At 39.7% G+C, this 288358-nt stretch overlaps 5 protein-coding genes across 17 annotated transcripts; 2 read left to right on the top strand and 3 right to left on the bottom strand.

Moving 5' to 3' along the window:
• The first annotated feature begins 33923 nt into the window (after positions 1–33923).
• Positions 33924–39575, top strand: C5H11orf58 (chromosome 5 C11orf58 homolog). The gene is made up of 5 exons (XM_064714989.1): positions 33924–34077; positions 34263–34343; positions 35562–35622; positions 37178–37287; positions 38064–39575. Exons 1-5 carry the CDS (start codon positions 34018–34020, stop codon positions 38271–38273), a joined length of 522 nt encoding a protein of 173 aa, XP_064571059.1. The 5' UTR covers positions 33924–34017; the 3' UTR covers positions 38274–39575.
• A 5613-nt stretch (positions 39576–45188) lies between these two features.
• Positions 45189–190655, bottom strand: PLEKHA7 (pleckstrin homology domain containing A7). Of its 11 annotated transcripts, none has more exons than XM_064714977.1 (29): positions 190506–190655; positions 190329–190405; positions 190155–190212; positions 107089–107172; positions 99523–99634; positions 93874–93978; positions 92074–92146; positions 90793–90893; positions 84378–84556; positions 82001–82480; positions 76417–76933; positions 74355–74441; positions 73874–73993; positions 72068–72121; positions 69820–69900; positions 67864–67932; positions 67649–67729; positions 66652–66801; positions 65657–65758; positions 61641–61749; positions 60567–60805; positions 59962–60150; positions 59571–59688; positions 58666–58745; positions 58067–58267; positions 54830–54982; positions 52225–52358; positions 51271–51413; positions 45189–46730 (listed from the first exon to the last, which is right to left on the bottom strand). In XM_064714977.1, exons 1-29 carry the CDS (start codon positions 190586–190588, stop codon positions 46708–46710), a joined length of 4002 nt encoding a protein of 1333 aa, XP_064571047.1. In that variant the 5' UTR covers positions 190589–190655; the 3' UTR covers positions 45189–46707. The 11 variants fall into 11 exon arrangements, with proteins under 11 accessions (XP_064571047.1, XP_064571048.1, XP_064571050.1 ...); XM_064714978.1 differs by having other exon boundaries at positions 60570–60805; XM_064714980.1 differs by having other exon boundaries at positions 84378–84496.
• A 42241-nt stretch (positions 190656–232896) lies between these two features.
• On the bottom strand, positions 232897–237236 carry RPS13 (ribosomal protein S13). The gene is made up of 6 exons (XM_064714972.1): positions 237133–237236; positions 236839–236887; positions 235124–235202; positions 234095–234264; positions 233637–233737; positions 232897–232974 (listed from the first exon to the last, which is right to left on the bottom strand). Exons 1-6 carry the CDS (start codon positions 237153–237155, stop codon positions 232941–232943), a joined length of 456 nt encoding a protein of 151 aa, XP_064571042.1. The 5' UTR covers positions 237156–237236; the 3' UTR covers positions 232897–232940.
• A 112-nt stretch (positions 237237–237348) lies between these two features.
• On the bottom strand, positions 237349–287758 carry PIK3C2A (phosphatidylinositol-4-phosphate 3-kinase catalytic subunit type 2 alpha). Of its 3 annotated transcripts, none has more exons than XM_064714971.1 (33): positions 287725–287758; positions 275126–276300; positions 269648–269748; positions 267832–267989; positions 264856–264976; positions 264115–264226; positions 263507–263586; positions 263334–263397; positions 260874–261017; positions 258774–258816; positions 258472–258685; positions 258229–258351; positions 256629–256796; positions 254359–254467; positions 253478–253620; positions 252674–252862; positions 252108–252201; positions 251759–251853; positions 251254–251434; positions 250612–250716; positions 249501–249593; positions 249123–249252; positions 247545–247681; positions 246712–246881; positions 246289–246445; positions 245758–245867; positions 244364–244571; positions 242501–242625; positions 241989–242106; positions 241815–241896; positions 241293–241402; positions 240934–241059; positions 237349–240362 (listed from the first exon to the last, which is right to left on the bottom strand). In XM_064714971.1, exons 2-33 carry the CDS (start codon positions 276233–276235, stop codon positions 240180–240182), a joined length of 5103 nt encoding a protein of 1700 aa, XP_064571041.1. In that variant the 5' UTR covers positions 276236–276300; positions 287725–287758; the 3' UTR covers positions 237349–240179. The 3 variants fall into 3 exon arrangements, with proteins under 3 accessions (XP_064571041.1, XP_064571039.1, XP_064571040.1); XM_064714969.1 differs by lacking the exon at positions 287725–287758 and adding an exon at positions 287559–287637; XM_064714970.1 differs by lacking the exon at positions 287725–287758 and adding an exon at positions 280659–280719.
• LOC135448696 (basic salivary proline-rich protein 3-like) lies at positions 285772–287876 on the top strand. Its single transcript, XM_064714912.1, has 2 exons — positions 285772–285807; positions 286791–287876. The coding sequence occupies exons 1-2, from the start codon at positions 285772–285774 to the stop codon at positions 287874–287876; spliced, it is 1122 nt and encodes a 373-aa protein (XP_064570982.1).
• Positions 287877–288358: the final 482 nt, after the last annotated feature.

Below are 288358 nucleotides of genomic sequence, written 5' to 3'. Positions count from 1 at the left end.
ACTATTTAGTGATGGATTCAGCAGAAAGGTGAAAAGTGAGTGCAGTGAAAAGGGAAAGACAGGTACGGCCGGAGAGAAAAAACTGATTTAGGACGGACTCGAGCTGAAGTTGGGATTCTCGTGGCGACGACGAGAAATTTTAGCAGCGGCAATATATAAATATCCCTCTCTCTGCCTACCAAAAGGCAACAGATAAGGACTGGAATATCAGCTTGAATACCAATTTAGGAACTCACGCTCTCTTGGAAGTGCTAATTGGGGATGGGGGGGGGGGGGGTTGGAAGATCTGGGAGAAAGAAGGGAAAAACTATAAGGAGCTGAGGAGAAAATCAACCAGTGGCAGAGTACTGCAAACCCAAGAAAGTCTCCCTGCTGTATTTTTGCATTCCAAAGGTAAACATAAAAGAGTCTTTCAAACTGTCAGGGGCCCGCAGATCAGGTGGGCAAACAGCGCTGCAGAGCGAACGTCTCCCTCTTTTGATATTATTCACACCTAGGCTAAACTGTTGTTAAGATGGGAGTGCGGAAAGCAACCTCAAGCCCACAAAATGAGAGAGAGAAGTTGTTGATTCATCTCTGTATTTTTGGCACTTTCTCCCCATTTTCCAGAAGGCGCCTGGAACAGTTAGTAACAGACAAACTTTTTAATTTTAAAATAGCTTCATAACTTATAGAGGCCAAAAAGACGAGGAGAGAGCCTGATTTCACTTTCCTTCTCTCTCAAGTAGAAATTCGCAGGCTAGGTTAGACCCAGCAGCTCACTCAGCCCCACTGCGAATGAACCTGGCTTCGGCAGGACGTGATGAAAATTGAACATTAACGCGATGGCACAGGACAGATATGACCTGGCTCTGATTCATTTTGTTAACAAGCTGTAAAACTCGACACACTGCTGGAGGCATGCACGGTGCATCCTCTGCTATCCGAGGTGCTATCGCCCCTCTCGAGCCGAGCTCAGGGAACAGGAGTTGTAAGTCAGAACCTCTTGGAATAGCGGACCTGTTTTATACAACATTTTTGGCAATTCCACTACAATAAAAGGAGTAACCAAGTCCTATTCGGCAAGTAGCAAGCACCTTGAAATAGAACTTTATAATTATCTAGTAAAGCTTTAAAATCAAATTAGCTGATGAGGGCATAGTAGCTAATTCCCACGCATTCTTTCAATTTTAATAAAAGACACTTTAAAAGTGACATTCAGAGATAAGGGGAAATTGTATGATTGTAAATACTGAGTTTGTATTCACCTGCATTCGGCTAATTCAAAGTATTCACCTTGCTGCAGTTACCCGGTGAATGGAATTAACAGCATTAAATAGCTGCCTTTCGAGATATTACTCTGTCATTTTTAATCTTTAATTATAAGAATTCCCGTGATTAACCACTTAGGCTTTCCTTGTAACACATTTAAAGCTGCTGCAAGTAAAGGAAACACCTTGACTTTTTTGCACAACTAGTGTAGCTTTGGCACGCAAAAAGATTTTTTTAAAATTTAAATGAGCTATGTAAGAAAAGAGATATAAATCAAAAACAAGGACGAATAGTCTGCCTCAGTCTGCAACTCTAGTAATTTGTTGCTGGAAGTTTTTTTCTTCCAAGAAACAGAAAGGAAAGAAGCCCTCCTCAAATGTAGCGCCTTATTAAACACGAAGCGGGAATGGGACAAGAGATAATTAAGGCATCAGATGAATCTAACCGCCCACCTAGCTCCAAATCGGGGAGCATCCCGCTGCACTCCCGAAATTCCAGCGCAGGGGATGATACTGGTTTGGGGCAGGACGCGGCAGGGATGCGGCCGCGCTGCCATGCGGAGCGCCAGGAACGCTCCCCAGCTTGTTGCTTCCTTCCCCTGTGTGATCAATTAAGTTACAGATGTAACTCGCAGCGCCGGAGAGCGGCAACTTCACGGCGGCAGGAAAAGAGGATTCCTTGGGCATTGTATGCAAATGGGAGCGGGTGTGTGTGCGCGCTGCACGGGGGTAATTGGGATGCCCTCTTTGTTTGCGTAAGTGAACACCCGCCGTGCGGATCCGCACACACGTGCCGAGAAACAAGAACACGCTTTCACTTGGAGCGTTACCCCACTTTTAGAAACCGCGTTTGGGATGACTGCCCTCGCTTTGGCTCCAGGAAGGCTAAAGGCAGGCAGATGCTGAGGAGGGATGCTGACCTGCTGGGGGTGCCTGCACAGGGAAGGGACCGCAGGCGCTCCCATCAGCTCGGGCACTTACCTGGGCACAGCTGTCATGGCATTTTGCGCCGTGTGTCTCACCAAGTGCCTTAAAGTAAAGCAATGTTCAACAAGCGAGGCAACCCGTCTGTGTGCCAACTCGTACGTACCGCATCTCTAACCTGAGCAGCAAACCTGCAACTCCTGCGGAGTTGGCGGAACAGTCTCAGAAGTTTTGGATTCAAAGGGCAAGAAATTTCACTTTAAAAGTCATTCACCCACTTCTAAACTGCCCTCTCACCCCAGTTAATGCCGGACAATTAAGAGGCATGTTTATAATTTCCCTCTGCGGACACTGTCCGACAATGAAGGCTTGTTACAGGCTTGCTAAAGATGTTCAGAGAAACTTTTGCGAAATAATCAACAGCATCTGAGAAAAAGCTAAAGGAAAAGAAGTTAAAGCCTGATAATCCGATTGGGAAAAAGTTTTGTTAGACTAGATAGAAGTAAATTACTGCACGTTTCTTCAAAAGCAAACCCATCAGCTGATACGAGTTCCTCTAGAACAAGAACCTCTGGCGAACCCCTCCAAATTTAGGGGACGTTTTCATCTTGTAACACTCAAAGCTAAAGATCTGCCTGAAAACAAAAACTCTAAATTCCTTACAGCGTCATCTGCCAACAAAATGTATTGTCTTGGCAGAAAAAGGATCAAGGAGATTTTAATTTCATTTTAAACTGTGCATCATCTTGATAGCGAAGGAAAAAGCCGCAGCAACAATCTCCCCGCTCCACGCCCCCGCCGTTCAAAAAAAAAAAAAAAAAAAAAGGAAGGGGGGGAAGAGAGAACTGGAAAAACCACATAAACTTTTACAAAGAAAATAAAAGCAAGTTCGACATGAAAACCCCTTCCTGTCTCGGAAAGTTCATTTTAAAGGTCCCTTCTGTAAATCTAAAGTGCAAACACCAGGCTAAGGTAGTGAGTGGCTGGAATTTGCATGCTGATAAGAGAAGGCTGTTGTACTTACAGTGACAGAGGGCAGGCTGCGGAAGAAAAGCTGTTTGTGTTAGCCTGAGAGTCACCCAGGGCTGCAATGAGAGGAGAAGAGAGGAGTGGGAGTGCCAAGCTGGATACACCTTCACCGCATCTCATCACATCTGCCAGCCTCTCTCTCCCTCTCTCTTTCATTTCCACATTCCCTTTGTTCCTGAAAAAAAAATCTACACGTCACATCAGTCCCCAGATGCAGTCTACACCAAAGAAAAAAAAATGAATAATTCAATCAAACTGTGCATAGTCTCTAAGGCAATAAATCTATTGCACTTAAAGAAACGAAGGGTAATTACCGCTATAGAATTAGAATAAGGCCAGAGCGCGCAGGGATCCCAGGGTCTGTAAACTCCACGGTCAAATAAAGTTTCATTTATTTAATCCTTTGACAACCCCAATGTAAACTAAAGGGGAGGATCAGAACTTATTCCGGTTGGGTTTGAGAACGCTTGAATGTTATAAAAGGAGAGCGCCCGTGGTCTGTGACAAACACAATGCAAGGGAGTAGAAGTGTTTCACTGCATCACCTCCAGGGTCCGTTCCCCCCTCCCTAATGAAGAGCAGACCACACTCCCACTTCCACCGGCTCCTGCTGCTCGCTGCAAGTGCAGCGGGGATCGCTGGCAGCCAGCAGCCGCCTTACCTGCTCCCGAGCGCCAGCACAGCCTGACAAAAACTCAGGGGAACCGGCAATTTTGTTCCACGCTCTGGCGGAGAGAAGCCTCGGGGGATTTGCACGGGCAAGGATCGCCTCGGAACGGTGCCCCCGAGCCGCCGATGTGCGCGGGGCTGAGGCGAGGGCTGCCCGCGGGGGCGGGGGAGCCCGGCGGGCGCGGAGCGCGGCGGGGCGGGCGCTGCCGGAGCGGAGCGCGGAGCGGACCGGCCGGGGCGGAAGGCAGGAGCCGCGCTGCCCCCGCTGCCCGGAGCGGGCTGTCCCTCGGCTCGGAGGTAAGCTGACTCTACATTGTGTGTGTTTGTCCCCCCCTCCGCGGGTACCCCGGGTGCCAGGGGCGCGCTGCTGCGCTAACCAGGGCGGCGGCTCGGGGCTGTGGCTCAGCTCCTCGGGCCCGAACCGAGCCGGAGCTGAACGTCGGCATCTGCCGCTTTGCACTCTCCATCACATTCTTTGCAAACTTCTCCTGAGGGGCTGGGGGAGGAGTGAGACGGAGAGGGGGAGGGGGAAACTAACCCCAGGTGAGACCGCGCTCTTGAGATGCCGCGGACCCTCGCTCCGGTGCCGCCGGGCCCTGCCCAGCCCGGGGAGGCTCCAACACCTTCCGCCGGCGCGGAGCATCGCGCACCCCCCGTCCCTGCGCCGCTGCAGCAGCGGTTTGATTTATCCGAGGCATTACCGGGACTGTTATTCCCGGGAAGGCAGAGCGGAGCGCGCTCCCGGCCGCCCGGGCCTGTCCATGTGCTTACCGCGCCACCGTGAGGCGGCCGCGGGCCCCGCACCGAGCGCTCCCGGGGCCGCCGAACGCGCCGCGGCCGCGGGGACCCCGCGCAGGGCGGACGGGGCCGTCGGGGCTCCGCCGCGGGCAGCCCTCAGCGCCCGGGGCTCCGGGACAGCGCAGGCCGCCGCCTCCCGCCCGCTCTCAGGGGCCGGAGAAAGACTGGGAGAATTTAAGGAGAATTGAGGAGATGGGAATACACAAAGCGAAAGCACCGCACTGGTGTTTTCCTTAACCCCCCTGCCCTGAGACTTTCTCCCTGCTTCGCCTGTCTCGCCGTGGCTGGGCGCTCTCGGAGGATCGGGGTGAGTAGGGCAGAGCGCATCCCGGCCCGCTCCCTGTAAATCCCCTCCGACCCCCTGCTGGAAGGCAGAGTCCCTCAGAGTGTGTGCCAGGGAGCACTGCTGGCTCCTCTGCCCATCCTCTTGCTGCCTCCTTCCCAGGCCAAAATCAGGCCACTTGCACTGCATGGGCTCTCCTGGAAGATTTTCCTTCTCAAGTCTTTTAGTCAATTTCAAGCTTGAGGCTGGGGTTTTGGTTATATTTATATTAATGGAAGGGGAATGGGAAAAAAGAAAATAAGAAAGGCTAGGCTGTCACCATCCATGGACATTACCTGGGGTGACACTGCTAAAAGTTGTGGCGAAGGCTCAGCACGATGAGTTTCTAAGGCATGCTCCAGGCACATGAAAGCTATGGAAACGGATCTAGTGCAGGAGACAGATCCATTTATACAGGGGCACAACACATCACTTACCTCTCATGGAAAGCTTTAACCCAGAAGGGGGTTCCTCTCAGGAGGCTTTTAGCAGCTGGTGGAAAGCATCCCAGCTACTGGAAAGCATCCATCATGTCAGGGCATCCTGGCACCCAGAAAAGCGCTGACTGCACTGGCAAGGTTTAAGTCGCTTAACTCCCACCTAGTAGTTGCACCAGCAGAGTAACCTCCACACCTGAATCATATGAACGCTACTAACGAGCTCCAAAAGATTGCAATTACATTCAGCTGTGATTAGGAATCACCTTAAGATTGGAATCACCTGATGCTTTTCATGCACAGAGTTAAAGCAGAAAAACAGTAGCGTCACTGTGGAAGGTGCAAATATTTCCACTGAAATGCATCTGCTCCTCTGAATCTGGGAATTTCACCTAACAGCTGGATTTGCCTTTTTGTCATCTTAATAATTTTTCACCTCCCATCTCTGTTCAACAGGATGACCATAAACCACCGCTAACATACAAAAATGCAGCTCAAGATTACAGCGATTTTAAATGCACTTTTCCAGAAGCAACCCAAAGCCAGAGATATTTAGAGCAATCATCACACTCATACTGAGACATGCACCTGTGTAGCCTCACATATTATACCAATTTTCCCAGCTTCAGCTGGGAATAGCAGAGCTTGTCTCGGGTATGAGGGGGGACAGGAAGATGTGTATCAGGTAGAGCTGTACCTGCACACACATTAGAGGGGCTGAGAGGGGACTTGTGCTACAGGACCCCCTTTCAGCCCACAGCAGCTCTGTTTTATACTCCAGCCCAGAGTAAACTCTAGGTCAGTGGTGTAAACATGAAAGCTGCTGAGGATCTTCCCCCAGAATCTCAGTGGCACAAAAGCGCTTGCTGAAACATGGTGACTGCAAACCCCTATCAGTACACCACGGTGCTTTTATTTTCTCACCGGCAGTGTCCCATTGTGACAGCACATGCTGGAATTCAACAGAGCATGTATAGGCTTTCTATTGTAACACTGCAATTATTCCATCAGTTTATTTTTGTTTCATACAGCCACCCCTCAAATAAAAAAATAACCCCACCAGCAAAGCACAATTTTTAAAATCCATGACTGAACTATTGTGCTACAAACATATATGGAGTAAAAAAAAAAAAAATCCAAACAAACAAAAAAGACCCAAATAAAACCAAACAAAAATATCAAAAAACAACCCTGAAGGTTAGAATAAATAAACAAAGTTGTCTTTGACCTGGAGACTGGCCCACACTGCAAATAAATGTATTACCACTTAGCCACATATACATGCCACATGAACAGAAATAAAAGGAATCCTCAAGATAGGGAAATGATTTTGTATTTTATATTATTACCACTGTGCACTTATAAATTGCATTGGTTTCAAGGTGTTCTTTTGGATTTGTGACAATATGGCCCAGTCTTGCAGGTTCATGTCACTGCCAGTTGTTTCATCCAGAAACTCAAGTCCTGTGCATGTGAAGTGCATGCTTTGTATGAAGAGACTCAAAATGATGACACTGGAAAGGATTAACAGTTTAGAAAATACCAAGACAAGAGGTTAAAATGTCTACAAAGATATTTTGGGGTAGGGAGTTGTTTCAAGCTGTCCAATTTTATTTGGAACTTGTAAATAGCATGGCATATCCCACACCATGTCCTCCCTCCTCTCCTCTTTGGGCACTTCACATTTTCTTACCCAAATATGCAGTAGTAACTTCTTGCAACAAAGTTGACTAAGAAGCAAATCACTGTATAAATCTTTCAAAACATGTTTAAATATAGCTTAGTAGACCGGGAATGTTGGGCAGAAACTGCTGAAAGCACTCATACTGGTAAAACTGAAATGCGACATGATCTCAACGTATTCGAACATTCAATTATATGAAACGTTTTTCCAGGGTAATATCAGATTTAAGACTGAAGTGAAGTAAATGTGATTGGACTGTTTGGGAATCTTCCTGAGACAAATGACTGAAAGATCAAGGTGTTTTATTTCCTATTTGGATCAATCATCAATAAGTCTTCTATATGAGAATCACACATTTTGAATAGAAAACACACTTTTTTAATAAGTGCAAGTTAGACTGAATAAAATTACTATGTTTGGAGAGCAAAGCTCACTATTTTTTAAGTCATTGCAATCTATATAATTATGAAGTAACTTGAATAAGGCATCTTACATTGGTCCTAAATTTTTTCCTCAAGTAAAACACTCATTGATTCCAACGTGAGTGTTGCCTGAGTAATAGAGTTCCCTGTCAAACTGTTAAAATCAGCTAACTTCTAAAAGCCTGCAGATTGATGGAATAACGTGATTATGCTAAAGGTATGTATTTAATATGGAAAAAAAAAATTCAAGTTACCAGGCAAAGCCTTTTCAAATTTCCCATTTACAATAAAACAAGGCAGTAATAAGTAAATATTTTTAGGGGGTTTATAACTGTGCCTGATCATGAAGACACTTCAGCTTGTGATTTTATTTATGTAAGTCATGTCAGTGAATCAGTACTCTCATGTCACAAGCATTTGAGGTTTAGCATCTAGGACAATAGAAATAGGAATAAACTGGCGTTAAATGTACCACTAGCAAAACAAGACTGCTTTTTGCCGTGGATTGCACTGTAAGAGTTCTTTTGGAATGCTGTGTTTAAAAGTTTGTGAGTGATGATATACATTCTCTTTGTTTTGAGTGAATAAGCCCTTTGTCAACATAACATAGCACAGTTAGATTTTAAAAAGGTTCTCACAGAAAGCCAGAATTCCTTCACAAAAAAAAGCAACATCAGACAAACGAAAAATACCGACATACACCTTTTTCTGATTTTTTTTAACATGAAGTATGAAAAGCTTGATTCTAATAAGAATATTAAGTAAATAAATGTTAGCTCTACTCGGTGCTATAAACATAGTTGAAATAGTAGTTTATAAATTTTTGAGAGCATCAGCATCATGATATGGTTGTCATAGAAACTGCAACAATATGTCATTTCAATTAATTTTACATGCAGTGAGGCTGAGGTCCGTGTAACAATTCTTTTAGGAAGTTCTAGAAGTAAATCTTGAATAGCAGGAATAAAAACATTAATAGGTAATGGTACCCTTAAATTATTATTTAATTAACAAAACAGAGAGAAATCCAAATGATTCTAAATAATGACTGTGCTGGAGGAATTAGTTAAGCAGACTTTGACTTCAAAACACCAAAATTAAAAGACGAAAGCTACGGAAATGTTCAAACTCTAAGTGAAAAAAGTATCTTTTTCAAATGAAGCAGATTTGGGAAAAAAAAAAAAAGGAACATAAAAAAAAAAGATTTATTCCTGTTCACAAAGTATAAAACATGAAATAGTTTTGAATCATCAATGTTCCTTTTGTGTGTGCAAGAAGGAAAAAGTCAAATGTTACAAATCCAGGACCATAATATAAGATTTTTAAAAAAGCTTTAAAGGTAGGAAATGTAACATGAATAGATTTATTTTTCCTGTATAATGCAGCTACTGTGTGTTATGAATGCTACCTTAAGTAAATCACTGCCAGACACACTCAACTGACATTAATGACTTGATTATTAGAACAGAAAAGCTAACCAAAATAAAGGCAGTGTTTTTAAAAAAAATAATAATTGTATTGTAGCAGGGTGAGTATTTATTATTTTTGATGTTATGTATGAACACATACTCCTGTTTTCTTATTGCATATGTATGATACAATACCTGACCTGATAGTTTATATATGAAAGAAAATACTGAGCAGATCGTAATGAGAGAAAAATGTAGATTTTCAACACATTTTATACAGCAATCAATAATTCCATAGTATATTTTGCTTAAATTTACTGAGTTGCCATACAGACTAGAATGTGCAAGACCTTTCAAACTGAGATGTAAAACAAGCTGTTTGTAAGTAAATAAAACTATTGATATTACAAAAAAAAAAAAAAGAAAGAAAAAGAAATTAAAAGGAAAATAGAAGAAAGACCCCAGCCTATGGAAGCTATCTGCAGTGAGAAAGGAGAAGCATCTAGAGCTCTCCTTTCTGATAGGATTAAGGAATGCTACAAAAGAAGCATTTAAATCTCTAGTTTTCCCTGACAATTAACAATGAAAAGCAGATGTTTACAAAGCTATTTTACATGCTCGTTTATAAGATGCTAAAAGATGGTTTGTGGATGGTAAGAAGGAAGAGCTGGATAACTGCTTGTCTGGTGTATATTTAAAAGCATTTTCATTGGCTCAGTTATTGTTAATAATGAAAGAAACACTTTGTGCTGTATAGCTGTGACTATAGAAAACTGCCGTCGTAAAGTCCTCAACAAACTCTTAAGATGCAATTTACAAAGATAATAATAACACAGAATTATTTCACTTCTCTGAATGCTACACATTTGCATACCAGGACTGTGTACAATATACTCATAATGCACATTCATAACAACAAGGACTTCTTAACATTGCAACAGCACAAGATCTGTGCATTAAAAATCTACAGTTCCAAGTTTTCCTTTTTGGTGGGAAAACATTTGTATAAACCAGATGCTCTGCATCTACTCAGAGAAAGCTCACGTTCAGTTCTACACCTTTATTGAATGGGACCATATAAAGAAAATTGGAAAACACTCTAAGGTAGCAGCAATATTAATAAATTCCCCCTCACAGAGAAACATGCCCAATTAAGTTTTCACACAAATTTGAGAAGTCTGGTCTATAACTGTGAGTCAGGAGATGTGGGTTCTATTCCTGGCTGTGCTACAAACCTACAGAGTGTTTCTGAACAAGTCACTTACACCAAGTCACTTGAGTAGAAAAATGCTAAGAATGCCTGCCTCAATTTAGACAGATCCATATCTGCTTCGATGCGATGCGTGTGAATGTGGACATAAGTTTCTAAAAACCTGGGGCCTACCCTTCTTGGACTTTACATCTTATCCTATTTCTCTACCTGGAGGGAGCCTGTTGGGGACTTAATTCATTAAAGACTCCTCACATACCAATTATATTTATGCATAACAAGATTCCCATTAAAAGCCCCAGCCCCGCTTGTTTCACGCTCACATTTCACTTCACACATTTGTAGGAGTCCCATTTACTCTAATAGAATTATTCACTCTGTATAATTCTGGGCATCTAAACTTCTGCAGTATCAGGAACTAAGTTAATGGAATAGATAAATTGTAGAAATACTCATAGTTAGTAGTGAGCTTCAGTCTTCACACCTAAAATCCTGCATCACATTTGATAGGAGGATTTTTAAGTATTGCTATTACAAGGTCCTGGTACAAGTAAGACAATGCATAGCTGTCTTGACATTAAAATTTTTTTAAATCTTGGCATACCTACATTTTCCAAATAAACAAATCTCTCTTTGCAAAGTGTAAACTAATTTCAAAATCTGCAGTTCCGATCATAAAAGGCACTCATAAATCACCTGTGCGTCACCGCCATCTAAGCTTCTTTTGGTTTCTGCCTCAGCCACTGAATAAATTCTAATTTTTGTTAATGCTTATGTTATTCCTACTACTTCTCCAGTTGTGAATGAACATATTACACTAAAGTTCAAAAATATTTAATTCATATTAGTTGGCTAGATTTCATTTCCTCGACGGACTCTTCCGCAACTCAGACTTCCCATCTCCGGGACACTCTCTTGGACTAAAATTGTGCTACATGCATAATGATATGCAAAGTAGGTCAAGTTTCCAACGTGCAGCTACAGCCATCCTTAACTTCACCCAAATGGATACTGCTCACATGGTGAAAACTAAACATGCATAGAAGTGTTTACAGAATTTAGGCTGAAAGTAGCAAACAGTCTTCCTGCCTTAGATGGATTTTTACCATAACACAAATTATTTACACAGAAATCCAACAGCAAGGGATAATTGAAAATATTTTGTCTACCTTTCAACAAAACACCATGAGGAAAATACCTTCCCAGCAGCTGTTATTGGTATGGCAGAAGGGGACAAAAGAAGGAAACAGCTTCTCCCTGAGTCGGTAACAGCCTGCACTGGAGCTGCGCTATTGCCAAGTACCAAACCAGCTAATACAATGCAGCTCACAACTGCCCACTGTTTCTAGTACCACATTCCCCAGCCCTGAAACACAAAAGGTATCCTCCCTTCTCCCTCCCCTCCTTCCCACAGAAATTACACTCCTGGCTGGGTCCTTGACTGCTGGCCTGCCACAACCACAGAGGAGGGAACACAATTTGCCTCTGTCTCCGGATTTTGCCGTTATTTTAATTTGATGGTATTTTAATAATACAGAATGGTTAGACTCCTCAGACTGCCATCTGAAATGTTGGTGACTAAAGGTTCTGTTCTGAGAAGGTTCTTTCTTTTTTTTTATTTTAAAATTTTCTTATTTTCTGGTTTGAACATTTCTTTCAATTAGCTTTCTGATTTAAGCAATAGAAAGGTTAGCATTATAGGGTTGGGGTTTCTCTCAAATTAACTTAGGAAATGTTTATGGTGTTTATCAAAGGAGTCCATGTTCCTGGAAGTTAGAATTAAAAGGAAAAACATGTTAAGAAAAAAAAGAGCACTTTAGAATCAATATGGTCACACACACCCCAGATCCCCAACTCGTACAGTCAGCAAGCAATCATTTCTTTAGTATGGCAATTTTCCACTTAAGCACTGAAACCTCAGCCTCGATGGCAAAGCAGTATTCAGGGCACCATGGCTTCTGCCTTTGCTTTTCTTGTCCTTTCTAAAACCTAGAGTTCCAAAGGACATTTGTCATGTTACATTTTTTTAATGTACAAAAGGGAGAGAGCTGAGTGTGGAATTAGCAATGTATTGGATTTGAATGCACACTTTTATCACAGCCACATGTGACAAACCTATTATAGAACATCCTCCACAGTCGTGTTCAGCACAGGGAGCAATTCCTGAAAAACAGCACTAAATTCTCTGACACACTTCCTAAGGTTCTGGGTCAAAGGAAGAGAAACAGGGATTTGTCAAGGTCTATTTAATGAGTCTGAGAAATGAAAACACTAAAATCTGTGGTTTAAATGTAGTACACTATACCAAATCTTTTTTTCAATTTAAAAAACTCATCTCTCTCCTATACAGCATTTGGCACACTTGTTTTCCAAGAGTGAGATTCAAACTTTTCAAAGCCTTTACATAAGGAACTTGCTTCTTTTTGCTGAAAAAATTAATGAATGATACAAATCCTTTGATTTAGAGAGAAGCTTTATTTTGTGGAGAATATTAAGAGATTTTACTGTTGATATTTCCACATTAATATACATTATTTATCTCCACAGGGTGGCGAAAAAGAGAAAATTGCAAAGACTTACTGGGTGGCAGGAAGTGGGATTCACTATAATCAACAGCAGCAGGGGACTCTTTGAGGTTGTGTTGCAAGATATATTCAAGATTTTAGCAGAAAGAAAATAATTGCATTTAATATTGTGCTGGTGGGAAATAACATATGTTCAATCTTTTCCAGCTTTTACACTTACATTTAGATTTAGACTCTTGCCCTTTCGATGCAGAGATACTACTCCTTAAAATCTGGATTTATTTTTTTTAATTCTTATTTTTAACCACACTTATGCAGAGAATATCCTGTTATTAGCCAGCTAGATTTTTATGCTGCTTGCAAATTTTACTTCAAAAATTTGCTAAGGTTTCATGAACATACTCAGTGGATTAAATAAATAGCTCTATGTTCAATAAGCAAGCTATTGCCAAAACACAGTAACATTTCCAGCATTATTTTACTTTAGATACTTTTTTTAATGTAAAACCCAAAAATTATATATTTTCTCTGATGTTTGCGTCTTCTTGTTCAAATCACTACATTTCTTAGAAATTCAGAACTTTAAAATGGATGTAGCTCTGTGTAAAGAGTAACTAATAAGTTGATGAAATATTTGCAGTTAACTAATACAAAAAAGCTGACAGTCATATAAAGGTTTTCCACACTTAAAGGGATTAAAAATTTGTGCATATGATAATTGAGCTTCAGTCTTAGTTTATAGCTCATAAAAGTTCAGGAAATTAAAAGTAGCTGTCTAGTATAAGTTAACTGTGCAGAATTTCTTTATAATCAAATACATACATGCATACATGCAGAGAGGTACCACCATAGCACAAGTCAATATTGCCCTGGTTTGAAGTAGAAGAGAAACTAGCACTGGAGAAGTCTGTCCCTTTCTCCCACCTTAAAAAAGACCTAGAAATAATTAATTTAGGCTAGATATCAGTATTGTAGAGACTAAGGCAAGTGAGATGGATTCCAATTTGCACAGTAATTGCAGCTCTTGTCTAGGCTTACTGTTTACCTTCAGTCATTCTCTGCTTTGTGCTACTCCAGAATGGGTATCTTGGAGCAGATCATCATCTGTGCAAAGGCTACAGGAACATTTGGCCAATAGCATCAGCCTATTCCTTCCCCATGAATTTAGTTGCCCACTTCTGAACACCATTTGAAATTATTTTTCAATGCAAATCCATTAAATCTGTTACTTTTTTTCATAACCCTACTGCTTTATTGATTTTCTCTGTAAATACAAATGGAATTAAATGTATATATGTGTAAAAACACATAATGGATTTCTGGAATATTAAAGATGCCAGACCTGGACTTTATATTGACAGGGGCTTACAGGTGGCTACCAAGAGACTTAAACTGGGAATTGTGAGTGACAGGAGGAGGTGGGGGAGAACAATCTTCCATTCAAGAACAGTCTTAAAAGTCATGTCAAGGCTAAACAGGCTGGTTCATTTGTTAAATGTAATAAATATATACACATGTGCTTCACAAGTTGCAATTCCACAGTTACTTTACATGCCTTAATGACTGGCATGTACTTTTTTTAAAAAAATATTTACTTTCCTTGCTCCACCCTGACTGCCAGCAGTAACACTACATGGCTCCATGCTCTATCAGCTGAAGGAGCTGCTGTGGTTTTGGAGGGCAAGGAGAGGGCTCCTGTTGTGATTTGGAGAAGTACAACTACACAAAAAGTAGTGCTGGCCCCAGAGGGAACAGGGGCAGGGAGTGGAGATGAGCTCAGAGAAAAGGTGGAACTGCAGCCTGCAGGTGGGATCCTAAGGCAGCTCAAACCTACAAAGAATTCGGGTGATCAGAGCCTCCTCTGCCCACCAGGGCTTTCCATTCCTTCCCTTGCCTCAGCACTAACACCCACCCAGGTGTGCAGGAGCCAGCCCAGGGAGGCTGCTTGTCTGCAAGCTAACCCCACCAAAGAGAAGGGGGGAAAAAAAAGAACAAAGAAACAAAAAAACTTTTCAGCCAGATCTGCTCCAAGGAGCAGAATTCACAGAAGGATCAGGCAAGAGGCAGTGCCAGCCCAGCACAGAAGGTGGAAACACAGACCCAGAGCCAATAGAGGAGAGGACAAGGCAGCCCAAACTTAGATCAACTCCAGCTGTGATGGACCCAGAGCTGGAGCCAGCCTGACCACTTAGAAGCTTCCTAAAACCTCTGCACTTTCTCTGAAAACACTGAGATAGAATAAGTATACAAAGTTTAAATTACCATGATACCAAAGAAATAAAATCAGGATTCTTACTTTAACACTGAACAGGTCAAGAAGCAAGAAAAGGCCCTTGTGGTCTTAAAGATATCTAGCAGAGTTTCCATAGGGTGTAACAGGCCAGGAAAAATCCTTCATGAGCTACACTGATCACACTTGTGAGTAAATTTCTCCTTTCTAAGCCTTCACTGTGTAGATGAGAAGATAAGGTAGAGGCTTTGAGAAGGATTGAAAAAGACTGAAACCAACAAGAGTAGGAGCTGGCATTTGGAAAATTAATAGTGTGGAAGACAGCACGTTTTTTCTCTGTGCAAATATCTAAATTCCACCATCCCACACCCTTAAAACATGAATATTTTCTTACTTGAGGATATGTCAGTTTTTAGAACAAGCAGATCTTTCTGGCTAACATTTGTAAGAGCAACTACATATACATGGTGAAGTGCTGGAAAACTCAATCTATAAGAAAGGAGAAAAATACTTAGGAGACAAGAAGTCCAGAACAAAAATTTTCTAATATTACACTCAGACTGTAAATAAAGCAAAAACTCTACTATATTGACTACACTAACAGCAGCAAGAAAAAAAGTCTCTAAAATATCGATTTGGAAATTGCAGACAAAAGCTGCAGGGAAGCTACAAAGTATTGGTGTGTTAATTCCTCAAAGAGAATAGACTATTAGAAAGCATATAAATAAACATATATTAATTAGTAGGTTTGGCTTTCCCATTGGAGATTGCACTAGTTGGAAGGAAAATAAAATCTGTCACTGATTTTGGGGAAAACACCTAAAAAAATTTAGGAATGTCTACATTGACCATATACTTGCTAAAAAGGCCCAGAAGGAAGAATTCTAGAAGACAACAAGGTGACACATGAACTGTTCCCAGGTATACATTGATTAGCAGGCAGGTCTTTGAATGTAACTAGAATAAATCAATTTACACATACTTTTATGCTCCCACTTCCTGTCTTCTGCTGATAATTTAGGTAATTAATATAAAATATTTGCAGACATAAAAAGAGATATCCAAAAGTAAAGTAGTGTAGTCAAGGTATGTTAAAGGCTAACACAAACACATTCTGGAGGACAGCAGTGGAGAGCAGTATGGAAAGAGTGTAAAGCATATTTCAAGGGGAAAATGCTGCAAATCAGAGAAATCCAAAGACGAGAAAAGCAGACAAAAGTAATACTCATGCAAGTGACACATTTTCAGATTTGGAGAATTATTGGATGACAGATTTCTAGAAATAAAAGTTTCATGCGTGATGTCCTCTGGTCTTATGTACAGCTATTGAGGAGAAGGAAGGTAAGGAACTTGATTTCCAAGTTTTGTTTACTGGCCTGCCCTGGCTGACATAATAAAAGCAAAGTTTGGTTAATCCAATTTGGATGTGTGTTGATTTGTTGTTGTTAGCAGCATTGCTCTGCTGTACTTTCTGTGTCCTTGAGGAAGCAGGAAGAAACCTGGGAAAGGAAGAAATGCGTGGCATGGGGAAGAACAGGATGGCATCCCTGAGGCTGGGAGAATCTAACATGGGCTTTTATGATACAGCTGCAAAAACACCTGTAAATGCCGTGTCTTTCTGCTCAGCTTTGTTTATACACATTTGGTAGCAGCCCTCAAAACTGAGTTTTTGTTAGTCAAGCAGATCAAGTCAGTGGAGCTCAAAATGCCTGTAGGAGCACAGCTCAAGGATTCAACCACTGTCAGTGAATGGACCTAATTAAATCCAACATCTGATTCATTAGATTCAACAGATTTCTTTAGGGAATTTGTCAGAAATAAGGCATTTTTAAACTGTTATCAAAACAAAAAAACAAACCCCATATAAAACCCCCAAATCAAAATATAATGAAGCAGAAGTTTCTTCTTAACAGTAGACATATGAATAAGAATTTAAGGACAACAGAATATCATTCCCATGTGCATTAGTTTAATCTAGAAACTACAACTCTTGTCTAAGCCAGTCTCCAGAGAGCGGAGTGCCCAGATTTTGATCAATATTCTCATTAATCAGTATCTGTCAATGTGCAACTGTGTATCTTTGGGGCAGCCTGGAACTGCTGTCGTCAGAGCAGATGATGCAGGCAGTGGTTGGCAATTATCCCATGCTGTGTGCCACAGGGCTGTTCAATCCAGCATGCTTCCTCACAGCCCTGCCATCACAACAAGTTATGATAGAAACAGGGAACTTTACATTAATACAATTATGAACCACCTTAATTTACTAGAGCACATAGAGTATTCCAAAGCAGTAACTCATTTCTTACCTTAAAAGGTTATTACAAGTGGACAGGTATCACTGGTCTCCTTTTGTAATGAGTTCATGATATCAAACATCCTCTTTATTAAATGTTGATCACTGGGAAAATTCATGGGTGATCAGTGATTGATCTTTTAAAATCTGCTAGATTGTCACTAATCTCCCATAATACCTTAAGAAATATGTCCTTGCCTGATTAGACATTTTGGTATCATAAAAAGGAAATAATAAAACCACTCCAAAACACTGAATTTTAGATCTGCAAATGCATATCAGTACAGCAAATATAAATTGCCCTATTTTTTTAATTGCCTTATTTTGGTATTATAAAAGCTTTAAAGTAGTTAACCAACGTGCCAGGACCCTAGAAACTAAGGCTGTCTTAGCTCTCCTGTGGGAAGACAGATAAAAGGTTAAATCCTTAGAGAACAAAGAGAAATCCAAAGAGATTCCTCCATCCTAAATTATCACCAGGATTACAAATCAACTAATTACAATGCAAGTATATGAACTGGGCTGCTTATAGGACAGTGTGCAAATTAAAATCTGATCTACACTGAAGGGTTTTTTTGATCCACAGTGTCTGGACTAGAACCTGTTTTCTTGCACAATTATTAAAAGTACCTGCAAGTGTACGTACACTCTGCATGTTTCTCAGGAATTAGATATGAACATTTGAAATTAGGAATTCTTAATTAAATTATAAATAGTTACATACTGTATTTTGGTGTCTTTCTTACAATTTTAAATATACAGTACTTATTTACACCTTGAAAAGTTGTACTTTAAAATGGAAACAGTTATGGTTCCAATCTGCTACTCATAACATACAAAAATAACAGGTATACACAACTCCAGTAGGCACTGTAATTTATTATTTTAGCCTTTACCAAGAAAAACATTTTCAAGCAATTTTTTTTGACCAGAAGTTTATGAACTAAAGTTGGAAAGGTGGCTCTATAGGCCAAGTAAACAATTTCACTATCAATGACTTTCTCCCTTGCTTCCAAGTCTCTGTTGCACACAGAGACTTCATTACAGGAGATTGCCAAAAAAAAAAAAAAAAAATTGTGCAACAATATTTGCCTTTTGTGTTGCAGTTTTAATTTACTTCAGTATGTTATCACGCACTTCCAAATAAGTAACCTTAGATTTAGAATCCCTTATTTTTTTTTCACTACCACCACCATCACCAAGACTTTAAAAATAATTGTTATTTTAATATGATAAATACTAATTAATTGATAAAAAATAAATATATTGTTATCCAAAAACAACAAAGCCTCGATCAAACATTAAAATAGCCATTGTCTGCATTTTAATTTCATTACATATGTAAAAGGTTGTTATCTCTCTTCAATTGCTCAACTGCTCAACAGTCAGAATTCATTTTTATCAGCCCAACAAAAATAAATTCAGTCACTTTTAGCTGGGATACAAAATGACCAGAGAATAGAAAACCCAACTCACAACTGCATTCCATTCTACCAGGCACTACTCATAGACAGAAGGTACACAGTAAAAGGCAGATTCTGTCCTGGAAAATCCAAAGTTTAACAGGCAAGAAAAACAGAAGGCGTGAGGAAAGAATGTAATGCCTAAATAAAGGTGTGGAATGTGGGGAAAAAAAAGGGTAAGAAAATGGTTATAAGGTCACAGCCATTACATTGCACACACACACATTTGCATTCCTACCTATATATATATATTTACAGATATTGATAGTGATATAAATGTATATTTATATGCATGAAGACATGGGAAGACAAATACATACACAGAAGATACACATTGATGATTTTATTTCCCAAAGAAATCCAAACATTTTGAAAAACTTAAAAACACTTGCTTGTCCACACTCTTTACCTGTTTAATGAGCTGCTAATTAAGAATTAGCAAAATGCATGGTCATAAATTTTACTGTAGACTTTTTTCCCCAAGGAAAAGCTTCGTCCAGCAGATTTCCAATCATACAAACTAAGTATCTTTGTTCTATCTGAATAATAGATATATCTTTTTGTATAAGTGTCTTAACATTTATGATCAGATAGCAAAAACAATTTTCAGGTTTCTAACAGAAGTGAAAATAGTTCCTTTTATAAGAAAAGCTAATAGGAGTCAGCACAATTACAAAAAAATTTGGTTTCTTCATGGTCTTTCTGACACATCTCTTCCTACACCAGATTGTGCAGTGCTCTCTTTCACTGACTGTTTCTCTAATCCTAATCCTTGCATCCATGACAGAAGACGTGAGTTTGGTGGCAGTCAAAGCAAAACTGCTCAGCAGTGCAAGATGTATGCTCAGACAAGGTCAAAACACTCATGGAAACAGGGAAATCAAAGCCCACTCCAAGCTCCAGCACCACCCTTCAACGTGACTTCAAAGCCCCCTGCTTGCCTTGGTGTTGCAATCTTTGAGCAACATTTCTGTCCCACTTCAAACACACACAGGTTTCACCATCACAGCCACCAAGCTGCTGCTGAGGCCACAAAGTGATAGTTTGGAATAAAGGTGACACTCTTTAGCAGAGATGCCAAACAAGATAAATGATGCATTCTGCTGAGCTCCACAGAGATGTGCTAGTGCCATGAAAACCCTGAAAGAATCCTGCACCTGCTTAAAATCAGAACAATCTTCCAACAAAAGGTAAGATTTTATTTCAGGTGTAACCTATCCTTTCTTTTTCCTGCTGTATTCTGCAACCACTCTTGCCTACCATTTTACTTTAACTATCATCAAATTATATCTTTTGTTTTGTCCAGCAGAGATTTTGTCATTTCTATTGTTGCCCAAGGACACCAGTCAGAATAATAAACATATCCAAATAAATTCCATTTACACAGCCTTGGATGTGCTAAAAACTTACCTGTTAAAGTCTGATCACACATGTATTGTGTTCAAATTTTGTCAGTCCTTAGACAGTTTTCATTTATCCTGGCAGAAATACAAATTTAAAACTTTATTAAAAAAACCCAAACAAACTAAAAGACACATCACTTAAACACAGAACTAAATGTTGTATTTCACAGCAGCAGTCAAGGAAAACACTCTGAATGCTCATTTAAGACAGAAAGTATATATGAAATATATACATGAAATATAATGCACAGACTTGACAAACAGAAGGAATATTATAACAGTAGATTATAAAAAAGGCTGCTCCTTTTTTACTTTCAGTAGTCCACAATTCTCCTGATTTGCTTTAACAAGACTGCTGCCCCTGGTCTCTTTGCATTTGACATGAAAATTAACAGAAGACTAATTTAAAAAATATTATAAACATCCTTCTAGAAGTATAACACAGGTTTTTATTCAATATGCAAAACGTTTTTCTCCTGAATACCAAGGAGAAAACAGACATTCATTATCTAAGTTCCTCTTTAAGTATAGCTCCCCTACATTTCTGTTTTAGGACAGCTGGCCATCAATAGGGAACAAAGAGCTGAAATTGTTAAAATAATTGACAAGACACTGTGCAGACTCCCAAAGGCTTTCTGGAATGGGTGTCTCCTAAATCAAATATTACAGCATTTCTCTGAGTTTATAATATGTATTATATAGACCAATGATTTGCTCATTACAGTATTTTCCCTTCTCTTCTGTTTTCAAGTTCCTCTTTCCTTTTTGGTATATATTTGTGTCTATTATGTTTCTTTTAACAGAGAATATATGTTAAGAGCTGTCCAAGAAACACTTTATAGTAAGAGATTATCCAATTAACCCTGTTTTAAATGTCCCAGAATAAGTTATACAGCTCACAAAGCACACAAATAAATGGGTATTGCATTGAAACATTCAGCACCTTTAACACTCTCCACAGCAAACCAAAGTTGTTTGAAGAGTTGAAAATGCAGAGAGCAGCCTGTATTGGTCCATTTCAAACACAACTGCTTAAGCACCATGTCTTCAGTGTGGTTCCCAGACTCACTAAGCAGAGATTCCTGGAAGACAGCACTTTTTTGGAAGAGCAGCATTGCCCATTATGAAAGGTTTTTCAAATCCCAACACTTAGTGGAGCCATATTGCACCTTTGAAGCTAACTACATGCACCTTTCAAAAATATTAAAACACATGTTGTAAGAGCCCACTGAGTTCTGCCAATAAACCATTGCTCTGTCTACACGTGCTGTACCTACAGAGAAACACAAATACAAAACAAGGACTTGATTTACCCCACACCCAAAAGCTGTCTCATAACTGCAAGGAAAACTCTGACCTCTCAACTCCCTATGCTTTAACCTCTTGACCAACACAGAAAACCCCACACACTCTTTACTAATTATTTCCTGAGAAATAAATGTTGCATAGCTGCAAAACTACAGCATAGATAGACTGAAATAATTCTTCAGCTGCTTGCTTGTACTTGCAGATATAAACAGTACACAGCTCATAATCCACCTGCAGTTTTCAGAAGGTTTTGATGTCAATGCTGTTCAAACACATCCTCCAAAATCTTGAGTCTATAATCCCTCAATATGTGTCAGATAAAGGATTTCTTATTGATTTGAGGTCAGGATTTCAGCATAATGAAACTCATGCAAACTTAAGGCTTTTTATGTTGTTTCTTTTCCTTTGTCTGGCTACTCCCTTTCCACTTTTAAACATGCAATCTGTGATCCACGAGACTTAGGAAAAAATCCAAAACTGTTTTCCTTGTAATTCAGTACATCCAGATAAAACCATGCTAGAAGGTTATTATTGATGCCTTGTTTGCTCACGCTATGCTCACAATCTATTATATGTAATCCCTGGATATTCTGAAGAATCATTGCTAGAATTAAAGAACCTTTGTTTGGACTTAAAGTTTTGGTGAGTGAAAGGCATCTGCTAATAGAAGACAAGCTTGGAAAAAAACCTGCAGAAAACTGTATTTCCTTCCTGATACTAGTTCTGCAAACTAGCCACAAAAACAGCATCCAGCCTGAACAAATTGGTTCAGGTGCCTAAGGTTAACATTCACAGTGTTTTCCTGGGACATATCTTGCCCTCCTTAACACATCCAGTGTTGCACCATTAACTCATTAAGTTTATTTAAAACCCATCTCCCTATTTGCGTGATAGGCTGCAGCTAACAGTCTGTTTTGTAAACTGAGCAAGTTTATTCTTGGTCTGTGTTCATGCAATGCTGAAGATTTGTCTACATACAAAAGTTATGCCTAATTACACTGATTTAATTTAATCAGCTCAAGCCCTGTACTGTGATGAGATCATAAGGTTGCTTTCTACAAGTGAAGTTCCTCATTGGGGAAGATGGACACAACCCTTCTACACTACTAAAGTGGCATCCACATGCTGGCTACACCTGCACAATTACTTAAATAAAACATAATGTGCACAAAGTATTTATACTGCTCTAGAACCTGTGTTTCAAACCTGAGACACATCTGAGAGTGCATGGCCCTTAGAAATCTTGGTAAGAGATTTTACCAGGAATTACAATACTCTCTCTTTTTTTTTGTTGTGTATTATTTGAGTACTGATGCACAGTTTCACATGTAATAGCCAGTTTCTGGTCTGAGTTCTGGCAGAACCAACTTCCTGAGCTTCTGTGGTGTCCCAATAGTTGAGATGATGTTGCAGTTTTCACTGTGAACAATCCCTAACTTTAAATAGCATTCAGGATGCATTTCTATTTATTGCTTAGTAAACTGCAAAACTGAAGTTGCAAAGTCACCTGAGTTGACATAACCTAGTAAATATTTCAAATTTTAAGAAGAGCTGAAAATATTTCAGAATTTTTTTCAACTTAGGATGAGATTCTTTTCAGTAGATTGCAAAATGAAATAGCTCTTTATTACATGGTAGTGCTGAACTATAAAGCAATGTGAAAAATCAATAATCTTAAATTTTATTAATGGAAGTACCTAATAAGAATCTTACTCATTGATGACATTGCTATTTTTATAATTGAGCAGGTATCTCTATTCTTAGAGCACTAGGAACAGAGGAAAAATAACATTAAAATATTACAAGGCCCTAGAATATGTAGCTTTAATAATGGAATTTCAACAGATAGGTTTTAATAAACAGATTGTTCTGTAAGCAGTGGAAATGTTCATAGTGTGGCTACCATGTGACTTGTGCTGCAAAGCAATCCTCCACTTCAATAGCATAAAAACATTATTAACTCCATGGATATGATGATAGAAACATTTTAAATGCTAGCAGACTGTAAAAGCAGTATGTCATAGCCTCTTGGATTACTGGGAACAAGGTTATGGAACACCCTATATGAGTTTTCAGTGCTCAATAAATAACATCGTTTGCATGTGGAAACTTTAGGTATAATATTCTTTCCATTCCTGCAGATTCATAGAGACAAAAAGAGTTTTATATACATGTATGTATATATGCAAATCACAGACTGCATGAAAAAGACTATGTGCATTTACTCATGTATTATATAAAGATTATAGATACATATTCTCTTATGAATTTAATATCTTATGAAATTCAATGTAAGATAATGAAAATACAGATGGAGTGTTTAGACTTTTCACTTAAATTACTGCTATGTAAAGCAAAAATAGTCTGAAATGGCCAAACCTGTCTACAACAGACACAGCTTTTTTAGCTGGATAGATGAAAGATACACACAGCTCAAAAACCTTCATGTTACAAATCACTCCAGAAATAATGATGGATTTATAGCTCCCTCTCAGTAGTGCAGACAAGCACTACTCTGATCCAAACCCCTGGGATCAGGCAGGTGGCCTGACACACCCTCACTCCAGACCCTTTGGATCCACCCAAGCATCAGCACTGAAAGTTATTAGCCAGGCATAAAGCATTTGGAACTGCAGCATGTTTACTATTGTTCGTATCTGAAATGTTGGTTTCAATATTTGGTGACTTTCTAAAGTTTTATTGAGGAACATTTGTTGGTTATTAAATCACTCCCCAGCCAGTTGCTCTAGAGAGCAACACTGGACTCTCTTGAAGGCTTGGGTGGCCCAATAGTCTGTGGCTGCTCTCAGACTTCCCTTCCTAGATATATTTACCTTACTCCTACCATTTCATATGGAATTATTTGTTGGTTTCACTGCCATTCCTTCCTCTGAGACTGCACTTTCATCTCACTGAATTTTTATCTTTTAGATTCATTTTGCCTCTTCAAGGGGTAAAGAAATTGAGGAAATTATTCCAAATGTAATTTCCTACGCTTCCATCTCCTTGTGATTAGCAGACACATTCTGAAAAGCGCAATGATGGATTCCTTTGTATCATGATTTCTCTGCAGATCTCACAAATAAGCAACAAAAAAAATCTCAGCTAATTTCAGCTTAGATTTCAGCTTAGATGGTCACAAATTAACCAGAGAAGGGTATATGTTAGTTTAAACAAATTACACACATTTTCCATTTTTGTTCTATAGCATAAGAAATTAGATAGTTAATTTTAAATGCAAAACTTTGTACAGCATGCAAATCATGTCTGTATGTCAAACTGAAATAACAAACCTAATGAGGAATGTTAAAAAAGCAAGACCTATTAGTTTAAAGATACATGGAAGCAGCCAAAGATGACAAACATGCATAAAATTCAAAACATGATGGAAAAAGGAACAGGCACTGAACCACATAAATCAGTGTTTTGAATTCTATTTCTCTGTGGGTATAATTGTACCTTAGTTTCTTATAATGATTTATTGAGGTAAATAGTCTGTATGGTTTAACAGCTACAGCTTCAAAGTGTCAGGCACAGACTCTCCTTTATTCATGAGGCAGCTGAGTATTGGGATGTGAATCAGCTTCTGTATTCTGGGACTTGGCAAAGTTTGTTTTTAAAGTCCTTATAAAGGATTCATGTTGATGCAGCTATTCAAATGTGAAAAACACTGTGCTGTAATGGATGAAATAGAAAAGCTTTACAGTAATTCTGGAGGAAAAAAGTAAAAACACTGAAATAAACCATTCAGAATTACCTTCAGGAAAAGAAAGGAACATCCCAGAGTTAATTTTAATACATTATATCATTAGGGGGAACACAGAAAAAAGCCAATTTCTTGATGAAGCACAAAAGTGTGATGGGATTCCAGAATTTACTTCCAAGTTAAAATAAAACAAAGTACAAGAAAGAAATGGTAGAAGTTTAAGCTGTGACATTCACATTTTGGGTTGATTGCCAAACCACACGTTCTATTGCTCTCAGACCAGGATAAACCAACCATTAACTAATCAAAAGAATCATTATCCATGAAAGCTGTGATGGCATTTTAACAGTTCTTAATCTATTAATAAGAAAGAATAATTTGCAAAATAGATTCCCTCTTCTGTTTACATTCACAGGGCCATTCTTAGCAGAAATTATATGTAGGCTCCCATGGTGTAGAAACCCTATGAAAGCCATGAAAATTCACTAAGCTTCCTTACGTCCCGTGCCAAGATATTCAGCAGGAACTCTGGTCGTTGCCAAGAAACACGTGTGCCTCAGATACAGAAGCTCTGCATGTACCGGTATTTCAACATTCCTGGAGAGAAATGTGACCCCTTGATGCATACACTGGTTTGCTGGCATGCTCACATTCCTCCCCATCTGTCAGAGTGGCATGCTGCCTTCTCACAAGGTGGGATGCCAGTTCAGGAGCACAGGTGCCAACCAAATATAGGTTCGGACTAATACTCTGCAAAATGTGGCAAATGACATTTCACCTGCAAGAGAACTATCCTACCTGTGGCCCATGCCAAATTAGGATTGCATGCTTCATTAGCAAAGGGGGTCATCAGCTGAAAATCACAGGCAGAACCAGAAATGCTGGCTTTCTGGATAACATCTAGCTGAGAGCCTGCCCCACTGAGGTTTAATTTACAATACACCAAATTTTCCTAACATTGCAGCCATACAGCCCTTTAGAGCAAAATGCAGCAGACCATGGACAGAGATCTGTTGAATTCATCCTCCCAGACTCATTTCTGACAAATTTCAAGGTTCTTAAAAAAGGCGCATGAATTAACAGTGGGGGGGAAAGCATAAATAAAGATTAGTGTTTTCTCTAAGAGGGTTTCTAGCACCACAAAGAAAACCATCTTCGTTATGATGGTCCGAAAAAAACCAAACTAAAACTATTTTCAACCAAACTACTCCTATAATTCTAAAATTCTTAACATCTATATAATATTTTTATAAAGACTGACATCAATATAAAGAAGTCATTATTTTCTAGTTTGAGAATTTATGTACACGTGAAAGTCATGAACAGCCATTACACAAAAATCTTTCAACATGCAATGACAACACTGGATAACAATAAATGGTATTTCAATATCCTTAGAATGAAGTACAGTTTGAATCCTTTCATTAATAAGAATATTCCCCACTATATTAGTCTAACAAGAAAAAATATATATTCTGTTGATCAATAAACAGAATAGCCACAAAGTAGTGTTGGTTTTGCCTCCAAATTAGCACCATCTACTTCATTTATAAATGTACAAAAGAAAAATGAAGCATTGCTAGTCTGAAAAAATTAACAGCTTTCAGGAAACAATTCGCTACCCTTTCTTTGGTAATTTATTATGATTTCTGTAATTTATTTATTCCAGGATGTACCTGATATATCATCAGCTTTAGGGGGTTTTGTTAAACTGGCTATCCAAAAATGAGTCATATTATGCATAATTCTGCATTATTTAGGCTATTCAGAAGGCACACCACTGCTATTCCCAAAGGACAAACTCAGAGCTATTAATTCTTACAAGCACAAAAATATAACTCAATACATTGAATTCTGCAATTACAATTCAATACACTAAGATGCAAAGTCCTGCCTCTGAGATGGAATAACCTCATGCAACAGTACAGGCTGAGGGCCAACTGGCTAGAAAGCCTATTTGCAAGGAAAAAACCTGGAGGTCCCTGTGGACAAACTGAGCATGAGCCAGCAGTGTGCCCTGGCAGCAAAGGCAGCCAACAGCATCCCAGGCTGTTTTAAGAGAAGCGCTGCGGGCAGGTTGAGGGAGCTGGTAATTTCCCTCTTCCTGGCATTTGAGAGACTGCATCAGGAGCAATGTCCAGCTCTGGTCTTCCCAGGACAAGACAGGTACTGAAACAGTGAAGCAAGACAACTGGGAGGCTGCAGTGTGATATACCAGATAGACAGGAAGCTGAGAGCTTGCACAGCCTGGGGAAGAGCAGCTGAAGGTGAGAGCTTATTGCTGCCTGCAGCAGCCTAACAAGAGGGTGTAGGGAAGATGGAACAAGGCTCCTTGCAGAGGTGCACAGGGACATGACAAGAGGCAAGGGACACAAGCTGAACTATTCCGATTCAATATAAGGAAGAAAATATTACCTTGAGGGTGGTCAAACACTGGGCTAGGTTGCCAAGAAACACTGTGGCATCAGCATCCTTGGACACAGTCCAGCTTGACTGGAGATGGCCCTGTGTAACCTGAACTAATTGGACCTGCACTGAGCAAGAGGTAGGACTGGATGGCCCCCAGGTGGTGCTTTCTTATCTACATATTTCTGTGAAATATGTGCTAGCATTTTGTATGATACACATCCCAGTTTTAACAACATACAGGAACATTTCAGAGTATCACACTCCAGGCAATCACTAAGCTACTCAGGGCCAGCAGCCAGCCTTACATTTGCTTTTCTTGTCTTTTCCTTCAAACAAAGTCTTCAGTCTTTTGTACTTAATTCTAGTAAATTAACAGCATTAGACATCGCATTTATACTATGCCTTCCCACTCTGGATCCCAAATGCTTTAGAAATGATGCATTACTTTACATAAAAACAGGCTTCTGTTATGCCCCCAGCAAAACAGGGAAGGTGGCATAAAGTCAGTGGAACAGCACATTTTTCTTCCTGTCACACTGTGCCTGTACGTCACTATGACTATTCTAATGTAAAGGATTTTGTCCTGCCCACAATTCCATGACAGTCTCAGGCCTGTCATAAATACCACCATATTAAGTGGACATACTCTTTCATGCCTAAGTTAATTGATTTAAAATTTATTATTTCCGATTAATAAAAATATCCTGATGCTTGAGCTGCAAATTTCCATACTCAAAGTCAAAATGTACAAATTGCTACAGTATTGCACCTACAACTTACTGTCATTTATTATTAAGAGTATGAATATCAAAATGGTAAAGTCTACTTTAGTACAGGCAGAGTGCACAGTAGTTCTTGGCAATACTGCCATATAGTTTATAGTTTATTAATAGAGTGTAGATCTTGAAAAGATCACTACATTAATTTTAAAGGCTTGATGTAAGAAATAAGATGTTGGTATTAAACAGGTAAAAGAGAGTAATGACTTTCTCTTTTGTTTTTGTGCTTCTTGCAGTCACTCAAAGCCAATAGGCTGTGACTGAAACACAATTAATAAGAGGGATAAAGCAAATATGTATTTGTATGTCCTTTGTAGAACAGATATCTTCCAGCAGCTAAGAGGAGCAAAAATCAGCACTGACAAGGAGACACTACCTGCGTTTTAAGGAACACAAGTCACAGAACACACCCAAACTGGCTAAATAACAGGGGTAATGAGTGATACACATTTCAACCAGATACTGTCAGGACACAAATGAATAAAACTGTTTTTGCAGCAGGAAAAATCCTTCTGGTGCAGTGGCAGGGGACAGTATTGTGATATAGCTCTACCAGGGAGGTGAAGATATTGACAGGAAAAATCTTCTGCAGTCTTCAAAGGTTATTTGGACACTGGGTACATATGAAAAGTCTGTGTGCTCTACTGATGATGAAAGTTGAGGAGAAACATTTCTTTTCAAAAAGGACCCTGACTTGGGAGCTGTGCAGATACATCAGAGCTTTAGCACACCTGTTTTTTTCACACCTTTAAAATATTTCTCTAAGGATCAAGTGAAACCAGCAGGATAAAGATACCTGGTGCTATTTCTTACTCCTTTCCACTGACCATTTCCACAAATGTTACTGAAGTCCCTAGGGAGAAGAACTACTACAATCATACAGGGTAAGGAAGGAGAACAGAGTCACAGTTTTTCCATACCACTTACATTTCCTTCTAATTTCTCTTTGTTCATCCAATAAAAGATTCAAAGCTGTTAGGAACAGAAACAGTTATATGAAGAGACAAATTCTGTTTACAGACTTATTTCAGCAGACTTCAAAGACTTTGGCTTACACAGTACTGTGAGACTCAAAAAAGGACAATGTAATTTTGTTCAGCCTTTCCAGCCGAGTGTTACTCATCTAGATTATGTTAAGCAGTGGTTTGTTCACACCATCTTCAAATTACTCCCAAGATAAACTCATTAAGACAAAAAGATAAAATTTTTAAGCTTCTCTTTTCCTTAAAGTATTCTGATTTACTACACATGGATGAAACAGTATACCAAAGGAAACAGAAGATGCACCCAAGGAAGGATCTACAGAGTTTCCACTCTAAACAAACACAATTAATTTTGATAATACTGAAGACTTCCTCCTCATTCAGACTCACAGTAGAATAATTGAACTTGGCAGATACTTTCTGTGACATGCCCTGTCTTTACTGGAGCTTTTATGTGCTAGCAAGCACAAAAGAAAAAGAAGGAGAGAAGTGAGATATATAAAGTTGTATCTTCATTGCAATAAAAATGATTTTTACTCAGATACAGTATTCTAGCACTGTACCCTGTACAGAAGTAAGGGAAGAGGTCTGGACAGTTTAATACAATGTAAAATCTTAAGAAAGCAAACCACTCTATTTCCTTATTTTGGGGTAGCTGGTTCATATCAACTCCAAGTAGGAGATACATTGTTGGCCTTGCCTGGCTACACAGATATAAAAACTACCTGGGAACTGTCTGCACTAGGACTGTACCAAATCAAAGCTTCTTAACATACCTTTTATGGTGTTAAAAATGGGAATTAAAAAACAATCTTCGTGGAAGCCTAATACATGCAAGGTTACTAGAAGCCTGCACAGACCTAGGTTCAGGGACATAATCTCTCCAATCTTTATTTTCTTCCTTTGTTGAACAGGGGCAACAATGCTTTTTTCTGTGGTATTGAATAATGGCCTTTTCTGCTAGTCCAGAAATAAAAGTGAGTGAAGATAGTCCTTGTATTGATGTGCTGTCTTGTTTATGATAGAAACTACTTTGGTTTTAGATGGGAAGTGTTCTAAAAAAGCTTTTACAACAGGTTCAGAAATATAAAAGCCATTTCAGGATGAGGACCTCTCTATCCTTTATTTTGTTACTTCTTGAAAGGGCTTTTTAAATGTTAGCAGCTACGACTGCCCTCGCTCAACTGATGCTCTCTTGTCAGCAATCCTTCTGTTGACATCTCTTTGTTTGCTCCCAGCTTGTCTCTCCTCCTTCCCAACCCCTTAAAAGAAAACAAGAGGTTGGAATTGAACTTTTGGCAGGCATAGAGCCACTAAAACACATTGAATAAGTTTGCTGGGCAAGTCATATTTCAGTAAAAGAGTTTCTTTCCTCACTTTCAGTGATATACACTTTTTTTCCTACACTTTCAGAATATTTTCCCCTCTTCCCTGTGGCATCCTCCATATATTGTAGTAAGCAAAGCTGCTCAGAAAATGGGAAGCATTTTCAGCTTAAATAGGTTGAAAGAGATGAAAAGTTAGGGTAATGTCATGTTTCTATTTGATATAAAATAAAGCTTTTTGTCTAAAAAGAATGTAATTTAAACTGTGCACTTAAAGTAGGTGTATGTGTACATATTTGGGTTTTTTCCAAGCTAAAAAAAAAGGCATTAATTTCCTTGTTAAGCTTTCTCACAGACAGGTACTGGCAGCATTCCCTGCCTCATGGTGATAGCTACTTTGAGTATCAGAAGTTCATTAGTAACAATTAAACATTCTACAGCACTTGAGAAGAGGTTGATCCTGTTTTATAAGCCAATGTCAGTGAGCATATTATAAATTACAGTAGTCCAATTACTCTACAGCTAATATTTAGCACTTATACTTTGCTTTGAACACACACTCTGCAACTGATAATTAATTCTTAATGCTGGCATGCAGATATATTATCCTAATTTCACAGATAAATCAGAAAAGCGAGATAATTTGCCAAAAGCCTCTTAGTCTTGAGTGGAGTCAGGACTAACCAGGGGAAGATTCAACCCTGTATCCATGGCTTCCAAACAGGGCTGATCACTATCTTGGTCACTATGTGATAGTTGTATTATTCCAGCTCAATCTCTGCATGGCAAAGACATCCTTACCACATTATACTATGAGAAATGATTTTGGCTGTCAGATCTGGGTCTACTTTAATCTACCCTACCTCTACAGAAAAAGCTAAAACCCAATTAAATAAAAAAATTGTGCAGAATGTATATCAGCATCTTCACTCGTGCAACTGCTTCCACAAGACCTTGTTAGCCCTCAACTTTCCCACACCCATACCTTTCCATTCTTCTGGCATGTCCTGTAACAGAGCTGGTGTGTACCCACCCTGCACCCACATGGATGGTTCCCATTCACACACTGCAGCTCACCACAGCAGCAGCATATTGAAAAGTCCAAGGGGACAATTGTACATGATAGCAAATAATTCTGTTACCTTGTCATTTCAGCTCATCTCACTCTTACCTCATTGCCTCTGTTAATGACCAACAAGAAACCTTTTTGTTCCTCCCTCTTGTTCCTCCCTCTACACAGGCAGCCATTTGCTTGAGGTTCTGTTTCTGCATCACAGCCAGTCTGTGCTTCAGGACAAAACCTTGCCTTGAATTGAATGTTAACCTCAGGACAGAGTCTTCAGAGAGACTATGGCAAAACAGTGGAAAACTCTCACAAATACTGCCTAGAATCCTTACCTATTATTTTGTTTGTATTCCAGAACAGCCCCAGAGATTGGAGAAGACATGTTTCTCCTTAGAAATTCAGTGTCCCTTCTTCTGAGAATAATGACATTTCTCTGTTGCTCAAAAGAATGCAGCAAATATAACACTGAATCCCAGCATGACAGGAATTTCAGAACTCCTTTCTTATAATTTATTAGTGTTACTGGAATTATATAAAGCTCATAAGTCACACATCCTCAGATATATCTGTAATATCTGCAGGAAGATAAGCAAAACCCTTACATAACCATTCTGCTACTAGAATCCACATGTTTTTAGCATTCAGAGGAATCCATTTTTAAGTGATCCCATAGGCAGACGGTTGCCATATAATGTTTAGGATGTCTTTGTTTGCTAAGGTACCTCTTCCCTGCAGAAACAGAGCATTTTAAACAAGGGAGCAATAACCCAAGTGAGAAAAAAAAAATTGGAAAAGCCTCTCACTAAAATATCAATACCATAATCATTACTTAAAATATAAACAAAAACAAAATTAACAAACATTTGGTCAGACATATAAACATTAGTTTGTTTCAGTTGTCCCAAAAAAGACTTGAACTTAACAATAAGTCACAACTAAGACACAGTTATAATAGCTGATTTGAGCAGTCTTATTTTTTACACCTTTTTTCCCAAGGACAAACCTTCTCTGTTTGTCTCACAAGGGAAATATATTCGAAGTTAAAATTTAACCCTTGTTTTTTATTGAGATACAGAACTTTAAGCAAAATAGTAAAGAAGCACTAATAAAAACTAAACTTAAAAATTAGAAAACCACAGTTTCACTGGTATTAGATTACCACAATTCTTATTAAGTTAAACAGACTAAAAAGACTGGTAGATACTACTAAAAATGGAGTCTTTAATTTACAAAGTAATATAATTTTCAGGGGGCTTTTGTAATTTTACTCCTCTTGTTAGAAACAATTTTTAAATGCTAAAGTTCAAATTAATCCATTACTACAGTCTCTATAGTCTGTACATTTAAATACATGAAATGAGGTTAAAGATGCAAATATATGATTCTCTCAGGTTAATTCTTGTTTCTGCTCATTTATCATTGTTAAACAAGAACATAAACAAGAACCACAGAAGCTGTAGAAAGCAAATATAACAACCGTGCCTTTCTGATTGGTTTTGCACACTGAAGCAAAGCAGTAACACAAACATGAAATAAAACATCAATATCCCAGCACTATTCCATATAAACAGCCGTTGAAAATAATTATATTGTACATATCATATCATATTTCATACGATATATCATAATCATAGTTTGGGTTGGAATGGATCTAATCTACTCAAAAGGACATCTAATCAAGACACGCACATTAGCTCATTGTAAAAAAAAAAAAAAAAAAAAAAAAAAATTAAAAAATTGCACTGGCTTGTTTTAAATGTTTCCAGAGACGGAGATTCCCTAGCCTCAGTGTAAGGAAATTTCTGCTCATGTTGAAGGGGAACTTTTGTTTATGGCCATTGCTCCTCGTTCTGCACCACCGTGAAGAGTCTGGCATCCCCTTCTCGGCACCCGCTTTGAGATGTGATAGATATGGGGACAGTGCCTCAATTTGTGTTCGGCACACGTGTGGGGGTGACGAACAGCAGCGGCGGCAAACCGCCACAGGCCCTGAGGGGATCATGGCAACACCGGGAGCTGCGCACACAGCGCTCCACGGGGGCACACGAGCAGGGACCGGCGGGCACTGAAGCGAGCCGTGCAGCGCGCAGGGTCCCCACTCTCCGCCATGCCCGCTCCCGAGCGCCGACAGAAGCGGGAAGCGCCGGGAAGTGCCGGCACCCGTCTCCCGGCAGCGCCGCCGCCCGCCCCGAGGCGGGGCCCGGCCCGGCCGTCACGGCCGCGGAGGCCTCTGGGACACGTAGTCCGCGCCCGCCCGCTCCGCGCCGCCGCCCGCCAGCCCGGAACTACCGGTCCCGGCGCGCCCCGCGCCCGCCCCCGCGGGAGCGACTCCAGCAGGAAGGCGGCAGCGCGGCCCGGTCAGGCAGCCCGGCCATGAGCTCCGCCAGGGAGTCCCAGAGCCACCACGGCCTCAAGCGAGCGGCCTCCCCCGATGTAACCGGGCGCGGGGCGGCGGCGCGGCGGGAGGGGGTTAGCGGCGCGGGGGGCGGCGGCAGGGCCGCGGCTCGGCGGCGGAGCCCCCGGCGGGACGCGGGCAGGCCGCGGCGGCCCGGGCGGGCTGCGGCGGGGCGGAGGGGCCGCTCGGGGCGGGCGGGCGCAGTGAGCGTGTGCTCCCGCAGGGCTCCAGCAGCTGGGAGGCGGCGGACCTGGGCAACGAGGAGCGGAAGCAGAAGTTCCTGCGGCTGATGGGCGCCGCGAAGGTGAGGCCGCCGCGCCGCCCATCGCCCCCACGGGGGCGGGCACGGGGACCGGGGCTCTGAGGGGCGATCTGAGCAAGGCGACAACAACCCCGAGCTGCTGAGCTTTGGGGTCTCCTCTAGGAGGATTTGGGTTTCACCGCTGTTGTATCAGCAGCCGTGTTACACAAAACCGCGCTCGGAAGTTGTCGAGTCCTGCGCCGCAGCTTCACCCCCCCCCCCCGCGCCTTAAATGCTTTCTGACCGGCTCGTGAAATTACTTGGTGACGCCTCCGAGAGACAGGCCTTGTTACAAATTAACAAACTTACCTGCTAGGTCTGTAAATTTCTCTGTCACTGGAAAAACTTTTAAAAGAGTGGTAGTTTAAAGACTAAACCACTAAAGTAGTAAAGCTAGGAAATATTTTTAGAGAGAAGATACACTAAAACTAAATTTCTCTTACGCTTGCTGCAAAAAATGCTGCAAAACTGGTTAAATGCAATAATGATTTTTTCATGTATAAAATGGTGGTTTAGTATTGCACTTTTACTTACTTTCAGAAAAACCCATTTTTACCTGTAGTAGCTTATTTTGCTTGAACATAGTAATTTTGTAAGCTAAAATAGCTAACTGTGTTAAAGAGGTGAAAGTCAGGGCTTTGTAGTGGATGGGGATACAGTGCCCCATTAAAGCATCCCACTACCACTAATCTGAATGTCTGCTTGGATACTCAGTGCTGCTTGCTGTGTAATGCCAGTTCCTGCCTACTGGGACACATTTGCTAATGAGCAACTACTGAGCCAATAAATTAATCATCACTGTGAAGGGCTTACCTGACACTGTGACCAGTCTGAAAGTGGGATCATCGTAAGATGCACGGCCTGAACTGTTGCAGAGTGTCAGAGAAAGGGTAAATGATCAGAACCTGAATACACATCTGTCTAGCGTCATGTAGTATAATTTTTGTATCAGTGGCAAGAAACAGGGTGAAATAGAACCATCTCTGGGGTCTGGGAAGAGCAAAGAGTGTGTAGTTGCTGGGGTTTGTTTTTCAGGAAATTGAGCAAAAGAAAGATGAAACAAGCTTACCTAGAGGCAGCAGCTCTTAGCTAGGAAAGCTTCCAGTCCTGCAGTTGGGTGGCAGGGTTTGACAGGGAACCTTTTCCATTCAAGATGTCCAGGATGTTGGCAGAGCTGTCAGTGCACCCTAAAGCTCCAAAACAAACTGCCTTTTCTTGTAGAAAGAACATACTGGCCGCCTTGTTATCGGAGACCACAGATCAACCTCTCACTTCAGGACAGGTCAGTTTATCCAACAGCTGATACAAAGTTGGAAATCTAACCCTCATTTAGGAGCATTCCAGTGCTCTGAGCTTGGTAGATATGGCAGGGAAGGATTTCAGGATTCGTAGCTGCAGCTGCAGATGGGTCAGGCTGTGGAGTTGTAGAAGTTCCTTTTTTCTGTCAGATTACTGACAAAAGGTTTCTGTGACTGCACTCACTTGCCTTTTAAAGTCCAGTGTGTGCCAGGAGATCCCAACTATGTACATAGTAAAAAACAGGGGTTGATTTGTCCCTGACCTGGTTACCTATTGAATAGAAAGATCTCTGCCCTAAAGCAATGAGGGAAAAGCTGTAAAGCAAAGACATAAAAGCTGCAAGGTCATCTGCAAGATCAAGGCAATCAGCAATAATTGGATGTCTTGTAGGACCATGGTAACTCCTTATCATGCTTTCTTGGGAAGTCAAGGTTCATGGCACCAAGCTGGGTTGGACTGCACTGCCTGAGAGAAGCCTTGATAAAGCCTTGTGGAATAGCAGCTGTCAGCACTCCAGAAAACTTTCCCTCATATTCCAGAAAACTTTCCCTGATGCCTTCCACTGATCATTTTTCATGTGATGAAAAATTATTTATGGGCCAAAATAAGCCTGAGGGTTGGTTCCAGGTGCTGCTGCTCTTAGCTTACAGAGACTGAGAATCATTCCTTCATACCTGAATTTCTAGAAAGGAAGTGATGCTTCTCCTTGAAGTCATACAGAATCAGTACTCATTTGTTAATAGCAAGAAGTTAAAATGACGGGGGGTTTAACACTTCTTTGTCTAACATACAATTCTTGTCCTTTTACAATAACATACAGCTCTAATTTCCAAATCAGGAAGTGTGGATTTGCAATGGAACCTTTCGGCTTCACAGAAATACAAATTAAAAGTTAAAAGCTAGTGTTGTAGGGGAGGATTAGAGATTCTTACCTTTTCCAAGTACATAGGATCCTTAACTATTTTAGACCACTTACTCAAGTAAATAAAGGGGTTATAGAAGTAGCTCATGAAAATTAAGTTTTTCTGCTAATTGCTAAGGATGGAAAAATACAGAGCTGTAGTAACTCCTCCTTGTAATTTGGGATGCATGAAACAGTTTCAGATACATAAACAAGAGTGGTGCTATTGTCCCAAGGCATGATGCTATATCTGAGAGATGACTTCATCACAGTAATCCTGTGTTATGTAGTGAAGGTCACAAAGTTTCTCCTTGCTGGGGCATGTTGCAGTATTGGCTGGAAACACGGAGAACTCACACTGATTACATTTACCTTGTTCTGTGGAACATAACACTGCATAGTGCAACTGTGGAATGCATCAGGTCTCAGGAACTTCCCAGCCCTCTTTGTGTCCAAGCCAACCTGCTTGCACCCTTGGTACTGTTGCTTTAAAGTCTGATGGTTTGTATGCAGGAATACTGGACCCTAGTTTAGAATGGTTGCATTTAAACTTCTTGCCTTTGAAAATGTGACTTCCTGTAATTTGGTGTCTCTGTTAATTTGAATAACCATAACCAAAGTACCCTGGACAATGCAGGGGAAGAAGACAAGAAGATGAACGAGGAGTTGGAGTCTCAGTACCAGCAGAGCATGGACAGCACCATGTCGGGGCGGAACCGGCGCCACTGCGGGCTGGGCTTCAGCGAGGTACTCAGTTTATTGCCAGGGATTTGCCTTTCACTTCGCTGACACAAGGGGGTTCTGGGTTTAAAAATCCATGCAGACTTCCATGGTTTGGGTTAAAGGACGAACTCACTGCAGCCACTTGGCTGCTGTTTGTGTACACTGTGATGGTCATTTAGGTGCTCATAAATGAGAGATGCTTCTCATTGTTTCTCATTGTTCTTAGAAGTGAAGACCTCTGCTCCAGAGCAGTCTGATTAGGACACAGAGTGACAGTTTTAATATATTAAATCAAGGTGTTGCTGAGGAATATATAAGCAGCCAGGATAACCATCTGCATTGTTGTTAGCAGTATCATTGGATTATTTCAGCATTCCTCATGCTGCAGTTTGCTAAGTGTCCTTTCAGAGATCAGTCACAAATGTGAATTCTGGATGGCTTAGCCCTTAGTTCCATTGTGTCACTCTGTGACAAATATTCCAGTGTCAATACTGGAAATTACTGAACTGATGTGATCTGCAACTTCAGACTCACTGAATGGTGTCTTTAGGATTTCTGCTGTAACTAAATAAACCAGTGGCCGATGAATTCATGTCACAGCTGGTATGATTAACCACTTCAGGGAGCTGCTTTCTGTCTAATAGTTTGTGTCTTATGGGCCTCTGTTTAGCAACATGACCCATTTCAGTACCAAAATGAAAGAAGCCATTAAGTGAAACAATCTCACTGGGAAATTTTAAAGGCTGCAGTGGAGTTGCCAGGAAATAATATTTTATCTCTCTCATAATCTGAATTTACAGTTTCAGGAAGATGAACAAGAAGAGGAGGCAGCTGGACACTCCTCTGATGAGAGTTCAGATGATTCTGAAAGTGGCTCTGATTCAGAGCAAGAGGAGTCTGCAGAGGAGCTACAAGCTACTGAAAAACATGAGGAAGCTGAGGTTCCAGAAAACAAAAAAGAATCAAAAAGCAACTATAAAATGATGTTTGTGAAAGCCAGTGGTTCATAACTGCAGATGTAACAGCTTTGTATTTAAAGTACAGTAAGCCTTATTGTTACAGTGCAAAGTGGAGGACTGCTACAGCACAGATCTTTGTATTTTGATTTTAAAAAGACCCTGTTAGATGACAAAAAGTAGTATTTGCTTTCTGTTGCCATGGATAACATTTTTATGGGCGCAGTGATATTACTGGTTTTTGTAAAGTGTATAAAATCCTGGATGGAGAAATAAATTTGTTTTGTTCCTGCCCAATCTTTACAATGTTATCTGAACTATCCCTTCCCTTATTCCATGCCAGATAAGGAAGCTTCATGTTAGTGGTTTATTCAGTTAGTGCCCCAGTCTTGAATTTTTGACTGTTAAGATTACATGTGAATTACGTGATGTTGCATTAGTTGTAAAATACCAATATCAGCATTATTCTGTGATGTACTAGAGCTTTAAACAATGATTTTGTCTATAGATGCTAGTGTTGGCAGGGCTGAGGAGAAATTGCTCACTTTTGTGACAGCATTGATCACTGTACCCATCTGAAGTCCTACAGCAGTTGCATAGAGAATATGTTTTAGAAAAGAGTAATACAGCAGAAGGCTCTAATTGCTTCTTTGGCTTTCTAACGAGGGGGAGGAGCTGTAGTTGTTTCTACCTTTCAGTAGAAAAGAGTGATTTTTTTGAATTACTGGTTCCTGGCTAGAGCACTGAGCTGTTATTAAAAATAACACCTCCCAGAGAAACCAGTTTACTTTGAAAGAGAAAGTATACTTTGATAATGAAAAGGATATACAAATCATTTTAGCTTTTTTAAAGTATAGAATAAAGAGTTAAGTATGCGAGCCCTTCTTCCTTTTCTCCCTGCACATGCATCACTTGGAGCTCTGAGTCAATTAGCACAAGGCTGTAGCTGTCAAGCCCAGCTGATATGCCTAGAAAGCCAGGAGTTCAGCAACTCCTCCCAGCAAGAGTTAAACACATCCATTCCTCTGCAAAGTCATTGCATTCATGTAATGAATAAAATACCAGAGCTTTTTAGACTTTTTTTCCTCTTAGTATGTCAGACAGATCACCTGCCTCTCCTGGCTGGGAGAGCAGGACATCTGCCCTGTACCTCTGGTACCCCCACAGCAGTGTTCCAGGGGACACTCCAGGGGCTGCAATTCCTGATGTGCAGACAACATTTCCAAGCCAGTGGGCTGAAGGAAAGCAGCAGTTTAACTATCATTGCCTAGTTGAATGTAAACATTGCAGCATCAGCTATTGGGGGAGGACTTGGAATAAGTATGGAAAAAATAAAAGTAATATTGTAAATAGAAACCGAGTGTAGATTTTGATTACTGTGTTTGACTACATCTGCATTTAATACAAGCTCTTCCACTCATTCCATTTCAAGAACCATGTTCCAGCAGCCACTAAAGGTCAATCATTTGTACTTGATTTATGTAGATTTTTCTGTTTTCCCCATACTGCAAGCTTCTAATACGTAGGGGAAAAAATTTAAGTAGCTTGTGCATTGTGAAGAGAGAAAACCTCACCATGACTTAGGAAAGCTGCTCTATCTCTAGGAAAGAGAGTGAGATGCCTCCCTCAGAGATCAGCTGATCACTTTCCTAATAGACCAATTCCTGGTTTTCCTGGTTAGACACTCAAGCTAACCTCAAACCCCAGCATTTCACTGTTGAAATTCTTTAGCCGTGGCTGCCACTCACCTCTGTGCCTTCTCTGTCCCAGCGGTGCTGCTCTCTGAGCTCTCCCACCAGCATGCAGCCATGCAGAGATTGATGCTGGGATCTGGAAAGACCCAGGAAAAGCAGATCCAGCTGGCCAGCCCTGCACAGCTCTCTACTGACAGACAAAATGAGGGGCTCTTCCACTCAGCCTCTTGCCTCCCTGATTAGGCCATCAGTTTCAGTTATAAATAAGCAGAACACACAAAGATAAAAAAATAAACTGGAATTAAACTATTCTAGATACAGCTCTGACTGGAGAAAAAAAGAAAAAATCAGCAGAACTTTCATCCCCAAAAGCAGAACACCAAATATGAACATGTGATGAGATTTGGGGTAACATCTGTTATGCTGACCTAAGACTCACCTGCTCAAAGTAGGAAGAGTTATTCTACACAATCTTGTCTGTTTCTGCCTAACATTTATAAACATTCTAAGAACTTGCAGACTGATCGATGAAACAGCATAAGCTTCTCCCTATGTACCATGAAAGGCTGATTTAACTCAGTGAATGTTTCAATTCAGGAGTCAGTTTTAGCAACATTTGCTACAACGGTATCAGCAGCAGTGGCATGGGTGGTTTCTGCTCGGTGGGGACAGGAAACACAGGAAAAATCAAAGTCCATGTCTTGGTTGACTCCAGCCAGCCCTTTGCTTTTTCAAGTTAGTATGGAAGGAGCTACCAGAGATAACAGCAGAACACATCATAAGCAGACACTGACTAACAAGAAGGGCAACTGCATTTGTCTGTTAAAACAAGACTTGTCCACTGAAACTCCTCAACTCAAAGACCAATTAATGTCCATCTCAATAGAAAGGCAGAAGTCTGCCTGTTCTCCTACACCTCAGGGAAGGACTGAAGTTAGGCCACAGAGATTTGTCACAGAACAGCCATCACATCTGCTAAGTTTTCATCTGTTTCTAAACCACACTGAAAATTTGCTCACACAAAGAGCAATTCAGGTGCATTCTCAGCACTTGGCTTTGGAAGAGTGAAAGCACCTGAACAAGGTCAAATGCACTGGTGTGCCTGTTCTCCTTCCTTGGGACCAGGAACCCCTCCAGTGAGCTCCATCACAGCCCCAGTGCCCATGGGTCTGGCAGTCTCCACTGAGGGTGCTTCTAAGCCAGGTAAAAAGGGATTCTCAGCATCCTACAGGAATTCTCTGAGGCCAAGGAAACCAGATCTGTAAGTTGCCCTGTAGTTTCTTGCAACTGCTTTGCAGTTTACTCTCCCTTTCTTCCTGAAGAGGAGGCTGACAACTTGATTCCTGAAAGCACAATTTATAGGCCAGCTTCAAAGCTATAGGTCCCTCTAAGGCTCTGGTTGGGGAATTCACATCAAAGACGATGTGCACATGTTGTTCTGATGCCAGAGAGGACGCTTGGTAGAAATCTCCGTGGATTTGCTACAGTCCCCAGTACAGGGATTAAATTATGCACTGAAGCTGCTTCTGTAAACTGCAGGAGACAAAGAGAATAAGTGGCAGTGCAATATCTCATAATCAAAGCCTGGCACAGCTCTTTGCATCAGTCTCTTGGAAGCTGTCAGGGGATTAAGAGAAGGGACCATGTGTCAAGGCACCCTCAACTGAAGGGACAGAGCAAAAGCTGGTTTTGTTTGCTTTTAAGCCTGTCACCTCTGCACTTTTACTGAGAAAAATATTTTGGTGCAAGAGGTGTACAGCACTGTGATGGGAGGTGAGTTTCCTTAGTTATTGCACAGCATTAAAGAAACACAATACTGGGTGATTTAACCCAAGTTGAGTAAATTTTGATGTGCAGGTGCAGAAGGAGCTCACACTTGGAGTTTGTGCTATTATCTATCCAAACCCAGTACCATTTATGGTGTCCATATGAGGATCCAGTGAAGAAAAATTAAAAGACAGGACTGAAAAGAACTTTGGATGCTAATAAAAAAGCACAGTAACTGGCAATAGGAAAGACAATTGTCATGCTACCAAAGCACTACCCTGATGTCATCATTGATTCTCCTTCATCCACTACTACCATCAACATCCCACTCCCTTGTTTAATTCTTTCACAAGGTGTTATGAAACATTCTCATTTCCAGCCATTCCTTCCAACCTTCTCCACTGCAACTTAGGTCAAGTCCTTTCACAGAAGCATTTTGCTGCTGTCCAAGTCTATGCATTTGAGCTCTTTGCATCTTTTTACTACCTCTCATTTCCCACCACCAGCCTGCTTTCCACCCTCACCTTCAGCCTCTTACTTACACCTTGCTTGCAGATACATCTCTGCCATGATTTTCTACAATCTCACTCACCTTTGATTTCTTAATCTCTTCTTTCTTTTAGTGCTTCCTTATGCTACAGCTCCTGGTAAGAGGATTCAGGAAAACATGATTGTCCTTCAGACTTACATCTGGTAACACAATTTCACCAACAGCTGCTCCAAAAATGCCAGTTCTGTTTTCTTTGAAGGCTGTTTTCCATTCTCTGTAAGGCAACCAGGAGCACTGGCATATAAATAACAAGTCAACAGTGCTCAAATGTGTATATACTTTCTATGTGCACTTTTTACACATATTCAATACTTATTGGTTTTATTTACTTTATAATTAGCACTTGAAGTTATTCCACCATCTCCCACCAATTTCACGGCAGCTTTTATAATCTTACCTCCTTCTTACATTTACCTGTAGTTTAACATTCCAAGTGTGGTAGTTGCACAGGATACCTCAACAGACTTGTATTAAAAATGCTCTTTAAAATTCCAGAGCTTTGAACTAAAGAAATATCTCAAGAAGTTTTCATGGAAAGTTCATTGCGGTTGGTTCAATTCAGCTGCAGTTAGATGCACCTTTTCAAATAATGGGGAAAAAAAATGTAAAGGGGTCAGACCCAATCAATACAGTTGTTCAAACAGAATTTCAGGCACTGTGATGTGGGGATTTTTTGTGCTCTTTCTTTGTACTGCTCCACTATGAAGAAAGGTTGCTTTTGCTGGTAGAGCAATAAAAATCTTAGCCTTTTGAATACAGCCAAATAACCAATGGGAATCTTAACCAGGTGTGGAAAATATAGCAATTTTTTCATGTTTTTCTTGTGCATGGCTTTGTTCTTTTTATAATCACGCAGTACATGGGCACACAGACACATACAGCACAAGCAAACACTTTGAAATACCCATAGACAGACAGAAATCAGAGGGGTAACATCACATCCTGCCTTCTGCATCTTCTAAGTTTTGACACTAGGTAAATCTGGTCTTTCCTTCATAGAACATCCAAAAGAAGTTAATTGCTAAGACACCTGGGAAATATTCTGATATAAAAAACATATATATATATATATATATATATATATATATTAGAAGATCTGGAAGTCAGAGAAGTAAATAGTGCAGGGGGAAAAATAATGGTGTGAAGTACCAGAATGGGTTGGGAGTACTCTGCCTTCTCAGAACACCAACCCCTCCCTCCAAAGGCTGTGGGGTATCCAAACCAACCACCCTGGTGGGCTTTAAGACCTTTTCAAAATAGCAGCACACAACTTTAGCAGAATCCTTCAGCAGCTTTTCCTTCCACACCTAAGACACTTTCCAGAAGAGAATGTCTCAGTAGCTTCCTGAAAAACCTTTGTATCTACTTCTGCTGGGGTTTGTTTGTGGGGGCTTCTTGTTGTTAGTGGTGTGGTTTTTTCCTTCCCAAGTGTTCCAAAACAGCCTGGATGTCTCTAAGTACTGCTTACCTGCCCAGTCCTTTAAAACAAAGAGCATAATACAGGTGCACAAAGACAAACAGTGCTACAGCTCAGCAGGAGTCCTTGCAGCCCAGCAACCACACAAACTTAAAAACAATAGTGCAAACCAGGGCTGGAGGCTGTTGTGCACGTCCAGAAAGGTGAAAGAGGTGCCACTTACAGCTATCTGGATGTACTTTTATAAATGCAGCTGGGCAGTAAACATTTAATAACTTCAGCTGAAGAAATTGGAAACAGATGTATATGGGAAGAGAATTCAGCCTGCAAAATTTTTGCTTGGTATAACATTACAAAACACTAATTAAAAACCAGCACAATCAAAAGAACTGACACAGTTTTCTAATGAGTGAGTTCAATTAGTCCCACAATACTTCACTGTTGAATAGGCAGAGGGGAAAAAAGTAGAATTTCTGACCAAAATTATATTGATCTGCAAATTCACATAATTTTTTTCTAGTTTTAATATTAGAAAGTAGCTTGTAACACCCTGAAAAGAGCATGTAGATGAAAAGAAACAGAACTGAGAAAGGAAATTGATCCAAACTAAATACTCTATGCATAGGAAAACTAGTTATTCCTATTTAAAAACTACACCCATCATTACAAAAGATGGTCATTAGGAACAGCATTTCACATATTCAACAAAAAGTTTTGGAAGAAAAATTACCTTATAAATTTTTTCCCAAATATGGGATTAACTAGGGACATGACCAAAATCTTTCAATCAAGACTGGTTTTGTTGAAAATGTTAATGATGTAACTGTTTAGGGCAAAATCCTTCTCTTCCACACAAGCTTGAATGAGCAGATTTTGTGTGTGTGTGATCAAAGAAAAGAGAATGAGCACCTGTCCCATCCTGCAGAGCAGCACTGCCTGTGTTCCTTCTCCTTCACTGTCTTGTTGTGCCCCACAAAAACAGGATGAGCACATCCTAAAGCAGCTCAGCTCCCAATTTCTGCCACTCACATCCAAAAGCCAAGGACTCACAGCCTCAAACACTCACCCTCGAGTTTGTGCAGTCAACACTAAGCCACAGAAACACTTTTAATTGTTTTTTTTCAGAAGAATTCAACATGTCCAGCGCTCTCCATCCACTTAGGTGTCTTTTGAGGAAATTGCTGCAAAGTCCAACACTGCCAGTGAGCTGCAGCTTTGTCAGTGCCCACCACCTTCCCCTCAGCCAACATCCCACTTGCTATTCAAGAACAAAGACAGATTTCATCAGTTGCTTAGAAAACATTTCTAAAAAGAAAATGAAACAAAAAATCAACTAATAATAATCATCATCAAAAGGTAGAATTGGTGTGGAGAGAGCCTGATTCAAATCCCAGTAAAATAAGTGCAAAACTGGGGAACTTCAATGGGATTTGAACCAAAGAAGAGCAAAATGTGATAAAAGCACAAATGACTCTGGATTTTCAACTATCTGGAAACTGATAAGAGAGCAGACAAGACAGAGGCAATAGGAGGCAGTTATGTTAATATTTTAATCTGTACATATACATTTTCCAAACGGTTACATTTTATTTAAATTAATGTTCTCTTGCAAAATATTCATTTATGTTTTCAAAACTTTTTTATAAAGGCAAAAATAAATCATTATTTTGGCAAAAGGTTTTGAAGTTGATACTGGCAGTATTGAGGTAAAATAGATTGCATTAGCTAAATATATGCTTTTAAGAATATTTCTGAGTATAGTGTTAATATATGATGATTTGTCTTAAAGTCTGAAACACTAAGGTCAATTCCAAGGGGTTTTTAGCTACTACTTGAATACAGGGAATAAACAAATTAGTGGTTTCACAAAATACTGCAGAAGTATTTCTCAGTTATTTCTCATCCAGAGCTGAACTCAGCTACTAATTACATAACATGGGGACGTTTTTGCATGTCTTGCATTCGATGCATACACAGGGTTTTTTAAAGTATAGTTGCAGCAATACATTTAATCTTATTTTCTCCGTATTTTAACCTGCTCACTCTTTGCCCTATGCATAAGTACAGCACAGAATTTCAAAGTTTGGCAAAGATAAGCACCAGGTGAACATACACAGGAAATTAGCAGGTGCCATATTCCATTAGTTATGCTATGTTTATAGGATAAATACTAGTCAGTACATCATATTGTAATGTCTATTGAAAAAATATCAGAAGAAAAATATGTATTTACTAGCCAAATGACACATTGTAATTGTTTATTGCTTACTTCACATATTTTAATTAAAAATCATCTTCTTTCACATCTTAACTTCCAAAACAAAATTTTGTTAGCTGTTTGTTATAGAGGGGGCAGCACTACATTCAAGGGCAACCTAACAAACTGTGGATTGATACCACTACGTTAATCATCTGGGATCATAAAAAAGGGATTTAAAACTGGCTTCTGTTATGGCTTTCTTGGGAAATTTCAGCTACACAGTGGTTACTAATATTTAGAAATTCAAGCTAACAGTTTTTGCAATGGATTATTTAATGGGCAAAAGGGTGGGTGATTAACTCTACAAAAATATTCCATCTGAAACACCCTTTCACCAAACGTGTCACCTGTGTTAGCTCTATCCATACCCTATCAATGTGCTTCTAGGTTTGTTCAAATTTGCAGGGTTTTTCTCATAAAACTTTATGGTGTGCATCTGAGCCTGAGGGGGAAGTAACAGCATCTTTTAGTATCTATGCAAGAAGTGTCTTTTAAAATGAATTCAGCCCTTGATTAAAAAAAAAAACCTAAAATACACCGTTCTAAAAATGCATTGTCAGTATTTTACAGAGTTTATTAAAAGTGCCGTTTATTCGTATAAAAAGTGTGAACTAAACTGAAGTAAATAAAAAATGATCTGCAGTTCTCTTCATTTTCATAGAAAATCCCCCTGTCATTCTCTGAATGTCTTTCCAGAAGAAGGGGTCACCAGCCAAGGAGTATCTCCACAGAAACCTGGAGAAGAATCTCCTCTGTCCTCCGCGCGGCGTCACAAAGCGGGATTTGCCTCCAGTCTCGCGTCAGTGCTCACTTACTGCTTTGGCTGGTGTGAAGGAAAATAAAATGTGGTTAAATACTGAAGGGAGTCAGCCAATGCCAAATGCCAAGCAGTAAGAAATTGCTGGGAACTTTTTTTTTTTTAAGCTTTTTGCAGTTTGACAGAAGGAACAATTCATACAGACACGTTAAGCCAACAATTGTCTCACGATGCCACTGATGCTCAAGCTCCTGTGTCCCCAGCACATCACAACTACTTTCTTTTTCTGAAGAAAACATAACTGTATATAAATACACATCTGTAACTGTGTATCTGTGAGTATATATTTGTATAGACATGTGCTAGACATGTTTTTAAGTCAGTCTGCAATCACAGAATGGCTGGGGTAGGAAGGGACCTCTGAAGGTCAGCCCCAGCTCCCTGCTCGAGTCTCTGGCACTGTACAATTATTTGAGTTACTCAAGCAACCCTCTTTACTACTTCATCTCTGCTTTATTTTCTTGTTCAATTTCAGGCAATAAAATTAAGCCAAAGAAAATCATAAGTGTAAGAATAATATGCATCCATAATAAATATGGATGCACAGCAAGTGTCTTAACTAGGGGCACACTCAGCAGTTACATACAGTATTTACACCTTTTCCTACTTCCAATTTCAAACAGGGAAACCTCGGCAAATCCTACTGAGAAGAGACAGAAATACAGATGCTTCTTTGTAAGGACAACAAAATTATCATTATTTTAATACCTGAAGTGGCAAAACAACCTAACCAGAGACAAACCCAATCTTCTGTTAACACGATCAAATGAAAGGCATGATCAAAGTCAAAGACAACATTGCAGATTTAGTTACAAAGGGCCAAATTTTCAGCTCACCTCAGCTGAGACTCTGATGCCAGCTCATGTGTAGGATATACCAGCCCACAGAGGAAGCCCCTGCTTGTACAGGGGCACACTTTGGATTCTCTCTTTGTATGCCCTGAGCAGGCACCAGAGTACAGAAGGCTGCTGAAAACCTGGCCCCCTGTTACCCAGAGCACAGATGTCTCCTCCCTTCACCACACCAACTGGGGAAGCACCTCACCTGCAGAGCAACAGCACTTAACTGGAGACTGCAGCAGCCCACGTGTTAGCTCATTAGAAGCAATATTTACAAGGACAAAAGGCTCCTGAAAAAGCAGCTGCATGCTTTCATTCCGACGGAATCTTGGTTTAGTAAAGGAGTTAAAATTTAGCAAGCCACAGCACAGGCACGATGGCAGATCTCACATGCCAAGAGCAGTTAGTTCTTACTTGGAAGGTGTTTAAACAAATGTGTAGTGAAATCCATTGCTTAAGGGGGAGTGAGGTGGCTGTGGTACAGAAGGTGAGGGTGCTTTGGGTGGGTAGGTCAACTGCTGAGCTAGAAGGGATCACACACAGGAATTAGGCTGCACAATCAAACATTCACATCATAAAAGGAGTCACCTTAATTTTCTACCCCCTGATGAGCAATGAATGAGGTGCTACACTATTGTAGTCACACGGAACACAAGGTAAACAACATTTCTACCTGCTGCTTTTTTCTACTCCTTGCGCCAATCAAACAAATAAAGATTCCTATTTGCATGAGAATATGGACAACCAATCTTAAGATGAAATTTCACGGGAACATTATGAAGGCACACAACACTGACATACTCTCCTCAGCCCCGCTTTTAAAGCTCTGGACCAGCACCTATATTTGTTAATTTGATTTCCAGACTTCACTGAGACTGTGCAGGTTTTCAACATTTCCTTTGTTATATGCCAGTGAGCAGAAACCAAAATAATATATAGAAAAATCATGTTTACAAAATTACATATACCCATAACATTTTGCTTGATGCAGTGCATGATATAGTAAATACATTTTCATATCTCAGTTTGAAAATACAGGATAAAGAATACAATGATTAAAACTATTCTTGTTTATAAATCTGAATAACAGTATAGTATTGGAAGACAATAATCATAAAATTGCAGAAATTGAAGCTTGATCTAAAATTCTGCTTTTATGTTTTGGAGGGCCAAAGCACACAACACAGGAAATGACTTCTTAGTACTCCTGTATTTGATTTAAATCTTCCAGATTCTTGGCATGATTTCCACTCAAAAGGTTGATTTCTTATTAGGAACAGAAGAAACTCTAAAATGCTAAGATTAGATAAATTTACAACTTATCTTAAAAGATTTATATTAGCATAATATCCTAACATAAGTGCTCGCTCCTGAAAAATGGGCAAAGTTAAGCTTCACAGTCTTTTTCATAAACAAATCTTTGTAAAACAATCTACATAATTAGATTGGGATTTGCAGATGTGGTCTGCTTCATCACCAAAGAGCAAACAATAACTCATACTTCAAAAATCAAACTACAAAAAAAACAGGTGAAAGAATCTGTAATATGAGACTAAATGAGAATGTAAAATCAGCTGTGCAAAGTGTCAAATACTTTCCTTTTCAACCACCTCAGTTCATCAGAAAAGAAGCCATAACTAAAAAACCTGAACTCTTTTCTGGTTCATAGATTTTTCTATTAACACCAAATCATTCTTTTTTTTAAGAATACCAGCACTTAACTGAAGTTTAAAACTGAAGTTTGCTTTTAAAGGAGTAAGAAATAACTGAAATCAAAGCAAGACATGTTTCAAGAGTGAGTTTTTGAGATAAAAGAGTGGCAACAAAAGCTGTGCACAAATGTAAAAGTTTGGAATTCCTTAAAAACCTTAGTCTTTGGCTACTGTGTCAGGGTTTCTTTCAGTGTCTGAAAGACAAAAGAGGCAGCTGCTATGCTACACAAAGAAAGTGAAACTAAAACTTATCTCACAACTGACTGCAAATTTTCTGAAGCAGCATTTGAACATTTCAATGCCAACACACATTTTAATTCCTTCTTTGAGGAAACTAAAGAATTAAGAAGATTTTTGTGGTTACATCTAAAAAATTGACAAAACACACTTCTGAGATAATTAAACATAAAAAATTAAAATATATAAATAAAAAACCTATGGGAATGAAATGTATACTAAATTCACTACACAATATTTTAAAAAATCAAGAATCTTTCAGTACTGTAGAGTTGCTACAAGTTTAGGCACACCCAGAAGTAACTTAAGTGGCCCCAAGAAGACCTTTGAGTAGGGCAGGCACTCTGCTCTGACATAGAGGAATGATTTTGGGTACTGGCTGTGTTAATCTGGGCTGATGTTAGCCCACATGTGTGACCTTTTCCCAGCAGAAACTGGAACTCAAGTGGCAAAATGCTCCCCTGGCTAATACCTCATGAAAAAAAAAAAAATTCCCATTCCATAACCAAAGGATTGGAGTACCTGTTAAAAGGTTCTGGTCACTAGAACTGGGACCAAAGCACCTGTGGAAAAGCCCTGTTGATATACCCATGGCCTGACAAGCTACAAGGTTATTCCTGAACTGCTCCCATGATTTTACAATTCTGTTTTTCTGTTTGTTTGGTTTAGCTTTATAACATCTGGCCTCCTCAGCGAATCACTTTCTCCCTGCCAGTCAGCTAAATTACCCACAGAAACTCTCTCAAGTCTCAAGATTCCTGTCTTGGAAATGTATTCCATCCCCTCAAAATGCCATTCCCCCTCAGGTTCAGCTGGCAGTGCACCCCTGAGTGTGCAGCCACACTCCATCAACGCTGTTACTGCAGATGCACGTCACGCATCCCCATACTGGAATAATCTGTCTTGGATGGGAAGGTCTTAAGGGCTGCTGTGGCAACAGCCATAAGTTTAAAGTGACAACTTTGGGTGAGAAATGTGCATATTTTTTCTCCATCATAGTTGAAGTTTCCATTATTTCCATTCTCCACTGGAACAGTGAATGGTGCCAGTTATAAATGGCCAGTCAGACTCTTGGGGAAATCGCTGCTGCACAGATTACTGTGTGATACAAATCTCTTGACATTTCTTACTTATTTCAACCATAAAGCAATCAAGAGTGAAATTATCACTTTTAGCAACACATTGCAAAGGATCTATTAATTTCCAGGCATCAAGCAGAATTCCTGCACAGCTGTCTTGCTCGGACCTCTCATCCTGGTGACCAGACATGCCAATGCCCATTCTACAAGCTTATTTTCAGCCTGTTGCACACAGCCCAAGCTGCAAATGATTCTAGCCTCATCTCCATCACCGGACCAGGGAATTTTTCTCTTTAAAAATTATTTTAAATCCTCTTTTCTTGATTGTTTTTTGAAGTCACAGATCCATTTACTTTCAAAAAATGAACATTGAAATATTTGATTTAATGTAATTATAGAGAACTAAAATGCTAATTTTTTTAGCACCATTAGTTACAGCAAGTTTCCAAGTTCTGAACTTCTTGATCACAGTATTTTGCCTCCTTTATCCTGTCCACTGGAGGCCAAACACTCAATGTAAATCATTAGCCCCTCTCCATTTGTTACCAACACACACTTTTCACTATTTTGAATATGAATGACTAAAACTTTCTCTCATGCCAGGAGTTCAGCAACAACCCCACAAAACTTGAGAAGCTGGTAAGGAATAGCTGTTATTTTGTAAATAACTAAGCATTACCTGCTACCTCCTTGCTCCTCTGAGAGGCTTCAGAAGCCAGAGCATATGAAATGGTAATGATGCGCTCCTGCTCCTGCAGCTGTGAATCTAAATCAATCGAGTTGTGTTTGTCCTGGGCAACAGTAGGCTGCAGATTGTGCATACTGGGGGGAAAGTGAAAAACAACATTAACATTTGCAAACATAAAGAATCCACCATGCAGATAAGAACGAGCTTGGATTCAGAGAGCAGTTTTCAGATCTCATCTATCAAGCTCCGCGTTTTATTGCGGTTCTTTAAAACAGGGTTGATGTTGTTACGCAAATGCCTACAGCACACAAGGAAAAATGACAGTCACCACACGTTCAATCACAATTTCTGCATAACCTTAAGAACATCTAAAAGTCCTTTGTAAGAAATATCCTGAATGTGCTTAAATGAAAGAACTACAAAAGTGCTATTTATTTGAAGTTGTTAGTAAAATTCCTTGCTAGTGCTCAGAGGAAAAGGAAAACCTGTACCCCTTCCAAAGAGAGAGCAGGTACCTGACATATCACATTCTGGAAATGGCATGTTTCAGCTGACTATGTTAGCTGTAAGTAGCCAAAAGTGTTGTTTCACAACTCCAGCTCTCTGGCCACAACAAACTTGCTCTCATGCTGACTTTTCTGCTGCTTTTGGCCAGCTTTGTGCCTTTCCTTCCTCCTCACTCTCAGATGAGAGTTGTTTGGTAAGGACTTACTAGTGTTTTAGGACTCTCTAAACAAGAAAATGAACATACACAAAATTAATCAGTATGTTTTCTACCTTGTTTTAAAAAGCAGCTCTGAGTATGTCACATAAATTCTGAGTGCATTTTCTCAAAGCTACAAGCTGCATTCAGGTAACAGAAATAAAGATTGTTGTATGATGTTAGTTCTCAATGTTTAACATGAGCCCCCGTGTAAGATTTGGAAAAAAACCCTAAAACCTAACCTTGATTTTGTAAGAATATTCTTTATCTTTTCTGCTTTACGCTGCCTTGCTGCCAGTTCTTCTGTAGAAAGAGGCTCCTCTGGCTCCAGCTCAACGTAACGCTCTGGAATTACAACCTTCTCAGGTTTTGACAACTGCAGAAAGAAAGCAAGCATGGAGTTTTCAATAACAAAGACTTAAAAGAAATTGAGATAAATCCTCCTCAATGGGAGAACAGAGTGAAAAGAATAAAGCATGGATTTTCACAGTCAGTACAGGTACCTGACGCTTAACGCTTCTTCTGGATATCTAGCTGATGCCCTTTCAACAGTGTTCCCTCCGATTCCTTTTACTTCACAAGATAGATTGAACAAATATTTAAAGGGATTACAGAAAAAGTCCGAATCAACAGAAAACCTTTCTTGAGGCTTACAGCCCAAAATAGGACACTGCTCTTGCAGCAGAAAGGAGCAACCACTCTGAGACTGACTGGACACCCTGAGATATCAATGTCACGATATTTGTGTCACACCAGCCAGCACTTCCTACATCTGAAAGGAAAATATTACTCAAAGTTTTACCCTAGGGTGCCATTCTTTTGGGACTGGACAATCTTCTGTGAGCAGCAAAGGGGAAAAAAGGCAAAAAGAAATCACTGTGTGATTGTAACAAGACATTGCATAAATTAATTCTGTAGACTGAAAATTTTAATATGACTGCACAAAAGCTAGAAACAATTTTTTACTAGGATAAATTAGCCTTTAGGAACTTTTCACTCCTCCCAATGAAAATACAGTTTGCAAACTTTGAAAATCAATGCTTATCATACAGAACAGACTGCTTTTGAAAACAAAAATAGAGGATGTGTGAATAAACAGAAATTAAGTAAAGGAGAACTAATTTTTTCTTCTTATTATTGGAATTTTGTTAAAACACTCATGAGGCAATGAGTCTTCAAAATTTAAAGTTTTCAATGAAAATAATCCTAAATTCTTTCACCACTGACCTTGGTTCATGTTAATTCAATGGATTATGTAAAGTGGCCTGGCCAACCCCCAGTGAGTTAGGCTCTTTGGGGTAATTCACAGGGAATCTCATGCCAAGAGCACACACTGGCACGCTTAACAATAATAAAATCACAGCCTCAAGTTTTTAGACTTCCCTCTCAGGAAACCCAAAGCCAATGCTTCCAGAAAAGTCCTCATTTTTCCACTACACTTCCCTACTTTTGAATCTAACTCCTCTCTGGAGGTCTAGATATAGACATATATACACTTTTTCTTTTAATGTGTATCTCCATCTCCATATTGTAGCTCATCCTGTCACTTTCAGAATAACAAACCCATTAATCATCGCAAGAGTAGATGAATTTCCTTAAAGACAGAACTGAGCATGTTTCCTTCTGAGGCACAGAGGCACCTCAAACACAGAAGTGCCTGCCAGGTGAAGAGAATGGCCACATGAAATGGAAAAGGACAACAAGGCCAGGTTGGATGGAGCTCTGGTTCAGTGGAAGGTGTCCCTGCCCATGGCTGGGACATGGGGCTGGAATTAGATCATCTTTAAGTTCCCTTCCAACACAAATGTATGATTTTAACCTGGGTAAACTGGGAAAGAAGCATTACACTCAGAGCTTCAGACCTATTTCAGTTACTCTGAAGCAGGACAGAAATACCTATGAGCAAAAATGTCTCCTATTCAAGGCTTAAAGGGAGTACAAAGTGATTTCCACAGCCCCAAAGGCCTTCTGGAAATGAAAAATTATTAGCAGAGTGCAACAAGGAAAGGCAGAAGAACAGAAGTTATTTTCTGTTTCTGAAGTTTACAGAAACACTCTATTTTCTGTAAAAATTGTAGAGAGATTAACTGAAAAATAAATCCATTCATAGAGTTCAACAGGTAACAACTCACAGAGTAAACCATTTACAAACATCTCTGTCTGTAAAACGAAACTGCCTACAGCTTTCAGGAGAGTACAGGTGCTTGCCAGTCTAATTCCATTAATAGCTGTACTGGTTTGGCCTCTCCCATGGCGTTTAGCACAGCACCAGGTACCCCCTTGCTGTGCTCTCTCCTTCCCAGCAGATGGCTCAGTCGCATCTCAAACTGACATTTCCTCCCTTAGCTCAGCCGAGCAAGGACCTCTTGTGTGCCCAGCACACCGACCAAGCCATTGCAAAAGCTGACAAATACATTTTCTGGTCAAGCCCAAATAAAGCAGAGCTTCCTCTCCTCTCTCATCATTTGCCAGTCAACATGAAAAGTAGTGAGGTAGCTCTGGGAAACTAACTTGTCCTTCTTTCCTGCTTCTTTTTTTAAATACTCATTATGTTGTCTTCTCATCTTTTTTTTTCCCAATTTACAGAACTTTCCCTGACTTAATCACTCTTCCCTTTAAATCCTGAGATACATATTTAAAAGAGTAGAGCTAACTTTTCAACTTCTTCTTTCTACTAAAACAGTATGAACCAAAACCTTACAAAGGTGCCAGGTCATAAATTTTCAGTACTCAAAAGACTCCTTTTAGTTCAAACTTCCAAAGAAAAGATGATAATTCAGTGCCTAAAACTTAGAAAGGTTAATGTTTTGGGACAGAAGATAGGAGGCAAAATATTGTGAATGTTACCTCTCTGCTGATATCTAAATCATAGTCTTGAGGCTCCAGGTCTGTCTCTGTCACTGCTACTGGCTGAACTTTTAACCACTCATTTTCATCCTTGTCTTCTCCACGAATTGCCCTCTCAAGTAACTGCAAATCAAATTCTTGCTCTCGTTTCCACTGGTAATAGATACAAAACAATTAACAGCATTCAACCATACTGCCAAACTCACCATACAGCAATGCACATCACTACTGCAGCAAAACCTCCACTGCTGAAAGAATCAGCAGGGCAAACCCCTGAAGTGACAACAGAAAAAAAAATAAAACTGCATTTCTTGCTACATAAGGGTGAGAGTATTGATCTCTAACTGTGCTGTGAGGAATTCAGAGTATTGTTTAATTTTGTATGTTCAGCAGTATTCTAAGAGATTTACGAATCCCAATTTTACATTTGCTGATGAACATGGGACCAGCCACACACAGGACACCACCTTTGGAATCAGAGGTGTCACTACCAGAGAGCCTACAGGCTGGAGGAGTAGTCCTTGGCATTATAAAGAGGCAGTGCTGCGTGGTTGAGACTCACAAGGTGAAAATTTTATGTATCTCTTTTAGAATCATACCTACTGTTTAAAGTTGATACTACTTAATGTATTAGCATTAACTTGTCTTGAATTGAAAAAAAATTACTTTTAAGCTCTTCAGACTTTACTAAAAGCAGAGTCTAGCTACCTGCAAAAGTCTTCCACACAGTCTTTAAAATGTAAATATTTAGCAATATAAATCAGAATTATTTAATATGTATTGATATTTACATTTAGCATATTTAAGCTACATAATGTGGAGTACCTAAAAGCACTGCACAGTAGTCCCTACACAACTACACACAATACAGTTACATATAAACTCACACTGAAGGACACTACCAATACCTTTTTGTTCAAAAAATTAAGTTCAGTTGTAGCATCATTCCATCCAGTAGATCTGAGCAACTTTACCATACATGATATTAAAAGCAGTAGGAAAAAGAAGGGACAAAACCGACAACAAAATTATCCCCTCAAGGTTTTGAGGGAATCAACAGGAGAATGTGCCACTTTCATGTTTCTTAAAAATATCTCCAGTATTTCTGGTACAAATCTTTGGCTTGTTTTGGATGAAGTTTCAACTCCACATGAAGTCCTTAGACTTCATTATGTCACTTGCATTAATAAATCTAATTGAAACCTATTCATGCACAAGCTCTCAGTATTCACTCAGAAGATAAGTATCTTCCATGTATATTAAAAAGTTAAGTAGGTAAGAGGCAATTATATCTCAAAAAGTATTACATTACAGAATTCAACAGAGAAAATAAGATTTTTCTCATATGAGTATACTCCAAACTCATCCTTCTACTCATATTCGAACCAGGCCTGATTGAGATAGTATATTTTAAATACACAGGATCATTTTCAAGTTGTTGCTATATAATAGGTAAGAAAAACATCAAACCATTCTTATGAAGCAGTTCTTTTATTGGCTTTGATGTTGCAACTTTTACATTAAAAAGGCATTGTATATAACAAATGAATTCATGTACTGTGATCAATACTTAAAATGTCATCCTATACTTGAGAGCTGATCAATTAAAATTTAGAATTACACATACAATGTATGTTTAAAGCAAATGTTACACAATGAGCAGCACTTCAATTATACATTTAACTGTTTGCCATTGCGGCTGCTAAATAATTGTAATGCTGTAAGTAATTGTGCTATCAAACATGCTTTTGCATATCAAAGCCCCATAGGTACAAGAGATGACCTCTACAAAACACTACTAGGGCTGAAAAACTCTATTTTAATTCTTTACAGCAAGAAAAAGACCAAGATGGCACCCAAATTTATAAATAAAGTGTTTGCCACAAATGTTAATAACGAGTGTTATGAAAGCTTTTCAATTCAACTCGTGTATGTTATGTGAGTCAGAAAACTTGAGAAGCTCAGATTTGTTTCTTCCAATTAAAGTATGAAAGTAACAGTGGTACTATAACACTACAATTCCCAAACATTATGCACTGTCTTTAAAAGATTTGTGATTGCAAAACAGAAGACAAAACAGATGAATGTCTCCAAGCAGTGCAGTTGTATTTACTGGGAAAGTAAATACAAATAACTGGCTGCAAATTAGTGCTACAGAACAGTGGGAATGAAAAGCTGATTATAAGGTTTTTTTCAATGCCAGCAATTGACACACATGTACTAAATGCAATTAAGCCTGGTAAAAATTGAGTAGTCCAGTTAGAAATTTTAAAGTAGCTACAAAATTCTGCAAATTAAAAGCAAGCAAACAAAAAAAAAAAAGAGGCATTAGGTATGATGAGTGACAAATTTAAAAGCAAGAGATCTTGTGCAATGAATTAGGTAAAACAATGTGATCATTCTAAAGCTCTAGTGGACCAAATAAAAAAATAAATTAAAAGAGCACAGCATAAGTGCAATTACAGTACAATCCTGGTTTAGCACCAAGTGAGCAACTGGGTAACTTCACCAATCAGAATTGCTTTGGTTAGTATCCAAAATGTATCATTATAAACTTCTCATCTGCACAGCATTTACTCTCAGAAAGCAACAAAAATACTTTTCTTTAGCAGCCTAAATTTGAGCCTTATTAGAATATTCTGCATTTTGAGATTTAAAGAATTTGTATCAATTAGAATACATTAGCTCTCACATAAATTCCTAATCAGCATGATTAGATTTTAAAACTGATTATCCATTTATCATCTTTTTTAAAAAGAACAAACAAATACCACCTTGGTCTGATATTACCACCGAATATCTTGCAGGCTAATTTATGAATTAAAAGGAAAAGCACCCATGGAGAGAAACAATATTCTAAAAGGCCCATTCCATTATGAAGCAGCTTTAAAACTGTACAAGCTTCTGTCACTTTCTAAATACAATTCCAAGGAGAAAAAAAACCATGGCTCTGAAACCACCCCAAAATACTGGCATCTCCACTCATCACTAACCTCTGACCAACTTACCTGCTGAACCTGCTACATTTACCATAACTACAAGTAAAAAATATCATCTGTTCCTCACACTCTCTGAACTCATTTGATACCACAGAACACTAATTTAATTGGACTAGAAGCATCACGCACACTCAAGTGAAAGTGCTTGCCGGGGGAAAACAAAAAAAAAACCAAAAAAAAAAAATAATAAATCCAAAGGTATTTTTAGTTTAGTCCTTTTAAGGCATATCTAACATACTGAGCCTACGTCTGCAGACACGGGCCTGATGAAAGGGCGAGATGAAACAGGCTGCCTTTCTCCTTGGCTAAGAGTTCTCTTGCGTTCCCGCACTAATGCCTTCTGATGTCTCTTCATTCTTTCTAGCTGCTCCTCTGCACTCATCTTGCCTCTTTGGTGGTCTCCAGAGTATAAACGTTCCAAGGCACTCTTTGGTCTCTCCTGCACAAGTCACAAGGCACACAAAACACATGTTGTAATTAATACTTTATAAGAAGTACACAAAAAAATATGAACGCCTTCTCCTACCTCATTACTAAATTTTATTCTATTAACTTTGCATTTCTTTGTATATACTCTCTCAACTCTGTATTTCCTATTAGTAGTGCTGATTTTTGGTTCTAAACCTTGTTTTATAAATCTATTTGAAATGCGGCAAGTTGTTTGTCTGTTTTCCAGTTCATTTAAGAAAGTGAAGAATTGGAGACTTCCTTCGATCACAGCTCTTGCTCCTCTCTCAGGCTACTGCAATCTCACCTCCTGATACACAAAATGTACTCTGGGCTTAAGTATTTCAAGCAGTTCAGACATTTGGCTTCAGAAGTTTATTTAAAACTTACCTTGGACCTATCCCTTCGAAGTGTTGCAAACGATGAAATGGTAGATGACTGGTGCAATCTGGAAGTTGATCCAGACAAACCTTTATGAGGAAAAAGAAAATGCCTTAAAATCAAATGACAGACAGCATAAGACAAGTATCAGTCTAGGTTTTAAATTTTATTATACTGTTTCTGTGGCATTCTGGTCACTATTTGAGCACACACTTTGCAACTCCGATGATCATAAGAGGCATGAAATTTCATTTCTGCCAGACACAGTAGCTTCAGGTTGTTACTGATTGAAAGTCAGAAAAATATATAATAATTTAGAAGCTTATATAAAATGAGTGATAGGTTGAACTCAGCTGTACAAGAGTAGATGGATGGTACAAATAATCACATCTATTAAGAAAATAAAACCTTAACACTCACAGTTAGAAATGAAGAAGTAAGAAGCAAATGGGTAAGAACTCATTTGCTTTTGGTCCAAATATCATCTCTATCCTCAAAACCAGTTGCAAGACAACAGCACAGTGTGGATGGAGTGTCAAGTCAGATACAATGTTCGGAGCACTACATTCATCTACCTTATCACTTACATTTTAATGGCAATACAGGTATTTTAAAAAGACTTGGACTTTGCAAAAGATAGCACAGAACTTATGAGGAAAAGTAACTCTGAATATAAGAGACATTCTAAGAGCCAATTTCATGTTTTGCTAGTGCTTCTATATTAAGTTGCTTTGCTAAAGGCTGATTGCCTGTAACAGCACCATTAAAATACACAAAATTTCTAAACTTCCACCGAATAGTTAATTTAAAAACAGTGATCTGGTGATAAAGATCATCTCCAGGAAGCCCTACAAGAGAAAAGCTCCTATGCAGACAGTACTATTAGGGATCAATTCCACAAATTCCTGGCTTACCACGGGTAGGTAATGTCTGGTATCCACTGTCAGGGCTTATTAAAGCACTGGAAGGGTGGCTGAGGTCACCCCCTAACATTGCCAGCTCTGGCTCACTCACGTATGAACGCAGCTCCACCTATACAGAAAAACACTCATCAGCTCAAGTGAAGTCACAGACAGCAAGTTTAATAATCCTAAAACACATCCTAAAGCTTTGTTTCTGGATTGCTACATCTCTCTCTGCCATTATTATATGGCATGGATCATTATTATTATGATGTCATTGTTATCTCTCTGCCATTCTATATCACGATTGCTTTATTAAAGGTCCATATATTTTACAGACAACAATAACATATTTTATTCCCATATCTTTGAAGTGCAGGGGTAGAGGAGTGCGAGTGCTCACCCTGTAATCTCCATTTACATACTGGCCGAGCTCTCTGTCTCTCTTTCTCTCGTCCGACTGACGCTTCAGGCCCCGCACCGAGGTGTGCCTGATGACAGTGGCTTCTCTGGGCAGGGGTGGGACAGCTGGTGGCTGATCCTCAGGGCTGTACAGCTGAGGGAGAGGAGGTCTGGGCGGTGCTTCATCTTCCTGGGAACACAAAAACGCAGGGATTTGGCAAAGAGCATGAAAAGAGTCTGGCATAAACTGCAAAATAAAGGCCAGTGCATTATGGAAGCATTTGTGACTGCTTCAGCGTGCAGTCACTGTCTGTCCTCTGTCCACTACAGAAGCTTGAGGCTTTAAAGACCAAGCAAGACCCAAGAAATCAACCACAAAGCATTTCCAAGGAAAGTTTTGAATATTAACACATTCTAAACCAGTCTATGGCCACTGTACAATAGGCTCCACATGTATTGTGCTGCAAGTGCTGCTGCTCAGCTCCAACACAAACACTCATTGATGTGCCTCCAGTGTGTGCACTTCCCACCCACGACACTCCCACTGCTCCCGACAGAGGGGAAATGCAAACACTGCTGAGGGAACCTCACCAGAGCAGCACTTACAACCTTTGGCTTGAGCTTGACTGGTGACTGAAGAGGTGGCTCGATTTTTTTCAGCGGCTGTGCTTGGTGCTGTGTCCTGGTCTGGAAGTAGGGCTGCGGGTACAGCCTGACCTCCAGGGGGGATCTCAGCGGGCTGCGCGGAGGGCTCTGCGCGACCGACGGCTTGCTCTCCGCAGCAGCAAGGGAAGCTGGGAGGGAAGGCACTGAAGACTGAGAAAGCGAAGGCACTGTTTTTCTCTCTAGGGGAGAAATAGATAGAAACATGTCTTGATGAGGATCTAGCAAGTCTTTCAGGCCAAAAATGAAACCACGTGGTTCAGTATCATCCCATAAAACTCCTGGTGGAGGGCAGTGGGAGCAAAGGAAGGAGAAGCCTGGGAGTCATATGGAATCAGTCCAGATGCTGCATCTGGCCCCTTGCCATAGATTTCTAGACCATCTCAGAACTATTTTATCTCTGTATGTGAAAGGTGAGTTTTGCAGGAGGCGTTAACAGTCTCTCGCTACCCCAACATCAGGTCCTGTCTTGGAAATGTAATGAAGCCACTGCAGTGCAGACCACACACACTCTGCCTTCCTCCCTGCCAGAACTGATGTTGCTCTGCCCACCAAACACCTGCCTGAACAGGGAGGGGAAAGGCAACTGCAGCAAGGGCAGCTGGGCTGCATCCAGGGGGAAAAAATCCCCAAAAACCAAAACCCATAAACCCAGAGAAAAAAACAGAGAAAAAGATGCAGAACAGACACTACACTGGTAAGGGCCTGGCACCTGACAGGAACCCCTTCTGCAATTTGAAAAATGTAGCCCATTACTGTTATTGTTGTTCCCTTTTTTTATGGCCTGTTACATTTTAGAACCATTGGTATGTGAAAACAAACAAGAAAAAAACCTTTCTGTCCCCTCAGGCAAAGAAACACCAAGTTAATGCACTCAATCAACAGAGATTTCTGACACATCCAGCAGCAGAATTAACTGGATTTTCTGCAGCAGAACAAATTTCCAGGTTATTTGCACAGACCCAAAGACTCAGCTGCATTGGTATATTGTTTATTTTTTCATCATGTTCTCCTTACCTGGATTCTTTATAGAGTCTACTATGGTTTTGTAGTTTGCTTTGTTTGCACTCAAGCCAGCTGTAACATCTTCAATTCTCCACAAGTCTTTTTGTATTTGTGTTTTCTCCTGTTGTTTGTAGTAAAAGAAAAAAAAATCAATTATACCTCAGTTGTAATTTATTATGGGCCTTTCCTTCTTTTGATACCACCAAACTACAATTACAGAACTTACATGAAAACTTAGCAGTTTAGAAATTAGTTAAATAATTATTTTAAAATAAAAACTAATAAACACAAAACACCAACAAATATATCTTGTCCATAAAATTTACTAAAGCATTTTCTGACTCTTGGAAGACTTTCTATAAAAGACAGGGGAAAAGACAAGTCTATGTTTTTCTACAATATTGTTCGGACTACAAAAACATAGTGCAATGTTCTACATAAAATTAAAAGGTTCTGGAAACTCAATTTAACTTTTTTCTTAAATCCTATACCTATCAAACTTAAGACTGCTAAAGCAACCTTAAAAAACATCTCAATACTTTTAGGGGAAATATCCAGTATTAAAAAAGGAAAAAGAAAAAAAAAATCAGAAGTGGTGAAAAATTTAATTTCTGCTTATATTTGAGATGTTAGGCCTATTGGCCAGGATGTATTACAAGTTAAAACAATACATTGCTGCTGCTCCAGGACTTGGTCTCATCTTGCATCCTATTTGCTTTACCAAGGCTTTCTTCCAGGAGGAAAGAAAGAAAGGGAAGCTTTGTCTACAGACTGAGCTGTATCACAGCCTGGCTCCTGAAGCCACCATTTCAGTCATTCCAATCATCTTAAATAGCTGCTGTCATCTAATTCATTAAAGCCTGGTAACACAGATTTCAAAAATTTGCATCAAGAATTAACTTGGTAAAACCAATAACATTAAAGAAAGCGAAGGCAGTGAAACACTTAAGAATTGCTCACAAACTGCTCAAGAACTCCAGAAATCCATCACTTGCCATGAGCTGCAAAATAGCTACTAATTAATCCTATAAGGCTGAGGGTGGAAAAAAAACTTCAGTAAAAGCTGTTACACCTCATAGAGCTAAGGAAGGCATATAAATTGCTTTCCACTTTCTGTCTTAAATCAGGAAATATGTTCAGCCAGGTTACAGATCAGCAAACAGGGTGCGAGGAACACAAACATTTAAATGATGGAGAATGTTATTTGCCTGTAGTAAACTCACTCGATAGATAGGACATATTTTGAAAGATTGTCAGGACACAAACTGTAAATTTGCACATTTCATTTCATTTTTCTGAGATTAATCATACTACAAGGAACCAAATGATGGATTTACAATAATCAAGCCTCAGAACTGGTGAAAAAAGCACTGAAAATCCTGCTTCTGAAACCACTCAGAAAATGTTTGATTAGCAATGTAGAAAAGCCAGATCTTTTAATATTATTTCTTCCCATTACTTAAATATTGATGTGAAGAGAATATTTTAAATCTAAAATGGACCTGGGCCCAACGATGAGCAGATGAATTAATTTTAAAATTATGAAAGCCAAGATTGCTGTTTACAGAGGGGTATAAATACACTTTATTGGCAAGCAGGAAAAGGTAACTTGGAAAGAAAACTTTATTTCCCTAACTTCTTTCAAACAGAAACATAATTTGGACTGACACAAAGCCAGAGGAGAAACACTTACCAACTAAGAAGTTATCATGGATAAAATAACCCATCTCAGTTAAATTCAGCATGCCCAGATCCTCCCCAACCCTTCAGCAAAAGACAATTGTAGCTACATTCTAAAAAGCAAGATTCACTCTGACCAAGCTGCTTCAACATTTAGGTTTTAACCTCTTAATTAATGCTACGTAGAAACAACATCAGTGGTCTCCTACAGCAACTTGAGCCTGCAACTGTACTGAATTTTTAATAATATTCCACGAAGACTACATTTTTTTAAAATACAGTGTGTATTAATTTAGTGCTATTGGAAAATGCTAGATAAACAATCTTGAGTCTACATGCCCTTGGGCAGAGATCAAAAAATTCTAACTATTATGGGTACTTCAAGTGAGACTTCTTTGAAGGCATGTAGTTTTTTTAGAATATTCAATACTTTCTGAAAAAAAATCAGTTACCCTTAGAATCTCCAAAATAGGTATTCAGAAACATTTTTTTTAAAACTAAGCCAAACATATCTGTGCATACTTATATGTATAGATATATAAAAGTACACACACATATAACTGATAATGTGCTTATGGCTGTGTGTGTATTTATAATTAATCACTTATGTGATATGAGATGATAATCAAACTGAATTAACATTTTTTTCTGTGCAAACCACACTCCCTTCCATATGTATTGGTGAATCCCATGCCACACATGCAGTATTTTAAGCTTGTTTAACACCTAACTGGAAATTTTATCTCAAAGTAGTCTAAAAAGGTGTATTTTGTTTAAAGGTGTAATTTGCCTTTGTTAAACTGAGTAATTTCATACAAGGACCATTGTGGTGTGTTGCAATATCCTGTTTTACCTTCTCCCTTCCCCCTCGCCCCTCACTGAGTGTGCCCTGTCAATCAGGCTAACATACCAGCAAGGCGTCGTGTGATAGGTGTCCCTAGTACCTTGAGACCCTGCCCCTTCACCTGGTTGGTGACTCACCTGTCCCCTCCCCTTCCCCTGTCCTGAGCTTAAAATGTGAATGAGACCATGCGGCCTCCATTCTGTTACCAGCAGTGGCCCAGTGCAGACGTATCTGTACTCATGGAATAAACATCTGGCTACCTTCTAGCAGAATCCATTCCCTTTCTCTCCACCATCGCCAGAAGCTCTCTCCTGAGGAGAACGGAGTCCTGTCTTGTGCCCCGCTGCACTCTGCCGCCAGCCAAGGTATCTCTGGGGTTAAACACCACAGTGCTGCCTCTGGCCAAGCAGCGAAGGTCAGAACTGGCCTAGGCACCATCTAACTGGTTATATTGGGATACATATTCCAATAAAGGACCATTTTATTTTGATATTCCCCCAGGATTTTTTCTTTAAAATATATTCTACAGCTGAGCTCAATTACATATTCTGACTCCAGAAACTGAATCCCTTCCCACACCCCAAAATGAACAGTAAATGAAGATGTTTGATGACTGATGCAATCAAAAAAGGTTTTACAATTCTTGCTTTGATACTAACATTTATTCACTAATAGTGAAAATAAACAGGCTTCAAATTATATCTGATCAGATACGTAATGCAAACAAGCTAAAAATTTAACTAGTGAGCTCTTTTGGTCCAGGATATTTGGAAAAGTAGACTAAGATTTGAGGAAAATGTATATATTAACTGGGTTCCTTGTTTTCAGCTCACACAAAGGAAAAATTATCCAGTATTCCCTGACAATAAAGTCATCAGCTGTAAGCAGGTATGTAGAAACAATATGGTATTCCACATCCATTTCAGCAAAGAAAACAACTGAGCTTCAAACAAATCTTCTTTTTAAAATTTGAAACTGAATAATTGATTTAAAACTGAGATGCCTTTCAATTACTGATGGCTGCTAAACACTTATTCCACTTCACAAAACAATCTGCAGAGATAAATCTTCCATAAATAGAAGAACATGACAAAGAACAAGTAATGACAATAACAACCAGTGACTGATGCTCTTAAAAATGGATAAAGAAGCCAACAATGTCAGATCAAATAAATGGAAGGCTAAGAACTCTTGCAAAGTCTTATAAATTGAATAGGTTATCAATGTCAAGATGTCAGCATCTAATAAAAACGTAATAAAATACTGACAAATTTGCATAGAAAACTTATGAGAAACTACAGCAGTACTGCATGTGCTGCAAGAAAATGCAGTGGTTTTCTCATTGCACCCTCACATCCCACAGTGCCTGAACTCTGCAAACCAAATTACATGACAGCTGAACACACTGCAAAACTGGCAGAGGAAATTTCTCTTAGGAAATGGTAACTCCAAGTTCAGACTAAACCATCCTCCAAGTGTTTACAGTGCCTGGAACCGGACTCACCTGAGATACCAATGAACTGCTCATCTGCTCCTGTAAGGCTTTTTTCAGCTGGCTCACATCCTTCTCTAACTTCAGATACTCATTCCAGGCATTTTCCATCTCCTGTTAACAGAAGGAACACTGTAATACAGTGCCAATTTAAAAACCACTTTCTCCATCCTCTAATTGAGCACAAAGAGTTTTGAAGTTACTGTTGTTCTATCACAAAAAGAAGTAAAGAATCCATTTCAGTCTACATTGTTACTGAGACTTGATGATACACCTGAAAACCCTTCATAGCTTGCACGATCAAGTCAAGGGCCTATAGCTAAAACCCTCTGGCCAGCTTTCTAAAAGAAACCAAATTGGCATGTAACAGGATCCCTGCACCAGCACAGCCCTTTTTCCAGTGACTTGCTATTTATGCCCACAAACACATTTTACATGCTGACTGTGGAAGTCATACATTTTCTACAGACACAAACGGACTAGATTCATTTAAATAATACTGTCATTTTGGTGATCAGACCTTACTATAGAGAAGGTGCTCATAAAATTTTAGAAACAGTCTTACAAAGATCTAGTCTCATTCATGAAGAGGCAGTAATAATCCAGTGAAAAAACATTAAATTACATTTGAATTTTACTAAGTTATAATATGAATGGCAAATTTTTACTGAAATATCAACAGATTTTCCAAATTTTTACCACAAAAAACATCCTGGAATCACATTTATATTTTCCAAGGACTAGCTGAAAGATTTGCAATTTAAACCCACACTTAACACATAAATACACTAAAAAGTTTAGGGGTTTTTGTTTGGTTTGGGGGCATGACAGGCAGGCATTGAAAAGCAAAGCTGGAGAGACTGGTTAATTTTGTCTGGTTTAGTATCCTGTACCTTAACCAAAACTATTCAGAACAGCTCTTAATTCCCCCATCCAATGACTAGCACAGTTTTAGTCTAACTGGGAATTTAGTCCTGGTTTTTCTTGAAGCAATCAAACACACATACCGTTGAAACTTTGGATATTTCAGCCCGAATATGTATAAGGTCCTCTTGCAAAAGTCTCTGCTGGTAAGATATTTTTTCTGCATGTTGTGGTTGGTCTTTGTACTGATCCATCTGCCTGTGCAAAACCTCCAAAACAGACTCCAGCTGATCCTAACAAAGATGACAGCGGTAAGTTCACAACATTTACATGGAAATTTATGCACCCACTTGCAGGAATATGAAAGGTGTTTTCCATGCCCCAAGTCTTCCCTACAAACCAAGAGAGGTTAGGATTGGCCTCCTGTTTTGGAGACTCACACGAAAACAAAAACTGCAAGGGCCTTAATTACCTATTGCATCCAAAATTATCTGATGTTTTCTATTAAATCTTCCTATTAAGCAGCCAAAATCGTTGCAAACACAAAGCAGTGGGAGGGGAATTCTTCTGTTTACCCTCTGTACAAAAGTGTAATTTACAGTTTCAGAAGAATTCCCTTAAGCAGTAGAGAACTATGACAGCCCTACCACAGCCCAGCATGAGCTGTTTGTTTAAGGACAGGTTCTCCTTCACTGCTGTGGGTGAAACAGGCATGTGAGGGTTTAAAATATTGTCTAAAACATGAAACAGGCCCAATTCATTTAGTCAGGAGTAAATAACACAGAATTAATTTTGCACAGTAGCTCTTCCGCAGGATCCACCTGAACAGCACTTTCATTTCAGGATATATGCATTTTTTCATTATTATTATTATTTTTATAACCACCTCAGTTTATTGACAGCTCTAGCTTGCAGGAAGTGAAGCAGATGGGTTTAAAACATTCACTTTCAAAAACATGTTTTATCAGAATGGGTACTCAATCCTGAAATAAAACCCAGTTCTTGTTATCATAGAAGTATACAATACAGTGCAACCATCAACCATTAATTCAATTTTTTGTTTACAATTTCCTATTTTGTATTTTAGTATTAGATGAAAGTTTCTATTTTATTTTACAAAGCCCTCTTTAACCTACTTACTTTATTTTCCTTAAGGGCTCTTATTTTGTCCTCCAAATCCTGCAGAATTCTGTCCTGCTCACAGAAAACACTCAGTTTCACCTGGAAATGAAATCATAGACACACATATGGTTAGATTTTAAAAACCAAGCAGAAAAGTGTCCCCTTGTAATATTTCACCCCAAGATGCATAATAATGATCATGTAACTGTACAAAAGTGGTGTTTGATACTTACATCAATATCACTTTCTGCAACCTTGACAGGTTTTGCGCTTCTTTCTTTCAATGTGTCACGTCCTGTCACCTAAGAGGAACAGAATTTCAAAATGTAAGAAACTTGTAGCAAACTAAAACCTAATGATGCTTCAGCAGTGAAAAGAAAGCTTTTGTTAAATATTCACTTTCATTAAGAAAGAAAAAAAAAAAGGATACAAGTATTTTGAAATCTGGCTTTAGTTTTTGAGAAGTGTTAACAAAAGGGTTTACTAGTTACATTAAGCTATTTAGTAATTCTTCCAGCAGCTTGGATTCCTGTACAAAACAGCATAATCCCACCTGTCTCTGGTTACAAAAGTCCTTTTCCTGCAAGATCTAGTAGTTTTAGCAGTTCTGTTCTAATAGCCTTCTTGAAGCCAAAGGAATGGAATCGTTCATTTAAATGCATGGTTGCAACAATAGCAGCATTCATGAATGACTAAAAATACAACTTTTGGCAAGTGTTTCATTCTACAAAGGGCAGTATCTTCCTCAGCATAGGGTGGATATTACTAAAGATAGACTGCTATAGAAATGCTATAGTGGAATTAAATGTAATTAATCTATTTTGACATGGCTGTTGTGTACCAAATCTCTTATTCCATAAATCACTGGTTTCATATTCCATTTCTGGTGAGACTATCTATCTTCTCACAAAACAGTTTTAGAATCAGTACCAAAACAATACTCAATTGTACTTCCGACCTTCACATCAACCTTAAAAATTAAGGCATGTCTGTGTCTGCAGAAATGTTTATTATTTCCACTGCCGACACAGGACCCTCTTTGTGAATAGATGAGGTTAAGAAAAGAGCAATATAATAAAGTTCATAAATAACACATTTTTAAAATCTAATGATTTAATATCACCTCTTTGGAACACTTTTAAAGATTCATTAGAGCAAATACTGTCTTAGCACAGGATCAGTTGGTGATTAGTAGTATTCATATACAGCATATTCTTATTCATATACAGGCAAAAGTTTAAGAAGAAAAATTCACCTCAACATTGTTTTCAGTAATATAAGAGAAAGGATTTTGATACAAAAGCTGAATTTGTTGGCTTTTTTTAGTGAGGTAAGAGGGATATAAAGAGGCAGTTTGCTTTTTTACCTACTGGCAATCTCTAAACTTGAAGGTACATATTTTACTTATTAACCTAAGCGTCGCCTACAGGATCATGTTAGCTTTTTAAAAGCAATTAAATTTTACCCTAAGTGAGGTAAATCTCATCTTCTCTCCTCCAGTGGCAGACTCCGTTTAAAGCTTCTCATTTACTTTTGAGCGGTAAAATATTACTTCTGCATCACCAAAATCTATAGTATTTATTGCCTCTAGAAGTTTTCAATTTTTTGATTTTTTTTCAACAATTACATGTTATATAGAAGAAAACAGCATCTTTCAAAATTATTAATGAAATTCTTTAAATGCTAAATCCTACAGATAATTGCAACAATTAATTAAATATAAACATAAAATACCAGCATATCAAAAGTAATAATTCTGCATATTTAATTACCTGCAAGCTAAGGCAATGCAAAAGCCTTTTTCAAAGCAACAGAATTAACATAAAAACACGTCTACAGAATTTGGGGATACTTTAAATTACTTAATCAGAACTGTAAGGAATTGTTAACTATCAAGCAGAGAACATGACAACATAATGAGGATTAAGCATGCTTTCACATTTTCCAAATTCCATACAGGAGTCACTACTTGACACATCCATTTCCAAAACGTGATAAAATGAAACCAAACACTGAGGTCAGCCATAATTTTGCATACAGACTCCAAAAGAGGGGGAAAAATAAAGAAGTAAAAATAAAATCTTACAGAAAGCACTACTGTGCACCAAAAGACACCTGTAAAAGCCAGAACACTGACTGCTACTTGAAAAAGCGATGGGATGAGCACATTTCAATGCAAGCAGTCTTACATGTATACTGGATAGTAACCCTTGTGCTGAGTTCTTTAGCACTTTGTATATCATGTTGATCAGAGGTCCATTATTTTCTATCTGTTTCAAACAAAAGTTTAGTCATAGCTTGTTACAGATGGCAAGATTTAAACCCACAAACCTCAGACCTCAAAACTCCACGAGCAGCAGCGATCACACACTCCCAGGTCACACCTAAGCACTCTGCAGTTAATTGCTCAACCACAACTCCACACTGAAAAGTTCTATTTCAAAACCTCTAAGAAAGAAATAATGGATTTAATGAAAAAAAAAAAGAAGTTTAACTCCAGTTCCAAAATGTTCAGTCCTAATTGAAATTGTTTAACCAGGGTGGGTCTAACTCAAAGCCCAGTGTAGTCAAAAGAGATACCTGAACTAATTGGCTTTCTATCTAAATTTCCAGTGTCTTAAATGCAAGATATTACACACGTGACCTGTGAATTTGCTGTTACTGAAATCTGTATCCTTTGCTTCCTTTCATGCAGTGCACAGTTTTTCCCTTGTATCACAAATCAAAGCATTGCTACATTTAGTGGCAAAGCACAAAAGTAACCAATACAGGGACACCTTCTCCAGTCTCACATGGGCTCTTTAATCTCTCAGCAACCTGACCTGAAATTTTACATTTTTGGACCACGACTGAAAGAAGGTTATTAAGAAACGCCCATTTTGAAAATTTACATCACTCATTTGGAAATACATTTGACATTTTGAGTGTCACGATTTGCAGAAAGAAACCAGATGGCATTATGTTTCTTTGCACAGAAGTACCAGGTGCCCCCTTACAATTTTTCTTTCTGGCTGCTTTTGTTAGGTGCTACAAGCCATAGGAAGGCACAAGAGGAGCTCTATGGACCAAATATTTCCTCGTGCTCCAGACTGCAACAAATTAATCTGGACATAATCTACCAAAAAGTTAAGAACCTCCCCCCAAGAATTTTGCTAAGCATATCACATTTTCAGAAGCTTGACCTGTGGGCACCTCAACTGTGAAAATTATTGTGTTTTATAATGGAAAAAAGACCGTGATTATTAATAATTTCTCACCTTGTAGGACTTATAAAATTGTAATTTGCCATAAAATTCATCTGATGGCTTGAGCTGCAGTTACATTTGTCAAAGACATGGACAAACCAAGGACAAGGCTTAAAACAAAATGTGTCCAATCAATTTTAAATTTGTATATTAATGACTCCAACAGTACATATTTGATCATTTAGATTACAAATACATCACCTATACTATATGCTAAATACATATATAGTTCTATAGTAATATTTTCCATGTATATATTTGGTTATATATTCAGGAATTTAAACATCAGACAAGGTTGAAATACACATCCTCATAGGTGCCATCAGCTCACAGGCAACACCCCATGGCATCAGTGAGCTCTGTACAAGCAAACCAGACAGACACCAAGGTGTCAAATTTCCCTTCACCTTCATTTTCAGGAGCACCACGTGATTTATATATGGCAAGACATCCTACATCCCACAGAAAGTGGCAAACTACTTTACTAAGCAATACAATTATATCTTTTTGCTAGGTTTTTTCCCCTTCAAAACGTGATACTAAGAATTCTAGATTTGCTTTCAAATTTCCAGCCATCAAGTGTACCAGACACAGAAGTCATTCAGACAGATGATAGGACCCTCAATATAATATTAATTCTTTTTCAAAAAGAAATACCTCCTAACATTACTTGATCAGATTCTCTCTATGGATGGATGGATGGGTGCATTTGAAATCTTTTAGCTGTAATAACATGGAAACAATGACAGTGCTAATTAATCACATTTTCACAAGAACATATGGTACATTATACAAATAATGGAAAAGTCAGTCTAAGAAGACTTAAAGGGGAAAAGCTGGATAAAAAGAACACGAGTTTTAACTTAGAGGTGTTGACTTCATATTACTACTAATGCTACAGCAGAGAAACACTTTCAGTCTCTTTTTTCTCTGATTTCCCTAAACCCACATATCATCCATCTCAGTACCAGGAACAAAAATTGTTCTTAAAGCAACCACATTTTCTGAGTTTCCACTTTAATTGTATAGTCACTACTAAAAAGACACTCAATACTCTAAGCACAAACAAAAGACAGTTTCCATCTCAGACTAGAAAGTTACTTTAAAATTTGCAGGTACAAACACAATGCAAAAAAGACAACTGGATTGAAAAAAAGATAAAAAATTAAGTAGACTCATCTAAAAACCTTACCTTTAGATCCAAATACTCCAGATCCTTTTTCAACTGGATGTAAGTGTCATCCGCCTTCAGGCAAGTACATAGGGAAAAAACAGTGCAATATATTTGAATGTTTGGAACCATTTCAGAATAGTTGGACTTGCTATATACAAGAAAACATGGAAGAGAGAACAAAATAACAGAGTAGGAGCACATAAAAAAGCACATTTGCTCCACCAGCATATTGTTATTTACAGCTAAAAAATGGGCAAGATATTTCCCAAAAGTATTACTGCCTCATTACCCCCCTTCCAAACACCTAGATTTTTGTTTCTACCTCTAATAAGACATAGAGCTATCTGAAACAATACATCTTCAAAAGCTGTTTTTTTCAAGATCAATTTGCACTGACTAGCCCTTCACTGAAAAAGTTACAGTGGTGTGACTGAATGACAGACATCAGATATCACTAGAATACTTTTGATCACAATTTACATGCATTTTAAGATATTAATTCCTTTACTCAGGGAAAGTATGAAATAAGTTTTGGGAATAAAATTCTGGAAAATATCTCATTTATATGATTAGACAATCCATTTTGTCTTTTAAGTAACAGCAGTACAGTTGATCCTTATTTTTCAGTGCCTCACCTCTAATTGCTATCAGCTTAATCTTATAGTTACACTCATCTAGCAACAGCTTTATTACGGTCCCTTCACGGAAAACATGCACAGAAGTCATAACAAAGTTATTTCTCCTCTGTTGAGAGAGGATATTTGCAATAGAAAATAAAGTTTAACTGTTGCAAATGTGCTACTTGTAGTTAGTCAAAATGCCCAAAACTTCCTAGAATTTTAACTGCTATTTTGTCAGCATTTCATATCCTGGGTTCAATTAACTTCAGAATAAAAGAAAAACACAACTATACCTTTTCTCAAGTTTTGAGCCAATGAGAATGTGTAGTTAGAAAAAGAAAAGAAAAACCCTTTATGCCATAAAATTAATAGATCACACTTGCATTTCTTTAGAGGTGTTCACTTACAATTCTTGTCAGATCAGCTTGTAAGACTGGCTGAGGACTTGACTAGAAAGTCTGTCCATTTTAGGAGAAATCCCTGTTATTACCACTCATCTTAGTGCAATTGTTCTGTAGGTGAGGTAATCAGGAAATGAAACTTCAGTTCCAAAAAATCACTTTAGTTTTGGGCCAAAGCCTTCACCAATTCCAAGAAGAGTCACCAACATTTAATTCCCAGGTGGCTCCATTTTTGAGGCTCTAACAGAAACTGGAGAGCTCTGTGAGTACATTTCTGTTTGATTTCACATTTACAAGTTTCACACACCAGTGCAATCAAGAGCACTGCAGATGATCCAAGACACTCCTGAGCTTTTATGAGCCAATGTTCACCTGCAGAACTGACACAGTTACAAGCTCATATGAATGTACAGACTGGCTGATGCATTTCAATTTGCAGGTGATGCAGCACGTGGCACAGGGAGCCAACCCCACCATGAAAGCAGCACAAAGAAATGGTTTTGCTTTAGAATGAACTTATACATAGTATTTCAACCCACATTTCTGAAGATGCAGCATTTTCAGAAATAGTATAAATACACAGTATAAAAAGGAAGTAGACACTTTGAAACAGATGCACTGGCAACCTGTAACTTAAAAATGCTCATCTCTTATAGCAAATACAGTAAGCAAAGAAAAACCGCAAATGACCTGGGCACTGTAGAATACCAAAGAATGGGCAAGGAAGCACAGACTCAAGCATGCCACTAATGAAGCATTTGCAGAGTCACAAAATGTCACAGATGAGCCACGCAGCAGCTGACCTGATAGGTGGAATTAGTTGGCAAGTGCTGCAGTAACTGAGCGATTGTGTAATTTCTTATACTAGCCAACTTAGCCTGATGTCTCCTTAATCGAATGAGAAGCAATGTTAGCTCTTCAGGCTGCAGGTATTTAGACACATTGTAAAGAGGAAATTAGCAGTCTTCAGGGAGAGGAACTATAATAACATTTTTCACCTCAGTGCCCAGAAAGCAGTTACTTGACATGATTAAGCAATTATTTAATTAACTCTGCATTTGGTCAAACAAACATAATAAAACTTGAATCCTGTAATAACAGAAAGCTCACCCCTGCTCACGTTGCAGATAAAGGCAAAAATCCTATAGGCTTTACTGGGTTAAGATTAAGTTCTCATTCTAGTTATTTATGCTTTAACTGCTAAAGTTAAGATTAAAGCCTTTGGATTTCAAAACCTGGCTGCAGTAGTTGGAGGACAGGAGAGGAGCCGTGCTCTGCACTTACCGACTTGCCGTGCAGGCTGGGCGCGCTCACCGTGTGTGTCATGTAGCCCATGGCAGGCATGGAGCGCCGATCCAGGTGGGTGGAGCTCTGCAAGGATCCACAGCCACAAGGTAAGGGTTGTGCCAAGTGCCAGCTGTGGCAAATTCACTCTGCAGCTCTGCCACAGGTTTTCTATTTGAATTCTAGTGTGCTTAGATCAGGGTAACGCTCACTGGCCAGTCCCATCCTTTGATGATTAAAAACTTATGAATGAACAAACACAAATTCAGCACCTGTGATGCTGGGCAGAGCAGTGGATTGTGGCAGCATGAGATGCTTCATGAGGACATGCATTGCAGCTTTCAGAAAATTTTTTAAAAGTTCATCAAGTTCCCCCTCAACACAATGTCTCCCAGAAAAAGGTTTGTTTGGATGATGCCCTCCCACAGCAGGCTTGTACTGCACACAGTAACAACTGTGAATGCTCTCCTTTAGCCAGGGAACATGAAGCCACTGACATGACTGACACCTTGTGGCAATGGCTTCCATCAATACCAAGGGTTTTTTTTAATAATCATCTTTGATCTGCCCCTTTCTGCTTACAATAAGAAAGCCTACTGCACACTCATTTTTTCATCCTTCTCTTAAAGCCAAAGTTCTATGGGTTCTTCAAGGCAAAATTAATGCCTCAGTTATTTTTATTCCCATCTCTGAATTTCACTGAATTTGCTTCACCAGCCTTGTTGGGTTTTTTTTTAAGTGCAACTGGATGGAATTTAATAAAGCAGTACAGGGAGCGTGCAGTATCACGGATTAATGCAGACACATTTAAAAGTAGAATGATGCATAGAAAAACATGAACATTTTTCTCTACAAACTTTCTCAGAAGTTCCACAGAGAAGTTTTCATTATGAGAAATCATGTTTCCCAATACTGGTAAAGCCAAGATGCCATGGAAAGAGTTTAAAATGTATGCAATTCCATTGCACAGGAAAGGAAAAGACTGCTGTACATGCCTTTGTAAGGATGTAATGCTCCTTCAACTGACACGTGGAGAAACCAATGTGTGGTATAATATAATCAAGAGTTAAAAATATTAATTTCCAGTTCTGCAAATCACTAGACTATTTCATCCTCTGACAGAATATTATAAATCTATAAATGCTGAAAGACACCCAACAGCTACACCACATATACACTGAAAAAACTCTAAACTGTGCATGAAGCTGCAGCCTAAAGCCATGGTCCTAAACTCACACTGGGTATCTGGACTTACAAGTCTCTCCCTTTGCAAATATCTTCCCTTATGAGAGCCCATGGCTGAGGTTGGAGATTTAAGTGAATACAGAGGATTTCGATACCAATTATTCCAAATCTACCAAGACAAATCAGTCCTTCATTGATTCCACACAAATTTCCCCAAATTCCTTAGGCAAGAAGAGCAATTAGAGTACTGAATAGGGAAACCTATAGGAAAGAGGGTACAGAAGTCTCTAGAAAAAACCCGCATACTGAAACTACTCAGAAAAGTGAAGCTTCAGACCAACAGTACTTGAATTTGGTTAGCTCACTGATAAAGATTCTGCAATGGACCTAAAATATTAATATACGTAATAATAATAATATGGATTTTACCATAACTAAAACCAGAATCAGCTGTATGAATAACTACAATAGCAAACATATAGAGAAAGCAGGCACAGCAAACACAAAGCTACAAGCAAAACTAAATAATCAAGAAAGATTCCATCCTGCTGAGTTTCATATTCTTGCCTTCATACTCTCTACATTAAAATACTACCATCTGTATACTTTATACATATAAGATATGCCTTCCTGTTTTTATTAAAATTATTCCATACCTATGTGATGTGGCAACAATTTTGCTTTCCTGACCAGCAAAAGTTATTAAATCTGATCAGAATGCCAAGAGCTTGAGGAGGAAATTATTCCTTGTATTAGCTTTTACAACTCACATGATCTTTCACACACAAGGAAGGATGCAATGAACCACAACTAAATAAACCCCCCATGTGTGACACCACGTGTAGAACGGTTTGGGATCAGTTAAATGGATACCAACCTTGACAGCACGATTCCGAATCTTCCTGGGGGATCCAGCCAGAGGAACATCCACAGTCTGTCTCTCATCAGATGGTTTAACCGTGAGCCTTTCTGCAGGAGTATGTGGCCTCCGTGGGAGAAAATTTTTTGGAGGTCCAGGCGGAGGAATGTCAGACGGAGAGGGCGGAACAGATATGGACCGCGGAACATCTAATGAGCTTTTTGACTTAGCACGGTCCATGAAGTCTGAGGAACCCGCATAAAGTGGGGCCGTGGGGCTGCCGTGTTTGAACTGCTGCCTCTGCTGCCACTCATACAGCTGCCAAACAGTTCCATCCTTGTTTGCCTTCCTCTCCTCCTGGGACATCTTCAAGTGGCTGACGCGATCCTGTGCGTATTTGTAGTCGCTCGGCAGATTGCGGCTTTGTGGTGGTGAGCTCCCTGAAGGCTGCCTGGTATTCTTTGGCAAAGTGTGATAGTTCTCAGGAAAAGGAGGATTGGGACCCTGACGTGTAAGAGTCTGATCTGAAGCAAGGCTGTTAAAAAAAAAAAAAAGGGAAGAAAATTTTAGCATACACTGATGAGTGGGAGTGACTGATAAAAAAACCACCTCTAATGACATAAGCATAGGAGCTACAAGACATATAACAGACATTTTAACAGAATTTACAGAAATATTAACAAAGCAATATTAACGACATCTATCCTGCTCACAAACACTACACTGCAGAAATACAGGGTTTTAATTTAGTGCTTAACCTAGGATGAACTACTAGAAATAAACTTAAGAAAAAGTAGTATTATGCACTTGAATTAAAAAGAAAGTCAAGAACATGAAGAACGAAATTATTTTCATGTTTATCGAGTGAGTCTGTAAACTACAATATTCCTTTTCACAGAAAGTGTGCTCACCACTAGGTGGTGCAGTTTACGAAAACAAACGCATGTTCAATATAAATATCTTTAAAAGCAAGACGAACTCTCACCAATCCCAGAATATCTCAGATAGTTTTTGTTCATGTGAACGAAGCAAAAAGAAAGAAAATGGTAAGAAACTGCTTGGAGTCTGCAAGTCTGTATTATTATTTTCACCTAAAAATAGTGCAACTGCTACTGGTTCTACTGATTCGAGCAAGATGAGACTTTTTACAACAAAGGTCATTGACAAATTAGAATATAAAAAGTAGTATTACATCCTGGCTTTAGTACTGGACCCATAAAACACTTAAGCTATACAAACTAGATATTTCAGCACGTAGTGTTAAGACAGAATTGGCAAAAGTTGTGACAAAGCCTAGTTAGCTCCCTCTCCTCCTTTGAAGACAAAATCTTTCTGTAGCCTGCCTGTCTATTTTCTGATTCTTCCATCAAATATCTGGGGGTTTTGTACTTGGAGTCATTTTCTCATTGATTCAGAATCTCCAAAGAGAAAACAATTCTGGCTAGGCTTGCTACAAAGCATCAACACCAAAAAAAACCAAAATTAAAAAAAACAACCCAGCACAAAAACCACACAAACAAAGAAACTCCAAGCATCTTTTCTTCACTCCACTCAATAAGTTCCACTCTGCATGAGAGGGAGACCTCATGGTTTGGAAATTGCAGGAATTCCACATGGAAAAAAGGCCAGGATGGAAAAGAACATCTTTATTCAGCATCCAAGAATAACTGAAACAAGGAGGAATGAATTGCTACCAGCAACTGCTGCTCAGTAGTTGCCACCATCCCTTTTTACTTGCAGGATTTGACACTGTTGGACTACCCTGAAATATGGATAATCTCAAGAGGATACAAAATTGCTCAGGCCAGCAAGTAGAATAATTGCCTGCATTGCCTGGAGGGTTACAAATCTGTGAAGGCTCTGCTCTCTCATACCACAAAATCTTGATATTACCTTGAATTTCAGAGTGAAGGTTAAAGCAGGCAGGTAGTATGAACACAGGCAACTCAAAGATTAGCATACAGTGGTCATGGAACCTCTCTTAATTCTCCAATTCATTACATTATGTGCACTTTGAATGTCCTGTACTTTGCTGCCAAACAAGAAAACATGTGGTACAAAGTTGGTAGAAATGTATTTCCTTTAGATAGCAATAAGAATCAAGAATGCTTGGAGCAGATAATGCTTCAAAAGGACATCTGAGGCAGGCATGAAACTAAGATTGCTTTGGTGATTTCTCAGGGGAAAAACAGGGAAGGGGGACTTGACCACTCCTATATCCCAATTTAGTGAAGACCTCATGAAGGCCTAAGCAAACTATCAGATGTTGCAAACCACCTGTGTGCGATTATTTTCTAATTGGACATTAAAAGGCAGAATATTGAGATCAGCTGGAATTGGTGGCAGTCAAGGAAGCCACCAGGGCTGACAGCTTTAGGAGCAAAACCAACCTGAAAACAAAGACAACATGAGTTTCGTTGGAGCAAGGGGAGCCATGCCTTCCTTCTAGAAAAAGATGAGGTTTTTTGAGAAGAACTAAAAACGGTTATTTTGAAAGCAGTACGTGGAGCAGCTGATATGAGCCACTTTCATGCAATACTTCAGCCTTCTATAAAAAGAGAACAAAGTTGAATGTGGATAACATTGCACAGGAAAGTCACATTCAGAGCTGAACTTTGGAGGCAACTGCCTACATGCAGGCACATTGTGTTTTCTCAGTATCTGAAGCAGGGAGAAACCTCAAGCTGAGATGACAGGCTTTAAGCTGGTGGCATCTCTACCACACAAGGTTTGAGATGCTTGAGAGATAATTTGCATCATATAAAAATAGGCTCTAAGACGACACACAAACTTCTAGGTAAAGAACCATGTCCCAAATGGCTCAAATTAGTCCACAATGGACTATTGCTTTCTTGGAGGTTAAAAGTGAGCAAAAGCAGCTGTTCTTGAGAATCTCCCTCATTTGAATGATGAGGTATAGAGAAGATAAAAAGGAAAGCAGACATTAAAGAGTGCATAAATGGCCTGATCCCTTATTATATGACCATTGGCCATGAAAACTTTCAGGGACTTTAATGGGAAGCAATCACACAAGAAGATATTGTAAAAAGAGAAGAAAGATGTTCAAAAGACAACAAGTACTATTACTAGAAACACTGTGCCCATTCATGGGAATGCACAGAAGTTAACAAAGACAAGTAATGTTCCTTCCTTAAGCAAATCAGTAAGGAACAGCAAGTTCTGCATAACATGAAAGGTTTTAACACTATTTGCAAGGAAAGGAAGTATCTCAACATGACTGCATCTAGTGAGGAAATATTAAGCTTAATTGGATTTATATAGTTCTAAAATGCAAGTAAACTCTTAGAAACAGCAAATTATTTATAATTTATATGTAATATATAAGTTTATACGGGCACTGGAACCAAATAAAAACCCAATGAGTCCCCAAAGCAACAGCTAACATCTACAACTCAGCATACAGAGTGTTTCATTAAAAAGGGAAGTAAAACATCTATTTGAAAGGTCTGAAGATCTATATAAAAGGTGCCATTCCTACAAGCAGTCACATGAACCACCTCAGTATTTGTGTGAACCCTTCAGCTGAAAGGCTTTTCTTGTCATAAGCAACTTTCTGTACGCACCTGAGCCAGGAAACAAATAAAAACTGTACTCACTCTGTGTTCAAGAACTACCCAGCCCTCTGAATCCACAGAGGTTCTCTATTTGTAACGTTTCAGCTGCAATATCAATCAACATGGAGCTTTAAAAAATTAAGTGCTCTACTACTGCCTTCTGAAATCAAAACAAAAAGTCAATCAAATTATCAACTCTAGCTTAAATTTCTACACCATGCAATTAGGAAGATATTTGACAACTAACATTCCACTTCTATCCATCATTTAACAACACTGCAGAAACTCAGCAGTGTTTCTAAGGCTAAGAGAAGGTGCCATTTAAAAGATGAGTCTGTTAATCTCTGGGAAGGTAACATGCAATTTATCCTGAATGCAGAGAATATGATGGCATTTGTCAGGAAAAGGCAAAGAAAACAAGGTCAACTGAGCCAAAATAGCCATTTTTAGAGATATGTATATGCAGATATAGAGCTATATCTAGAAATAGATACACACAGACATACATACATACATCTATCTTTATTTTCACTGAATATTTAGCAGCTCCAGCTGGTTTCTTCTAGAACAAAGCCTGTTCTAGAAGAACAGGCTATCTTAACACTATCTTAACCCCGCACCTAAAACACACCCCTAAAGTTAACTTACTGGAAAGAGTAATTTGGAAGAAAACCATACTTATTTAGTCATTAGTCAATCCTGCCACTGCCAGGATTTCTGATGCAAAAAACATCAACAGAAGCTTTTTAAGCATTAGCTCATTAGCTTGATTGGTTTCTGTATTATTTCAGGGAAATCAATGTGTGTAATAAGAACTAACTTACCAAGTACATTTTTTCATTAAAATCTCATTCTTTTGGGAAGTCCTGATTGATATCCAAGTAAAAAAGTATGGAAGTTAATTGACTCTAGCAGTTCAAAAGAATATTAAATAACATAAGAAAGCAAGAAAGCTTCTTCAAGGGTAATTTCAACAATAAAAGAGTAGAAGAATGGACTTCCACACAAAAATAGGAAGCCTTAAACATCTTACTGGCTCCAACTGACAAACATTAGCTTAAAAAATAATTTTTAAAAATTCCCAAAATGTTTCCTCCATCCTAAAAACCACATGCCAATATCTCTTGTTTGTTTATACTATAATTAGATTTGAGCAGATTTATAAAACACTAATTCAGTAGAATAAGCATATTGGACAAATCCTCACAAGCAGCATCGAGCCCAACTGTTTTTCCTGCCACTTGACACAAGGGGACATTCTGAGCAGACACACATATTCATCACTTCAGTTCTCCAACTGGTACTTAATCTGACTTGGAAAGCAAAACAATTATGAGATTTTCAAACTACAAAAGCATTCCAGTGTGCATTTCACCTATTGGTACTATTAATGTAATTTTCAGGGACTGAAAATAGGAAAAGAAAATCCCAGAGACCATCCTAGGATGTCTTCATTAACTACACGAATATACGGAGATTTTCAATATGTGATACAGACGCTGTGACTCTGAGTGCAGTGATCTGACATAGAGCAGTGAATGTGTCTTTGGAACAGGAGTAGAAGAAAGAAGGAAAGTAATGAGCATAATGTTTCAAAAGGCCATCTTCCTTACGTTTTGAAGTGGAAAACAATTACCTGTAACTTATATTGTGTAATTGTTTATGAATAAGAGGTAACTGAGGGTTGCCCTTCACGTTCTGGCTCTTCAAAATTTCAGCAAATTTTAAGAAGTTTTAAGCATCCACATGATTAAAAGAAGGAAAATAAAATAGCATGCTAATCTCACTTATTCTATTTGCAAAACTGTGACAGTGTTAAAGAGATTTGATTAGCAAATCCCATATTGGCTTTCCCAGGAGACAAATGCCTGAAAAATAACATTCTGCACTGAAGGAAAGAGTAAGTCTTCTTACATATTGTCTCTGTAATCCATTGTTCAGATTTGCACTACAGATATTACTAACACACATTTTCCTTTAATTTAAGAAAATGCCACTTAGCCATCTATTTAAAGACTATTACTAACCTTTTTGTATCTCCTTTCTGGACTTTTACCCAGTGCTCCACTTGAGCCATGTTACTTTTCCTTTGAAACTGCTTATCTGGATTTGTTCTGGGAACAAACCCTCTTTTATATGAGCCAGTGCCATTCTGCTCCACCAGGCCAGCACCCACACTCAGTGAACTAGGGAGAGTTCCATTCTTCTCAGCTGGCTGAGCTACTTGGGACCAGGATGCATTCCTCAAGTCTGGAAATAATGAATCAGCTTCAGTCACCGCATGCTTAGCCTTTCCCTTTTTGGTTTCCAGAGTTTCTTTTCTGTGGATGTAACGCTCCTCCTCCTCCTTTTCTCTTCTCATCTCTTCCCGCTTATCATATCCCAGCATTTCACCTGATTTCTGATAACTTCCTTTTGTGTCTGTGATCTCTGCCCTCACACACTCTTTGCAGGCATCCACATGATTGACCTGGGGAACAGCCTGCTGATCCACTTTTTCAGTTTCCCTGAAAAGAAAACAGGTGTCAGTAACAAACACTGTTTAATTGAGAAAAGTTGGTAAGGTCTCTTTTACAAAGGATACCCACAAAATCACTGTCTGCAGACTGTGATAAATTTGACAGGTTACACTAAATATGCTCAGCAAAACTCAATTGCTATCCCAGTTAGCCAAAAGTTACCTTTATTGTGCTGTCAAGGAAGCAGAAATTACTTCTATACATCTCTAAAAATGACTGAAAATACTAGTATTGTACAAAAGAAGTGTTCAATATTACATAATGTACAAAAAAGCTTTAAATTAAAAAAATCTTCCTGTCCCAAGAAGCACTGAAAGCCAAAAACTGAAATAAAGCTGCCAACTGCTCATGCAAAATATAAAAAAAGTCTTTCATATTTTTGTAGATGTCTCAGGGACCACTCACTTCTGGCCAAGAGAACAGGGCAGTATCTACATTTAAGTCAGTACTATTGCCCAGGGAATTTCTATTGGGGAGCTACTCCTGAAGAAAAAATTGCTCCATGCTGCAGTGCACACTGGTTTACTTAGTTACCTTATTGACTAAATAATACCAGAAATCTTGATATTCAACTTGAACACACTATAAAATGTCTGAGGATTCTGAAAGTTTCACATTGCTTTTGACATATAACATACTTCATTTGCAATTTTCTTCATCTCCTTATAACAATAACCTTCTCAGCAACTTTTGTTCTCACAAAATGCAATGGGTTCTCACTGATCTCAGGGTGGCACCCCATCTCTGAAACTAAGTTCAGCTTCTTAAAAGCTTTATGGAAAGTAAATTTTGAGTAAGTGCCATGACAATATTGTTTTCACTTCAGTCTAATTAGAAAAGAATAGTCTGCTTAGGAGTAAGGACATTGGATCAATACTTCTAATGTGCCAGACTTCCCCAATTTTTTCTTTCAATTATTCCTGTCCTTAGAAAGAAGATAAAGAAAGAGGTACCAGATTGTTTATTAAAATTTAAATTAAATCTAAAAAGTCTTAACACAATATCATATTGAATGCAAAGCTCTGGAAGAGACACTGATCCCTTCATTATATCTGAGTGACCAGAAGAAAGCAGTGTGAGATACCCAGAGAAATGCACCCTAACATTTCAACCCTCACAGCCCACAGTGGCTAAAGCAGGGCTGTCTCACACAGCAGTGTTCCTTCTCATGGAGGAGCAGGGAAACAATCACATTCCAAAGCCAAAACATCAAGGAGGCTACATCAATTTTAAGAAAAGGAAAAAATGTGGAAGCGCGTTTTGGCACAGCTGAATTTGTTCATTATCAGTTCATACCTGCATAAATTAGTTGATATCCATTAACTCTATGCACTTATAATTTACCTGTCTTTAGCACTCTTTCCCCTTAACAGCACTTCAATCCTAATTCTAAACACTCATTTGAAACAACTCATAAAATTTCTTTTCTTTCTCTTTTACTTCTCTCCCCCAAAGGCAGCCAATGGGCTGTGGCAGATGTATTAACTTGCCCACAGAAACTGGAACTTTTTACTTGAAATTCCCTAAAGTATTATATACAGAGAGAAATTAATCATGGTCACTAAATGTGGCCACACAACTTGCATGCATACAGAGATACTGAACACCGAGTTTCCTTAATTAATACCAGTTAATTATTTTGCAACAGAATAAATTAAAAATAATTAGAGAGAAATTAAATTTAAAATAAAGATAAATAAATTTAAAACAATTAAAAATAATTATTTAAAATATGAAAGAGTTTTATATACGTATCTCCAAACAGCAGCGTCAGATACCACCATGAAAGCGATTTATGGAAGATATTAAGTTTTTGTAAGAGGGTAAGGGTTTTTTTTATGTAAGATATTAATTTTTTTTTTTAAAGCTTCTGAGTGGAACTTGCCTCTTCAGTGAGGAGCGTGTCTGCATGAGAGCAGCCTGGTTCATAGCCCGGATCCAGGCGTTCATGTCCTCCTGGGTGTCTGCACTGAAGTAGTACGTCCTCATCCCTGTGTGCTCTGCCTGAGAGCCAATGACAGAATTCTTGTTATAAATATATGCCCTCATACCTGTGTGAACAGCCTGGAAGAAAAAAGAAGTAAAAGTCAGACAGCTCTTACATCTTTTCCTCCCAAAAATTAACTTAAAAACAACTTTTCCTTGTCTGTTTCTTGAATTTGGGGTGAATTATCACGCTGCCACAATGGGCTCTAAGTGCAGCAAACTCAAAAAACACTCCAAGTTTTACTGAAATTCTTCTGCGTCTTTCTGGCATTATTAAGCTGAAAATCCAGTGCTTCTCATTTTCACAGTGGGAAATTTCAGCTTTTCTTTTTCTTTTAATTGATACATTTCATTTGCCACAAATACTATACTTAACAAATTGAAGAAATCCCTATACTGAAAAAATTTAAGGAATTCTCAATGAGATGTGCATCAGCAAGTCAATTTTCCCAACTAATTTAATAAAGAAATTTATTCAGACAAAACATAGACAAAAATCTTATCTTTTAAGCAAATAAACTGCTAGTTTAAGAATTGATTACAATGCATGTTAGGATCTTTTGGTTAAAGAGTGCACTTGAACATGTATTAGCTGCAAAGTCACAAGACTTACTGATAAAAGTTAGTAATACTGATGGAATTATCACAGCACATAAAATACTGGCAATTATCTCTGCACACTAAAATTCTCCATGAAATTCCACTGCAAACCAGAGGTACCAGGCAATTTCTCTATAAATATATTCAATATTCAAATGGATCCAATATGGAATACCTTTGTAACTCTAGGCTAGTTGAATTTATTAAAATCTCATCCATATTTGTATTAGCAATAGTATAAAGATTAGAAAATCATGTAAGCCCTGCAATACTTCAGATCAGCAGGGAGATACTCATCTCTTTACTTGCCAAAAAAATTGAAGGTGGTATACTCTGCTTGAAAGCTCTTGTAATGATATTAAAATGAAATCAGTAATTAAAACTTATTTTTATAAAACTAAGCCTGCTATCACACACAAAAACTAATAGCATTAAATACTGCTGAGATGGGGGTTTTTTAAGAGGAAAAAGAATTCTATCAAATTTTTCATTTGGCTACATCTGTTTCTAAAGGGTAAACGTGCTCTGTAAAGCCTGCCTAAATAATTGGTCTTTTTCTATTGATGATATCCTCTCCCCCTTGTTATTCTAAATCAAATTTAAAAAAAATTATCGTAGAGACAATCATAGATGGCTTCAGAAGAAATACAATAGTCTTGACAAAACCCAGGCTATTTAATGCAGTGCAGCCCTTCCTAAACATTATAACTTCACTTGTTTACCAAGAATTTCCCAAATTACCATGACCTTACAGACTTGTATCAACAACTCCAAAGAGCAAAATATGTGCTTGCTATTACAGTGCTTTTAAGCAAGTTCTGTGCAGAATTTCCTCCCTTCCCCTGGCAGGCTGTTCCCCTGAATGTGTGAAACGTGGCCTTTCCCTTCTGTGCCTCAAGCAAGGAAGGCTGAGCTTGTTTTGAAAACTGGAGACTGAAGTAGAACAGCCAGCTAGAAAAAGGAGGAGGAGGAGGAGAAGGAAGAGAAGGAAAAGGTTACATAAAGAAGTCAAGACTCTCTCCTGCACAGAAGAGTCTGCACTTCCCAACAACATTGGCCAAAAAGGGAATACAAGGTGGTTTCTTCTCAATTCTCACCATTAGCTGCCCCTTGAACACAGGAAAACAGGACTTACACATATTAAACAACAGCTCTGATCAACCACATATTTAGAAATCAAAGGACTTTATTCATGTTTCCCTGGTTCTCTGGTGTTATTGGGGGGTTGTCTTTTTATCTCCATTTTCAGAACACAAGAATGCTCAAACCAAATATGATTTGGAGCATTAATTCATTATAATTTACAGTTACCATCCAGTGTATGAAGAGACCAAAAACTGGCAGCTCCAGATATAAAGGAAAAGGGTGACTTTAATGTGAGACCTCATGACTACAGAGTTCCTTCACGGAGCAGGTTGATCCCACAGAAGGTGTTAAAATTCAGAAGTGAATCAATTCCTGCAGCAAAGCAGACTATGTATGTCCCACTGCAGATGATGCAGTAGGACCCAACTATTCACTGGTTTTATACTTGCTTAAAAAACCCCAGAATTTTAGGGAACTACCTGCGGAGACTGCATAGCCCACCAAGAAATGGATTTAACAGATGTCTTAACTGACCTGTATGCCCTGATCAACATAAGCCACTTGTGTTTTAGCTTTCTCTGTGAACACAGCTGCAAGCACTGCCTAAGAGGCTGCAGGTGAAAACAGTATCAAAATGCAAACTGTGCTGCACCACTCTCTCTTGAGAGACTGAAGCTCTCACAAACATTCCCAGCTTCAGAAGGGACAGTGGAGATGGTGTGCGATTACCAACAAACACAATATCCTGAATTTCACGATATGTAACACTGGTTAAGGGAAAATTCAAATTTATTTCAGTTATTTATTAGTAGTGTGTTTTAAATGCAAGAAAGCCACTTTGTGCCAACATCCTGTAGCTGTCCCTGCTGGCAGACAGAAGCTAGCAGGCCTTTTGGGTTTGGGATTTTTTTTTTAAAGCCAAAGCTATTAGGATGGCTAGAGCATACTAAAAAGCCTAGAACACAGCACATGCTCACATGTACACCATACACACAACAGGGAAAAAATAATATTGGTACCTATTCATGCATTCAGAGGCCTTAATGTGGATAGATTGAGAAGAAAAGCAGTCTCTCTCCCATAGTGCACAGTAGGAGAAATGGACAGTAAACCCCAAGAGCATATCAACAGAACAAGACAAGGACAAAAAAAATAAAACAAGTTAAAATCATTTAAAAATTCATGTAAAAAAAAAACAAACCCAAACAAACAAAAAAAACCTTAATAACAGACTGTACTAAAAGTAACCAATGCCTACAGCTGTTGTGTTCACCTCCGCTTGTTCAAAATACCTAAGAGAGAAAAGCCACCATTCGCAGAACAAAGGGATAACTAAAGGAACCGTTTTCTAATAACTGTAATCTTGCCAAGTTAGCTCTGTCAATGACCTATAATGGACAAAAAATTCTTCCTTCCCCTGAATTTTGATATTTACAACCTTTTCTGAGCAAAATTGAAATAATACTCTGAACCTTTGCTACAAACTCAATAACAGCCCACTACACCCTAACTCATCTTTCACCCTTAAATAATATTGAGCTTTTTGAGGATTTCTAGAAGCTTGAACCCTCCCCTCTTCCAAATTCCCAAACAGCACCTCTCAAATTTACAACCCTTGGCATTTCTTCTCCTGACTCCCCAGACCCAGAATAATAAGGGAGCCCCCTAAGCGAGCAACACTGACTCAGAGAACATAAAGGAACAAACTACGGCAAATTATTTTTTTTTTTTTAGGAAAACCACCAAGATCAAAGAAACAGTTAGGAAGTTCGTCCTGGTCTCAGTGGTCTAAGCAATGAACAAATAATTCCATTACTAAGACCAATTAAAAATAATTTTCCTTATTTGAGGACAACAAGGCTTCTAAAGAGACTGTGAGGACATGAACCTCCATAAACTGATACTATTCCTGTCCAAAATTATTGTATTACTGCAAAGTACAGTCATTTCTCTGTTAATCACAAGTATTTCCAGCTATATATGAATGCTCTGCAAGCCTTTTCACATTAAAATCTAAACAATGAATTTGTGCTCACTCATATTGGTACCAATGAAAAACTACTCTTTTAAAATGTAGCTATTAGCCTAACTAAATATCTTTAGGAAGCGAGCTGCTGAACTAAAAATGCAGTAAGGACCCTGAGTTCCAGGCTCATACACAGCTTAGTGACAGTGGCTTCCAGCTAGTCACAGCACTTTGCTTGGCACAAGTAGAGAAGACTCAAAAAAGAGTCAAGACTCAAAAACTGTATCAAAATAAAGACCTAAAAGCACAGTTTCTAAACCAAAGAAATTAAATGCACATACGGATATATTTCAAAGTAGGGGTTTGATTGATTTCAAAAGCCTACAGGCTGTTCTGCAGGCCTGTAATTGTTAAACAGCCAAAGAGACAAAAACTTAAGCTGGACCTCAGAGGGTGATGAAAGGAAAAGGATTTTGAGAACACCTACAGCACACGTTTTAACACTTTGAAGGGTTTAACACAGACCCAGTGAGCATGTGCTTCACAAGCCTCCTTCTAACCAAATCATATGCAAAAAGCACCCATGTATTTTGCTTAGCAAATTTCCTTCCTCTAGTTTTGCAAACAAAAGAGTTTAATTTTTTCCAGTTTTGCTATTTCCCTAGCTTCCAAACTCACTCCTACTTCAAATGGGAGACAATCCTTCTGTTGTAACAGAAGATTTGCAACAACCTCAGTGAAGAGCAGACTAAATGTAAGAAATGCCATAGCATGTACTCCCACTCATTCAGGTCTTCAGTGCAAAAAAAGTCTTATCTTTATTTTGGACTTAATCTGCTTGTGTGTTCTATTTCTGGCTGTGCTACACTGCGAGACACAATGTCCAGCTGGGCTCTGGGTCTGGAGGTGTTCTGAAGAGAGGAGATAAAGGCAATGGCTGCTGAGTGATGGATGCCAGCACAGGGTGTCCTGCTGTGGGGAGCCCACAGTCAGCTCTGTGACCACTGAACATCAGTGCTGGACAGGGTCTGTGACACAGGAACTGCACAAAATCCTCCTGCTGCCCTTGGAGCTGGGTCTGAATAAAATCACACTGCAGCACCCAGCCTGCAGTCCATCATCAAACACCTAAAGCAGAGTTACAACTGGCCTGACAAACTGATGCATGAAATGCTGATTTTTTTTACAGAGTTTTCTAGCATAAACATTCTTTTGCTATCAACACCCTATTTCTATCTATATCAATAGATATAGATAGACCCTGTGTGGAAAGTCTCATGTATTTCCAGAAAAAGTCTCAGATTAAATACCTGGTAGAGCTCATGCAGGTATGATATCCTGAAAGGAACAGGAGAAGTCGGCATTTGCTTCTGGAAAGGTTTAACCATGACCAAACCATGGATTCCACTCCCCTTGCCCAGTGGGGACTTAAGAGAGTGTGTAAACACCATTTGAATAAAATAAAAAGCAGGGAACCCTAGAAAAGCACATTGAGCTCCCCTCTTTCAGTACATGCTTCCTCCTAGGAAAAGGCTCTAGAAAAGGAGGGCTTTATGAATCACACTCAGTAAATACTGGAGGTAGAATGTTTTTCTTAAACAAAGATTGCTTTGTAGTTTTATCCTGATAACTCATGCTCAATGCATTTGAAAAAGTACAATAAACATTTCCACAAAGTGCACCAGGTCTTTTTAAACACATTTACAAAGTTAATATTTGCTTAATAAATTTCAAACCACTATCCACTTGAAAACAGAACTGAAAGTAAAAAAGGCAGTCTCAACTTTAAAACACCTAAAAAAAAATCAAAATCCAATGAAAGTCACATGTTCTTCATAATTTCAGCACAGAAAATATTTAAACAGAGATTCCTTCTAGATCTCCTAAAGTATGCCTGATCAAAACCTGATTTGTAAATTAATTTAAAGTGCATAGCTGATTTGCTTGATAGAAAAACAAGTTCTGCTCTGACTTTAAATCTGCCACAGGCATGGAAGTTGCTCAACTTTGCCTAAGTGCTGCAGTTTGGACAATCACTTGGAGTCAGGTTTTGGCACTGTCAAGAAATATGTTTTATTTCATATCTGTGGGCTTTTATAATGAAGACTAGAACTGCAAATTATATACTTATATTTATTTTTAGAAAAAGAAAAACCACAAAACCACCCATAAACTATATCAAACAAGAGTACTTGCTCCTTTTAAAAAGTCCATATCATTTTGGATGACAAAGTGCTGTCATAGTCTACCTGTGAGATCTGAGTCGATTTTTTTCTTTTTAAAAAAACCACAACAAAACCAAACAGACATCAGTCCATTATGAGATCAAGTACTCTATTACAAAGTAAATAAGACAACTTTTATTTCAATTTGTACACAGTACTGGAACAACTTGTCAATACTAATTTCTGATTTTAGAAACAGGCTCTTTACTCAGGGACACTTCATTAAGCTGTAAGGACACTTACAGAGTAACAGACGTGAATGTCAATTCATAAACAAAAAAAAATGCTATGTCACATTTGAACAGGCAGTCAATAAACCTGTCTGCTTTTAAAAGCTAGTAACAAGCAAAATAGGAAAATAGATGGTGTTCTTGTTTACAACAGCAGCTTTTCTAATGCAAATAAATGTGATTAGCTGATAAGCTTTGCAAATGTACCTTAAAAGAAAATTTGCGATTGATACGATCTTCAGGTCCAACTGGAGATATGACATAACTGGGCAATGGGATGCTCCCCAGAACAGACTCCTCTCTGCTGTCTGTGGAATAAAGAAATAGAATTTAATTCCCTACCCTGTTTAGTGGGCAAACAATATTTTCTCCTTTATGGACACAGAGAAAACAGGCATTAAGCAGAAACAACAGTGGCTCAGACTGAACATAAGGAAAAGCATTTTCCCAAGGACAGAGCAGCAGGGGCATAGGCCAAGGGAGAAGCTGTGCCATCTCCATCCTTGGAGCTTTTCAGTGCCTGACTTGACTAAAGCCTGAGCAAGCTGGGCTGACTCCTTTCCTGACCCTGCTTTCACCAGGCACTGGGATGGGACACTTCCTCAAGTCCCTTCTGACACAAATTCACTTATGATCCAACACCAATAATACATGCAGAAAAATGTTTTAAAGAATAAAAGTTTGGAGTTTGTTTTCCTAATCAGATTGAGTTTTTATTGAGCTTTTATTTCTTTTTTTTTCTTGGGGGGGTGAGGGTTGGGTGCTGCTTTTTAGCTTCAGCCAGAAGAATACACTTGAAGTATAAAGCTTATTGTGCCAAATGAGCAGTGACAGGCTGCAAAACATGATGGACCTTCCATTTAGCACTGTACATGCAGGCTAATGGCTATAATTAGGAAACCTCTCTTACTGCTGGCTCCAAGGGATCGACAGTAGAAATGCAGCATCTAGAAATATTAATTTCAAGTCTGATATTCTATAATGCTTTTCAAAAATTGTAGTACATGAAAACTTGAAAAGAACCTTACCTAATACCTAGTCTGGTCTAAGATAACATCTAACCTTTCTCTTTTTTTGGCAGAATTACTGGATTCAGAAGTTCTCAGTCTTACTTTGTCCCTTAGATTAAAACTGAACCAATGCCTTGATCTGGCCATAGCATATTCTTAAAAAACTCAGATGTCCAAGTGCAAGCAAGTAGGTACAGAGATGGGATAAATCTTATTTATTCCAGTCAGATGTTCTGCAAAGTAAACTGCGTCACTCACCAAACATAAATGACGTGAAAAAATATCATACAGCATCCTTTGCTTCCCCTACTCCGGCCTAGAATTTGCTGTGCATTTAAGATGTCTGGCCAAGCAATTGTTTCACTGTTCATCTCAGAACAACTAACTTTATCTGAAGAGCTCAGTTAGTTCATTCATTCACCATGATTTGTACAGGTGAACTATTCAGACTAACCCAAAACAGCTAATATTTACTCACCTTTGTAGTAAAACAAACAAAAATCAGCAAGCACAAACCATCGTCTCTTCCATAACCGCATTCCAGAACTATCCTGAAATGCAAGAAATGTGGTACATTTTTCATTTAAGGAAAGTTAACAGGCACAGTGTTGATCCAATGAGTAGTTTACCAGAAGCTTACCTAAACATGATTGCTAAGTGCAAAACAAATGGTTTCCATCTCAGCAAAATATTGTGTACTAAGAAAGAGGCAAAACATCCAGCTATAAAGTAATGAGGGCAGAATAGTCAAACTGCTAATTTTCATTAAGTAATTAAACCCTCATCCCTAACAGCATTCAGATTAACCTTGTACACAACCAGTGCTTATTTTATCTGCTCAGATTTATCTGCAATAAGGAAACCAAGTGTGTTTCTGGATGGCACAAACTCCAACAAAGATTGCCTGCAGACTAAATGAAAATCACTACACAGCTGTGAAGTATGACCTCACATTTCAGGCAATGATATCCTATAATTCAATCACCATATGTTACCCATGCCTAAAATGTAATTTAATCAAATATTCCTTAGGAAATAAAACAGGATGCATAATGTGCAAATTTTAATGAAGTATAATATAATATGCCTATGGAGATATATATATAGATATAGATATATATAACCTTGTCAGAATGAGGATTATTTGCATTGAAATTAATTTCTGAAGCTTTTAAAATTGCCAGACTATAACCTAGGCAAGTACAACTTGTTCAGCTCGGGTAGGCTTCAATGGGACCAGCAGGACAAAAAGCACCTTCAGATTTTAAGGGTTTACAAGCAAGGTTAGGGGACAGAAGGAAATAGGATATACAACATTGCCCTAGCTATTTCCCTCCTCCGTTCTGCAATCAAATTATCTATGGAAGGACTTTCTTCCCTTCCCTTTTTCATGCCACAAGGCTGGCAACACATACTGTGTCCGAGTTCTCATTCTGTCCTGAGAACTAATGGACTTGGGTAGTGATGTCAACAGAGCTGAGAGTGGAGCACAGCAGAATTACAGCTCTCCACCCAGGAGGAAGCAGACAGCTGTCAGCTATTTCACTTTCATGTAAAACCATAATTGTAAGCCTCAGATTTCAGCCTTCTCCTGCCCACCCCTAAATCTAGCTGCTGGATCTCTGTGATAATCCGGTAGGCACGGGCTGCGAAATGAGAAGCAGGGGAATTATTCTCATATAACAAACAGCTTTATTTACTTATTACACCCAAAGATGTGTTTCTGTCAGCTTAAGAGTTCAAGACACAGCAGCTGTAGAATTCTGTTCATTGAATGAAATTGTGTAATCCAGTCTTTGCTGGCTACATGTCCCCATTTCCCATCATTTTCTCCCTTCTGCTTCTGGAGAACAAAAAGGCATAGGGACTGGAATTAAGCCTTTGATCAGGGTAGAAGGGCATAACCAAGTAGATAGAATAAGGCCTTCACAGCCAGCCTCAGGCTGTGTTCTGAGGGAGTCAAAGATCAGCCTGACACTGAGCCAGCAGGACAAACCAGGGAAAATAACCACATTTAGATAAAGTTACAGCCTCAACACTGAGCTGAGATGGTGACTTCCATTTATCAGTTTCCTCTTCTGAATCAAAGCCATTTGTAAACCTTGGGTTTCACACTTGCCAAGCACAAATTCCTGATTATGGAAGTCTGTGGAAGTACCCAGCACTGCCCTGTGCCACCAACACGGGAGCTTCTGCTTTCCCAGGTCCTTGGAAGCACTGGCTCCTCCTTGATGCTTGCACTGAATATATGAACAGAACCAGGTGATCAGATGCATACCTGTTTGTGCAGCCAGCCTCTTACTATCACAGGGACATTGGGATTCCTCCTGATGGCTTGTTCCCTCTTTCCAAAGCTGTGAACTTTGCTTCCAGTCTTCACAACCTGGAAAGTATAATGGAGCAGTGGTTTCTAAGCTGTACTGAGACTCATTTCATATTACAAATACTCTCACTGCAATAACTTATACTTCATTACACAGCAACAAAGTACTCATGGCATTTTCAAGGGCAAGTAAACAGGCAATGATATTTACAACAGAGCAAAGTCAATCCTCCACCCTCATCAGGATGGTGTGCCAGCTCCTGTTGAAGAGCAGCAGCACTGCTGTGTCAAGTCAGAAGTTGGAACTGTGCAAATTTTAGTGTGCTTGGAAAGAATATTTGAGAGCTGCATGCAAGCCTGTGGAAAATATTGCACAAGCTCTACACAGGACTTTGAGCAGATGAATCTTACTCTTGCTCTTCTTTGTTTGGCTTTTTGGAGGGGGGGTTCAGGGGGTCTTTTTGGTGGATTTTACTTTTTCCTTCCTGTTTAAATTCAAACAACATTGATAGCTTAATAAAATGCTTGGACTCTGGCCCTGCAAACAAAAAGAGAAGACAGTGAGGCTACCAGGGAACACACCCACACAGCAGCCAGTGGAAATCACAAGGCCTAGGAAATGATCTGTGTCTTACTGAAACCTCAGTTTTGACCCACATGGACAAAACTATTTCAAAAACAAACAAGCAAGGCCCATCCATGTGTGAAAAAGCACACATCACTCAGTGAGTAATTTCCTGTTCTTTTCCAGCCTCAGCCCAGTTTGCTCTCCAAGTGCTTCAGGACAGACTACCCTTACAGTTGCTGCCGCGTTCTTCAAGAAAAGAGCTGTCCAAATTCTTTCCTACAGTGTCTCTCTTTTTAATTTCTGAGCTTGTCAGGGTACAGATGCTCTGCAGGCAAACAGCAGCTATGGAAACAAGTATATTCATCACACACAAGGGATAACTTCAGAAAAAAATCCAAGTGTACTGTTCCTGCCAGGCAGGCAACATCTGGACTAGAAGACTGCTGTCTATAATGTAAATAACCCTAGCAGAATATTGTAACTTTAAATGGATTCTGTTGATTGATTGATGAAGGCCAGACTTTACCAATCAGCACTAAATTTCCTGTCTCAATGAAGATTTGGCTAAAACCAGTATGAAAAAATGCACTTCTTTTTTGGTGCTACAGCATATGAAGCAGTGAGGCAGATTTAACAGGAGTGAGGAGGAGGATTTCCCCAGCAGTGCCACCTCCCCAGACAGCTCAGTGGGAGCCTGCACAAGGCCCAGCAGCACCCAGGGCACCACAGAAATCCCACACTTGTGCACCTGTCCAGGGCTGCTGGCACAAGCCCAGCAGAGCAGGCTGTACAAGAGGATTCTGAGGAGGTGCCCCTGCCATCCAGCCAGCAAAAGCCAGCTCACAGCAGAAGCCAGCTCAGGATGGAATCACCAAATCTCCCAGGCTGTGTCTCTGTGCTAAGGCACTCAGCCAACAGGCTGCAGAGCACTGGCTTTGGGCAAACACGGCCAAATAAGGGCTTTGGTTAAGAAAAATGAGAAGTAAACAAGACAGTTGAGTTTTTAAAAATTGCCGCCAAATGTTAAGATGCAACAGCAACATTAAAAGGGTGATGAAAAATAATGAGGCCCAAATTTGTTAAAGCTCTGAAAGTCAAAATTCTATTTTTATTTTGTTTTTACTTTATCTGTACTTTGCAGCTGAACATAAATCAATTTACAAAACATACAGAATTTAGTTTCCTAATCTTTCTCTCATGTAGATCTTCGGAAGGGTGAAGGAACTGAGGAGCAGTGAAGTGCAGCTGATCTAGCCTTATAGCAGCATTTAAATTGGGGTTTTTTTAAAATCAGATATTTTAATCAAGCACTTTCTCTGATATTAATAATTTAAAAATGCAGACCACAATGTAGAAAAATCATCCTTGGACTTGGTCAAAGGACCAAATAATTTCCAAGGCACAGGAGTAGGAAAATTTGTCCAAAGGCTGTGTATTACATGTCAATCCGATACCCATAATGGAAACAAAATTATCATTTTATGGTGCTTTATGTAATTAAAATTCTCCTATAATCTTCAGTATTGATTATCTCATTCTGCTCTGGAATAAAACAAAGCATAACAGATACTTAATCACACCTTGTTTCCACTGGCTAGACTAAGAAATTGGTTTAAAAGAAAAGGTGTATTTTTAAACTATTTCTCTGCACTGCAGTAGTCTGTTCCTAACTTGAATTCTTCTGATACCATTGTCAGGAGTTTAAAAATGCAGGTCAGCACAGCTGTCTGTATCACTGAAGACACAAAAGTCACTTTTGACTTCAGTACATTTGTTATGCTGACTTGCTTGTGAATGACTGCTGAGTTTTTGTAACAAAACTCAAAAATGTCAAAAGCCAAAATTTTCAAATCCCTTTCCATCACTGCCTCATCTTGCTTACAGCTGCTTGTAGCTGAGGAGGAAAGTTGCTAACTTGTTATGCAATTTTTTTTCTTTCTTTTAAACAGGACTAACAAAAAAAGTACAGACAGACTTTTTAAAATAGTAAACAGGAAGACTGTATTTTGGTCAAAATATGCAAATACATATGCATCATAAAACATGGAACTTACAACCTAGAAGGAATTTTTAAAAAGTCAATCCATAAAAAGCCACCTGTTTAAGTCATAAACTCTAAGTCAAAAAATCTCATTGTTTCAGTTAGAAACTTATGGATCCTTTCAGTATCTCTAAGAAAATGAGACATAATCCTTATTTTTCAGAAAGAAAAAACTGAAACTCTGCAAAAATCACCAGATTTTGAGCATTCACATGCAGTGGCTGTGAACTAGACCCCGTGTTGCACTCCAGCCTCAGACAGCCCCAGAGCTGGCACATCACACTCCTGTCACCACTGCTTGCTCCTGCTGCCAGACACATTCTTCACTTGGATTCCTCACCAGTTTACCTCAGGGAAACACCAGCAGCTACCAGTGTCACCAACAATTCAATGACTTGTGTTATGCAGAGCCCATCCAAAACATGCTCTCAAAGTGCAGATAGTAAATACATTCCCTACAGTCCTTTCATTTTTGACTTGGCGAAGGCCCTGTGTGGCACAGGAACATTTATAAACTTCCATTCACACCACCACATGTTTCAACAGACTAAATTCCAAATGTACCTTGCTGTAAAACTGAAACAGACCCTTATTCCTCCATAACCTTGAACATTAATCAATATAAATGGCTTTTTAATATGAACTGGTTATGAACAAGATCTTTGGGACAGAGAATAATTGCAGTTTATCAAAATGCCCTTTTGCTTTTCATTCCCTCAAGCCCATGCTCCTCAAATGTCAAAGAGTACAATAGACTGCATTGCTCTCAAGTCTTTAGATGATTTACCCAGACAGTTCCTGCATCAAAATACTGGCCCCAAATGTGCACAGCTCTATAGAAAAAAAGTCTGAATGTGGCCAGGATTCCAACACTATGCATACACCATTCTGCGATGGCATTTGCACGACCAAATTTTAGAAATATTAAAAAAAAAAAAACATTAGCCATGGCTAAGTAGTGAACATGAACATGTCTCTGGCTTCATGATTGTGCTTCATGTCTGCATCTGAGAACACACTCTTTGAAAGAATGATTAGGAATTCAGGGAAGGAAACATTTAGAAGTAGATGGAAGGACCTTAAAATCTCTTCTCAACCTCCCAAAAGCCAATCTCTGAGTGAAGGACACAGGTTATTTTACAGACTTTTTTCTCACAGCTAGTTCACTTGAAATAACTTTTGTGTTAGACTGTGAAGGAATTCAACAGATCTGACTTTACAAAACAAGGGAAGTGATTTCAAGTCTGTTAACACATGCAATGATGAAACAGTGTAGAAATATGTAGGAAAGATGTTGTTTCATCTTAATTAAAAACCCAAAGTAGAATAAATCTTATAAAAACAAACTTGGTGAAGAAGCAAAGTGCTGGCAAACCCTCTGTGAGAGCTTTATTCTAAGTCTAAAGTTAAAAAATCCACACCTGGGAGCCTGCCAGAAGCATGCACAGCCACCCTTAGAATGGACTGCAAACAGAATAGAGAGACAGACCAAAACCAGACCAACCAAAGCCTTGGGAGGTGGTTCTGGATATTCCCTGAGCTGTGACAAAAAAAGCATCACCCTCCTGCTCAGCTGTGTGGTTCTGACACGCCCAGTGAATGAGCCCCCAGCATGTGGGTGGCCTGGGAGTGGAATCCAGTCCCCATTTTTGGTCTCTGCTGGATCAGTGCAAGCAGGGGACAGAGGGCAGCAGCAGGAGCAGGGCTCAGAGGATGCACACTTTCTGGCAGAAGTGTGATCCTGGCCAAGTTAAAGCCAACTGTGCCACTGCAGAACTCCCCAGCTCAAAGCACCCTATCAGGTCCCCAGTAAGTTTTTGCTGGTTTAAAAAGGAAAAAAATGAGCTTTCTGCCTCTAATGCAGGCTTTAAAAACTCAGAGTAAGGAGGATAAATATGGTAAAAACAAATTCTGACATACTTTGGTAAATTCAACTCTTCAAATAGCAAAAAGAAGTGTTTCAACTAATTCAAGCAATCTACTAAGCTGACTGCAGTGATAACTTCATCTAGCACTTTAAAGATAAATGTATTCTTGAGATACAATACATTATAATCTTTGTGTTGGTTCAATAACTTACACATTATAAGTTTTAAAAAATAATTTTTCAAAAATTAATTTTCAGCTTCTCATGAAATTCTATAATTTCCTATACTCAAGCACATCAAAAAATTAGATGCGTAGTAAAAGATTTTAAGTATTCCAACTAAACAAAATATCTTTGCAATCAATTCGGTGAAGTCCTTTCTTAAACTCAGTTACATAAAAGGCTGCTCACTTTAGCATTTAAAAGAAAACCAACTGAGAAGCTTAAGAACTGCAGTCAAAGTTAAGAAAATTATCTCTGCTAATTCTTTCAATATTGCTCTACCCCTTTTTATCCACCCACTACCATTCTCACTGTTCTGTAATTTATTGTAAGGTCAAAGAAGTATTAAAATAGATGGTGACACTTCAAGTACAGCACTTCATTATACTTTGTTCAATAATGGACACAGGTCCTTTGTCAATGACAAGGAATGGACTTTTCTATTATTAAACATTATGTGTGTGAACTTGGTGCCTTGGTGCTTGTGCAATGCAGTGAGGGCAGAAAGGATTTAATTGTTACTAGGAGGAGGAAAGGCAGTAAGATTTCATGAAAAAGTAAGAACTGCAAAATCTTGGTATCATGCATCATATCTGGCCATATACACTGAACTACTAAAACACTTGCTGAAATACTAATATTCCATATATTTACTTCCACTTGTAACACTCAAACTTTCTATGTCCCAATAATCATAATGTAAGAAGTCACCATTCAATGCTGCCATGTGGGTATACAGTGCTGTCAAAAGGTTTGTGTCTGGATAGAAGATATTACCTCTTCTCTGAGGTCTCACTAGACTTCTAGCTAAATCCACAGCCCTACTGAAAACAGCATAAGGACACTGGATTTAAAATCTGTGAGGTTGTGATCAACAAGCTGAAAAAAATAAATATTTTCCTTTACCTTAGAGCCAGGTTTTGCATCAACAGCAGACGTGGTTACTGCAGTGGACGTTTCACTGACCATGCTTGAAGGCCTTTGGTTTATTTGTTGGTTGGACATAGATGAATTCTGTCTAGAAAGCAAACAAAACCAGATCATCTAAAGCGCATTGTTTCAAACATTGAGTGTGGCCTTTTTATGTTTAAAATTCACAGTGTGCAAATGAATGACAAGTTAGTCAAATATTTCCTGTGCACCTGCAAGTTCCTTTGCACCACTCCTGTCATTTAGATTTCAGGTCTTTCTCAAGCAGTGGCATCTGATGATGGGTATTTGTCTATGCATCAGGAGGGAGAAACCTGCCAAATTGTCTGCAAACCCAAGAGAGAATCAAGATCTAACAAGGAGTGCAGGAAGAGAGAAGATAAGGCCAATGCAATGAAACCAAACTGCCCAATTTAGAGAATTGGCCAAACCTGTGAAAGAGCCAGTGCTGGGGAGAAAAGGACAGGAATCAGCACTTGGCAATAACAGGCTTTTTATTTAAAATCAAATTGAGCCTTGACTGCTGTTAGATCTTTCACTAACTTAATGCTGTATCTTTGAATCTGCCCAAAATATGATTCATAGCACAATATGAATTATTAAAATACCTTTTAAGCAAAATGGTGCAATTCAAGGCAGATAGTCGTTAGAAATGTGTAATTTCTGAGTCATCCTAAGATTCCAGAAATCCTGATAACTAGCTCAGATATCCATTTAAAGCTAAGTGAGGTCAATCCTACCAGAAGAACCTGTTCAACAAGTAAGAATTCAGTACAGCCACCTAGATGAAGAATTGAGAGGATAAATGGAAGGGGAAAATAAAATCTCTGTGAAGAGAAGCTTCAGCAGCCAAACTCGACACCAGCATCGAATGAAATTAAAACCACAGGTGGCATTTTCAAAAATCATTAACAACATAATTTAGCAAATAACAAGTAGCAATAGAGTCACATCAGAAAAGAAAACACAACAAAACAAACAATTAATAACACCTAATTTTCCTTTTCCCAGTCACCAAAGCCATTTATTAGAAAAACCAAAAAAGGTATAAAAGCTACACCAAACATGGTCGCTGCTACCACTGAAATCCAGATCTGAACACAACAGAGAACAGAATAACTCTGAGTTACCACAGAATTATAAATAATTCCGAGTTATCATGAGAACAGAGAAGAGTCTGTGATTTTACTAGCTCAACACAAGGTTTAATAGAGGACTAAATATTTGACACCACTGCTCTTCCTCAGTTAGAACCTGAATAATTATCTGTTCAAAAGCTAGGATAGGTGTTTTTTCCTTATTTTTCCATTTGTGACCAGGGTTTCAATGAAGCTTGCAAGTAATTAATACAAGTTACGTCCCATTTTATTTATATCTTGCACATCTGACATAAATTCCTTCTGCCTAGATTTTATATAAAACCTCAGTCCAAGATATAAGAACAACCTACAGAAGGCCCCTAAAATTCCTGGCCATTCTTTAAAGCAAGGGAACTTAATCATGGCAGTTTGAGTCCATTTACCGCAACTCTAATGAACCAACTACCCTGGTTCAACATTTAATCACCTTTTAATCCAGTCCCTGCAAAACGCAGATTAAGAAACTTCCCATATATGACACTGCCTGACTAAGCTATTCCTGTTGATGAAAATGAAAAATACTATTTAAATTTTGACAAATTGGAATCAATTTTTCCAATAAAAAATTAATCAAGAAGAAATAACCCCAGAGGAATGGTTTTAACTTAATATTTCTACTCTGATTTAACAGACTTTCTCTATTTCCAAAAATGCTGTTTCACAGCAGGTTAAACATACTGCACTTTAAAAAAATAGAAGAATTACAGAGCAAAATAAGCTTTATGTTTAACCATAATAAGACCATCATAAGAAAATCATAATACAATACAGAATGATAAAAATGTAATTTCTGAGCATTTATTATGTGATCATACTGTGATTGCCCTTTCACTTGCCACTACAAGTGATCACTGCCAAGAAACCAGGCTTTCCCTTTCTAGTAGTATCAAATTAATGACGAACTTCAAATTCACAAGAAGAAAAATGCTCTTTAAAAATGTGAGGTAGTTGCCATGGAAGAATTCACATAGCAAGCAAAAGACACATTAAGTCCATTGAAAGAGAAAAGACATTATTATTCTCATTATTCTCCTATAAAAAGTCTTCAGCAGCAAATCTGGTAATGCAAACTTGCTGTACCCAACATTTAACAGAAAACACAAACCAATACTGCAAATTCATTTCAGTATTTGTATACAGTATTTCAAGGATACAATAGGATTTTTGCATGAAATCAGAACATACAACTCGGGTATTCAAGTCTTTTAACAGCTATTGAATATTCTCAGTGTTTTTAAAAGCAAATAAAAACAGGCAGAATATGCAGAATTACCTGAAACATCCTGGCCTGTTAAGGGAATTAGCATTGTCCAAATAATATTTACAGATTCAACTTCAAAAATAATTGACTACAGCACTGACCCTGTGCATTCAGAAACATTAGTTCAACGTCTCTATTACCAAAGATGTTTGATAATAATACCTGTTATCCAAGGTACCCCATTCTGCCTTCATAGTGATGCTGTTTTACTGTTTTCAGGCTAGTTTTTACTGCCTCCCACAAGTGTGTGAATGCACACACAGAATTGCAGTGTGTCCATTTGGAACTCCAATATTGTGTAAATATTTTTAAGAACTTGAAAATAACACCCTATATAATATCTCCTGTCAAGCAACTCCCTGCTCTACTTAAACATTGCTAGTATGTCTCCAGAAACCATATTTACCAGCTGAAAAAATTACATAGCCAACATTTGGGTTATTAAAAAACCCTAACACTGAAGAAGAACAATAAAAAACAATGACTACACCAGTAGCCTATATTGAATGTGCAATACTCACGAGAGACCATAACGATCAGTCGACTTGGAAGATCCACATCCATACCAGCAACTTAAAAAGTTTATTTGTTGGAATCAGACATGATGCAATAACATTGTGTCAATGTAGTTTTATTACTAATAAATTTCCTAATCAGTTAGATTAAAAAAAAAATGCAACCTTCCCAGTATTTCTATACATGTAAACAAGGTAGACTCTTATTTTAGGGTTGTTTGGGTCTCCTCTTTCCTCTCCACCTGATATTTTTGCTGCTATAGTAACCAAATGCAATAGATAAAATAAGATGGCTCTCTCCCCAGAGGTGATACACAGGTTTTATCAGGCACACAAAAACAGGCAAGAAAGAGGATAGCACTCATTGCATTAAGCACACTATATTTTTCCCCCATGTCTACATTTATGTTCGTATTTTTTAAAGCACTATCTTCTCATTTGCAAACACACTCCTATGACAAATATTATATACAGCTCCTAATACACAAATAGTAATGTTTAACATTAGTCACATGGCTCTATGTGCCTGACTCTTCCTTTCTGTCCACAATTACTTAAAGAACTGTTATTTAACAAAGATATGAGAGGAGAAATCTAAACATGATATACAGCTATCCTCAGTAATTCTAGCATAGATTGTTTTCAGAGAAATGCAGGTGTAACAATGTATTTAACTAAAAACCAAACACCTGTCTAGCAGACTTATCATTAATTCTCACTTCTCCATCAGCTGTTTAAGAAAGGTCCCTTTGTGGATTAAGGGTTCATTAAAAACATGAAAACAAAGCACAAAGACAAGAGGCAGTTGTGAATTGGAGGGGCTTCCCATACAGCAAGATACTCAGATTATTTCAATGTGATCCTAAAAACTGTGAGGTGAACAAGTCAAAAGAAAATAAAAATTATTCTAGACAAAATCTGAGATGCTGGCAGAAAGAGATAGAAAACTAAAGTTAAATTACAAACAACCATGATGCCAAACTGAATTCAGTGCCAATAACAGAAAAGTAATTCAAAGGAGGAACAAATAAAAACCACCTCTGCAGCTTTTATCACTCAAAACAACATTGCCAAGGAAAGGTTTTTAAATATCAGCTCAATGAGTAACAGCAGCCAAAGAACATGAAGAATTATTAGTAAAGAAATAGAGAAGGAAAAGTACAATTAAATTATTATAACAAACAACGAGCTCATAGGCTGAATCTTGCAGTCACCTATGACCAACCATTCCATGAGAAAAAAAGAAACCTAAAAGTGACAGCCAGAAAAGCTGTCTCTCAAGCAGAGCAGTGAAGGATACAGAACACACACCCCACACACCAAGTGAGCAAAGCTGCTAAGCTTGGAAAAAGAGCAAAAGGTCAGGATTTGATAGTGGTCCCAGCTAAGAAAGTTTTAGGAAACAAGGAATTACTAATTCACTATTAAAAAAAAAAAAAAAAAAGAAATCTAAATTAGATCACCCTTAGAAAGAAGGAATAGTGTAAGGATCAAAAGATAATGTAATTCAAAAGTCACAGGTTCCAGCTACAATGGAGTTGAGAAAACCAGATTTCAGCTTGAAAAGCAAAATTGATGTGATATTGTTTAAAGGCCTTGGGGAAAGACTATGAAATACAGTCCCAGCCTTCTACTGAAAGTGCCCAGTTCTCATTTGATCAAGTGAATCAAGGGCACTTGGTTCACAACTGAGTCATAACCAAGCTAGGATTACATCACTCCTTGGTGTCATTTTCCAAAACTTGTTTCCAAATCTTCTTGCCAGAACAGTGCCTCCAGGATGAGGAATGGCCAGAGCAGTCCCAACATTCATCATTTCTACACAACTGTAAATTACTTTTTTGATGTAAAATGTGTCCTTTTAAATAGATATGTCTGCTGCAGCCTGAGCAAGTCTGTGCTCACTTTTCCCCACTAGCTCCCAGTCAACATCTGTTGACAACCCCTTGGCCTTAATCTTAAATTAAAATCAACCAGCCAGTAATAAATCACATCACAACAGCACTAAAGAACAAATCTCCTTTTATGAAACCCTTAAGAGTGCTACTGTTTCAGATAGGGTTCTCCAGCTACAGGAAAAAGTAGTCTTGGTCAAAGGATGCCATGATGGAAAGTTTCCACAGACCATACAGACCCAGAGACTGCCTCTGACCTGAGTCCTTCTGGTGGAAATCCTTTCATCACAGGACAGGGATCTACAACACTGACTCCAAACTGACACACCACCAACACCACTGATTCCAAGAAATCCCTGATGCCTGAGGGAAAAGGACTGGAAACACAGCACAGCTCCATCACAGTTCCTAGGCCTTAGGACAGGGAGGTGCCAACAGCTCCTCTGATTTCACCAAACACTTCCAAGATGCCAACATCATCACCTGGCAGGAACGCAGGTGAAGAGTTCAGGTCTTCACAGGACCATGGTGGAGAGTCCCTGTGCAAACCCCCACTGCTGCACAGAACTGGTACAAAGCTAAGGAAAGCAGAGCATCCCACATACTTGAAAGACATTTTTAAAGCAATTTCAACTGCCAGATTAAAAACATGTGATTTTAAAAACACTGTGTTCTTCAGGCCAATAACAAGGCTTAGAGAAACATTCTTGCAAATACTGTTTTCTGAGCAGTCACTAGAAACATTTATTCTTTCTATCCCTCCAGCCATTCTCTCTTCTTTTAGAATTAAAAACACCCCTAATTCCACTACAGTGTGAGATTTTTCTTGGTTTTGATACCATGTCAGTCTGAGTAACTAAAGTCTACCTGTTCATCAGACTGCCCTCCAAATAAGCACTTCCACTTCTCCTCCAATAAAGTTTCTAACATACATTAAAGATTACTAAATCTATGTGCCACCACCAAGTACTTCTTTCAATATCTTTTTTAATAATTTATCAGCTGCCATGACTACAAAACAAAAAACAGCCCAGACAAGTGTGACTAATCCAGGCAGGCACTCCAAGAGGTTACCCAGACACCTATTTTCCAGTACCTATGTTTAAATTCATATTAAATTTGACTGAACCTTTACAACAGATAAATTAAAAACCAATTAATGGATGGAAGCTGGAACACATGACTGCTGTCCATATCTTCTGTGACACTTGCTGATTTGCAACAATAGCTGTTCTCCTCACTAGGAGAGTGAGATGGAGCAGATTGTTTCATATCTGTAAATGAGCAAAGCACCTGCTTGCCATGGGACAGCTGGGGTGACCTCCAGCTCAGCAGCCACCCCACAGCCCTCACACCCAATCACAGCCCTCTCCTACAATGTTATATTTCATGTTAGCTCTCATCAGGGTTTTTAACATAGGATTTGGCCTTGGCTTTGCTTTGCCTTGGGGGAGAGCAACTGCTTAGAGCCCATGGCTTTTTAGGGGTTTTGCTGCTATCGCTGGTTTTGGTTGGTTTGGCTTTTAAACTACTTGAGAAGTTCTCAGGGCTGTAAGCAGAACATCAGAGCTCTACAGCCATGTTCTGCTTCTCCAAGTCCCAGGAGAAGACATGGAAAAGCTCAGTCTCCTGGGAGTGCTGAACAGCCCCCCTCTAGGCCTCATTTTTCTTAATGCTGCAACTGCTTTTCATAGCAGTCCTACCAAAATGTAAAGCAAATTAAATGTCACAGAATTTGAAATGTAAGGAGCTCAGAATCGTGCAGGCAGCCACACAAACCTCACATGCAGGGCACCACAGCAGGATGCCCGGACTCTGTGGCAGAGGCTGCTTGAACAGTGCTGGAAAACTGGCCTGGAAAAGAAAAACTATCTGGTGTTTGTTGTGCCATTCTTCTTGCCCTTTGGTTTTAGAAGTGATGTAGAGTTTTGTCCCAGACTGTTTTCTGTCTAGGGAAGATACCCAGTCATTCCACTAGAGAAGGATGGCAGCAGCAATCTAGCAGGCAGCCAGGGTGACAGGGAGGAGCTGAAGTCTACAGAGAAATGGTGCATGATTCAATCCAGCACCAATCCAAATTCACCAGGACCGAACACATACATTTCTTAGTTTTGTTTGTTTTTTTTTAATCAGACAATCAAGATTAAATATGCTGGACACAAATATTTCCTGCACCTTATATTCTAAGCCTTGTATTAAAACATATTCTACACAATATATTCTAAGTCTTGATTTAAAAAAAATTTCTTTAGAACAAAGAAAAACAGGCAATGAATGCAGAACATCTTAAACATAAGAAAACCAAGGAAATAAAATTGAAACTAGTAGCATTATGTGTATTTCAATTTCAGTAAAAACCTTCCAATATGCACTTTACATTTATGTTCTGTTTACCTGATATTTATACAAGACTAAGGCATTATTGTTTATGCATATTTTGTCTTTTTTTTTGTTTATTTTTAGGTTTGCCTGAGTTTTTTTTTTGAAGATTTGATAAAGATTTTCCCTCAAGTCCTAGCTTGGAATCAAAAACTATCACAATGATAGTTTTTGATTCCAAGCTAGGACTTTAAAGTAGTCACTATCATAATGAAAAGCAAAATATTAACCACAAACCTCAACTAAATTTTTCTACAATATTGGAAGAACTATCAATACATTAAGGTACTAATCTGCTGTAGGTAAACGTGTTACTGTTTTAGATCTCTTGACACGGGTATAAAACTACTTACTCTTCTCGCAAAATAAATTCAATATTTTCTGGAGAAACCTGTCCTGTCACAGGATGTCTAAATGACGTGGTCTGCTGATTATGGCTGAAAGGAAAAAAAAAAGAAAAAAGGAAAAAGAAAAATTAATATTGCTATACTCTGTAAAATATGATCTCTAAAAAGCAGAACTTTTTATATTGATGTTTTGCTGCTCAAGTCCAGAAATTGAACATATTTCTGAGGTACATTTCAAGTCTGAAATGTTTTCAGCTCTTTCCTATGTTCTTGTAGACTTTGCCAATGGCACACTGTGCCATTTAATTATTAAGCAAGTTAATGCTTTAAAAGTAAACTAGTTGCAATCTTTAGTTAGAGACACACACTTGAATTTATGATTATTTATACCTGGTTGTTACCAGATTATTTAGATATAGCATAGAAATTACATAACATACATTGCTGATTTGTGTTTCCATAAATTTCACGGAATAGAACCAGTAATTTGAAATGCAACATTTCACACTATTTTTATTATTTAATGACATCAGAGAGAAATTATGTGGAAGCCATTTCTTGCATGTTTCTTTTTCTTCTAATGTGGTATTTCTCCAATGATTTCTCTTTTAGTGGAAGCATAAACACCTTCATGCAGAGGACCACACATAACCTTAGCTGTGCAGCTGCCCAGCTCATATAAAACAATATGATTTAGTATTTCATCAGAACTGAATTGAAATCAGGAGTTTCTATAAAATTTCCCCTCAGAGCACTATCCAGACATTTTGCTACCCTCTGTGAAACATTTCATTAAGATAGATATCTTACCTACCTGTGAACCCAAGAGCTCATTCATTTAAGACTCTAAATTTTTCTGGGTTTAGTTATTCACATAAAATGTAACAAAATAGTAACACACTCTGAGTTTATTCAGAAAGTAAAAATAACAAAGCCATTCAAAGAATTGTACCTCAAACAGGCAAAAATGAAAACTTGATGTATTTTCTTGTTTAAGGAGCTGGAGTTTTTCCTCTTGTAAAGCCTGTTTGGTTGCAAGCACTACAGATTTGACCTTGCTGTCCAGCATACCAGGATGCCTCCAGCACAGAATAAATCATAAAGAAACACTTGCAGATTTCAGAGCAATGAGTTCCTAAGAGATAACACTCTGCTGACTAAGGACAGATAACAATCAAACAGCTCACACAGCTATAACATGCCAATGTAAATAGCTCGGGACATGTCTTGATTTAAAAAACAAACCAAAACCAAGCAAAGCAAAACCAACCAACCCCTAAAAACAACAAAAACCCCACCAACTGCTCATGCTAAGTCCCACTCAGGCCATAAACACTGAGTGTTTGGTGTGTTATAAACTTTTCACCCTTTTCCAACACACCTAGCTACTGAGCAAGTCAGAAGGCACCCACATCATGAACATTTCCAATGACAAGCTGAAAGCTCTAACAGCTTATGCAACACCAGAAGGCCTTTTTCCAGCCTCACCTATTATAAAAATCCTCACCCTAGAGCCATTGGAAACTGTGAACAAGATATGGGCTATCAATTACTCCACTGCACCAGGGATGGCCCTTGCTCCCTACTCTGCTGAGAACTAACCTGTCCTACAGCTGTGGGTTAATAAAGGTTAATAAAGGTTAATCAAGTTTCTGTCTCTTCAGTTTTCCCATGAAATAAGAGATCCAGAGAAAGTATCTTCAGTAAGCACAGAGTCACATCTACAAAGCAACCAGGACCTATTTCCTCACAAAACCAGAGGAGTACTGTTTCCTAAAAAAGCATTTCTATGTGAGATTTAATTTTATGTCTACATCCAAAGATTGGGATAGGAACTTGAGATGTTTTCAAAGAAAATCATAAATAAATGAATTATAATCCTAACAACTGAACTCCATGTTTGTCACGCTGTCCAGACTTTTAAGTTGAAAGCCTTTCCTTTCAAAGCAGGCCTGATGCAGTCTGCTTAACCTTAGTGCTTAGGTTAGGACTGCTCTCAAAAAAAGTGCAGATACCCTGTTAGCTTAAAAAAAATGAAAGGACCTTGCCAGCTATATTCTCCAGGGGCAGAGGAGCTGCCAACAAGCTCTCATCTGCAGGCTGTCAATCATTAATAACTCACTCTTCAATTAAGACTAAAAACAAAGAACTGTATTCCAGAAGTGCTCTAGGGTTATTAGGAAGGGAAGTTTCCCATAATACCGTACAAGCATGTACACAAATGCTTTATTCTATCTCAGGAAATAAATTCACCAGAAGAGAAATTAGTCCTCTTAGTTGCAAATAAAGAGCAAGTGCATTACTAACAAGACTAAATATGACTTACTAATAATAAAGATTTCAGCTGGAAAGTAAACACTTTTTTAAATATCTGAGCAATACATTTTGGGACAAGTTTTGCATATCAAGCAAACACTATGAGCAGAGAAACAGAAGGATGGCTCTCTGTTGCTGCCTAAAATGCAGATGGGTAATTTCACAGACAAGGAGAGGGCACATAAACCCAAAACTTCTGCAGCTTCAACAGTAGGACTTCACTGGGAAGAAAGAAATGAAACCCCTGCCACTAACAATTAGTTTTGCAGAACACAGTGGTTTATTTGAATTTGAAAAGTGAGAGTTTAAGTGTTTTGCCTCACAGGACTCATTAAGACTAAGCGATACTATTCAAAACAACCTATACAACAGATGGCTAATGCCTTGCAACAAGGAATTAGATAGCAGGGAGATTTCCCTTCACAATGAGAGCAGTCAAACATTGGAAGAGGTTGCCTAGCAAGGCTGTGGAATCTCCTTCCTTGGAAACATCCAAAGTGTGGCCAGATAAGGCTCCAAGCCAAATATCAAACTTTATAAGCTGGTTCCAACTTTGAAGCTGGCCTGGCTGGATGTGATGGGGTACAGAGCTTCGTTCCAACGTAAATTATTCTGTTCTGTCATTCTCTGCTGCTCCCTCCATCCTTTCTCTGCAAATACAATTTAATTCTTATAATAAAGCTTCTTTGAAGCTTTCCCAGTATTTAAATGGATTTATTCCAAGACTATTAGCAGTAGCTTGTTTTTATCAGGATAAGAGAAATTGAACAGCTAGATTTTTAGATGACAATCATTTGTTGTGGTTTTCATGTCTTTTAAATGGTTTCTTAACAGTGATATCTGTTTACACAACACTGAAAACAATAACATCACCAGTCAGAGTGCTCTAAACTTACTGCAGTGCAAGTTTTCCTTCCTCTCCAAACACAGACCAAGAAAAGACCTGGCACAGCTGTTGTCTGGACACTTTAGCTACCCAAGAAGTAGTTAATCACCTGTATTCCCTCCAAATGGCAACTACCAAACGTGTTCCTATTGTCCAGAAATCTACCACATAAAACAGGAACAATAAATGCGTCCTAATAAAAGGACATGGTAAGCTGTTCTACCCTCCATGCCCCTTTATTCTTTTTTTTCACTAGAGAAACATGTAATAGCTTCAACAAAACTGGGAAAGGCTTGTAATGGTTCACCATGTGAATACTGAATGTCTCAGACCTTGCATTAGTACAACACCACACATTCGAAATGCCAAGCTAAGTCTTCTAGCAACACTACAAATTTTCTGTGTGATCAATCATGGCATTTTTTCCTTGCAACCATCTTTTAATTTTAATAATTTTATATCATTCTGATTTTTTTACAGATACTGGTAATCAGTGTCATGAAAGCAAAGCAAGTATAAAACCATGAAAAATCCACAAAAAAATTACATTGATTACTATCTATCACTACCAGCTCTATTAAATTACACTACAGACTGTTAGAAATTATTCTGAATTTCAAAGTTACAGAACACCACTTTCCAAGGCTAGTAATACTCAAGACTCAGACTCTTCATAGAAGAACCACAGTTCAAAACCCATTTCTTTGTAATTAGATACCTCACCACAAACTCCATGATTTCACAGCATGTATACACAACTTTTACCAACAAAAGAACTGAGTCACCCACTGTCTTAAGACAGATGCAAACCAAGCCCTGTCCCTATAGAATAATGGAACCAGGCAGGCACTTTTGCTTGTATGGATCCTTTTGCAGAATTCATAATTAATATGACTTCAATTAATTTTGTATTTGAGTCAAAGCCAAGTCCTAATTATTAATTTTTGGACATGACTGATGCTGATGACCTTCCATTTGAAGTCAAGCAAGTGCATAGATTGTCTCTGGAGTAATTTAAATGCACAGGCAGCTGAAACTTGAAATGTGTGAATCAACTATTGATGAAGTCTATATCACATTACCAGCAAATTTATAAGTTGTGAGAAACATTCACATTGTCATTGGACAGATGCCCTGTAAATTATTACAAGCCATTTCTACAGCACTTATTTCCAGGCAGGCTGACTCCTGTATGCTTACCTATACGACTAGATAAGCATAAACACCTTTATGCTGAATACCCCAAATGGTGATGACAGTCATGTGTGGGCACGCACCCACACTTCCATGGGTGATTTTGGTGTGGGTGCAGCTGACAGAAGAACTTGTGCTGTGAAGAACTGTTCAGCCAGTGAGCTGTTACTCCAAACAAGAGAAAGTGCTTGTATCTCATCAGGCAAACAGCCAGGAATAGTATGCTTTATTTCATAACATATTTCTGAAATACATCAATGGCTTCAAAACAGTTTCAGACTTCTGAGTATTTTTTTAGATATTAGCTTTAAGAATTGGTTAGAACAAGTACCAACAAATAGTCCAAGAAAAACAGTGCCCTCAAAGTTCTGCAAGCTGGAAGAAAAATGAAGTATAATACAGATATAAGTAGGAAGGATTAGGAACAATACCAAATAATTCTATTAATCAAGGAAAAGCGCCTACTGCAAGCTGCACATACACAAAACTCCATCTTTTCAAGACACTGAACATGATCCACAACTTTAAATAGTAGTGCCTCATCAGAGCAGCAGTAAAATCCTTGCCCTGCTGTAATCAGTGTCCAGGAGACTTTCATAAGGTCAACATTTCACCCCTGACTGAGTTTAATTAGTATCTTAACCTAGAAACTACTGCATAAGAAAAATTGATTCTCTCAAATCTTACATCCTACTCAGATGAGAATTCATAAGTGTTTAGCTGTTCAGCCCAAACACAATTCTGTAACTATCCTGAGCTGCTGTGTCTGTGACTAGCAGACTCAACACAAGAGTCTGGGCTCAGCAAGACAGATGAAAGGGGACAAGATGGCCTGGCATCAGATTTTATTGTATTTTCACTGCTGGTGGAAGCTTGCAGATAAGAAGAGTTTGAAATGAACAGTGAACTGACAGTCATGCCCTCATGTAGTGTTATCCTTCCACCCAGCTCACTGATAAGGAGGTTAAATGGCAACTGCTTGTTTCCTTGGAAATGAAAAAATTCTTTTCTCCTGCCTTAATGAACTACCAAAAATAATTTATACTATCCAGTAGCAGTGTCAGCAGGAAGGGTTTTGTTAATGAACACGCTTTTAAAAACAGAGCTAATAAACCAACAGTAAGCTAATATGGAAAATGCCACAGAATCACTACCAGTATTTTCAGTCATTAAAAGCACAGATAAGAGGATGAATACACTATCATCACAGGATCAACACAGATTTCCATGAGTAATACAGGCTGAAGTCATCTGCTGATTCACAAATCCTTTTTGATGCATATCATGAGAAACAATCAGGGTTTTATTAACTCACAAAAACAAAATGCATTCAGGGAACTTGAAACTAAAGGGGAAAAGCACGTTAGTCTTCCAGACAAGGAAATCTTGACAAAAGAAATCTTAAGAACAGAATCTTTAGAAAAGAGGAATTTATTTCTATTTCATTACTTTTGCAGTTTTAGAAGAATTGTAGTCCCTCCCTTCAAAATTAAAAATTAAATTTAAAATCTCTCTGATAACATCGATACACAAACTAAATGATGAATTCATTCTCTAATAAAAAAAAAGAAAGTAGTGATATCTTTAAGAAATATAATTAAAAAACCCTGGGTAACACAGCCTACTCTTATATTCCAGTGTCAACCACAATGTAAAGAGTTTAGTGAGGAAGCTGCCCAACAAGCAGAGCCACATAAAGAAACAGTTTCAGAAAAAGTATTCAAGGGAAGCTTTACACAAAAACATCATAGATCTCAGGTTTTAATCCATAACAAAAGTGGTTAAAACAAGATAGGTGCTCACATGCACAGCATCTAAATTTACCAAAGGAGACTGAAAACCCTCTCTAGTGCTATTTGAACCTATTAAACTTTGAAGCAAAGACATCACACACGTGATAACAGACAACAAAATCCACTTTGTTCTAAATATCAAAGCAAATATAAGTTTTCCAGCATCCAGTTCTCATCTATGTAGCAAACCGTACAGTGTAGAAAGTTGAAACAATTTAACCCAACAGCTACAAGAAGTGAATAAAACAGGTTTTGAAAACTTGTTCTGCTGCCACATAAGGTATATAACCTCAAAACATTTTATCTTCATTGAGTTCTTAATGCCAAAGATAGATGCACTTCTGATTTATTATTTATTGAATTTAATCCATAATACAAAATAAATTATTATCAGAGGAGAATACTGCAGACTGAGACCTTGCTGTGTGTGCCCTCAGACAATGTGGAAACACACTGCCCTTTTCACCTCTCCATGAAATGGAAATGTTTTATCTACCACCTATACCACGGGAATGGCATTTTAATCAAATATAAAATCACAAGAGTCCAGGGCGGAGTGAAGGAATTATAGCTGGTATCCATCACAGTGTCCCAGGGCTACAGTCTAGAACACTGAATCCAATTTTGGACTTCCTCATACAGGAAAAGGCATCAACAAACTGAAGTGATTTCAGCAGAGAGGCACTAAAATGGTGCTGAGCACCTGTGGTGAGGAGAGTCAGGGCTGAGGCCTAGCCCAGCTTCAGAGTGCCCTGCCAGGACCACCCAACAAGGCTCTTCCCCAGGGCACCTCATGGGAGCAGCATGAAATGAAACAAGAAACCATCAGACTGCTTGGAGGAGAAGCTTTTTCCCCTCCAGAACAGCTGTGTACAGCAGGGATCACAAAGCACTGGAAGAGGCTGCCCAGAGAGGTTGGGCAGGCCCCATGCTTGAAGGTTTTCAACGTTAGAGTGGAGGAAGAACTGAGAAATTCGGTCTGAGCTCACCACTGCCCAGAGGGCTGCACAGAAGACCCAAGGCCTCACCCAGTCCAAGCTGCCCAACTGTCACAAGGCTAGAAAAACTCCTGTTTCTAGGTACAACTCCTATTTCTATCACAGAAGGCAAACAAAACCCAAAACAAACAATCAAGATTCACATAACAGATTCCGCCAAGAGAAAAGCGTAAAAACTCCACATCATTTAGGAAGAAAAGCGCCAAAGAGCACAAAAACATGGTTTCTTCCTTCAGTCTTGAATAACACCATTAATTAACTCCTTCAGCAACCAAATAAATCCAAAGTCCATTTACATTCCACTAATAACTATTTCATTAAAGCAGAGAACTTAGGTGGGCTGGGTTCCTGCACTTTTTATCTCCTAGGACAGAACTTCTAACCAAAGTCTTTGCAAGTAAAGGTGATTCAGAACACCCATGGGTCTGTCTCAGTCCCTCAGTAGCCCTACCGTGTCCTCCACAGTGCTACTGAGGTACTGACCATAATCCTACAAACCTCATGCCCTTCAGACAGCAAGCTAAAGAATAAACAAGGATATCAGCACTGTATTAACTGAATTAATACAGTTTAGTATGAAGAAACCACAATTCCCACAGAGCACACCTACTCTTGTGGGTTGGCTGATAATGTTTACTAGCATACATATTAATAAAAGTTCCTTCATTTGCAACAAACTATTCCAGACTATGGAAGCCTTGCCGTTAATTCTGAAACACTTCAATTTCTATTCATCTGCAGCTTAGGATATAAAAGGAAAATACTACAGCAACAAAATTATTTCTTTTGGCTTGTGTGATTCTTGACTGTTTTAAAGGAGCTCCTCCTTCCCCCGTTTCACTCAATTCACTGTGTTGGATAAAATGCAATGCATCTCCTCCAAAGTGAAGTGCATTTGTAAAATGCTTTTTCTTATCAAATCTTAAGTATTAAATGGACGCTACAGTACTCCTGAGAGGCACATAACACCAAGTTTTTGCTGAGAGAAGATTAGCAATGCAAGATCATCTTGCCTAGAGCAACAGGTAGGAATTAATGGAGCTTTTCAGGCTGACTCTTCAGGGCTGTGAATTATACACCTCATTGTTCCTTCCCTTTCCAAAGAAGCCCAGCACGTACAGTCTGAAATACTGACATGCTCTAAAGCCATGGCATCAGCATCTGCTCACAGAAAGCTACTGCAAATCACACACAGAGCCCAGATTAATGCTTTAGGATTAGAACTGTCAAACAGATATGGAAGAGTCTCTTTTTAGATTATGCACAGCTTATAAAGTGTGCAGAAATACCTTTGTAATTCAACAAAAAGCTCAGCATTACAGGAAAAAGGGGGCATTTATAGCCACACAACTATAAAGATACAAAGCTACCTGAAGCTGCCTATTTCAGTATAACTTGCCCAAAGAAATAACCTAGAGCCAACATGTCCTTACAGAAACGTAGAAATACTCAGTAGCCCCAAGTCAGACAAGCACAGAAACTCCTCAGACATTTCCAAACACTCACAGAAATATTGCTGTAGTGTTAAAGTATTTTCTTTGGCATTCATAGAATGGAAAATATGCTAAAATATACACAACACTACTAGACAACATTTATATAAAGATGAAGAAATACAATCATTAACACATTAACCATTTCAACATTGTACTAAATTCCAACCTCTAAAACATTTCTGGTTTAACTCTCATTACTCAATGCAGAAAGCCAAACAAACTTTTGGAAATGAACTACTTCAGTGTGTGTAACCCCAGCATTTTCTTTGCTAAACACACACCAATTAACTAATTCTTCAGAAACACCACTATTTTCAGTCATGCAGTGTCACTACCACAATCTCCAACTCCACACTATGTAATCAAAGCATGCAGGTCACAATACAACCTACAGCACTTGGTTAATAACAATTTACATTACTGGCAAAAGTTATGCTGAGTTTAGTGTACTGAATGCCTAAGTATGTGAACCAAACATAAATGAAACTGAAGAAAACTCTCATATAATAACATTCTTTGCTACATTTCTTGGATCAACACACTGCACTGTCAAAAGATGAAAATTTGAGAATAAAATAATACAATAAAATATAATAACAAGAGTGGCACTGAAAACAACCCAGCCACAGAAGAAATATTTGCATTTTGTTAATGTCACTAAGAAGACACATTAACAGTGCCCAAACAACCACTTCAGAAAAAGTCCAGAGTACACACAACTGATGACAATAAGTAGATCTAGTGGCTAAGGAAAATAGCACAAGTAATCCATCAAGAAGCACACTTTCATTCTTCCTGTGCTTAAGCTAGCAAACACAGTTGTACAACAACGTTGTTGGTTTTCAGTGAAGTGGTTCAGAGGTTTCATTTAGATTAGCAAACATCAATATGCATTATTAGATAGGATGCAGTCTTCTGGGGACTGCATGAGGCCTCAAAATCAGTTCTGAATGACACTGCATGAAGCCACATTATTCCATTGGAGAAGATAAAAATCCCTTCCTTAAACATGGAGGCCGCTATTATTTTTTAAAGTAACTGGAAAGATGAAGCAACTACCACCTTTCATAATGTGACTGGAAGTGAACAACCACACAGGACAGCCAACACAGACAAAATCAGGCTCCTTAACTCCAGGGAGCAAAACTGCAGCCCAGCCCAGCCAAAAGGCAGCTCTTAGCACTATATCACTATATATAAGGAGCTATCAGCTGCATTCCTGCTGGGCCACTTGTGCAGGGTGTCCTGGCCTCTTGGCCTGGCTCCTGTCCTGTATCTGCACAGGCACCGATGCGCCAGCAGAGCTTCCCTTGTCACTGGGGTGAACCTGGGGCAGAAAACACCTCCAGGGGTACAACAGCACTGCTGCTGCTTCATCCCAGGGGATGCACAGCCTGCACAGCTCCAGCACACAGCCCAGCACCATGGACATGCCCTTAAAGCAGAGCTCAGCCCCTGTCTCACCTTGGCACCTGCCACGTGTCCCCAAGCTGTGAGCGCAGTCCCACGTGGGGTCACCTCCCGAGCCCAAGGCATGCCCCTGTTTGCTTGGGCTCTGCACGTCTCTGCTGGGCTGGAGCAAGAGAAGCAGCCGGCAGGAGAGCTCTCACACTGCTGACAAGGCCTGGGGTGAGAACGGGATTAGAGACTCAAAGAAATTCCAAACAACTTCTTCAGAGCCTGCATTAAGTCCTTTCAATGCCAAGAAAGCCTCTATCAAGCATGTGACTGAAACTTGGCAGCTAAGGGGGTGAAGTAACTTCACATGAAATAATATTTGTTCTTTAGGTAATTATTTAACAGAAAATACAATGACAGAATGCCTTTGAAAAATGTCGATCTTTTAGCTTATGGAAAACTTTATAATCTCTTGAAAATACAGATGTTAAATAGTCCTTTACCATTAAGGGAATTAATTTTTTTCCCTTTTAGTTACAGCAAGAGCAGAAATAACATTCTCCAAAGCATATAACTGAACAGAGCCAGACTAAGAGCTAGACATTCCTGGTAAATTCAGAGCAACATATAGTAAAAAGGGTTTTATTCAATGTTAATTTTTAAAATGCAAACACCCCAAACGCACCGTGACGAGTATCACATGCATTAATATTTAATCAAGAGGATTACAAGCAACACAATACCTTCCATGCTTTCAGTAGATCCACTGTATTTTAATGTACAAACTATAGAAATGTCACAAATAATTTCCCCGAATATGTGATGTTCCTGAAATAAAGCTTAGTAACCTAGAATTGCAGAGTCTACTTTAAAACAAATTTGAAAGCAGCACTGAATAAAGAAAAGAGACGATTGATTTCTGCTGAATAAGTCTTCACTTACAAAGTGATTCTGCTGTGAAGTTATATTCATCAGTTTTGCATTATAAAGTTGAAAAAAATTGAATTCATGGAGTGATGAATTTCAATTATTTTGGAAACTGGGCTGGGAGCAGGAAATGTGTCTTTACAGAGAAATTAAGCTCTCCCACAAGAAAAGTGAAAGAAATGTCTAGATTCACAATACCTGAAGTTCTTCTGCATCATTAACAGATTAAAGTTAATGGTTTTGGCACTACTACATTGGGATTTGGGAGACCAAGATTCAGATTCCAGCTCTGAAGCAGATTTTTGTACAGTCCTCCCTTTTTTATGAACTCATTGTTTTATTAACATTTAATACCTTCAAAAGAGAGAAAAGGTGTCTACCAATTTAGACACTCGACTTCATTTGCAGCTTTCAGAATGCGACTGCAGTACATACAAGCAAAAACATTCATTGTTTTTCAACAGCAGAAAGGACTAATTCAACCTTTCCAAAGAATTCCAGCAAAGCTGGGAAGCAAGGACAGGTTGAAATTCCTGAATCTGGATGAACACGCCACACTGCAGCATTCCAGATTAATTGCTTATGGATTTACAGAAAATCTCTCCCACTACCTAGAACTTTGTTCTTTAAAGTATTTTCATCCAACATAAAATCATCTTTATTCTGAAAATAACATTTTGGTAACATCAGTGCTCTTTTCACTTCAGGAACGATTTGTAAGGATGTGGGAAGAAGGTGGTTGCCTTTCTTCCTGCTGTACTCTTCCAGAGCTGTGAGGTAACACACTGTAAAACAGGGTACGACTGCACAAGCATAATGAATCCTAAAGCATTGCAACACCCACAAAGCAAGTTCAGCAAAATTATTTGGCAAGATTAAATTGCCAGTGCACTTCTATAAACCTGAGTCAATTAATGCCACCTGAAAACTTGGATCTCCAAATATAAGCCATCTCCAAAACTAAGCTCACTCTGAGATGAACTTTCCTACACTACTTAAAATCTTCCTACTCAGTTGCTTTCTAAACTTAATTCACTCAGGTACAACTTATAAATAACTGCACTGAAACATCAAGTTCAGCCTAACATCATCCAGAAAATGTTTGCTTCTGTACTATCATAAGTTGTCATTTTATTACTCGTCTTTGGAAACCATCCAAGAATCCAAATCTAAGCCAGTGGTGTTAATAAAAGAGATTAAACTCCAGAAATGGTGAGTGGCAATATTGATTCATCTCAAAGTACAGCACTAGAAAGACACAACCACATTGTAATGCAAACTACTGTCAAATCAAAGTGAAAAGAGGGAAAAGGTCCCAGTTCTGAATACAAAGACATTCTTTAGGAAAAATTAAAAATAAATTCATTATTCTTAATTTGCATAACACAAACTTTGTTTTCTATCCAGTATTCTGGAGTCCTCATGTTATATGCCATGATCTCAAGCTTTAAAGCTCCTGAGTTTAACTACCATCAGAGACCTCAAAAATCCTGCAAAGACCACATGTATATTCTACATTCCTTGGATGTGGAAAGGTTTGTAGAATAAGACATTGTTTTCTAAAGACATAAAGAAAGAGCAGTTTGAACTTTTTGCCACCTCAAAATGTTTGGTTCTAGATTCCTAACATACTTTTTTTCATTCTCAAATACTTCTATTGACATAAATGTAAGCATGAAAACTACAAAATAGACACAAAACCTATTTTGTTGATGTCTTAGAAATTTACAAATGAGAGTTACAGTGGTAAGGGAAAAAACCCACTAAAGTTCTATTTGGAAATAGACAGTAGTTTGGAAATAGACAGAGTTTTGTTTTAACTAACAGGATCTAAAGAAAATAAACAATGTAACAGATTGAAGCTCCAACAGAAATGTTTGCGACTAGTGAGAACGCCCTGTAGGGAAGCACAACAAAAGAAAGAAATCAGTCAGTACTTTGCTCTAAATTGTGTGAGCCCATCTCCCTGCATCTTGTATTGAAAACCTGCTGGAAGAAAAAAAGAGCCTTGACAGCAGGACCAAGAACCATGCTGTTTCCTAACAGTGCTCTCCAGAAGTTTACCTGAAGGGAGAAAAAGGACAGATGTACTCTTTTTATTAAGTGATCTTGCCCTACCCATAAAATCCCAAATGCAAGGATGGTGGTTCAATTCTGAAGGCGTTTTCTGCTATAGCTAAGAGCAAATTCTTAAGAGAAGAGAAATAATCCATATCCATGACATGTAACACCAACTATTTTTGGAAGCAAGGAACCTTCATCTAATGCCAAGTAGCACATACCAAAGACACATGCAACATGCCACATTTCTAACTGCTTCTCAACAGAAGAAAAAAATCATTAATAAGCCAAGCAACAAATAGAAGGGAATAACTGAACTCTTTCAAGGACTGTCCTCTAAGTTGCATTAATAATTTGTACAACCTGACCTCCATTATGTGCTTGTAGAATTGTTCTGTCTGTGTATTTGGTAGAAGAGGCAAAGAGGTCATTTAAGATACTAGAAGAAGGTATTATTAATAATCTATTGTTACCTTACATAACTATTAAAAAGCTAGGGTACTTTTCAGCTGGATCCTATTAAAATAGCATTCAGTTCAGGTAATGGGATGCTTTTCTAGGAAGCAATGTCACTCCAGCGCAGTTATCAGAGAATCAGAAGGGATTGCACTGCAAGGAACCCTACAGATCATTTAGTTCCAGCCCCTGCCATGGGCAGAACGACTCCTACTAGAACAGGTGGGTCAGAGCCCATCCCATCTGTTCTTGAACACTTCCAGGGATGAGGCATCCAGCACTGCTCTGGGCAACCTGTTCCAGTGTCTCACTACCTGTACAGCAAAGAATTTCTTCCTGGTGTTTAATCTAAACCTGCCCACTTTCAGCTGAAAGCCATTGCCCCACATCCTATCACTGCACTCCAACAATGAAACTATCCCTACCTATAAGCTCCCTCTAAATACTCAAAAGCCTCAATAAGGTCTCCCTGGAGTCTTCTCCAGGCAGAACACCCCCAACCCTCTCAGCCTTTCCTCATGCAGGAAGGGTTCCAGCCCTCTGATCGTCTTCACAGCCTCCCTCTGCACCCACCTGACTGGAAAACCATCAGGAACCAACTCCTGCTACCTAAAACCACCATGAGTGGCTGGACCAGCAAAAAAACTATGTCCTTCATTAGGCACATGGTATTGCACACACAGAGCTCAGGTCACAGGACTTTCCCTTAGGCAAACAAATTTCCAGCAGCCAGAGAAAGTCACAGAAACACTGCAGGGATTTTCCTTGCTTCCTAATCCTCCACAACTGAGATGTTCTCTTCTGTTCCTTGAACTCCCAACTGTTCCCTGGGGCTCCAAGTACAGGTAGTTCCAGTTCTTCACAGAATTACCCTGTCCTCTTCCACACACAGCAACTAATGTGTAGCAATATTACAATCAAATTATAAACACATAGGTTATACTAATGTATAATTATACAACATTTACAGTCAAGATGACTATGTATTCATAAATTCACGAATCAAAACCAAAGTGTTAACTGACCTATGAGATTCCAAATTAAGCAGACTTTTTAAAATGCAGAAAATTTAGAATGCAGAATGTGGGACATTAGCAGGAAGCAGTAGTATCTAGGAATTAAATCTCAATGGTATCAATTAGCAGATTTCTCAGGAAATAATTAAAATGGGATTCTCAATTCAGTCTTCACAACACCACTTTAACTGCAACCTCCATAACACAATAGAGCCTTGGAAAACTTTTCATTTTTAATCTTCTCAGGGCCTGTATTTACAGTATTATTTTGTAAATATGTTTCAGACATTCCTACCTCTAAATATCACAGCAACACCGTGCATGCATTGCTTCAGGCTCCTCCACCCAAATCTCTCTAAACTATTCACCCTCCAGCAGGATTTCCCCTGTGCACTACTTGCAATCCAAACAGCCTCTCATAACACTGTGGTCACTACAGAAATCCTGAACTCGGAGCACAGACAGCAGAGACACATTTTAACTTCCAAAAGCCAGCAAAAGTTCCAGACACACCCATCTCAACATTTCTCAAGAATATTTCCCCCTAACATTTTACACTCTTCATTCATGGAGAACTATCAGCAGCTGCAACAAGCCGGCATCAAAACATAAAGAGAAAATTAGAATCTAAACCCATGAGTTACAAAATAGCATTGCTCTGGCACGCTTTCTCCTCACTGTATTTTCTTCACCTCTCTCAGCAATACCATTTTACTTCTTGAGATGTTTCCATTCACAATCACTTTCTTGTTACTGAAAAGTCAGAATGACTAAAGAGAGAAAACTACACTGCAGCATCTCTGTATTTCCATTGTGGAGTTTCTAAGAACAAATTTTAACAGCTAAGACTTCTAAAAAGCATGAATAACGCTTACTGCAACTAAAACCATATAATTTACTTAAACATCCACAAAACCCTGAACTATAGCAGGTAACACTTCCTAATCACAAACCAAGAATTACTACAAAGCAAGTAACAAAGTGCAGATTAAGGTGGAACTTGTAAAATGCCAAATTTTTGTGGCTTTCACATGCTTTTGTCCATCAAATATTTTTGTAGTTAAAAGTCTAATCCCATTATTTTAACTGGCAAGAAGCAGAGTTCCTGCAGAGGACTAAGGAATGAAGCATGAGTTATAGGCCCTTATTTATTATTTTCCAGTGTGAAAGATGGTTCTTTTACACAAAAGGCAGAGATCACATTTTTTGCTCACTGGGTCACAAAAGAGTTTTGCTTCATACTGGCTATATTCATCGGTTTTCAAAAACCTATTTTGAAATTCTTCCATTTATTTTTCTTTAAATGACAAACCTCTGTGTGCATTCTTCCCTCATGTACAAGAACAGAAACAGCTATTGTATTTTCTGACCCAGTACTCTCTATGTTATTTGAATGAAAATGCCTAGAAATTACTCATCACACTAAAAACTCTCTTAATGGAAAGTAATTATAATGGTCAATATGACTGGAGTATCAGAGGTATTTTTACTATTAAGAAAAAAACCACACTACAGTTTAAAACACAAAGCAGTTTAAAACAAACAAAATAAATATTGTTTAGATAATTAACCAGAAAATCTATTATCTTCATTAGAAAGGGAAAAATTTCTGCAGTGACAGAAGCCACAATTTCCAAAGAACAGCAAGAACTTTTACAATAGTGAATAATAATAATACCCTTTGCATAGTTGAGACATATTAATGGTATCACCTAAAAGTCTAAATTACCACCTTGGTAATACCTGAATTACTTCATGGACCAAAATAAATCCATACAAATGAAACCTGAAAAAACTGAGATGGCATTTACCTACTACAACAGAAAAACTGATTACAGTTGTAGTCTGTGATTGACTTACAACAATGTTAAGACACACTCAGTTCAAACACTTCAAATGGGACAGCTCACATTTCTCACTGTTTGCAGAATTAAGATCAATGGACACCAAGCTGGACACCTTGTGCCAGTCTGTGAACAATTCTTCTGTGCCTTGTTTTGCAAAAAGAGTTTAAAAATCACTACCTCCAGGAAGAGCTAACAGAGAGCGGTAATCTTGTAAAGTGTAAGTCTACTGAGAGAAAATATAGAAAACAATGATACCTAAAGCTTGCATGCAGTAAAAAATACACTTGAGTGCTCTAAATGTAATGTATTTAACCTCATGTTTAAACACTGCTTTTCATGTAAGAACATGTTCTGAATCACTGAGCTCATAAAGTCATGAATCAGAAGTAAACAGAAAAAAAGGCTTTGAACATCTTCAGTTCACTTATTCCTCAGCAAATGAAACCAAATCCTGCCAGGGTTTAACAAGCACAGAATGAGAGTTCAGATCTAAGGTATTTCAGCACCTCTGAGAAAAATTTGACCAATTTGATCAAACGCACAATTATGGAGAAGATTTCACTGCATAGTTCCAATGGAATTGTTCTCCACAAACACAGCAGTCCTTCAGTTCATCAACTATTTCAGTGGCAGTCTGCACAAAATAAGTCTTCCTGAACTACTATATGGCCCAACTCAAAAATTAACATTGCCCCCCACTCCCAAATATGTTTACAGGTACATTTTCTTGTACTTTTGTAGATACAGATGCAAAAAGAAACATCCATTTAAGATATGCACATGTATGAACACACGTGCATACTTGAGGTTTTCACCTTGAGGCTCCAGATGTTTCTGAAGTCACACAGATTTCCTAGAGATTAAAGTTCTCAAAATGCACAAAGTTGATCTTTTACACATGCAGTAGCAGCATCTGGGTTTTGATTAAATGTCCTCCATGTAATAAAGGTACTAAAGGTGTTAAATTGCACCAGCTGAAATCCAAGACAAACCTTCAATTCAGCTGATTATTAGGAAGATGATAGATCAGGAAGCTACTATAAATTAATCCTTGCTAACCAACAGCAAGAAGATAATTCAGGCAGCCAGGTGAATGCATAACAATGACCTTTGGGAAGTAAAATATTTTCCCCAAAACAACTCTCAGAACTTAAAGAAAGTATCTCATATTTGAAGAAAACCAGGTGTGTGGCAAGGAGGATGTGTGTGACTGGATTATTGTTGAATGCAGAGTTTTGAGACAAACAAACCTCAGTGCTGCCCTACCTGATGTAATCACAACTTACAAACATAATTGTACCTTGTAAATCTCACTTCCCTCATCATCTTTAAAAGCATCATGGAATTTACAGGGGTAAAACACTGTGGAGACTGTAAAATCAAGAATGCAGAATTTCCCTTGCTGAGTGTATGTCCACCGTAAGTGTTTTGAAAACCTGGTAAAGAAATATTATTTTTTCCTGAAATCCTTTCTGAAACACTGCAAATGTTCATAATGGAGCTCTCAGTAGCAATTACTCACTTTCAACTTGCCACTCAACTGTCACCATGACAACAACAAAAACCTTTCCATGCCTGGAGAATACAATAGGAGTTTTAATTACTGAAATTCATTCTGTTGACAGTTTGAGTGAAACTAAATTCTACTTTCTAAAATAAAAAATTGAACTACCAATTTAAAATGGCAAGAATTATATTATTCCCCCCCCCGAACATTCTGCTCTTTGTATTTATTTCCTCACATTCAGATTTCACACTTGGTATTTATCAAATACTTAGGTAAATATGATTTTTAGGATGTCTAGCAGAATATTTTTCATGTCAATATAGACAGTGTTTTTTAATTCATCTCAGCAGGAAATCTCAAATGTTCATCAGGGACTGATTGCCCAAGCCAATATCCCCACAGATTGGTTGGTAACCTGCAAAGGAATGCAGGTAAAGCTGAGGGCAAGATATCTTGTCTTTTCTAGTCTTGGGGAAGGAAAAAAAAAAGAATTATAAATGCAGCTGTGAGCTTTTAAAAATATAATGAGTTAGATACTGTTTAAAAAAATTAATTAAAAGTCATCACACTCTGAATGCTGCAGATTCTTAACCATAATTCTCTACCTTGACAGGGCTATTCATTGCTCACAGCATGCATAAACAATTCTGGATATTAGAAAATACATTCAGTTCCCTGCTAAAAATACACAAGGGCATAAAAAACCAGAACATTTGGTGTTAATTCTTCTCCGAGCTACTACAAGGTACAAACTCCAGCATTTATTTACACAACCACATAGCCATGTTTTTCTCCAACAAGCTCACAAATGGGTACACCTTGGAAATCTCATAATTTGTTGTTATTTACAGCTGTCCTATAGTTTACCATCAGACAATGATATTTAAAGCAAATTCTGAACATCAATCAAGTAGCAAAGGACAAGAAGTGGAGTTGACTATTCTCAGGAGAGAACATTTTTCTATCATAAGAGCATCCTTGTGTGAAGAGTTAATGTTGGATTACTGAGGATCAGGTTAGATCATGCAACAAAGAAAAAAATTGACTTCTTGACCTATATTTACCATGATATGTCCTCTCAGGAAACATTAAAAAAAGAAAATCCTATGATACAAGAACATACAAATTAAGATAAAGATGCAAAATGTTGGGGAAACTAGTATTTGTACATAGAATATCAATGAATTGGGAACATAGATTGCACAGAAATTGCACAGAAAAGAAAAAATCCCATTTTCTTTTGATGTTAACGACATCTGTTCACATCCCAAGGGGAAAAACAACGAAACTGGACCACTAAGCATTCCACTTTGATTATGCAAACAGATTCATACAGATTCAGAATCACAGATGCACTCAGAAATTCAAACAGATCTCTGAGATCATCGAGTCCACCACCATGTCCACCAGACCGTGGCACTGAGTGCCACATCCTTCCTTAAGTGGCACTGAGTGCCAACTCTTTCCTTAAACACCTCCAGGGTTTTTATTGACTTTTTATTGATCAGTAAGATCCTGACACTACTGAGAAGGCAGTGTTACATGGAGAATCATGATTTCAACTACCCATCTCTTGAAAGTAAACGACATTGCAGGAAACTGGAAATCTTGGGAGGATGCATAAAATAGAATATTTGAAGAATTCATGTCTGAAGCAAACAGCTTCACTAATACCACAAATAGTACCGACAGCACGGAACTGTAGCCAAGTACTTCACAAACATTGCAGAAGCCTCCAAAATGTCTAGAAATAACTTTTTCACAGGAAGTGATTTAAACCATGAAGTCATTAAAAAGAACACAGATGGCAAAAAAGGAACAGTACATGTTCAAAAGTACGTGGCTGTTAGATGCAGTGCATAAAAAAATTATTCATCTTACTATTTAACTTCCTATGTAGTTCAATGATTTGGTTCATTACTTTTTCCAAGTCAAGGGCATAATTTTTATTGTCATCCAGAACTCATCAAGGCACTAAATGAAGCAGAAAAGCACAAAAAGTCAGCTATTCTTCAAAAACACATACATATTTTTCTACCCAAAAGAAGTGGCCTTCTACGAAGAGTTAGTGTTGAATTGCTTATTATTCCAAGGGCAAGAAGTGGTAGGGAGTCAAAGCCCTTTATTTCTGCATATTGGTCCAAACCATCATCAAGCAAGAGTGATGACTGCCTCTCTAAAATGCACCATTTAACAACAGCAGGCTTATTCACACAACCCAGCAAGTTCTACAGGTAGAATGTTCTAAATCAGCACCAAAAAAAATTCTGGCATGTGTACTGATTAGAAAAATCAACTAAATAAAAATCCATATCTTCATAACTTGTATTTACTTTGTTTAAGCTATCATGCTATAGAAGTTAATCATTAAAACCAGTAGAGGCTTTATAACCAACACTGATTTCAGTCAAATTTCCTACAGGAACCAAACAACTCAGGGGGACTCCTGGAATTATTTACATCAATACCTTAAATCCAGACTGGGTTGGATCAAGACAGCAAACCACTAACATAGTGCCTGAATAGAGGTTTTTATGAAATATTAAGTCCTTATTACTGGGAACTGCCAGTATCAATTGAAAAATTCAAGCCTTTTTAGGATGTGTCAGACCCAACTATTTGTCTTACAGCTGATCACTCATAGCTGTGCTTATTACGAAGAAACAGAGACGTGCGAGTTATTTGTGCTACAATATATTTAATCTGCTAAGATGCAGTGGATTTCACTTCAACAATGGATAAGATTTTCTAGTGCAGCAAAGAAAAAAAAGATCAGAATTCAAGAAGAGCAATCCACAGTGTGACAGTGGTTTTAGAGTAATACTTTAGAAATAATCACTAAAACAACAATAAAAATAACAAGTTTTATACACACACACTCATTTTGTACTTTCCTTCACACAGTAAATTTGATCCTATGTTAAAGCTTAACCAGTATCACAAGTGGGGTGGGAAAGGAGTGATCTTAGCTCCTTAGTAATTTACTATAGCCTTAACTGAAGATGAAGCATCCCTGAAAGTCAAATCTAAAATAAAGGAATAAACTTGCATCCTGCCAACTACCCAATTATTACCTTAAATCACTCCAAACATTTTCCTGGCTATCTTTAGCACTCTGACTTGCACCTCCATCATATCCCATCAACATAATACATAAAAGGGAAAAGAAGAACAATTCTGTTTCTGCAGTCTTTGGCTTTCCTCTGTTCTGGGAAAGAGACTCCATCTATTAGCAATAACCAATTACATTTGTGCTCTACACCACTTTTATCTTGGTTTCCTTATATTTTAAAATTTATAGATAAAATGATGAAGTGATGGGAGCCAGCATCAACTACCAACATGAACCCATTAAACTAAAACAAGAGGAGCCAATAAGCCAATCCCATTTTTATCTGTTGGACTATAAAGCCCTCATATTTGGCAATTTCTCAAATACTGTCAATGCTTTAGTTTGTTCTATGCACAGAAGCATTTCACTTCTGTTGATCAGAATGAAAAACACTAGTTTTACTAGCAGAAAGGAGAAGCAACTGATTCCAGACACCTATAGCATTAATCATAATAATCAAGCTACTGGAATTATTTCAACCATTAGCTCATTTTCCTGAAGGATCTTAAAGAACTTCCAAAATCACAAACATCAGGATACATGTTATAAAAGGCAAATAACATTTTAGGAGCAATTATGAACATCATATTTTTAAGGATGCAAAATTTCAGCATGCAGTTTAACTTTAGGGAAAGCAAGTTCTAAGTTAAAACTACAACCATCGCTTCCAAAGTAGGAAACAGAAAAAAAATGCACATTTTATACTCTGCTGTATACTTAGAAATTTTAATATTTAGAGAAAAAGTTCTCCTTTGCTTACACCACAAAATTATTTGCCTCAAAACTGTACCCAGTTGTCCATACCAGTCCATACCAGCTGTCCCTCTCATGTAAGTGTCCTTTGTCACTACAACCAGAGTTAAAAATCTTTTGCTCTTCCCTAATCAAACAACAAATGAAATCCTCAAAAATTAATCCAGAGATACTCCTACAAGAGCATTCCTAGTGATTATTCAGTGACCATGCATCCATCAGATTAGATTGCTGTGTAATTTCATGCAAGCACCAAAACACAGTGATCCAAACAGGCAACAAACAGACAACACATTTTTTGAAACACACTGCAGGGCATTGGTACTTTTCAAAACACAAGAGTGTTGTACATTACAAACATAAGGCTAAATTATTACCATTTTCATCTCAAAACAAACAAACAAGCACCCATCAAAAACAACAGAATAAATCAAAGAAGGGCAGCAGAAGACCAAGCTAGGTGGTAGATATAGTCAGGACACAGGGAAACAATCTTCACCTCTTGAAGCTCCATTTGCGTGACTGCTGCTGATCTCATTTCTTTGGCAGCATTTTTCCAGAAGAATGCAAAACATCTGCTTAGGCAACCACCAAATTACCAATCACATCTGGCCAAGGTAGCAGAACTATAGGGGGTTTTGAGAAAATGTTAGTTGATGTGCATGCAGCTGTTTTGCCGTTGTCTGATAGGAATATTGAGAAGTCACCTCTGTCCTACGGGTATCTCCTATTTCTGCTTTCTGGCAATCACCAAAGAAAACTTCCTCAGTTTCTGTGTGAGAACACCCCATAGAACACAACAACATGTGCAAATGAGCACATCATAACCCAAGCCCTACCATGACAACTTTGAATCCAGAATAAACAGCAGCTGAAAGAAAGCCAGAGATGCTATTTGGAAACCAATGACGTTTTGAGCTCAAAAAGATGGCCTTAGTACTGAGTATCATGGTGGCTGGCATGGCTCTCACTTTGAGGCTTTAAAGGTAAATAAATATTGTCATGGATAAGGAAGTTTACGACAGCATAGAAGCCTAGTCAAAGCAACTCTTACATTCCAACCAGTTCCTACAGATTCTCACAGGACAATTCATGCCATTTGAGTTTATCAGTCCTGGTCTACAGCAGTTTTTCTTTCCACTGTCCAAAAAGGGTTTCTTTCTTTGAAAGAACCAATTCAACCATCTGAACTACACTTCTAAACCTTGCACAACACAAGGTGCCTCCGGCTGGGCTCCAGTCAGGGCTGCCAGTGTTTCATCAGAGCTCTGTGAAGTAAACACAATGCACAGCTTTGATCCAAGACACATGTCCCAACACTTACACATCTCCACTTCCAAATCAGTGCACTTCACCGTGATCAGCAGATTAACAATGATCACTCTACCAAGAAAGTTCTGGCTGGCACTCAAGCAGGGTTTACTATGTTATATGTGATGCAAGGAGAAACTGAATAAATTGTCAAGACAAATGTGCAGCATGAGGATATTCACAACTGGAAAAGCAACCAAGGAATATGCAAGAGTTTAAAAATAACAGCAGAGAATAGATTCATGTATTGGGACACAACTGCTTAACAGAACTAATTAGGCACCAGCATTGTTTCAAAGAACTTCAGCCCAAACTCCTATTGCAATCAAACTCCTGACACATCCTCTACTCAAGTAGAAAAGAACAAATCCTGCCAGTGACTCTCTATCTGTAATACTTTCAACTTCCAAAAATTCACTCATAATACAAAAAAACAAAGATAGTGGGAGTATGTTTGTGGACTTTTACAAACCACACTTTACTCAAGTTTAAACTGAAACCAGAAAGAGTAAAGAACATTTTAGAATACTGTTTTAATATACATTAATACCGATAAAGTATACAGGAAGTTTCTTTCAAATCACTGCAGTAAGTAGACTATGCAGACTTTCAAAGTACAAACATTCAATGCCTTGATTGTTGGGAAAATTTAGGTTTTAAAACATGCAAAATTATGACATTTGAGCAATTGAGGTTTACAGAACAGCTTGTACTTTAAAATAAGGGGCTTATCTTCAGGAGCTTTTAGCATCTGAAATGCAGCACATCATGACCCAGCAGGGTGAGAGTGGGCAGAAAAGAATACAGAGAGCAAGTACAATGGAGTGAAATCAAGACCCATGGTGCAAAGCAATAGAAAAGTTTACATTACCAAATCCACTGCACATTTGCCTAATGTTTTCAGCACATGGAAATAAAGTAAGCCCAGCAGACAGCAGCAATAAATCCATAAAAGAAAAACACTTCTGCCAGGGAACATGAAAGATGAAATGCCTCTTAGTAGGCATTAATAGATCCATGCTGCTTTTCTTTAATTCTGAATTGTGAACTGAGATTTTAGTATAACAAGTTCACACAGGCCACATTCTGCATTTTATCCATCTATGGTAGTACAGTGCAGGGAGAAAACAAACCTGTCTTGAAGGTTTCCACATGAAAAGCCAAAATCAGAATGAAAAATTTACTGCATCTTTCCCCATCCAAAAGCTCTACCAACACTTCCTACTGTTCTTCAGGGATACAGAACAGCTCAAAAAAGCTGGAGTTAAAGCACCAGAAATAGCTGGTGGACACACATGAAAATCATTCTAAATAAAATCCAGTTGATTTACAATACAAATACATATTTCCAATCAATACACACATGCTGACTTATCATTACTGGGAACAAGTCACAGCAGAGAAACTCTTGTGAACAGTATTTCTGGACCTATTAAATCACCTCAAAACTCACCCTCTCCAAGAGAAGACAAAGGCACAATTAAAAGACTCCACAATTAAGGGTAATGCTCTAAGTTTTTCTTTTACTTCCCTTTTTCCCTTCAGGCAATCTTTTTTGTTTTTTAAGAGCAATGGAAAGGACAGAGCAGCTGTAGGAAAATGAAGGGCAGTACTCTAGCTTTTACCTGAAAGGGGACAGGAAGAGGGAATGGAAAACAGTAAAAGCCAAAAGAAGCTGGGAAAGACCAGACAATTACATTTTTCAGAACAGTAATAACCAACAGTTATGAATTCTACAAACCAGGATGTATTTCAAATCCAGAAACCTTACCTGGTAAACAGCACACAAGCATAAAGCAAGTAATTTTTATTACATCCACTTCTGAATAGGCTTAAGCAGAGGGAGTAACCTGTAAAAAACCAGAGTGGGGACAGAGCTAATGACATGTCTTAAAGCAAGAAAGACAAGCTTGAACTTGATGCAGTTTAACAGGAGAGCCAAGAAACGGATTTTTCAAATGGATGATGTAGTTAAAGCAGCAGGTAAAATGTGGATTATTTAGGTAGGAACAGGGAGGAGGAGGGGAAGGGCTACAGAGCTACAAGAATATTGCAGCAGCCCTGCAGAGAGACAAGGCCTCTCACAGGAGGCTCTACAAAGCCAAAGGGAAAATGGGCAGGTCTGCAACACTTTAGGGAGAGGGGCAGCAAGGTGCAGGCAGAGCTGAAATGTGAAAAGTGCAAGAACAGAGCAGAGATGCTGTCCCACTGCAGGAGAAGGCAGGAGCCACAGGGAGCAGAGCCAGCAATGCCACAGCAAGCAAAGTTTGAGGGCACAACACCCAAGAGCTTCCAAGGAAAGAGAATAACATGCCTGAAAACGACACAGGGCTCAGTTTCTGAGGAAGAGCTCAATGGGATCAGATTTTTCACTGGGGCAGGTCACAGCCCAGACAGACACACCAGCATAGTGCCCTGGCACCCTCCGCACATGAGCTCATAATCTCAGCCATTACAGCCCTCTCCGCTGCAATTGTCTGTTTCAGCAGATGATTATTCCTCACCCAAAGCCATGAGTGAGTGAAACCTCTAGCAGGAGCTGAAAACCTGATGTAAATTTTGAAAAGGCGAGCACCATCAGCATTATCTGCATTGCAGTCATCTCAGCAGCACAGAGGCATTTCCACGTCAACAGGACCAACAGTCTGCTTAAGTAAGAGTCTTATTTAAGATGGCTCTCCTCACTCAGCATGTGAGAAAAAAGTAGTCTGGTTTTCTGCTAAAGGTCTAAAAATGGAATACATAAGCATCCATTTACTAAGTGCTCAAATTTATTCTCCTTTTCTGCAGGAAGATGTCCTTCAAATGAATTGCAGGACTCATGAAACTGGATTAGCAATGTCATAAATCACACACCTGCCAAAATAACAGCATGAAAAGTGAGACTAAATATAACCCACATCTGATTTGAATAGATACAATCTATATTTAACAATTTGTTATAACTCAAATATTAGCAGACACTTATTCAAATATCAACATAAATCACAGCATTAGTTTTAATTTTCCTATAGTTAATTGTTTTAAAAACAACTTTTAAGCTTTTGCAATGCTCTCATTTATGATTTAATAAGTTTTGAATTTGCATAAAGAAGAAACTTGCAAATTTATGCTTCACAAATTTTCTGCCAGTACTCCAATTTTCTTCCTCCAATCCAAATTGTAACAAATTCCTAGTTTACATTTCTCAGATTATCAATGAAATGCTTTAAAAACCAGGACCACTTCTAGGACCATTATTTAAACTGCAGGATTTCACACAAGCCAAAATTTCCTTCATGTATACTGGAAAGAACAGTATTTCTCTATAGGCTCAATTTCTAAGGCTCAAACTTACTTTCCATATTTAATTTCAAAACCATTCTATTAAGAGCATAAACTCAGAGTGTTACAGGATGATTTTGTGACCCAGGTTTTACTGCTTAACCTGGACTCTCTCAACACTCCAGGTAAATCTCAGAAAACCTCCACACACATCCCTGTAAGGATTTTTAAAAAGCAATCAACAGCCATCAAGACACCTTCAGCTCCAAGAGAATCAATCAGAGCAGAAATTTTGGGAAGCATACTTCTAAACGAATAGCCTTGATAATTCATTAACTTAATGATGCAAGTAGATTAGTCTGTTGAGGCAGAAGTGGCAACAGAAAGAGCCAAAGAGAATTCAGAACCATCATCATTCACAAAACCAAGTCAGCCTACATTTATACCAACACAGACCAAATCTTGTTTCAGAACACACAGTCAAATTCCCCTAAATCAACAGAAATAATACATAATGTTCCAAAAATAAAGGAACAAACTGCCACTTCATGCTGAAGTCCTCAGAATAATGCAAGTATAAAACATTTTACATCTGAATCTCTAGTTGAACTAGACTTTTTCCTTTCTTCATAATGAATAATGTGTTAGAAAACAGCAGTTAAGAAAAAAGCCATGCAGAACTTGCTTTAACTGGTTCTGCCACCCAAATATCAATGTCATTAGAAGAACTGCAATTACATTTCTGTGAATAAGAGCCTGAAATACCTGAAAGCACAAAGTAAACAAGACAAAATATTCAAACTTCCAGTCAGAATTAATTAGAAAAGTAAGCAGTCCACATCAGAGGTACTGCTTTGCACCACATGCAGTTTATTCTTTTTGCCTCCTTTTAAGGACACTTAATAGACACCATTATCATAATGCTCACATTTTTCCTCAGAGTTTCCTCTTTCCCGGCAGAATGATTTACAATGAAGTGCTGCAATCAGGCACCCGTTCATCTGATTGCACCCTTCCCAGCAAGGGTAACCCGAGCCACACTGGGAATGTGCACAGAGGGACCTGAGGAGCCCCAGGTGACAGAGGTGCCTAAAGAGGGCAATGCCCGGTGGAGATCAACAGAGGTGGAACAAGCACTGCAGCCCTGCCAAGAGTTTCACCTGGGACAGCAGCAGCACACACAGCTCCACAGCTGGTCCTGCAGGCCCCAGGGAGCCAGGGGCAGGACTGGGTCCAGCTCCTGCTGACGGGGGGCTTTGCATTTCCAATTAAGATGGGACAAAATAGGGGAGAGAAGGAAAACACGGATAAAAGGAGAGCGAGGAAAAAAGGGGGACCAGCAGGAAAGCAAGAGGTAAGAGGCCAGGAGGAGCAAAGAGGTTTGCCATATCAGGGCATTCTGTAAGAGATGCATTCCTACCAGCTCCAGCTTTCCAAGGAAGAATGGAGGGAAGCTGTGCAGCGCCACAAGCAGCCACAACAGCGGCTTAATCACATCCTCACCACGTATGTTAAACACACCTTCATCAACATCCTCACCACCTCATGCTTCTGACTTCCGGACAAAAGTTAGAGATGACCTTGCAGCCTGCCTCACCTTTAACAGTTTTCCTATCATTTTGTCTTCTCAAAGAGCACCTTGTGCTTAAGATTCATTCCCAGCAAACTGAACTCTTTTTTTCAAGTCCAATCTTGCTTAACGAGTCGCTTTTTATGATGGGAAGCTTTTTTATGCGTTGTTTGTTCTGTCAAGCCCAAATAACTGCTGACTTTCTAATCATGAGGCCCCTTACAAAAAAAAAGTCTTTTGCTTAAAAGCAATCATTTAATTTGCCTATAAAGCAATTATATATCATGTTTAAATAATTTTAATATAAAAATAGCCTGCCCACATTTTAAATATTACATAGGATAAAATACATAAAACTGTCCTCTTCAGATTTTAATCATTCCCTCTCTTACCTAAATCTGAACTTAATATATTCCTACAGCACCAGCTTTCTTTAGCAGTTCTTCCCAAGCCCTGAAGAAGGAATTATCTTTCTAAAAACCAGAGATCAATCTCCCTCTTGTAACATGAAAGCTACATTTTGTTGTAGCCATATATAAGAACCAAATTCTATGGGGAAGCAGCTTCTAAGGCCAGCGTGAATTTAGCACACCATGTTCTTGCATATATTTTGTCCATTTAGTCAAAAACTCTGCCCTCTCCTTTCTCCTCCCAACAGAGGAAAGGCAACAGCTCTGAACTAGCAAAGAACATAAAATACAGGAAGTTTTGCTCAACTGATTTAGTTATTCCAAGAAAAATGCAACTGTAAATCCCTGTCATACACATGCCTGCTGCTGAATATTCACAACAGCAATATTAAACAGCTACCCAGGTCTCCAGGACTTGCCTTAACACAAACAAATGTTGTAATATAATTTTTGTTATTCTTGATTACTATTTGCCTGGGCTCTCAAGAGATTTTAATTTAGGTAAACGTATCAAATTATGCTACAAAGAAAACTGAGTAAATTTGTTTCTTTACAAGTATTCACTGTCTTCTAACACTGCACAACATGCAAGCAATCAAGATTCATTCCTCTGTCTAAAATACAGCAGCTTTCTTTTTTTTAAATTTAAGAAATGGATTCTAACAAAAGGTAACATTTGAAGTGGGCAGTGGCTCCCTCTTTAAAAGAAAAGCAGTGGCTTAATGCTGCAAAGTCTCTTCTCTTTCCCTGCACATTCACTTAGTTTCAGTTATAGTAACTTAGGCTACTGCTATGACTGGATGGAATTTGCATTAACTGCATTCAGAATCAACTGCACAGGTGCAATTGACTCATCTTGAATTCACAACACTACAAGTTTCCACTATCAACAGCTGGATAGTGTTTTCCCCCTTTTCTTTATTAGCAGACAGAAGAGGTACAACAGCAAATTTTGAACATCCTGCTGGAAGCAGGAATTCCAGTGTTACACAGGCATGCAGAAGGTTCTGAGTTTGGTTAGGACAAAGGGGAATCTCCTTATGAGGGGTATCACAGTCCACCAGCAAAACCCCAACTACATCACAAAACCACCAGCAATTGCTCCATAGGTGAGACACAGCTGGGTTTTGTATTAGCTCACATCTCCACGTGAAGAAGGAAGGAGATGTAAGTTCTATTCAAAATTGCATCTGAACGTGTATCTGTGAGGCAAACAAAACCAACAACTGTTTTCTAAAATGGCTACAATCTGCTGATACTCCAGTGGAGCTCAAAGCTCTGGCTTCCCCCATGAAACACGTCTAGGATATACCAGATGTCTTCTCTTTGCCAAAGAAATCCTCACAAGACTCCACTCTTCTTGTCTGGCAGCCTAAAGCAATGAGAGATAGCAAATGTTCTTACAATGAACAGCTCTTGCCATACCAGGGCAACTGGGAGAAAGACATGAGTGCAGCCTTTGTTCTTAATCTCTCCTGATTAAGTTTATGAAAATCAAACATGGTAAGACTATTTTGAAAGACTTTTGAACAGACTTCCTTCTACACCATATAATATACAAAGAAACCCCAACATTACATGATGAAGCAGGTGAAAAAATGCAAGCTCTGTGGCTGATGCCATACTAGCCAGAGTAATGACAAGTTTACTTGCAGGCTTACTTTGGCTACCATTTAAATTTTAACAACAAATTCTACATTTGCTGCTACTTATCTTGAAGCAGACAAATTATAGATGGCCATATTTTCTTTGAATTTCTCTATCAAATACCAAATCAGTAACAGAACAAAGATGATAAATTACTTCAAATGTTTTTCAATCACATAGAACCTTTTCTGTAACTAATATCTAGATCAGATCTCTTTTATTGTACCCTTATAAAAGAAAAAATGACGTATTTTTTATCACTAAATTATATTAATCTCTAAATTTTGTTCAAATACGGAAAAGCAAGAAACACCAATTCTGCATTACATTGATACCAAAAATAAATTGTAATAAAAAGCACAAAAATCACAGTCCCCAAGCTGAACTCCTGACTTATGCAATGCCATAACCCACAGCCAGCCAGGACACCACGCTACCCCGAGTGACCCAGTTTTGGAGACAGCATCTTGGTCATCTCCAAGACAAACAACGCCCTGAGCAATCTTAGAAAACCACAAACACTGACTGTGCATTCCTCCAGAACCGGCCACCAGCAACACTCCATCCACATTTCTACAAAAATAATATTCCAAAGCTATTATTCTTTATGGGTAACAGAAAGCACAATCCGTTCTGAACACTAACCAATCCCAATGACAACTCTGAAAATTAGTTTTGTCTACAAAACAATGGCAAAAGCTTCCTGAAGAGAGAGCTTTTCCAGAACACTCTTCAGGACTTTTATGCCATCTCAACTGCAGCCACAGTGCACTGAATGCCTCTGTCAATACAGCACAGTTAAGCCTAGCACAATGTCAATATAGCATAGTCAAAGTCTGGCATAATGTACACTAACCTTTCCACTAGAGCTCACAAACCAATCATGATCAGAAACCAATTATGATAAACAGTAGTCCCACTGCCTATTTGTTTTACTGGGAAAAGCTCACTCACCAGAATATGACAACTGGAGTGGAGACTAATTCAGCCCTGTCTCTGTAAGGTACATTACTGCCCAAAACTACAAACAAAATAACAAGCAAAAATGGATGTATGTTTCCATTCTGAAAGAAAAATTCTGCACTGAGGATGAGGTCTAAAAAGACTGCAGGAGTACTAATTTCATATTCCACAGTTATCAGTGGTTTCAGACAATGTAAAAAATTTCTCTTCTTAGCTACTGAAACAGAGCTGCAAAGTCAGAATGACTTAGTCATTAAAGGAAGTAAGTCCACCCAATTTTACATACATAAACCAGGATCTTAATAAGCTCAGTTGCATATAACAGAAACTAATTATCTTATCTGAGAAGTATTAAACACAGACTTCATTGAAATGCTGAATAACTATTTAAACCCATGTAAAAAAGAGAAAGAGAGAATTAAAACCAAAATGCAGATAAGCAACACAGATCCAAAAGTTCAGGAAGTTTAATCTCTCTCTTTTCACAACAGAGGACTTGGAATCCACTCCTGAGACCTTCATTCTTGTCCAGAAGGTCACTGTGGAAACTTGGGAGTTGGTTATGGCTCCGGACATTCTGATTTTAAGGAGCAGAAGTAAAAAGCTGTGACTTTGACTAAGCACCTAACACATGGGTAGGAAGACAAGGTTTTCACATCAGCTGTCATTTACTGAATTTCTCTTGTCTAACTTCCAGCTTATTCATGCTTTTTATCACAAAAAAAATGTCCAGACAAAAAAGAGAAATGTTACTAGCCTTCAGCATTCACTCAAGTCAGGCCAAAGGACAGCCAACTATGAGCAGTCACTGTAATTGACCTCTCAAGGGCTAAATCTGGTACCCTTGAGCAGACAGCCCCAGTAGTGTTACAGAGGTAAACATGTGAATTTATTTCAATAAACGCATTAAAAAGTGTGGAAATCGACTCTATGCAGAATCACTCTTGTTTCTACTCACAAGTGACCATCACTGCAGCCTTACCAAACTAACCACTGTCTATGCTGCAGCTTATGGAGATTGCCACATTCATTCTCTAGATCAGAGTATGTTAATAATTGACTTATTCTCTTATCCACCTCTTCATATGTCTTACTGAAAGATGAGTAATAGCACAAAACTCCTGTCCTAACTCCCATTTTCCCCTCCCTCAGTTATTGTTGCAAGGACTTCAGATTTAGACACAATAAAGAGAGATTACATTCCTGTATTAAGGTGTGCCAGAAACCTGAGCTCTTTCAGCCACAGAAGTACTGTAACACATTCCCTCCAATTATTATGCAATATTACAGTCTTCCACAGCAGGAAGAGTAATTTCATGGTTAGGATCCAGCCCATTCACTAGGAAACTGTTATACAGCACCTTCAGAAGGGAGGATTATTAATAAAACAGGACTGTTGAGTCAAAAAGATAGAATAAGAAGCTTTTACAATTCAGCTTTACCACAACACTGGTATTTATAACCTTTTCACATGTGCACATTTTGTGTGAATTGTCTTAAAAGCAAAACGTCAGAAAGTACTTCTGTTTATTTACCTTATGTAATTACACATGAAAAGACTTAAAATCATTCATGTTTTAGAAATCTATATTTCACAACACCATAGATATCTGGCTCCCAATAAATGATAGACATATCTTAATACGTAACTCACTTTAAAAAAATCTCCAAGGTTACAACTTCATTTTTCCAGTTAGAAAAACTCTGAAAATATTTACCATGTTTAGAAATAAAAATATTTGCTTTAAACAAAAGTGAACTTAACTATAAGGTCAGCCACATAGCATTCTAAAATAGTATTTATGGGTTTCAGCTTAACTCTCCAATTTCATAATTTTTTTCTGAGAACAAAGAAATGGGAAAAAAAAATCAGTTAACACACTCATCATGCTACAGCTCTATATGCAACTGCATCAGAGGTAAAACTTAAAACATTATGTACCTGCATGACACCTGGTAGAATGGATATCCTGGCAGAGGAAGGGAGTTTGAAAATCCAGACTGGCTCGACATTGCCTTCAGGTAGTGTATCCACTTAAACCTCTTCTACATTCCATATGTTAATTCCTTACATTATAAAAATACGTTCGTACGTATCCATCTGTACCTCCGTCCAGAGCTACCTAAAAAGAAACCCAGCGCACACTCGAAGGTCTCGAGGCTTCTGCCTGCATTTCAAACTGCTTCCTCAGTAGTGAAATTCCTCAAAGCCCACACCCTCATGACATCACATACTACCGAAGGATAAACACGCAGCTGGCTGCCGGAGCGAGGCAAGGGCAGCCCTGCGCGGCTCGGGAGCCGCATTCCCGCTGCCAGCGCGGTGCCTTCCAGCCGGGACCCGCTGCCTGAAGGAGCGCAGCCCCACTCGGGCAGGCAGCCAGCAGCCAGCACAGCCCATTGCCAATGCCGCAAATCCCCGGTGCCGCGGGCAGCCGGAGCCGCGCTGCGGGTGGAGCATCCTCAGAGCCCCCCGCAGGAATCGCCTTCCCAGCGCACCGACCCGCGACCTTGGGCTTGGGGACAACGACGCCATCCAAACGTGACACTGCACACTGTTGGGTTATAGGCAAGCAGACTGCACTGCAAGCCACGGCAGCCCCAAAAAAAAAAAAAAAAGAAATCACACCGAGCTTCCCCTGCCTCCCCTCCAATGCTACACCCCCAACTATGGGAAAAGCAGGGAGATGGAATCTTAAACCACGCTTATTTAAGCCGCTGAATAGAGATATAAAATTATGTGCATGCCTCCCTGCAGTATTTTACTACTGCTTAAATCAAAGAAATATCAAAAGCAGCGTTTCTTTTGATATACAGTACAATGGTAAGTTACATTAAAGTTATTTGGGCATGCCTTCCTCAAGAGAGAAAAAGGAAGATGTGAGTAGTCACGGCATTGCCCAGTGGCATGACTAACGTCAAATAGACTTAAATGATTATCTACCTACACTACTCTTAAGGAAGGTGTACAGTGCCCTCACACATGGATTTCCTTAATTTAAGCAAAATTTTAAATAAAAGAGATTTTAAAATTATTTCATTACCTATGCTAGCTGCATTGGAAAACATTAAAATGATGAGTTTAATACCTCTATCCGATGACATACTATTTACTTTTATATTATTTTGCCTCAGTTTTGGAAAAAGAATTATCAGTTTCACCTGGCTTATCCCAAGTTTATAATCAACATTTCCATCATAAGAAAAATGGTACAAAACTTTGTCACTATCCTAGGTACCTTTTAAAGTCTGATTTAAAAGACATTAAGTCACTGCATAGGGCTCCAATTCCTTAAATCTTATAAAAGTGCCAGGAACACAAAGAGAGCACAGTCTGCCCAAAAACGTTTTGGGTTTTTTTATTTGCCCAACTGATGTCTGGAAAAACAAAGAAGCTTCTGGGTACATCATTTTGCATAAATTTTTACCTCTCTCCTGGCTGTAAAGAGCAAGCTTGAAAAGGCAATTCAAGCACAAATAATGTTGTGGCATCAGCTGAAATTTTACAGACAGACTTGAAAAGGCATCATCTCTCTCACTTTTAGTTTGGAGCACTCAGTCCAAAAACTCATGACTCTCAAAAACTGCTTGGGGAACGCCAAAAAAAAGTTGTGTGCATGTGAGTGGAAGAGAAAACTCTACTAAAGCTGTCCAAGTCCCAAACAGGGATGTTGGGATAAATACTGGGAACTTCCATCCCCAGGGCCACAGCTGCTGAGGGCGGTGCCCGTGATTGCTCTGCCCTGCTGGGGCTGGCCCTGAGGAGTTCCCTTGTGTGCACAGCCCTGGAACACTTGCACTTTTATTCTGTGTATTTACTCATCTTCTATTTGGTGTCTTCGCAACACTGATAATGGCAGCATTAGCACGTTTATGCAGTAATTCCCATCTCAGAATGACTCCCCCTAGTCCCAACCAGGATTTAGGATGTTTCCATTGGATTTGCCAGCTGAAAAAGAATGTCAGTGTCAAGTCAGCAGATTACAGGCTTATAAATTAGGAGCCTTAGAGGTTGCCAGTGGCTTGCCATGACATTTTGCAAAAATCACACAGTCCCTTAATGCCTAGCTTATCCACATAATAAGGAAAATGCTGCCTGACAGCAAAGGAATGATGTGAGGGTAATTTTTTTTTTTTGTAATTAAGTATTGAAATCCTCTGATTAAAGATTTATGAAGGGATAAAACAGCTGTAGCATTTGAGGGAAAGGATGTGTGGGAATATTCAGAATAGAGCTTTTTTTTGTCTCCTGCTCCTAGCCCTAACACAACAGAAGCATTATTGCTCTGAAATTTCAATTTAAATATAAAAGCCATTTAAATTTTAAAATATGGTGGAAAGTGCAGTTCTTAAATGGGTGGACAGCATTCCACAGCATTCAGAGACGGGGATAAGTGAGATGACAATAGGCTGACAAAAACTGTATTTAGGATGATCTTTACAGAAGCAGAGCCCTTCATTGGTAGGCATCATACCACTTCAGTCATTTGGAAACTAAAAGGGAAAGTGTGGCTTAAGAGAGGGAAAAGGGAAAGAGAAAATCTGATCAGGACCAAAGAGAAAGCCTCCCCATAATGAAACCCAGTATTTAACAAGTGCCCCTTTTAATTAATTAGTTCCACAAGCAGGCTGGATTGCAGAACACAACTGCTTTTGGGATCCAGACCTAACCTGCCAAACACTCCCTCCACTGAAAGAGACAAGTGGGTTTCATTCCAACTGCAGTCACATCTTTTGGAAATTTACTTGTGTGTCTCCGAGCCAACAAGCTCACTTAAAAATAACCACCTTAGTATTGTTTGGCACAGCACACCATGTAACACTTATTACTCTGCTGGAACAAAATTAAACCAAGAAATAAGTTTGAAACAGAAATACAGTGTGCTCCAGAATTCAGAGTGACCGCAGTACTGAAGGAAGTGACCTGTTAGAGCATTTAATGCTGCTGCTGAAACAGGTATGAAATACTTAACTGAGATCTAGCTGCAGTTCAGAAAGCAATAACAGGCTGAAAGACTGGAAAAGAACAAACTCATTTTCAGCTATTTCAAACAAGTAGCATCCTTGGTAAACTAATGGAAAATTTGTTTAAAGCCAAGTCAAGCTGAAGAAGAAATAGCAACTAACCTCATAACTAACAATCAATTCCATCAAGTCTGGAACTGAGAGCATTCTATAGACAATTATATGCATTTTGATATACAATCACATAAAATGTTCAGTATTCATAAAAATAGAATTAAGTGTCACACAAAAGTTATTGTAACATCAATACCATAAATCAGTAATTTACTCCCATCTAAAGTGTTATATTTGATATTTTTGCTGCCTGCTGTATTAGTGTCTAAAAATTAGACAGTGAATTAGAACAAAAACAAGACATGTAAAATAAAATTAGATGCAGTTGGAAAACAGCAGTATTCACAAAGAAAATACTACAAAGATATTCAATATAATGAGCAGTACTTAGATGACATAATGGAAAGTCTTTCTCTCCTTTCTATACAAAACACAAAAATAGAAAGAAATATTCAACAGTACTAAAGAATAATGGCAAATTTGCAAATGAAGAAGGACACCATCACTAGAAATTCAAAATTCACCTAGAGTTAAAGACTAACTGGATATTTATATAGGGAAAAACAAACAAACAAAATTCCCAAAATGCAAACAACCCAGAAGTGGTGGCTGGAAGGAAAGAGACTTAAAAACAACATGAGTACTTTGGAGAAAAATAAAACATGTGAGAAAGCCGTCTATCCTCACTGCTGATGGATGTCTCTCTTTCTTTTCCTGAGACAGACTAGTGGGTTCACTAAATACCATTTCTTTTGATAATAAGTGTTAATAACCAGTACAGTTCAAATCTCATATGAGGATACCAAGGAAAAAATTGATCTCCTTTTCTTTCTTTTTTTTTTTTTTTTTAATTTCCCCAGTACTTTTTCATCTGACCTACCCAGCCTTTCACTGGCTAACACGGGGCTCAACTGCAAATGTAAAACTGCCCCAAAATGAGACTTCACGTAGAATGTCTCAGATTGGAAGGGACCTTAAAGATCAACCTCTGGCCATGGACAGGGACACCTTCCACTACTAGATCAGGTTTCCCACAGCCCCATCCAGCCTGGTCTTGAGCACTTCCAGGGATGGGGAATTCACAACTTCTCTGGGCACCCTGTGCCAGACTCCCTGCCCTCACAGTGAAGAGAGGAAAGGAAGAGATGAAGACATCCTTTGCAAAGTGAAATGCCAACTCACGCCTCCCTGCAATCACACGGGCTGACAAGACTGATGGAACTCCATAAAGCAGAAATAGTACAAGCCTTGAAGTATAAAGTACCTAAAATTTAAGGAATATATTTCCATTAAGGATTTGTCCTTCAAGGAATAGGGAAGTAAAATCTATGGGAAGACAGCAGAAGGTTATATTTTAGGTACAGACACATTTCTGCATCCAGAAGCTTTATCTTAAGGTCACACAACCATTAAGGTTGGAGAATCACAGAACCATTCAGGTCGGAGAAGGCCTCCAGGGTCAGCAAGCCCAAGCTGTGACCAAACACCACCTTGTCAACTAAACCACGACACTCAGTGCCACATCCAGTTGTTTCTTAAATACCCCCAGGGATTTCAGAGTACTCACTTCCCTGGGCACTGTTTCAATGCCTGACAACCCTTTCAGTGAAAAAACTCTCCCTGAAGTCCCACCTGAACCTCCTCCAGTGCAGCTTGAGGCCATTCCCTCTTGTTCTATCACTGGGAGAAGAGACCAATCCCCACCTGGCTACAGCCTCCTTTGAGGAAGCTGTAGAGACCAGTAATTCCTATATCTGAAAAAAGAGTCTAGAATTTAATCTAAATATCTGAGAACTCATAGCGGAGCTACTAGACTTACATGTCTACTTGCTACCTTAGTTCTTCCAGACATTCTTATTGGATTAAGAAGTCATATTTGTAATGGTTTTTTTTTTTCCCCAATCTGGAAAAGGAGGGAAGGAGTTATTAAAGTCTTATCTAAACAAGATTTATTTTTAGCTGAAACATAAAACTGCTCTTAGCTACTTTACTAGAAAGGCTGTAAAGATGTTCAGAGTCCAACACCATCAGCCTGACTTGCAAGGCCACCTAACCAGCATTACCCAAAAGGTACCAGGAGTTAAGGACAGCCTGCACAACCTCCACTGACCTGGCACATTCCAGTAACACATCAAAAAGTCAAAGTCACTGTTCAAGCACTGTTCACACATTGCCATGAATACTCAAAGCACACCATCCCAGCCTTTGTGCCCAAACCAGAGGCGACACACCTTCCTCTCTTTCCTTTCCCACTCTTCCTGCAAGTTGGCACTCCACATTTATAGGTAGCTGAAGGCTCCACTCCTTTCACTCTCCTCTGGCTGCTCACGAGACTGCACCCTTCTTCAGGCTTTGCACATTAACACAGCCATCATCACTGACTTCACTTACTCCACAGCTCAGGTAACTTTTACCATCAGATGTTTCAGCAGCCAGCCACGAATTCTCAAAATTCTCAATGGCTCTCACACATATTGTGTGATATCATACATGGTAAAAACCATGCACTGGAACTGAGATTAATGCACTGCAATCCGCATCTAGATGTCAGATAGCCAGTGCGTGTTTCTTTGCTGTTCAGCAAGTGCTCAGGCAGAAGCTAAACAACTCTTCATTGTGGCCAAAGGTTCTCAATGGATTCATGAGTAACTGAGCAGGGCTGGCACTGTGCCTGGCAGAGATAACCCTGTCCTGTTGAACTGGAGCAGTGAATCCTCCTGCTGCACACCCAAAGGCACAGGGAGGCTGCTGTGTAACCAGGGCTGTGCTCCCAGCCAGGCCATTCCACCCTGCGGCTGCCTCAACCAGCCTGGAACATTCTGCAGGAGGAACAAGAAACATTCCTGTCAGCAGTAAAACATCAGGGTTTCTTCTGGGGCAGGGAGGAACACCTGAGCTGTAAATTAACCTCCTGCAAGTCATGAAACAACACAGACACAAAGCCATTGGCCATGACCGAGACAAGAAGGGTGAGGGACCCTGCTTAGAGCCTTGCCCTCCTCTCCAGCTCCAATTCCTGCTGAAACAATTAGTCCCAATTAACCTGCAACTGGAAACTAACTTCCAGGATTCTCCTGATCACTGGGGACAGTCTGAGGCACACAGACACCAGTTATTCTGCACCTGTGCACATGAAACAGCCAGCACTGTTTCAGGATTGAATTCTTGAATTCAAACCTAGATGAACTTAGGGGATGATTTCACCTTTAACACAAGAAGGAAATGTTACCTCAACCACCACATTCACTCTTTACCATCCCCATGACCTTCACCCAGGAAACAGAGCAAACAGCACCTGGGCACACAGGCATTACCAGCAAGGGAGACAACTCTTCCAGGAAAACAGGAGGTTCACTCCACAGAGCAAAGGTTTTTTAGGGGCTGTACCTTCTACAGAGGCCATTTCAGAGTGACAGTTCTATTTTCTGCTCACTGCATGTGTAAATACAAGAGTATAAATCACGTGCGGTGTAGAATCAGCAGGTATTACACATTCCAGCCAAAGATAATCAAATTAGTCTCTCACTGTATGAAATAACTACATATTCTTAAATCTGAAGTGACTTTTATAAAAACCAGAAAAATAGCATTTATGTAGACATTACATTACTATATACAGAGATAAAAAAAAAAAAATACGCAGAGCCAGAAATGGGATTAAGCTACTTTATCCTACTTAAAAATGAGTTATACAGGATGGAGACAAATACTTCCTGTCAAGTGATATGAAAATATTGAACAGAAAACTTACTAAAATTATTTAACTTGAAAAAAAAAACAAAAAAAGGGAAAAAAATACCAAATACCACACACCAAAACCCTGAGACAGCCAAATAAACTTTAAAGGAACTACCTTTTGCTAAAAACAAACAGGAAATCTAGTATTGCACAATTTCTGAGCATGCATGCAAGTAAATTGGACTGAAGTGACTTAATTGGAACAGACACCTCAAATGTAGAAGTCAAAACGCTGCTATTATAAGCAATTTTTTAAATTACTGTGAATTTAGAAAGCAAGCATTTACTTTCTATCATGACACAAATATTAACCTGTGCGAGCTACCAGAATGTAGCTCACACAAATTTTTCTCTCCACAGACAGAGTTTATTAATACAAACTAAGCAGATGCCTATTTAATGTCACTCAGCTTGCTGGCCCTTGATGAAGCCCCAGAGTAAATAATACACTTCTTGTAGGATTGCAAATCTATTACTGAGGTTCAGGATAACTCAAAGTCCTCTGCACAAGAGCACCACCACACAGTGAGTGTGCTTTTTAATCAAGACATATTTTAGGGAGATGATATATTCTTATCTGTAATAATAACCAATTCGAATTTCAAACTAGCAAATGAGCCGCAACCACAATGCCTTGCAAATGGTGCAAATCACCTGTCAGGTGACAGAAAAGTGTTACAAGTAGGGGAAAGTGTAGCTCTGTCACCTCACTTCTAAGCTGGCATTTTGTGTAACTCAATGTGCCTCCAAAGAACAAAGGTAAAAACAAACTGTTGGGTGTACAAACTCCTGGGGTCAGGGTGATAAATGAAACCACTTCCTAAATAAGCTTTCCTAATTAAGGCTTCTAAACCAGAGCTGGCTTGCATTCAGTTATTACCACTGTCACAAGCAATCTGAAATATTCTTGATAAAATATTTTTAGCATCAACACCAGTGTATTAAAACCAGTTGAAGGTCATAAGGATGAAACAAATAAAAGTTCACACTCAGGAAAATATCAAATTCATTCCTAAAACTACACAGTAGTGTTGTGAAAACTCCCTACTTGAATCAGTTCATTTTTTTTTTTTTATAGTTTTCAACTTCATGTATTAGAATCTGTGCATTAAAAAAAAGAAACAACATGTCCATCCATTCTTGGATTACATCTACAGGATTTTATTTATTCGTCCCCATAGGCACCCCTGGACTACTAAAAAGGGTGAGTTTTCTTTTGTTACAAGACAGAAATTGATTAAAACTATTGCATACATAGTTTTAATGAATTTTATGTCTTCCCTGCCTCCCTGAAGAAATACTTAATTGGCTTAATTAGACAGATGGCACTTTTTATTATACTTGTATTTGCACTTAATAAATTTAATTTGCATAGCAAAATTTTTATTTTCTAGGTCAATTCACGTGCCACTAAATTACAATTCAGGACTAAAAACTAAAGTGTTATTAAAACTAAAGTATTATTAAATCTATTCTCTGAAATGTAAATAATTCATACAAGTATTTATAAGCAGTGAACCACTGAAACTCTTCATTCTGTGCTGGTGTGCAAACTTGAATTACTTTTGGCATTTTCTTCTATATTAATCTACATTGATCTCAGAAACAAAATTCTTAAGAATTCTTTACATCCCTTAGACAGGAATCTGCTACATGCTTATTATTGCCATATTATACCCAATCTTGAAGTGGAAGAAATTAAACTTAACCATGACATTATACAATGCACATCTGACCCACAGTCACACTGTTAAGAACTGAACAGACTGCAGAGAATTCCAAAAGAAGTTTTATATAAGATATTTGCAAAAAACAAAAAAAAAAGAAATATCTAAAAGCACCAGGAATGGCAACACACAAGGTAGCCCATGTGCTTTCAAGGGCAGGAGATGCATCTCTATGCAAAACAGAGCAGACAAACAGGGCATCCTTTACAATGTACACTGACTCACACACATACAAAAATCACTAATTACATTTCAATTAATCTCCTGAAGCCTATGAAATTACTCATGTTTACAACATCTGATCACCTAATATCAGGTGCTTTGTCAAAAGAGAAGGGATTTTCTCTTTTCCTCCCCCAAAGAACAACAAGGATAACAAATGAAGGGTACAGACTCAAACTTGGACAATGAAACCTATGACTCAGCATTGTAAGAAAAAGCCAAGGTAAGGCATGATTTGATTTGCAACTAAGCTCTGGGTTGCTACAGCAACTTCGTTACTTCAGAAGATATTAGAAATACTTCCATTCTCTCTCCCTCCTAATAAAATCTGTTTAAATGCTTTGGAAACCATTCAAATACTTATTTTCTTTGGTAAGAATTAATCATCAGTTTGAAGGCTAAGTCTAGAGAGACCAAGAAGCAACCAGGATTTTGAAAAAATCTGGAATGTAACTACTGAGAGAAAGGCAGCAATATCTGACATTCACTGCCCTAATGATTGAAGATAACAGCACTCAACTTTCAGACAGGTATTCTAATCACAAAGAAAACTGTGCAAAACACGTCATTAAGTAAACAGCGCACACTTAGGGTTCCAGGATGGAAAACTCAACAGGGTTAGCAAGCCATCAGTACAAAATCCTCATATTACCTCAGGCATTTAGCACACAGGAAAAAATACAGTTTCAAATGCAACATGACAAGCTTTTTTTTCCTTTTCTTTTGGCAAGGACTGAGCACTGCTCCACACCTAAGACAGAACCTTTTTACCTTTTCATAACACTGTTTGCAGACCCATCAGCTCCAGTCAGCCTTCAAGAGTTCTCATCATTCAGCCTGAAGCATTCATAAGCACTCAAAAGTGAAGCACAGCCATGGAAAAGGACCATGCTTGTGCTCTCCCTATTAGCTGGGAAAAAATTCATTAATGCCTCCACTGCTCTCGTTCTGCCCAGGGGAAGAAGGAAAGGGGAGGGAAGATTGGAGCAGAACGCCGCCCACACTGCCATCATTTCCTCAAACAGGTCAGCCTCACAGGGAAAAGGACCAAAATTGGTCCCCATATGGGCTTCAGACTGGCTTAAGAGAAACAAACCAGAATTAACTTGATTTATCTAACTGATGTGACTTACATGTGGCCCTACCACAACCACATTCACTCAGTGCCATCATTCTCTCACGTGTTTTGAGATAAAGGCAATAAATTTACATCAAGACCTATCAAGAAACCACAATTATGATATTATATCCCAGGTAATTCCTAACACCAGAAAACAGGTGTTTAAATGATGCATCATTTTAATTGGCTGTCACTATTTGTCCCTGGCCACACAACTTCTGTGGTGGAGATCACAGCAGCTTTGCAGAGTTAGGTGGACACACAACCACCACCTGGGTTTCCATCTAGAAAAAGTTAATATAGATGTTCTGTAAAGCCAAATATATTCTTCCAGGAAAATATCCCTACTCTGATTAATTACTTGAAGCAGTGCACAACAGTTATGGCATGCATGATTTTAATGAAAATTCTTGTAAAATTGGAGCACTTTACGGATGGGGGGATTAAACCTGTAAATTTCTCCTCAGATGCATGAATTAAAAATCTCTGCACTTTGGTGAGATATGAAATTTATTAGCGGAGCATTGACACGTTCCATGACTACTACTTCAGAGCAACTAAATTATCAGGAATCATTATGTTTTATTTTAAAATTGCCTTCAAAATACAAAATTTCTTCTGGTCTAAGGGCTTCAGTAAGTTTAAAACTTTCCTGTTACCAACTTCCATGCAAACCAATCAGAAAACTCACTGTTAGTGCTCTTGGTAACTAAATTTTGTCTTAACAATACACTGTGTTAAAACAATTACCTAGTATATTATGCTAATATAAGTAGGTCACATTGCTTCAATTAGATCTGCCTTAAAGCTCTCCCTAATAAATCTAGTTGTAAAAGATGTGCTTGCCTTAATTTCTCTAAAAAAGTTGTTAATTTGAAATTAAATATTAGGCAACCCAATGCTACTTACATCAAAGCATTTATATTTTATATGAGTTTTGTTTTGCTGCAAATACACAGAGACACCTTTGTCAAAACACCATCAGTTACAAATGCATGACAGAAATTCTTCCTGCATTTGGGAGCAGAAGGGGCTGGGGGGAGGGTGTCATTTATCACCCAGTTGCTGTGACTTTGCTCTCATTGCTGAATGCAACACAAACAGTAAAAGGCAAAACTGCCATACTCGTTTCACTAAGAGATAGACTTCTAAAAATAAGATAAAATAAAATAAAAATCTGTGGAACTGCATGCAAGCCTTGTTTCCTTCTCTGTTCACCAAATATATGTGTGAGAAATTAAACCTTTACCTCAGCTTATATTTTCCTCAACACCACAGGATCAAAAACTTCAAAAGTTTGGAAATAATCCAATTACTCCTTACTTACCTTATAAATGAGATATGAAAATACATGCAAAGAAGTGGTTCTAGGAGTAAATGTTATACAAGTACCTCCATTAGAATATACCAAGAGGTGAGATCTAGCAAGTAAGTGACAATCTATCCAAACTCAACATTTGTTTTCAATTAATTTACATTTAATTGCAGGTGCTCACAAAATTTGAAAAAGATAACATTGATCTCTTCTCCCTGCAGAACATTTTAATCTGGAACCATAATATTAGACAGCCACTTAGACAGTAGGTTACTTTTGCTTTGAAATAATATTTACATAATGGTGCAGCAGCAAACAGGTCCCAGACAGCTTTTCCTAGGGGTGCATTAGACCAGAAAAAAAGCAACATCAGGAAGAAGCTGTTGCCTCTCAGCTGAGCTGACAAACTTTCACTCTTCAGCTTTATACAAATGTAGCAGTAATTACTCACTTAGCCTGGCACCAGTTCCCACATTGTTCATTCCCACAGACTACACGGGATTAATGCAGTGCACTGCTTCCTGCAGTGCTACACGGAATTGCTGAAACCCAGCGTCCCACCCATCCTCCTCAGGACCAGCCAAAAATGCCTTTTCCAGACTGAGCCACCAGTAAAATCAATGCTTACAATCCCTGGCTGAAAGGGGGTTTTTGCTTGTAGGGGTGTTTAAAAAGCATTGCTTAGCAGCTGAGTTGATTAGACTGTTCTATCCAATTATTTTGGTTACTATCCAACCACTCCTCAGATTCCTCCAGTCTTCCCTAACACCACTTCACCACGTTGATGACTCACTCTTTTTCTCCTCCATTTTCCAAGACTCCTGTTGCATCCCTTGTCCCTAACACCTTCTGAATTTAGGAACCGTTTGTAGTAGAAAAACTTGTGGTCATATCCAGGCACCTGCAAGCCAGATTTTTTTTTTTTTTTTCATAGAAGACTAGGATATTCTGGCCATTCCTAGTGGAACTATTACTTCTTAGCCTGTTTTCGGTTTTATTTTGGCTTCGGGGAAAAAACTGCTTCATATTTTCACCACCCCTCGAAAATCAAAACTGTCTCATTACCAAAAAGTACACAACTTTTTACTTGCTAATTTTAAATTCTAAAAGAGAATAGCTGATGAATATAATTTTTTTTTAAATGACACCCCATGAAACAAGACCACCTCTTTTCCCACATCATTTAGACTAAAAAAGCTAAAGATCATAACCTTACTTCATGGTTACTTCAGCACACCTTTAAGTTCTCACTCAAAAAACAGGGATAGAAGGCGGGACAGATTAGTCTTAATGATGAAAAAGGAAGTATTAAGCATAAAAAGAGACAATTTTTGTACTTCCAAAGGATCACTATACTAAGTTAACAGATGGGAAATTGAACTAAGGGATCTGTGTTACTGGTGGCCTTTGAAGAGAAGAGAACAGGATTGCACATAAGATGCCTGATAATTTGTGTACCTGTCTTCCAGCTCTGGGACATCATCTAAAACAGAATAGACACAAGATGCATCAATATGCTAAACAGCTTTTCTGCACAGAGAAACACTCTGAAGCTCTGTGAAGGTGTCTGAACAGTTTTCATTAGGTCTAAGCTTTTGGCATAGAAAATATAATTCTGTAAGAAGCTCTAATTAAAATCATAATGGCTCTACAAAAAAAAAAAAAAATCTCCTCAATGGATTTCTCTAAACCAGGAAAACATATCCCCTCAAGCATGACATGTTTGGTACTATAAAGAAATTAGAGCTGGAATACCAGAGACTGTGAAACTACTACCCTCTAGACTTAAGATACTTCAAATTCTGATTTATTCCCATCTAACATCCCAAAATGTCAAAGCCATTCCCAGGTTCCTTGTGCTCCAACAGATTAGTTTTGCCATTTAAGACAGAGAAAAGCACTGCAATTCTACTATAGAAGCTTTCAAGTGTTTGTTCAGCCTAAAGACATACCACAAACCTCACATTATAAGCAATGTGTTATTATAGAAGACTTTTCCTTCTGCATTGGAGGCTAAAAACAGCATAATAATGATCTAGAAGACTACAGAAGATGTTCTCTGGGTTTTAATTCAAAATGTGAGAAGTACACTGCAGGCTTCACCAGATTTCTTTTTAAAAAATTAATTACCAAAAGCATAGAAACACCAGACCTCTCCAGATTCACTTTTAAACGTCATCTTATTTCCAAATGCTCAAGCTCAAAAGATTTCTAAATATTTTTAAACCAATTTAATTACCTAAAGTATGCTATTAATTCTGTAAGCATGCTGAAAAACATTTCAAAGGTGCTTCAATAATCTTAACTGGGAATTTTTATATGAAGAACAAGTACCACACTGCAGGAACAGCTACTTGTAATAAAATTTCCTCATGATGGCAGCATAAACCATTCTGATGAAGTGCTAAACGACAATGCACATTCCTACTCACACAAAAGAGACCCCAGCTGCTCCAGAAATTGTGTTCACTACCTTTTTCTGCCTCTTCACAATGCCATTTTTACACTACTTTACAGTCTTTAGATTCAGTCCCCAGAATTCCACAGGAGTATCATTCTACTTCACACCTGCAATTTATGAAGAAAGATAAGGTACTATCCTACAGAGTATTTTGACAAGGGATAGTTTTATGCAGCTTCCCCATACATTCCACTGGATTTTGTCTCATTTGTATATTCTACTTTGGCAAGTCTATGACAACTGCAGAGTCTGCACATCTGTGTGAATCACTAAGTTAATGCTTCAACCAAGATCTATGAAGTTCTTCTGAAGAATGACCTTCCATGCAGTTCTGTTTGCTTTTACTGTTTCTGCACTACAAAAAGGACAAGACCATGACTTGCAAGATCCCATTGCCAGAAGGATTCTGAAAATCCGGCACTTTGTCTTACTGACCCTCCCCAGTGTACAAATCACTAAGATTTACAGGCAGCTGTATGCTTTTATGAGGCATGAAATTCACTGAGTTCAAAATCTGCACAGATTTCAGCTTATGAACAAATTACAACAATTAAGTCTGTGTTGATTAAGAATAGGTTTGAGATCAAAAAGATCACCATGCTTGGAAAGATTTTGTTTAAAAGCTACTACCAGCGCAAATCACTCATTTCAGACTGTGCTGCAAGCATGTGTTTGCTGAGGCTCCAACTTCCAAAATCTCACTATTTCCCACTTGAAAAGGTTAGCCAATGCTCCCCTCAGATCAGTCACCACAAGTTGTTTTTCAACCAAGTTCTATCAAAATAATCTGACTTTTTCAAACCATACAGTAGAGTATAAAGGAACCCAGATCCCTCAGACAGCAGCTGATGGACAGACAATATAAACAGTTTTGTTTAGCTGATCCAAGGGGACAGTAAGCTCCTGGAGGAGAAAAGATTGACCAGTAAGAACGAGTGATGTCCCCAATCTCCTGCTCAGTTACAAGTTTCATATCTGTCTACAGCCTTTAAAAGCGCACTAAGCCCTCACTCATTTCTTAGAATGCCTACACAGTTTAAAGACCAGAAATGTGTCTCTATTTCATCTTCATGTTACTGACTACTTCTGCTTAAATATACCTAAAAACCTTACCAAGTTGCAGGTTTGCACTCTCTCTGATTACTCTCCAACTGCTCAAAGGAAGCAATATGGAGACTCCATCAAAATGAAGATAAACTGCCACTCACCCTACTTCTAAGTGTTAACAAACACTGAAAGAATCCGTAAGGAATGGAAAAAGGCAAAAATTGCGAGTCTGGTATAGATAGAACAGAGGATAGGAAAGTCACAAATAAAACATGTTTTTAACCCATGAAATACAGGATAGATGGTTTGGCTTGGCAATCCTGGACAGAGCAAACATTGCTGTAGCACCCAAAAGCAGCAGCAAAGGCTTTTTGGCTGTAGTGAAGCTTTCCCTATCTCTTTTCCTGTTTGGCAGTTTTATCTGCACTATGGTAAGAAGGGTGGTTAGCACTAATTTTCTCAAATCTGACTCAGATTACACTGATTGAAAAGACTGGCCGTATCTTAATTTGAGGGTTTACCATAAGAAGATTAAAACAAACCAGCAGCATCCTTGTTTTTAAGCACTACACACACTGAGCAGCAAACAAGTACTACATCAGAGAAAAAACAGTTGTCATTACACCCCATTTTCCAAACATTTATGGTTTCTAAGAGAATTATCATTCCTCCAGAAACCGCCAATTTTCTTCTCCATACACCTTTACAGTACAGCTATTTTGGCCAAAACAGCAGCAGGGTTTTATCACATTTCCTCTGCTTAACAGGATTTTTCAAATGAGCAGCAAAGCCTGGGAGCAGCTGGAGCTTCAGAGGAGGATTGCCTCATTATCAGCAGCAAGAAGCAGAATAGATGAAGCAGAGCAAAAAGCCAAGTTCTCCATCTGAAGGGACAGTTACTAGGTTTTAAAATCACAGCCTAAAATCAAGATTCTGTTGCTGGTATGTACATCTGTGTGCATTACTATATAAAAACAACATCACAATAGCAGTCCTATATGAATTTACAGCTTTTTGTTCCTTTATGTAACATTAGTTTAGCTTGAGAAACATGATGGCAATTGAGTTATGTGAAAGAACTACCTAGATGCAATTAGAAACCACCACTTCTACCAGTTTCAGCAAGGCACTTCAAAAATATAATGAAATATTCATGGCCATATTGTGACATGAGAGCCTACAACCAGCTTAAAAGAAGCAAGAGGAATTGCACAACAGCCTGTCAATATAAAAAGAAAAAAAATCATGAAAATGTGTATTTGGCAAGACAAACTTTCCCTCACAATTTTTTTTTACTTTAGTCAGGTCTCTCATTGTTAGAAGCTATCAGAAATCACTAATTTTTACACAAATGTAACGTGAAAAATACTGAATGAACAATTTTTGTTTTTTTCAATTATGGGACGAAAGTTTTCATATGTAGGAGATAATTAGTTGAAGACAAATTTAAGGAAGAAAAAGCCTGAAAGTTTAAAAGGTAAGAGATATAGAACATTCAAAACTAGATCCAAAGCATGACCTAACAACTGAGAGCAGAGAAATGCAGAGATAATGCATAATGAATGCCCAGCAGTAAACTGATCAGCAAGCAGGAGGCACCCAGCATAAGTCACCTCTGTAACATGGCAGTGAAAAAGGCAAAATTCAATGCTAGCACACACCATGACAGCTATTTCCAGAAGAGACAAGGAAATAATTTAAGCAGCCTTCAACTGTGTTTCAGTAAGTCTTTATCAAGAATATCTTGCTACATTCTAGATGATCCACACTTAGAAACCATCAAATAGGTAAGTGTGAAAAGGGCTTTGTGTACCTGGGGAAGAGATCAGGACACATCAAGCACTGACATTTGAACAAGCTCATGGGTTTGGTAGAACACAGCACAAGCAGGGAACACACGAGATGAAGCAAAGCCAAGCTGGTGTCTGAGGCAGAGCAACAGAAGATGGGACACTGTGACATCCGATAGCCCCCTGTCCTGTGGGGTGTAGGACTGATCTGCTTAAAAACAAACCAACCAACCAGGAATACCAGTACCAAAGAATACAAATACCTTCATTAAAAAACAGGAATGGCAGGAGACCAATAGATACCAGACTGCCACTAGTTAATGCAAGTCAGAACCTTGAGTTCCCTAAATTTATTTCTAGCACAATCTGGTACATACAAGAAAGAAAAAAGCCTTCAAACAAACAAACAAAAACCCCAGATGCAATTAATCAGTCCATGAGATAACAACGTGGTGAAAATCAGAAGACACAACTGAGTCAATACCTGCTTGCAGACATGAGAAACAAAAGGCAATTCACCAGTATTTCATAACACTGCTCATGCAAAGAACTTGTTGCTGTTTGTAAATATCAATAAATACTTTGGATTCTGCTACACCTCTAAAACCACAAAACTTCTCCAATTGTGCAAACACCTACTTGTTTCAAACTTCAAAACCAAGAATTCTCAATAGAAGTCTTTTATCTGTAACATATTAGAAGATAACCTGTTATGAGTTTACCTTGCTAAGCTACTGTGCAAAGTAGATTTAACTCTTCTTTTCCTGTGTCCTTAAACTGCCTTGGTTCCAGCAACAGGACTGGAATCTCTTCCTTACTCTCCCACCAACCAAATGAATGATAAGGGCATTTTCTTCTTGCTGGCAAAGTAGGAGCTCAATTATCATACAAAATTTTATTATGAATTCACCTTCTTCCGATATGATCCTAAGACCATTATGCCAGGAATCCCAGCCTGCTCTGGATTCATTAGATTGTCCCAGAATGATAAACCCACTTTGTTGCTGTTCAACCTGGGCAGCCAGAATGTCCAACCTACCAAAGCACAGATGTTAAAAGCATCAAATGATCTAACTAAATCTAGAGAAAAGATATTCCTGCTTCATCCACAAAAGGAGAAACAGCAATATGCAAAATCTTGCCCCAGATTAATCTGGGGAAGCCTCACCCTTTCCCAGTGAAGAATCACAGGGAAACAGAAAAGCCTGGACAAGAAGAGGCTTCAGGCAATCATCTGGTCCAATCTTTTGCTGAAAATGAGACTTCAGATGATCCAGAGTCATCCAAAACTGAATCTTAACTGCTTCCAGCAAGGGAAATTCCACCCCTCCTCTCATCAACCTACTGCAATATTCAACTGTTCCCAAAGTGAAGAATCACCTTTCCTGACTGATCAGTGAAGGCTTGGAATGCTGTACTTGGATGGAAGAGTGGAGTGCTCTGACAGCCCCTTCAAGTCCCAAAGAAGTAAGCCCAATCCTTGTCACAGCTTTTCTAAGGTGTGCTTTTTTCAGAAGTGTGGGGGAGAGGGGGAAAAAGAGGATGGATTTGCTAAACTCTTACTTATGCTAGAAATAAATATTATGTTAAATGAAACATTCATGTATTTTTAATCAATACACCTTAAGTACTAGACTTGGCCATGGAACAGCTGACAAGAACAACCACACTGGAATAAATCTGGCTGAGAGGCACTTGCTCATTAGTGCTTCAGCAAGAAGAGTCACGCAGAGTGGCATTAGTCAGGGAAATACACATTTCCAATACTCTGAGCCAGCCTGGCCTTCAAGCCAACAAAAAGCTTCTGGCAGGCAGCTAAGAGCTGCCATTTGCAAACAGAGGTGGTATTTGGCATCTCTACTCAGAACCCAGCTCCTGGAATCATGTAATGACTTGAGAATGCATGCTATCATCTTTTAAGCATGATCCTAATATTCACATTTTAAGAGGAAAAAAATAAACCCTGAATAGGCTCAGAAAAAAAAAAAAAGGAGATAAATATGTGGGTATAAATAAGGAGTAAAAGGCCAGTAAATCTAGGAAATGTTAAGCAATTCTAAAGAAGTATAGATTCCAGACATTCTATTGCACTCCACAGATAAATTATAATCAGGGGCACAATTATGCTGGTTTTTTTTAAATTTACTCAGAAGTTGCTTCTAACTTCTAAACTCTAACAATTTCCCTTCTATGTTCTTTTCCCTTTCCCCTACAACAACAAAAAAAAAAGTCCGAATTTGACCCCATAGAGATAGCAGCTCAAAATGAATTTAAATAAAGCAAAACCAAGTATAATTCTTCGGCTTTACTATTTCTCAGCTGCCCCATCCATCCCTCATTTCTACATACCCTTCCAAAACTAAACAAGCCATACCATATAAACTATTGTCATAAGTGGTACAAAAAATATTTCCATTCAAGTAAATTCCACAAAGAAGCAAAGGCAATTTGGTGATTTTCTCATAAAGCTGTTGTAGCCCCTCACAATGAAGATCCAAGTAACACAGATGGAAATGCAAACATTTGAGCCAAGCACAGCAAAGTCTTACACAAGAATTAGAGCAAGACAATCACAGGTGCCTGCACTGACATTTTTTTAAGTTGACTATAACTGGCTTGAGGTTTTGCTATAGCATCACTGACAGAAATGGAGTTCTTCAGTAGCAGTGGTTTGACTGAAAACAAAAAAAGGCTTTTAAAAACAAATATTTCCTTGCAAATATTTTAGCTCATACACTGAAAATCCCAATAAACAATGAAGATTTGAACAAACATTTCTCTTACAGAGCTCTCTATCATTCTTTGAAAAAAAAAAATCCAATACAATAAGCACTCCTCTTCTGGGCTTGCCAAATTTATGAAGTTTCATAGCTGTATTATGTTATTTAAGCAAACTGAGCCAGAATAGATAAGCACTTTGTGTGCTCATAAGATGCTAAAACAAGATGATAAAACTCAGGCTTGCCTTTAAAGGTGCTTTGCCATATACAGCCACTTTTCACAGCATAGAGCTGAAAAGGAAACCAATGCAAAATTCAACCAAAAGCCAAGATTATAAGCCTTTTAAACTTACTAAGTTTGAAACAACACTAGACTAGAGGCTATGCAGAGCTGCCATTTGGAGGGTGAAGAAATGCTGACAGAAACCTCATGACATCCAAGAAAGACAAATGCAGGCTCGTGGGATGGAATAAGCCCATGCAGCAAAGGCTGGAGACCAACTGGCTACAAAACAGCTTTTTACAAAGGGCTCCTCCGGGTCTTTGCGAAGAAGTTGAACACGATTTATTTATTTATGACACTATTTTCCTTCCACATCTTGTCCTCTTCACTGTGTTATAGAAGATAAATGCAGAAAACAAACAACAAAAGACTCCATACCAAGAGAGTATTACACACCTGCAGGTTTCCCAGAACAAGCAGTAGCAGGAAGGCAGGTCAGGAACAGACAGTCCTTGTCTCAAACCCAAGAACCAGCACATCACAGTAAGCTGGTTCTCTCTAATGAGGACTGATGGGCTCCTGCAGAACAGCACAGGCTGACAAAAAGAATTATGGAAGCCTCGACATACTTTGCCAACTGCAAGTTCCTTGTCCCCATCACCTGGAAACAGATCTGACAAAAATCAGTTTCAACAAAATTCAAAAAGACCCTCCTCACACACAGAGCTCCTTTGGTCCTCTGGGTGCACTCTCCAGAAGACTAGAACACTTCCATTATTTTCATGTATCTCAATGTTCCCACTCTGAATAAAAATGAAGCTTTAACAAAGATAGAAATGGAAAATTAGACCATGGATGCTCATTGTCTATCTCAGAGAGATACAAACACTGAGATGGTTGAAATAAGAAGTACAACTTATTTCTATTTTAAAAATATATGACCTTCCCATAAGACAGGCTTTGACAAGAATGTTTTCAAATTACATTTTAGTCCAGTATTTCTGTTTTCCCGCTGTCTCAGGAATACTCAGATATGAAGATATAACCACACACCATTGTATTTTTGGCTTAAACCTGTCTTCTTTAAATCAATTTTCTTGGCTTAAACCTCTCTTCTTTAAAGCGTACATTTGAAAACAAAATTTTATACTCTTCCTACCTGCCAATTCAGAAGGAAGACACTCTAAATCTGACCAGTTTGTTTCCTTCTGCAATCTCACTGAATTCTTTCTGAACTATTTTTATAATTCTGAAAACTCTAGCCCCTCATCAAAACAGACACCTAAAATAATTGCCATCTTGCATTAACTGCAATCTGGTATTTCCTGTGAAGAACAAATTTCGAGAAGCAAATGTGTGACAAGCCCATTTTAAAGAAAATGCTTCATTCCTACAATTCTTTTTGCATTTAACAGGATTCTGTTTTAGAATTAGAGAATTCTAATTAGAGAATTTAGAAATTCTCACAACTGACACACAGAAACTTAATTTTGGAATTATTTCTCACTGATATTTTGCCATAATCACCACTATATTCTACCAATATAATTTCATTTTGCAGATAAAAAGTTGCTGTTCCCAACTCTCCCCACTGAAAAGCACAGAAATAGCCACACTTGCTCTAATAAAACTCTTAGGGCTTAAGAAATATTCTAGTAAGCTTTGTTATAAAACAAAGCAACGAAAGGAAACACCAAAACTCAACTCACAATTCCTATGCTCTTTGTTGGATTTCATTATGAAACAGACGTAGGACAACATTCAATTTCACCACCTCAAGTTAAAAATATGAGTTTGTTTTGCCATCTGTGGAAGCTATTTTGCAGGCAGTCAATACCACAAAGATCAATAAACCCTAGAATGGATTTCCTTCCCAAACCCTTGCAAAATAACTCCATATTAGCATAAAAAGCAGACAGCAGAAGATTGCAGATTAGCTGCAGTTTCCAACATGACTACATAAACATCTGAAGAACAATAAGCAATTTATCCTATTTACTCAAACGAATCACTTCCATTTGCTCACCAGGAACTATATATGCACAGGTAATTCTTCTGCTTCCTGGGACACACAGAAGTGTGCCTCCTGTAATTTGGTTTAATCCACAAATGCTTCAAGAACGCTGTCCAGCAGCAGAGTCCCATTCCCTACAAGGCCAAAAATGCCTCCTGCAGGAGTGTAAGGAAGGCATGGCACCTTGCAGGAAAGGCTCCCATTGCACTCATCTTAACCATTTAGCTGCCCTTTCCTGAAGCTGTTAAGAAGCACATTTTGCTAAATGCCACACCAAGTGCATTCCATGAGATGGAATGTACCAGGGTGTCCCCACAGAAAGCACATCCTCCCACTACTACTGTAGACTTGAATGATTCTTTGTATTCCTTGTTTAAAAAAAAAAAAAAGGACAAAAATATCAAGTTTTTTACCGTAGTAACTCTCCATGTACCAAAACAATAGCTTAGTATTTTCCAAAGCTCTTGAAAAAGATATGTTTGTCCATCTCAATAAAGCAAAACAAAGTGCCCCATCCCCAGGAAATTCTACAAACCTAAAGAACATATCAGAATATATCAGTGATCTGACCTGGGTGTCTGCATATCCTTATATTCAGTTCCCATAAATAGTACACTAAAGCCTCAACTATGTTAAAAGAATTCGTATCTGTATTCTAAACTTCACAAGACATTCATTGTGTATAAGCATTGGTAAATTGCCCATTTTTTAAAACAGAAGTTTAATGCTCTTCCAATAAAACTTTAACAAAGGCATTGTTAACAAATTGCTACTTTTTCCTATCTCTGTCAAAGGATTTTTGGCATAGTAACTTCATTTTAAAGCTCACATGAAATCCAAGGTAAGCTTTCACAGGTAAAACTACTTAATTTTAGTTATCCATTGTTTTTATTTAACTGGAGCTATTTTAGTTCTGCTCAGGGAACTGACAGGCATAAAAAGCAAAGAGGTATCTTAAAAGACTAATGTAATAAAAAGTAAGATAAAATTACTGCAGATAGCAAGCATATAAACCAAACTTCAAGGACAACTGCCAAATCTCAAGAAACATCTGCTCTCCTGGGAGGTGAAAATCTCTAAGACACGCTCTACTTAATTCTCATCTGCCATGCAGCTCCACTGAACGTAGCATTTTCCAAAAAGCTAAAAAGTCCAACAGAGATCTCACTACTGCTGAAAGGAGCAGTTAGTCCCACCTCCTGCCTTCCCAGTGCTTCTTCCCCTGCACTGGTGCTGGTGCCTGTGCAGCCCAGCAGCAGAGCAGAGGGCCAGGGATTCAGCTGAAAGCAGTTTCCCATGGGATGTGCTCCTAGCTGGAGCACCAGGCTGCCAAACAAGTGTTCCAGGACTGGCCAGGAGAGGACTGCAAAGGAAAGACATCGTGGAAATGTCAGCGTCCCTTTTATTGACAGCTCACTCTTGGATTAATTTAAGCCCCACTGAAATTTATTAGCCAGCCAGTTTGTGGTGTGCTCATCCACGGCCGTCAGGAAAGGACTTGACACCTTTTCCTTCTAATGAAATGGAAGCTGTTGAATTAATTTGCCTCTAACTCGGCCATGCAGTAATCCAAAGCTCACTGAAATCAGCAAGCTCCAGATTAGACCTTTAATGACCTAGAGTGGTGAAAGGACACAATTTGCTTTCCTTGTCCTTTGTTTCCCAGAAATGCTCAGAAACAGGCACATGTTAATTCCTTTGCCTCTCCCACACAACAGCTGTAAGCAGCCTCTGTCTGCTAGCAAAAGCTACTTCAACCAAGCACACAACAGCCCCCTAACCAAAACAGCAACCCAAAAAAGAAATTCCAAGTCCCAGGAAGCAACAACAAACCTTCCAGGGCACCATTTAAAGCCTCTCAGAACACACATGGCATATGATGGAGTGAGGGGACTTGAGAAACGGTGCCATACAGAAAACAAAAGTACAAAACTACCCAAAGTCACTTGTTTTTTTTTTTAAAAAACAGTCTTGGCTCTTTTCCCCACACATTTTATAACTTTAAAAAGGTGAACATCTAATGAAATGAAGGGGAAAAATGAATACTTTTTAAAATAGTATAACCTTCCAAATAGGTGCTGCAGTGCCCTTAATGATTTATTCATGGATTTCCTGACTTAGACAACTCCAGTTCTTTGTCTTTCACTTAGATACTCCTGCTGACAGTATTTTGTTAGCTGTTAAAAATCTGAAAGCTCACAACAGCTACTGTAACAAATGAGAAGTATAACTATGTCTTTTGTTGAACAGCTTAATTACAGGCAGGCAGAAAACATCTGAGGGCCAAACTGAACACGAAAAAATAGCAAGATATCTGAGTCTGTGTTCAGACTCTATTTAAAATTAAAACTTTGTTTAATCCCAGAGCATCTAGGCTAAATAAGAAAAACCCATGAAATGTTACATCACAGAAGCAACTATCCATTCTGAAACAATGAGTTTCAAGAAAGACAGCATTACTGTTTTCTTTTATAAATACTTGCTATTTCATCAGTCCCAGAGCTAGTAGAAAGCTGAAAATACTGCATAGCAAGGAGAGAGCTCTCCTCTCTGGACCCAAATCAACAAGGACAGCAATTAACACATAGGTATTAACTTCAGGATCTTTATTGAAGGCATTTAAGGAAAGTTCCTTACCCAAGTGACTTTTCTAGCCCTGCTCCAAAAGACCCAGCATCAGCCAGCTGCACAGTGAATTGGTAGAAAGCAGCTGCACATTAAGCTCCCACAGAAGACACACTCTTGTATCTCTAAGCACCAATTGCTGAGCCAGTCACTGCATTGCAGTCCCTGCATTTCACAGTGGAAAAGAAGGAAATTTGGGGGAAGAAGTCACCTGATCTATTTTAGATGTCAAGATCTGTGAAGTAGCCCTGGAAATGACATTTGAACCCAAAAGTGACTTCCTCAGGTGCCATCTCTGTTACCCACAGCCAGGCTAGTAGTAAATCTATGTATGATTCCTAGCTGATGGCTTCAAACAAGAGCCATGGGCGAGCATCACACTTGACAGCTGGGCAACCACAAAATAACTGAGCGCCAACAAGACTGAGGTTTGACATTGGTACAGATTTTAGAACACTTTGTTTTGCACACTTATCCTTTGGCAGCTGACATCACACAGTCATATCAGGACACAAGGCTCCCAGACACCCCCAGTGCCATCCCTCTTATGGGGTAAGAAAACCCATAATTCTACTAAAAACGTGATTTCAGCATTCTTAGTAAAGACGATTCTAGAAAATAATCCACATAAAAATGTCTTTAAACGTAATATTAGTGAAAAAAATAGCACAAGAAATGACAGCTGGTAAAAGGCAGAACCAAAACAACACTTGTACTGAAGGAACAGTCAACAGTGTAAAAGCACACTTAAAACTAATCCCACTTAATTCTTTATGAATACTTTGCTTCTTGACATTAAATAAACTACAGGGCAATTAAAAAGCATTTAAATTATTTTCACCTGTATGTATGAACACTACTCTAAAAATATTTCTACATGTAAAACTTCTAAATAGACAGGACAGAAAATAATTTTGTATAGATTACATTTTTAAATATAACGGCACCATATGGCTTTATATACAAGTACACACATATACTTGTGTTTATATACATATTACATATTTTTATATAACGTATTCTGCCAATACTTCTGTTTATTCTAAGACTGTACTGAAAAGATTTATAAGCTAAAATATTAAGTACCAAAGTAATTTATTAAATGAATAGCTATTGTACTTCAGCCAAGAGCAGCATACTGCTGAATACCCTCAAGTCACACAGTATTTATTGAGATACACATAGAATTGTACAACTTTTACTGAATACCTGGAAGTTTCTCTCTCATAAAACTCACATATATAATACAAAAAATTAAATATATTTATTTATTGAAATAAAAAATATATATTTATTTTAATAAATATATTTTTTTAAAATGCTGTTCAGCAAGTGCTATCACAACATTCTTTGCAAACATAGTTATGCCAGGAAAGAAGTTTGTAGAAATAGGAATACAGACATGCTGAAAAGAGTAACTTTTAGATTGGAGCCTTCAGGATCAGATTACATTAGGAATAGCCAAGAACATAAAGGAGGTGAACACCATTAGAAGCAATCCATGCCAAAGCTGAAAGCATATTTAAATTCATGGCTGAATTGGCATCACAAGAAAGTCTAGCCAAGGAGCCTTTATCCATTTTCTAAGGCAAGACTGCAGCTTGTCCTGGGTCAGCAGGGAGCACAGGAATCATGTGCAGCAGGACTCCAATTTGGAAATGATTTTTGAAAGGAAGGCACTGCACACTGTGTAACTTCCAAACTCACATGGGGAGAGCACACAGAATTATAGTTTGGACATTTGATTCTGACTATAACAAAGTCACCCAGAGTACTTAGAGGAGTTAATTTAAACTTTAAAGTTCAGGGAAAAAAACAACAACACAAAAGCCCCAACTCACAAAATTAAGTCATCACACTGAAAGAAATGATGACTAAATGTAACCAGTTTGGAATGACATTGTTTAAAACACTGTTAATCAAAAATATCTGGGTGAGAAGCAGACAAGGAATCTGAAGGTAGCAAGATGGGGAATAAGCCAACCAGAAACAGAACAACGGGGGAAAGAAAAACCAAACACGAAACCAATTAGAGAGTAACCACTGTTCTACATGATAAATAAATCTTATCCTGTAGACCTCCCACTTCCACTTTATTTTTAAAACAAAGATCCATATATACATAGGAATGAAAGAATGAAAACTGACCAAAGCTTAGTTAAAAACAAGAAAACATTGCTTTTAAGACACTTCTCCTTTTTGACTTTCTGTCCCTTTTTCCACTTCCAGAACTATACCAGTAACCACAGCCTTTGCTGTAATTTCTACACAGTCTGAAAACTTAACTCTTTATCAAAATGTTGGCTATGTCAAAGTACAATATATGACAGAAACCATGTTTCTTTAATCAAAGTACCCTGTTTTAAAATGCAGAACTCTGACAGTCCAGCTTTCCCACTCTTAATACATTCTCTAGCATACTTCAGAAAAAGTTAAACTGCAGGACAGGAGAAATGCATGTCAGGAATGTTAACAGCATGCAAAAATGATCTGTGACAAGCCTGGGGTTTATGAGATTGTAACTACATTAATTTTCAAGACATTTAGATTTTCCTTAAACTTATTTGAGTGACCCATTATTTAACATTCCTCATTTTCCATCCATTAAATTTCACTTATGAGTACTTCTCACACCTGTCAGCACACTCAGCTTACTTGAAAGGCTATTGTTAAAAGCTCATATAAAAGGAAACAATAAAGACAGATACAGTGAATTTACCTCAGAGAACCGAAAGTTTCTGGAAGAAGTCAAGGCATGAGATTTAAAGCTGACAGAATCAAACCTTTTATTATTATCAACCAGCAAATCTAAGTAAGCTAACTTAATAGTGTGCAAGTACCACTTATCCCTCAATTTTATCCTCTGTTTCACACACAATTTTTGCCTCCTGTCTTTTCATATCTTTGCTAATACTCACTATTAATAGGTGCTTTGGTAGAAAACCCTTCAGTAAGGACGATGCACATTCTGGCATAACACCACAAGCAAGCAGGACTCGCTGGAGGTGAGGTTCATGGCATCTCAAAGTGCAGTTCCAACTTCAGGAGCTCGGCTACAAGCAAGATGTGAGGCTCTCCAAGTGCCAGCTTGAACTTCTAGTTAAACAGGAGCACACCAATCATTTTAGGACAGCAAGGGGCACATCCACAGCTGAGGAAAAACCGCCCTACACCATCCTACTCCTTTTCCCCACGACATTTCCCGTGTCCCTCATCCTGAGTGCAGTTTCAGCCCACGCTGCTCTGACTCGCTGATCCTCGCTGTGTCCTTGTTGGGCTCTCGGCTCCCTTGTCCTCAAGTGCCACTCCAGGCTGGCCCCCAAGCTCCAGCCCTGTTTACACATTCCTGCATTTCTTCTGCCTGGCTGGTGAGCACAGGACCTCCACCACTTCTTCAGCTGATGACAACTCAGATAACTGAATGGAACTTATGAGGCACACATAATGAGAGTTAATTATGTTCACATGATGCAACTGAATTTATGGTCACACAAAACCTCAGCCACTCTGACAATCACACAGACCTAGCAAATCCCCATGCTCAAGGCAACAATGCACTGCTCTGACTTCAGGAGAGGTAAGACAGGACAAACATGCCCAGGTGCAACTAACCCAAACCACAGCAGCATGGTTTACCTAAATCTTCCTCACAAAATTACATGCATGTATACCTACAAAGTTTTAGGCTAGAATTTAACCACCTAAGAAACACATATGGTTATTAGATTGTTCAGAAATAAACAGCAACAACTAATTTCTTACTTTGGGTACTTTAGCTACATAATTCTGATCTTTTTAAGTACTGACAGAAGACCAGCTCCAGTAAGATTCGAAACCGTGAACACATAATCTATCATCTAATTTCATCATGTAGCTTAAAAACAAAAACACTCAACAAATGCCTTAAAATGGATGACAAGTTTGAACATTAACTGCAGAAGAAATTTCATTTTCTAAAAAGACAGTCTTCAAGGTCACCAGCTGCATCATCACTAAATAACCTTTGCATTCATTAACCAAGTCAGACATCTGTTATATTTCAAGATTCCCCCTCTCATAAAAACCATGAGTGAAACAAGCATTAAATGCATCTGCCCACACCTATAACAGTGACTATAACCAGCACAGAGACAGTTCAGACACCTGATTTCATATCAATTATAATAAGTGATGCAGAGATGAAGTAGAAAACAACCAATTACATGTGCTGAGTGATAGGAAAAACAACTCCTATTTGTTTTAATAACTTCATTATTCTCCTACTTATTAAATAGTTGCAGGAGAGACTTTATAAACAAGCCAAGCTCTGATATGTGTGGTGTTGTTGTTCTGGTTTTGTTCTAGTACCTTATGCACAGAAATTGCAAACCATTCATACATTTAAGGAATACATCCACAGATAGTTCCAGTCAAACACACATTCTCTCCTGCTACACTAAAAGTGTTCTCCCCCTTCCTTTGTCCTTTTCAAATTCCTGGAATGCCACACACAGAGGATTTTACAAAAGTACAGATGCCTATGCTGAGTTACTGTATTCTCCACACCAAACAATTTTGTCTGCAACAGAATGGCAGCACGTGACATATTGAACAGCACTGCAAGTATGCACATGTGCATCTTGGCCAAATTAACATTCCCAGGATCTGGCCCTGGCTTTAAACCACCAAGCAGACATGCTCTAGTTATATCCCGTAATGATACACTGCTTGTTTTGGTAACTACTCTGTTTTTTCCACACCAAGTAATTCAGCAATCACAGAAGTAGGGACTGAGTTTCCTCATTTACTGACCAGTATACAACTGAGCAATCTCCTAATCATCCTTGGAAAAGCTCATGCCCAAACATTATTTTTATATATATACACACACACAGCTGCTCACATTCTGTACACATCCCTCCAATAACTCTTTGCCTCTCCTGTTATAAACAGCAAAAAGCAAAAACTTTTTGGGCAGACCATAAACATGACCTTCACTGTTCTAATGTTTGTTTTGTTTGTTCAAAAACAAACAAAGCATTCACGGTTTAAAATATTTTAAACAAGCATTCATTATTCTAGTGGTATAAACAGAAAACTATTACGAAAAGAATCCAGCCTATTCAATAACCAATCATCTTAAGTGAAGATGCTATTTACCAAAGCCATTTGAAGGCACCAGAAGTCATAAAAAAATTGAAAACTGCCGTTTACATCACATGTATGAACAAAAGCAATTGTTGTTGTGTTTGAATAAGGCTGACTACAAACACATTACACTACAACAGACTCTTTATCATAAGATCCAAGAACTTTGACAATTTAAAGTAACAATAAGGTTTTACTGGAACTTGCCTGGAATCTCCTCCTTGATTTTCTGGATAGCTATTCAGTGGAATATTTACTATACTAGCAGCATCTCTGCAAAACTTTTCATCCAAAGCATGCCCTCTGACAAGACATTTAATGCTTATTTTCCACAAATCCAGTCTGATTTTTACCTCACTTCTGTTTGAGCACCAGTTCTGCAGTTGTGTGCTGATGCAAATGTAAAGTCCTGTCATTTCCACACGTGCATGTGTGGGAAGAGGGAGGGTATGATTGTTTTTAAGTACGGCTAGCATAACTTGTCATACTTCCCAGACTCTGGATGATAAGAAAAAGGTTTTTGAAAGATGTTTTATTGGAAGTATGTATGGGATTCAAGTCATGTATGTATCTGCAGGCAAGCACATTTGTTGCACAGGGGTCTACCTTTGGACTTCCACCAGCTTCCCCTGCAGTCCAACACCAATTTATAGCAGAATTTATAGAGGAAAACAACAAAGATTCCATGAGCAATCCATGCCAAGCCCAATTAAGACTTTCAAAACAATAATTACTTGGTGTCAATTATGCCAGCACTTCTTATATGAGCAGGCTTTAAGAATCCAAGCAGGGCTAGCCAAAGACTGCAAACACTTTATTAGTCTTTATTCATTCAACAGAATCTCTCTAAAAGCATCTATAAACCCAAATCTCCAGCAGCTGTCTGGATTTTTTATTGTAACCCTCAGCACTGTGAAAATAATAGGCCTTTAGTTTGGAACTTGTTATTTTTGCATTTCTATACAGAAACACACTAAAAAAGACTTTAAAGGAGACATACATTAGAGGCTTTTAATTGCCATTCTAGTCTTAATAAACTCTTTTTAATGACTGAAACACTATTCCTTAGCTGTAAACAATAGGAGTTACCAACACATGTACCTTCTCATTGCAAAAATATTCAAATTCTGTAACAGCCTCAAAAGGAAGTTGTTAGAAGACACGGGAGCACTACAGAACTCAGCTGCTTGGGGTTTTTAAATGCAATATTAAGATTATCCTTTCTGTCAGCACATATTTAGTTTGCCACCTCCTCTTTCAAAGCACATGCATTGCAAGAAGGTTTTCATAAACTTCTTTTTAAAAGCAAATAAAGTACATTTTCTTTTAAAGAAGAAAAAAACCCCAAAACAAATAAAGGCAGACCAAGCAATGGAGTAATCCAATTACTAGCAAGCAAGCCACAAAAACAGGCACATCATATACAAAAGCATATAAATTTCAGGAAAAATAAACATCACAACTTTAAGAAAACCCCATAGAAAACTACATCAGCAGAATAATTCCTGGTTTTCATAAACAACCCTGTCAAATCTAAGTGGATAGCACTATTACAAGCAAGTTATTTAATTGACATTTAGAAATCACTGGTGCCAACTGGCGCCCTCCACATGAAATACTCAGAAGGCTTCAGACATCCTCCAAATAATCATGCAGAGATGCTGCAGAACCAAATGACAAAAGCACAGCTGTCTGTTTTCCTGAGGCAGAGTACAGCACTCACTAACTTTTAAAGGCACAATTTCAGTACAAATTTGATTTATGAACTGGAGAAACAAATACCAAGTGACTAAAGTAAATAAAGCTAAAGGTCTTTCCCTAACTTCAGCTTTTATGGACAGAGATCAGATATTATCTTTACATTTAATAATGCACAGGTTGGTTATTTTAAAAAATAAGGGTTTTTTTATTCTAAATGTGGATTTGGTGGAGTGAAAAAATCACATTAAAACTATCCAGCCAATTTTTGCTGCGGACAGAAATTTTGTGTCAACTTTCCAAGCCCTCAATGCTGTTCTAGTATTTGCTAATGTCTCCACATCCCATGTTTGGCACACCAACCTGAGAAGTTGCAATGTTTTGCAAAGCTTAAATCCCCATATTTAAAAAACAAAGCACCAAAATCCTACCACAATCATGTTTTGATTTCAGCGAGATTGGAAAGCCCCTGAAGATTAGCTGAGCTGGCAGAGCAACCCCAACCTGCCAGAACAATTCACCTGCCTTGGATGCTCTTCCTTGCAGCCACATTTCCCAAGGAACGCTCAAAACCAGATGTATTTCAACCTGGACTTTTTGAAATACAAAAAATTTGTATTTCACCGTGCACACACACTTCCCAGGCACACCATGGAGCAATCCCAGCAGACATCCCCGTGCACAAGAAGCAGCAACAGCCCCAGCTACTCCAGAAAAATGCAGAGGCTCATCCCACTGCAAAGGGTTAAATGGCAACTGAAGGTTTTTTCTGCCCTTACAATAGTGCTGATCTCTGGTGATTAAATGCAAACGCGGTGAAATGTTTGCATAATGATACCTTGCAATATTCAAAGTACTGATGTTGTTGTGTTTATAGTGCACTGCCCATGTTTTTACTGATTTCAGATTCCATATAAGAAGAAAAGGATACACTGCTATCATCACAATCTCCCACACCAAACCACATTATTTTAAGTTACTGGTCCTAAAAACAGTTCTGGCATCGTTATTTTCTTCAATGTCCAACTTAATTCCTTGTAATCAATACTAGACAGATCATTTAAAAAAACTTCACCAGACACAAAACTCCAAATGCACCACAATTCCACTCTGACTTCTCATTCTTTATGTAATTACAGGAATCATACAAAAATCCCACGTTATCTAGGAAAAGAAAGACCTAAAGCTTCTCTTAGTTATGAAACTGAGGAGCTTAGAGAAAAGATGCATCATTTCGACTGCTTTCCAAGACTGATTAATCCGAAGTGAGACACTTAAAAAGTAGATTTATTCCTTAACAGTTGCAAAAAGTTGGCACAAGAAATGCCCTCTTGTGGCACAGCAGAACCCTGCAGAGCCTGCCCCCGGGTCTTCCAACTTAGCTTTTAGCACAAGGAGGTGTGACTCAGGGCTTGTTTTGAAACTCAAATGAGATAAGGAAAACAGGTAATAAAGTAAACTAAAACTGCAGGTATCATTCAGAGCTTGAATGAATGCTTGAACCCAGTTTCTGTATGTGGCTCTTTATTTATTTTTTTTTTCTGAGTGTTAATCTAAGTAGTGAGTACATCTGGCTCTCCTATAAATCTGAGCATAATCCAATTCAGGTGGAAAGCTGCTCTCTGCACTGTCACTTCAGCAGATTCCCAAAAGGGGAAGTTTTGTGCTGCTCGAAACTCTTTATTAAGGAATACGTGTAAAAACAATTTCAACACCTTCAACAATTGGCAACAATTTCCAAGACTGCCTCTCTCCCCCACCTCAGACCATTAATTCTCAGATGTACCACTGACTGTGAGGGGAACAACTGATAGACCACTGCAATAAATAGATTTTTCTCATGGAGCAGAGCTAGCACAGTACACATTTTTCTGTTAATAGAAATCTGGCTGCAACAGCTTCCATTCCCTTACTTGGAAGCGGCATCTTTCACACAGGTATTATTTTTGCTGCTTCTCTAGCTCTCAGCCTGACAAAATGATATTAAAAGCAGCAGATCATTTGCAAGCAAACTAAAAAAAAAGGAAAAAAGCCATTAAGAAACCCTTTAAACTGCAGTCAATCCTCCACAAGCACTGAATCCCTGATGCCCAGAGATGAGGAGGGGCCTCTCCTGATCCTACAATAGAGCACAGAGCACATTCTTTATCACATCCCTCTCTTGGCTGCATCTGCTCAACCAATGGCAGTTCTGGCAGCCTCCCAAATTATTCCTTTTATTCCTGAGGACAGTCCCCACCAGCTTGGGTCCCCCATGCTGCTCCTCTCTGAGCAGTCTGCAGCGAGAGGTGTTGCTCTGTTTTTCCCAAAGCACAGCTCAGGTGGGAAGGAGTTCTGTGGAGGCACGGGGATATCTTATTGCAGCTGCCAGCTCACCTGCAGCAAGGTCACACTCAGCAAGGTGAGCTCCTTCCAAGGGCTCAGATGGAACTGGCAGCAGCACCCACAGCACACACAACAGGCAGGTTTCAAAGTGTTGTGTCTGAGACAGAAAAAAATGCATCTTGGTCTTCTGCCTCAGTGCAATAATTAAAAAGAAAACAAGGAAAAAATCCACCACAAAACCATTTTACAATCTATTCCAAAACCATATTTACAATTACCCAATCTACTACAAACCCTCAGTCAAGCACAAAATTTTAGTTAAGATATTAAGACAACTTTAGAACACAAGGTATTTAACTGTTTGACCATCTCACACTATCTTTTCAGACAAAAGCTATCCACATTGGGCTTTTACAAAGGCATTTTAGAAGTTCTGAGTTGAAGCTCTGAGAACTTTTTAAAAATACTTTTTATAAAACCAAAGCATTTTAAAATGAAGCTACTGTTTAATACTCAGGGAAATCACTAGGTTATTTCATCTCTAAGAGCACAGATGTAAACTCAAAAGAGTTAAATATTTTTTGACACAAGTTAGTGAGCTTTTTCTCAAAACTTGGCTTGTCTGTAGCTGAGATGGAAGTCTCCCCATGAAGAGCAGGATGCACACACTGTATTTGTGGTGGTCTGGGCCCCCCAGACAACAGAACACCAATAAAATGGTCATGGAAACGCACCCATGGCTGCCAATGAACACCAGAACAGATTCCCCTGGACAAAGCCCTGCCAGCCACACTACAAAGTTACCCAGGCAGGATTATGGTGGCAGAGTTTAGCAACCAACATGACAACAGGGGGAACCAGTAGCATTGAGATATTTTTCAACATTTTGCTCACCCAGCACTTGCAGTAATGATTCTCAAATCAAAAGTCATTAGGCTGCATTCTTCCAGGTGGAACAGTTCAACAGCCCTTTTCTTCTTAAATACAACTGAGCTTTCCATCACTTCTGAAACCAATAAATCAATTTTTCCTTCCAAAGTTATCCTTGCTTGCGTCTACTTTCTACACCCTGGTCTTGCTAAGGTTTACTATCAGCCACTGAATAAAACCAAGCCATAGGAAGATCTACAAACCACTTACCTGGTCAAGATCCCAACCTAATAAAAGCTGCCATTTTCACACAGCTGTATGTAGTTCTCCTGCAGTGCTTACAGAATATAAGTAATAGATGGATGTGTGTGCACACCCACATAAACGGAGTAAGATGGGTTGGGGAAGGAGAGAAAAAGCAATCACAAGTGTCCTTATTACCTCAGAATGGTTGTTAAGCCACACCTAAGACTGGAAGAGATTAAGTCTCCAATCAGTAGTAGGCTTCCCACTCAACCAGCCTTCCTCAGGCATATCATAACAAAAAAGTCCATAATTCATCCCAGATCACTAACCTGAGTGCTGTCCCAGGATGTCTGCAGCTCTCTTGGTCCCTCTCTCCTGATTCTGGAAGGAAATTCTCAGTCTCTGTACCACCCATCTCGACTCAGCAGGTCTCCTCTCCAGAGCACCAGCCGACCCATTCAGGCAGAGAGCACAATTTCCCAATCCCTGCAGGAAATAGCTCCTCATAATCCCTGAGCAGCTAGGAAGGTCTGTCATTTACAACATCACTTAGTGATGCATGTTTCAACAAATGCTACCTATTGCACAGGTCACAGGTATTTCACTTTTCTTCAAACAAGGAGCACTTCTCCATCAGCTCCAAGGCAAGAATTCAGGTGACAATTGTGGGTCCCTCAGTTTACAGCCACTCCAAGTAGTTAAGGTAACAAATGACACAGGATATCCTTGCACCAGACTTTAAAAAGGCAGCTGTGACATTTAAGCTTCTTTAGCAGGCAATCTAAGAAGCCTATATTAAAAAAAACCCACATTATTATTAAGAACATACTAAGCAGCAGCCCATTTCAGTGGGCTGGTGTGCCTTTCTTCCAAGCATTCAAATTACTGCTTTTCAAAACTGATAATCTCTAAAATCTGTCATTCTTTCAGTATTTTTAAAGTTTATTTCCAGAGAAACATTACGTAAACAAAAACCTGTTTTTCATGCCCTGCAGAAACTGTTTTCAGCACTGATGAGGGAGGGGGATATCAACCCAAGAGCTGGAAAGCTTTGAAGGGCATTCCTCTCCTGCTGCATTTCAGATTAAGTACAAACTGCTTCCTCTACTTGTCAGACCTGTTGACAAGCAAGTAGCTCTCCTCATGATTAACCACTTTCAAAAATAATAACAAAAAAACATTAAAAACTTGACAGAGTTACCATGGTCTACTTGAAAATTGAGTTAGTGAAAGAAGCCTTTATGCCAAACAACGGTAAAGATCCGCACATTGAAACTGAAGGAAAATGAACACAAAAACATCTATAAACTGAAAGTTTACTGCAAATTTTTGACTGACCCAACTGAAGCAGCATGAACTCCAGGAAAGACTTAGGACAGAACAGCTCCTACCATTTTATAAAGCTTTTGAAAGAGATGTAACTATTTTTCCCTAGCTTAAAAAAAAATACCCAACACAGAAATATCTCCTCAAAGGAATTTGTGTCAGTAAGTATAGTATTTATCATGTTTTTATGAAGATGGCAATGCTCACCTCTCAGATTTATTTATCCAGCATCAGATACCAAAAAGCTTCCACTAGAGTCTTTGACCTGCTTGAGCTTCAGGAATACTCACTGCAGGGGGAGGGGAGAAGCTGCTAGCTATGTAATTACAAATGTATTTTAACATAAACACGTTTTGACACAAACTGATTAGGAAGAGGGAGTAACTTCACTGTCAAAATCTTCCAAGATTAGAGTTCTGCAACTTCCTTAAAGAATGGAAGCCACTACAAAATCAATTGTTACTTTAGAGGGAATGACATACAGAAAAAAATTTTTTTTTTTTTTTTTTTTTTTTACATACAGCATACAAAAGTCTAGAGGAGTATGTTTGGTTTTTCCCAGCAGGTGAAGTCTAAAGGCTTGTTTTTAAGACCTTGATGCCAAATCATCTCAGGAGCTTTTCGAAATGCATGCACACGTAATTATTTCAACACAACACTACAAAAGCCTTTCCCATCATATTTTTGGATACTCCGCACTTTAACATCATCCTTGTTAATTTAATTTGCCCATAACATAAGGTGGTAAAGTAATTAATGTACTTCTTAACTACTTTCAAAAATTTTGTTTAATGTTTTAGCTTCTGGGCAAGTTCAACAAAAATATTTCCTTCTCTCATTCAGTGAATTCACTTAACAAGTATGTCAGAAGTAAAGAAAAACTACCAGGAACACACTTAAACCACTTTTTCTTTTTTACAATTTATGACCCAGTAGGAATGGGAGAACAAATTTACATGGCTTTAGATTAAAACCAGCTTGAAAAACAGAAAAGGAAATCACAATTTACTATTCAAAATTATCTGAAGCACTCAAGAAAAAAGTACTTTAAGTTTTTAAAAATCCATTTGTATCACAGACAATTAGGACATTTTATTTTAGCTCATATCATAAGTGAAATTCCAATGGGACCCATGCATCACCATTTAAATTGTTTTGTCACTTCTACTCCAGATCACCAAACATTCATTTCTGGAAACACATAGTGCAGCATGAAATACCCACTGAAAAATATATCAAATTCAGAACAGCTCAGAACAGCACAAGAAACCTACAAGTAAACAAAAGTATATAAATGGTTAAGCAGGGTACAGTTGATAATCAGAAGTAATTCTTGTTCATGAAGACAGCTGTTCAACTGCTGACAACTGTAATTTCTGTGATTGTTACAGAGAAATTATTTTGTCTACCTCACAAACAGTTAAAAGCTTCCAGAAGGTTGGGTTTTCTTACAATAATCCATTCCTAAGTGGCAGGTTCAGCTGTACCCTAAACTTCTTAACTAAAGCTCAACCCTAAAGAAAACCACAGTCAGCTGAGAGAGAAGCACATTCCCTTTAAATCAGCAGGACACTCTAATTTTTCACATGGGTAATCCTCCCAAACCACAGCAGTCTCAATTCATACCTTCTCCATATTTCTACTTACCTCCCTCGCAGAGAATTCTTATACTGGCAATTTAACATTTCCACTGCAAACATCAGTAGCCAAAATAAATGGAATGTCAAGTTAATTGGCATGGAAGAGCTGCTGAGTCAAATTAAGCACAAAAATAAATAATGCATTAGCATCTTTAATATATTTGCAGAGGTCAACAATCTCTCAATTTCTGTATTACTGCAGAACCAAGAAACCCTGTGACAGAATGCTTAAGAACTCTATTAAATCAATCAAACATATAATCATGCTTAATTTGTATTTTCACCTACAACATTTACAAACACCAAAATTCACAGGGAACAGCCCTTCCAGTGCATTCCTCTCACTCAGTTTCACCCAAAACTGTTACACAGACCCAATAAAAAGTAAACCATGTTCATTATCATTCATGGAGTTCCTGAAAAATTAGCTGAAAGGAACAAAAAGATAATATATAATTAACATTCTGGGGGAAAAAAATTCTTGATGCTGAATGGTACTTTTAAACCAATTCCATTTGCATTAGCTCATTTGGAATTATCACAGTTTATCCAGTGCATTAACAGAATTTCTTATTATGAAACTAACCACAGAAATCCTAAAAAAAAATGAGAAAAAACAATTTGGAATTTTCTTTCTAAAGAAAATAGATATATTATTCACTAGCAGCCCATTATATATAAAAATCAAGGTTTTTTTCTATACTCCCCCTGCCCACAAAGAAAAAGCAACTGAGCTGTTTACAATGTACCTCATCCTAAGTGATGGGAACTACTCAGGAAACAGCTGTGTAACAGTCTAAACACAAATTTACAAGTGTTTTCATTCCCACACACAAACAAGGCTCTTCTGCTCATCAATAATTCAAAGACTACTCACATTGCTTAAAAACACAGTTTACAACTACTTCCTTTCAACATTTCAGGCAACACTCAATCTGATTTCCACAAACCACAGTTTCCTCGAGCTCCTGCTGTCTGCCCAGTTCAGTAACACCAGAACAGCAGGCTGGCAACCACACACACTCCCCAAATTGCTGATTGTAACTCCTCTATTGCACCTACTGAGGAAGATGAGCTGGATAAAAACTGGACTCCTGTAGCTCCCCTCTCTCTGACTGCTGCTTTTCTGGTGAGGGAAAAGTCACATCATCCACACACAGGAACTTTGATTTTCCTCCTGGGTTTCTGTCTTTAGCCCATGTTATTTATCAATACCATTTAACAGTTTATTTGCTGACTGCAGCATCTAATCAATGGAAAAAATAAAACCCTGGAACCCTCCTTATAGGCAATGCTGACACAGCAAATAGTGCAAAAAGAGAACACAGATGGGGAGAGGGGGGCAGAAACTGCATTTGATATCATCCATATTATCCAACATGAATGCTGTTTCTGGCCTTTCCAAGCCCACACTGCTTGCTGTCCAAAATGCTGCATCTCTTTTTAAATTCCTAAACACAAAACACATCCAGAAGTCCACACTAAAAGGCTTTCAGTTCACTGCTTACCTACATTTCCAGAAGTATTCCATATCCTTCCTCCTCTTTTGCTAACTTTGGTTCTCTCCTTTACACAAACTCAGTTTAAACAGCATTTTCACAGACTTGCAATATTTGGGATATTTAACTACCATTATTAGTTAGAACTGAACTATCAGCTCAGGCACTGCCACTGCTGCCCTCTGACTCTGCAGCCACCCCACAGGAAAGTCAGAGCTCAGATCCATCCCACCTTCCCCATTTAAAGAAGTGCAACACAGCTGGGGAAGGGCCTGCAGCACAAGTCTTATGAGGAGCAGCTGAAGGTGTTTATCCTGGAAAAAAGGAGAAAGGAGGCTCAGGGAGCACCTTACTGCTCTCTTTAACCACCTGAAAGGAGGCTGTAGCCAGGTGAGGGTCAGCCTCATCTCCCAGAAACAGCCAACAGGACAAGAGGAAATGGCATCAAGCTGAACCAGAAGAGATTTAGATTGGATATTAGAAAAAACTACTTCACTAAAAGGGTCATCCAGCATTGGAACACGCTGCCCAGGGAAGCAATTGAGTCACCATTCCTGGGCATATTTAAATTCATTGGCACTTGGGACACGGTTTAATGATGGACTTGGCAGGGCCAGGTTAATGGATGGACTTGATGATCTGAAGTTTTGTTTCCAATCTAAATGATTCCTTGCTGTAGTCACTAAAAGGAGTAGATGTTTCCTTTAGTGCAGAAATGTTGAAGCTCTCCAGCAAAGACAAACACACCATTGTGCAATGTCACTACTCTTTTCTTGCAGAGCTAGGAGAAACATGTCACTGTGATATTTTCTGAGAAATCCCTTCACCAGGATTTTTCTCCTGAGAAGCTGAGAAGCCTCAGAAAAGAAATGTAAACAATCACTATCAGATTGCTTTGGAATGTGGTCTGGAGGATGTTTACCAACAGGTGCATCTTTGATTGGTTCCATGTGAATTGTTTTTAATTAATGACCAATCACCATCAGCTGTGTTGGACTCTGAGGAGTCAGTCACGAGCTTCATTATCATTTTTTTCTAGCCTTCTGATGTATTATTTCTCTTTCTTTAGAATAGTTTTAGTGTATCATTTCTTTTATTATACTATAATATCATAAAATAATAAATCAGCCTTCTGAGAACATGGAGTCAAATTCTCATCTCTCACCTCGTCCTGAGGACCTCACAACACCACAAACATGCAATTGTACAGTCCCATATTTCAATGCGACACTTCAAAAAAAGATCCTTTGCTGGTAATAGAGTTTTCAGATGTTTTCCTTGTGCAGAAGTCCACCCAGGCCAAGAGTTATTTAAAATTTCAACCTCATGTAAAATTTGAAGACAATTCTCATAAAAACCTCTGGATCACCTGGAAAACCAGCAATATTGTTGCAACACTTCAAATTGCCCAGTGAGAGAGAAACCACCAGACTTTCAAAATTCATGTTATTTGTAAATCTCTCAGCAAGAACTACTCTGCATCAGTACAGCAGCTCCTGCTCAGCAAATAGTGGGTATTATGTTTAAATGCCTTCATCAGGTATTTTAATAACTTGTGTTTAACCTTGACACCAGATGCTCTGGGTTAGTAATGTTAACTGTGACTTCTGCTTCTACCTGAAATCGTTTTTAATCCTTCAACTCCAAGGAGAATGTAGAAGCAAAACCTGAATTTCATGCCCAACAATCAGATACCACACCAAGGAAACATACCTAAAGTCATAAAAGTGAATGCTGTTTTACTTCTTTCCCAGAGGATGCTGTCACAGACAGACCTCAGTAATTTCAATTTCCTTTCCACCATTCTGGTGTCTCAGTATTTCCAGACACAATTCAATATTCTCCAGGGAATACTGAAACTGACAGTTGAATTGACAAGTCAGTATTCTCCAGGGAAGGCAGGGAAATGCAACTCTCAAGAAAGACTCCTGATCCAGGGATTTAACTGGCCACCTTCTTAGGCAAGTTAGCAATAAGGGGAGAAAAAGCAGACACTGGGAAATATCTATTACACTGATACACTCCACTGAAGTAAAGACTTATCATTCCACATTTCAACTGAAAGACTAAATATCCTGTGAAATGAGTATATCAAAGCCCAACTTTTACCTGTAATCTCTTCATTTGAAGAATTTCATGTAATGATTTCACATGAGAAATAAGTCATTGACTTTTTTTTTTATGAGTTCAAACTGCACCTCACTACAAAGCCAACTGGAGGAGCAAAAGTAAAGTGGTTAGGCTATTTAAAATTGAATATGGGAATAATAAAATGCAGTATTGAAGGAATAAATCTGATCACTAAGTGAAATAGTTTTAGGCAGTCAAGCATTTCTGTGCTGAAAAAGTAAAGCACAAAAGTAGCATTTAAACAACAGCATTAATCTATGATTTCCAAGGACAGAAATTAAAACATCTGCTCAAAAGCCACTTGACAATATAACTGTCTTAACTGGAAAGCCAGCAAAGGCTTTACATTTAAAAAATTGCATGTTCATGAATTCCACTCTTTAAGTAAAAGAGTTTTAAAATAGGGCTAATATTCTGAGATGGCAACAATAAATATCAAGTGTTTGATAACTGTCATCTTAGAAAAATGGATTTCAACATCTTGCAGCTAACTTTTATTAATTCAATTTTAATTTTGTCCAGGAGATTCAACATGGCCTTGAATCACCATGTCCTCTGTGGAACAACTGCCTACACCCAGATTTTGTCAGTGTTATCTCACCCTGCAGACAGCTAATGTTATAACTCCTGATTGTCAGCAAAAGGTACAGAAAATGTGACTGCTTTACCAGCCAGAGAAAATTACATAAAGTGAATCACATCCATTAGCACAGTTCTGTCTCCAGATGTGTTTAAAGATTTTGCTGAAAAAGATCAAACACATCCATTATTCCAGGTATTAGGATAAGGCCCAGTTATTTTCTTTGATTCAAAGCAGGCATTGACTCCAAGCACTCAGAGGTTAACATGCAGAGCACACATTTAAAACATCCAAAAATTGGCTTTAAAAGACACACATTTTAAAAAATAATTACTTTAGCTTTTGGCCTCTGATTTATGCTGTTTGATAGGCAAACACTGCCTTTATCTTCTCATTGCTCTCCTTTACACTGGTATCAATTTCCTAAGCTAATCAAAGCAAATCTTCCTTCTCCCTAGAAAAAGAAGAAAAAAAGTAACTGCAAAAAGCAAAGAACAATAAATGTGAAAGTGAAAATTGCTGCTCAAGCACTTTGCCACTTTGAAGATGAATGTGAAACTATGACATTTTGAAACAAATATACAACTTGCAAAAGGCAATAACTACATTTTTTTCTGATTAAATAAAACAGAAAATTAACAACAGCTTTCCTGCTCACTCATATTTTACAGAGTCTATACAGAGCTCCTCAAAAAAGTCACCTGCATGTTGCAGAATTAATGTGTGTTTTCAAATGCTTCAGTCAGCTTTTAATTCAGGATATTTGGTCTCTGGTAAGTAAATAAAAATACAATAAAAGTCCTCACTTGACAAAGAACTGTAACTAAAATCCAGTATTACTCAAACACTTCATTTCAGCAGTGCATCCCAATCTCATTTTAAAAGTTTTGGTGGTTTCGGTTGTACTTTTTATTAAACTAAAGATAAAATCTTTAAAGGTACAGATAAGCAATAAGGAAAACAAGGGTTTAAACACAAAACTTCAGGCAGAAAAGCACATACCTACTATGTATTGGTAACAAGATTTTTTACCTGTCTAGACAAGTCAGTGACATTCTTGCCAAGTACTCCGTGGCAGGCAATCAAAAAGAGAAGGGTTGGGTGCTTAATCAGATTCTTCTTGGATTTTAACATCTTTAATTACAAATCTGCTTTTAAATTAAAAGTTCTGCTTCTAAGGACATAGAGTAGACCTTGTAAAACAGTCTAATAATGCTGTAGGAAAAGACAATTAAGCTATAAATAAAATGCCCCATCTATCACTGTTATCCAAACCAAGGCCATAATAAAAAAAAATTAAAAAGTTTAAAAGTTTAAAAAGCACATCTAGGAGTCAAAGACGAAACAAATTAGATTTAGTAGCAAACCAGAGTCTACAGTCATACTGACTAGAACTGGATGTGATATTAAATAAATGCGATCCCACATTTATTCAAGCCAGTCTTTGCAGAGATCCAGCACTGCAGTACTGAAGCAGTACATTTAATCTGTAGCAAAGAAATGTAAATATTTGAGATGACAGCAAATTTGGATCAGCAGTAAGGTTAAAACTCATTTTAGTATAATCCATCTGCAGCAAGTGGAATGATGGGAAAATGCAGGGTATAGAACCCATGTATTTCACAGCTACACAGGCTTCTCTTTTCTCTGAAGCACTTGCTGAGACTGCTCAGGATTGCCAGACCTGCCTGGGAAAAGGTACCTTTGTGTCTCCTCCATTATAAAACACAAGAACATCCTGCACAATGTATTTGCCTGTAGATAGGCAATCCTTCTAACTAGGTCCAGTAGCTAGAGTTTACTACTGATAGAACGAAGAAGCAACCTTCTTCAAACAAAACATGAGGCATTAATATCAAGATTCTGCTCTTCCAGATATTTGAGATTCTCTCTTTTCTGGCAGATAATGGGTAATTAATAAAATAAAAGTGTTGAATAAATTGTTTCCTCATCTGATATGCATATTTCCTCATCTGACAGGCATATTGCACAGTTGTAAAAGGAGTCTGAAATGTAACTCAAGGTTATGAAAACTACTTTTAAGACTACAGCAACACCTGCCCAGCACAACTGTATGACTGTATTTATGCTTAATCTTTAGACAGACTTTAAGAAATATTGAAACCCTCATTCCCATATACACCTTCTTTAAAAAGGCATAGACATTCTCCTGCACAGATCCAAGGAATGCAGAACTGGACAGTGCTTTAGCAAAGAGGCTGAATGAAGTTTTTCTTACACAGTAACGTTCAAAAAGCCGGAATGTGTAGTAAACAAAATGTGGAGGCTGGCAGCTTTGAATAACCAGTTCATGCCTTTGTTTCTGAGCTACAACACAAGGAAGCCACATAATCCCAATCAGAACAAAATAATGTTGCTCCGTTTCCCAGAAAACTTGGATTTCCAGAAGCGTTCAACGCCTAAAAAAGCATCTCACTCTAAGTGTGTGTTATCCTTGCTGGCCTCTTCAAGAAGTCCAAATTTAGTTTTCTAACATGTGTGTATCTTGGAATAAAGGCAAACACAGATTAATCAACCAAGCTAAGTACTTTGTGGTGCAGCCTTGCTTTAAAAACAAACAAACTCCAGCACCTTCCCCTAGGTGCTCCTCCCTCCCCTAAGGAATGCACACCACATCCCTCTTCATTCACATACCTTGCTGAACCGAACCACACACGGCATTTTGCTTAGGCACAGTTCCAAGCCTGCCCTTCCAGAGGGCACTCTGGAATTCAGGCACCATGCACAAAGTATCCTTTTCCCACTTTCTGGGAGCTGGACTACAAAGCCTTTCCTTTGCTCTCTGCAATTGCAGGCCCTCCCTGCCCCAGCACAAATCCATCAGCATTTATTCCACTCATTAATGAGTGATCTCCCATTTTTACTGCCATCGAAAAGGACACTGAATTGTTTCCACTAGCTGGAATGAAACACAGCTACTGCACCCAACCAGCAGATCCAGTATTCCCAGCTCAATTCTGCTCACAATCCAGAACAAGAAAATCTATTAAAACAGGCTGAGCAAACCAACGCAGGAGAACGAAGGACAAGAAAGAGAGACGCAGAGAAATCCGTACAAGCAGTGAGAGTTACTTTCACTGTGCATAGTTCTGCTTTCCCACAGCCCAGACGGAACGCTTTCTGCCAAGAAAATTTGAGATGAGAAGAGGAAGAACAGCAGGGTTTTTCACCCAGCTTTCCTCCTGCTGCCAGGAGCCAGCAGAGGCCGCTGAAGACCACGGATCGCTCCCGCAGAGCTGCGGGACGGGACAGCGGCTTCCCAACCCTCGCCTCTCACCCCATCAGCCACTTCTGGCGTTTTTCCTCCACTTCTCCATTCCACACCCGTACAGCTTACCTCCGGGAAGTCCAGTCCCGCTCAAGGCATCTCCTGCCCGTGGGCTATCGCTGGTGGCCAGAATGCACATTGCTGCACTTGGTGCTCCCAGGCTTAACCAAACTAGATCTTCTCCCCTTACTGAGGAACCACTCCAGGCTTCCTTGCCTAAAAGCTTCCCCCGACAAAACCCACAAAAACTCCACAAAACCCACACAAAACCCATTCATTTCACCAGAGACTATCCTCACATTTTCTAGAGATAGTGTGAACATATAATTTACAGTGAAGTTCTCACATGGTTCCAGCTACCCAATTTTTACTCCTCTCCAGGAACTCTCCCCAGCTCGAACTAGCCATGCACAGCAGTGACACAGTGAAGTGAACCCAACCTCACAGGTGGGTTTCATGTCAGTTCATGTACTTGCTCATACATTACCTTCTATCTAAGCACAGAGTCAAGAACCACACAAGGAACATCATCTACACAGATGAGGACCTCATCATGAGGGTCATCACTATTCCTTACAGCAGCTAAGTGCTCCAGTATCTTTTACTTCTACAGCAATAACTATCACGGAGAACAGAGCAAGAAAGAATAATTTGTTTACAGCAGGTCAAGGAACACCTATAGTAAATAGTGTTTTAGCCCACCTAAACAGCCACAAAAAATGATTCTGTTTTCAACATCTTACTAAGAGTGGAAAAGACAGGAATAATCAAAAGGATAATCAGATCAGATAATCAAAAGGACTGAACTCAATAATCCAGATGGTCTCTTCCCCTTTGGGCTCTGTGATTAAACAATCATTAAGTGGGTATCACCTGTAGCGCACTGTGGGTGAATCTGAGCTCCTGTATGGTTTTCAGTGAATGTACATGCCTGGCACAACAGAACCAAAGTTAAAAAGGCAGACTTTGTTTAGTGTGCTTTGCTCTCTTGCTACTTCCAAACACTTGAAACACATACCATGCATATTTCCTACACACAGTACAGGCTAAATACAAGAATTAAAGAATAACAGTTGCAAACAGTTACAGACTATTGCTATTCCAATTTCACGGGTTTGTTTCTTGTACATCAACTTTGTTACTCAAAGAAGAGGCCAAGTCGAACTGGAAACTGACTTCAGAAACAAATAAAATGTTAACTTGAGATATTTAAGTGCTGATTTCTACTTTTTTGTTCCTAATTTTAGGCTGCAATTTGAATGCATGATTACCTTTCAGATGTGCAATACCATTGCAGCTTTCAAAAAGAACCTCTGTAGCAGCAGTACACATTTTAACATATTTAAATACAAGCCAGTTAGGTATCAAACACTGCAAGAACAGATCCTTTCACACCAACAGCCACCTCAGTCTTTGTAAGAAGGTAGTAAAAAAGCATTCCACACTTTCCAAGCTTTCCAACTTCCCCAAGTCTTTTGGATGACCAGGAAAAGAGAAGCACACATGCACTGCTTTACCATCATCACTGCCCTCCCTGCATGTCCCATCTCCTTCCCCACAAAGAGTTTGCCAACACAATTACCATTTCACATCAGCAACCCAAGCACCAGAAACAAACCAGAGCCAGTGCTGCCCAGTGCTCATTCAGCTCCACATGTGCTCAACAACAACCTTTCTGCAGAGACTCTCCCATAAAGCACTTGCCCCACAAGGTATTTGAAAAACATCAGTAAACAAACAAACAAAGAGATGGAAAAGTGTAGTGCAGAGTATCCAGCACTCAAAAAATATGGCAACCATGATACTTTCAAAGACTACTACATGGAGATCCGGAAGAATCAGTTTATACATCACTTATTTAATGTTTTATTTACTGATTTTAGGATAAGAGACAGCACTGCCCTAACAGGGTTTGCCACTATCAAGAAAACCTGAGGAACATTTAGAACAGAGAAAATCATTTGCAAAGATATGTGTGAGCATAAATGGGAAGAACTGGAACGTAGTCTCCTAACTTAAATTACAGTTCTTAAAATTTAAAGCAGTAAAGAAAAAGAAAGACCTGCATGTTTCAGTCAATTGGCAGCATTCACATGTGCTGTCAGTGTGGGTGTCTTCCCTAAATAGGCAAACAACCTAAAGTGCAGAAAACTGAGAAATTTTTGAAGCCAAGAAAGCACTTTTGTTGTTTGAGAGCCTCACAAAAGCAAAGGACTCTGTTCACTCACATGCAACAAAGATGACTTCATACGGCAAGAGGTGCAGAGAAGAACCACAGGAGAACCAAACAGATGGAGAGCCCCTCTTAAAGGGCTGCACAAAGAACTTGGCTTGCCTAGTCGAGCAAAACAAGGCTAAGAGTGGATGTGATCTCAGACAAGCACCTCATGTAAATAACCAAAGGGAAAACAGCACCCCTTCCACTACAGGACAGCTGCACAACCACAGAACATTCTAAACCAAAACATTCTAAACCAAAAACATTCTAAACCACAGCACATTCATTTGGAAAGCTTCTATCCAATGGAAGTGGTGTTTAGGAAATTTTCAAACTCCTGTTAGGTAGAAAGGGGTGAAAAACTTACCTGCTTTTGATATGAAGCTTGACCACCTCATAAACCTTTGTTTCACTTTATGATGAGTGAAATGTGATGACTTAATGATGACTTTAAGGTTTCAAACCTTTGTTTTACTATATGATGTCTCAAGTTTGTCCACAGTATCGAAAGAAGCAATGAATGGAAGTAAATGGGCATAAATGGCTATAAATGGACATGGAAGTAAATGGACATAAGATTTCCTAAGTTTTTTTTACATCAAAGACAACTCACATCTAATATTTTATCTAATATTTTCATGATGTCTGTACCAGAAATCAGTTATGTAAGTGGAGTTAGCCTGTATATGTTTAAATAAAATGTTTGATTGAAGTTATTTAAAACAGCAGTAATACTTAGTAATACTTTTAATTTCATTAGAGAATTAAGACTTACAAGATCCTTTAAATGGCCAATGTGGTAAAACTACAATAGGTTGTATTAATTGTGGAAATTACCACAAGGGGGAGGGGTTACTTGGAATGTTCCTCCTGACACCCTTCAGTAAATTAGTATCCAAGGAGTAACAATGTGTTTGTGAAATTTCTGTAGACAACACCAGACTGGAACTGTCACCAGCACAGAGAGGACTGGGTAGTTATCCAGGAATGTTCATGGCTTTTGAGAGCTGGAATGCCAGAAAATGCAATTTAAGAGTACATCATGTGAAATCATGCGTTTAGGGACCAGTAACCTTTTCTGTAAGCTGAGAGCTCATCACGTGGAAGCAACACAGGAGCAATGAACAGAGCAGTGAGGTACGGAAATCATCATCTAAGGATACTGATGTTTACACGAGCCCAACAAGAGCTCAGTATGCTCATGGAAGAAAAACTGAGAAATTCCACTAGGCTCAGGGTGCCTCTGAGCTGAAATTAGAGAGGTTAGAGCAGTGCTGGGGGAAGTATCACTGCTGAAGAGTTAAATATTGTATTCCATATCAGGAGGATCTTTGCTCTCAAGCAGTTCAACTGAACAGATTTATGTTAAAACATTGCTTTGTCTCCTCACAAAACCTTGCTTGGCTAAAGATGACTGAGCTTATTAAACTGCTCAGTAAAATGAGCACACTCCATTCCTCATTTCATTTCCTGTAGCTGTTCCAGCCCAAGGTAAAGAGCACTATTAGCACAAGTTATGAAAATGCACTGCACAGAACTCTAATTCAATGGATCAGAAATCAAAAGTTTTGCAGCTGCCTGACAAACAAGATAAGAGATGGTCTTCCAAACAGAGCAGTTGGGAAGAGGAATTTAAGCTGTTGTAAAATTGCACTAGTAAGTTTCTGGTAAAGACAGAAAAACAAACAGATGTGTTTCTACACCTAGAAGTTTATGTACCCATGTAAAGGATCTGTTTACAGTACATTTACAGACTGGACATTTTAGAGTTCCATCTCTGGCCTGTGCAACCAGCAGAACTTTTATTCCTTCCTTTCAACACACTGGCCATAGATAAAGGGTGGCAGCTCTAAGTGTTATTGAGCTGCTCTCCAATGCTTTGCTACTGCCTCCTCAAGAGTCAAGGGCTAAACTACCTACCCAGCCCAGCACTGTAAGGAATTCTCTGGCTCAGACAAATGAAGATTGAATGCCTTTTTTCCTCCACTTTAGGTGAAAAAAAGACATTTTAGAATGGTCTGGAATTTTATTTAGCAAACATCCTACATGTGAGGCATTTGTTATACCTTCAGTCAATTGCTCCTTCACACAGCCCAGTATTGTTTGGAAGTTTGATATTCACTAAAACCTCAAGTTACCCAAAGTACCCCCAAGTTTGGGGCACACTCTGCAGGCATTTCAATACTGGACAACTGTGACACTGCTGTCAGCAGTTATTGGGGCAGTACTCAACAACCTGGGAGTTCTGCACTGGAGCAATGAGACAGTCTGAGCATTTTCCAGTCCTTTTCTGTTGGTTCAATTAAATTTGTCAGGCATGCCGATTTGCAAAGGAAAACGCAAAGGCATCACACGTGACACGTGACTCTAGATCCAAGATGTACCAGAGTTTTACTCATTTGATTAAATCTCTACTTTTACATCGGTGTTTGTCTTTGTAAAAACCTTATATCTGCGATGTTTGAAAGAAGCTCTCTTAGTTATCCAACTTTACTGCAACACGCTTGCATCTCATAGAATAAAAGCACCTCAATAAGCAGCACATCCCTGCCTGTAATTGCTCTCCGAACAAGGAACGCCACATGAAAGATCCCGACAGCCACCACCAGCCCTGGCAAGGCAACTTCATCCGCTCAGCCCCGTCTCCGGGAAGAGACACTGGAATCCTTTCACTTGCAAAACTTCCCAGGGCTGCGTCCACAGTCACGAGCCATTTAAAACAACAAAACCACCATTCACCTTCCACCTCGGCCGGCGCTCAGCCCGGCAACGCTCCACCTGCCGCAAACCTCACCGTGAATAGCGGCGAGGGGGGGAGCAGCCGGCTCGCAAACAAACGCACACACAAAAACCCCAAACAAACGGGGAAAACTCAAGTGCCGCCTCCAAGGAAACCTGTTGCTGACCACCGCCGGAGCGTGGCTGGGGGGATCGCGCATCCCGCCGTGCCCGGAGCCAACTTTCCCGCTGGCAGGGCGCATCCCGGCGCGGGTCCCCGATGAGCGCGGCGGACGTGCGGGCTCGCTGCGGGGGCGGCCGGGCTGAGCCGGGCCGGGGCCGCGCCGGCAGCGCCCCCCGGCCCTGGGCGGTCGGCGCGGGGCCGGGAGCCGGTACTCACTCGATGAAGTAGCTGGCGCCCTCCTCCGAGAACCCCTCCTCCCATCCGCGGGGCAGGTCTGCAAGGCACGGGGGACGGGGAAACAGAGAGAGAGAGAGCGGGAAGGAGGGATGAGAACTTCGCCCGCGGAGCCTCCCGGCCCCGGAGGAGGGGGCGCCGGCCGCGGGCACCCACCTGAGCGGATCATGTGGCCGGAGTTGACGGGCTCGCCGGTGCGCGGATGCAGCCAAGTGGTGCGGCGGGTCAGGTCGCTGCGAGGGAGAAGCGGAAAACATGCACCTGTTAGCGAGGAGGGCGGCGGCGGCGGCGGGGCCGCGCTGCCCCCGCGCCCCTCCCGCGGCTCCCCCTTACTCGATGAAGAAGACGCGCCCGTCCCTGCAGACGCCGTAGGACCAGTGCTCAGGTAGAGTGTCCCGCCCCACCGCCGCCGCCATGTTCGCCGTGCGCGCCGCCGGCCGGGGCGGGGGTGCGGGCGGGCGGGCGGCCGGCGCTGCTCGGCGCCCGGCGCCCGGCTCTGCTCGGCAGCGCCACCGCGGCGCGGGCGGGGGGCGACACCTCCCGCCCCTCGGGAGGCCGCGGCGGCGGGAGCGGGAGCCCGCGGTGCTGCCGCCCGGCTTTGTCCGCCGCTGCCCCGCGCCCGCCCCCCGGCCCCGCCTGGGCTGCCGGCCCCGGCGCGGCGCAGCGGCCCCCGCGGGCACCCCCGCCGGCCGGCACCCGGGAGCCGCACATCCATCCCCGCCGGCGCTCTCCGCCCGGCGGAGGGACCGGGATTGTCCCGTGGAGCCCCGGGGGATGTACAGGTGTGAGCGCACCTGGCTGCAGCCGTGCCCCGGGGACGCGCTCCCCGCGGCGCCAGGTGAGGAGGGACGGACAGGCCGCGGGGACTTTGAACCTCGGGCACAGGGCACGGGGGCACCGAGGTGAAAACATGGCACACACGCAGCAGCAGCAGCCGGCCAACGAAGCAGAGCTGTCCCCGGCACCGGGAGGGAGCTGTGCCAGCCCCCGTGCTCATCCATGACCTAGGGCAGACAGGAGGGTAACGTGAGGGAGCCCGCTCCGTGCACTTGAGTGGGGCTGGGCCGGCTTCCCGTCTGACCAAAACCCAAAACCCTTCCTGGCGCTGCTGTCCTGTATGGGGATGCCCCGGATGCTCCAGTCACTTAGAATGTGGTTTTGGGACAGAGTGGATAGGACGAGCAAGGAGCGGTGTGCCCTGCAGCAGAGCCCGTAGGTTTCTCACTCTCATCCTAGCGCCAGCCAGCAGAGCAGGGATGGCTGCCAGGTGGGCAGTCCTGGCCGGCGCCTTGGCTTGGCCCCAGTGCGAGTTGCAGCAGGATTGGCAGAGCCAAGGGGCTCAGGGTGCAGAAATTCCTCTTTCCATCAGGGCAGCAGCCGCGGAGCCAGGCACGGCTCTGTGGAGTTCGTGCTGTTCTGATACTGGGGAAGACAGAGGGATGCAAAAGGCAGGAAATGGGACATTGGCAGGCTTGGCGTGAAAGGAGAGTGTTAAACGGGAAAGACAGGTTGCAAGGAGAGGTGGGAAATGGTAGGTGGGTCTGACTGGGGTCGGGTTAGTGAAGAAAAACAGAGGAGACCAACTGAGGACACGGCTGTGGGGGACAGGGAGAACGCCAGCATGCAGTAGGAGAGTGTAAGAGTGCAGAGTGCTGCAGTACAGGGAAAATGACAACGTTTGCTTTTCCTTCTAAATAACCAAAATAAATCATCAGAAGAAAGCAGGAGGCAAGAAAATCAGCATCAGACAGGAAAGAGAGGACTTTGCTTTATTTCACATCAGTTTCAGACAACATTGCAGGTCTAGTGCATCAGGATGGCTTTGTGTAAACTTCCCTTTTTGACCCCTTTTGGAGAAGATACTTTATATATACACAGTATATACTATATATATATATATATACATATACACCCGATACTAGTGTCATCTAACAGCCAGAAATAGTCATTAACAATCCCCAGAATTATACTTTATCCACAGTTATGAAGCAGGAAAGAGTATCTTGTAGCCCTTTATCCTAAGTCAGAATTTTGATTAAAACTTCTAATACCAAAACTCCTGTGCTGCCTTTTTTCTTTTTTTTTTCTTAACCTTACTGGGTTTCCATGGCAAAGTTGGGGCTGCAGGAGTGGCTTCTATCAGAAGCTGCCAGAAGCTTCCCTTACATCCAACAGAGGCAATGCCACCCACGATGGACTCAATGCTGGCCAATGTGTTGGATAAGGGATTTTAAAAGGGATAAAAGTTAGCATGAAGGAGGAATTGGGACCAGAGAATGACAGTAACTGGTGAGGGATCTCTCTCACAAGCCTGTCATTATATTTTCTCTCCCCTGACCATTTGAGGAGAGGGAATCACAGAGCAGCTTTGGTGGGCACCTGATGTCCAGCCGGTGTCAACCCACCACAGAAGCCCCAATAATTCTGAGTCATTCTGGTCGGGTGTAAGTTATCACACAACTTGCAATAAAGTCAGTTCCAGTGCAATTCCAAAGTCAATCAAATACAAGTTACTTAGTGTTATTGCATGTTTAGGTCAGTGAGAAGAGATTAAGCCCAGCTCTTGCTCTGGAGTCACTCATTGCCATGATGCTCTGGAGCAAGTCTTCCATGCTCCATCAGCTGCAAGAACTCATTCCTTTTAGCTTCTAACTCCACCATGACAAAACAGGCTTACCCACCTCAAATAAATAGTAACTTCATTGAATAAACATTATTGGGGTTTGGATTGTGGCTCCTAAAAGCATCTGTGCTGGGTCAAACGAAATGTCTGTTTAGCCTAATATTCTGTCTGTCTCATGTCCCTACAGGAGCAGGTGCCAGGAAAGAGCACAGGAGCCAGGCAGTCATGGGTGGCTCCCCAGCTTTTTTCCTTAGCTCCAGCACCTGCATCCAGTGCTTGCCTGCAGAACCTGGGGGCTCAGAAAGCTCTTGCTCAAGGTGCTCTTTCCATCTCTAACTCCTCATGGATCTTTTCTGTGAACCTGTCCAGACTAGAGCCCACGTAGCTTCTATCACCCAGCAGCAGCAAAGTGCTCCTAATGCTCATCTTACCTGAGCTGTGTCTGAAGAATCACTTTCTTTTGTTTGTTGTGAACCCAGATCCCATTTCATTATTTCCTTCAGTTCTTGCAATGAAAGAGACTGGGGTCACCAGCGCAGCCTCCTGCAGTGCCAGCATTGATTTTAGACCAGTGGCCCAGGCCTGTGGGTAAGGTAAGGATGTGAAAATACTCCAAGGACAGAAATGCAACAGCCTCTCTTAGCAACTAGTTCCCTTATGCCTGTGGTGAAAATACCTCCATTATATCAAGTTAGGAACTCCCTGTTTCAATTTGTCACCGTTGTCATATGACCAGATCTTGAGTTGATGCATCATGGTGCCTGAGGCATTAGCACATTATCACATACTCCTGCAAATTACAGAGAAATGCATTACTGAAAAAGCATATTTTCTTACTGTGACTTGCAGAGCTCTATTCCAAAATTAAAATCAAGATGAAAACTTAGTCTAGATTCATAAAAGTTCACAAGCTGATTTGTGTTGGCCTCACCAGGAGGTAGGTTTGTGATTTAGAGCCCTGGAGGAAGAATGCCTCCAGGCATCATTCGTTAATAAGATTACCAGATTCTGCTGGTTTTTCTGTTGTTTTTTTGGGGTTTTTTTTTTTTTTCAGGCTCTGGTTCTAGTTGTCCCTGGCTGATACCAGACATTTTTCTATTACCTATCATTCGTTGCACTCTAGAGGCACTGTCTGGAAGAAGCTATTTGGGGTAAAATTAGGACTTTAAGGCCACAATATCAGGAACTCAGCTAAAGGAAGTGAAATACGGTCTTCAACAAGGGTCTAATAAAAGCTAGGATATTTGAGGCTCCCTTTGTTGATAACTGGGTAATTCAGGGAGACATCATGAGGTCCCTGAACACTGCAAGCTTGAACTCACTTTTGACAGCTTTGTAGGAATGTGTCACTAATGTTCCTTGCTCTGTCTGCATCCTCTGGGAACACTTTTTTTGATGACTTCATTAAAGTATGCCAAAATCTGTGTCTGCATTTCCATTGAAAAGAGAATCACAGAATGGTTTAGGGTGGAAGGGATCTTAAAGATCACCTCATCCAGTCTCCCTGGGGCACAGGGACACCTTGCACTATCCCAGGTTACTCAGGGCCCCATCCAACCTGGCCTTGAACACTGCCAGGGGTAGGGCATGCACAGCTTCCCTGGGCACCCTGTGCCAGTGCCTCACCACCCTCACAGTAAACAATTTAATCCTAATATATATTCCAGACCTGTTCTCTTTCAGTATAAAACTATTACCCTTTTCCTACCACTCCATGCCCTTGCTGTTTCCAGAATAAACTCCATTAACATGAACATCTTTTCTACCTCATCCCTTTCTTTTCAGCCCTTGCCCTGACAACCCAGCTTCACCCTGGCAGTGGCAACATCCCAATACTCTCATTTCCTCTTTTTTCCACTTCCATTACACACACCCCCACTCCTTGCACCATTTAGGTCTGCATGTTTCCCTGCACTTTTTCAACCCTTCATATGCTATAACTTCAACAAAACACGGAGTAGGAACCTGCAAATAATGCTGGAGACACTATATGAAGACCACAAAAAAAAAGGTATCATTTCCTTCAGTCACAATTAGATCCAGTGTCTAAAAGGTTAGAGAATCACAGCTGGATTTCAGCATGGTGTGTACTCTAATGATCTATTTCCTATTTTTCAGAGAATTCAATACAATTGAATTTGATGATCTTAGAGGGCAAAAGCTGCTGCTATTTCAGGAAGCTTAAATGAGGTACAATGCATAGAAAAGCCTGCTAGTTATGACTTTTTCATCCTGACCTGTATATTTTATAAAGCATAAGCACGACTTATAAAAGGTGTGAGGCCAGACAGAGGCAGATCATTTGAAGAGTAATGAATCTGAATTATTAAATCCTAGTTAAGAAAGCTTATAAGCCATAATGCAAACCATGTATTCAGCCCTTTAGCTGCAAAACATGTATTATGCCTTTTAGCATGATTTTCCAGCTCTGCTTGGAACAGCTGAGAATTAAAATCATGAAAGGTTTCATGGTGAGACGGATTAATTTGCAAGACAATTTCAGAGCAGTTCATTGTCTGATTATACTGAAATATAGGTTGTGCAACCACGTTGTTCTTCAGGATTGTGCAGTGTGATTCCCTTTTAGCAGTGGTAAGTGCTCAAGACACCAGAAATTAATACATTGAATCTTAGAGGTAGAAGAATGCATTAATCACACAATAGAGGGAATAGGGAAGAGATCTTGGAGACTTTAGGCAAATCCACATTCCTGGAAAATTTCCAATGCCGTTGCTCTAAAACTGCAGCACTTTTTCAGGTTATGGAAGAACTACACTAAGGAATCACTGTGGTATATTTGTTCAAATTAGTAAACAACTTCAGCTGTTGGATTCTCAGACAGCATGGGGAAATGCCATCTCAGGAGAACAGTAACAACAGAACTCATCAATTTGAAAAAAAATGGCAACACACAGCCAGAGCCAGTGTCAGGCTGTAGGATGAAGGAGCACTTAATGAAATAGATTGAACATGCAGAAAGATTTTTCCCAGTCTGAAGTCTTAAAATTGTTTAAAACATGAAGAGGAAAAATTAAAAAGATTCAAGTCCAAGACTACACATTACCTTAGTGGGTAGGGAAAGCAAACAAGATAACAAAAAGATCACTATTATATTTATTTTGAAGCTAAAATATAGTTGATGAGATTTAATACATACCAATCAATTTTATTCCTCATTCATCCATATCAGAGTGAGTAGAAAACAGCTTGTTTTATGCCAAGATAAATTTGAAGATAGATGATACATAGAAATTTTCCCAAATGTAATGAGCAGTAAAGCAGCCTAAGTAGGAATATCATGGTATTTCCCTTATCACCAATTTCTAAAGGCTGGCTCAGACAAAATTTCAGGGAAATTCGAAGTATACTTATTTTGTCTCAGGTCAGGAGCTATGAAAAGATGATCTCACAGGATCCATTTTAGTCTATATTTCTATGAAAAGAAATGCTAGTTCAAAATTTTAGAAATAATTTTTAGAATTAGATGGACATCAAAAATTGTCATCAGCTGATAGGTACCAAAGAGCACCTTTATTGAGTGCCCATCTAGTTGACAGGAAGAATTCAGGGCAACCTCTTGAATTTAAAGAGTTCTGTCATTTACAAGGAGAGGAAGGACAATCCCTGATACAGTTAAGGAAGATAAGCAACTTGCACAATGGTACTACTGGTGACATGACTAAATATAGAGCTCATACTTGTCCCTGATCTGGAGTGTTTTCTGTTGAACCACACAACCTACAGAAGCCAGGAGAGCTAGACAGAAGGAAGGGCTGCAAGAGGCACAAGAAATGTACAAAAATTTGGCACACCATCTGCAAAGCATCACCCATTTCCAGCCTAAGCACTTTCCAGGACACAATTAATATATATCTTAGTACAATGCCAAATAACTCTTGAGCAGAACAGAAAAGGTATTGTTGCCAATAGATTGTGTTTTCCCTTTTTATAAGTGCTGACATTAAATGAAACATCTTTTACACTTTATATACAGGGCTGTTTGTGCTGTGGGGAAAGTGATGGCAAATTTTAGACAAAGTAAGATTTTTCCCTAAATTTCCACGAGACTTGTGTCAGGCAACAGAATTCTAAGAGCACCAAAAGATAAATATAGCTGATAAAATAAGAAAGATTAAATAATGGTAAATCTATTGTTGAAGGAACTCCAAATACGGAAAAAGGAATTATTCATTTTCCTGGCCACTGGAAAGAATATAAACAAGTTCAAATTGTATCCACAGTTCCTTTGAGGAAGATGTGGAGCATGACATTGTACAAGAATAGTTTGGAGGCTCACTGTGTCCCTGTGCAGCAGGATCTGACTGGAGACTGCACACAGGCACCAGCCCAGACCGTGACACTGCTGAGCAAGACAGATGGGAAAATGACATTGAGAAGGCAACACTGGTGCTGCATAGCAAATCCCAACTTCTCCTTCCTAAACGTGCTGAACTCTGCTATGAGTAAAAAAAAAAGGGTAATTATCTTTGGTTAAAAGGTTTTCTTTTCCAAACCACCGTCAGTTTTCAAAAATATGTTCACACTGAAAGTACCCTTTGTGAAATCCAGAAGATATCTTCAAAATAATTCTGTTTTCCTTACAAATGTCCTTCGTGTTTAAAGACATCCTGCTGATTTACCTTCTAGATGCAAACATCTGAGTCTATCTAATTACATCTCTCTCACCTGAATATCCATTTGCCCAAAAGAATTATATTCATAGAATGAAGTTATGCATGTCCCCTGAAATGCACAAAAATGCACACAAAAGCAAAAATGAATGAATGCATTCCCTAATTACTGTCAATTTACAATTTCCTGTCGCACAAGCTTTATGATTACTATATTTAACATAGTCCCATCTCTTCATTTTCTCTCTTTTGCATTTCACAAAGTCTCAATAATTTACATACCCAGCACCTAGAATCCACACACTAGGATTTTGATTTGGTAATCAAAAATTAAACTAAATAACAAATACTCATAATTTTGTCATGACAAGTCTTATCATTCCATACAGTGGTGGCAATAGTTAAATGTCTGAACAGTGCTCAAGTTATCTGTAGAAGGGAGAAGTACAAAAGAACAATTATGTGCCAAAGTCATGGGATCATTTCCAGAAATTTAACTTACATTGTATAATGAACACTTGAGGGTATTTTTCTTTTTTTTTTTTTTCCTTGGCAAAGGACACTGTAAGCCTGGCAGCACTGAGAAACCCTCAGTTCCTCAATACTGATGTACCTGTGACTATCATTTGGTTTGTTTTAAAGTGAAGACTTGGAATCAATTCCATATTTATGAACACAGACTTGCTGTCATCCCATGACATCTGAATATGAAGAGATCCTTTTCTAAGAAAAGGGACAAATGCAAAGATAAACATCACTGATCCTTAAGACTAAAATCTTCACAATTTTAAATCAAACTTTTCAATTTTCTGATGTTTCCTTAGGAATTATGCATTTGATTTCTTTCCCCAGTATGAGATACCTCACTTTATTCCCATCAAAGCTTTTTTCCCCAATTTTGGTTCACCATTCCATGACTGATATTACCCTTTTTCCAGCCCTTTTGGCAACTGCCATTTTTTGCAACTACATATCATAGTTATGGCAAGCAGAGTGTCACATATTCCCACTAGGACTATTCACTAGGACATTTTTTCTAATGAAATTTAAGACCTCTGAATCCACTTTCCAGGCTTCTCCCTAAGTTTGTTCTCCATTTGCTTTGGAAGACCCAACACTTCACCCTGGAGTCCCCAACAGTAGTAATAGAAACTAACCTGTTCAACAGAATGTTTTCAAATTTGAGTATGTCAGGGATAAAACAGATTTTCACCTCATTTTCCTTAATACACCCAGGAATAGCTTGCTGCTACTCTGTAGATCAGTCACCACACCTCTAAGAATACTAGCAGCAATCCCCACACAAGACTCCAGACAAGATTCCATTTTAGCATCTTCTGCCCTACCTTTCCAGACATGGTACTTTCTTAGCAGGCTTGGAACTTGCCAAGGTCTCAGTCCTCTTCCTGAATAAGCTTTTGCCAGCTAGAACAATCTCCCAAAATCCTTGGTCTCCCAAATCCTTTTTCAAAGACCCCTTTGCAAAAGAATCTAAGATATTGATTATTTGCTTGGCTCCAGAAGGAGGTAGCTGAGGGTTAATCATTCTCCTTCATTTTTCTGGCAACATGGAGCGTACATACCTCATTACAGCTTTCCAATATCCCACTTCTCTCCAGTTTCCTCCTGCTTTTTGTTACAATCCTTTTTGACAATCCTCCACATCTATTTTTGTTTCTTTCTATGCTTGGGCTCAGGTCCTTCAGTGGTTTTCATTGCATAGTCTCCTGCTACACACCTGTACCCCTTCCACTTCTTGCTTCAATGATTTACAGCAGCAATCAGTTTCCAAAGGCAATGTGATAAACCATCTATATGTGAGCATGACAAAAAGAGTAGCTATAGTAACAGCAAGGTTTTAAACAAAATTGAAAAAAAAGAAAAAATCTGAAGGATATCACTTAACTGTTCCTCTATCCCCAAATATTGCACAGTTCCATGAATGTCCTCCTGTGTTCCTTTGCCTGATTTTATCTCCACCTAGCCAAAAACACAGTGAGATAAAAATAAAACTTTATTTTGCTTGGTTTAAGGAGGAAAAATAAATAAATAATCACACACAACAAAACTAGGAAAAGGTTGTCTCTTTCCCTGAAAGAAAAAGGAAAAAAATATAGAGTTTTGGAGTTTGGAGTTTAAATTGCAAACCCAAGACAGGCAGAATTGTCACTATCCCAGCACTAATGCCCTATGTTGACACCTGTGACCCATCTTGCTGTCACACAGAGCTGGAGATCCATTTCTGACAGTGCAGAACAGCACAGGTAGGTACAAGGAAAAGAACTTTCTGCAGGTTCTTGAGCAGAGCTCTTGAATCTAACTGGGCTGAGTCAAGGTAATAAAGAAAATGCTTTTTTTTTTCTAAATGTCATATATTTTTCGTTCCCTAGAACTTGTGTAGGTGAACTTCCACAGAAAAGACCAAAAGAGAGTCAGGGCCTCAGCTCACTTGACCACACAAAAGGCCAGCAAGGTCAGCAAAACATTGTTCAGTAATTCAACACACTTATACCTGTGTCACACTTTTTCATTCCTCTGTGTTAAAACGTGCATGTCAAAATAGATAAACAATCCAGGGTTAATTCATACTGAAAAAACTTCATTATTTTATATAGATTAAAAGAAAGTAAACTATCTTCATTTACTGCAGCATTACCTTCCAGAAAGTTTTTGTTCTTATTTGATCCTTCTTTCCTTGAGGAAGTAGGACTATTCCATATATCTTTTAAATACATACAAATGTGTTGCTCTTCTCAATAAAACCCACCTGAAATAGATTTCCTTTTAATTAGTGAAGTAAGCAGCCAAGCAAATCAAGAGAGACAATTATATATTTCAGTAAGGAATAGCCTGATACTTGTCAAACTGGAATATTATTATACCTGATTCGATTTTACACATTGACATCTCTCCATTGTTATTGATTAATGGTTAAAGCTCTCTAAGGTTGTTATACAACACTGTTATAAATAACTTATATTATTTAGATACATAATGGATGTGATCTCCACAAATGATGAATTATATCCCCCTTCTTAATTACAGCATCCTCTGAAATCTAATTTAAATAGTAGCTAAGCAGATTAAATTCAAAAGCAAGAACAACAGCACGGCAGTTTGCAAAATGATAGATTTATGGGGTTATTCTCTCAGTGTTGTAGAGTTTTGCCACAGAATGTTTTATAAAGTATCATCTTTCTCAATATCTTATTAGATCACTGTAATCTGGATTCACATATTGATTCAATCAGCTTCAATGTCAATCAAGACATGAAAATTTAATAAAAAACAACTCTAATTGCTCCTCGGGGACTTTGCAGTAATTACTCCCATATCATATCAGTGAGGCAGACGTCTTTAACATGTTCTGGTGTTCAAGCATAACAATTGCACGTTTCTTTTGGGCACTGCAGACTCCTCAAATCAGCATCTCACTCACTGAGATGTTGAAGGCTGCCTTAACAACATATCACATAGGGGCTACAGTTGATAAAATTGAAGCTGTATTCTGTCAACAATAATTATGTGGGTGTTCTGCTCATTTCCTGCCGTAGCTGTCCCATGGCAACAGCGTGAAAACAGCGCTCGTTATTTAAACACATAAATGACTGCTTTGATGACACATTTCTGGCTCAGGTTTGGCCAAGGCACGGCGAAAACAAAGACTTTTTTGAGAAACTATCACAACTACTCCTATTATATGCAAATCTGTAGGGAATGTGCTAATTCCCGAGTGGCAGCTCTGCTGTAGCAGCGGCAGATGTGGCCCGAGGCACTTCCAGACTGACAGCAAGCCAGCATTTGCACTTCGGGCCATTCTCTCCACCCTCGGTGAATTTCACAAGGAATACCTTAACCTAAGGACATTATTCCGCTTAGCCCTGCCTTTGGGGTTAAGGCAAACCAGATAAAATCACGCTAAAATTCCACATTTTATCAGAATTACATCCGTCTGGAGTGCTGAAAAAACAGCTGGTGGTATTGATGATTTTGTCATATAAACTCTGGTACATGGTTATTTTGGTACATGGGAGATCAGCTTTGCAATTTTCAGTTTTAACTATTTTGAGAATATTTACTTTTCTAAGATTAAGGCTTGTGAACCAAGAATAGGTATTGTACAGACAGTTAATAAAGCAGTTACAACTTGAATTAGGATATTGCAGGTCTTACCCTTAGCTCTGTGAACATCTAAGCTCTGATGTAATAAGACCTGATAGCAGGATCAAGTGCACCTATGACTCCAGCCTTCCAAATATCAGCTTCACTGAGAAAAGTAGCAAAAATGATACCATTATGGTTATTTTTTTCCTATTATGAGCACCCTGACTAAACTTGTTTCATTTAAGTTGATACTAATGCAATGGGAAACATCTGGGGATTAACAAAGTGGACCAGATTCAGGCTGGATTTTTAGAAGGAACCATTTAATAACCCACCATATGTCCCTGGGAGCATAATTTCTTTTCATTTTAACACTCTAAATGGATTTTAAGAACAAAATGTAGCACCAACAAAATGTGAAATCCATAGATACATGTATTTAAGATAAATCTATGATATAATTCAAAGAATAGAACAGTTTTTACACTAGGGGAAAGAAACATGACTAAGGCAACACACTGTCAAGCTGTAAATTGGAGTATTATCAAAGCCCTGGGTGCCTGGAATGTCCAGAGTGAATCTTACACTAGCCACATATCAATTGTCTTTTGTATTGTCACATGGATGTAAAGGAAACCCCAAGTGTTTGCTATCAGCATCTGATTAACCACTGAATTCTAACCATAGTTTGGGAACAAAGAACAATTTTTTTTGATGCCAACCATTGTCTGTGGCAGGGAAACAGCACAGTTTTCATTAGAAGAGGATGAATTTGAATTCTGATAAGATGTGGGGATGAAATGCTAACTTAAGCCAAATGAATATTCATATAGGAAAGTGAAAATAGGTGTCAAGGACTTGCTGCACTTAAGTCCTGGGTTACATGAAAACTGTACACCATTCAACAAAACAACAAGGTTTCTAATGATTACTTTCCCCATATAATTTATTCATCTATTCCAGAGCAGTGTTTCAGGGCTTAATGAGTATTTGTAAAGCTCTGACTGAAATGCACTCTCAAAATGCAAAACATTAGACCATTTACAAAGAATGAAGTAGTGTAGATTACTGGTTCAGAAAAGCCACTGCAGCTCATCAACATGTGCATTTAAAGGGTGTTTTACTTCCCCAGGCCCCTGTTCACAGTCCTGTGCAGTTGAAAGGCTAAGTGTGCTTCCTGCCCACTGAATCCACTCTGATGGCCAGGGACAAAGGAAAAGTTGAGGAACTTTCTCTCTTCTCCTGTTTCACCCCATATCACCCATATTTTCCCCACGTGAGGCAACCTCACATCACATCTCAAAGAGCTACTTGGAGAATAAACAAGATGAAGTAGCAATAGAATGGTCTGGGTTGGAAGGGACCTTAAAGACCTCATTGCAACCCTCCCACCATGGGCAGGGACACCTCCCACTAGACCAGATAGCTGCAAGTCCCATCCAACCTGACCTTGAACACTTCCAGGGATGGGACATCCACAGCTTCCCTGTTCCAATGCCTCACCACCCTCACTGGGAAGAGCTGAAGTCACCTCTAGTTCCTTGTGTGGCTCTCTTTCTTCCTGGAAGATCAGCATTCTGAATCAGAAATTCAGGAATTTCTCAGAGCTTTCTGACAGTCTCTGGCACAGCAGATTCTATGAGCACACATGGCAAACAGGATGACCTCATGCTTTCATGTGCTGTCTCCTGGTTGATGTGATTCTCTTGCCCATTGTTGCAGTGCCATTCCACCTGTTACAGATGCTGTATCCTCTTTAAACTAGATAAATGTCTATAAAAAAAGTCTCAAATGTTAATTTTCTTAAATTGTATTTTTTTTTCTTCTTTGTACACTGGGATAGTTGCTTTATCACTATTAGTTAAATCTCATGGAGATCTAATATTGATAAAGAGTAGTCCCAGTAATTCTAAAGGAAATCCAAGACTTCATAAAACCAGATTTTAGTAGGAAAAGAGAAAGACCAGGCAAAATAAGGATCCTGGGATTAAGTAATCCTTCTTTCTACATTAACTAACTGTTGCCCAGACACTTTAATTCTACATCATGCTGTGCACAATAAATGAGAAGTCAGGAAAGGCAAAACCTTGGCTTTTAATATCTCACACCCTTCTGCCCATCACTTCATGTCTCATCCACCTGTCAGTAGTGGTGGTTATTTCTACTTTCTTACTTTCCTTATACACAGCCTCTACTGCATCTTAGGACACAGGAGAGGATATTTTATGTTTATATACATCAATGCCAATGTACAAACAAAAAATCAAGCTGTCAATGGTTCATGGCAACCTCCTGGACAGAGAAGAACCCACATTATTGTTACATTCTTTTTATTAAATTAGCCAGCTTGGAAGTTTAATGTCAGTTTTCCTCATTAGCCAGGCATATTAACTAGTTTGGCTGAAATATAATCTACTAAGGGGTCAGTGGGGGGACTGAAGGAAAAAAAATTTAAAAGCAAAAAAATTGTCCAGAAGAAACATGACTGAAATCCCAGATTATACCAATTTCCTCAGCAGTACTGTATATGCAGATAGTATTTATAGAAACCAGCATCCCTCAGAAATAGGCATTACGTTAATTAAAATGTGTTGTAGCCTAAGATTACATTTTATTAATTCCTGTTTGCAAGAAGGTCATGTCTAATGATTTCCTCTTGGAGTTACTGGTTTTAGCAATCAGACCATTAAAGATTTTGATTCTTGTTCTACTTGTGAAATCACTCAGATTCTTGCCAACACAAGTGCCAATTCCCTGACCTTTTGGTGTTCTTTTTAACTTTTTGCCCCAGTGGGATTTTCTTCTTCTTGAGGGAAAACAGCTGCACATACAACATCAGGAATTGTAATCAATTTTGCATCAGTCCAGAATAAAAGCCATGTGTTCAGATAACCAGGATACTCCAGCATTCCAAATACCCAGGATAAATTACTGTAACAGACCAATACTGTTCTCAATTGCATTATTACTGCATTCAATGCACAATTGCAATTGTGCTTTACAGCTAGCACAAATATACAATTCCTTGTGAATAATAATGTTGATTTACACTGTAAATTAAAGCATTCATGACATTTTACAGAAAATCACGTATGCAAAGTTCTCCTGATGAACGAGATATGAATTAAACAATAACCACTTCCTTCACTTTAATGTCTTGGGGAGTGGGAACACCTTGACCACTGTCAAAAGGGTGTACTGAAATCCCATCTTTTAAAGCATTTTATAAGCATGCAGAAACTCTAGAGAGAACATCAGAGTGGTTAGATGGACAGGCAGAGGCACAAAGAAATGTGACCAATCTGTCTGTTCCAATAAAAGGCAGTTTGGTTTGTCCTGAATCTGTTCAGAATACACCAGTGTCTAACATCACTAGGAGCACTAGCACATGACACACAGCACATTCCACCCTTCTAAGTAATATTAATATAAGTTTCAAACCCTTCTAAGTGGTGCTAATTAATCACATTACTGACCTGACTTCACAGAGGGATCGAACTGGAGGCAGTTAACCAATTAAACACGAGTGGTCAGTGCTGTGGAAAATGGGGCAGGAATTTTGAAACTTCACACCTATTTTGCACACCCTAAAGATTAATCAGTTCAATTCCTCTGAATTTTGGGCAATGTGAGCAGCTATGATTGAATATGGTGATTGAAAGCATCTTGTGGAACTGACACTTGCTGTGGTTCTGTGTCCAGGGTTCATTCTTGTGGGTGCTTTTAAAGATGCAGCCTCCTTGTGTTCAAACACAAGCTCAGCTGTCTCTGGTGATCAGTGCAATATATTGGCACAAGAAGGGCAAATACCTGTAATCATGTCTCACCTGGTGTGCCTGATCATCAAAGAGCAGGTACAGTGTGAAAACTGAGGAAAGGGCTTTCAGACAGGTAAGGGAGACCAGGAGAAATGCAGCTCCTCCCTAACACAAAAAGGATCAGGACAGATCTACAGCATTCTTTGGATTTTGCCAGTTTTACATGTCCTGAATTTGTTCTACAATGTAAAAATTCTCTTGTTTTGACATTTGCCTAAGCAAGAACGTAATTTCCAGTACCTGCTTTTGACTCCTGCAGGAAAGTCTCTCAGAGAGAGTAGCTGTCATCTGAAGAGGCAGCAGATCAGTGTCAGAAAACTTGTTGAACAACTTCCTGCATTCCTGTTCCCTTAATAAATGAGTTCTGAAAGGCTTCTTCAAGGAACAAGGAAAACTGTTGCATACCAACAGTCACAGACAATGTTTTCTAGAAAATTTTAAGCTTGAGCATCTACTAAGGTTTTGTGCACATACAGAAATCTCAGTGTAACGAAATTAATTTACCAACTTGCTTGGTGAAGGGCTGTACTCCTGCTGTGAGAGCATGTCAGTTTATTCAGACAGTCTGAAAACCCAGATGTGATGTTTTTACCAGGAGCAAGGGCACAGGACTGAGGAGGAGCTGTGCAATCTGCAGCTGAGGCAAGCTGAGGGCACAGCTCCAGCTTGTTACCAGTCCCACATGGCCAAAGTGCCCTTGCCAGCAGCACAGCAACAGTGAAAAGATTTGAGGAGCTAAACAGCATCTCCTCTTTATCTGCAAGCAAAAACAAAAAGTTGCTGCTCTTTCCCCAAGCCTCTAGTTTGGCTTTTCTCAGTCCTTGCAGGTGACATGAAGCACTCAAACATTTTTCTCTTCCCACCTGCTATCACCTTCCTTCCTCCCCTAACCTGACCTAAGTAAACCCTGGCTCCAGACCTGACCCGTGCTTTGAAGCATCCTCCAAAAACAATGCAGTTGCAAAATGTACAATTGCTATCAGCAGTCTCTATTCTACAAAGCTTTGATAACATAGTTTGTCAGATAAGAATGTGAAAAGAAACCCATACCTTACGTGGCTACATTGGCAAAATGACAGAATATTTTGTTGCCTTACTTGGTGGCTTTCAGGGAAGCAGGGAAATAAGCCCACTAGAAAAACTTCCCTGTGTGACATGCTGCATCTTCCATATGGCCCCTCTGCTATCCTGGTGCACCAGCACCAGGCAAACCAATAATACTTCCAAGTGTGAGATGTGCAGGTTTCATAACAGCGTTCCAGTGGGAGTCATTGTAAGCAGTTTTAGGACAGAACTTGTCAGATTTGGGGAAGAGACTGAACGCTGTTGCACCTGCGACAGCAGAAGGCTGGATGCAATGATCCAACAGGCCCTACATTTCAAAGTAAAAAATACCCCAACCAACTGAAGTCCTGGAAAAAAAAGAGCCAAGCCTCAGAAAGAACAACAGCAGAACAAAAGTAGTTACACATTAGCCAGCACATGTGATCCTGTGTGGCTTCCGTGCCTGAGGAGAGCATGAGCCAGCAGGGCTGCGGCGGCCACTGACACGTCAGAGCTCCTTTGCCACACAGAATAAACATATATTACAAAGCAAGAAAGGAAAAAAGATGCTAAAAAGCAGACTTTCTCCATCTTCACTCTGTTTCCCAGACATCCAGCAATCTTTGAGACAGAGGGAGAAGGGAAAAAATGTTTTCAGGGGTGGCAATGCATCCACAATTCCTAGCAGCAAGCAAACTGAGCAGGCTACAGTGACCACAGAGACCTGAATTGCACCCAAGGTGATGCTGACAGTGTGCCATGAAAACATGTGCTGGGAGATCAGTCCTATTTGGAAGAGTATAAAAAGACAGGAGAGACAAAAGCAAGAAAAGAGATGGAAAGTAACTTGTCCAAAGGGTGAGTAAACATTCAGAGCAAAAGCAGCCTCCTGAGTGTGCCTAAGGCCAATGCCCTGTCCTTCCTGCCCAGGGAACCTTTCTGTCTGGCTTCCACCTCCAACTCTGCAAACAAAAACTGTCCAAGTCCACTTCAGCAGGTTTTGGTGGGTCTCAGGACCCAGGGGTAGGTGCAGGACAATGCAGAGCCTCTGAGCCAAGGAGCAACAAATGGCTCATTCTGCACAGGGTGTAATATCAACCAGCCTTTCTAGGAAGGGTGGGCTCACATATCCCCAGCCAGGAGCTGCACAGCAAAGTATTTCACAGGCCTGCAGGTAGGAAAGGGAAGAGAAAAATGGATTCATTCTAAGTAACAGTCTTCCACTTCCTAAAAATCTGCTTGCAGATTTGGGAAATTCTGCGAAGTGGGGAGGAACTTTTTGCTTTGAAAGAAGCAATATCTCTGCTGTTTCTCCTGGAAATGGAACTCACCTGCTTGATGGCCTTCTGCAACCTGCTTAACATTTCCACTGAATGAGATTTCAAATCTCAGGAAGAAATAATTATATGCAACTTTTATAGCTGAATTAAGACCTCCTACAATTGCTAGTATCTCTGAAGAGGGGTAACACTATTCCTCTGTGTGTAGGAGAGAAATTTAGCTGTAAAAGAATGGATACACTGTGGATTATTTGTGAAGTTTGTTTGTGCTTTACTAACATTGCTTAGCAAAACAGTCTGATTTACATTTGGTGGCATTTTTAAAGAATATTATTGGCATAAGTGTTTAGTATACCCCTGCCAAAAAAACCACAACAGAAAATTAACATGCAAGGCAAAGAGCAAAGACAAATTCAAATCCCCTTGGGATTTTCTTAGGAATCAAAAGCCACTTGGAGTAAACATTTGCCAGCTCAACAGTTTGAAATGTCCCATACACATCTCTCTAATAGCCTCTGTAATAATTGACAGAGCACAATACCTAGAAGAGATGCCAGCACATCACAAATATGAGGCTGTTGATAGGATTAAGCATTATCCTGTCTCACCAATGAATAAAGAAAATTATCCTGTCTCACCAATGGATAAAAAAAATAAGAAATGGGACTGTGTAGTGTTGAATAGCACTAAGATACACTTATGACAAGCTTTCCATGTTTTTTGTGCACGACAGAGCTTCACAGAGAAGGTCATGCATGAATTCTGAAAAAAATGGCATTATTACTGAGGAATGCCAGGCAAAGCAGGAAATAATCTTTAATTAATTTGTGAGGAACTTTCATTTGGCAGACACATTCTGCCAAATAAAGACAGAACAGTAGCTTTCTTATTAAGCTGATAAAATCAATAAAAGTGAAGAAATCCCGTAGTCAAAAGGCATTAGAACAATGTGTTTTACTAGGAGATGTAATAGTAATCCACAGGGAATCCTGGCAATGCTCACTGGGTTTTTTCTCCTGAAATCAAAGGTATTTCTGACAGAAAAAATAACAAATCTTTACATTTTCTGCTTTTCTAGATTTTGACTCAATATTTGATCTCAGGCAGAGTAAAATGCAAGCAGATTCAAACTTATTCATTAATTCTAACAATGCAAAGTGCCGCACTTTGTCTTTTCTTATGGCTGTTATTGTCTCTGTAATTTCATTTCCAATTGCCACCTCCATCTCCCACTGGCTTGCCCAGGTATTAAGGGATATTTTTGTCATTTGTAAAATGCTGGGGAAACTCGTGATAATAGGCACTTCATAAACGTCAGGTGTTATTTTAGTGAAACTGGGACAAACTGCTACTTTCAAACATAATTGGCTACAATGGCAAAAACTGGAGCATCTGTAGAAAACTGGGCCATGGTACGTGTGAGGTGCTAATATTTATCCTAATTTGGCAGCTTTGTCTCAGTTCATAGGAGCTCACCCCTATGCACTGAGGTGTGTGAGCAAAAGAGCCTTAAAGGAATTTTATCTTTATTTGAAAGTGCTTCCTGGGAACAGGAAGCAATTCAGCGAATCAATGTGTTTGTTTTTCACATCCACAAGCCAAAATTTAAATCTCACTTAAGCCTAAAGGGAAACAAGTTGGGCGATTTCAGCGTAATCCCTTCAGAAATGTATTCTCTTCACAGGAACACTGCTCAGCACAGTAGCAGCTCTGTGCAGGAGAAGCCTCACACTGAAACATTAGAACTGCTACAGTTTAGGTTAGGAGAGAGAGTCTTTGTTGGCAGCCTTTATAACAATATCCTATATAAATTCATAAATAATCTTAGCATATTGACATCCTGGAAAGGAAATATGGAAACTTGCCTCGGAGCTGCCTGCATTAATCTTCATTCTATCCTGTACTGGCATCTTTCCCAGTTTCCTATGCCCAAAGTTCACAATGTCTGTTTTCAAAGGAACACACTGACCCTTATAGAGAAGAGCCCAGAAAGCCTGATTTGCTACTAGTTTTAATTTTTATATCCTCTTTTCCTAAACCAAGTAGGTTCTGAAGCACAGCTTCTAATGAGCCAACAGAAAACAGCCTTAATGTGAAAAACTTTGGCATGCAAATCTGATGACTAAGGAATGTGGTTTGATCACACCACCAGGCCTTACAGAGAGAGAATAAAGCAGCAGTATTCCATGGAGCTGCAGCTCATGGTCCAGTCTCACTAACATGGACCAACACTGGCAAACAGCTCTTTACCATGGGCTCTGAGCAGCTATGCAGGAGCTGGGCCCAGGGAAAATCTCAACAATGTTTTCAGTCTGCAAACTCCTTGCCATGGCCAGCAGTGATTTTGCCTTTGTGAAGCAAATTTTAAACTCCAAGCACTCCCTCTGAGTGAGGGAGGGAGAGGTGAGATCAGAGCCAAGCAGCTGATTGATAACTGCAGTGCAGACACACTCGTAAAGAAGTTCCTGGAAAAATAAAGCACTGCGTGCTGTGAGACAAGGAGGTTCAAGGATTTCTGTGCAACAGAAGCACTTCACTCTTCCAGGAAACTGCCACAGCAAAACACTTCTAGTGGATATGCAGATTGACTGGCAAAACAGGGCTCATGTAGCCATCAGGAAAACACCCTCCCTCTTGGTGAGACAGGCTGACAGGATAACAGCCGTGGCACCTGTTTCACGTGTGGGTCTCTACCACGATTTCAGGAGCCTGGAGTTCACCCTCTTCTCAGCAGAACATGAACACACCATCAAATCTCATTGCAAACCTCTGATTTTTCTGCTTCCCTTAGAAGACAAGAGTCCTGGCAGCTGGGTTTGGGAGGAGACTGCCCTGGTGTAGCTGTCCTAATGCTCAAAGCCCCCAGCTCCCCCTCTGCAGAAGTGGAAACCCATGCAGTGCTGAGTGTCCTACCAGCACCTGCACTCCTTGCATCTCCTTGGAACCCCTGGCAAAAGGAACAGGGCTTGCTGAGGGGTCCTGGGGAGAAGATGAGCTTGTCATGTTCTCAAACTGAAGAGACTGTCACCAACTCGAGGGGACACGTGACACAAAGCCTGGTTTTGGGGTATGTATATAAATCTATAGGGACACCTGACATGGATAACCATGTCTATCACTATGCTTACCTCTGACTACCCCAAAATGTCTTTCCAAGATCTTATTTTTCCCTTAATGGTGATGGTGGTAATTCATTCTGGGTTATAACGAATACATAGTTTCCATACTAATCAGCCCCAAGGTCAGCAAAGAATACTGCCTGCTGTTCTTGCTTATCTAAGCTAATTTATTGAAATTAAGTTAGTTTACCTGCTGACCTCTATGAAATGCATTCAGAGTATTCCTCAACAATCCATGACACTTGTCTCTGGGAAAATCAACAGCAGGAGATAAGGCTAATACCTTCTAAAACCTTTCTAAGCAAAGCTCCCCTGTAGCAAGGTTGTTTCCCTATAGCTCCTGTCATATACAGCACATACTGTGCTAATGGAGATGCAACACTAGCAGAGATTCTAGGTCAAGTTTCACACACTTTCAGCACAGCTACCATGGATTTAGGCTGGGAAATTTGAAAGAAAAGTTTGTCCCTCACTGATACAGTGAGGATGTGAGGACAGTGTGAGATGACTGCCTAAATTAAACACATTGCAATTTTTATGCACTGGAGATCAAGAATACCTTTGTTTCCAACATTCTGAAGTTTTCCCTCTGATGCACACTCATAATTCCCACTGATATCTACAATACAACCCAAGCCCCAATTCCCATTATCCTGGCACACTGCTCTCAGGGACAAATGACAGAAGACAACAATAAAAGGGCCATTATTAAAGCAGGTAAAACTTCCCACAAGAGTAAATCTTCAAATATGTGTGTTAGATGAATGGCATAGAAACCATTCACCTGAGGTTGCCTTTATTACTCAACTAAAAAGATATCCAGGAAAAAGATATCTAGGAAAAAGATATTTCCATTGCTTTGGCACAAGGTACAGCCTGCATTTGCTCCCTGAACACACTCATTTTTATACAAACACCGGGGGCTGGTCTAGCCAAATTTTCTCCCCCTGTGGCTGACACAATTTGCAATTTGGCTTTATCAGCTGTGCATAGGAAAGCAAAGACACCACACCCAGGCAGCTCCTTGCACCTCTCCTGCTCCTCCTCCCACCCTGCTGGAGCTGCTGCACAAAGGACAAGCAGCCAGGGCAGGCTCAGCACAGAGAGCTCTGTGCTGAAGGCATTTGCCAGCAAAGCCCAATGCCTGCTTCAAGCCTCTGGTGTTATGAATAAAAGGAGTCACAGCCCAGCACACATCCCAGCATTTTGGGCATTGTTTTGAGATGGAACATACAACACAGTATTACCAACCTGCATCTTCAGACCTGGGTCAGTCCCTACACCTAACAGTAGCTGCTTAGAAATATTTAGATTTTTAAAAAGTCTTTGTTTTCTGATCCTTGGTGTTTTCCAGCCTTAGGTTCACACTCCTGAGACCCTAATCACCCTCAGGAGAACTGTAAGCATTTCATTTTCAGACAAAATCTGGCAGCCTGGCCTAATCCCATGACTCAAGGCTGCAAAAAGAAAAAGGGGGTGGGGGCAAGGAGAAGAGTATTAAATACATAATAAAGCATGAAAGCTACCAATATCCAATTCAGAATTGAATTCTTCAAAGGTAGCAGCCAAATTATTCTATTTCTAAGGACTATTCTAACACAGCAGAAAGCAAAGCTTAATAAAACCCCTTAGGTTTGCATTTTACTTGCAGGGTGAAAGGCCAGGCAGAGACCTTTACTTAAACTGTCACTTGACCTTTTTTTGGAACATCTTTGTTACTGAAAGACCGAAATTTTGCAGCAGTGAAATTTCAGTGCATGGGAATGGGAAGCAAGGGCAAAGGGAAGCACATACAGACAGAAGCTCATGGAAGAGCTGCCAAACACAAGCAGAGTAGCTCCAGGATTTATTTCACTTTACTCTCACCCCAGCCATGCAACAAACCAGAGGAAGGATATCTTGTGATTGAACACTGGCCTGGAACATCTGAGTTCAGTTCTCAAATATTTCATAAAGCTTCAGACTCAGTTGTCATCTTACAAATATACAAAGGAAAATAATGTTTCCTTTCCTGCACTCTTGTTCTGTCCTTTTTCTTCATGTTGTGAATCTGCCTCTTAATTGATATGAGCCACTTAGCAAAAGGAAGCTCTGATTTCAGCAGGGGCCTGTAGCTGCTCTAACAGCAAATCATATTCTGAGCCAAATCCCACCTCAAACCTTTGCAAAAAGTTCAGCTCTGGATCTGCCTTTAGGAGCAGGAACATTCTGCTGTAAACAGCCTCTGAGCCAATTGTGAGCAGATATCCCACAGTTCATACTCTAGCAACCTTTAGCTTTTTGACTAAAATACTTAAAGAATCTAAAAATACAGTGTGGCATAAATCACACTGCCTAAAATTTTACTTTCCCTCCCCTCAAATTTAATGCCTTTTATTCTGAAATGGAAAAATGGCAACAGCAACAATGAAAGGGTGATTATTAATCTTTGATCCTGAGTCACTTTCTCTTACAGAGCCCTATTCTTCACCTCAGGAAGTGTGATACAGGAGCACTCCCACAGCCTGATTAAAGGTCCAGGTATGGGGTCACACAATGCACAGAGAGAGCTGCAGAGTTTCAGAGAGCAACGTGTATTTAATGTGTGACTAAAGGCAGGCACGATAAAGGAGGCAATAATGAACATTCCTAATGATTGCCATAGCTGTGAAACTGCCACAGAACTGTTTGAGGTAATTGTGGTGAGAAATTGAGTTGTTTGCTAAGAAAGAAATGGTCAAATCTGTTTTCCAGAGTGCTAGCCTGGGTGATTACAAAACAGAACTTGCTGGGAATGCCAACTTGCTGGAAAATGGCAGTGTGCCCTCCTCAACTGAAAGCAGCCAAAGGGACCTAGGTTTTACTGGCTCACCCGAAAGCTGAGGAATTAGAATTGAAAACAAGCCGGGTGAGGTAGCTAACAACTGGGATTTCAGGTTTGTCAGCAAAGAGATGCCTCAGAGAAGGGTCAGAGGTTACACCTGGAGATTTAGAAGATAATGACAGAGTTCAGACAGGCATCAAATTCATCTGGTCCCTCCAAAAGCAAATTGTCATGAAGTCCAATTCTGAAAAGAGCAATTTGGCTTAAGATGCAAAATTCATTACTTCCTAAGGAAGATGCTCTCCCCAGCTCTCCCTTCTTAAATGAAGAATTATAAGAAATAGAAAAAAAATATACATAGAAGTCTGAATTTTTAAAAAGCCCTCAAACAATCCAGCTGTTGCAGGAGTCCCACACAATCCCAGGTGACTGAAACACCAACCCACCTGCAAGCTCTTACTCCCACTCCCTGTAAGGATTACTTTTATGGCAACAACTTCCCTACGAGGGAATTGCAGCTCTCTGAAAAGCACTGAAATTGCAGATGACAACAAAATTGTCTGTCTCAGAGAGCAGGCAGTGCAGGGAGAGCAGCAGACTCGCAGCCAGCCCACTTTGGGAATGGCATCCCAGCCCCGCTGGCCCGCATTGGGCAGGAGCCTCTCTTTTCACCAACACAAAGGAGGACGTGTGAGCATGAAATCCACTTTGAGCACTGCTCACAGAATTGAGTCTAAAGACTGCTCTGGCCTGGCCACCACGAGGAGCTGCATTTTGGTGTTCACACTGTCAGAAAACACCTTTTTTCTCACCCCCTCCTCTACCATTCACTGGATTTTTATGTTCCAAGTCACTTTAGGAATCCAGTTTAAGAGCTTGATTCTCATTATCTAGAATTTATAGAGTTTCCAAAAGGGAGAGAGCTGTAAGAATTACAGGAAATCAGGAGATTTACTATTAATCTACCAGTCTCTCAAGATTTCTGCATCTTTGGCCAGACACAAAAAAACAACTTTCTTTTGTGAAGTCATAATTTACACTCAAGTGTAACACTGCCAAATTTTTAAGGTGGTAACTGGCAAGAACTGGCAAAACACAAACAAACAAGCATACACAATATTTTGTATGCATTTTACTAGATCTAACATCAATTCAGGCTGTTTCAAGAATTCTGCTGTTTGTCAGCTGATGAGCAACCTTATAACTAATCTAAACACAAAGGCTTAATCTAAACATAAAAGCTTGCCCACCTACTCTGTCAACAGAGTGGGGTTTTGTATCTCCCAAAGAAATTTTGATTAGGCAAAACATAAAGAAATAGTTTCCAACCATTTAGTAATAGAAACTATTAAATAGCATACACTTTTCATTCAAACCTGGATTTAGTGAAAGGTATTCTGGAAGGTCCTAAAGTATGAAAATACACTGGCTATCAGATATAATGTGGGCTGTTGTGCTGACAACTGTATATGAGCAGGAGAAAAAAAAGGTTTTGTGACCTTGTTTCTGCATGTAACTGTGAAAAAAACCCCAACAACAAAAACCAAACAAATCCCAAACAACCTCTATTTGTGAGGGCTCATGAAAAGCTATAGATCCATAAAGCTCTGCAGTCCTTTGTCTCATCTTGCTGCATATTAGGGATATATTTCACATTCAGATTTGACTTACAGCAGTAAGCAGCCAGTACAGTTCATGGCCTGTGTGACTCACAGATTGTAGTCAAATACACTGTTTCACAAAAGGGGTGTCAAGGACACTCATCAGCATTCTGGAAAAAAAACAAAACAGAACCATCTCTGATAATTCAGGCACTAAAATCCCCATGCATTTTGTACCATCATTACTTAGAGAACTGAAGACACTAATGGCTACCAAAGATGAAGTAGAGATATTTCACTATGGTGGCTCTGCATTATGTTATTCTTAACCTTTCCTATTTTTCAGTTTCTAAAAAAGCTGCTGCATCCATCTACTGTACTGGAAAATTCAGTGGCATGAATGGTTCTAAATTTAGGATGCAGGACACTGCAGCTGTGATAGCATTTCGGAAGTGGAAGGCATAGTGGGTACATGACATATTTAGATAAGAGAACTATTTTTAGTCAAAATGAAGCTCAGTTTTGGCTACTTTAACAAGTGCACTAATTTGGCCAATCAGTTCAGACAGACTTTATCCCAGCTCCCATTCTCACCTACAAGGTACTGCATGCACACTGTGACCCCTTCTCTCTATTTGTCCTTTAAAAAATAATGGGTAAAGCAGGAGAAAAGTAATCATAAACTTATCACATGCATTTCTGCTACCCCTTCCTAAACATCCAGTGGCAGACACTTGGAGAAAGGCCAGCGACCTGTCTAGACCACTACACTCTGATGTAGTACAGCCAGGCTCTCCTCTCACCTAACTGATGTTGTTGGTCTCCTCCAAATGGAACAAATTATCTGCTGATCCATTTCTGCTAAGTTCAGCATTTTATTGCACCAAAAGAGAGTGCAGTCCACTATCACTCTTCCACTTACTTCAGGCTTAAAATGTTGCTCCATGACTGGATCATTTTTCACCACTTTTTAAAACCCCCTAGCAGCTTCGCCCCATTTACATCCTTCTCTCCTTTAAACACATCTTGTCTTCAGAGTAATCCATCCTGCTTTCTTAAGCCTGAGCCTGGCTTCTGTAGGATCTCGATTTGACACATACTTGCCATGTCATTTTTAGATAGCAAGCTCTCCATCACATGGAAACAGATCATTGACAGCCACAGAGTGAAGTGGCAGTTTTAAGATCAGAGTCCAGGCTTTCAAGTCAAGAGCTATCAGGCACATACTTTAAAAAATTTAGTATTGGCTTTTATTGACAGAAAAATGTTTTCATTTCAGTGAAAATCAGTAATTTGATCAAGACTGAAAGCAGTTATAATTTGTAATATTGAGACAGATTTTCATTACCAAGCTGCGCAAAAATTAAGGTTAATTATTTCCAGACTAATCCATACCAGCTTCTCAACAAAAACCTTCAATTTTTTTTCTTTTTTTGAGGAGGAATTGGCAGTCTCATGTTTCAAGTACTGCTGCAGCTCTGGTCTCCAACCAGGAAAGTATAGGTGCAGTGAATCTAATTGTTTCATATCACTGGGATTTTGGCATCTGCAGCAGAGCAGTAGATTTGTGCTTCTCCAGAAGCACAGAGATCAGCAGACTTGGTTATGTGTTTAAAAATGAATCTGGGTGCTATGGACCCTTACCCAGCATTCATTATCCACACAGAATTCCCAGTCTGTGGCTCCACAGAGCTTGGAGTCAGCTCTGGAAATCATAGAATGGCCTGAGTTGGAAGGGACCTTAAAGATCATCCCGTTCCAGCCCTCTGACAAGGGCAGGGACACCTCCCACTATCCCAGGATGATCAGAGCCCCATCCAACCTGGCCTTGGACACTGCCAGGGATGGGGCACCCACAGTTTCTCAACCTGTGCCACTGCCTCACCACCCTCAGAGTTAAGAAAATTTTTCTATATAATTTAAACCTGCTCTTTCAGTTGGAAGTCATTCCCTGCTGTCCTGTCCCTGGACGCCCTTGTAAATAGTCCCTCTCTATCTTTTCTGTAGGCCACCCTACCCAAATACACACTCATGACCAGATTAATCTCTCAGACAGACCAACTAAACAGCACTGTTTTCAATGGAGTCACACTGGAAGGGAAAAAAAAGGAAAAAACATATTTAGATTATCAGCAGCATGATGAAATTTTCAACTCCTTGAAATTTTCCAGAGCCCACAGTCATATCAATGATGCCTTTAAGAAACTCAAATCTCAATACCAGAAATTAGGCCCCATTCATTATTTTTATCCCTTAATCCTGCTGAGCTCCCAGAAGATTTGTTGTGCTGCATTTGAATTTCTCTTGCAGCATTTCAGCGTGCAGTATTTTGATGGAAGAGTTCCACTACCCGAGGCACGCTCTGCCAGCTTATCACACCAACACTGCTCTCTTGTGGCAGACACTTCTAGGGAACGCTCCACGAACAATTTAGCCAATACAATCCAGTGGGATAAGGGTATTTACAAAGCACCCACCGATAAAAATGGATGCCCACACTTTCAATAGCTAAAACAGACACAAAGCAACAGCAGATCATTAATTTTGTCTTACTGGATATGAAGTATTCAGGTGTTCATCCTCATGTCTCTGTCATTGCCAGGATTGCACAGAGAGCTCTGCTTTTGCAATTCTCTTTTCTGAACTTTTCTACCAAGGTACCTTTATCAGACTGAACCTGTGCAGTTTTAAATGCCTTTCAGAAATTCAAATCCACTCGCCTCAAAATGAAACACCACTGTTTCTCTCTATCAACTCTCACAGTTACCTGACAATTTGAATTCACCGTTTATAAAAAAGTTACTGTTTCCAGGCATGTTCATCTTAGCAGGCTATGCAGACAAACTGCTAAATACATTCACTTTCTTGAATTGAAGAGTACGATGAAGGCACAAATTCAATGAGCAGGAGGCCAAGTGACTTCAAAGTTGCCTAGAAATGGAAAAGGAAAACCAAAACTGCAGTTCAATTTGATAAGTAAAGTGCCTAAATCATACAGAGTTCTAATGGATTTTTTTCATTTTTATGGCTCTGAGAATATCACTGATGCCCTGGGGGAATCACTGATACTGGAGGAATATCACTGATACTGGAGGAATTCTCCCCTGGATAAGCATCAACCATCAGATTTGCTACTTTTTAATTATTTGCAGATTGAAAAATGAAAAAAAAAGTTGGTTTTCTTCACAACGGTAGGAAAGACTAATTTGTGTGTAGCATGGACACTAACCATCAAAAAGGCAAATACCCCCTGGACAGGCAAGTAAAAGCACACAGAGCACACAAGGCTGACACTCACAGTGATACAGGTGCAATCACAAAACACTCTTTTCAAACAGACAGTATTAGTGACACTTTGCCACAACAGGCTTGTGGCATTACAAAGAATCCCTAATAAAGGGTCACACTGACATCAGCAGAATTTATACAATTCACAATGTGGGAAAAAACACGTATGTACCCCAGTGTGATAACTCACTGGTTTGCTTTTTAATGCAATGCAGCACATTCAGGTACTGACCAGAGCTGAGTAGGGATCATTAATGGAAGCAGGTGGTGGATTTTTACCAAGTGACAGCTTGCCCTTCTTCTTCTTGCCCTTTTCCTTCCTTGATGCACCATTTGACCTGCAGAACTCAAAGCAGCTTTATATTTGTTAGCACAAACCAGAGGCCTTTACATGCAAATCTCTCAGTTAGGCCAAAAGCTCAATTCAGTCTCAGGGTCTGCTCTTGCAGCTCCCATGCCCTTTACCACTGGATTGTGCCCTCTCCATGGGAAGGATTTGGATATGCTACACCCTTTGCAAGCAAGTTAATTGAGCAGCTTCCCCAGGCAGTCCCCAGGAATCAAAGCTTTCTGTCTACTCAGCTTTAGCAGAAAGGTCATGACAGTGATGCCAACACTTGTTCATCCTCCCATTGCTTCTGCTCTCTGTATAAACACTGGACAAACAGCCCTGCCAAGGCCAAGAACTGCAGTTGGAGTAGCCAGCCCTCCTGGCTCCTGAGGGGGAGATCCAGGGAAGCCCAACACACCTGCAGCAAGCCCAGAGGAAAGGCCAGCAGCCACCTTCTGCTCTGAAACTCCAGGAGGATGACCCAAGCTGAAGGACAAGGGTTTCTGTGGTGGAAGCCCTGCCCTGTTCCAGCACACAGAGCTTTTTTTTTGCCATACAAAGATGCAAATCCTTAAAAAGGGTCCCAGGCTAAGGCTGATTTTGCTTTGTCAGTGACAATCCACCGTGTGACAGAACACAGGCGTCCGGTGTTCCACTCAATTGTCATGTTTTGATTGCATCTGTCACACACTGGTAGAGCTTCAGGTTGAGGGAGATGATGAGCTTTTAGTTTTCCTTTCTCCCAGCTTCTCACTGTGCGCCTCTGCAGGAATGAACTTGTCAACCCAGATGCAAAATGAATGAATGGCTTTTAATCACTTTGATAATGTTAACGTTATTGCTTTGACAGAATAGCAGCAGATACAGTTTGCTGATTCAGCCACTTGTATAACGATCTAATGGGCTTTTCTGGCTAATGCCATGCTCTAAAAATATACACTGGACTAATAGATGAGCCTCTGCTATACTGAAAAACAGGCTCATTAAGACAATTCCTCTGAAAAGTGGCATTTTTATGACAAGATACTGAAGCATTTAATTACCCTCTATCCTGACAGAGCTGAAAGAAATTAATTAAAGAGAAAAAAACCCTTTGCAGCAATGTAGCAGATCTTGAGGTAGGAAAAGATGCCAACAGTCAGTAGTGTAAAGGAAAATCTGAGAAGTGTGAGGCTGTTTCCCCAAAGGAAACAGTCTGTTGATAGGCCACAGATTGCCCTTCATTTACACCGAGCAGAAGGCCAGGTTCTGAGAGGGGAGTTGTCATTACAGCACAATTAATTTTCCCTGCTCTAGTCTGTGCCAGGAGAATATCGACTGCTGCTGAAGGACAGGGGAGCCGGAGGTTTGGGAAGGCAGGAGAGACTTGGGTGATATGTGAGGTAAGGCACTTGTTTTCACTGTAGAGTTAGCCTGGATTATCCATCCCTAAGCTCATTCCCTGCTCTCCAAGGGTACGTAAGGAGAGCCAGCAGCTCTGCTCAGACTGCAGCGAGAACAGGCGGCTGGCCCAGAGCGCTCAGCAGTGCTGGCACACTGCACTGTTGTGCTGGCAGTGGCACTGGGTGACCCTGGCATGGCCCTGGTGACAGCCCTGCAGCCAACCGGCCCGGCATGGCCCTGGTGACAGCCCCGGTGACAGCCCTGTACCAGCCAGCCTGGCATTGCCCTGGTGACAGCCCCACAGCCAGCTGCCTAGCATGGCCCTGGTGATAGCTCCACAGGGCCCTGGTGGCAGCCCCACAGCCAGCGGCCCTGGCACGGCCCTGGTGACAGCCCCACAGCCAGCTGCCCTGGTATGGTCCTGGCACAGCCCCACAGCCAGCTGCCCTGGCACAACCCTGGTGACAGCCCCACATGGCCCTGGTGACAGCACCAGAACCAGCGGCCCTGGCACAGCCCCGGTGACAGCCCCGCAGGGCCCTGGTGACAGTCCCACAGCCAGCTGCCCTGGCACGGCCCCAGTGACAGCCCCGCATGGCCCCCGTGTCAGCCTCACAGGGCCCCGGTTACAGCCCCACAGCCAGAGGCCCTGGCACAGCCCCGGTGACAGCCCCGCAGCACCCACACAGATGGCATTAGCTCAGCGTTGTGGCTGGCCCTGCCACCAGACACACAAACAATCCTTATGCAATCCCTGTCGCTTTTGAGGCAGAGGCTGCTCCTGCCTTTGCTCCGCTTCCTGGCAGAGCTGTTTGTGCAGCAACATGGGAAAAACAGATCAGAGAAAAGACTTTGAATTTATTTTTAAAAATCAACCAAATATCCCCCCCACACACACCTGCTTTATGATTTGTCTTTTTTTTCCTTCTCAAACTCTATTGTCTCTCAGTTCAGCTCAGCACCCTGCTGATACCCAGAGAAGGACAGAGGAAGAGGGCTTTGAGGAGGAGACTGCTAAATCCTGCTTAAGCAGGGCTGGGATCACATGAGAAATCCACAGCCTGGGTTATCCCCACTGCAGCCTCAAGGCACATTTCCTTACAAAGAGTTAACGCTTAATCAGGCTAAAGACTTCTGCATGTGAGCACAGGCTAAGGCAGTGGCCCGGCTGGACTTCCCAGCTGTGCAGGGGTGTAGGCAGGCCCACGGTGACCATGAGTGGAGCACGTGGAACCCTCCCTCCTGCAAAGAACAGCTTCACTGGGCACTGAGAAATCATCAACTGCTCAGAGCAGCAGCCTTTAGAGCTTGCCTTTACAGCAGATTCCAGGCTTACAGAACCATGGGCCATGGCCTGTGCCACCCTCCAGCCCCAGTCCTTTCCAGCAGCCCTCCTTCCATCTCTGGCACAGGCACACGTGCGTGACACAGCAGGGAGAAGAGTCTCACAGAATAGGTGGAACTTCAGCTGCTCAGACAGCAACAATGAAACGAGGTTGATTATTTTAACCCTTTTCCTTTTTCTCTGCTGGATCATAGTTCTGAGTCAGCAATTTGTACCTGATTCTGAATCCCTGAGACAAAGTCACTGACATGACCAGGGAGAGCTCACATCCTCCAGAGCCAGAGGTTCACTCTACCCAAAGCAGTGAAGCGTGCATTACTCTTTGCTTTTTATTCATGTATGCGTGCAAAAACTGGGGGTTTTCCTTTGTTGGCACAAAAGCACAGCCACACACACCTGTTCATTTCAATTCTTTAGAGAATTGTCACTGTTGTAAATATCACGGTCCTGGCAAGCAGAGAGATACCCAAGCACAGATATCTCCTCTCTGAGCCCTCACCAAAGGCTCCATTTGAGGCACAGCCTCAGAGGGCGGGCGTGGGTATCGGTGTCAGTGGGAGACGCACACGGGGTAACAGGACACTGCCAGCACTTCAGCCAAGGGCACACCTACCCTGCCATCCCAGCAGGCACACCTGACACACATGCCCTGCTCCGGGGCACATGTCACCAGAGAGGGGCTCACAAACAGCCAGTGAGGCTGGGGACACACCTCTGTGGCTGGGGACATGCCTCTGTGGCTGGCACTGTGCCCTGGGGACACCCGAAGAACAGGCAATTGGCTGCAGGGTGAGCGTGCTGCTGGAAAGATCGGGCAGCAATGAGCTAGATGTTCCATCCCCCCAGTGCCTCCTGGCCTTTGGCTGTCACTGGGAAGCTGGCACGGACCGGCCCTGCTCGCTGTCACCCTGTGCCAGCAGAGCGGAGCAGCCCCGCACCTGCTGCCCCTTCCTGCCTGGCTGGCAAAGGTGACCCTTCCTGGCAGGAGAGAAGAGGCAGCAGCTCCCTCTTTGCCAGAGCCACTCCTCACTGGCACAGTCACACCTCTGTCCAAGATGTTCCACTTTTTTATTGCTGCAGTTAACAAAAAGAAGCAGCTGTTCAAACAACGTATAGCGGCAAGTGCTAATACTTTGAGGAAACATATCCAGCTACAGAATGTTCAGCACATCCCTTCCCTCCATCATAGAGGATAAGAGAAGGACTGAAAACAGCTGAGTGGACATAAAGAGCTCACAAATGCCTTATTAATAAGTGTGTTGGATCTAATGATCTGTGAAACTGAAATGAGATTATTTGGATTATCTCATTAAACAAGAATAATAGCAATAGTAACCGGGTAGTAATTAAGAGTGGGCCAATCCAAGGACAAACTAAGCCAAAAAGACTCTTAATTAACACTCTGCTTGTTTGTGCCTGTACTTCTACACCCAGAATTTATGAAGAAACAAAAAACAGTGCCTAACAAAACTGCCTGATTTTAACAACCAGAAAAGAAGCCACTGGCTACGCACACCTGCAGGGAGCATTCACTCTGAAAACTAAACAATGACTAAATTGTGCTATTTGGGCAGAGCCAGCCCTGAGGAAACAAAAACATGTAGCCAAAATGTAAAACTGATTCCAAAGGCTCAGCAATTAGCAGCTCTGGGTAAATCTGCAGGGCAGGAACAGAAGAGAAACAATCCATAATCTCAGCCTTTCTCAGGCTTTAACCACCAGCCATCACAGCCTCCCAACAAAAGCATAGTTTCTCCTCAAAGCTTGAGAGCAATTCCTGAAGGCTCCAGTGCATAATTGAAGTGAAGCAGTACATGAATTTTACCTTTAAGACTTTGTTTATATGTCTCAGAAGCTCTTTGGCTCAGGGCAAAGAACAGGACACCTCTGCAGGCTCTCAGGGACATGGGGCATGAGGGATTAAACATGACAGAATCAGCCTGAGTGGCATTAGGTCAAAAGGTCCCTGGTATTGAAGCCTGAAGTAATTACTGTTGTGCAAAATCCAGTGCTCCCCTTGCCTTCCCTAAGTAGTCCTTACTTAACAGGAAAACCAGGCACCATAAAATACAGTGCACTAGTAAAAGGCTTGCCCAGGGGATTGGATAAACAATTCTAAAAGGTGAAGACAAACTGCTCTGAGGCCTTGACTCACAGCACTGTCCTCTCCTGGCTTAATGCTCCAGGGTTAGAGCCCAAACACACACCAGGGACTGCATTTACCAAAGGAACTGAAGTTCAAAATGTCGGGACACAAAGCATTGATCTCCCTTTAAGACTTGGCTTCCACATACTGAATTATTAACATTAGCAAAGAAAGAAAAATAAAAGGGTAATTGAATGAAGGTACCCTGAAGAAAGGTGTCTTTGTTACCACAGTTATTACATCAAGAACAGGAACTGCACCCCTACATAACACACTCATCATTCTCCATAGAGAATGGTGCAATTTGAATCTTGCTTTTGTAGCAAATTTGAACTGTAAAAGAACTATAGGGGGCTTTAATTAATTAAAAAAAAGACAATGGCTTACAGACATTTGAAAGATAAAGAGAAAAAAAAACTGCAAACCCAGTGACTGCTCAATTACCCTCAAGGGTAAAGAGGCAGATTAACCCATAAAAAGCGCTCAGATTAACTCAAGACTGAGGGAAGAAACATGTGAACAATAATTAAAAGGGAAAAAACTACTCTACTAAGAAGTTTGGGGTCCCTCTGCGAGGAAATACAACACTGCCACATATAAAACTAATTATCCTAATTTTCTGTTTGACTTGTCCCTCACTGGGCTGCTTGGGCTGTGGCCTGTATCCATGCTGGGCAATATCTCTGTGCCAGAGTTTCTTTCTCTTGGCTGTCCCCCTTTTTATCCAGACCTATGTGGGTCATAGAGCAGGGAGGGGAAGAGAGTCTCCCAGAAAAGGCACTGGTGGCAGCAGCCTCCTGCTACCAGGGCCACACCAACCCATCTCACACAGATTTTCTTTCCCAGATTTGCTGGGTTGGTGGCACCACGCTGCTGAAGTGCCAAGCCTCCCCCAGCACGGTGTGAGCTGTGTGACCCACACACCCACTCACTGCTGCGCTGCCCTGAGCCAGCTGCCAGGCAGAGCTGACCCTGCAGGCAGCATTTATCAGACACACGTGCCGCTGGCATCCTCTTCTGCCTCCCCTTCCTGCTCCACCTCCATCCTGGAGTCACACCTGCTGCCTGCACACCGGGCTGCACCTGCAGCTCCAGACTGGATTGCAATTCCAGCAGCAGCAGGCTGCCACACCAACACTGCATGTACTGCACCCTCCACTGCCACTGAGAGAACTTCTGGGTCCCCTTGGCTGGGTGGTGGCAACCAGTGATGCCAAAAGTGCCCGTGGCAGGAGAGGGAAAGAGGGTCAGATAACAGGAAACAGCCACACACCTGATGAACAGGGAATATATCCACAGATACAGAGCCATTGTTCTGCCTGAGATCCTCATCCCTAAAGCAAGTCAAAGCCTGAATGAACACAAATGAGGCTTGGCACTTTTCCAGCCATGGAAGTGGGGAATCTCTAGCAGATCACCAGGATACACCATTTTTGGAGTGGAAGCGATAGAAGAGGCAGCATTCAGAAAACCCCAGCTACATCTAAATGTCACTGATCAGAGAAAGTTACAAATAACACACATCAGGACTCCAGGCATTTGAACACACTTCCTGATGAGTTTTAGTGCTTTGATAAGTGCAGGAGCACACAGGGACTAGGGAGCAGAAAAAAACCTCACTGTTTGAAATAAATACCCAGCACAATCTCTTCCATGGTCTATTGCTGGTTTTTGTGGCCATAAAAACACGTAGCAATGCCACTGCTACAGACCTCCAGGACAACCACACCTTAACATTCGCAGCATCTGTATCTTCCCAGGAAAATACAGAGCAAGAGGCAATTTCCTACTATCTCAGCTCACAGGAGAGGAAATACAAAGACTAAAAATACACCCATGACCAGTTCTTTTACCCACATCATGTGCTTGTACCTACTCTGTAGCCTGATGCTAACACAGCTTTATTACATTTCTAACACAAATGTTTAAGGATTAAAAGTTAGGATGCTTAGAGGAAGGCTTATTACTTAGGGTATTGTGCCTAATAAAAGTTCCGCTTTTTAACACTGGCTGACACACATTCAACCTGTTCTAGGGGTGTTTTTATGCAAAAATTCTCGCAAATTTTCAAGAGTCTGGGAGATAGAGATTTGTGCAATCCACAAAGTGTCCCTTGTGGAAGTTCCTATGCAGGCTGCTGAACCAAATCCAGTAAAGTGTCTGTGGAACACCCCTCTAAATCAGCACTTCAGCACTTCTGCTTTACTGTCGGTGCTGGCTCTTGCATGACCCACCTCTGCCACTTTCCAAAACTGCTGCTCAGTTCCTTGTGCTTCCAGAGTGAGCAAAGACATCAGAGTGGAGTTGAGTGCATGTGCTGTTATATCCAGCACTGCTGGGTACACCTCAGGTTCCCCATCCCAAATGCCATTTCACTTGACCTTCACTACAGAGCAAGTGAGGGGGCAGAACCTGCTCCAGTTTAACCTGGCTGTTTGAGGCACAATGGAGAGAAAAACAAGCTTGGAGAGCACAGTGGAAGGAATAATCCCAACCCAAACTGCAAGCTACATAAACAGTCCTAAACTGCTGCATGCCATGGGATTACCCATCAATGTGAGGAGCTGCAGCCAAAGCCTGTGTTTTGTTAGACCATATCTGTCACTGGTATCTGCAGTGTGACATTTCCGATTACAGCTGCTTTCACAGGAGCTTTGCAATTCTGTTGGGCAGACAAATCTAATTGCTGTTTAATACCAAACAATGCTGCAGCAGGACATGATTGCTTTGCTTAAATAACATTGTTCCATTAAACTTCTCCGATTTAACCCTATTAGTTGGATCTTGGAATCAGAAACAAGGCTGACAGGAATCATTCCATGAAACAGAATTTTTTACATGGCTGATTTGCAGCTCTCTGAGTTTTATTAAACAGCTGCAGAAGGGACTGATCTTTGTTAAGAAGAGGAGACAGAGTTTCCAGAGGTCACTGAAACAGAATTTACCTGTACTGTAAGGAAAATCCTGTATATTTGAAAGCCTAATTGAGGTGAATATTGTGCAGAAATTTGCCACAGAACTTGTAAGCGAAAAAGTTTCAAATTTGAGAAGTGACAGTGTCTCAACTGTGCAACAGGGCCAAGCTTCTTAATTTTCCTGCTTTTTACATCCTCCTTCCCTACATCCAAATTTGCCAGACATAGAAAGGCAAACTAACAGCAGGAGACCAAATCACGATCTGCTTTGAGCTGACAGAAGAATTATGTGCCCAAGAGCACAAACAGGTAGACATATGTCAGAGACAAAGCTGGCTCCATTTCCCTGGTGCTCCTTTAGGGAAGGAAGTCCAGCCCACTCCCCACCCTGGGCAGGAAGAGGTTGGGGAATGGTTCTCTCCACTCTAAGCCTTGTGGCTCCATCAGTGCAAAGACAGATTATTGTAACTGCCCACTGCTGCCCACCAGGAGCCACACTCTGGGATCCTGTGCCAGGAGTTAGAGCCATGGTCTGTGTCCCAAAAGCCTCTGTGAGCTGCCTCCGTGCTCTGCTCTGCACCACCGCCCAGACAGGCCATTTACATATAAACACCCAGCTCTGGTTAAAGAGCAACTATCACTGGCAGGACACCAGACTGGGACCCAGGACCTCAGAGCTGGTGCCAAGCTCTCCTGCTGCCCCAAGCAAACCCATTCACTGCTTTGTGCCTTTGTCACCCTGCAAAGAGGGGGATGTCTCCTCTATTTTCACACAAATCACTGAATTTATGGGTCAAAACTACTACTACTACGAGCTGGAAATCAGTGAAAGGGTGTTTCTGCAGCATTACATTTGCAACACACATTTGGTGAATTCCAGAAAACTAAACACTCTCCAGAAACTGACTATTCCCAGGTCATTGCCCAACACACGAAGAATTTGGGACCACTGAAACTGTCACCTCCTTGCACATTACAGAAATGTTATTCATTAGTACGGGCTTTATTTATTAATCATATATGGATTTGAGATCCCAGCTTGATTGAGGCTACCTAAATACCATTTAAAAATATTATTCTTGTATTGCTTGTTAGCTACAGTATTGAAAATAACAGAATACTAAACCAAAAGAGAATCCAGACCTGAATCTTCTGCTGAAGAAAGTTATCAGGAACAGCTACCTAAGTGATGTGTTAGGAGTAATCTGTAGCATGAGTTTGAGGTAAGTGGAATACCCAATATAATAGACAGATATTGCTCCATCAGCAGTTTCTGAGAATTTATCAATTTATAGTCCTAGTTTTGCCAAGGCCAGCAGAGCTGAGCAAGATGGGATGGACTTACAAAAAAAAAAAAAAAAAAAAAAAAAGAAGAAGAAAAAGGGCAGATGCTATATGTTTTTCTGTAACAACAAAGCAGCAGGAAAAAAGACCTTATGAGGAAACATTTTCTTTTATAGCCTCTATTTCACAACAGCTTTCAGTGTGCCCCCATGTCCACTAAAATATAATGTACTGAAAGAGATTTCCATCCCCTTCCTTGCAAATCTCAAATGCCTTCACCATCAGAACTGCTTCTCTTAGATTCAGATCCTTCCCAAGTTCATTTAACCTGATTAATTTTTAATGGCTGTCACTGGTTTCTTCACCCAGTCAGTCAACAGCTTCTACAGTTCAAAACACCAGTCACCCTCTTCCCACTCGGAATAACACAGGGCTCGGGATCTGCGGAAATTATTCATCTGCATCAGAAAGAACTTGAAGGAGCAGTAAAAGAGATTGATCCCAGACAGCTGCACTAAACTTGAAAGCCCCTTCCTGGCTCTGAAGAAGGAGAATTCTGACCTGAAAAGGGGTCTTGAGTGAGCAGCCTCAAAAGGAATAAAATATCAGCCTGTAAAACCAGCAGTCACTAGCAAACTCAGGTGATCTTTTAATGTAGGTACACCTCTAGCCTCAGGCACAGCCGACATAATTACCTGCCACCCAGTATTTCAGCTCAGGGCTAGGGGCTGTGCTTCACTTCCTTTGCCCCAAACACCGAAGGAGCCTCCAGAAAGGGGCTGCCAGTCCTTCTGTAGCACACTGTGCAATGTGTAGTTTAGCCTCACATCCCATTGTCATTATCCTTCCTTATCGATTCAGCTCCAGTTGTGGCTGCATCTGTGCTGGGTAACACAGCTAATAAATCCCAAAGTCAGAGGGAAGCACTCCCACTGATCGGCCCCACTGTTCATTACAAAGGTTACACACTTCCAGAAGAGGTAAAAATTATCCTGAAAGTGGGCAGGAGAGGGGGGAGAGAAAAAGAGGGAAGCCTTCATGTATCCAACTGCAACTATGTCCAGAAATCCTGGGAAGCAAGAAAAGGACATTCACGGACACACCATCAGCAGCGAGCACTGTGGAGGCATTTCCTGCTGCCAAGATATGTGCTGGCCAAGGAGGGAGGTTACCAGGGCACAGCCACCCATTGTCATGCAAATGTGCCGAGTTATTGAAGGGACTTCCCAGCAACAGCCGCATTTTTTCACGAGTTTGATCCCAGCATTGAAAGGAGAACAAAACAACTGCGTGAACGTGAAGCAGCATTAGCCTAAGCCAGAATCTCCAGCTACCCCAGAGCCCGGCGTGCACCGGACCTGCCTTTGGTGAATTCCAGAGGCTCTACTGCTCTTTATTTAAATGGGGACGGGGAAAGAAACCGGCCCGTGAGCCCCGAGAAACACGTGAGGTGCTTTTTAACTACACTGTGTTTCACGGTCTGTAAGTGACACTGAAAACACTGGGAGAAAGGGACACACACAGCATCACTGCGAAAAAACCACGGTGCACTTTTCATTCACTCTTTGCTCTTTGGTATTAACTTGCAAGCAATGAGTTTTTGAGCTGAAAATTAAAATGCACAGCGGCAGAAAATGCAACTGGAAACAAACTGTTTTTAAGAAAAAACAAAGCAGCACATACTTGCAGCTCTACCTTTATAAATCCACATAATTTCCTGCCTTTTCTGATGGTCACTGCTGTAGCTTGACTGCAAAAAGCTTGACTTTTTTTGCCTCTTTTCAGCTAAAGAAATGGTTTCCAGCAGTGGCAATGACTTAACAGCAGAGTAACTGGTGTTCAAGTCTCCTTACTTGAAATAAATTACTAAGGTTGTTTTTTTTTCTTTTTCACAGAGGTACTTGTAAATAGCAACTGTCAATCAGAAAAATTCAGGGGTAAAAGATGGCTTTTTTGCCTCCACAACAGAACCAGTCACACACCACCAAAGCCTTCAGAATAAAGAGATACCTAGCACTAAGAGAGTCCTCTGGCCATGACTGAATCAAAGCTTTCCCTTAAATCCCTGTCAAGGTTAATCCTTTTCATACTTAACAGTCACCTTTGAAATGCTTTCCTAGAAATAGAGGTAGAAACTGCACATGGCATGTATTGATTCAACCAAAGACCTTTCTGGACTTACCATTCCAGGCTGGAGTGAAGAAAACATGAAGCTGTGTTCATACATTTGAGCACTGCCCTAGCTGACCCAAATCAGGGTGGGCAAAACTCAGGCTACCTAAAGGAAAGGAAGAAAATTGCCTTGACTGATTTGCAAGAAAGGAGGCTGCTCCTCTGGAAGAGACAGAGGCTGAGAGCTCCTTTCTGATGTGTGCTCCAGCAAAAAGCAGGAAAAAGCTCACACTGGGATAGGAAAAAAAAGTAATCATTGTTCAGATTTGTACCTGCTGAGAGAGCAAAAATTGCCGCTGGAGGAAAAGGCAATGCTGGAAATTTGTACATTGCTGCTGGGAATAAGGCAAACCAGTATATTCTGAGGGTTAAATCAAGGCAAGGGAAGCCATAATGGCATGTGACAGTGACAGGAGAAAGCAAGAGAGCAATGGGACCCAAAACCTGAGAACACCCATAGTGCTAAGGGAGAGGGAAGCCAGTTTGTGCTAGCCCTTAAAAAAATCCATTTTGAGCAAGTATATGCATGTCTGGGTTTATCCCCATTACCACATCTCTCCAGACAAGAGAAGTTACTGTACCTGTACACAGAGTGGCAGACTCCACTAGGTCTCCTGGGCAGCTGGATCACCAGTCCTGAGCTGCCTGGGGCAGTCCTGGTGCTCAGAACATGGCAGAACAGTCAGCAGACTACCTGAGAGTTTCACAGCCCTGCAGCACAAATGATGAACTCAGCTGGTGCTTCCCTTCTCCTCCTGGAGCACGTCCCTCTGACACACTGCTGATTTTCACAGGTTCCAGGCAGGATTTACCCCTGCCAGAACTTGGCCCCACTGCTCCCACAGCAGCTGCTGAGCAGACAGCCCTGGGGCAAGTGAGCCCAGCTCCTGCTGTGGCTACGACAATCCAAAGGGTAAGGGATGGACAATCCCTGGGCTGCAGCAACACCACCAGCAGGTCAAGGCAGGGGATTCTGCCCCTCTGCTCTGCTCCAGTGAGACCCCAGCTGGAGCACTGCATCCAGCCCTGGGGTCCCCAATGTAAAATGAATATGGAACTATTGGAGCAGATCCAGAGGAGGCCATGAAGCTGGTGAAGAGCACTGGAGCAGCTCCCCTATGAAGACAGGATGGGAGAGTTGGGGTTTTTCAGTCTGGAGAAGAGCCTGTGAGCAAACCTCACAGCAGCCTTCCGGTACTGAAGGGCACTCCAGGGAAGCTGGAGAGGGATACCTTGTCAGGAGCTGGGTCCAAAGACACAGGGGGGGTTTAGGTTAGGTATTAGGAACAAATTCTTTGCTGTGAGAGTGGTGAGGCATTGGAACAGCCTCCCCAGGGAGGTTTTAGCTGCCCCATCCCTGGAAGTGTTCAAGACCAGATTGGATGGGGCTCGGAGGTGTCCCTGCCCAAGGCAGGGGGTTAGAACTGAGTAATCTTTAATGGCCAATCAATGCAGGCCATACTAATTTTATGATTATCTCACTGAGGACAACTTACCTAAAACAGCCTGTATGATTTACAGAAGTATAGAATCTTTAGCAACATAAGCAGTAGAACCTCGAATACAACAGTACAATTGCAACACCATTACCATTCCTCAACAAGAGATATGGTGCACGCCTCTTCCTCCATCCTCAGGAAAACACCGTGAGCTCCAGCAAGCTCCCAGAGCGGCCGGAGCAGCTGGCAGCTCGGAAATCCGGGTTGTTCCCGGCCCGGGAGCTGCGGCCCCGCAGGCGGCGCTGCTCGGCCCGCGGAGCTGCAGCGCTCCCGGATCCGGGCGCCCCCTCGCGGCCGCGGCCCGCACCTGCACACAGCGCTCGGCACCGAGCGAGGGGAGCGAGTGAGTCCCGGGCTGCTCCCATGGAGGAGGGACTCGGACAGACAGACAGACGGAGTGCACTTCGGGGCGCGGCTGCAATGCTGCACCTGCCTCCCGATCACAGGTCTGTGTTTAGCTGCGCCATTTGCCAGGGGAATCCCATTTTTCTGCGAAATCCAGGTCCTGCTAGTTATGATCTAGGAAGTAGCTACTACACTGTACAAAAATGACACGGCTTGGATCAATTTACTCCTCAAGGTGATGAAAGTCAAGTAATCCACCCACACTTAAAAACAAGTCACAACAACTCAGAGTAAATCAATTTATAATTTTCTCCTAGAAAACAAAAATTTTTTTTCTCTATGTTTTCCTATGTTTTCTATGTTTCTTCAGCAGAATTACTTCAGGTAAAGCTATCAGAAATCTGGAGACAACAACATTGGCAACAATGATCATCCAATACCTCCTGCTCTTAGGGTTTAGGGAAAACCATTTCAGTAAAGAGACAACATCTGAGAGCAGCTAAAACTGCTGTCCACATTTACCCAAATCTCAAAGATTACTCTTAAAATTACTTACAAATGACAGCAAGTTACTGCCACGGAAATGGCTGAAGTCTGCTTAAGCTCTCTGCACAAGCAACAGCTCCACATGACCTGTGATTAATTAATTAACCTCTCCTGTTTTGTTTTAACCCCTCACCTGCATAACCCCTTCTGCAATTTCTGTATTTCTGCATCTTCCTGCTGTCACTGCTTTCTCCCCAGTTCTGCAGGACACTTCACTAACTTGAGGCTCTCGGGTAATAAAATCCAAACCAGTTTAAGCACGGACACCAACATCCAGCTGGTGTAGCACGTCCAGCAATAAGCATGACCCAGATTTGATACTGCAGGACAGCAATATAGAAACCACAGCCACACACCTGCTTCACCTGGAAAACACCCTGTTCACGTGCAGATTCCTAAAACAAGCAGGAGCCTCTAACACACCAAGCACTTAGAGACAACACAAAGTCAGGTAATGAAAATTTATTCTTTCAGTTAGTCACAGCCAACTCTTATGCGACCAGGGCAGAAGCTGTCGATGATTCACTAAAAAGAGAGGAGAGACAAAAGAGAAATATGAATTGCAGAGATAGTTTTTCAAACTAGTTATCAAAAACAACACTTCAGTTATAAGACTTAACTGTCAGTTAACTACTACCAGCAGCTAAATCACTATTTAAATTTTTTTATGGCCTAAGACTTCACTCTTCCTTTTACAATAAATATCCTAGGGTGACAGCACAAACCCATATATTTAAAGACTGGGCTAGCTGCACTTGAGTCTCCTTGGAGGCTAATCCTAACATCTCTGGGAATTCTATGGTGGTTACCTCTCCTAGAGAAAAGATACAGTTTACTCTTCTTTTTGTCACAGCTACTAAGACATTTCTCACAAAGCTGTGAAAGTGACACGAACTATAAAAGTACCTGAGAACCAAGATTGCAGTTTAAAGTGTTTTAAAAATCACCTGGTAGTGACTTCATTTGTTGGGACATGATTTTTATCCAAGAGTTACAACAGTCATTTAACCCAGGTGTAAGTTTCATGGATTTTTCAGTTACTATTTATGAAAATACTTGTTCTCTGCTGCCTGGTATGTGATACCCATCTATCACAATGCACTCCTCACCCTCTGAGTAACAGCCCCAGCAGAGTTTACAAGACCTTGCAGTCCTCAGTGCCAAGAGGAATGCAGGAGAAGACTTACTACTTCCAGTTGGGTGGCAGCACTCTCTTGGTTTTGTAGTAGCGAGCCAGCCTGTGGATCCTGCTCTCGATCAGAATCAGGCGGAACTTGGCATCTTTGTCCTGGGAAACAAAGTCACATTACAACTCCAGCACCACAACTACTTGGACTTCTCAATACACAATTCACATGAGCTTCAGTAAAGCAAATAATCCACAGCTATTGCTGAAAACATCACATTTCTGTTACTAAAGCTTCAGTAAAATCAGAGCAGGACCAGAAATATATGGTTTAAAAACTGCTTTTAAAATCCTTCTCAAATACCATTTTTCTTGCTCAAAATACCTCCCCAGCCTTAGGAGTTTACTCAAAGGGGGGCTAATATCACATAAGGAGCCTTTGCTTTGTCAAGCTGCAGACAAGCTCCTGTGTAATTTAACAACACAGATACTAAGTTATCCAACTGAAGGAGCACTCACCTTTCTGTTTCTCTCAAGATGCTTTCGAACAGCAACTGCTTTCTTGATCAGGTGATAAAGATCCTCTGGGAGGTCTGGGGCCAGGCCCTTGGATTTCAGGATTCTCAGAATTTTGTTGCCAGTTACAAAGCGAACCTGGGCAACGCCGTGGGAATCCCTCAGGATCACACCTGAAACAAACACGTACATCTTACACTGAAAAGAAGAAATATCACCCACAATCGTGTGAAACTGACCTTACAGTTACAAGCTATCCAAAACAAGATCTTCTCCAAGTTAAAACCTTTCCAGTGGCAACTGAAGAAATGGCAGACAAGGAGTGAGCAAAATACAACTTAGAGAAGCTGAAACACTTTATCTGGGAACACTTAAAAGACAACTGACTCTCCCATCATGCTTAGGTAGGTGAGATGCTCATCTTTGCCAGTACTATGGGGAAATTTTCAACAGGACTCATTAAAGCAATGTATTCAATCATTCTATGGATCCCTCTAGAAGGAATTAATATTGCTTTCAGGATTACAATAAAAAACATTCATTTACACAGCACACATAGCTCATGACCACATAAAGCTGTGTCATGCAAACACTTCAGCTCTGGAGGGGTTCAAACCCCAGAACCAGTCCATGGTGCAGCTGCAGTGCCTGGCTCAGCAAACCCCACAGGGCTCCTGGTATTGGAAAATTTCCTGCAGGAAACTGGGCACACCAAACTTCCCAGAACACCTATTAGTGGCCATTCCTAAGGACAGGCCATAAGATGAAACAGATGCTTCAAGTCTTCCACTTGGAAAAAAACCAGAAACAACCCTGTGTCTCACCAAATATTCTTCCTGCAAGAACAACACAATGTCCCAGTGGCAGGATATTATCCCAGGACTCTCAGTGGTACCCACAGCGAACACAGGTACACCAGAAATGTTGTGTTCTCTCAGCACCTTGTTTGCTATAGGTTGAAAGAACAATTACAATATTACAGTCAGAAAAATGTGGGTTTGTCCCCATTCAGGAGTGATTTATAATCCTTACCAATCTGGGAGGGAGTCAGGCCCTTTTTAGCCAACTTGTAGATCTGTTCCTTTACATCATCAGAAGTAAGTTTCAGCCACTAAAGAAAATTTGAAAAAAAAAAAAAAAGCCAAACTGTTTAACAACTGCTTAATACAGAGGCAAGCTACAGGAAAACTTTTAATAAATGGTAGAAAGAGATGCTTTGTAATGCCAGAAAAAACAATCAAGAACTGAAATTGCACTTTTAATGATCCAGAAGTTTTGAGCATATTATAAACCTATAGTGCTAGTGAAATGTCATGAGGGAAGGCAGAGGCAAAGATGAGTTAAAAACTCCATAAAGCCTCCATTTAAAAAACTCCATAAAGCCTCCAACCAACTGCTTTTTCATCATTTCACTTTAACTGCCACACCAGGAGCACAAATCCAATGTTACAGACAAAAAAAATCACTGTCCTTGGAAAGGAATTCTTCACCTAGGTCCTTTGACAAATACAAAATTGAGAACCATTTAGCCACCTCTCAGTAAAGTAACTACAGAGAGAAGTGAAACATCAGACTTAAAGAATACTAATTAATTAAAGGAACCTACCAAGATAGGACTGTACCTTTTCTATTAATTTTAAGTTAAACAGTACAGATAAAGCCACTGCTTCCACGATTATTAATGAGGAAACAACACCAAGAAGTCACGTTATCCTGACTTGCTATGAGCTACAGAAGCTCTTGGTTTATTTTGAATTTTTATTACTATCACAGTATGAAATAGAAAAGCACAGCAAAAATAAACATGCAAGTGCTCTAAAGATCACCATTTAAGACAGAATTTAAATAAAACTAAGCAAAAAATCCCCACAGAATTAAAAAAAAAAATCAATATAGCATTTGTTCATCCTGTTATTGAACTGTTTCACCATCAGTAGGACTTCAAGCAGCTTCATATGACATTACTTTTAATTGTATCTATTTAACTACAGATTTTGTGTTTATGTTCTCATTTCACTGTTTTTTACTCCATGCTTTTCCACATGGACCACAAATTGTTCTTTCAGCCAACAAAGAGATCCTCCAAGAAATGATCTTGCAAAGGAGGACAGAGACAGCCTTTTTAATTGGAAGTATCCTTGAAAGAACTAAGAGCACACCAGAACTACCTCTTTTAGTCCCCTGACCATCAAATTGGTTGTATTTTTGAAGGCAATCGCTTTTTCCACAACTGCAAACTCGAGTCTGAAAACAACGATTTAATCTCCAGGAATTACCAGCCTACAGACTCGACGTATCTGAAAAAATACTCAAATAGAAAATGAAAAGAGACTTCTTTGCCAAACGAACCATCTGGTTAGAAAGACACCTTGTTTCCTCATTATACTAAGGATCATCTCAGAACCACGGAATTTGCAGGGCTGAGGGACTTCTGGAGATCACCTAGTCCAACCGCTGCCCAGCGCAGGGGCACCTACAGCAGATTATACAGGATTGCATCCAGGTTGGGTTTGAATGCCTCCACAGAGAGAGACCTCTGGAGGAAGCCTGCTCCATCACATGCCAAGGAAGCATTTACACAGGCCACAATTTGAAAGTGATGACGCCAAACACTACAGATCTCGTTTTGTTTCCCTCCATGGGCCCTGCGAGCTGCGCTGTGGGTCCCGGAGCGCGCACGGGGCGGGAAAGGCTCTGGAGAAGGTTCTGAGGAAGGCTCTAGGGATGGCTCTGGGTAAGGTACTCACCGTGGGCACGCTGCGCCGGTAGGGCAAGGCGGACTGGGACAGGCCCTTTCTGCGGGAGGAAGCACATCACACACTCAGCGCCCGAGCTCAGGGACTCGGCCCCGCGGCCCGAGCCTTCCCCGCCCCGCCGCCATGTCCGCACGGCCGCCCGCCTCCCTCGCCATCCCCACATGCGCCGGAGCGCTCCCGCAGCACCCTTCCCGCCCCCGGCCCGGTTCGCGGTGCTCCCCCGGCCCCCCAGAGCAGCCCCGCGGCGCTCCCCGGGCGCGGCCCCGGCCCGGCCCTGCGGCTCACCCGGGAGCGTGCATGCGACCCATGATGGCGGCACAGCGGAGCGAGCAGAAGGAGCGGCCCCGCCCGCGCGCTTCCGCAGGAAGCGTCTGTCCCGGCCCAGCCCCGCCCCCTGCCCGTGGCAGCCAATCAGCGGCGCCGGGAGCGCCCCCCCTCAGCCGTCCCGCCCAGAGCCCTCTCGCCCCGCCCCGTACCCACACAGAGCCGGCCACGCGCTGGGTTTATTCCAGAATAGTGTTTAATGTACGTACAGGAGAGTTACGGAGTCACAGCGAACGGGCCCCACGCGGGGCCATATTGTACATCTTTATTTATTATCGTTTAATGAAAGTATTTGGTTCTCAGAGATACACAGACGGAGGGAGGCGCCCTGCTCTCGCTGCCCCCCGGCGCGGTGCCCCCTCAGGGAGCGCCCGGCGAGGGGCACACGGCGGACCCCGGGGCAGCCCCGGACTTAAGGCGGGTGACGGGGGGCTCTACACAACCCTACAGTTGTAAAAATAGAGAAAGAGCGTTTACCAAAGATCGCACATGCGTCCAGAGACAGGCAGCTGTCGTACAAAGGCAGTAATAAAAAGTTCAGTGCAAAGTTGGAGGTTAGTAGAGGAAGAGGTCCTAGCGCAAGCTGCTGCTCTCGGATACCAACACAAGGTCTGGAGGGACAATTACACTTCTGGCTGCAGGTCAAACGGTGCATAAAAGATGGTTTTTTTTCTTTTCATTAAACAAGATATAAAAAGCTGTTAAAACTACATTTTCAAGCTACTTAGCATACTGGTATATTCCATCCCAATCAAATATTTCCCTCTTTCACATCCATCTTGGTTTTTCTATGTAGCACGGTAAAATTCTTATTGCAACAATCAGTTTTTTTGAAATTGAGAATAGTGCAAAGAGGTGCAAACTTGGTGCTGATCCTCTACACGTGAGGAGAGGCCAAGGCCAGATCCCATAGACAACATAAAATCCATGACCATAAAAAGCTCCAGCCAGTGACGATTTTGAAAAGGAAGGGAAAGGCACAAAATGAGTTAAGCTATGAAGAAGATTAAATCAGAAGTCAGGACATGTGCTAACAGTAATACAGTACTATACTTTTTTTGTTGTTTTCAGTCCAGACAACTGTTAAAACTGCAAATAACTTTTAAATGATTTTAGTTTAATTGTATTTTGTGCTGTAAGACACTGTGCTTTAATAGCAAACTGCAAAAAAGGCAGTCCATATTGCTTTCATTTTATTTCACAATGGAACGTTTCACAAAAACAGTAGTCTACTTTCCTGTGTTTAAGTGACTTGTGATTCTAATGATGGAATGGAGTAAGTCTCAAAAGCATCAAGTGAGCAGGAAATATATCTAGTTAGTTATATAGTTTATTATTTACAGGCTATATACTAAATGAAAAATATGCAGAGGATGCCTACTACAACTGGGATTTGTTAGCGCCCGTTAGTATTGGCCCAGTTTCTAACATTCAAGGTATCATTAGCTTTTGAACTGCAATAATTCCTATGAAATTGGACCGTGAATCATTTAGGCACCAGGAGATTCAAGTTTACTTCTCACTTCTGAACTGAAGGGAGATTGGTCAGTAGCAGGGGAAGGAAAACTGGATTATAAAATAGGTTTTTAGTGTTGGGTAGATAGAAGGCTTTCCCTGTATTGTGTTCTCGTTCATAGCTGCATATTTCACTTTAAAAGTTGGTTTCACAATTTTGTACTAAAGAAGTGTGCAACTTTAGAGCTTTCTTTACACAGAACATGAACATCCTAAATCCCAAATAAGGTGAACAAAAAGGTGACACCTGTAGTGCAGAAAGGCCTAATTAAGTAACCAGTGGTATTAATGGGAGATAGTGACATTTGCACTCCACTGTCACAATATATTCAAATCTAATATTCCTTGGAATGAAGTATTTTAGTTCTTACTGGGAGTGAGAAACAGTATTGCTGTGAACTGCTAAAGGAAAAAAAAACCCAGCCAAGTTCCTCTCTCAAAGCTGTTAATAGGGACTAATTTCTGGCCTGCAATTCAGCCAGCAGTGGTGCTTTTCAATTAGAGGCCACCCTTTCCCTGGAAGCACAGATGCAAATGCCACTTTGGATTAGTGTTTGAATCTGTTCCACACTTAATCACTGCAGTATTGAAAAGTTCTAGAAATTACAACAAAAATCCCCACTGAGAAGCTGGGTACATTTCCTACAGTACCACATTCAGCCAGTCTTCATTCAATTTTTGGAGACCATGGGTAGAAGATGGAGTAGAAAAAAAAACTTATTTAAGTTGAACAAATTGTGAAGATTAGTATAAGTGATGCTATTTGTAAATAACACATCCTGGGAAAAGGCTTCCAGTAGGACCTGCAAGGTATCAAATATGAGAATGTTCCCCCTGTATAAGGAGCTCAAAGTTAATATGTATACATATTTAAATACCAGAAATGAGGTAAAAGAGAAGCATTTGAATTATAAGGCACCATTATTTACAACTTCCACTATTGGCACTCACTCCAATAAGTCTCAGAGAAGCATGAATCTGGAACTAAATGTTTTTAAGGAATTTTTCCAGCCCTTCAACCTTCATTTCTACAGGTGTGTGTGCAGACACCAAAAGTTTACCTGTTGCTGTTTCTGTGATGTCTCAATAGTAGTGGGAATGTAATCCTAAAATATGCAACTTCTTTGATGTTCTCCAGCATCGTGTCGTGGATGACACAACAAATTAAAAGCAGAAATGCACTGCATCCTCAGGCCTAATGACTGAGTTATGGCTCACCCAACCAGCATGGTCAAACTGCTCATCTCACCTTCACTGATGGATTAAAAACCCCTTCCTTCACCCACAACTCTCAAATGCTTCCAAACGATGCTTTGATAACATCACACGGGTACAAACCAGTTTCTTTGCAATCCTCCAAATTAGGCTACCTGAACATTGGTCCAATATATCTGTTGAAATGGAGAGTCTCTTGCTTTCAGATGTACAGGTTATCTTCAAGTAGGAAGATGCACAAAGCACAGGTGACCACAACTGTTCTGGTGTGACTGAGTTCACAGGTAGGGCACAGCAGTCAGTCGATACCAGTTCACAGTCTCCTTGCTCAAGTTGAAGTCCTTCAGTGGCAGTGTAATTCCACCCAGGAAGAAGTTCTCACGTAACGATTCTGCACTCAGCACACTTAACTGCAGCTCCCTCTGCTTCAGAGTCTCCATGCTGTATCCGCTGTACACCAGCTGCGAGGTGAAGGCAAGAATTTTCTGGTTAGCCAAAAGAAATTACCCAGACTGCCCTTTCAGTGCCTGCCCAGGCACTGATAGATGTCTGAACTACGCACTGTGCCCATTCAGCACATCCCTGTCTCACATAATGGACTGAAGGACATCCCTGCTTTATTTTGTACTCCCAATGTTAGGTGTTTAAAATGACTGAAGTACTATTTACACACCAAGACTTCTGAATTCATTTTTCTCCACATCATGAGTCAGTGAATCCAGGGCAAGGGGGAGTTTTAGTTTAAGATTCCTTACCTTTTCCATATCACTCCTCAGAGTCAGACTGAGGAATTTCTGCTTCCTTGTAACAGCACACTAACCCACTAAGATGCTCTAAAAGATCTTTATAAGATCTTCTGCTTTATATTTAATCAGGGCACAAAGTTTTAGGAAACAATTCCTTTTCCATTTATACATATTCACTTTTTTTTTTTTAGACTATTTTTAGTCTAAAGCAGTAAGACTTTAATTACTGTTTAGAATAAGAGATTCTAGTAAGCTACAGGAAGTTGTCACATGAATTTTAACTTGCCATTTCATTGAAAGTTGGGTTTCTCGTCTTCCGGGAGATTTTGGTTTTGCGTTTGGATGTTTTGTGCGTGTCTGGAAGTAAATAGGTTTTCACATAGGGATTTGGATCTGCACCATCTTCTGTAACCTACAGCCAAAGAAACAAGACAAGTTAGAAAACTAATTAGGGGCTAACTGCTTATTTATTTTCAAGTGTGCAGACTTTGCAATCAAGCTAATCAAAAGCAGCAGTTAATTAAGCAGGCAGTTGGAAAATTTAGAAGAAAAGAGAGAGTTTCACCATTCCTGCATCCATCTAAGTCAAGATGGTAATTGAGAAAATGGAAAGTTTTTGGCAGTGAGTGCAGTATCTCCACTTACCAGGTCTTTGATGTGCATCACCATGACAAATAGAGTGCTATTTCTATATGATATGGATAGCTTCACTTCTCCTCCCACTTTGCCTGAGGTAGGACTTGATGGACTTGTATCTGAAATAACAATTATTTCTTCTGTGATATTTTCATCACTACTACACTGACTTATCACATATGGGAAAAAATACAAGTCTTAGACCAAGTTCAGTTCTTGATTTTATTTCTAGCTCTCTAACAGGTGAAAGGCTACAGGCTTTAAGGGTTTTTGCATTCTCTTGCAAGAACCAGCCTGGAGCTTTGGAGTGAAAAATCTGAATAATTCAGGCAAGCCATAAACAAGCCCAAGTCATCACACACTTTATTGCAATTTTTGGTATGCATGTCCTTGAAATTGTATGTAGGCACATTTGGAAAGATACTGATGCAGTTTTCAATGAGAGAAAACTCCAGTTAAGTAAAAAACATTCCAAAGACTCACACTGTAAATGTGTCAAACTATATAATTCAATTTATAAACATCCCTTACCTGCAGATCTGGCTATTCCATCTATTCCTTCCACTTTGTCATCACGAAGTAACGGATGGAAAAAAGTATAAACAAGATCACACTAAATTTGGAAGAAACGTTACATGTTAGTTTAAGTGCTAAACACCACCAAAACTTGAAAATTTGCATTTGATTTAAATTACATATACTCACTTCTGCCACCTCTGGAGAACTGTTCATCAGGCTCTGTATGTAGCTGTTGAGCTCCACTTTTCTTTTGGCTGCTACATCTTTGATATGTGTTCTTCCCAGAACCATCTTATTAGGAAAGCTACATGAGAAGAACAACACAGAATTTTCAGTTATTTTATCAGAACTAGGTACAGTGGGATTCCATTGTCATTTCCATCCTTAAGTGATGACCTGTGGGGTTTTGTTGCCAATCCAGAGTGGAAACACAGCATGGGTTATGACACTCCAGAAAGGCAAGGAAATATTTATAGGTAAGTATTATATGTGATATGACAACAGACCACAACACTGATATGCTCCTCTGGATCTCCACCTTAAATCTGAGAGACAACTGCTCTCTCCCTTAATTGCCAGCTTTGAGGTCTAGTTTGCCCCTCAGCAGTTTTGTCTCCGTTTCAAGCTATTTCTTGCTCCACCCAGCTGGGAGCAGTTTTGTTGCTTTGGTAATAGTGATGAATGAGTTAGGAACATACCCTGGTAACTTCCAAAGAGGAAAGAGAATGCCAAGTTTGTTGTGGAGCTCCTGGAACTCATCAAATGTTCGGAAGACAAATGTTGGCTCAACTTGCCCTTCTCTCAAAACTCTCACTACATAGATCTGCCCAAAACACAAAAATAAAAGTATTTGATATAAAAATATTATAAAATTACTTAATAATATAATTTTCTTCATAATCAACTCTTTCTCCTATAGTAATCCTTCCCCTGAATACATATCCCATTATTATATCCCTCATTCCAACACTGGCATTTCACAGTAGAATTATAAGTAGCCCACCATGCAAAGTAACATCACATGGTCTTCCCACAAGGTAGATCCACAGCTGACAGATGAAGGGTGATGATGAAGGTAGGTAAGGCTGAACTGTGCACACTCTCCCTTTGAAGCCTCATTGGAAGTCCAGGTATGCAAAATGTTAACACTGGTGCAGGATTACATTAAGACAGGTATCCGTGGGGCCAGAACTACAACAGAACCTTTCAGGTGTATTTTTTTCAATTTAATTCCCTCCTGATTCTAAAGGATTCCACTTTTAAAGTGATCATTTGGCAGGAGGATGCAAGTATTGTGAGTACAGTCATAGGATACATTCACATTATTTAAGCGAAATGAAGTTTGAGAGCTGCACAGAAAATTCAGTTCAGTGTCCTCATTTTATGGGCAGAGGACTTTTAACATATAATTTAACTTTTAAAATCTAGACAGAATCTAGACCATCCTAACCGTTTCCTGGAAGAGGCGAGGCTGTTTTGGCTTAGACCAGGATACTCAAATTCATTTATTATACAGTGATTCAGAACAAAGCTCCTCACTTCCAGCATTAGTCAGATTTGTTCTGCTTTCCCTTGCTGGTGTCTTACCAGATTAAGACACTTACAGCAAACATAGCTTGGAAATAGTTGTACATTTACATCTATCAATATAGCTCATGTTATTAAAAAGTTCTGGACAATGTAACTTGAGCTGATTACTCCAGCCCAGCAAATAGCAGTAGAGAAATAAAACAACTAAAAAATGTGAAGAAAGTTGCACATCTGCAAAGGAATACAAACATTAAGTCTCCAAGTGTAACCCAGGTCTATTAAAATCCTGAGGGGAAATCTCAATGGGTGGTGTATCTAGTAAGACTAAGAGTATAAGTGCATTAGTAGAGGAAACAACGCTCTAACTTAGGAGGAACAAATCAAACTTTAATGGAAGGTCAGACCAAAACCAGAATTGTGTCTGATTTTACAACTCCTACTCAGGAAGGAGCCATTTTACAGAAGGCAGCTACAAAAAGCCCATCAACATGACTCAACTTTCTGTATTTTAAAATAATCTCCACCAACACTACTTCTGCCCTTTCTACTTCCTTCTAGATGCTTTTCAAGAGTTTTTTTCATTTTGCAAGATATTATGGGATGCTAGAAATGCCAGTCTGTACTCTAGCAGTGCTGCTGCTGCTGGCCAGCAGCTCAGCACCCACACAGCTGCTTGCTCACTCCCTCCCCCTCACCAGTGGGACAGTGGGGACAGCAAGAGCAAGAGTGAGAAGATCCGTGGGCTGAGATAAAGACACTTCTGAGGAGGGAATGTGATGCAAGACAATCGCCACAGCCCACAGGCAGATCCATGCTCAGCCAGTTCCCAAACAGCCACCTTGGAAAACAACCCTCTCCCATCTCCTGCTTTCTTCCTCTACAGCCACCTTTTATTGCTGACAGTGACATTATACACTGTGGAGTATCCCTCTCCCTGGTTTTGGTCAGCTGTCCCTGTCCCTTCCCTGTGTCTTGCTAGAAGAAAACACCCCATTATCCTCCCTGAGTGGAAACAGCTCCCAGGTACTTACATAGTGTTTGTCTGGGTTGTATCTCTTCTGGTAGGTGAACACAGACACTTGTTTGATTCGGCCGTCTTGTTTGAGAGAATAGGTTTTAGCAGAGAACGACAGGATGGGCTCATCATTAGAGGGCAGACCTGAGAAACGCAGCTGAGCCAAGTTGTGAATGAAGAAATTGAACTTTGTGGCAACACTCCCCAGACTGGATTCGATCAACCTAGAAAAAGGAAACATCAAAACACACAAAAGTGGTTCTGTCAATGCATCAGACTCAAGCTGAAGAAAAACAAACCCTATTTCTTACTGACAAAGAAAAGGTTTTTGAGTGATCATTGGGATATATAAATAGTATCATATCAACATTTAATAGAAGACTCAGTATCCAAATTTGGATTAGGTTTTTAGTGAAGACGTGAAGGCTTTCCAGACACACATCCAACTCTGGAGCCCTGGCAAGACATGATGGACCTGTTGCAGCAGGTCCAGAGGAGGGCCACAGAAATTATCAGCAGGAGGAGCACCTCTCCTGTGAGAACAGTCTGAGAATGGGGATTGCTCAGACTGGAGAAGGCTCTGGGGAGATCTTACTGGGGCCTTTCATGGGGAGGCCATTCCTACTTAAAAGGAACTTATACAGAAGATGGGGACAAACTTTTTAGCAGCACCTGCTGCAAGAGGACAAGGGATAAAGTGTATGAGGACAGATTCAGATTAGATATAAGAAAGAACATTTTTTTACAGTAAGAGTGGTGGAACACCAGAACAGGTTGCCCAGAGATGTTGTAGATGCCAGGCCATATTTCTGAGGAAGTTCATCTAGTTGTGGATGTCCCTGCACTGTGCAGGAGGATTGGTCTTAGATGGCCTTTAGAGGTCCCTTCCTGCCTAAACTTTTATCTGATTCTAACCATTGCAGTTTCCTCTGTGTATCTGAAGTACAGTAACACTTTTACAACACATTGCAACATCTCAGTTACACTGTATGCACTCCTCCACTTACACTGGATCGTCATCCCTCCCTCCCCATTGTGCAAAAGCACTTCTCCAAGAGAGAACTCCTTCACCGTGCTTTCCATCATATACTCCGCTATTAAATAATTAAGGTGTATTCAAAATGTAACTGTTAAACAGCCAGACAGAATTATTTACTCTCAGCACTTTAAACAAATATTTATTTCACACCAGGTCACCCCTAAAATCTGCAATGTACTTTAGCACAAGCATTACTCTTACACAAGATTGATCTTACTTATGTAGTTAACTGATCTTTTATGATTATACAGTGTAACTGTTTAACTTGTGCAGACACGCTTGTGACCATCCCTAGTAGGTTTTTTCCTATCAGAAATCTTACATTTAGAGGATGATACTGGGAGATATTTTAGTTTTCCCTTTTCCAGTACCTTGTAAAGAAAATGGTGGCTTCTGCATCTGTTGTTTGGGGCTGGAGAGCATCCTGGACATACTTCAAGTCCTGAACCCCACTTAGTTCTGGTAGCCCAGAAGAAAGCATCTACAAGAAATTGAAATTTAGTTTTAAAGCAATAAACCCAATATGATTTTATACTGAAATGATTAAGACTTAGACCCTGAAATTCATCTGTAGCTGCACTAATTTGCTTAATAATAACAGCAATAGACAACAATTACTTATAATCAGCAGTTATTCACTATTTCCGTTGAATTAAAAGCAGTTAAAAACTCTTTGCAGTGCAATTTGTAGTAGTATATTAGTTCTAATTTTTCAAGAAAGAGGTAGGCAGTAAAAAAAGCTTAAAAGATTCCAAATGAAGCTTTCCCAAAAAGTAGATCAGATGTTTCTGGCTTTTAAAAAAAAAAACAGCATTATGAATTTCTGCAGCATAAAAAGCATAGTTTTTAATACAACCCACATAAGAGATCTATCAATTCAATTGAATGTGAAAAATGATTACCAGTGAAAGTAGGTTAAGGAAGAGGCTGGCATGTTTCCTTATCAAGTTGTAAGCTTGGCAACAGAGATCCACGAACAGCTGAAAGCGAATTGTGGGTTTTTCCCCACCATTAATGACATAAGCCATATCTGATGTCAGCACAAAAGGAGCTCGATCCCTGTTCAAAAAGCACAGAATTCATGAGTTCATCTTAAGGTCTCTTTGTTGTCATGTGCTTCTTGCTGCCCTCCATCCCCACCCTGAGGTCATGATATTAAATATTCCATTAATGCTATTTCACGGGTTTGGGTTGGGCTCCTCTCCCAAGGGCTGGCCCAGGTTACACAGCACATTCACACGGCACTGGACCTACAGCAGATCTCCCAGAGAACACTTGGAAAGAAAATCACTTCATTCTCCACAATGCTTATGTACAGAAGATACCTTTTAAAGCTCCCAAACATTTGTGCATGCCCCAAAAACTTCCCGAAGTCAATGTGGAACATATGCCCGGTGTTGCGCAGCATTATGTTATCGTTGTGGCGGTCACAGATCCCCAGGACGTAAGTGGCTACACAGCATCCTGCACAAGAGTAGATGAAGTTCTCTGAAGCCTGGGAGGGAGAGAAAAGTAGTGAACTGAGATGAAATATCAGTGGAAAAACATAATTCATGTATTCAACAGTCAATTTTGATGAGTGCAAAATCCAACCCAGGCAAAAATCCAGACCCTAAATTTGCTTTTTTTACTGCAAATAGCATTCTTCATATAGTTAGCTTTGCCAAAATCTCTTGACATCTCACTTTCTAGCAAAAATGGTTATTTTGTTTTTTACATAAATCAAAGAGAAAAGAGGAGTCAAAGATAAATAACAAAACAATGTTACCAAAGAAAAAGGTACAAGACTCTTATTTCCAATGTATTGTAATTATAGCCCAAAGAAACATTTTAATTTTTGCATCTCACGTGTACAAGAGGCTACTGCTCCTAAACTACAATCAAGAACAGCCACTATTCCCTCCTCTTAAATTTAAAGTACATTTTTTCTATATCCAATAAAAATTTTTGATGAGAATCTGAAGAATCCATCTGGCTCCTTTTTATGGGAGGGGATTTTAATTTGCTGTTTTTCAAGTATAGAAAAAAATTAAGTTTCTTAAATATACAAACCAAATATTTCAATGCAAGACCTGGAATATGAATTTCTTCTTTTATTAGATTGTACTTAGCCCTTTTAAATGATCTTCAAAAACAAAAACCAGTGCTGAAAAGTTACCTTTTCATACTCCTCCTCTGTAGGATTATACTTCCTCAACCATTCAGCCAGAGGCTTGTCCTTAAAAGAACCTGTCACTCCATACTCCACTTGAATTTTCCTAAGTGTATCTGAAGCAGGAACAAGCTCTACCATGCCTTGATATAGAATAAAATAAAGTGTATTTAGCCATCTCCTTAAATGATGATGCATTTTTATTATTCATTCCTAACAATGATGAATCTTACAGTTATAGACCAACCTCCTTGAAAACTTGGTCTTGTGTAAAAATAATTCTGTTAGTCCCCCAGGCATTTCCACAGACTATATTACAAAGTAAACCATGAAACGTAGCAATCCAACTTAGATTACTTCACTACAACTAGTTACAGTTGCTAGAATGCACACTTAAGTTATACTTTGAATAATTAGTTTCTACCACATAACTTTTACTCTAAATTGGGCAAAATAATTTGATGCTGGCAATTCCCATACACTGATAGTGAATTAATCTAGTAACTTTATCTGCTGTCAACTGTTGAAACAGACCAGACAGTGGGCTTCATATTTGGCCTTACTTTGGAGAAATAATTTACTAAAAATATTTGTACAGCTAAATCATAAAAGAAAAACATTTAGTTGATTAACAGAATTTTACTTCTATTTTGGCAAGAGCTACTAAAGGTACATCTGTAATTTACATCCATTTGACTCCCCCCCTTCAATCTCTCGAGTACTTTAAGGACACTAATATTAGCAACAAGAAAAAAAAAAGCTACATAAATCAAGTCATCATTCAGAGTAGGAGGAAAAGCCATCTGTTTCTCTAAAAAGCAAGTCTTCTACATAAATAGAAGCTTTTTGCTTAGTTTTGCCAACCTAAATTTCCATCTTTTCCATGTATTTAAGAGTTTTGGTCATGTTGATCATCTGACTAAAGAAATATTTAATTTATTGTTTATCCTCTTAAATATCTTTGGTTTCTATTGGCTAGCTCTAGAGAATTAGCTAAAACTAGGAAAAAGCATGTTCAAGGTGCAGGGCACAGTATTTGCACTCAGAGTTCTGTGACCTACTTTCAAACCCCAGAGACAACTTCATCTTGCCAAGGAACTTTCACCAGAGTATGACACAAATGCTGGGGGACACTGTGTGTGCATGTCAAGGGCTGGTTCAAATTTTTCTTCTTTTTGCACATTTCAGTACCAGAATGATACTCCCTGACTCAACTGCAGCAGATTCCAAATATTTCAGCATTTTGGTTTGCATTGGAATACTTTCACCATAATTAAACTTTCAGAATGAGGATTGCTGTAGCAACATGATTTTCTTGTGTTGCAGTAAGAGCAACCTTGATTTTTATCACTGTATTTGTTTGTCCCACTGTTCATTGACAACAGAACACTCAAGAAAACAAAACTGGATGCCACTCAGCCATCAGGAAATTCAGAACAATTTAACTTATTATTCTCTCAAGTACTAAAGTTCCTTGCAGTGGAACTGTTCCTTGGCACCTTCTGCCCAGAGGTTTTTCATTATCAATGCGACAATAAATTGAAGGGGGGAAGCAAAGATTAAAAACAACATCTAGTTTAGCACCTCGGTCTTTTCCAGTTGAGAGACACTTGAAGATAACCATCCTTAGATCCAGTCCCTCCTGCAGCCAGATCTTATCCATGATCTTAATCATTTGTAAAGCCAACATATCTTGTCTCAGATCTTCTCCAACCTTAAATGGAAAAATAAAAGTTAACCAATGACACAGTAAGCTTAAAAGAGGAACAGACTACAATTAAACTTTCATTTGTGGTAAATGTTTATGTTTTATGGACTGTTCACATGTTGGTTTCTAGATACACAGGAGCAAACTCATGGAATAACTAAGCTTATTGGTCTATGCTATAATTAACTGATACCAATGAAATAGTGATTATCATTCAACTTCTTTATTTTCTCCAATACACATGCAAGGCCTACCTTAAACATCACATTAATTTCTTCTCCCAGCGGGTCAGCATTAATCAGTGCAACTTTGAGCGGTACTGCATTGGAGCTGAAGAAAGAACAGGCCTGCAAGTAGATTTAATGTCAAGGGTCAGAAAGGACTATTCCTGCTAGCCCAGAAAACAAGACACTCTGACAACAAGCAGGTTTGACACACAATGTGTCTATTCAGACTTTTAACATTTCCATTGTGGTGAATACGTGCTTCCCTTGAATAACAAGCCCTTTGGCTGTTATTTGTTGAATTCTTGTACAAAAGCCAACAGTGCGGCACAGTGATGTTTCAAACATTCTGAAGGGAAGAGTGAATAAAACATGAATAAATATTTTATTAGCAGCTTTCTCTTGAAGCCTAGAAGATGTCTTAAAAATGTGTATTTGTGTGTTTCACAGTATCTTCTCATGTATCTGCTTTCAAGTCCCTGCTCATGATTTAATAGTTACAGCAGAGAAGGAAAGCGAGATGAGCTGTCTCTCAAACACAGGATTAGTTCAAGCATTTACAAACCTTTAGGTTTTCAGTCATGCATGATGATATAATCAAGACTGCGGCTGAGCAGATATTGTCAAACCTTGCAGTGTTCTGGAAAAATAATTTACCTGCTTCTCCTACATTATTACTTGCTGGACCTTCACAATAAAATAAAGCTACTGCCTCCCTCTCCAGCATATCTGGACACAATCAGTATCAGGCAGTTTCACATGTTTCACAGTATTTACTCACTGCTTGAACTTTATATTCTTGGTCAATTTCCTCTTTTGATTACTAATGCACACAGGACTTTTTCATGCACTTTCAGAATTGCTGGTCTCAGGAGACAGGGTCTGAAGATGTAATAAGTTATTACAGATATCTGTCAATATTTTTTAACACAAGTGCCCTTGTTGGTTTTACACTGTATTTGTACACATTTTATCTTTGCTCACCAAATTTTGCTGCCTTATTCAATCAGCATTTTTGATTAAACCCCATCTCCACAGCATAAAGAGCTTTCAAGCACTTGAAGTGGTCTTTTTCATTTCTAAAAGCTTTATCTAAATGTAATTCTTACAAAAGAGTTTTGAAACCCTGAATGTGCAGTACCTTAATATTCAACTCTTTTGCCACAAGGCTGGGATTGAGAGGCAAACGGCATTTGTTCTTCAAGAAAAACAACTGCACACGCTCCATGCCATTCTGCAAGGCAGCCTGCAGACAGAAAGAAAATTCAGCTGACATTTTCCTCACTGAATCATCTACAGAAAACTTCTGGACATAATTACCCTGAAGGCACTATTTTAACTCCCTAATGTCAAAGGAATGCCAGAAACTACAGCTCCTGGTTTAGCTATGACAAATACCTAAGCCTAGCAATGTAACACTCATCGCACATGTTTGTGGGGCTTTTTTTGACTGAACCAGATGACAGCATCCCACTCCATCAAACTCTAAGCTCTATCATCAGCACAGAACCAGATATCCCATTCCTTTGCATGATGAGATCATTCTTCAGCAGTAAAAGGTTTAAATTCATTGCCAGTTGATGATACACAGAAACCATCCTATACTTTCTTGCCCTATCACCTCACTACCAAATGTTTCAGGTGACAAACTTGACAAAGGCATCAACTTCATTAAACTTTGCAGAGCAACAGGTTCATAAAACTTCCTATACATTTACATAACATTTTGAATTTAGACTAAAAAGACAAGTGGATTAGTTTTGAATTAAAAATATATACACACCTGCCGAGCAGATCCACTCATTTGCTTTACTCTTTCTGCTACCATTCCAAAGAGCTGCACTAGCCTGGTCTGCTTCTCCAGCTCTTCCCTCAGCCTTTTTCCACAGACTGAAAGAAAAGCTCCAAGAATTTGCTCATATCTTACACCAAACTTTGTATCATACAGTGTATCCTTAAGAAGCCTGAAATAAAGGATAGAAGTTAAATTTTCCTATGGAAAATACAGCAAACAACGCAGCATTAAGACATTAAAATAGTTTAGTGAATCAGTACTATGTATGTCTGATGTTACTGATACACTGGTAGAAAAAACCAGAAGTTTGTGCTTTGTAGAGGCACTATCCTTCATTTAAAAAAACCAACAGCCAGGATTTACATTCTGTATAATCACCATTCACAACAATCATTGTTATGCTATTAAATGATGATGTTAAGGAGGATTTTTAATCTGAAAATTAATCTTGTGGCACACACATTACATGAACAATGAACAAAGAACCCCTTACCAGTACAGGTAGTGTGCAACCCGAATGCTTCCCAGTGCCCGAGCCAGAAGAAATTTCACAAGAGCACTGTCAAGGTAGGTCTCATACTTCAATGCCTAAATACAATGGAAATGACATAAATCAGGACTGCATTTAATTCTTTATGAAGATATATTTTGTGACTAATGCACAGACAGCTACCACAAATACTTTGGACAGTCACAAAGAAATTATTTATTCAAATTGTTTCCCCTACTGTGCATTTCAGTTAGAGGCACTCAACTGCACTCCTGCTACTGGTCAGAAGCAATTCCTTTGGGTTTTCAAAAACCAGAAATATTCAAACATCTGTGTAGGCAGCAAGTCTTACCTGCACAAACTGAGGGAGGAAATCTGTTAACTCATCATCACTCAATGTCTCTATCCAGTTCACAGCTGTATTTCGTACTTCCTGATCAGCAAACCTAGAAAGTCACCACAAGTCCACATCAGATTTTCTCTGCTCATATAGGATTTTTTCTTATTCTTTTTTTTTTTTTTTTGAGATCAGCTAGATAGAAAAGCAACCATGTAAAGTCTTTAAAAGCTCAATAAGGGAGCTACAAGGCCCTTCATCACCTAAGATGCAACCACATGTGCATGTTTAGGACAAGCACAGTCAAAACCTCTCAAAACTCTGTCTGTATAAACTCCTGTCCTGCTGCATGTTAAACTTCAGAACTCTAACCACAGTTGCTGTGCTTTCACTACATGACTTGGTTAAGCCTACATCAATAAAGCATGCATGGAGTTCTTTAAAATTTTAAAAATATTTAACTTTTTCTGCAAGAAATTCAGCAGTATTTTCCCACAGAACACCATTCTAGGATCTTCTACCAAAGAAGAGTCATTTAATGCTGAACAAAACACAGGAGAGTTTATTTACAGTTTTCTTACTTTGAATCAAGTAGTTCCAGTGCAGCTAAGGGTGATAAAGGAGGCCACCTCTGAAGTAATGAATATATTTCTGGAAGACTTGCCCAGTCCCAGTGAGGGGCACTAACCAGTATTTTTGGTAGGCTATTAGGATGGCTATGACAATAATGTCTCTTCTCCCACAAGAATTCTTTATCTTCCTTCGACAGCCTGCAGACAAGAGCATTTCACATGTCAAACCATCACCTGAATAACCCCAATGCCACTGATTGCTGTATTCAGATAGATAATTTAACACACAGAATGGAATTACATTGAAATGACTCTTTCCTCTACAAAAGTCAAAACAAGAAGCCAAAAAAAGCCTCAAACATTAAGAAAACATTTGTTGAATTTATAATTTGGGCAAGACAAAGTTAAGTTTTAGTATCATCTGAAATAAACCAAAACCATTTTTTTTGGGTGCAGATGAGTATGAAAGGCTGCCAGAAAAGCTCCCATGGCACATGAACAGCCACTGCTGGAACACCCTGGAACTGAGAAACTGCCAAGTAGCAACAGGTGACTACAACAGGCAGACAAAGGGGCAGCAGTCTTGTAGCAAGAAACTAACAGCAGCAGCCAAGGAAAACAGAAGGAAATTCTTAAAATCAGTTCCATGATTTCCCATGTTTAATTCAATCTCTTGTTTAAGTCTCTACAGGTCTTCAAAATATATTCAAAAAAATTAATAGAAACTCAAGAATACATAAGCACTCCATGCCCTAGTTACAAATTGCCATGTGCAAAAAGAGCCCAGCTCTTTTTGAAGAAGGATGGACATACCCAATGGTGCTGTCCTTGGAGAGAATGGCAAGGAGACGTTCTCTCAATGGTTTTTCTAATGTTTCTACAGAATGATGCACAGTAGTCTTTGCAGCTTGAGGAATTTTATATTCAATATCAAAAGCATGGGATGGAAAGTCAATCTGGAAAAAAAAAAAAGAAAAAAAGATGATGCAAGTCCTTAAGCAGAGAAAAGCTCAGATGTTTGGGTATCTGAACTCTTTAGCTCTACAAGTGCAACAGTCCCCAGATACTGCTTGCTGACTATTTTTTTCCATCTCAATTCTTCTACATGACTACAGCTCCTCAACGTACAGCTGTGTTATTGCACAATGCAGTGGCTGGAGCACTCCTCAGAAGAGAAGTGAGAATGTTTAGAGTACAGATAATCAGAGCTGTTCAAACCCACACCTGTGGTTTCCACCCAGCCACCCACTCAGGCCATGTTTTGGGACTGCTGAGCCATGCCTAGTAAGGCACCTTCTCTTTGGAGGGAAAATTGAACTCTGAACTGAGAAAGGGAAGTGCTTGTGTTCCCTAAAGGAGCTGGAATTGCTACTGCTGGTGTCCACACCACTCCCATCTCAGCACCCATTTCTATGGACTGCTTTCAAAAACATTCTCACCCAGTACTGGCAGCATGTCATGCCAAAGCAATTCTGATTTCTCTTACTTCCAGACAGTTTTTCAAGAATAGATTTGTAGAGACTTCCAGGAGCTTCCCATTCTTTGCCCTTACAGTTTAGTAATCACTATTCTATACTGACTTTCAAATATTATTGAGCAGTACTTTCCCTCTCCCCAAAACATTCACCTAATATGACTTACAACAAATCACAACATTCAAACAAAGCACAGAGTAAATCAGAATTATGTATAACCTGCAATACTATTCTTTCCATATTTCCCTTCTTACTGGTCGTCCCTGACACATGATGAGGATGTGATGTGGTCCACAGTTGCAACAGCTTTGTCCCACTAGTTAACAACCTGAGAAAAGAACATGTACAGGTTATTAGCATCACAGTCTCTTTACTTCACCAAAATATTATTGTCAAATTAATTTACTGATTTTCACTGGCTGTCTTCTGTAAGTGCTTTAAAGTGATGCACACAACTTCTAGGTGGAAAAGACAAAGGAAAAAGTTCAGTGTTGATTTAGTTGACACAGATAAATTAGGTGCTCCCTGTTCTTTAAGTCAGAAAAGGAAAACTTTTGCCTCTGAGAAAAAAACTGAACACACACATACACTTTCCTTAGCTTCTAGAAAAAAGGCCCAGGCATATGAATCTTACAGGCATCACCATTTGCTGGACTTCTCACATTACCAGATTCTGCAAGGGCATATCAAATGACATTTATATTTGCCAGTGTATTCCTAACATTAATATCATTTCCAGCTGTAGTAGGGCACAACTGAAGACACTTCATAAATCAATTAAGTGTTGAATGTTAGGTCTTTCTAGCAGTCTTTCAAAATCAAAATGTTGCTCAAAAGACTGCTTGAAAGCCAAGCCTTAAGTACATTTTTAAAGATGTTTTCGAGTTTATAAGTATTTCAAATAAAGAACATATATGTAAATATTGATTAACTAGGAGCTTGTCATGCCAATAAAGATTACCAAATCGTGCCACTAAAGCACAACTGAACAGCTTATTCTTTTTCTTAATTCTCCAATTTAATACAGTTGCCACAGCCTTCTGTCTCCTCCACGAGCAATGATGACTTCAGCCACTTTACATGCACTTCAGCAGAAGGAATTTTAACTTGGCCATGGATTCTTCCAAAACTCATAAATGACCAGTCTTGTTCTCCCCTTATTTCAGTTAGTTTCAAGTTGTAGCTCATGCCTGCCATTGATGCTATTTTCAACTGTAACTGGAATATCTGGCTACCAGTTTTAATTACCCTGGTCTGGATTTAATTGATGTGGACTGCAAGTGGGTTAGACCACTAAGCATCTCTACAGCTCTTACATACAGGCCACTCAGCAAGCTCTGGCACAACACACACCATTGTAGTGCTCTGCAAAAACAGAAAATACAGTTTTCTCCCCAAACTCCTAGGAGAACACCATGAACACAAGATAAATTTGCAATTCAAATAAAAAGCTGTGCTTTCAAATACTGTGAAATGTGGTATTTAGATAGCAGACTGAAATGCAGCATTTAAACAGAAGGTTGAAATAAGCATTATTTGTGAAAAGAAATCCAAGCTCTGGTGGAGACTGAAAGCAGCTGCAGGCCATCTTTGCAATGCAGGAAATCCTAAACTCTGTGACACCCTCAAGCTGTTGGAATCATCACCAGACAAGAGAAAGCAGAGCAAGTAAAGTCAAATCCAGAACCAGAGGATGCAAAGCACATGAAACAGCCACAAGCAACACATGGCAGTAACTGTCCAGGAAAGACCTGGCTGCCTTTCTGCAGCCTTGCCTGACAATTTAAACTCCCAGTAAGCCCTAGAAGTCAGCAGCACACATAAAGAGGAATCTAAGCATGAATGCAGAAGCAGTTTCACAGTGCTGTGATCACTTCTGCACCATGATGTCTAATCTGGGCACTGTGGTTCCAGCCTACTGGTTAATGTCTCACTGAGTGGCTGCCCCAGTGATAAGTGTTTTGGAATGAGCTTTGTAATCAAAGCTGGAAGAACAAAGCAACTTGAACCAGTCCAGAAACACTCAGCTTAGCGAAGTTTCAGCAGGCTTTTCATTCTTAGTAAAAAGCACATAACAGCATCCAGCAGCTGTATTGGAAGAAAAGCCAGTTCAAACCAGAAACATGCCACAAGTTTAACACGCTGGCTAATTATCCCATTATTTTAATTGTTTAAAATAAATCCAGCTCTGAATGAAAAGGAATAATTTTAGAATATTATGGGGTATAATAATCCAAACAATATTCAACTTCCTTCAGCAGTGAAGTTTTTTTCAGCCAGTGAGACGGAAATCTACAACACAAGACCACGTTTTGTCCTCTATTTAATGAAATGTACTTTGTCTGTATCAGTATAGTTTACAATTCTTATCTTTATCATGGGCTACTATAGTCAATATCAGAGAGTCAATTTCTGTAGTTATGGGTGTGGAGGAAACTCTACACAGAGCAAATCATATTGATAATCTTACCCATATTTTGGATACTCACCGCCTAAAATCAAACAGAGGGAGAGAAACCTGACCCAAATTCTCTGGGCCCTTTCTCTGCTTATTTGAGTCAGGGGAACTCCCACTACTTTGATTTAGGATTCCAAACAAAGTCAGACGTAAGACTGATTCCAAAGGCAACTGTGAAATCTGGATGGGGAAAATTATTCTATAAAATAAAAGTATTAAAAATAAGTCAATTAGAAAAAAGGCAGCAGTTAGTAAGTTACAGGCTTATCCATATAATCCATTTATGCCTCTTGCTTTCAAAAAGTCCATTAACATTGAAGAACAAGTGTTAAATATCCATGCAATCATATTTCACTCTACTTCATCTCACATGCCAATGGTTTGTAAAACCTGCTAAATTACACTCCTGCACTACAGTCAGATTTGGAACAACCCTTTTAATCTCTGTCTATTAAATCACATTCCTTGCACACAATTGACTGTCCAGCATAACCAGTTTTCCCACTCCACTCACCAGGAAGGGCACACAGAACTCCATGTTAGCCACCCTCTAATTTTTCAGATTGAAAGGGTCAGCTGCCAATAGTTTCCCATCCAAATGAAAGAATCAAAAACTACTAAAAGTTAAATTCTAAATAGTACAAAATCCATAAAGCAAGCAGCTGAGGAGTATACACTTCACTGAGCTGTTCAAGCTTCCACTTTTGTTTACACTGTTTTTACTGCATAAAAATGTTCTTTTAGTTTGATTTCTCTGTAAAACATGACAATTACACTATAAAGCACCACACTGCTGTCAGCAGCTTTTGAGCAATCTAGCAGACCTTTCACTGTAATACACCAGTACTTGCCAGCAAAAGATGTGACAATTAATCCCATGTATCAAAAAAAGGTAGCAGGAGTACTCTCTGAAGGCAGATGTTCTAGAAACTCTCAGTGCTGATCTGAAATGATTTGTTCACCACAGGGCATTTTAGTTTGTTCACTTTCAGGATATTCCATAGGGTCTATCTCTGACCTTTAAAGACAGTCAGGAGAGCAGATATGGGGCACCATGGAGCTCACATGATGCCTCAGCTATGACAGGCTGCCTGATAACTCAAGTGGCAGAGATTAAGCTGTGCACAGATAATGAAGAATATTCCTCTTTCAGTTAGCAGATACCACCTGCCATGATCTCCCTATCTTTCCTCTGCATGCCCTTCCTTCTTCCTGTCTACTCTCTGTATTTGGAATAAAAACTGACTCAGTGTTCATGTTAGTAAAAGTGAGACATTGCTTTTCCTCTCCATTTACATAAATTGAGCAGTACATGCAAGCAGGTTTTATTCTTTAATCCCTCTTAAAGCAGCACAAGCCATTCCCATTGCAAGGAATGTTATGACCTTCCCATCTCCCTGTAATTTTATGCTACAAACACATTAGCATAGGACACTTGTCCAGCATTTCCATTCCCCCTTTTACAATGAGTACTGAAATACCATTTGGAAAAATATTTCTGATTTTGATCAGTAAATTGTTCTTTGGATGCTTGAAATGCAATTAGAACCAAGAGTTGCTTGAATGACGGCATTCAGCAGCTAGCTAAAACAAAACATTTTATTGAGTTTTAACAGACTGAAGTCACTTACAGTTCATCCCATTTAATCAAGTAGAAGAAGCTCTTGTATGTGCCAACCTTCTTGGACTGAACAGGTTTGAAGAGATCTTTCCCATTATGAGTCAGAGAGCAAATCAAGTAGTACTTTTCATAACTGGACAAAGAAAAATTTAAACATAAAAACATAAAAATCCCATTAAAAATTATATATATATATATATATAAACATATAAATAAATAAAAGGAGGAATTTTACAATAGGTAAATCACTTACTTTGACACCCAACCAGAAGAAATTCCATGAGCAGCAAATATTGTGAACTGGAGATGTTCCGTGGCAGTCCAAGCTTCCTTGGTACTCCTACTCTCTTCTGGAGAAATTGCTGCGGAAGTGCTACAGGAATTTGTGTGGAGCTGCAGAAGGGCCTCAACTGCTCTTGTTAACTGGTCCAGACTCACTTTCAGAGGGTGTTCAGGCCGCAGGGAACCTAAATGATAATTTATTTTGAATGCATTTCTTCCTAAATTAGCCACCTCAGAACAGTTTTTAAATAAAAATTGAAGAGCTTTACTCACCAGAGGGACTCTTGCTATTGTCATCACCACATTTTAAGGATACCTACACAATAAAATCAGAGGAAATTTCAATACTGAAAATCCATTTTAGTTTTCCATGGCTATTAAGTGTTTTATACAGAAATTATGAACTATCTAAATTAGAGCCATATTTAAGTTTATGTAACACATCTTTTCACTCAAAGTTCCTCAAGAGTTAACTAACAGCATCACAATTTCCATATGATGCAGCAACTATTCACCAAGTCCAAAAGCTCACTTTTTGTCAAGTCAACTGCTTTGACATTCTTTATATGAAGTCCAGAAAGACACAGTACATTGAAATATTGCCCAGGATAATCTAACTTCTCTAAGTAGACATAAAACTTGCTCAGGGCTGTTATGGATGAAAGCAGAAGTCATTAGCTTATTTACCAGTAATTTAAATCTGAACAGCTTTAAACAGTTTTTTTTTGTTTTGTTTGTGGAATTTTATTCAGTAAATTTATAAATATAAATTTACTGAATAAAAAAATATTAAACAACTGAGAAAATGAACAGTAAGGACTATTACTTTGTACTATCTCTCTGCTTCTTGGTCTGTTAAAATGGAAGTCTCAACATGATGCAACATCACAGCAATGTCTAGTCTCAACAAAGGCAATGTTGAAACCAAGAGGTGACAAACAAATCATGGGAATTCACTCCCTTCTAATCAGGAAGGGTTTCATGCCCAATTCAAGCCCTGATAAAACTAAAATTTTTAATGAAAACTAAGCTTGTGGTTTAAAATCAAACCCCAGTGAATTCCTAACTTTCTACAAAGTTTGCCACAAGTGCTGCAGAAGATGAAAGATCTCTTTACACTTCTATTGTACTAATTGAGCATCTTCAACTTAAAGTTTGAATATCAAAAATTTTCACATTCTTACAAAAATGCAGTCACTTTGTCCAACCACAAAAATTTACTTTGAAAAAAAAAATCAAACAATATCTTACAAAATATTACAATGCAACAGTCTCCAATACTTATAGCATTTTTGTTTCTGAAAGCAGCCTACGTGCCTGCATACTGTGTAAGCCAATGTCCACCATAAAATAATCGCAGGGTTTTATTAATAAAATCTCACCTTTTTCAAATTCTACTGGAGCTATTTGTACACTGTAATCTAATTTTTGGGAGCTATTTGTACACTGTAATCTAATTATTTCTACACTATTATTTTTGGGAGCTATTTGTACACTGTAATCTAATTATTTTTACAGCTTTCTCCTACCAAAAAGCAAACACTGAAAAATATTTATATGCTGTATTTCACTATGTTGCCTTAATGTCTTCTGCACTTCCCTGTAAGAATTTTAGTTCTTATAGTGACAACTATATTTATCTGTCTTCTGCTCACTATTACAAACACATCACTGAACTGATGAAGCCAAAAGCAAATAGAGCATCACATGAGCTGCCACTCTGGTAAGGCAGCAGGACAACAGAAATAGCATTATAAGGTTATTCAGCTTTTTTATTTGCACACTTCTCCACTTAATGACTGTTTTTGACAACATGAGTTGAGACTGTCCTGCTCAACTGAACCATTCATTATAAGGCAGTTGCATCACAAAATTCTGGGCTGTTTGAGAGATTTTGGGTTTGTCCTTATGCTCAGGAATGCAGGAGCATGAACAGTTAAGAGTTTTAAGATGCTATTGCTAGTCACAAACACTGCTGGGAAAATACATGATGTCAATTCCTCCTTTAAAGCACAACTGCATTAATTTTAGACAGCATGAGCTCCTGTCAGTTCCCCTCAGTCAGATTTAGTGGCATCTGCTGTGACACAAGTTTCTAGTTACAGAACCAGAAAACAGTACTTTAAAAACTGGTTTTAAAAGTCACTATTTAGAAAAGGAAAATATTCCCAAAGCAAATGATGAATGCATTAACAGCAGAGAGAAGTCAAAATAAATGGAAGATGTCAAGTAAAAAGGATAAATAAATAAATAAAACCCAACAAAAAATCCCAACAGAACCCTGACAGAACTGTTGCTGGTATTTCCAGCGACTAAAGACGGCAAAATAAAATTTATCAGTTAAAACATGCAATTTATAGAGAGAAAGTTTACCTCAGCATTTTTAATCCTTGGGAGATTAACAGCCCTCCTGAGCTTCTTCACTGATTCCGTTATTGCAGGAGTCTCTACACAATCCAATGTAGAACAGATTTTTCTGACAGTCTTAATTACATGATCTACTGCTTTATGCTGGTTCTAATAAGGAATGTATGAGAGAACAGATTGATCTGATCACAATTGTGAAACCCAGTATTGCTTTAATGTTTTTTAATGAATTGCCAAGAAAACATCACTATGAGATGCACATCTCCATTATAATAAATTGTGTTGTAATGACTGGAATGAAGAAAAAACTCAATATTGAGAACTTCCTTATGAATGCCAAAAACACAGCAGTACAGACCCTAGAATGGGGAGGATTGCATTAGGAGGTTCCAGGAAACATTAGCAGGTTCCCAACCATTTTTCTATTAAACTGTTGGGAAACAATTATTTTCTAATGAGATACAAAGCTCAATTTCCCTCATGGCCTAAAAAGAAAGCGCAGTTCAAAAAAGAATATTCAATTAGTGTGAGGAAACAATGCTAAAGAAGCAGTGCTTCAATTTCAGTCCACAGGTTTAAATTACACTGACACTTCTACTACTTCCACTACAGTACCCCCTCCATGATGGAACTAATCTTTTTTATTTCACTTTAATTTATGTTTGTAGGCTACTTAAGACAAAGTTGAGCTGCTCCTAATATTCTCTTTCCTCTACTCTTCCAACAGAAGAAAAGCCATTTGAGTGAAATCTGAATTATCCTAGGTTTCCTGGGGTTTGTTTTTAATGTAAGGAAAGTCTTCACCCAATTTTAAAGAACACGTGTAGAAAATTAAAATATTTGCTTCAAAAGAGCAGTTTACTTTTTAATGTAGGTTTCTTTTACAATAAGTTCTGAGCACTTACAACTAAATAAGAGGAAAAACTACTACAATATTATCTCACTAAGATGTAAATTGATTCCCAACCACCACTCTCCCAGACATATACTTGTGGCCTTCCTACAAATGGATAGCAAAGAAGCCATTTGAATCAGGAAGTTTTTAAATTGAGAGCTACCTGGCAACAATTAACTGTTCTAGTAAGAAAATAACCACAGAAGTCAGAAGACACTGTAAATATTTAAGCCATTCCTCCAAAGCTAACAAATTGCAAGTAACAGTTTCTTTGTGACATGGAAAGAGAAATTTCCACTGCATTTTCCCTCACAGGCTCTCAAATCTCAGTAAAAAGACAATTGATAATTTTCAGAATGTTCAACAATGTGAAATCAAAGCCCACGTGCAAATTATTTATGGATTACCCTTCTTCACCTGGATTAGCAATCTTCAGCTACTGAATATGTAAAGGAATTCATGAAGTAAAAAATTCAAATGCAGAACTGCTGCTATTTGGACCTAATCATCACCACCTACAAACTACATCTCCCAACCTCAGAAAGCTCAATTTCCTACAAGCTCAACAAAGGGTAGAACACAAATGTGAATCGAGATGTTTTGCATTCCTCATCTCAGCCTGTGAAATCACAGCTAAACAAAGAAGCTGAAGCAGCTGCAGGAGCAAAGCAACAAAAGCACCACCATGGCAGGGAGCAGTAACAGCTCACTCCTCTACAAAAAGGTTGTGTTCAAAACTACCCTTGAGAACGTGGTGAATCACCAGCAAGGGAATTAAATAATATTAAGGGAGTATGGAAATAGCAGACAGCAGCTTGTTCAAGCCTGCATTCCTGGAGAAGCAAACAAACATAGTAGAAATGAAAAGTATTGCAATTAAGTACTTCATTTCAAGACTGGTTAAAAAACACAGTTATCTAATGTTTAAGCATTTAAGACTCCAAGTTACATTACTATCAGCAGTTAAAAGCAGTTTCTCCTTTGAGAAATGAGCAGGTTATATCCGTAAGCTTTTGTAGATGAGATATTACTCTAAACTAATCAACATCCAACCTGCTTAAAGCTACCTATCATACATCAAAACAAACAATTTTTCAGACAAGGTATTTTAAATTAATTGAATAATACAGAAAAAACCATTATTATGCCTTGTGTAAAACTTCTATGTTCCAAACATGCTTCAGTTCTAACTCCCATTGTACACAACTGTTCCTGCTCTCTATTATGCAGATTTTTATCTGTTAGTAAAAACATCCTTCATGGCTGTCAACAGCCATAGTCAGAATTCTGACCTCTTCCCTATTGTCCTGAATTAACCTCTTCCAGCATGTCTGGGGCAGAGGTTATTTTGCATCCCAGGACTTGGAAGTTACACTTCTAGTTGTGATTATCAGGTAATAAATGGTTTACAAGAAAAGTCAGGAAGCAAAGAAGAGCAGAAATCTAAATACCCATTATTATAATTTCACAGTTTGCTCAGATTCTCAGTTTCCCCAAGAAAACCTGCAAGTCTTTTTGCCAGCTACCTCACCAGTGACTTTGGCCACTTTTGGTTCAGCAATAAACCTTACCTCATTCTTAAGCGCTATGTTCACTTGCTTGTGATACACCTCAAGAAGCTCTTCAATGGAAGACCTGCAAGAAATAAAAGCTCTTGAACACAAATACAAGAACAGAACACCACCTTGGTCAGGAATTCAGCAGTGATCAGCAATTGATTATTAAAATAACCACAAAACATTACCTTATGATAGGTTCTCTGAAAGGCTTTTCTACTTTGTGGAGGTGTTTGGTTAGATGTACAGGTGTCCTGTCATCATCTTCCTGCAATAAAACATGAGGTACTAAGTCCAGTTCTCACCTTTCTAGAATGTTTTAGAGAATTAATTACTAACACCCAGAGTGTTGAAGGGGAAAGAGGTAAGGTGATCTCAAAGGGGAAAAGAAATAACTACTTAGTAGTCTGTGAAATGTGTACACATGGGGGCAGAGGGAAGAAACAGCCATCAATGCAGATATGCAGATATCAGATACTCCTTCCTTCCTCTTTGATGGTCTGATACACATTTAATTAAACTCAGAAACTGTTCCCAACTTTTATTTAATTCTAAATTTGTTCCTTTTCCAAGAAGGAACTCAAGTTTAGTCCCACTGCCAGCATACCTTTTCCAGGTATAAAATACTTGGCTCTAGTAAGAGGCATTACCCATATTTATGTAATTTGCCTTGTGAAAACTCAGTACTGTATTTCCCTCTCTGGCAGGATAAGAGGAGAGCATTTCCCAGAGCAGGCAGGCATGCTGAGGTGCCAGTGGCACCAGAGATGGCAGCCTGCAGAGCAGGAGCACTCACGGTGCGTGCCAGGTCGCTGCACATGGCGCTGCGGGTCAGCAGCTGCAGGCTGATGTCCGTGTCCCACTTGCGGCAGCTCTGGATGTGCTCGTGGCTTCCTATGCAGTGCTTGCTGACAAACAAAAGCAGCCACAGTCACAACCAAAGCAGAGCTTGCCCAAAAATCACACCAAATACTCCAGGCAACCTGTTGCCATGAAGTAAGAAAATGGTGAATCCATCTCCATGCCATCCTTGGTCTGATTTTTACTTCTGCACAAGTTTTTATACAGTATTGCAGACACCTGTACTTGTGCTACAGCTCTTAATCACAAAGGTTAACACTGAAATATTCTAACCCAGAATGGGGCTTTTTAAAACATTTGGTTTTGGAAAAAAATTACAACAAAAAAACCAAAAATCAAACCAAGAAACAAACAAACCCCTGCAAATCACAACTCCACCAATTTATTAGAAAACAGTTAATCTTTTTTTTTTTTTGCAATTTCTGAGATTGGAAGAGTGGTCAAAAGCTACAATACAGAAATGCTCTAGAAACATGCATCTGCATTAGAACAGAGTTGATGACAACCTACTTTGCTGTATCCCAGAGCAACTCCAAAAACTTCTAATATTTTCACAAAGAATGACTCCCTTACGTTTTTAAGGTTTCTTTCACACATTTAATCACTAGAGATACACTTTCCAGTAACTGTGTCAAAAAGCATGAAATTAAGAATTAATGAAAAAGAGTTTGCTTACTTCTGTAAAACTTCTTCTTGGCCACAGACTTTCAGGATATAGCTGCCAATGTCCACTTCATTCAAGTCATCATGCACCCAGCAAAGTGCCTGCATTATTATAAGCTCAACAGGGGAACTCACTGTTTAAAGAAATTACATCTAAAAGTTAAATACAAATCTATAGCGAGTGATACTAACTACTGTTGACTCACAAATTGTAGCTATTTAATAAAATTTATTTTTATACTTGTAGAAAAGACTTTTACATTTCTACTATCACCTAAATTTCATCGTTTGAGATCTTCACTTTTCTCTCACAAAGAAAGGTATCTCATAAAACTTGACTGCCATTATAAAAAGCCCAAAAACTCTTTAAAAATTAGGATACAGCATAGTCACTTAACCTGAAGTACACAGTCTGCAGGACTGAGGATAGACTTTTTCTTTCTTTTTAAAATTTTATTACAAATTTGCCCTATTTAGCAAGGACTTCAAATAGATAAGTGATCCCAGAGGCACTTTCAGTTTAAAAAACAATATCAGAAGAGTTGGAGATTGAACTCCTCTGTTTGGCTTTTGAGGAACTGAATATCAGCTGCAGCTGAGGCAAATCCTACTGAAAGTCCTTTTCCCCTTTTTCCTTTCCACTTGTCCAGGGAAGTTCCTACTTAGTACAGAGCAGATCTCAGTAAGCATCACCAAGCCTTTGCAAAATGCAACTCTTAGCTACCAGTACTTTTGCATCAGGCTCCAAATGCTTTTTGGAAAATAGTCTCTCTTCCATCCAGTAACTACAGAGCAAAAAAATTATCCCAGTCAAACCCAAAATCAATTCCCCCACAGCCACCAGCTGTCACTGACTAAAAATACAGATAAATTTGAATGAAACAAATGCTTAAATACAAAATGCTCTCTAGCCCTCTCTACCTAGTTTCTGACGATCTCCTTCAAATCATTTGCAAATAATATCAAAGTGCCTCAAAATTCTGTAAAAAACCTGTTATATAAAAGCAATTTTATATTTCATCAGTACCTTCAGAGAGGGGTTTTTTCCCCACTCCAGGGACCTTACTGATTTTCTCATTTTTTTTAAAAGATAGAAAAATTACTACTATGGTAGATACAGAGAGGTAATGCCACAATATTTTCTATAAGATAACACATGTGCTTCATCTCATTAACAAATGATTAACTATTGCAAGCACAGATGTATACAAGCACATATTAAGAATGACAGTGTGAAAGTCAAGAACAAGCAATGATGGGAAGTATAAATTCAGAAACACTTGAAGTCATTAAGACTGTTTAGCTTATTATTGGATGAAATGGCTGTACTACCTTCAGCAGAGAATATATCTGGGAGTTGGTAAAGAAAAAAGACACAGAGATAGTTCATGCAGGGATAGTTTCTGTGCTGTACTCACAGGCTGCACTGCCAAAGGTCTGCCAGCTCTGTGAAAACTACAAAGATGTTTCCACCTTTTTCCTGCCCTACATCTTATTCACAGACATTAATTTCTTGCTGACACACAATGTTTGCTCAGACAGAGCAAACTTCCATGCAAAGTCTAATAAATGAATGCAAAATGAATCCAAATAAGCTCTAAAGTTCATCCATTTCCCTTCTGAGCCCTTTCTACAAACAGCTGTCAGAGCACTGAGAGGCTGCAGCTCCTTTGAGCAACACTGAAAGCCACACTAAAGTAAAGCAGCTCTAGCATCAGGATGCCATTCCTGACCAAGAAGAAAAGGAATTGAAGGTAGAGAATAACTTGAAATACCCTCATTACTAGTCACATAACCACCCTTCATCAGCTATAGAGGACAAGTAGTTTAACTGGGACTAGTTTCAGCAAAAAGGGAGTAGAAAGTACAGAGAAGAAAGTATGTTGGGTTAGAACACAAAGCACATTCCAAGCTAGTCACAAAAAACACTACAAATAAAGGTCTGAAGCCCTAACATTTTATTACCCTACCAAACCTTCCGTAGGAAAGGATTAAGCTTGTAATATTAGCAAAGTGTAGTCTTAAGGATTAAGTGCACAAACGCTTCCTAGGCTATATTTACAGTCCACCTCATTTCTTAAAAGATTATTAAGTCACCACAGAATAAATGTGAGGTCCAGCAAATTAATACAGAATGAAAACCCTGATGCACTGAGAGCTTGTTTCTCAATAGAGCAGCAAGTACATGTGAGTAACAAAAAACTCCAGATCTTTTGAGAACCAGCTCTGAAGCATCTGCACTGTGAGAAGTTGAGATCCAAATGATAACCCTCACAAGTGACAGAAGTATAAAGACAAAAAAAGTTTATTAGCAGTTTTTTTATCAGCCAGAACTGCCAGAACTTGACAGCATGCAGTTACAAATAAAACCACTGTGCAGTCAAGACTGCACAGAGAATATGAATTTATGTAATACAACCAGGCAAACCTCAAAGGTCCACCCCAAACCAAAATTTCTGGTTACCCACAAAACTGGGACAGCCAGTTGTGGCACATGCAACAGTATTATTTTAGTGTTTGTGCTCATAAGCATGTACTGAAGGCAAGTAATATATAATTTGTGTTTATTCCTATTCTCCAGCAGCAGTTTGCCTAAACTTTTAGACAGCCTACAAAAATTTGTTTTAAAATATGTTAGAGTGCTGAAATGAAAATTAAACAGTAGAAATCTCAGTCCTGGTGACATTATCCCCTCAATAACTATAAAGTAAAAAGTCTTGAAAAACTATTTTATTCCATCCAGCTATAGACAGAGAAGGTTTGCTGGACTTTCCTTTTTTACAGTCAATATTTCAGTTTGTTAACTTCTAAATATTTTCTGATGGAGGCACTGACCCAGAGCTAGGCCTTTCCTCAGTTACCCTTTCCACATTTCCCACAAACAGCTCCTGCCCCTGAGACCCAGGGATTACAAAACCTGAAAGGCATTGTCCTGGGCTGAGTGTACAGGCTTTCACAAGCAAACTCAACTCAAGAAACAGGAACCTACCATCACATGTGAACGTTACTGGTTGCTGGAATTCTTCAATTTCTATTGAAACCTTGATACTGGCACTCTCCCCACTTATATTTCTTTGCAGCATGATTGGACTCAGCACAAAACCTGGATTTGTTTGCTGATCAGTACAAGGAAACTTGGTCCTCAGTCTGGAAGAAGAGAAGGTTTATGAAACATTGCAATGGAGAAGTCCAAGACTAAAACAAAATAACATGGTAATAACCAGAAGGCAGAACAGTAAAGACTACCTTTGGCTCTCTACCTAAATTGCATGTGCAAAGCACCATTTAATTATTCTACTCTCAACAGGACATTGCCCACAATAATTATACAATTAGTAGTTAGACAGGAAAAAAATCTTAAGTGTCTAATTAGGTAGGTTTTCCACATAGCTTAAAATATTTAATAGGTCAGTTCTTACAGAACATATCCAACTTCTGCAGAAGTTAAGCTCTAAAACAGTTCTTAAAAAGGTAATTCACAGTATTTCATAAAAGTTAGTTAAAAAAAAAAAAAACAACAAAAAAAGCCCAACAAGCCTCTTCACACATTTCAACTTTTAGAAGTCTAATCTGAACTCAGATACCAAGCAGAAGGCAGCTATTCCAAGGTAGCTATTCCAAGCCATGGAAGTTGAGGAAGAGGCCCTAATTGAGGTAAAGGCTTTTATTTAGGACGCAAGCAGTACAGAATGTTTACCTACAAGTGAATAAACCATAAAGCTACTTTTCATCTTTTGCTATTTAACATGGATAAAATAATTTAACTTTAAACTTCTGCCAATTTTTAAGTAACATTATAAAAATTAAGAATAGAACTACTCTATAAGGATCATTTATTTCATTGTCTTGATTCTGGACACTAGCAAGAATATCCAGCAAGAGCTGTCCAGTTGAAAGTCCATCAGTACTTTAAACACTGCGTCTTGAAAGAAAGAGTAACAATTAGATTTAACTAGAAAGTGTTGCAACAAGCCTCTCCTATGTGAGCTTTGTCCTAATCATCATCAGTAAGTTTCCCATATATATGAATATTCATTGTTTTTGTGGAGTTTCTTTTTCATTTCACAAATATTCCTGCTTTAAAAAAATAGATGGTGTCATGGAGATGCAAAGATCTGTATTTCCTCCAATTATTTCTTGAATTTTGATCTCAAAAGTAAAAAAGGCAAGAGTAGTTTGTAGTAAGAAAAACGCAGAAAAATTAATCTCATAAATTGTGGCAGTAAGAAAAAAATCCCACACAATCTTTAAGAAACTTCACTTCATCTTTAGGGATCAAAGAAGAGACAAGTTTAAAGACTTTATGCTACTGAATTCCAGTTGTGGAAACAACAAAAAATAAAAGCATTTAAAGGTTGGAAATCCATGGAGTGATAGGACATTGCGAGGTGTCTCAGCTAATAAGAAAAAAAAAAAAAAACAACTTTGAACTCTTTCATCAGAAAATGTGATAAAAAACCAATGAGACAAAGAAAAATACTTTGAGGATAAAAAGGATAAAAACAAGGAAAAGTGAAAGTCACAGGACCAAAATAAGAAAGAAGACATATGACAATATAATAATCTTAGTACTGAAGATCTTAACAATTCTGTTGCATTCTTGGAGAAAAAAAAAATAAACAAACCAGGTCAAACAAAACCAGGAAAAACTGAGATAAGAAAAGGAAAAAGGATACATACTGAAATCTATCCCATCAAGAAAAAAAAAAAAAAAAAAGGACTGTTCCTGTCAAGCTTACTGCAAATGAATCATTTAGCTTTTTTTTCCTCTTCTGCAAGTTAATTCATATTCAGCCATTTCTTACTTTGTAACTGCTTCAGAAAAAGCTGACAGTTCTTGATTCTGCCCTTCAATTGCTTGGAGAAGCACGCTTTCTGTCAGCGTGCCAGTGGTCCCATTGTCTTTCTGCAACTCAAAGATAACACAGGATTTAAATAGCTGCAAACATATTCCTAAAGCCAGCAAAGCCACATGCAGATGACAGATTTTCATGAGCCTGAGGTTTACTATTAGTTTTATGTCTATTTCTACATGGAGAAAACCATGCATCACTTCTAACTTGAAAAGTATAGATTCACTGGAGCAATGACTCCTTGACAGCAGGTCATTTATTTGCCAGCATCATTATCAGTTAATATTAAGTTGCAAACAGTTCCTGAGCTCTCAGCAGTGACCTCTTGCATTTGGATTTGGCTAAATTCAGCTGAACCACAGATGGAAGAAAAACATATTTTTCCTCCAGTTCTGCAATTCAAATTCAGTGTAGTTCCAGAAAGAACCACTACATATCACTGGTGCCCATGATTATCTCTTCCTACAAAGCAGGAAAACACAAGTTAAACACTGGAAGGAAATAATATTCAAAACATGAAACTTACAACCAACCCAATGGAATCAACTTACCACTGTTTTAATTCTTATGCCAAATGCTCCCATCACCTCCCAAAACTGTAAACCACAATCTTTAAAATATCCAATCCAAAAAGCAACTGCTAAAAGAGAGCTGCAGTTCAAACAGCAAAATCTAATAAACTTAAAAAAACCAAAACAACACAGATCTGCAGCAGGTTTTAAATCCGTATGTCTTTTCTGATCCAATTCACAACACATCCATACAAAAGCTGGAGTGAGCAAAAAGCAGAGAAAAGTTGGAATAACCAGTGGAACTCAGCTGTCCATAGTATAACAGCAACCCATAGCCTGGAGGATTCCTGAAGCCAGATCCTCCTTGGAATCAGTTACATGACCAGTTACATCTTTCACCCAAAGATTTTACAATGCTTATAGAAACCATTAATCCAACCACAAGGCCAGGAAAAAGCAGACTGCACCACAGTTTTTCTAAAAATCACTACAATTTATTCATATTTGAAGTAGTGATTAACCACTTAACAGGTAGGTGGGTTATTTATTATTAGCCCAAGTAATCAGCTAATTTCATTAGAGTGTATCAGATAATATAGTTAAATTAGACTCTCAGAAAAGGGGTCAAATCTGAGAGAATCACATAATGTCAGTCTTTTCCTTCAAGCACCTTTTCCCCTTCAAATTAACTTCTTTAAGCAGTACAGCATAAACTTGGAAGAGATACAACCTATAATTGCCACCTGAATTGCACTTAAACCTAATTATTTCAGCTAAAATATTGGTTGCATGAACACTGATCAGTCAAAAGGGCAAATTCTGTGTAATTGGGGATTAGCCATACCACAGGAGACAATTAGAACAGGAAGCTGCAAAGCCACAAAACTGAAATGAGCTGCAGGAGCATGCACAATACCTTAAATTTAAACAGGTTACTCTATTGTAACATCTCAGACAAGTTCTATCACATAAAAATACTGGGCAACCTCACAAGACCTGCTAACCTGTGCAATTGTATCTAGTAAACACACTCTAAGCACTTGCACACCATCACCACCAACAATCACAAGGAAAGAGGCAGGGACCAAACCCAGGGAAAGGCAAACACCTCTGAAGAAGGTTCATCACCTGCTGGCTGGCACTCAACACCAAACTCAGCCACTGCACATCAAGAAGCTGCCTCTACAAATGTTAAATTCGATTTAAAAACTCTTTAAGGAATACTACAAATAGGATGAAAGCATTAAACAAGGGGCCTGTTTAAATAAAGTCACACCAGTGATGAAACACCACTTCATGCCACTGTGTGACACTTCTGAATTCCTTACAGAAAAATTTGCAAGTTATTCTACTGTTAAATTCAAAATTTGGGGAACTAACAAGGCATGTCAACACATGCAAGCTTAGCCAGGGTAAATAATAAATTCTAATCTAATGAGCAAATTAAAAACCAGATTTGGTTATCCATGGTTCACCTCAGGGTCACACTTGGCTAAGGAGAGAAACCTCATGTTATTACAAATATGTAATGATGGAAAAGACCTCCTGGTGGAAAACTAAGAACATCAAACACCTTATTTTTAGCTGAACTTCAACATTAATTTTTCATCACTTTTGGGAAAATAATTTCAGGACAACAAGCTCTGACAAACTAAGAATTCTATTTAAACCCACTGGACTCAGATGGGTTTTGAGCAACAAGTAGTATTTTAATTTAACTTTCACTTGGGTCAATCTAGGAGGTGCAAAAGCTATCATCAGTCAAACAGGAAATAACTTGAAAGAAAGGACTTCAGGCCAAATGAGATAAATAGTTCAGGCTGCAAAAATAGAAGTGATCTGTAAATACAATTAATCTGAACAATGACAAACAAACCCAAACTCCAATAAACTAACAAAAGTCAAGTTAAATAAAATTCCGTGAGTATACAAAGTCACAATACTCAGCAGCTCTGTGGAAAGCAAGAGAAAACAACACATAAAAGAGGACAAAATGATGTCTCTGCTTACAGAAATGAGTGACAAACACAGAAGTATTTAAGGGGGAATACTAAATGTATAGTTACTTCAAATAGGAATATATACATAAAATAGGCAATAATAAAAATAGATACAAATAGATACTTCACCAAAACAAAGCAATACATTGATTCAGGCATTAAACAGATAGATAGTCAAAAGTTTTGATAGAATCAAAATACTAATATTTTTTTCTAAAGGGGCAGCAAGGCTGAGTTTTTCAGGAAGGGTTTGGGGGGAATGATCCTGACACAGTTAAGATGTAAGACTTAAAAGTATACTTTGAAGAACATATAAACCCAGGGTAAAGGGGGTAAAATACAAGAGAACTGTAAAAAATAGAGGCCACATAACTCAGCTTTCTATTATATTGAGTAGAAAATTATTTAAACTAGAAAATAAAGTAGAAGCACAGGATAGGTAAAAGAGAGACTATCCAGGTTATATTTCAAGGATCTCTAATTGAGAGATTAATCTTTAAATCTATTTATTTTCTTCTTGAATAACTCAGCAGAAACAACGCTGCTAACTCACAGTCCTGTATCATCACCCACCTTCATAACACAGGCTACAACTGGAGTGTCTGGAGGGGCACAAGTGGAAAGTAAATCTCAGACGTTCAATTGGGCATTCACTGCAGAAGTCTGCTACAAATTAAGAACTTGTTCGAAAAAGATGGTGACTTAAAAATTATTGATGTTGTGGTGCTATCATAAATAAAAGAGTACCAAGAAGGATAGCCCTGCCTGTCATGAGGGTTTATTGCTGATGTACAAGGCACGTGGTACCCTGTGCTCTCACACAGAGAGCTAAAATTCTCATAAGTCATCTTCAAAAAAATAAAAAAGCAAAGAGAAGCTCTCACACAGAGCCTGCAGTGAAAGCTGACAGAAAATCACCATCTCTTGTAACATGTTGAGGTAAATATCAAAATCATTCTTTCATCTTAAGTACCTGCTGTTCTGTCCTGAAAGAAGAACATTTGCTAAGAGCTAGTTACAAATGTACTCTGCTGAAAATCAGATGACTGATGAGGAGGAGCTGGAGCAGCCTTTAAATCAAAAGTGGCAAGAAGAAAAGACCACATGTGAAGGCAAAGCCTGAACTTCATTTATGAACCAGGAGTCAATACATGACATGCAAATAGCAGGAGACTGGACCTTATCAACAGGAAAGACCCTTTGAAATCCCACACTCTTGAAAAAGCCTGGAATGTATAAAGCCAGATTTCATTCAGCAACAGTCAAACATCACTTCCTACAGACCCCACCTGAGAAGCACTGCTCCAGTGCAGCCCAGTTATTAGCCAGGAGTTAATTACAGCCAACCAAACAGCACTGACAGACTGACAAACACATCACCAGGTGACACAGCAAACTGAGAACAAACTGCTTGAGCCCAAATGTACATGCCTCTCCAAATACTACTAAATAACAGAGCTAAAGTATCACAGCTCAACAGCAAATGGGGGAAAAAAAATTAAGTCAGACCCAAGAGCTGTACACATGGCACAAAACCAGAGATAAATGGATTTTTTGGGTTTCAGGGTGGTTTTTATTCCTTCTCCACTGGCCTTCTACTGAAGTTTTGCCAGAATACTGACACCTAACCCAGAAAAAACAGGAAACCCTTCAAATGAGGGGCCAAAAATTTCACTTCACTGGAAATTTAGACAGCTTTTTAGGCCACAGTCTAGTAAATATTCCTATTTCTGAGAAAAAACCTCCTCCAGTCTGGGGGTGGGGAGGGAAGATATAAGGAATTATTTGGAAAATATCCTTGAGTGATAACAGTTGGATTTTTACAGCATGTCCCTAGCCTATTAAAAACACCTAGAAAAACAACACCTAAGATTTAAAACATCTGTAAACCAAAGTCTCCAAAGCAAACAAACAGTTTAATTCCCATTCTCTAACCAGTTCCTCCAAATACAATTTTTTTGGCCATTACCACACTTGCCAGGGTGCTGGCTTTTCCACTGAAAACTTCTCCACTTCTCTTTTAGTCCTTCAAAAAACACCCCAATACCCAGAAGTATTCATTTCCACTTTCTAGTGAGCAGACTAATATTTTAAAACACAATGCGGGTATTTTTTTGTGGTGGAATTATCACAGAAAAAAAATATAGAAGAAGTTAAATAACCTACATTTCTTTTACTGGACCTGGGAAAAAGTAGGATGCCCCAATGGTGTGTAATTAAGCAGGTGAGGCTGTGACAGTATTGATCACCTGCTGCTCAGTTTGCTTTTGACACAAACTGCATGTGCTCCATGTTCAAAGGTAGGAGTGCCATAACTAAAGCCCCTGTTGAGAGTTTGGTTTTGAATGTTTCATTAAAGTGGTCCTAGAGAATAATCTCCCAAACATCTTTTTGCCCTTCCTGATGAAAGTAACACCACACAAAGATCGTTTGCCCTCTTCTAGAGCAGTACAGAGTTTCTGACCCAACAGCCACTCCACCACCCAGCGCAGTATAACCAAAAGTTCTGTCCAGCATCTCTACACAGAAGGAAAGCTTTCTACCCTGGTCTTGTACAAGGCAAGATAAAACTTTCAGTGCTTAGCTCGCCACCTTTTTATTTCACAGTATCATGTGAATTGCTCATAAAATTGAAATATTTATCAATATGATTAGACATTTTATTGTGCTGAGTATTATTTCTGTTTCTCAGTAAGTATGGAAGGATTACACAAGGGCAAAGGTATTTTGGGAGATAATTTGGTAGTTATATTCAATTTTCTGAACAGCACTAATACATATGCCATAACATCACATTATTTGGACACTGCTCAAGCCAAGTAATACACATAAAATAAATAACAGACCTTAAAGTGTCTTTAAATACTGTCATTGATTTTTACTGTTACACTGCAATTCCAAGATAGTGATTGACATACCTGTGATGTTTGGCCCTGTAACTTTGCAAGCTGAGTTGTTCTCATGTTTAAGGACTGGCTCCTCGTGACTGTGGCTCCAGAAGATTTCCCATTCACCTTTCTTTCCAAGTGACAATTTAGTAACAGCTTTTCTTCCAACAGAACAGCATCCCACGGATCTTCAGCAGTCATACCTGAAGGCCTCTCTCCATCACCCTCTGCCTTGTTTAGAGTCTCCACAGTGTCCACTTTTGGTTTACTCAGAGGATCCAAATCCAGCCAGTCGAACTTACTGACATCCCCACAGCTCTCCGAGGCGGGCAGGTTGGACACTGCAGACTTTATGGAAGTCATTTCTAGGTCCGTGCTCGACTTGCCGTTCCTCAGGAACTCTGAAGTGCTTGCAATTTTGTCAAATACTTTTGCCATTTCTGGTGTGAGCACTGGAGGGTAGAAGGGCAGGCTTCCATGCGGGTGGAAAGGTGTGGTAGCTGCCAGGGGGTAGGAAATGTATTGTGACTGTCTAGGAAGACCAAGATAAATAGGCTCTCTAGGGGGGTAGGACGACATACTTGGATGGAATCCATTCTGAAACACACCAGTCTGTTTTGTGTAAGAAGCTGAGGTGTAAATAGGAGGTAAAGTGCATGTCACAGGTGCTGGTATTCCAGGTGTCCACTGTCTCCTCTGACCCGTGGGCCCAAGATAAAATTGTGAAGATACAGATGGGCTCAAAATAGGACTTGCTGGTAATGTAGGTACTTTACTAGATTCAAAATTGTCATCCAGCAGCAGTTTCTCTAGTTCAGCATGAGTAAGCTTCTCTATGTCAATGGTACTTAGTTTATCTTCCATGCTCTTGGCATCAGCCTCTGGAAACACCATGAGATCATGGTCCTGCTTGTTATGAGTCTGTGCTTTTTGTCTGGGGCTGCTCAACGAATGAAAGGTTTGTTTATTACCAGCTACACCTCTTTCTTTCTGCATCTTGGCTAAGGCCTCAGCTTCCATCTGCAGTGCCTCCTCTTTGTCCACATCTTTTGCCCTTGGGGCTGACAGAGAAGGTGAGGAGCGCTGTTTGAATCCATTGCTGCTGGATATCTGGGCCATGCCGCACGAGCAGGTGTCCATGTAAAGCAGCAACACTTCCCTTGCACTGCCTGTCCACCCTTGGCTTCAGAGCGGATTCAGCAGACCTGGAAAGGAAAAGAAACATTAGAAACACATGCAAAAAATCATACATGGACAACTACTGTCACACACCACCAGCGGAGTTGCACATCCTTCAGAAACCCAGGATGTAAAATTTTGAAGAGGCCAATTTTTGTTTATTTGAGGGGAGGGAGTGTCAAACTTAAAAAGAAGCCACACAAATAAATACATGGTCACTGAATTATGCAAGACTCATTTATTTTTCTTACTCTGCCCACTGGCGCTAGTAAGCACTTGGCTGCTTTTTGCCCCACTAGACCCAAGGCACACAAGGGGCACCCTCAGGTACATAGCGGTTTTCAGACTTGAGCAATCACACAGGTGCAGCCTTGGGAGCAGAAGTCGTTCTAAGGACTACACAAATACAGCATTGATAAAGCACATTATCTAGAGGACTTCCACCTTACTTCACCAGATTGCAAACCAGACCTTTCAAACTGCTGTACCATGATTGTAATGGTCATAATGACACTGAAGGACCTCTCTTCCTTCGGAAAATATTGTACTTTACCCTCTTAAAAATAATGCTTATGAAATGATATTTCTCGGACAAGCAAAAGAAGCTATTTAAGTGCAGCTGCTCATTGACTAATCTCTTTAACAGCCCTTTACAGGAAGTGTCATTCACTACTAGGTAAGGAAAGAAACTCCAAAAGGTCACTTTTGCTTAAGGCCACCACCAAGAAAATGGTATTTTACATTTCTCCAGTTCCAGTCTTGCGTTTAGGACTATGATACAACTTCCCATATTCACCACAATCTCTATGCAGACTCTTTATTAAAATAATCTTGCAAGAGATTACCACAAGAACTGCATTATTTTTCAGCATTATTTCTACTTTATTCTGCAGCTTTTTGCACAAAGCAGGGTCTGAGCTCAGGAGATAAGATGTCTTCTAGCAACAGCCAGTATGCACACTGAGCAGCAAGATAAAAATCAGGAATAATGAGTTTCTGCTAGGAAGGTTACATAATCAGCAATCCTCATTAAAGCACAGTTTCACTGAACTAGATGAGCCTTGTAGATGGAAATCATTTTGCGTGTAAATCATGCAACAACCTACAAATTAAGAATTCTCTGCAGCCAATAAGGCAGATAACTCAAAATTCTCTATGTTCTCTTTCAATTCACACCCATTAGAAGGGTTTGGATTTTAGATAGGGGTGTTTTTTTCCCCCTTCTTGAATCAAACCAGCGAGATGTGCTTCAAACAAAATGACTGTATTTCTCTGGACTCCCCACACAGACAGCAAGACTCTTAGCAGATTTAGAACAGATTCTTTAAATTCTTTAAGTCTGGCCAAGCTTTTGTTTTATCTACTTCATTTCAATGGCTTATAGTGTGAAGGACAGACATCTTTATAAGAGGCTCTATACATTTCAGCTCAGTCTGAAGACAAATCCAAGTGAAACCCTTCACAAAGCAAAATTAAATCAGAAATGATGCTACAGTTACCAAGACAAGATTTACACTACAGACCATGTCTTCAGAAAGACTGAAATAGTGACAGACTAACAGAATTATAAAACCCTGAAAACCACACAACTCAAGTCCTGGGGCATAAAGTCTTTAGGAGGAACTTTGGAAGTTACAGGTATGAATCAAGGCACAGGATAATGATGTAAATATTCAGCACAGACAAAGTCTACAGAAAAAAATTGACACCAGAGCTTCTTCCGTACAGTATATGAAGCTGCAGTGTTTGACACCCATTAAAGCCATAAATATTGCCATTAGGACTAAGTCTTGTCCTGTCTGCTGCCTATCTCCAGACTCAGCATAAAACACAATCAGAAAATAAATTTTAAAACCCCAAAACTATTTTGCTGGCTTCCTTAATAAACAATGTAGGCCTCTGGTCCCATTAATGTCACAAATGTGGCCTTCAATTATTCAGTACACTCTTGTTAGCAAGACAATCGTACTAAAGCTTCTCCTGAAGATGTACTGAGTATTTTGTAGATGGTCTAAGCCTACAGTCACAGATAATATCCTAATGAGACATCTCATATACTTGACACCACCTTCTCAGACTGTCTAGAAGCTAAGCTGCTTTAATCTCTTCATTAACTTACAGCTGGTTTAAACTGCTATGTCAGATTTTTAGATGCAAGAACACCCTGACTTACACAGTCCTCTCAAGAATTCCAAGAAGCAGCAGCCTGAGGAAGTGCAGTTTGCAGTTTTCAGAGTGTTGCTGTTGCCTAATGATTCTAAAGAGCAGCTGGGCTTTTTCCTGAACTTTATTAAAAAAAAAAAAATAGAAACATACTTTCTGAGACTATTCAGAACTGCTTGGGCTACAACTTACAAGATTATCAATTCATTCAGGTGCTGCTTGACAATTACAAGTGATTTTTTTCTTTAGCAGATGAAAAAAAAATTATACGATCTTCAAAGTATTTATATAAAAACAGCAGCCACCTCTTAAAAGATAAAAAAAAGGCTTATTTGTCTGCTGAATGGCCTTGATCTCCATACCAGCAAGCAGTCTCCTGTTCGCCAGGAGAGTCACTGTTCCACCAAGTCACAACTGCAGATAAACTCACATTCCTGAGCTCTGAGAAACACGGTGCACAGCTACCACAGCACCTTCATCCACAGCATCAGGAGAACCCCAGCCGTGCAGTAAATGCTTGTTTATCTCACAATTTCACATTGCAGGCTGTATTTCGGTCAGTTTATGACAGCACACTTGCACTGACAAATCCAGTGACTTCCAGCACTCAAGATAGAAGGTTATTGTTAGTTGTTATCTGAAAAATTGAATTCCAGCCTTATTCTTTGTAAGACAGCCTCAACAGCATACATACACATAATGGGATTGCTGTATTTAAGTCCTGTCCTTGGGAAACTCCTAAAGTCAGTGTATAAATTTCTATCAAATTTCATAAGCAGACTGTGGGGTTTTTTTCAAACAGTTTGACATAAAAAAAACTGATACAAAAAAGTCTTATGAAATTGCAAGTTTTGGCAAAAATTCATCCTGCACGCCAGTTCTAAGCATTAAATTCATAAAACACATCAGAAGAAAAGCTCCCTAGGCATAAGCATGACTAAAATACTGATAGACCTCCTTTTAAATGCTAACCATGCAGCATTAGTTAACTTTTTCATGTAAGTTTAGCTTCACTTTGAACCTCTCACTTTGCAGCCATTTAAGTTCAAAGGCAGAGAGTGAGCAGAATTTAAACTTCTCCAACATTTACAAAGAGAAGGGCAAATTCCATCAGGATCATCTATCAGCAGGGAACTCGTCAAACACTCAGAAAAATAAGTTTCAATTCAAATCCTGGAATCCTGAACCATTACTGACCAAGCTATAGGAACTCACCAGAAGTTTGCAACAACTGGAGGTCACTGAAGACCCAGAAGTGATCTTTACAGAGCTAGGAGTGCTCTCATCTGAACTGCTGCACACTATTTTAAGTAACAGTAATAATCAGTTTTCAGCTGTCAATCTGTTCACCTTCAAGAGCCCTCCTCTTGCCAAGCACTCAAAGAACGTGAGAAACATTTCATTTCTTTTTAAAGGAAAGCCAGAAGCCATTGAATAGATTATAACAGAAATTCAGAAGTAATAAAACGATCCCTACACAACTTACTTGCCCCCTAATTTTGAAATTGAACAGACACATTCATATTTGGGTGAAGTCACGACATTTCCACTGCTCTAGCAGAAAATCACCTGTTTCCTTTAAAAGTGGGTCTAAAACCTCAACCCTGAGCAAGGGTAATGTCTCTTGCAGTCAGGTTTCCCTAATTTGGAGCAGTATTTTCCTTCTCAACCAGCTGTGATCCCACAGGAGCGCAAACCCCTTTGGCTCCAGTCTAGCAGGGTTTCTGCAAGAGCAACACTTCCTTGGTAACAATTTTATATAAATGTGTTTAGAGCCTAAAGTTAAACTGATCACTCAAGTACTTGTGCACTGCTATACAATTTTGAGTACTGCACATCACTCATTCTTTCAAATTAATAAAATACTCTTAAAAAAAAATAAAATAGCAAGAACGCATTAATACTCAAGAACCAAGAAACTGGAAGATGCCTGACCATCTCCTTCAGATCAAAGCATCTACATGGAATGGAAATGAATTTTACATTTTCACTTAGGCTTAAATTAAAAAAAAATTTAATATATGCACTAGTCTAGCAAATACATAAAATGGAAGCATGAAGAAATTTCTTTCCAATAAGGAATTTATAGTTTTCTGGTAAGAAGCTTCAGGGAACCAATACTGGACATTATATCTCTACCAGGACAAAGACTCCCAAAATCAAAATTAGTTTCCTATCTTAACGAGCAAGGGATGACTTCAGCAGACATAAATCGTTTTACCTTAAGCAGAGGTAATCTCACCATCTGCTCATGTACATGTCACCATTCTTCTCTATTCCAGATGAGTTGCACAGCTTTCTTTTCAAAAGCACCCAAGGCTTGTAATACCCTATTTATAATTTGTTCTACGCAAGCACAGTATTATTTGCTAATTTCTTGACAAGAAGTACTTTATAGCTATCAGAAATCAGCGCACATGAATTCCCTGGAGTCCAAGCACTAAATACAGAAGCAATGATAACAAGTCAGGCCATTTCCTGCATTCCTTATAAAGCAAGGCTCTGGCATACAGTAGCCAGCGCTTCCTCAAAACAAGTGCAATTTTCAAAGTAACTTTGAGGTTATTTTGCCATTAGAGAAACCAAAAATAAAAATACTTGAAGCATGTGCCTCACATTGGATCATAGCTAACTTAGGAATTAACAAATCTTGCCTGCATACCAGAGACAGTAGCAGTTTTATGGGAAATCAGGGAAAACTTAGCAAAATATGACAGCAGTAAAATACTGTGGAAAATATTAATCATCTGCAAAGGAATTCATAGCCAGACATTTGCCACAGCAGGAAAACTCCTTAGCAAAAAAAGAAACAAAAAAGTCACAGGAACTTTGATGTTCAGGAGCCCTCTCTGCCAGATGCATTCAGATTGCTACAAACTGAGAAAAAAAAACTCAGCATATAGTCGTGGCATGACTTCTTGAAGTAAAGCTGTTATTCTTTTAAAATAATGTTAGGTTTAAACTGAGAATTTTATCAAAAACAAACAGTTCTGAAAGGTCAGTGTGATAGAACTGTATAGCTTTAACACTATCTTTCCACTAAAAACTTAGTAGCTTCTCTAATCCAGTCATTTTATTACAATTATCAAGTGCCTCCTTACAAATGAGATTAACAAAGTTAACCAGAAAATTGAATACATTTTGTTTCAGCTCATATCTACAGAACCTCCAAGGACAATTTCACTTGCTCAAACACAGCTGCAATTTTTAATTAGACACAAACCCTGAACCAACACTAATTTCATTTGTTTTGCTCAAATAATTCAGATCATAAATACCTAAGCAGGAACTGCATCTCTTCACTCTGATTTTGAAATTTCATTTGTGCCTAAAAAGTACAATTTCATCACAAAACCTTTGATCTCAGGGGCTAGGCAAGAATAGGATGTTTCTAGCACTAGAACAGGAAGTCTCAGCTTTTAAGGTCTTTCAACATCAGCAACGAATCCCTCAAATCCCTTGAAAAATCCAACCTCAGCTGTTTCACTGCTTATAAAAATGTATGAACTACTGAAATCAATTTTCACCCAAGACACTGTGCAGAGGATCATTAGTAGATGTGGCACACTTTGTAGCTGCTGTTAAATTTGAATCTTCAGGTTTTGATCAATGTTTCAAGAGAGACAAACATGGCTGCATGTGTCATGATGCTCCAGATCCCCACAGATCATGTGTTTCCCATGGCCACACTCTTCCCTGCACTGGTCTGCACCACTGGCCACTGCATCCATCAGGAGATGTGGGTACATGCAGATTTGGTACAGCAGGTTTGAAAGCTTACTCAGCACATTTCTGCTATTATACTCCTCCCCTCAAATTCTGAACCTAACCAGTACTCCATTTAGGTCTGTTAAGAGATGGGGGTCATAAAGATAATCAAATTCCATGGACGTTTCCTAAAAACAAAAACCCTGACCCTGCCAAGAATACTGGGTGTCACAGCTCCAAGAAAACTGTAGCATGAGCTCATATAACTGGACTCTGCAGATTTATCACCAGGATAAACTTTACAAATGATTGAATCATGGCAAGAAGTCCTTAAAGCCAAACAAATCAACAGGAAGCTTGGCATGGGTTTCATCAGCTGTAGAACTACTCACCAAACTTTGCATCCCTGTATTTCTCCCTATCCTGTTCTCAGCTCTCTAACAGCATCCTTCTATCCTGTTCCTGCCCAGTATTTTCTGGATGCAGGTACCAGAAAAGAGCAAGAATGAAACTGATGGCATCCCAGGCTGTCTCATTCTGATGCACTTGGCCAAGATAGTTTTTTCCATGCCTTACAGCCAAGCTTATTACCCTCATTGTCTGACAAAGGCTAGGAATTCTAGTTCTGTTGCAATGTTTCTCCTCACAGAATAATGCTTTCAATTCCACTTCTCCTGTTTCAAAAGTCTGCTTTTAAAACCTTTGCACTGGTTCCTTTGCTCTACAGACACCTAAGTGGTGCTTTTCTCCACGTCACCCTGACGTACACAATCCCCCACCAATCCCACTTTTCAAAGGCTACTTGAAAACACTCAGGCAATACAAACTTTCACACAGAATCAACATCAGCTGCTGGCTTTTTCCCATTCTTAAAGCGCGGTCATTGTCCCAAATATTTTGATTCCCCAGCTGAATAATTGGTGCAGTAATTCCTGACTTGCAAAGTAATTTTATTCTGGAATATCACTTTCATGGAACAGTTAAGGCTGGGAAGGACCTTAGTTATTCATGCAGTTTGGGGCCTGACCCCAGTAGAGCATAACAAACTACCTGGAGCATGTAGATAAACTGGTACTTGCATTAATCCTGATCCCAGTGGTACTAAACAGAAGACAGACAATATTTTAAACTACATATTCAATTTTATCAAAACCATAGAAAGTGTCTAGTGCAGGTAGAACAGAGAAAGAGGAAAGAAACATCTGTGCTGTCTGCTTTAATTACCATAATAGAGATGCCCAAACACTTTCCATATACTTCTATAATATTCTGCAACATAGGGAGAGGACCATGTTAAAATGCCAATTTTTCCTAAATTATGTGACTGAAGTAAGCCCTGCAGACATCCTCCTATATCACAAAACATTGCAAACACAGCGAAATGCAGGAGGCTCATGATGCAAGGCACAGAGGCTGTTAGCACAGGGAGATGAAAACAACCCTCCCCCACAGAGATCCTATTTTACTCACTGTGCAGCAGTGCACAATGCACACCTTCAACAAAACATCATCAAAAACATCCATGGGGAGGAAACACTGACACCTCAGCTGTGCCCACACTTAACTCTGTATCCCTGTATTAGTATCACCCTACCAATCCAACCTAATGCAATTCTGCTGCAGTAGCCAAATTATTTCCACCACTTGCTTCAGCAGCTGAGTTTCCCCTCAGGCAGGAAACTTGCACAGTTTCAGATATAACCAGCAGATGCTTCTTAGTCACACACCTCATATTCACAGGAGATTGAGCAGAATTGCTGATTACTAATTGACAGAAAAAATGCACCATTCACGTGTACCTCTGGGCTTTATCCATTAGAAAATACTAAATGCTTATCACATGTATTGATTCAACAATTACAGCGTTTGTTTGGGTTTAGTTTTTGTACAGTACACAGGTAGAGAACTGAACAGGGTGGCTACACTCAGACCAAAGGTTCATCTCATCCTTATCTTGTCACTAAAGGTGGCTTTGGAAATGCAAATGGGAAAAAGCTAAACCAACACAAACACTTCCTCAAAATACCCTTCTAGTCTCCACTAATTTGGCACTCAAGTACTTCCTGAATCCTGAGGTAACTTCTCTAAGATGAAAAAGTTCATCAAGAGTCTTCATCAGCAATTTGTTCAGGTAGATGCTGAACTCAGGTAAACTTCCAGCTCCCACCTTATAACACCTCACTCTGCTCCTCTGCTGTGACTACATCCTAAGCAGAAGATCAGATCAGTTATTGATGACCTGTTCTTGATCAGTCCTTACAAACATCAACCACAACTTCAGTTATTTCCTCTGGGTCACCATGCACTAAACAACCTCCAGATCTGAACCAGTGACATTCCCTTAGCACAAACAGCACAAGCTCCTCACACTCTACACACCGCAAGTTGTGCCTGGGTTTTTGTAAGTGATGTTTTGTTTGTAACTTGAAATTACAAGTCCCATGAAACATGCAGACATACCTTCTCCCTCCCAGTTCCATTTCTTCCCTCTGAAGTGACCATCACTTGGACAGCTTGATCTAAGGAAACACTTTCAGGCTGCATTTCTACAAAGTTACAGATTGAAGTAAAGCTTCTCATAACTTGTTTTATGTGAGCATTGACGAAAGCATTTAATTCTAAAATTTTTACAGCTTAAGTGAGGTTTATCATTACTGGCACACTGAAAGATTTCCTCCTTCCTTTCCCTGTCCAGTCTGGAAACAACTTCACCTTTCTTCTCACAAAGTTACATCACACCAACCTCCTCACCTACAAAGGAGCTGGATGATGCTGTATTAGATGACTAATTTTATTGATGATAAAGACTGAACCCTGGTTCTGGTAATTAATTACACATCCACATGTTTTACTTAAAATAGAACGATATGTTTACACAGTTACACATCCACAAAGCAAACAACTTACATTTGTGTAATACTCTCTCATTTTTAAACTTGCTGTATTATCCTGAAAACAAATAAACACCAAATAATTTCTGTACTGACTGCAGACACTAAAAGGCAATACTTCTAAAACAAAAAAACTGGAAGATCTTTACCTGAATGTCTTTAAGACTGATGTTATGTTTTATCAATTTTAGTCATGTCAGTGTTGGACTTCAACTGTTCTACCCACCAATGTTACTTCACTGCAACTTTTGAAGCTCCCATAACGCAGCCTCAAGATTGTTCAAGAGTTTAACAGACAAACAACATGCAATCCTGCTTTAATAAAATTCAAATCTAGCATTAATTTTTCTAAATAACCCCATACCGTCTGGTTTTGGTCCCACATCAAAGCCTAAGACAACAACAAAAAAAAAAGCCTTCCAAAACATCACCTCAGCATTTTTATTCCTTAAACAACTTTTTAATCCAAGTGTCTCCAGCTAGGCAGCAAATACAACTGCAACACTGAGTAAGAAATACCACCAGCTTTAATTTCGTTTGAGAAGCATGAAACAAAGGAACACAGAATCAGTATATTTTTTTTCACTTGACATCTTGAAATGCATAATTTTCCATTTAAGGTGTTCAATTTTCTTTGTTAGCACACAGAGAGCAACTCAAATCAGATAAAAATCACTAAATCATCAATTTCCATACAATCATTATATGTCCTCATGAACCTTTGAGTTCTAAGAGATGGCAGCAATAACCCACAGGAAAGAGGAACCTCAAGTACATAATTACAGTGCATTAGTAACTCTGATTTAAGACAAATCTATTTTATTAAATCAATCAAAATATTAAATATTTCCAGAGATCTCCTTTGTGTTTTTCATAAATAAGCATCTCTAAGAGACGTAAAATAATATTCAAACACAGCACACCATTTAAGAAGATGAGACTAAATAATCTATTGCTTGTCTGGCTTGTGATCCTCTCACCAAAAGGTCATTTAACTTCCAGTTTTTGTCATTTCTGCCTACCTTCTCTCCCTCTGCCTTTATTTTACACAGCTTTCTTTCACTGTCCCCTTATTCTTACCGGTTTTGCTCCAACTTGCTTTTACAAAAGAACAAACACAACCCTAAAAACCAAACAGAACTTGGTGGGAATTATAATCCCTTTCTCCTTCTCCCACAAATGTGCCAAGTGAGGCCAATTTAAGCAACTTCTCTTCCTCCCAGATACATAAAAGTTTTTTACAGGCTCACTCTCAGTGTTGGGAGAATGAAGCACACAACTGCCTTCAAAGCCAACAAAGCCATATAAAAAATACTTTTGCCTGATTTCATTTCCCCTGCCCCATTTCTGCTTCCCCTTTGGATTCTTCATAAATCATCCATCGCTACTACTCCTGAACACAGCTTATATTCAAAGCAAGTATTGCACAACATCTTGTACAAACATCAGACATTTTTTCTTACATTTTCAGTTCCCTTTGGGAAGAGATCCGCATTAAACATGCAATGTTATTGGTTAAAACCTCTGCATCTTTCCTTTAGCCCAAATCAGTTTAACTGTGCTATGCTCTAGTTTCAGGCTTGTAGTAAGTAATACAATGAGTAGAAAGACCAGCAGAATAATCTCCATTTCTTCCAAATGCTTTTAACTGCATCTTGCTACCACATCCTTCCCCCAACAACAGCATAGCTGAAGTGGGAGGTTACTTGTGCTAACAAAAGTACAGGAATACCTTTTTTATTGTGTTGATACAGAATAATAAACTAGACCGAGCCAAGAACAGCAAGGTGCTCACAAACTTCCGCGTATCACTAGAAATATCGGCAAAGCTCCCGGAGGAAACAGCAGAGCTGTTTAGGGATCAGCTTTGTAAACATCCAACTTTTCTGGAACCGCAGCCACGCACCAACCCGGGCCGAGCCAACCCCGTCCAAAGCCAAGCAGGTGATGAACACAAAGGAGACCTAAACCTGCTGTGTTGTCTGCAGCGACCGCCAAGGTGCCCCCTACGCGGGCACCTCCCGAGCTCCCCGCTCCGGGCCGGTCATAGCTGCCCGCCGCCCGGAGACTTCAGCCCCGGATCCACACAGCACCTCCGGCACCTGCGGAGCGCGGGCAGCGGCTGCGGACGGTCCGCGCCCCGAGCGGCGCCGCTCCAGCGCTCCAGACGCGCAGATCCCGGCTGGAAGCGCTTCCCGCAGGCGGTGCCGCCGCCGCCCGGCTCGGGGAGCCCGCAGAGCCGCGGGACGGGACCGGACAGGACGGGCCGTGCGGACAGCGCTGCCCCGGGCCCGGGCCCGCCGCTCGCAGGTGCCGCCCGGCAGCGCGGGCAGCACCGGGGCCGCGCCAGGGCCGCGCCGGCGGCAGCAGCAGCGCCCGGAGGCCGAGGGTCGCGGAGACCCCCGGGAGGGGCGGGCGAAGCGGGGCACGGCGGGGAGCGCAGCGAGCGGCCCCGGCAGGGCGGGGCCGGGACGGCGCGGGGCCCGCAGCTCAGCCCGACCCCCGGGGCTCCCCGCGCCTACCTCGGCCATTTCCCCTCGTCCCTGCTGCTCCCGGCGGGAGCGCTCCAGGCTGCGGGCAGCTCCCCCCGCTCCGCCGCGCTGCGCTCACTTCCGCCCGGCCGCGCGGGGCGGGGCGGAGCGGGGCGGGGCGGGCGCCGCGCCGGGCCCGGCCCCGGGGCCGCCTCACCTGAGCCCGCAGCGCCGCCGCGGCCCGGCCCGCGCAGGGAGCCCGTCCCGCCGGGGCGGCCGTGGGGGGGCCGCGGGGCCGGGTGGCGCTGGGGTGACTCTCCGTCATTTCCTCCCCTTATCGGCCGATCTTCCCAAGAATGCTCGGCATGACTGGGAACTTGCCCAACGCACCAGAAGCGTCCGTCGGGGGGGCTGGGGCCGCGCCGCGGACACAATGGACTTCCTCGGCCACCGGCAGCGGGGGAAGGGCCGGGGCCGAGCCGTGACGCTGGGGAAGCCGGGGAAGCCGGGGAGCCCCAGCACCGGGGGCTGGCCTGCGGGGATCAACCTCCAGCGCTTGCCGGCGGACGACCCCGGCGGTTTGGAACCACACGGAATTTTGCTTAACTAACTTCAGAAACTACTTGGCCGGCAAGGGCAGATTCCTGTTGTCAACTCCAACCTTCCTGACATACCAAGACGTTTCAGAAACAGCAAATATTTTGGTTTGACCTTCACAATAGCTTCAAAAGAACGAAATGCTTTGGGTATGCCCTAAAGTATTGCATGTGGGATTTCATACAAAGTTTAGACAATGGGCCTTTCATAAGGCCCATTAAAAGCTGTCATGGACATTTAAACGTAGCAGTATT

This window comes from Zonotrichia leucophrys, chromosome 5, assembly GCF_028769735.1.
Source record: "Zonotrichia leucophrys gambelii isolate GWCS_2022_RI chromosome 5, RI_Zleu_2.0, whole genome shotgun sequence".
Lineage (NCBI taxonomy): Eukaryota > Metazoa > Chordata > Aves > Passeriformes > Passerellidae > Zonotrichia > Zonotrichia leucophrys.
This window is presented reverse-complemented; position numbering and strand designations above follow the sequence as displayed.

Bases quoted from the DNA above. Each gene is read 5' to 3' on its own strand.
- RPS13 (XM_064714972.1), bottom strand. From the start codon at position 237,155: ATGGGTCGCATGCACGCTCCCGG. The intron at 235,203-236,838 runs GTGAGTACCTTA...AATTTTCTTTAG, and splicing joins ACCGGCGCAGCGTGCCCACG to TGGCTGAAACTTACTTCTGA. The intron at 233,738-234,094 runs GTGAGTGCTCCT...TTTGTTTCCCAG, and splicing joins ATCTTGAGAGAAACAGAAAG to GACAAAGATGCCAAGTTCCG.
- LOC135448696 (XM_064714912.1), top strand. From the start codon at position 285,772: ATGGCAGCAATAACCCACAGGAAAGAGGAACCTCAA. The intron at 285,808-286,790 runs GTACATAATTAC...GTGTTGATACAG, and splicing joins ACAGGAAAGAGGAACCTCAA to AATAATAAACTAGACCGAGC.
- PIK3C2A (XM_064714971.1), bottom strand. From the start codon at position 276,235: ATGGACACCTGCTCGTGCGGCATGGCCCAGATATCCAGCAGCAATGGA. The intron at 258,352-258,471 runs GTAAGTGATTTA...TTCTTTGTCCAG, and splicing joins TCTTCTGGTTGGGTGTCAAA to TTATGAAAAGTACTACTTGA. The intron at 251,854-252,107 runs GTAAGACTTGCT...CATTGTATTTAG, and splicing joins TCCTCCCTCAGTTTGTGCAG to GCATTGAAGTATGAGACCTA.
- PLEKHA7 (XM_064714977.1), bottom strand. From the start codon at position 190,588: ATGGCGGCGGCGGTGGGGCGGGACACTCTACCTGAGCACTGGTCCTAC. The intron at 190,406-190,505 runs GTAAGGGGGAGC...TCTCCCTCGCAG, and splicing joins GGGCGCGTCTTCTTCATCGA to CGACCTGACCCGCCGCACCA. The intron at 58,746-59,570 runs GTAAGCCAGGAA...TTCCTCATAAAG, and splicing joins CCAGACATTACCTACCCGTG to GTTTGTCTGGATCAACTTCC.
- C5H11orf58 (XM_064714989.1), top strand. From the start codon at position 34,018: ATGAGCTCCGCCAGGGAGTCCCAGAGCCACCACGGCCTCAAGCGAGCG. The intron at 34,078-34,262 runs GTAACCGGGCGC...GTGCTCCCGCAG, and splicing joins AGCGAGCGGCCTCCCCCGAT to GGCTCCAGCAGCTGGGAGGC. The intron at 37,288-38,063 runs GTACTCAGTTTA...CTGAATTTACAG, and splicing joins GCGGGCTGGGCTTCAGCGAG to TTTCAGGAAGATGAACAAGA.